General features: G+C 32.2%; 3 protein-coding genes and 1 long non-coding RNA gene across 8 annotated transcripts; 2 read left to right on the top strand and 2 right to left on the bottom strand.

Moving 5' to 3' along the window:
• Positions 1-98,159: 98,159 nt before the first annotated feature.
• LOC139905541 (uncharacterized) lies at positions 98,160-99,039 on the top strand. Its single transcript, XR_011780406.1, has 3 exons — positions 98,160-98,607; positions 98,660-98,799; positions 98,861-99,039. It is a non-coding gene; the product is annotated as an uncharacterized lncRNA (long non-coding RNA).
• Positions 99,040-131,571: 32,532 nt separating this feature from the next.
• On the top strand, positions 131,572-206,752 carry trio (trio Rho guanine nucleotide exchange factor). Of its 5 annotated transcripts, none has more exons than XM_040711494.2 (34): positions 131,572-132,565; positions 160,411-160,601; positions 171,167-171,362; positions 171,424-171,737; positions 171,792-172,023; positions 172,122-172,244; positions 172,320-172,511; positions 173,198-173,416; positions 175,670-175,981; positions 176,038-176,229; positions 176,287-176,456; positions 176,639-176,846; positions 176,906-177,370; positions 177,442-177,633; positions 177,694-177,964; positions 178,032-178,587; positions 184,035-184,281; positions 184,581-185,069; positions 185,135-185,239; positions 185,298-185,588; positions 187,421-187,706; positions 193,883-193,943; positions 194,033-194,204; positions 198,574-198,801; positions 198,871-199,238; positions 199,305-199,464; positions 199,526-199,753; positions 199,821-200,036; positions 200,310-200,539; positions 203,533-203,914; positions 203,982-204,588; positions 204,656-205,310; positions 205,372-205,513; positions 205,581-206,752. In XM_040711494.2, the coding sequence occupies exons 1-34, from the start codon at positions 132,461-132,463 to the stop codon at positions 206,223-206,225; spliced, it is 9,450 nt and encodes a 3,149-aa protein (XP_040567428.1). In that variant the 5' UTR covers positions 131,572-132,460; the 3' UTR covers positions 206,226-206,752. The 5 variants fall into 5 exon arrangements, 4 of the variants coding, with proteins under 4 accessions (XP_040567428.1, XP_040567427.1, XP_040567429.1 ...); XM_040711493.2 differs by lacking the exon at positions 131,572-132,565 and adding an exon at positions 146,305-147,230; XR_011779952.1 differs by lacking the exons at positions 131,572-132,565; positions 205,581-206,752 and adding an exon at positions 146,305-147,230 and having other exon boundaries at positions 203,982-204,592; positions 205,372-205,441.
• A 3,903-nt stretch (positions 206,753-210,655) lies between these two features.
• Positions 210,656-219,919, bottom strand: LOC121119108 (uncharacterized). The gene is made up of 7 exons (XM_040713732.2): positions 219,649-219,919; positions 219,228-219,600; positions 218,805-219,094; positions 218,444-218,732; positions 211,504-211,770; positions 211,218-211,441; positions 210,656-211,161 (listed from the first exon to the last, which is right to left on the bottom strand). Exons 1-7 carry the CDS (start codon positions 219,909-219,911, stop codon positions 210,777-210,779), a joined length of 2,091 nt encoding a protein of 696 aa, XP_040569666.1. The 5' UTR covers positions 219,912-219,919; the 3' UTR covers positions 210,656-210,776.
• A 6,589-nt stretch (positions 219,920-226,508) lies between these two features.
• Positions 226,509-249,184, bottom strand: LOC121117313 (BMP-binding endothelial regulator protein). Its single transcript, XM_040711703.2, has 2 exons — positions 247,585-249,184; positions 226,509-228,464 (listed from the first exon to the last, which is right to left on the bottom strand). Exons 1-2 carry the CDS (start codon positions 249,020-249,022, stop codon positions 227,431-227,433), a joined length of 2,472 nt encoding a protein of 823 aa, XP_040567637.1. The 5' UTR covers positions 249,023-249,184; the 3' UTR covers positions 226,509-227,430.
• Positions 249,185-249,662: the final 478 nt, after the last annotated feature.

Genomic DNA, 249,662 nt, shown 5'->3' with positions numbered 1-249,662 from the left:
TTTAAAATTTATACTCACAGTAAGCTATAATTATAGATTTTGACCGTCCTAAATCTCAACCAGTAGGTGACGAAATTTACTTGGGCCTAGTACATATAATTAGAATAAAGAAGAACTACAGGGAATAACATTTACATCGCTTGAGGCCCCTTGGCCCTTAATGCCTAGAGTAGTCATGGTACTGTTCTCATAGCTTGGAAAAATGGGCTTGCTACGATTTTTTTGTGGCTTTTATTTCTCTTTTTATATCCGGAAAGGTTGCAAGATACAGCAAAGATCACGTCGTGTAAATCATTCAATGTTTTGCATGGTAATTAAGAAATGTTTTTATTAAGAATTGTAGCAAATTATTCTCTTACATTTATTTGTCCCGGCAGGTATTCAACAACGAAGAAGATCAATTATGTAAGTTTTACTCAACGAAACTGACAGTCTGTGACGTGATGTTGAATAGTTTTTTAGTTTTTTTTAATGGGACATCGTGAGAAAAAATTTCACAGCGACCTTTATGTAAGTAGCATACACCTATATTATTGAGGAAAAAATATTATCATTCTTAGAGTTGATTTATTTTGCCGCAAGAACGTGACACTCTCTGTCACTTGGTTTACAAACTAATATTCGTAAACAGCACTCATATCTCATTGGTAAACTGATGTACTTTACAATAACATTCATACAAAATAAAATACATGAAAATTTTATTACCAACCCGTAAGTTAAAAAAAAGAAACCGAATGTATTATTGTGGTCACTCTGACAATTAGAAGAATCTTGTGTAGGAGAGCAGCTTGGCTACCATGATGCTTCATTAAATTAGCTGCCAGCAGAATAATAGTCAGGAGTTACTCCGTAGCCGATCCTCATTTCTACGCCGAGTTCAACAAGGACTTAGACTTAAAACTGCGCAACAAATCCTTTGTATTAAGTTTCGTCCTTCACGCACTTGTTTACTGATATAATAATTAATCATTTGTTATCTCTTCTATAATATAAGAACAATGACAACAGCTTCGAAAAATAAACATATATTCAGGTTGAAACTACAAAAAGCCAATAACAGATAGTTGTAATATTTTTTTCATCAGGGAAAATGATGATATGTAGAGGGCTCTTTATAATTTTCTATATAGTTCAATGATGAATTTATATTCATATTGTATGGACAAGTGACAACCCTTGATACTAGAATAAGCTAACTCACTTGAACAATGATTTAGCCACACCTAAACCAAACGCATATTAGAAAAATTGTCCTAGGTTGAAAATTGCGAGAGGCGGAATATTGTAACCAATAAGGCTTATTTTTATTCGGCATTGATCATACGAAGATACTAAACCTATGAAACTCTTGAAATTCCCTGTAATCAACAAAGCTTTGTCTTAAAAACCATTTATTTCCTTGAAAAGGTATTTGTTTCATTTACAGTATTATTATTATTTATTTTTTTTGCTCTTTTGAATAGCGTTTAATTGAAAATAAATGAAGATAATTGAGTTTATTTTTTATTTTTAACCTCTGACAAAAACAATTTGATCTTTATTTTCATTTACAAATTCATAAAGGATACAAGTTACACCATACTATTTTGGAGTCTTAAAAAAATGCGTGGAATAAAAAATACTTAAAGCTGAATATACTTGTGTCTCAATTGTTATTATTTTCCAACGCCTACTTAGTTTAAATTTTCTGCGTTGAAAGAAATTTAGCTCAAAGTATTTATATTCATTTTTTTCCCAAAACATATAGATTGTAACAAACGAATATGGGATTTTATTGTTATACCTCGGGCAATTTTTCTAGTACCTTAAATGAACTCCTCTACGTTAGAATCAAAAATCTGAGATGTTGAATTTAATATCTATTGTTTTCCTACCTTAGTATGTATTGTGTGCCAGAAAGTGCAAAGAAATTCATGGTTAGTTTTCAGCAATTTGCATTTTATTCTAAACTTACTTATAGTAACAATTTGCTCAAAAATGAGGTCAATATTCATTTGTTGTAGTGATGAGCTATATGATATTTTGCACTCATATATATATATATATATATACTATGGGAGAAATATATCTTCTCACATATAATTTAAGGTTTAAAATGAGTCTCCCTCCATTTGAATTCATTTGTAATGCATTTTTCCATTCATTCTCTCCAATATATATTTGTAGCCAGTGGAGAGAACTAATTACTAGTCGACAGTGGGTAATTTGATTTGGATCGTATATTAATATTTAAAGGAGAAATCGGGATTCTCGACATCGTTAATTACAAACTCTAAGCTTGCGGTGAAATTTTCAAATACTGCTAAAGCATAAATAATCAGCTATCTTCAATAAGGGACGTTCTAGGACAAACATGTATGAGGGGTACTTTTCAAATTACTTCCATTTAAATGGTGGGAGAGACACCTACGCCTTTTCATTGCGTTGAAGGGACCAAATGATTGATTTTAATAAGGTCGGTTGAATTCATTCGGTAAAGTTGTTCATTTAAAAAAATGAATTACAAAGAACTGCAAGTGACGGAAGAGCAATTTTAAGCCCGAAAAATAAGTCCAAAGATACATTTATGTTATAAAATGTATATGAGGAAGAAGGTTGTCTGGGCAAAAATTCATGGAGGAATCTTCTATTCATCGTAGTGATGATGTCAGCATACTGAGTTAGAATTATTTCTTTGTTCAAGAGATTATTTCAGCTCTCTACCTCAATTTGTTCAAAAATGATGGTCATTATTTTGTTTTTGACTTTTTATGTGACTTTGACCTTTTATCTTGACTTTGAATATTTTGCTCTATGAAGCGTTTTTATTAAATCTACATAACGGCACCAATTTGAGATCTCACCCTCAATATGTTTCAAATTATTGTCGATTATGTATTTTGAATGTTTTGTGCTACCTTTACCACTCAAAATTTAATTGCCTCTTACTCTTTGGATAAAATTTTATGTGTTCCGCCTTGAGCAATTTTTCTAGTACCCCCAAAAGATATCATTTCGACTCTAAGACTTGAGGCAATCTTTTTAGTTTTTATCTCGATATTGACTTGTGATATTTTGTAAGATAATAATAAATTAACGATTATTAGTACAGGTAACAAGATAAAAAAAAGGATATCGAAAAGCATGTAACCTTTCTTTAATGAATGAATAAATCATCATAGGGAAATCAATGATTTTGTATATTTGTTGGTATATCTATTATTAATTCAGAGGAGGAGAAAGCGGGAGATAAACATATGGTACTACAGAATTAAGACCCTGTTTAATATCAGGTGTTTGTGATATAATTTTGTGGGAGATACTGAATTACTTCTCTACAGAGAAGAACATTTTCCATTAAAAATAGCATTATTGCAAGGAAAATATTGTAATTATATTTAAATTCATATATATTTATCATATTATTCATTTTTTAATAAATTTACACCCAAGCTATTGGAGAATTCTTCTTTTAGAGAGCGAATTTAAGACACGCACGACTGATTAAATAATGAATGAAAAACAACTAAAGAACACACGCTCAATAGTTTTTCCTTCTCTAATTGCTATACTTAGTTTCGTCTTTTCACACATCCCGTTTTTATTTATATCTGAACAAAGTTCCCAACAAAAAGTTCCTTATTGAATTTTTTATCATCCCTATTGTGAGCCAAAAATGGAAAAAATCGAAGGATAAGTTTTAATAAACCCATAGGGTACTTCATACAAATAATTATATGAAAAAATAAATATTGAATTTAAATCATTTGTATACAGTATTTATTATTGATTAAACTTTGAACATTTCATTAGCATAAATTCAAGGTGAATGAAGATTTACCTTTATTTAATATTATGTGTTCTCAAATTTTAAATGAATAGGATGTATCTACAATCTATAGAAAAAGTTAAAAAGAAGCAGCAGATATCTTTCTTTCAATAATTAGTTTTGCAGGTGGGATCTTCGGTGCTCGGCTTCATTACTGAGTATAGAATATACAAATTTATTTGTACAGGGTGGGGACCCAAAACTTGCTATAGCATTTTATTCCAGTTATTTTTTTCTTTTGATTGGTTTCATTATGCCCTCAAACGACAGCTAAAACAAAAATAAACAAGTTTTGTTTCTACCCCAACTTTTTAAGTATGGAAATGTCAGAGCAGCAACAAAAAAGACAATAAGTGGCCGATATCCTCTACGCTTGTGCCAGTGCCAAAAAGATTAAGGAGACCGTCAGTATCTCTGTCAGGACTGATTACAACATCAAGAAGTCAATTATAGCCCATAAACCCAACAAGAACCAAAACTCCTGCAGCAACAATATGACTGACTTCATGCCTGCCTTCATATGGCCTTCTTTTGTCCAGGCCTAAGCTCTTCCCCTGAATTTTGCAGTTTGGAGCTATTTAGAGAAGTATGTCTTCCGCACCTATAGTTCAAATTTGTATTCGCTCCTAGCTGCCATCATAACAGCATAGAACACCAAGGGCACGGTTGGCAAAGCTTATAATCCATTTGCCCGCTTTGCAAGGCTGTTATAGCTATTAAAGGAGGACTTATGAATGAAAAAGTAACGCAAACAATTTATTTAAACAAATCAAAAATTGGTTCCATAGAAATCACGTTTGATTAATTTTGTCATTCTTATAATGTTTAGGTCCCCACTCTGTGCAACCTCAAGAATTCGTTGAAAGGGAAACAGAAATATCTTTCCATTATAAGTTTTGCAGGTGTTAGGTACTCTATTCATTACTGAATGTACAATGTACTTATATCTGTAGGTATAGAAGAGAACTTCCATAAATCAAGTTAAAATAATATTCTTCAGGTGGCTTTAAAATAAGTTTGCCTATAAAAGACGCATAATGATTTTGAAATTATGATGGGGAGGCTACTTTATTCAATGTTGCAATTATTTATGTATTTTTTAAATATATATTATTATGACAAAGAATAACTAGGTTACACTAGTTCTTTCTTCAGTTTCATTGAATCTAGTCAGAGATAATGCTCACTAGATAGAAGCTGAATTTTATTATTTTTCTACTATTGTTTACTATATTATCCATTGCAACATCATCTTTCAAAGACCTGGAATCCAATACCTACTTTTGTAGTATTATTTGACGTTATTTTTTGAATATTTTTATAGATTTTCACAACACTTTTAAGAAATAGGTAAGTTATGGAATAGGATATTATTATTTATTTATGATGTGTACAAGTTGCAACTAAAAAATAAGAGTAATAATTTTAAATGAAGGCTTTACTGTACTTGAGATGAGTCTGTAACTAATAATTTAAAGGGAGTTTCACTAATGGGTATTTATAAAAACATCAACTCTTGATTTTTTCAATGTAAAAGGTTGTTCCATTATGCAACTATGCTATCCAATTGGAGTATTCAGTGAGTTGATACAATATGACTGAATTGAGTTATACATTTGTTCTAATGCAAAAAAAATCTTACTAACTGTCGTGAAAAAGTCTTTAAAAAGTAGCATTGACTCAATTTAAGAGCCATCCAGTGAGTAAATAATAATGGATGTATATTTGAAAAACAGCTATTGGGTGTTATGATGAATATGATATACCAATTTAGTATTTTTTTAAAAAAGGAAGTAAATCTACAGGGAGCATTGTAAAAATTGATTAAATCTTGAAGGAGTTTAGTTCAACTCATATTTAAAAAGAAATTTAAGGAAATTTTTTAAAATTTAAAATAAAAATGAATTTGACTTTAGATGAGGTTTGTCAACGACCTAAAGTACTCCCTCCGATCAAATCGGTTTTTTTTCCTTCAAGCTGATATTATTATTGTGTTATTCTTAAGGAGAGAAAGTCTAAGTATTGAGGGAGTAACTACGTGTAATTGTCCTTATGAAAAACGGAGGGTAAACCCAAAGATTTATTGTGGAATCATATTCTTTGATGAAGCAAAATTTGTATCTTCGTTAACCCCTAATAACTCTGGGCAATGCCTTGTACTACCGCTAGTTACTAATGAATTCATAATTAATTAATAGTTAGTTCTTAAAATGGCCAACGCTATAATTATCCAATTTGAATTGACAGCTACGAAACCTTCATATTAATTTAAAGCAGTACTTAACTTGAAAATTCGGGCGCTGTTAGTGTTTACTGGCGTGGATGTGTGTTACATATATATTTTTTTATTATTATTTTGTAAGAGCGTGAAGAAAAGGCGGGAGCAAGACAAATGGTACCACTGAATTGAAACCCTTATTAATATCTGGTGCTTGCTATATGAAAATGAATTATTTCTATGAAGCGAAGAAGGGTCAATATTAAAATAAGTGTAATTATATTTAAATTCATATATACTTACTATGCATTTTTTAAATAATTTACACCAATGATTGGCGAGTATTCTCCTTTTAGAGGGAGGAGATGGTACATCCCCTCGACCTTTTAAATAATGAACAAATAAGCAGAAAGAACAAAAACCTCAACTGTTTTTCCTTTTCTAATTGGTAAAATTAGTTTTTTCGTTACAGAGACCTGATCTTTAGACTAATATATGAAACCTGCAAGTAAACTAAGAGATGATATCTCGAATCGCCTCATGTATCCGGCGAGGCGACGTTGAGTAGGGTAAATGAAACAGAGACTAATAGAATATGTATATCTACTCTATATTTTATGTGATCTCTCGAGATAATCAAATATACAAAACAATGATTCGGTAAAAGTATAATATGTACAAAAAATAATAAGAAGCTTTAAAGGTGAGATATGGATCCAAAACAGCTATACTGATTACAAATAAAGTACATCACATAAAGTGAGGTCAAAAAATATCGTATTCTCGTTTGTGGTGCATCAATATGGCACTAGATACTTTTGCTTTACACTATTTTGCCACAAGACATTTTGCCTTAAACCAATTCGCCTTAGGACATTTTCCCTTAAAGCCATCTTGCATCAAGGATATTTCGCTTGAAAATGTAAATAAATAATTATAAATATTATGTTCCAAAATTTGAGTACATACATATTATTGAAATTTCACCATGTAATGAGTTTGAACTGAAGACAAAATAGTTGATAAAATTAGTAAAATAAAGTTGAGTGATGTCATTGAGTACCCAACTTTATAATTGAATTTCCAAATAATAGTTTATTTGAGATATCAAATTATATTCAAATTGGATAAAATACTCAAAAGAAGTACAAATTTATTTACATACAGCTCAATATTTCATTGATCTAGCCGAGTCAGTTATAGGCCTTGTATTCAAAATTGTGGGATGAGTTAATATACATTAGAATTTTAACTACATTCACAGTCTTCATTCGACTAAGAGACTTATATGACACCCACTATTACCTTTCAAATAAAATCCATCAAATTTTCAATCTATAATCGTGACACTTAATTTTGGCCTCTTTAAGTGCCATTTGGGACACATTCAATGAGTTAAGAAGAAGAATTTTGGGATAGAAATTAAAAATAATATGCCATTTGCACCTAATTTTGAGAAAAATCATTCTATCTTACTTTTTTGTTGAGAGGCAACATAGATTTTTTGGGTTTCCCTCTTTTGTGTATCGCCATTAATTTTTAGGGAACTAGTATAACTACAACACTTAACCCAGAGTTATATTTTCTTCCAAAATATTGCAATCCCATCAATATTTCTGCTGAACTAACATAGTTCCTTTAAAACCGTGTATATTTAAAAAAAAAACAGATAAAAATGCTACAATGATGTCATTATTGCTCTTGAATCAATGAAACCCTGAGGCTTTATTCATCCCCAACAATTTTTGATTACGTTAATATATATTTGGATGAAAGATGATTGAAAGATACAATTCAATTCCCTGAGTTTTATTTTTAGGGATAAAAAGGACATATGATAAATATAACTTCGAACAAAAGTAACCTCTTTTGGAGACTCATCCGATTGTAAAAAGTTTTATAGCTATGAACATCGTACGTTAAAAAAAACGAAAATCAACATGGTTACATTTTGGAAAAATGTTTTGGGTGATTGCAGCTGGGTTTTAATAACGTTTCGTTGGATTAGCTTTGACGAAGGAGGAGGGAGAGAAGGAAATAAACAAGAAAATTGGCAAGAGTTACTCATATGTCGATCCTTAATTCTACTCAGAGTCCAGACTTATAATTATAACTCTGAAACAAATCCTCATTTCGTTAATCAGGTTATGAATATAATTAAATGAAGGATAAAAACACGTTTACTACTCAGAGGTTAAATAATAATGACAACTGCTTAGGAAAAAAGATTATTTCTTCAGACTACCAATTCCAAAAACAGAACAACTAGAAAATACACACGATTTACATCACTAGCTATATATCTACGCAGAGGGTATCACTCAGAGTCCTTAAGTTATTTTGTTGATACTTGTAAAAAATATATAGAAGGGCTATTATTACTTATAAAGTTCAAATTTAAAATTATTGTCAGCCAGATTTGATAGGATAAAGTTAAGGATCATGGCCTCAAGTACAATGATGAAAGAATATGGAGTATAAACGACTATTGAACAAGTAAAGTTTTTTTGACTTGTGTAATCAAAGATTTGATAATTTAAGATCCTAATCAAATATTAATACGTCAAAATGGTAATCACCACTCAAAATATCCATAAAATAATGTACTTTTGTATTTATGTAATACATAGATAAATTGGATATCAAATATTTATCGAAATGTTTGTAAATCGTACATGTAAAAAAATTATATAACTAAACACTTTTGACATTTACTCCTTTTGAACTCTTTGAATAAAAAAAATCAAAGAATTCATGTTCAAATATATTGTTATACAAAACATAGAGCAAAAGGTTAATATTGTCATATAACCTTTAAAAATTTATTTTAATGAGAAAACTCTCAAACCCTTAGACAGGGATGGACAAAATACGGCCCTCAGGCCGCATAAGGCTATGCATTTTTTTTTTTTGTGTCAAAAAGCTTCTTAAATATGAGTTAGATCAAAAAAGAGATCGAAATGAGATCCAAAACAAACTGGTAGTTAACCAATATCATATATTCAACTGTTGGTCTATTGGTTATAGAATGGAAAAAAATAGTTCACCCTTCAACAAATTTAATTGAAAGTCAAATTTTCAACATTTAGAACACTAATAAGTAATCATTGCAGCAGCTCTTAATCTTTCATCCAAAAGGATAAATTTATAATGTGTGACATTAGTTGTACATTTAATGGGGCGGCGCCGACGTTGGACTATCCAACATTTGTTATTGAGGATACATTTACCGTTGAACAAGAATTCATTGGAGTTCCAGGAATCAATGTCTAATAAAAGAGTCGACAAAAAATACACCTTGGATTTTCATGCTAGTGGGATAATTTTCTGGTCCATTTTATAATTTAAATACTTTGTGTTAACGATCAATCAAGAAATACTATTCATATAAGATGTATTTGGGGAATTTACAGTAAAACTATATTTATCAATTAATAGACGTAATTAAAAATATATACAAGCAAAATTACAGATGGATGAAAAAACGTTTTTAACTACCGACATGGTATTGAAATATGAATGTCTCATATTCTTTCATTATATCTATTTTTAAGCACATATTGGATGGTAATTAGAAATATTGATGTTTAATAGTCAGTTAGCTATTACAAAACACGGAAACCGTTTTTTGGAGATCAGGGATAATTATTAATCCAAAAGTGATTGGCGTCTTAAAAAACAACTATCCGTTTTTTAAATTTATTCAAAATGAACTTCCAATGAAATATTGGTTCGTATAAAAAGTAAAGTTTGTATAAATTTGACTAGAGATTCATTTGCACATAAATCTGACAAATAAAAATTGATGTTTGAATGAAACATCTGTGATTATGTTAGTGATGAAACATTTTGATTACTTTACTTAACCAGATTCATATAGTGTAATTATTATGTATATTATAAAGTATAGTTAATTTACCGTTCCATCGTTTTCGCAGTAAGAAAATTAGAATTATTAGGATCTTAATCGACAATAACGAAACTTTTATATTATAATTGTTAGAATATGTAGTATATATAAGTATTTTCTGAATAGTTTTTCCATATTTTGACCCTTGTCAATATGATTTCCTGCTACCTCCTTGGCACGAGCAACGCCAGGTAACCTTTTGCTGCTACCTTATAATATCAACAACTATTTCTCAAAATGTTTGTTTATTTTCTGCAGCTATCATGGCCTACAGTCGAGGGCCTGAAGACTTTGTACACATTAATGATGTTTTCATTGGACACATCAGCTCACTCCTTCTCAACGGAGGCCTTCAGGGAATTAACATTGTGGTGGGGGACTTCGCAGGTATTTTCTCTACGAACCCCCATATGCCATAGTCCAGTGGTGAGCAGTACGGTGATGAGGGGTGCCACAAGTTTAGAAGTCAGAAATTGGTGAAGCTTCCCTTGCACCAAGCTTGACTTGCTATGGACTTTTGGGCAGGTGCTGAATCTTGTTGGGTAATTGTCATCCAATTAGGGCTTCGCAACCTTTTTCATCACTTTCCTAGTACTCCTTGACAAGTTTTCTGTGAGAATCTTGTGTTCCCCACTTCCATTTCTTCTGGGAGGGGATATCGCCACTGTTAATGAGCCTCCTGTCCTTACGGAGAGGCTTAACTGAGAAATTTATAATGTCCGCAATCTGTTGCCTTTTTGCCTCCATTGTCGTTGTTAGTTGACTTATTGCAAACAATAATACACCGTATCAAAACTGATCAATTTTGAAACATTTTTTTTATAAACCAACATCGATTGCAAGAAATAGTAGCCTTATAGAGCTCCAATTGGGACGGTACTTACGTATACTGTATTGAACTTAAGTAAGGTCTTAATTGTAAGGAACCCGTTACAAAAATTACGAACTTACAAGAAACTCAAAAGTAATCTATACTTAAGGATCAAAACTTGACTTGGACTTGCATAATAAGATATATTTGTTAAGTTATTTTTATTTAAAAGGGTAGGAATGTTAATCCACAGTCTTTCGGATTAATTATAGTTGAAAGAGTAAAATACCATGTATTTAGAATTCTAAACGATAAGAAACTTAGTTATTGATTATTCTTATTAGAGCAATAAAAAATATTAATAATAAGAAAAGAAGTTCATATTCCCCCCCCTTCCCCCACCAAAAAGGACTATTTCTCCCCAATTCTATTCACATCTTCATACTCAAGAAAGAAGAAAAAAAACCATAACGTCTTTTTCTTCTACTTATTATTATAAAACTTTCATCATAAAAGTTTTTTTTTTTTTAAAAAATGATTTTTAGTATTTATATACACAAACCTTTGTAATGCAAAAACATGCCTAATAATATTTATGTATAAATTCTCAATTTTTTTTATAGCGTGCGGTCTGAAAAGTTTCCGACCTCAACATGAAGATGGCAGAACTCGTAAATAAAAGCTCGTTACTCACTAAGGTCCAGCTATTTTGGACGCACAGTTATACTGCAACAGTTGCTTGACTGAGAAGATGCGAGTATTTATGTGAAAATGGACAAAATCGAGGTTCGAGCTGTCATTAATTATTTGTTTTTGAAAGGCAATATACCTACAAAAATCAAAGATGTGTTAGATTCTGTTGATGGGGACTTTACTACATCATATACCAGAGTGAAATTTTGGGAAGCTGAATTTAAATATAGTTGTATGAGACATCGCCAACGGACACCAAATGATGCTAGACGACTGCCGAATCAGAGTGAGAGTAATAATAAAGATCATGAACATGTCAAAAAAAAAAGTACCTTTCACATATTAAGTCAACGTTGAAGTTTGAGATGTCATTAAATATTTGTTTTTGAAAGTGTAACCTCCTTTAAATAGATTCAAACAATTGAAGCCTTGTTGTGTTTTAATTTTTTTGCCTTTAAGTCAATCCAACTCGGAGATATTGAGCCAAAAAAAAAAATTGTTTCGGGAACGATTATATTGTAGAGAAAAGCGCCGAGTACTATTTGAAAGGGTTACAGGTATGGGAGCATCGCTGAGAGAAGTGTGGGGAGTTATACGGAGACTATATTGCAAAATAAAAATTCAGAAAAAATGTCTTGTATCTTTGTTAGGTCGGAAACTTTTTAGATCACCCTCGTACTCATAAGAATAGAGGAATCTTTAAAAAAATATTATTTACATAATAGAGATTATTATCGTAGCCAAAGGGTGTTGAATTTTTTTTATATTTTTAAATTCCGACTGGTATCCCTTTTTCCCTGATTCTAATACAGGTTGTGTCAACATAACTTGCAGTATAACAAATGTTATAAGTCAGAAAAGTTTTATTTTGATACAAAAAGATGCAAAGTTGAATTAGTAGCATATATTATTTCATAATTATGGCTGATTAGTTAACCATCACCTATACCCAAGGGTAGTTTTAGGGGGAGCATGGAAATCATTTGCACCGATCTACCATTTGTTATAAAAAACAGGGGAGAGCAAAGCGTTGATTTTTCATAAATTAATCAATATTTATTAAAGAGGGTTATTTGAAAAATAATTAACAAAAAAAGGATTCAAATTTTATGTTGCTAAAAAGCGTGGATTCGAAATTATTATCTTTATAACAAACAAGATTCGAATTAAAGATAATGACACGCACATTTATATTTGCTTTAGTCCCACTCAGAGTAAAACTGGTCCTACTCCAGACATACTATCTGTTTTATATATTATGTGGGAGAAAAAGTAATTTCGCATTTTTTGCTTTATTAGTAGTGTGACAATCCTCCCATTTAAGCCAAGTATACCCCGTTGTATATGATAACTTGTTGCCAATAAGAATTCCACTTCGCAATGCCCTTCTCGTAGATACCCTTGTCCCTATTGGCAAAAACCGTGGACAACTAAATTTCACAGTCTTCTATTTAGAACATATTTGTACCCACAAACATGTTGGCCAAAGAATGGATCAGGTGGTGTTCACTTGGTGCCATATCTGCACTGTAGAGTGGATGATTAAAAACTTTCCAAAACATTCTCGATATTATTCATGATTTTATGGACATTTCGACGACAGGCCTACCAGTGTATTACGCATAATTAACCTCCACTACACCACAACCAAACAGCTTGAACCACTGGTTTGCCACACAAAACGAAAGAGTATTGGCCCCCTTATACATTGTAAATTTTATTGGTCACTTCCAATGATGCATTTTTCCCTTTCAGGCAGAAAAAAGGAAAGATATGGGTAATTTCTTCATTTGATATCTCCATACTCGATGTCTGATCATTCACGTCTGAACTGGAAAAGCGCTATATTGTGTTAAAAACGTTTGTGGATACACTCACACCTTTACAAGGCTTTTTCGTATGACCCGATGTGATAATCAATCAACAAAATTTTTTAAAAAAAGCGGGAAGTACGAAATGACTTTTTCCCCCACCTATTTGTTATTTGTGAAAATACCATATGTATTTATATGACTATATTATAATACTTCATTTACAAACAGAGATTTATAAGTACCAATATCGGTATTTATTTATGTCTACAACTGAAAGGAGCATGTGGTTACAATTAATCTGCCTCTAACATATACATATATGGTACCTCTATAGCTCCACCTGTATTGTCTTTTCTTTCTATGGTGAAGTCCTATATATATGCTTATATCATTAAGGGTATAACCTTGTTTGTATACAAACCTATTGATACTTAAAATGGGTACAACTCCAGTTACTCAGCGTAATATTTTTACAACTAACACTATTGTTAAAATATGCCCAAAAACTGTGGAACTCCTTTTAATTTTATATTTATAACGTATTTCATATATTTTATTCTCTTACTTCGCATAGCGAACTTAATTACATCTCTACCCTTTCCTCTAAAAACATAAAGAAAATTAGTTGTTAGTCAGTAAATTATGGCATTCTTTCAAACCAGAAATTACTTTACATTTAATAGTTGAGATGTTGAAAGCAATGTCATTATAACAAAGTTTGTCAATAACGATTCTCAGTTCCCACTGAAAATTTACAATCATGAAAAATAATTGAAAAATATAGAGAGAGAGTCAATAATTAGGGAATCAATGGAAAGAAAATAAATTACAATGTGTTTCTTGCTTTCTAACTTTGTTCTAATAACATTGGTTCACAGCTCAACGATAAATGATTTAATTTCCATAAATCAATAGTCCAAACCAAGCTTCTCAGAGTGATAAATAACCAAATACAACAAAATGTGTGAATATGCTGTGAAATTAAATATAATTAACCATTATTTGACTAACTGAAAGAAGTAATGAATATTTTACAAGAAGGAAAAGTTTATAAATTAAATATAAATTTGTCGATTAGATTACTTACATCTAATGAATAAATACATTGGATATGAAACATATTCAAATTGGAGTTACTCACTTGTTACGTATTACAATTAGTCAAATAATCAATTTAATAATATTTAACCCTTTACCGCCTGCATGTACATCAAAGTTTCTGTTTAAATAAACAGGTGTAGCATTAATTTCTTAGTCGATATCTTCTACTTAAATGTAAAAAAACTTAGTTTATGATCAATATAAGAAATATGTTTATATGTTCAAATAAGGAATATGTTTTTGAAGGAAATTATACACATCTTTCTATGTTAAGAATATTTTTATTATTTTTTATGAATTTGTAGTGTTATTATGTATAGGCATTCACCCCAATGTAATTTCAAAGCCTTGGTACATAGATATAAATATTTACTTTTTTAGATAATAATTGACTAAGTGGATCTCAAAGTATTGTTAAGATATTTTTGTTAGATAAATATGAAAGGAAAAACCTAGTTCAATTGAAAATTTTAAAGATCAATTTCTTGTTTTATGGCTTCAATAACAATTATGAATGTGAATGTGTTCGGGCGCAAAATGCGGTTGCATAGTGTAATGAGTATATATATAAATCTACAAGTAAAAAAGTACAGAGGAATCGACGTTCTTTTGGAGAACCATTCGGATTGGTTTTTGTAAGACTATGAGTAGGTATATTTATTATGAAATCAAAAGTAATTCAACAATTAGAGTCAATTTTGTGCCTTATTTTTAAAGAAAAAGTTTGAGAAACGCTGTTAGGAGAGTCATAGAATATGTATTGAATCCAAAGTTAATGTAACTTACAATTTCTTGAGCGGACTACTTCTCTGGATTTAACCATGGTGAAAGTTGCGTCTTGACTATGGAAAGATCAATATATTTTTGTGGGATATATATATATATATATCTTAATCTGTCTAATTGTGCATTTGGACCTGGATCCGTAGGGTGGAGTAACCAAATTTACTCCAATATTTACAAATTGATATTTACGTCTAAAGATCCGTAACGACCCATATTCGATATAATGTAGATGAATTCTTTATAATTTTTCACTGCCTATATAAAAAAATTTTGTACATGCAATGTAAATATTTAGAAGGAAAATCCTGGATAAATATTGACCTTTCAATGAAATTCTCCAAACATATTCATGTGGCCATTCAACAAGTAAATAAGTGTATATTATAAAATTCATAAAGCAAAAAGTAAGTATTGTGTTGGATTGATTATGAACATTGTACATAATATATATAAATGTATAACATATATTGATAATCAATAATATATATGTAAGTATGAATGTATGTACAAGTAATATTCGCAGATTGATTTTAATGTTTAAACTTTGAGAAATCAAAGTAAGAAGAGGAGAGAGAAAAGATGGATAATGGCCTCCATCCTCACTAGGCTTTACTATGGGATCTGGGATGCCATCGAGAGAAAGGTATGTGTCACTTCCCATTTGGATCCTCTAAAGGCTGCTGTGGAGAAGGAGTGGGCTGACATGCCAGAGGAATTCCATGAAGAAGACCATGGTGGAGGCCAAGGGTGAACGCTTTCAGATTTAATTATTTATATAAAGTAAAATAAATATAAAAGACTCGTTAGTATGATTTTTGGTGGAGCAACGGGGAAAATAAAAGTATGCCATATTGACCAATGGACCTATTGATTTTTGATTTTTTTCCCCTTCCCTTTTGTCTGTATCGTTTTTCGTGGATTTTGTACACTATGATTTCATAGTTCTACTTTTCCTCTTTGCCAGAAACTCCACCAAAAAATGAACCAACGATTCAATGACAAACTAAATTGGATCAATTAGGAAAGATCCATTAGACAATGAGTTATAGTTCCATTTTCCCCTAATACTCTACCGAAAATCGACCTATGGTCTTATTAGTTGTACTTTTTGAGATTTTTGATGCACAGTTGAGCTTAGGCAAAAATGTTCAATAGTAGAAAATATAAACTATTACAATGGAAATAATATTACCTTTTTTTTTTATAATTATCCTCGTAATCGATCCAAAAAAACTAATAATAATAATAACTGGACAAATTTAGCCATTTTTAGGGATTATTTAATGCAAATTAATTTGATCTAATTCAAATTAGTGTTTATCATCGGCATCAAGTAGTAATATTACATGCAGTTATTCAGCCTTTTTTATTCTTAATGCCATTAGTGTTAATGTTGTGTTTAAACACACCAATATTCAAAGCAGTTTAAACATTAAACTTTTGGATATATAAATATACTTTTTTTAATTATTCTTTTTACTAAGAACGCTCATTATGATGGAGATAATGTGCTTCTATATTATTCTTTTGATATGAAATACTTTAAAAATTGATATTTGAAGCTTTATTAATGAGATATAATTAAAAAATATAGTACGCCTCAACATGTAAGGATACTTTTTTACCTTATTGCATTTTATAATAGATTAGCCATAGGATATGTGTACAAAGTTTGAGTCTTATCATTAGTGCTGTCCAATCATACATAAGATATTTAAAAAACACGGCATTAAAGTTAAGTGCTTTCCAGTGGATTTATATATAAGTAATGAAATGAAAAATGAATGCACTTAATATTTATAGAGGAAAAATGGAATGAAAAACTTCAAAAGCTTTTGTGAAAAAAGGGATAGGATTAACAGGGTTAGGGAACCTAAGAAACAGAGCTCTCTTGTTTTGGAAGGGGAAATTTAGAAAGTGTGGAATGAGGGCTCTTACTATGGAGCAATAGCACAATTACAAATTTTCTACCTAAAAATGCAAATAAAACTTAATTACAAAATTTGTCGAACAGAAACTTTCCTTTAAAAAAAGCCAAAAAAGTTCCAAATCATTTGATAGTTTGGGAAATAAGTCCATCACACCAACGACTATTTAGTTCTTAAGAAATCCCAGACTATTATAGTCTTAATATTTATCCACAATTTTTAAAATGAATTACATATATATATTTCATAATATTGAAATCCTGCTTTGTATTTTATTAGATGCTATATTATAATATTTTATTAAAAGCGCCGCTTAAAATTTGTATTTCTATATTGAAGCCAAAATTTCTTCATAGAAATAATTAGATAACTAATTTTTAATGATATTAGTCCGGTATATTTTTTAGCTGACCCGTTAATTTGTAATTGGTAATATACCTAAAGAAGAAATGTTATTTTCCTAATCAGTTGTCATTATTAAGTTGTTATTATTTAATTCCTGAGTAGTGAACATAATTTCCTAAGTAGGCTCAATTATATTCAAAAAATGAGTATTACATTATTCGTGTGTGCTCATAAAAGACAGCACGTAATCCTGTGATTTTTTTGCTCAGTTATAATTGTAACTCCATGTTACAATTATAATTGCTAGTGTTCTGATCGCTGATCTAAGGAAATCAAATCATTTTTCCGGTTTTTGAATATTATATGTATAATAAAGTTTGTAAGTGGGTGTCTATTGTGGGTATCTACACCGTTGGGCCTATGAGGCTGAAACTTGCATGGGTTTCTCTTTTGAGCTTGGTCTGGCTAAGACGTGTGCCGATTTTCGGGAGCCCATATAATATATATTATTCTATATCCAAAACTCAAAAATGGTTTTTTGGAGCAGAAGGAGACTAGATAGGGGGTTGAATATTAAATCAATTAGTGTCTGGTATCTCAAAAAAACGACTATCCTAATAAAAACTTTTTCTAAATTTATTCAAAAAACTTATATAGGCAAAAAAAAATCTGTCAAAATTTGCACTTTTTTTTTTTCAGGTGCAAAAAAAATGGATTTTCAATGAAATATTGGATTCGTAGATAAAATATAATTAGTAGACATTTGTCTGGATATTCGTTTATATATACATTTAACATATAAAATTTGATATTTAACAGAAATATTGTCATATTCTGAATAATTTTTCAATTTTTTCTTCAAACGGCAATTTTCAATTTTTTTAAAGAAATACCACAAAAGGATGCCTTTTCGACATAAAATTATATAAATTAACATTACATCAAAAATGCATTTCTAATTTCTGAAACATTTTATTAGATATTTTTTGCAATTTTTGCAAAAATGAACCAGTTGTTGAGTATTATTTTTTCGACGAGATTACTCTCCATTACTTTTTTATTTTTGCAAATACGAAAAAATCTTAGTAGTTCTGTGTTTCTCTTTACAATGATAATAAATGCTATTATTGACTTGTTTTGTATACTTAGTATAAAACAGTTTTCTGCTTCTTTCTTCAATATACTTATCATCTAAACAATTTTTTTCCCCAACATATATATAGTATGTTATTTGAAGTTTACAACATATTTTTTTTAAATCATGATAGTACATTTCATGTACAATTACAAAATTATATTGCAATTTAATTTATCCTAACGCTCTCCCGCGCCGAAGGAGTCTAAACACTAAAAAGAAATAGCATGGCCAAAGTTGAATGTGGTTTTCCGCTCCCTCATTGTCTTGAAGAGTTCTGGGTAGCTCTTTGCTCTTTTATTGAATAAAATAATGAGAGCTGAATCTACGTCATACAATCATCATCCCTCCCTATTCAAACTGATTAAATTAGTTATCAACAAATATTATAAACATTGGTGGAATAATAATGCTTAAGGGTCTTTCCTTTTGTGATTTGTTTTCATTATAACCATTAAAATATTCCACTATTATTTGAACATCATTTATTATTCTGTTTGAGCTGTTTATAGTCATGGGAACAAAACTCTTTTTGTGGCAATGAATAAAAAATATGACTTTGGATCTCATTTTAGGTATCAAATAAAGTTGGATTTAAAACAATTTTTCCTTCAACCAAATAAATCCTACTATATAGGGTGCGACAAAATAACATCTTTTTTCGTAAATGCAATAAAGCAAGTTTAGTAAATTAGATAAGCTATATATATTTTTTTTTTTCATATTGACATAACAGTTTTTGAAAGTCATATCAGATAGGTGACGTCCCCACTCTCCATATAATTAACCAAATTTAATTTTCAAAGTATGAATCTTCGCTAGCTACACTTTTTACCATCTTTCAGGGAATTTATGGATACCTTTCCAAATAAAAATTGTTCGTCATTGGCTGCAAACTAGCCATCAATTCATTTTTTGTCTTCAGCGTGAGAATCGAAGCACAAATCATTGAGTGGGTGGCCCATCGAGGCAAACAAGCGATAATCGGAAGGCGCCAAGTCTGGTGAGTAAGCCGAATGAGCCAGAGGTTCCCAGTTGGACGATTTAACAAGCTGTCGGTTGGCTACAGAGCGATGCGTTGGTGCGTTGTCATCAAGGAAAACTACTTTGTCTTGCCTGGCTTCATATTTTGGGTGTTTTTGGCGTATAGCAGGGTTTAAATGGGTCAATTGTTGTTGGTAGTGAGCTGTTCTTGCTGGCAAGTCGGTGTCTTCAATTTTTTTCGGTGGCCGGCCGCACTATTCATTTCTCACGTTAAAATCACCACTTTGGAATTTTTCAAACCACCTGAAGCACTGTGCTCTGCTTAGAGCATGTCCACTGTAATCTTCCACAAGGGTTTGATGGGATTGAGAAGCGTTTTTCTTCTCAATTGGTAAAAGAAAATCAATGATTGTTTTTTTTTAGTAGCGAAAAAAGTGCGTTGTTGAATGCGACTATACAAACAATGAATTAAATATTGTTGATACATGTCGAAATATGCATTTAGATTTGGCAACACCAGGGGACCAATAGCCGAAACTCTCATTTCATAGGCGCATACCTAGTAGGTACTCAGTGATTTATTCATTTTTTCCTTTCTTTAAATACCCTCTCATGAAAAGATTTTAGAGATCTTTAGTTATTTTTTTAGTCATTTTATACAAGAATATATAAAATTTTATTGGCAACATAACATATTTACAATTGTGAATAATTTGTTTATATAAGTAATTAGTTATTGGCTTTTTTTTAAAAGTCTTAAAAATGTTATTTTTTCCGGAATTAATCCGGTATTAATTAGCCGATTTAACCAAACAGCACTAATATATAATTCTGTTAGAATACATAATCTGATGTTATAAATTTTAGCTTATTATTCATGGAGTCATTTGCCTTCAAAGAATTTTGGAAATTTCAAATTATGAACATGAATTTTAAATAATTATTTTTTTGTATACATGAAATTGAAACAATTAACTGATTCATATTAATCCCACATATAAAAACTGAGGAGATAAAATGCCATCAGTTTACTTTTATAGAGTATCCTGTCGACCCTATAATGAAACCACGACCTTTTCGATACTATTTCTACAGCCTGATTGTCACACATTATAAGAAAAGAACCGTACATATATTTTTTTGGAGAAATTCAACAACTCCTCGGATGATTGAGTCTGTCAACCCAGTACTTTTGAACATTTGATTTACTTATTGATTAAACAACAACTCTTCGTTATTTGCATGATTTTAAATAAATACATAAATTCGAAGAATCAAAAGTATATAGGGTTGGCTACGTACCTACTGACACTCTGAGGAATGTTACCCCTTTGATTAATATTCCTACTATTATAAAGTCATTTTTCAAAATTATTTTTGTAAACATTCGACTCAACACATAATATGTAGGGATCGGTATACTCTACCGGGTGGTCCATTGAAATCTGAACAACACTTACTAATTCAATAATTATTGAAGGTTGAGTGATTGAAATTAATTCATGTTTGATATATTAAAGGATACAACATTAGTTATGAAAAAAACCTTTCCTCCCTAGCTTACGTGAAAGCCAAGAAAATGACACTTGAACATAATCGACAAATTTCCATTCCTGAAGTCAATGCACTAGGACGTCTTCAGAAACGTTGGAGAGGAAGACGGGCTCTGTCAAAAGGTCAAACTATACCTGTAGAATTTAAATAAAACAACCCAGGATAATTCCCTCAAGTCTATGTGGACCCATACAAGAGAATGGTATTTCTCACCAGACTGTTTAGAGAGCTATCAAAAATGTGGGTGGAAGGATTTTTGTGGGAGTGGAGAGGCCATTTTTAACAGCACCAACAACAGAAACCCATCACCTCTGTTCTAATAATCTTTTGAACTCTTTTTTGACACTTTGGCACCCCTACAACCCTGATGCCAACCCCGTCGACTACAACTTCTGGGTGCATGTTGAGGTTCAAGACTCAAGTGACCGTCTTCCATATATCGAGGACCTCAAAGCTACTGTCAGCCAGCACTAGGCTGCCATGACATAGGACTACATCCATAGTGGGTTGCCAGAGCTTCCGCACCACCTGTAAGCCACTATTGCCGCTACATTAATGATTAAGGGAGCTCGGACACACATATATTTTTTTTTATAAATTTTGTAGAAATTATATTGTTAATTAATAAATCATATCTTGTTGAAGTTTCAAATTCAAAGCTTTCAGATTTTAATGGACAACCTGGTAGAGTTATAAAATAGGTACAAGACAAATTAATGCTATTGGATTAAATATTTATTTATACAAACTTAGCTATGCCCGACGTGTAGGTAGGTAGGTACTTGATTTATGAAGAGTCTATAACTGTCTTGATTTGCAAAACCGTGACTTTTTATTTGACCTCAAACAAGGAATCTAAATAGGTACATATTACAAGGATTATAATTCCTGAGCATTTTATCGTGTGTGGACACTTTGCCGAAAGCCTCTTTTTAGAATTTCGTTTTCAGAACGGACATATTGCCAAATTACCCCTTTCTTCAATGACCACTTTGCTAAAAAAAAAAAAGATATATATATTTAACGATGATTCATGCTGCAATACTATAAAAGTTATGATTCTAATTTAAGTTTCAAAAATTTAAAAAGATGTTTAATTATATACCACGAACTGTAATGATTAAGTATTAATTAAATAATAATTGATTTATTTCAATATAAAGATGCTTCAACAGTTGGTTTAAACCGCTATTAAAACCGTTGAACCAAAAATAATGACAACCGTCCAATAAATATATTAAATGTTTAAGGAATAGAAGGAGTCAATCAATCCATGATTGGCGCTGAATGGATAACTCGAATGAACCTTTCGTTTGGCTCAAATCTGTTTCTTCTCCTATATACCTGGGCAAGTCCTGATGGACAGTCATATATATCTTGAAGTCTTCTCTAACTAATGAATTATCAAAATATGTTTGTTATTAGAGTAGTCTAGTAGAATATTAGATAGTTTTGCGCCCTGAATCATTATCAAATATATTTATTATTATTAGAACGGACAGTTTTAAGGACCGGTCCTAAGCTAAGACTTGCCGGAATAAATTTGAACTGACACGAAACTAGGTAAATCTAAGTCTTAACTTTGTCTACTTATTACATGACGGAGAGTAACAATAATACTATGTATGCCTCGGGGTGTTATAAGAAAGGGTTAAAAAATATGGAATTTTAAGACTGTGCATGTAATTCCTACCTGAAAATGTTTTTTTTTATTTACCAAAGCTTCCATCATTGTTCTTTTATTTTTAAAGAGAGAAGATATAACCATAAATTAATCACCATTGCAGCATAGAGTAACTCTGAGAATCTGTAGAGTTTTATTAAATAGTATGCCCTTGGTGGACTCGGAGTATAATTTATGATCTGTAGCTCCTGACTATATTATTCGTAAATACGTTGTGGGGTTTGTACTTATTTGCTTCATATCATAACTGCTCGCAGCTAATATAATTACACATTATGACAGCTAGGCTTCTCTCCAACGAAAAATTCTTTGAACTATTATGATGACAACGTTCATTTTATGTTTCTTTATGTTTGACATACCGGTATTTCATATTATTTGAATATCTGTTTACAAGTTTAAGCCCTTGTTAGACTTGTTTTTTTAAAAACTCTATATATTTCCATTTTTTCTTGAAAAATTAACTGAAAATATCTACAAGGTATTATCACTACAAAAACAGAGAATTTTAAGCAGCTCCTTTTAAAAAAAAGAAAAACATCAGAATTTATAATGTCTTTTAGGACAACTTTTACTTTGCATCACTTTACTCTTTTTTCTCAACATTTTTTCATAAGAAAAGTACTTTTTTGTATAATGTGAATATATTTATTTATTTTCTTAAAATGCTACTTAAGATGCTCATAAAAAACATCTCGAAACAATAGAATTTCTTACGTAGGAAATTAAAACGAAAATGGCTTAAAATACACAACAGTGTATTGTGTACCAGTCAAGCAGCTTCCTAAAGAAATACCATATACATATGGATATATAAAAGATAATATGAGTCCTCATCTCATGGCTTGAGGAAATATAAGTTCGTTCAAGTAAATCCGGACCACTTTCAGCAGTATCCTGATAAATAAGGGAAGCAAATAGAGGTTTGAAATTTTATCTACAAGTATTAGAAAAAAAATTATTTAATGTGTCCCCCATCTTTGCCAATCATTTGGTCGATACGACACCTACAGGATTTGAAGGACCTGATAACGTCTGTGGGAGAGACTTTGTCCTAGTACTTGATGATGGAGGCCTTCAAGGAGTCGATGATATTGTGTGAATTGATAAAGACCTTCCTCTCAAATTCTGCGTAATAGAAGTAATCATTGGGATTCATATCGGGGGAGTTAGAAGGCAGGCCTGGAGGGTCCTAAAATGGTACCTTCTCTTATTTCAACAGTTTTGGATCTAGGGCCCTTGTGACAAGAGGCCGAGTCTTGTTCAAACAGAAAGCTCAAAACCATTGGTCTCAGCTTTCATCCAAGTCATCACTTGGTCAGTCAGGAGTTTATAGTACCTGTCGGCAGCCACCCTCTCTTTTGGCTCAAAGAAGATGGGATGAATGACACTGTTGTTCCTCCCAATAATCCCAAGGGGTATGTGCTGTTTGAAACTTGGTTTAAAAGACGTGAAGGGCATTAGCTCTCTCTGTGGCCAACAATAGTGCTTCTGAATGCTATGAATTCTGTCGAAAGTCCATTGTTTCTCATCCAAATAAAAAATGAATTGGTAACCATGGGACTTCAAATTGTTCTGTAATTTTCTTCAAAAGGTAGGCCGAATGGTCTTCATTTTGTATGTAACTATGTATATATTTTTTGTAGATGTAGATTCATCCTCAGGTGAGTGTTTATTATTTTTACTTTCAGTTTTTTGAAAATCAAAAATCGGTAGTGTTTTTTTTTCACGTAGATTTCAAAAATGTAATTGTCAAAAGGATAAAATCACCCTAAGCTACAACAATTTCAATTTGAAAATTAGAGAAATTGCAGTTTTTTCCCATATTTGCCAGTGCTGGTTTTCTTTTTATAATTTATAGATTTTCAAATTAAAGGAATGTATATGTATTGTCCTTGATGTAAAGAGTTCAAATTTGAAGGAATTGTAATCATTAAATCATTCTAACCCAATTATTTGTGCACTTTGAAATATATAAATAAGAAGTAATTCCAATACTGTTTTGTTTGGAGAATACTTAGAAACATATACTTTTATTTATTAACCTTAACATGCATATTTGTTGATGCTATATTTGATTAAATTGTTTATTTTGATTCCAAATATATAATAAGAGAAAATAAATATCAGAATTCAGAATAATTTATTGACAAAAATTTGGTTTCATTAAATGATGAAAATATTTAAATTACAATTTCGTCAATTAAAGAGTTTCAACTTTTTCCTTCAGTATATCCTTCTTATAATTTATTTAATTTTAGAAGGGTATAGAGATCTTCCTCGGAGTCATTCTTTGACATCTCTCTCCTCCTTGCCTCCTGTTTCCTAATTACTCTATCTTTTTTTTCTTGTGAGAAATACTGGGAAGAAGATGGTGTGACCATTTTCTTTCATCAACTTTTCTAATCTTATTTTTTTGTCAATGATTTACATTATAGTGTAATTTCATTAATTCATGACTGTTATTATGTGTGATAACTAATATAAAGTCGATGTATATTATGTGGAAATAAATTTCGGCGATGGAATAATAAAATATTTAAAAGTTAACTTAAATTACCCATTGGGCACAATTAAGACTCTGATATCTACAATAAATATAGCATCATCAAATCGTAAATTTACTTAACTTAATATTAAGTTATGATTAAAACTTTTCATATTTGAACTCTTCCCATCAAGGGCAATACATATACGTTCCCTTAATATAAATATCTATAAAGTACATAAAGAAAACCGGCACTAAAAACATAGAAACAACTGCATTTTCTCTAATTTATAAGTAAAATTGATGTAGCTTAGGGGCATTCTATCTTTTTGGAAATTACATTTTTGAAATCTATGTGAAAAAAACACAGCAAACACACTACCGGTTTTTAATTGGAAAAATGGAAAGTACGACCCTGTGTTAGTGTTTATAGTCCTGAAGACTGTTGCAAGGCTTACTTGGTACTTTTTGGCAAGAAAGTTCATCAAAATCCCAGGAGATGCTTTCACGGAACGTTTCAAGTCTAGGTGGAATCTGGGAGTGTGTTTTTTATCCTTTCAGGACTTGCAGGCTTATATTCCTCCTCCTCCTTACAGGGATTGTAGACGTCGTAGACTGTGCTCTTTGGATACCAGAGCTCTTCTCATGTACGCTGGGTTGTTTGTTGAGCAAGCTAATTCGATGATGGTGTTCCTCTGCGTCTCCTCCATTGTAAATCGCGCAGATAACTTAGAGCTTACGCTCAAACTCTCCCTTTAAAATTGAAATAACTTAGTTAAATCTTTCTTGCGGGCGCTCTTTCTTCTTTTTTATTCATTATTTAATGGGTCGTCGTGGTGTTAGCTGAAGTAAGCATTCTCTCCTATCTTTGGTGTAATTTTTTTTCAAGCTTGCGCATCGAGGTTTCAGGATTTACCTCAATACTGTCTTAGGCACTCATGAACTCCTCTGATCGCTTTAAGTTGTGGCCCTCACTCCCAGACTTTTTTTTCTTAGCTGTCATCAACCTCAAAGGCCTTTTTGATCCTCAAAACGGCGGACCTCTTTGATTCCACAATCTTGACCATCCCACAAACAGAAACTCCCGCGTGGAGTTTCTTCGACGACATCCTTAAAGTGATTCTGTTCATAAACATTGTATGACGTTACAAGAAAGGTCTAAAGATTTTTCTTTCAAACATTGTATGTTATATGCCCTACTTTAATTATTTTGGAATTTATTAAAGTTTTAATTTATGATGCACTTTTGCTTACGCACACTCTAAATGAGGCGAAAACAAGTTCTAAGTTATCATTAATTGTGATGTACTGCAAGTAGATAGGAATGTTTTGGATGGAATTGCTATCTAAATGTAGTTCACATATGGACAAAATCACAACAAGACGGGTACTCCTTTTTAGTATAATTATTTTTCTTTTCTGAGAGGGAATTATCATCTTCCCTCTCGCCTTATCAATAAAGATTTTGAATCTATATAAAAGTTTGAAGGGGATTTCAAACTTTACTTTTGTTCATTTATGGCTTATTACACATACGTATTAACTGAGAAGGAAATGTAAACTTGGAAAAAAAGACGTTTGGTTCCTTGTTGTCCAGAGGAGGAAGGAGGTCTTTTTCCTATTTATTATATGTTCATCTGTAATTGCACACTTGAGAATAGATTTATAGTTAAAGTTCATCGGTGGAGAAGTTAATGGTATGGAATATACAGATGATTCTAAATTCTCCATTTTGGAGAAGATTATTAAAAGAAAGGGTATCATTACATAATATCAACAACTTCTATATAATTTTTTTCGTCAACTGTTGATTTTTCTGCTCTATTTACCTATTATTTATTTTTTCCACTTGAATTAGAGCTTTTCAAGCAGATAACATATCCTTATCATAAGATTAATGTTAAGAAAGTTGGATAGAACCAAGTAATCGGCAAACAACCAATTAATTCCAGAGCTTGTTCGCTCTTTTTTTGGAAGTGAGGTCCAATTATAGTTTTACATGAGGAATATGGGTCCTTTGTCATTCTTATAAATGGCAAATAATTATCTTTAGAGGAGACGAAGAATGTCTTTAAAAAAATAAACTGATTTTTCTTCTCCCGAAAATTATTGCATTTAATTATTTTTTTTAGACAAAATGATTTTTTTTAATATTGATAATTATAAAAATTCTGCAAAAGTGGAAGAAGCAATGGCCCCTATGGTTTTAACTCGTTGTTACCTCTTTTCTTTTCTTTTTTAAAGATCAAATTTGGCGTGAAGCCGGTACGGAGGTAGACAATAATGGCCATGGAGCATTTGTATTCGGAGGGCATCTCAAGGATTTTGTAATTTTTCGTATACAGTTTTTTTTTCAGATGAGTACACTTTCATAAATTTAGATCTAAGTGTTGCCAAGATATTGATTTTTAGGCTTGTTCCAGATTTTAAATGTCCACCCTATATATACATTTTCTCCCTGCTAAGGACATCATACTCTCCTTTTGGTTTTCGGAGAATATGAGACTTTGTATCTTTTATTCAGCTCAATCAATCCAAGTCAATGATCCATCTTAACCTTTTGATATGTGTCTGTATGTGTGTAACTTTTGAATAGATTTGGTCAAAACATTAAGGGTTTTTTTATAGCAGACTTAAGCGTTCAGGTTTATTGATAATGGTTTTTATATTTCTTATCATTTATTGAACCTATTAGATCCAATGTATTTCTAAATAAAAATCTATGTAGATAAATAAATATAGCTTCGGATATTTATTTAGATGTATTATTATGTATATAATAAAACTAATGATTTAAAAATCAAAATAGATTCATCTCTGTCATCATTAAGCTTTTTGATACAAAATCGTACTATTGGACCATGTATGTATGTAGATTATAGAATATAGGGATATCTTGAACTTTATATTAGTGGTAAGTCGGCATAATTTGACTCAAGTCAATAAATTAGAAAAATAAAAAATAACTACTAATGTTTTTCTCTTTGGGATCCCGGGATTTCTTGGGCTATTGCACCTACGAGAAATTCCCAAGCCATACCGCATTTCGTAATATAAGTTTCATTTGATTATCTACGAGGTCTCCAAAAGTTTTTAAAACTTAATAACTCAGTGTATACCACAACAATTTGATTTTTTCCCCCTTCTACAGAGAGACTCCTATTTTTGTTCATTTTAGAGTTTATTATCATGTCACAAGAACATCTAGAGCGAAAGATTGGCACCTTCCTTTCTGCCGGAATATTATCAGAAGCAGATATTTAGGGCAAATGTGGCTCAAAGACAACCGTAACCCCAGTCAATGAGCACATGGATAAGGGTGAGGCTCTTGGAGAAACCACCAGGATTGATCTTCCAAGAGAACTGACTATTGAAGCTGTAGTTTAAGCCTTTAATGTGCAGCTGGATCTCTCCATGACAGAAATGGTCATGGACATGACCATTAAATTATGGGCTAGTTAGATTCCTTTCCTACAATATTCGATTATATTCAAACCCTGAATGAACTTCGTGTGATCTAATAAAATACGGAGAGTACCCTTGAGGATTTGTTGTGGATTTAAAAGTGTAGGTCCTTGTTAGACTCGGAGTAGAATTGAGGATCAATATCAGAGTAATTCTTGTAAATGTCCTTGTTTATTTCTATTTCCTTCTCCCCCCCCCGTAACAGCTTTTTTTTGCTGATCTGATGAAATTTCATGATAGCTAAGATGTTTTTCCTCAAAACATTCTTCAAATTGTCAGGGTTACCATGTTGATTTTCAGTTACTTTTTTTTTAACATGCCCAAATACAGTCTGAGGATTTAAATGTATAAGTCCTTGTTGGACTCAGAATAGATTATCGACACCGGAGTATTCTGCCTATAATATTTCTAGTTACGGGGTGGGGCTTTTATTTCTTTCTTTCATATCATAGCTGCTCGGAGCTAATTTAATTATACATCATGGCATCATAACTCACCTCCCAAACATGCTTTAAATTGTCACCGTCACCACTTTCATTTTTGATTTCTGATTTTAACATACTGGGTGATGCTATTATTTTCACATATGTGCATGATAAATGTGGTAATCCAACGCCAAGAAGAACAGTTCCACAAAAACTTATAATATTATATTAGGGTTTTGTGATACAAATCAATTAGACGACCCAGTAAAAATATGATGTCGACTCGGAGGTTTTTGAAATTTAAAAATTTACACATAATTTTAGTCCACACGAAAAAAAAACATGGACTCAAATACAGTCAAATGCTAAGTGTAATACCGAGCCGTGCAGAATTATTTACCGATTTTTGTTCAGAACATATCGCGGACAATAATGACATTTGAATGACTTGAGAAAAATTTATTCATACATTTTTAGAATAATAAAATAGTTTGTGATCAAATTTAATCAATGTAGCCACCATTTGACTCAATGACACTGGTCAGGCGGCGTCTGAAGCTGCCACAGACTTGCTGGATGTAATCGGCGTCCATGGAGGCCCTGGCCTTGTTGACAGCAGCCTTTAAGGCATTTATGTTCTTGTGTTGTTTTTTGCAGGCCTTGGTCTCCACGTGCGCCTAGATAGGGAAGTCTAGTGGGTTCAGATCTGGGCTCTGAGGGGCCAGTAGTCCTTGTCCAAAAGTTCATGTTGTCCTTGAGCCACTCCTGAGCTTTCTTGGAAGTGTGGGCGGTTTCTCCATCTTGTTGAAAACCCCAAGGAGAGTTGCCGACTATGGATTTGATCCACGGAAGGACCTTGGACGCCAGAATCTTCACATAATCCTCCACTGTTAATCTGAGCCAGTGGGGAACCATACCGGCTTCATGGCCTTCCCGTTGGACCTCCAAACATCTCCAAAGCTCACAACATGGTCATTTTGCCTGTTGAAAACAGGATCGACCGTAAAAGTTTTCTCATCAGAAAATATGATGATGCGTCCAGATGAGCTCTTGATATCATTCAAGATTTTCTTGGCACGCTCAAGTCTGACTTCTCGCTGACGTTCAGTTAGCAAAGGGCGTTCAGTACGCCTCAGGGACTTTCCTCCAGCCCTTTTCAAAGCCCTTGAAACAGTTGATCCGACGTTCCCATCTTTCTGGCCATGTCGGCAATGGACCTGTTGGGAGTCCTCTTGAACACTGCCTTTACTTGCCTTGTTGAGACAGTGGGCTTCCTGCCAGCCCCAGGGGAATGCTTGAGATCACCCCCAGCCTCCAAGGGCTTGGAAACGTTGTAAATTGTCTTGAACGAGGTCCCTACCTGTTCCTTAATGTTGTTATGAGGCACTCCCGCTCGGAGGAATTTCGATCTTCTTTGTTTCCTGATTGGACATGGTTTCACGTGTGGAAGTTGTTACGCTCTCACAGGAAGGATTTTTGTTTATTTTAACAGTAAAAATACGAAACTATCAGATTGTTTGCCACAAAATCTCTTAAAAAGTATATTTACATCATCGGTAAATAATTTTGCACGGCCCGGTAGTTCAAGTCTATAAAACACTATTTTATATTTGTACCTTATAAACTAAGGTATATATTAATGCATTTGCTATAAAAGATCAAAGTTATAGTACAGCAACTACATGCTTTCATACATACATTGAAAAATAAAATGGAGTATCGTTTTATTTTCTTTTAAGTCAATTGTGCCTGTGTTTTATGTCTGTTCACTTTCTCTATAGCATTTTCCCCGATATTTCTACAACATAGTCCTTGTGCATTTCAATCATAATTTAATGTAAAAATATGGTATGGCATGTGACCAAATTTGCATATATGATCAATCAAGCATAACATATGCCTTGTAAGTGTTCATAAAAAAATGAACACATACGAGTACATAAATGTAGCCATTTAGGTATATACTCGTATAGGTACAAGATCAACCACCGTGGTATAAAAACTTTATTTATCGACATATTTTTAAGATATAATATTTCAAAAATCCTTTTTTATAATCAACTTTTAGATTTCAAATCTTAAAAGGATTTTTAACTTGCCCCTTTTACATTAACAGTGTTTATACAAAGTTAACAGAATGTACCGATTAACTCAGTTTGTTCGCTTTTTCGGGTGTGAAAATTGGTATATTGATACTATACATTCAATAAAGTTATACATAGGAGCATTTAATGACGTTTCAAAATCATTGTTTTATAAGTTGTTGGATATTTTCTCTTAACTTTTTATCTTCCAAACAATAAAAGTCATCTCAATTAATAAATATTCCAAATTAAGCTCTCAATCTAAATAATTTATCAAACATTTTCTATCTAAATTTTTAAACTATTATATGATTTATACTATATACTTGTTATTTAAATAATAAAAAGTTGTTTTTTTTAAAAATTAATTTGGCTTAAATAATTATATATCTAAAAGTTTTAAAATAAACAAATCTATTCATATTGCTATAAGCACAATTCATATTATGTATACTTATAAAAGGCGTACGACCGTTTAGCCAATATATAAAAGAAGTGATGGATTCATATTAATTACATCTTGAAGGCATTTTGCATGCAGCATCGAGCGGGGGCACAGTCAGATAGAATTAGAGACTACAGTACTCCCTCCCTCATCCCCGATGAGTCATAACTAAGGAGGGGATGTGTGTAAAGAAAAAGTGAGCATAGCGATTCGAAAAGGAAAAACAGTTAATGCGAGAGCTCTTTCTTCTTTTTTATTCATTGATTAATATTCGTGTGAATGTATAAAAATCTCCCTCTAACAGAAGAATTCTCCCCTATCTTTGGTGTAAATTTTTTTAATAGTGCATAATAAAATAAATTTATTAATTGAAATATGATTATAATATTCCCTGCACCAATGCTATTTTAAATGTAGAAATAGCAGTAATATAATTTCTCCCCAAAGTCATATAATAGGCATCTGATATTAATGAGATTTTTAATTAAATAATACTTCATGTCTCGCTCCTGCCTTCTCCGCGCGCTCTTACACAAATTCCATCTCTAGTTATAACTGGAATTGAGTAGTTTGTACCTTCCTTTAAAAATTAGAAAAGGAAAAACGCTTGTTACTTGTGCTCTTTCTCCTTTTTTTTTCATTATTTAATGGGTTAACTTCTCCCTCTGAAGTATGCATTATTGCTTATCTTTGGTATAAATTATAATAAAAATACATAATAAAACAAATATATGAATTTAAATATAGTTACAGTATTTTCCCTGCACTAATGTTATTTTACATGTAAAAGGTTCTCATTTTTAGAGCAGTAATTCCTTTTCTCTCTCCCCCCCCCTACTAAAATCATATGGCAGGCAGCTGATATTAAAAAGTGTCTTAATTCATGTGTATCACATGTCTCCCTCTTCTCCTTGTGCTCTTCTTTTCATTCCAAGCTACTCAACTCTTGACATAACGTCACATTAATTTTTTCTCCAGATGATATAATTAGTATTTAATTATTGAGTAGAGAACAACTAAGCATTCAGTAACTACATGTGAGTGTATGAAAAACATAGAGTAACACGCAGGATTTGTGAGAAAATTATCTTCTATACCATTAAATCAAACTTTACCTGTTCGACAACACCTAATATCTATGTCCAATGGCGGGTACTACCACAAGATATAAAAGATATATCAGTGACAATAGGGAAGTTATATTAAATTTAGAGTATCAATAAACATTATAGCTTAAAATTAGTCTCTCAAGGCCCCATAGGATTTGCGTAATTGAAAACTACAAAAGTTGCAAAAAAATCAATACAATAAATTAATGTAGAAAAATTATTACATTAATTGGCGTGCGCGTTGTTTACTTATATTAGTTAGTAAACCAAGCGACAGAGAGTGGCGTCGTCTTGTGGCAAAATAATGCAACTCCCTGAAGGATAACTTGTTTGATACAAAATAACATATATGAATGTGTCTCACATAGAGGGCACTGTGAAAATTCTTCTGAGCATTCACCATTTTTAAACATCAAGTTAGAGACTGGCATTCCACCTTGCAGGTAATATATATTATTGTAGTTTGCTTAGGCCGTATTAAAAATACATCACAGTTCTATAAATTTATTTGTCTATAAAATTAATTGTTAGCGGACTTTTGCGCCAAAAAAAATAGTAATAATAATAATTGCCTAAGGACATTTACGCGAAGGACATTTTCCCGAAAAATAATATTTAATTTATAATATTTTAATTTATATCTTGCCTGATATTATGAAAGTTCGTTAATCCATGAGTATTTTACAGTATGAATGATCCTTTCCATTTGAGTTGCTTTCGTATTTGTTTATTATTTTAAGCACTACAATGTTAAAGACTCGAACTACATTCGAACCACATACTACTGTGTTGTGTTTCTATAATGGTCATTAATGAATATAATTAATGAAATAAATATTTTTCTGCAAAAGAACACTAATTAATTTACCTATATGACATATATTTGTAGTAAATGAACAATACATGTTTGTCATCTTAGTCCTACCTTTAAATTGAATTAAATATGCAATCGTATATATGTAATAATAACAACGTAGGATAATGCAAAAGAAATAGAATGAACGGACAAAAGTTGATTTTAATTTTCTAGCTATTTTTGTTTCATAAGAAAGAAAAGGACATTCTTATAACCATAAAATTTACCAATTTTTCTCGAAAATTATTAATAAAAAAAACAAAGGAAATGTTATTATTGCATAGAATCTGTAGTTTAATTTAAATGGATATTTAATAAAGATGAACACATCGGTGTAGCCGATATAGCCTCTCAAAGATGACAAAGGATGAAATTGTATTATAGGAAAGAATACATACTGATGTTGATATGATTAGGTTCTTAACCGGCTTATCTGAAAGGAAGTTCTTACTTTATTATATTATTGTTCAATTATTTGACACCATCATACTGTTGATTCATTAAATATTAATATTATCATGAGTTCCCCGATTTGTTCTTCATCTCTTAACGATATATCTGAGATCCGACATTCAGAACATAGAAATGTAACATTTTGCAATGGGGATGTGGAAGAAGGGCAATGAATTGAAAGGTTCTCTGAAAATGGTTGTTCTTGTTTAGTGGGACCTTTGGATACATTGGGAAATAAAACTCTTTTTTTTTTGGCAACGAAGACGTTTCTTATCGGCAAGACCAATGCATGGAAATGTCTTTTATTTCTCAATTGAAGCATAAACATCATAAATTGACTGAAAATCCATTGAATGAAAGATTGAGAGAAGGTATCAATTATGATCTCAAAGCCATACGTTTCCGAATCATTGGAATAGGGAAGTTGTAAATGATAAATATAAGCAATCATGTTTGGATACAGTATACAATAGATATTACAGTAGGCAAACTTTAATTCGTTATTGGAAATCTGTGTGTACCAAAATGGGTATAATGGGAAAATGTTTGTCATTTATGTTATGATTTTTTTCAAGCATTGGCCTAGCTTTTTCGAAGAATCTCTACATACTAACCTTTTGGTTCATTGGACATTGAATATCAATAACAATATTAAGGAACACTTGCACCATGTCCAAATTTAACGTTGAGATTACAATTCGAGGGATGAATACCCCAAAAATCATCAAGAATCTGTTACATTATTAACTATGGACTTTTCTAAAGCTAAATCAATTCCTTACACGTCAATACAACTGGTAAAAACTCATTTTATTTATCTTTAAAAAGTTAATCGTTTTGCTATTGAGAATAAAGGAATAGGAACGTTCAACATATTTATGTTTGATGAGGCTGAACAGGTGCATTTTGATTTTTAACGTTCTCCGTCTTCATAATCTTATTCTAAAATATTTATGAAAAACATGTAAGAAATGGTCAAATTTTGGAGTATATCTCTTATATCATGTACAAAAGAGTGTATGTCCAATTGTTTGTCTTGAAATTCAATTTCATAATTATGGGTAAGAAAATTTTAATAGATTTTTAAGTTTTTCCACTTTCCACATTTGATTTTCCTTTGCAGAGGCCAGAATAAAAATTTCATTATAATGGTGTTTGTTGCATACATGGTTATTTGTCGTGTATTTGATGAAATTTCTATTCAATTTGTTGCTGAAAATCATTTAAAGTTTTCGCCAGACCACGGCTTCGGTACCATTCCGAAATCTTATTATAATCAACAAAAAATTGAATGAGTGGAAGATTTTGAGGAAATAAACAAAATTACATCTAGTAGTATTTTTTTGCAAAATTAGTGTACAAAGGTTTTTTGGCAATTTTTTCGAATTTTTTTTAAATAAATAAAAAATGGACTTCTCATTTAGACAAGTTTTTAGATGCATATATGTTGGTATGTTGTTTAAAGTTTATAAAATATTTTTTTATATTCATAACAATACTACTAAGATAAGATATAAGTGGATTTTTTTTTTGGGGGGGGGAAGTTGCGATAATGAGACTTTGTAAATTACCTTACTTAACCGAATTGAAATAGTGTGAAGAATCTAAGAGAATTAGAATTATCAGGATCCTTTTCGACAACAACGAAACATTCATATTTTCTGTATAATTTTTTAATTTTCTCAATGTGATTTCGCTCTCCCTCCTTGGCCCAAGCAACGCCGGGTAATCTTTTTCTCATATACATATATCTATACTGAAATGTTAATAAATAATTTTATTGTAGATCAATATAGTTATATAAATTAAATAGTCGGGAAAATTTGAACTAACATATACCAAACGTGACCATTATTTACTGTAAAAATAGAACCGAAGTAATTTATTAACTAATAAAATAATTATCTTTTTCAAGCAAACAGCTAAATCAATTTACTTAGGAATATAATAGTGTTTAATAATAAATATTGTATTATCTAAACTAAAAGTACATCTTCATGTATAAGATTGATCACTTTTTCATTTCAAATTATGAGACGATCTACTTCTAATATTTCCAACCCTTCAGCAATGGCATCCTCCCTTTCAACTAATATATACTGCAATTACCTGATATAAGTTTCATTAGCAGGCTGGATATGGTAAATCGATAATTTAGTATATCAAAAAGGTAAGTATTAAACCCAGATTAAATATTAGGGCGTGCCGAAAACCAAAAAATTTTAAATGGAATATGGCTGGTTATATTTCAAAGTTATCTATAAAAATTAGCATACATCCCAAATTTCAGATTGGCGGGAAAACGTTTAGATGCCGAAGCGGGATTGAAATATCTATGTCTCATATGATTTTATAACATCTCATTTTTTAGCAAACATTGGATGGGAATTCAAAAAATTCAAGTCTAATATTAAATAAATCATTATATCAATTATTGGTATCTTACTGAAAAGAATTTCAAAAGTATAAAATAAGGATTCCCAAACTTTTCAATTGACTCACCGCCCTTGAAAATACATTTTCAGCCACATATTCCCTACCCTACCTTGGAGATTCTCCACGTACCTCTATTTGAGAATCATTGGTCTATAGATAAATAATATTGGTTTTACATATTTGTATAAGCCCAACAGTATATTAAAAAAATTAGAATAGTAGAAATGTGACAATTCTGACTTTAATTTTTCATTCTTGGTTATGTTGTTTAAAAAAAAAAAATATCAAACTCTTGTCTAGTAATATACCTCTCCAAGTATACATAAGTTAAGGCATATTACATATGTGAAGATATATTTAAAGTGTTAGAAGAAATTACCAACAAATATATAAAAAATAACCTAGAAATATTATATTATTTTAATTCCATCGCATATTCAACAAATCCTAATAATGAACTATTAAAACCAAATTTTATCCTTTGTTAAGAAGAGATTATGATTTGAACATTGAACAATAAAAAAAGTATTAATGAGGAAGATGATTCATTCATTATATCTTCTGAATAAATGGTGCAACAATATAATTAGGTATTTTAAAAATAAGTTACTTATAAAAAACTGACTATCAGGATAATTTATCTCAAGATTTGTATTAGTATAGAATGTTTTTAACAACTCGTTCAAAGTACAATTTTCTTCTTTTTGAAAGTGTTTGCGACTGTAGCAAAACTCAAATGCCAAGATATGATCAAGTACGTTTTATGGTATAAAGTAGAATCTGAGTTTTTAACAAAAGAAAGCTTACTGTGAAAGAAATAAGTCAAATTTTGGCTATCAAAGTCATAAATATCTACAAAACACCTTCACTACTGTAGGTGCAAAAAATGTGGCAAATTAAATTGTATTATATCATGTAAATACATAAATTTGATGAAATCTTTTACCAAGAGGTTACCAGATTACCAAGAAAGTATTGATTAATTTGATATCTCATAATTGTTGAAATTTTCATCATTTAAATGTCCATTCACTTAGAACATTCCTGTTATGCAACAAAACTAACTGTTTGATCAAAGAAATCAAAGAAAAATATTTATTGATGTCCTAGACAAGAAAGCAACAGTTACCCTATAAGAAAAAGAAATTTGGAAAGAAAGAGTAGAACAATTAATTTCCCAAGCATTCCAAAAAATACAAAGAATTTATAAACCAAATCCAAGTTATACATTTCGGTAAGTAATAGCAGTGACGAAGACTTTTTACAATCAAAAAGACTTAGTAGATTTTTATTATAATAATTCAATTCTAACTCTAATAATCTATTATTATTCTTTATAATGGCAAAAAGGTACGAATAATAAGGTAACTTTGATTGATTTTCATGAAAATGCCTGTCTTCAGGGCTGGTTTTGCATTGAGTGGAACCTTAAATAAAGATGAAATACTAAGCTCCTATATTTTACGTAAAAGCGCAAAGCCTTGGCCAAGTACCCCTTAAAACCAGCACTGGCTGTAGTAATTGTTGTTAAAAAAATGTCAAGACAAATATACGGGTATTACTATATATATAGTGTTACTCAAATAAATGATATTTAGTAATAATCTATACATATATGAATATGAATTAGCAATAAAATATAAAAATAATATTTGTCACTTTGTACTACATATTTTTTGAAATAATAAAGGTCAGCATTTGAGTAAAATTAATTCATTTGAAAGATCTGACAGGGGAAAAAAATCATTTTCTGATCCTCCAAATTTGAAATTAGGCGAAATTCATACCTGATTATGATCCCGTTATTTAATTTAAGAAGCAATTCAGCAAACATTACAAAATTTTATTTTCAACTATCAATCTACAAATTTATAAATAACCAATGGAAGACTCGGAAAGTTCGATTATATTTTAAGGGTAGATAGTGACTATACATAAATACATTAGCATGTATTGAAAAACTACACATTTTACATTATAATTTTTGTAAATTCAATTGGAATAGTTTCAAATCTTGGGCTAAAACCCTTCAATTTATAGGAATTATTTATTATTACAATATTTATGAGAGATAAGGTAAGAATATTGGTATCTCATAAGTCTGGAAGAGAGGATAAATGCAGAATACATTAGATATTTTCTTATTGTATTACAAGATCTTAAGTCCAAATCATAAGATCCTGAAAGTTACGGTAGTAATCAAATACTATGAGTCTAAATGATTTAGACGACTTGAAGAATAAAGTTACTCTAATAGACAATCCTTGAGTCCTTGTCGAAAGCTGAATAGTATTCAACAGAAATGGGAAAAGTCCTTATAATGTTAGACCAACTCCTTGAACATCCAGATAAGAACAATTAAAGTCTATAATTATAATATAGCGTTTATAGAGTTTAGGCTTTTCGTGAGTTCAGTATAAACCAGCTTTCAGGTAGCTAGTCTTAGCTATGGATTCCAAGTCATGTCTCGAGTCTTTGTTTGTAATCTTTAAGTCGTGTCACAAGTCTTCAAAATATGGACGCGAGTCCCGGGGGTCCCTCTGGTATTCAATGAAGAAAATTGAACAATGGATTTGAGTTTCGGTGGAGATTGAGTTTTTTCTCTTTTTATTATTTCGAAAGCTTTTTTATTCCTCACACTTAAAGAAGCCTATCCTATTAAATGTGGGAGCACCAATTACATTAACTTAACTTTTATTCAATGGGATATTTTCATAATAACTAACCTCAAATATTGTGCACTCGAATAATCGAAATATTTCTCTAATAGAAATTGTAGAACAATAAACAATGAATATAAAACTGTCATTGGTTTCTTTTCAGGGAAAACAATCGTTTTATCTTTTCTTGTATTCATCACAAAATAAATTCAGCAATAATGTTTTCGGCTAGTTTTTATTAACCAAAATTAATATGTATTGCCTAAAAAAATTAAGAAGTCGGACATCTACAAGAGAGCACCTTGGATAATTATTTTTTTTATAATAAAGATTAATCTAAGTGAATTTTGTATTCTCCAAGAGGGAAAGTGCACCAATTTATTTGAAGAAATGGTTTTTTTTATATTAGTGTATTGATAATATTTATATTTATATTATATAATATGGAAGTTACGATAATGATACGATATTGAAAAAAAAAAAAGATATTATTGAAAAATCTTTTTTATAGAGTTATACGTACAATGTCTCTACCTTATTTATTTTTTTATCACTTGAAAAATATCGACAACCATTATAGTCAAAATTTAGTAGTACAAAACAAACTTTATAACTCCCCTTGTTTTGTTGGAATAATTCATTAATTATTCAATTCTTCTGAAATTTTTTAACAAGGGCTTGTATGTTGTAAAAGAAGGAAAATGAGAAGAAAACATCAAATGTAAATTTAAACTCAAATACCTTGCCAGTCCTTATTTATTCAGTTTAGTTCAGTCTTAAGACTGGTCGTATCGGCCCTTAAAACCGTTGATCATTATGTCTGCCAATCTTTGGGGGGCGGTACTTAACTGTCGGTTCTTGGAATTTTGCCTAAATGTATATGAATTATAATTTTTTATATTTAATAAATCACCTCCAGTCTCTATACGAGGCCGAAAGTGCTTCGCCGCTTGACCCCTTAGAAAATCCTGTAATTACTGCTTCATCCACACAAAAAAAATAATCCTTCAGATTCAGATCCAACGAGTTAGGAAGACAAAAATCCGGCAAGATGAAGTTGTCAAAATTGTCTTGGAGCCATTTGAGACTTTTATGAAGTTTTGACAGAGAGCCGAGTATGCAAATCATCTTTAGAGGCCTCAAAGTCCCTCTAAACCTTGCACTCAAACGTCACTGAGTCTCTGAGTTTGAGCATTTGTTATGTTGTCTCTCCTGGCAAGGTTTCCAAGTAGGGCTATGTGCCTTTTCCAAATTCCTTTTGGACAATAAATTCGTTAAATGATTCAATTTTCTCCAACTGGTGCAGGTTTCTAAACAAAAAAAAAATCTGCCTAATGTATGTTCAAGCATGCGACAGTGTAGGTGTGTCAAATAGAGGGCCTACATTGCTATCTACATCTCTATTGGATAATATTGGACTTATCAATGAATCTAACGATAAAAATATAGTTAAGAGAATGATAATTAAAAGAAGAGAAGAATGTTCTGCAAATTATTATTTGATATTTCTTTTTGTAAATATAGAAATTTTTCATCAAGTAAATATCCATTAACTAAGAACATTCCTGTTATGGAACAAAACTTTTAATCATTTTTTAACTTCTATTAGTAAAAGGCATATATTTTGTTTTATAACGAAATTATTCATTTAATAGCTACTGTAAAATTAATTGATAAGTTTTACAAAAAAAAGAAAAACAAAGAATAAGTAATTAGGACATTTTACCCCAAAATAATGGACACGGCTCATCGTTTATGTGATGGAATTATTAGTTTTTTTTAAGCTAATAATCCTAACTTTAATAAACCATTGTTATACATAATATTGGCAAAAAGGTACAAATAATCAGATTACTTTGATTGATTCTCATGAAAATAGCCATAGTCATGTGTTAGTTTTACATTGAGTTGCACATTAAATAAAGATAAATGCTAGGTGTTGATAATTTTTGGGTCTAAGCCCCCAAATGATGAAATCTAGCAATGCTTCTGGTGATATACATATAAGTATTATTATTTTATTTTATTTAAAGAAGAAGAAAAAATTAGGCTAGTCTTCGTACCAATATATGATCAAAAATTAATTAATGTATTTACCTTAGAAAATGAAGTTATGAATTAATAGGCATTTATTGGTTTGCTATAGGTGCTTCTTGCATGGAGCTCATTTTTGTGGATGCAAATAGAACGTCATTTTCAATATAACATACGTAGCATGTGCTTATAGAGCATTTATTCGACTTTATATTGAATTCATTACATAAAGAAAGCTTATATAATGAAATAATTGAATGCAAAATTTCCCGGGAATAGTTTTTGATCATAAAATTTATCTTTGATGGAAAACCTGGGTAAATCTTAGGAAATAAATGTTAGTATTGAATTACTTAGACAAACAGTCATATCCAGGTTCAGGAACACATGGCAAAGAAAAAAAAGGAAAATTGACAATGTTGAAAAAATTATTTTAAGACGATATGCACGTATTGCATCGTTATTTTTATTGAATATCACAACCTTCTCTATGAACAGAAATTTTAAAATAAACAAACCCCAAAATAATCAATATTCCATAGTAAAAAAAATCTTGCAAAATAGGGGATTATTATTTAATTATGTTAGTGAGGTGACGCATTGATATATACAGGGTGCATCAGAATAATTTCATTTTTCTAAATGTTGATAAAACCAGTTTCATAAATTATTAAAGTTTTATTTTTGTTTCATAATGATATATCACATTTAAAGTTTTGTTTTACACTGTTTTGAAAATGATATCAGAAAGGTGACGTCCCCATTGTCCATATACTGAATAAAATTAACTTTGGTTTTTTAATACCGCTATATTTGTTCATGTTTTTTTTTTTTTTTTGTATAAATTTTCATTGAGAGGTTTTTTTACAAAAAAAAAATGCCAAAATTAATTAAAAACATATCATACTTGATAGTTGAGGATAATTAATTGATTAAATAATTAGTTTTTGATGTAAAACCAACTATTCGAACCAATGATGTATTTCCAAGAAAACTTTCAAATATTGTTTTCTATAATGAAATCACACCCATATCACTACTACTTTTACGACTTGATTGCTACGCATTACAAAAAAGGAAGTTAGTTTGTTGCACCCTGTACATTGAACGATTATAAAGTGATATACAAAATTTGCTCTTTTCACAATCGACGATCTTTCTGAAGAGAAAAGTTACTTATTATTAAACCATTCATACATTAATTACTCTTGCTTCTTTAATTTTCTATCACTAGTTACTAATTAAGTTTTATATTTGTTAAAAGTAATGGAAAAGATTAAAGGTTTTTACAACTGATATCAATATTTAAGTTTAGCAAATATAACTGTTATTTCTTATATTTTTACAAATATAAGTAAACATGTTTTTATAAGATTTCAAGTCGGTTATACATACTTTTTTGCTTGAAATTGCATTTCCAGCTTTGATATATCTTTTCTAATGAAAAATAAATTAAAAAAAGAGAATTTTTCCAAATTTCTCCCTTTTTTATTTGTTTGATTAGACAAATAAATTTTTTTAAAAGAAACTTCGAAAATTATAATCTATTTAATTAATTCAAGGCTTCTCAAATTGTAGGACACACTCAGTAAGAGTATCGGAGAGCAACTTAAGGAGGATACATAAATATTTTCAACAAGTATTTTAATTGAAAAAAGTTGCAAATTTGTTTTGTTAGAATACTGCAATATTATATGAAGGGTGTTAAAAGTCAAAGGACAGACTAATCTTTTAATCAATTCAACAATGACCAATAACATAATTAAAATTTTGGATCGTATTTAGGGATTAAGTGAGAAAATATGTAGTCATTATTATAAACTTAACAAACTATTTGGCATCCTACCTAAAAATGGAAAACCTAAGGCTAAACATATGTAAGCTCGCACAAATGTGTCTTCTTCTTCAAAAATATAAAGAAACCCCTTAAAAAAAAGACATTTGAGTTCCTAATTCCTACAGTCCTTGATAATATTTCGACATCATAATAAATTCGATGGAACAATGTAGCTCAATGGACAAAGTGCGCGGAAGAAATTGTTCTCCTAAATCAATGTGTGTTGGTGTGATTCACTGTCGCTCTTACAGAAGGAAATATATTTAATGTAAATGGGCATCAAAGACAACTTCTAGGTCCGATGGAGTAATGTAATACTATAATGATTGCTTATACTTAATCAGTGCAACTCTATCTGAAAAATTAAAGGAAGATTTAAAAATAAAAACAACAACACTAAATCTATTATTTAAAAACATGCCCACTAATCAATACCTAATACCTAGGAACTACGGCTATTCTTGCCCGTAGTAAAAATATAATATGTCTGTATTATAATGAACCCCAAAAAAGTTTTAATAAGATACGGATTGCAGCTGTTGTTTAACAATGAACTTTGAGAGGATGTGGTGGCAGGACGTTGTTTGTTGTTTAGGTGTCAGTTAGATAAAAATGGCATCCATCAATAAAATTTTTATTGCAAAATCGTGGAAAAGGTAGGGTACTAGGAAAATTGCCATACGGAAAATTGTAAGTGGATAATTGACTGTATTTTGATCAAACTTCATGATGCATAATAACACATTATAAATTCGCTTAATATTATTTATGAGAAATATCTAAACATATTTGTTTGTTCCATCCCCCGAGGGAGTACATTCATGTGTGAGTAATATTATTGCAAACAATTTCATTGCATTTTTTGAAATTCAATCTAATCTTCTAATAAATGGATCGAGAGGATTGGTAACGGGGGTGTGGGGGGATAAATAGCTTAAAATATGGTTGAATACTCTCTTCCTTCGGATTGATAATATATCGGGGGTAGAGTGGGATTGTTAAAAACCAACGTCAAAGCATCATATATATCAAAGGAACCCCTGTAATAAAAAAAAAGATAGTTCCAAGTCTTTAGGTTGCGCAAAGGTACTTGAGGGTACCCCTGAATCCTTAAAAACCACTGCCAATTCATCACATACATCCACAGAATACCCTTCTAACATCCTTCTAATACCAAAAAATAGTTTAATTGAGTACACTCAATTTTAAATTACTTTTTGTTTTTCTTTTTGGAAAGGTTAGAATACCTAACTGATTTCTGTTGGAAATAATTTATCTAATTCTGGTAGTAAATGGTAAATGAAATAAAACTTTAAAATTATAATTTTGTTTAAACAAATATTTATATTTTTTAAATTCCTACAAAAAAAATTGTACAATAATTTTTAAAGATCTAAAATAAATGTAAATTATATGATAAATCTTTTAAGTATAAAATTTTATCATCATATTTGTCATATTTCCTAACAATATTGAGAATACGCTTATTAATTTGTCTATAATTTTATTTTGTTGAAAAATATTACGTCTATCGTGTTGAATAAGCTTCGATCTGGACATAAATTCTTCTTTTTTAAATGCTTCAATTAGATGCCAAAGATTAGGATGCAAAGATGTAATTGCAGACTTATTAATTGCATTATGGAATCCCTCTTCCCCATTGTTTGTCCTAGGCTCACCATTCTTTGTTTGATCAAACACATTCCACGGGGTATCTTGGTGCATCTCTTCGCATGTTGTTTCTGCTTCCTCTTAATTTTCCAATGTACGTCAATTCGAAATATGCAATAAGTTCAATGGGGACTGTTTCATCTTTAGTTAGTTCTTCAAATATACCGATCACCTTATCTGGTGGTAGAAATGCGAGTGAAACAAATTGTCTCAATTTTAAACTGAAGTCCTCTGTGATAACACTGTTTATAGCCAAGATTGACAATTTTTTTGAATAAATTTTGAGAGAAATGAAAGAAACAACCATTCAATTTGCAATTAGGGAAAATGATCTGAAGTGCAGTGATAGGGGCCATTTCAAAATCAGCTAAAACAGAGTCATGAGATTCTGAAATCATTTCCTTTAATTTCTGATCAAAGTATATTTTTTGTATTTATTTTACTTGGTAGGAGTGCAAATATTCTTGGGATAGAAGTGTTTTAAACGATTGCATGAATTGTAACGACTTGATAGTATATGTCTGGTGCAATTTTAAAAGCCCCATCTATTCTCCATTTTTTATGCCTGGCAAGGTCTTCCAATCTTGAATTTGTAAGAATCCGATTTTTGTCATTTTCCACAGAATCGTATGGTAGAATTTTTTTTCCACTCTCTTGCAATGCTGCAAACTGGGGTGGAATGGAATATCCTGTCCGATAGAAGAGCAGATAGGAAATTGTGAGTGTCTTGTTTCCTCCTTCTAACACATCTGGATATATTTTTTAATACAGGTAGCTCTGCATTGGTTCCCAGAGTAAGATTTGACATGCTATTGGAGATACTGGATAGCGTGTTGATTGATGAGGATTTGTTTTAGAATTTTCTTCCAGATCCCTTTTGAATTCAATAGTCTTCAATTCATCATTTGTCGCCTCATAACAGTGTTCATCAATAAATTTATGAATTGTGACATTTTCTAAGTCTGAATTAGTATGAACTCTTGCCTTGCAATGCTTTTTCTTTGAGAGCATTCCCAATAAATTTTTCCTCCATTCGAATTTTCCCCATTCTTGTGATAAATGTCTTGAAATCTATCCACAAGCAACAAACTGTTTCTTTCACTTTTGATTAACTTTGCCATTTTGTAGAAATAAGTAATATGATAGTAGAGCAACCAAAAGAAAACTGAATATTAATTTTTATGATGCATGGCAAATATAAAGAATATTAATAAAAGAGTACCCAATAAATTAATGCATCATCCGGAAGACAAAGAAAAAAATCCAGTGTTCAGATTTCACTCAAAAGTACTTTTATATATTTACTTTGATAGTACATAGATAAATGTGCAGATCGTAAAACAAGGGGAAAAAATCAGAACTCAGGTCGCACTGAAAAGTACGTTGAAGATATTATTTATGTGTATGTTACAAACAATCATGTTTATAAATTTATTATCAGACAAGTTATCGGATTTTGTGAGGGTACCATGAGAGTGAAAGAACAGGTACTGAGTGCCAGAACCATCTTATGGATTGTACAAAATATAGAATACCGTCCTCACTCCACGAAAGGGCCTCACGCTTTTAATCTTTAAAAAAATTGAATAATGATTATATTGCATAATCCATGAAGGAGGGTTAAATAAAATGTCAACAATATGTACGTGCTGAAGCAATATTAAAGAAGTATTGAACTAACATAGCCTATAAGATTTTTTTTTAAATTAGAGAATGTGAGACATGCATTGTTCATTCGGCCCGTGACACTTGGCTTATACTAGAATAACAAGACTTCCACGCCAGTCCAAGGTCTTGAAACATTTTTTTGGTCTTGAAGATGTTCTGTGGATGTTTGTGATGCATTGGCAGTGGACTTGAAGGATCCAGGGGTACCCTCAAGTACCCCACGTAACCTGAGGGGTTGTAACTATTATATATATACATATATTAGAGGGGTTCCTTGGATGTATATGATGCTTTGGTGGTGGTTTTTAACTATCCCACTCTACCCCAGGACTCTGGCCAACCCGAAGGAATTAGTTTATGGTGTTAGAGTGGTTCCTTGGATGTATTGGATGAATTGACAGTGGTTTTTAACAATCCCACTCTACCCCCGATACATTATCAATCCGAAGGCAGAGAGTATTCAACCATATTTTAAGCTATTTATCCCCCTCCCCCCCGTAACCAATCCTCTCGATCCATTTATTAGAAGATTGGATTGCATTTCAAAAAATACAATGAAATTGTATTGCAATAATATTACTCACACTTGAATCTACTCCCTCGGGGGATGGAACAAACAAATATGTTTGAATATTTGTCATAAATAGTATTAAGCGAATTTATAATGTGTTATTATTCATCATGAAGTTTGATCAAAATACGGGAAATTTTCCTACATGGCAATCTTCTACTAGCAATTTTCCCCAAGTAGTTTTCTGCGCACGATACCATTAGTTTGGCGAGTCAGATCACTGCTTTCACTCAGCCATAGGTCAACTTTATAACAAGCAATTTATCACCATCCGATATAGGTCTGACTTGAGGGCTTACATTTATCCCATGAGTGTGATATAACCACGGAGTAGCATCTTTTAAAGATGTTTAGAAATATATATGCCGTAAAAGGCCCGAAGTGGAGGGCATACAGAGAACACCGGTTCATCAAAAGAAATGTGTTTTCTGTCAACAATCTTTATCCGGAGAACGAAAATTGTTCAATCTGTGGCCTTAAATGCTACGCTTTAGAACCTTCCAGTATTGCCATGTGGAAAAATGAAGATGATTGGACGGCGTCTTGGCTGTTGTGAACCATGTAGCAAAGAACATATATTATAGATTTGGGATAAAAAATGATGTCTTAAAACAGCTCAATGTAAGAAAGCAGTTTGAGCCTAGCAAGGAGTCATTCCTCAGTACAGATTCCGAAAGAGAAGGAAGTTACATTGCGACTAACTGCATCAATTTTGTCGGATGGAAATGAACAAGGCTTTAACTAGTTTAATTGAACAGACTCAAATAAGTTCATCTGCAAAAAAAGGGAAACCTTTGTAAAAGCAAATGTCACAACATGGTGCAAAAGTAGTTTATTTGAGAAATATGTTTATGTTTACGATATTTTTAGTAAAAATATATAGGTAATATTAGGTATGATATGTATGTTCAAAAGATGATTTTTGAAATTATTACATTTCATGTTGAAAGGTATATTTAAATGAGTTTTTTGTTTATGTCTATTTTGAAGAAACTAATCAAATTTACATGAAATATACAACCGTGTAGTTCGAATATTATTCAATAGGGGCAACAATTCTAATGTCAATTTTTGTAAGATGGGGACTTATTGTTGTAGTCATCCTGATAGACCAACATTTTATCACGTCCATTTAAATTGCTCATTTATTTGGCTTATATTTTATGCCAAATAACACCTGAATCCTCGAGTTGAAGAGGAGCCACATGACGGTCATAAACCGCCACCAAAGTTACATGTTCCTTGACAGAGCCCACAAAGTATATCACCAAATGTCCCACCTTTCCGACCACTGGTTTGCTTGTACAACCCATGGGCTGGGATGTATTATAGGATATTGAAAGGGGGCATCGATGCTCAAGAAAGTGATGCCAGTGGAGCATGGTGTACCTCTTGAACCAGCGGGTCTTGAGAACAACCTGTGAGTGGGTGTATTATAGGATAGTAAATAGTAAGATACCGTCAAATATGTTTCAATGTTTGTACGCATTATCAGCGTACTACGCATTTTGATGTTGTTCCGAAAATGTTCCTAAAAAAATCTACTTTAAGTGAGAATGAGTAATATTCCACAGCTAAACATTCGGCTCACTGCAATGTTGCCATGTAATCCACAGGTTGGACATCCTTGGATTAGATTATCAAATTGTTTACAATGAAATTGTATCTTAATCAAATCCTTAATGATCAAACTGCTTGCTAATAATCAAATTACCCACAGTCATTTCACCTGACAATTTAAAAGAAGATAAAATGGCAATTGACCACTCTATTAGAATTTTTATAGATTGTGTGGGTATTTTGCAAAATGCCCGATTTTCCACATTGCTCGTAACATTTAGATTGCCTTGCAGGGCTGAATAGAGGAGAGTAGAAACACAGAATGAATGTAGAAGAAAAGAGACAGAAAGAGGGATGTAGAAATATCCTTTGAACATACTAAGTTATTTTTTACGTATACTTGCTAAATTTCAGAATGATCTGTTTGATCATTTTCGATTCCATATGTGATAATACAAAAACAGACTTATAAATATATATAAGATATGATGAAATGTTTGGGGGGGTATGGGGTCGAGGTCTTCAGAAACTTTTGGTGGTAAGTGACGCTAATATATCTTACATTATTTATTATTTAAAAATATTAGTATAAATTAATGAATAATCTTGCTCAAGGACTAATTTACGGGCAAATGAGATTCCCTATTTAATACTCCTTAAGTAACATTAATATCTATTAACTGCTAAATCTTTTTTATTACATATTTTATGCTAAATTCTCCAGAAACGATTCTACAGACTTTTTAGTAAATAGTTACACTTTTAAATTACCAATAGTTTATTTTATTATTTTAATTTTCTAAAGATTTATTTTTCCAATAGGTAATAACATTTGAAAAATAAGAGTTGATACAATTCATGCGATAAGTTTAAGAGCACTTGAGAAGAAAACATGACAAAAAAATAAATATATATTAAAATAGAAGCTAAGTTTGCGTATTATCATTATTATTTCTCTTCTTCTATTTGAATATAAAGGGAGCGGGGATCAAATTGGCGGCAAAATATTTTTCTACAAAAAACAACACAAAATATACATTTTTTAACTTTTTTATTGAAAATCAAAACTAACTATGACGAGCATATAGGTATAGAGTAGCCATTCGATAAAATCACTGTTGGCATCAATAACGGCCTCTGAACCAGCTGCAGGCTCTTCTGACCATCTCATTGTTCATGTTGCCGAATACCTCCTTGATGGAGTCCATCAGGCTGGCCTTGGTGCTATGGGGATGTCTGTTGGCATGTCTCTCGACATAGCCCCAGGCAAAATAGTCCAAAGGATTAAGGTTGGGAGAGTTAGGAGGCCACAAATCTTTGGTTACTACGTCATAACAGTTCTCGGTTAACCACTGCATGGAGATTTTGGACACATGGCAGGGTGATGTGTCCTGCTGCCACACCCAGGGCCTGTCTCCGGCCTTCATGGGCCTCGTAGGGTCATCCTCAACCATCTTATTCACCTTGTCGACAAAGTCGGTATCCCTGACCTTCTTGCCGGCGCCCTCCTCTTTGGGTGCCCTCTTTATGGTGGCATCAACATCCCAGGTGTCCTTTAGCTTCTTACGGATACGCTGAACAGTCCGTGAATTTACTCCTAAGGTTTTAGTAATCGTTGAATTGGAGATTTTACCTCCATTATTAACCAATGCCATGACTACGGCGGACCTCGAAAGCTCCTCGTTCCACTTATAGCTCTTTATCTCCTCATATGATAACGGCATGATGCTAACTGAACTACTAGCTTTCCTATTTGGTAACCGGTTTTTTATTTGATAATGTCGTCTTCAAGTTATCAAGCTTTAAAGTAGGCGACAATTTGATCCCCGCTCCCTGTACATAATATATATCAATTAATGAAGAAATTATCTTACATTTTATTCAAATAATAACAAATTCGAGAACAATAACAAATTATCCACGTCCACAAAAATAGAATAAAAACAATACCACCAAAAACTTAAAAAAAGTAATTAAGAGACTGGCGGTATTCGAGTTGGTTTAAGCTCATTAAAAGCTACTTCAGTACTCTTGATGAAGGATAAACATTAAAAAGCGTACAAGAGAGTCAAGTGTTTGGAGTTTACATATTACCTTGGATACCAAACTGATTTTTAGGATAGTTCCTTCGAAGCTGTATAAAAGCTCTTGTGGATCAAGTTTTCTTCCAATCTTCTCTCAGAAAGGCCCTCAGATATTCGACAATACATGAAAGTATTTGTAGGACTAGTTTAAAAGTGGATGAAATATTAAGAATCAACAACTGTACTGTAAGTTAATTATCATCACTCTGAAGGGACTACATATTATGTCATATCATATTCAACACATTAATGAACCGACGACGTAAAATTGAAGAAGATATATTCTTATCAATATAAGAGGTCTTAATAAATTACGTGTAATTCCAGATCCAATCGAATTCATATTTAAAAAGGGATCCCTAACCAACTTAAAAAAGAAATTATGGAAAACTGAACTTTCGTCAGCTGAACTCTAGTTTTTTTATTTGAAATATTATCAAAAAGTAGGCCAGTGCTCCCTGTATGTCATATCATTGCAAAATGAACCGACTAAAATTGAAAGATATATTCTTATCAATATAAGAGGTCTTACTGTAATTCAATCATTCATATTTAAAAAGGGATCCCTAACAAACTTAAAAGAAATTATGGAAAAATTTGGAACTCTAGTTGGAAATATTGAACCAGTGCCAGTGCCACATTGCAAAGAATTACGTATCTTCAGCTGACCACATATAAGATTGTACCAGTAGGAGGGGGGAGGGGGGAGGAAGAGTTGCTAACCAAATTCCAACAAATACAGTGTTACAAATTCTAAAGTATTGCCACATAACAAGATTGAGATGAATTTTCAATGTAAAAATGGTAATATGATGAATAGGTATTGTTCATATGCTCTATATGTCATATAAGGTGGTGAATTAATTAGTGTTCTTTTGCAGAAAAATATTTATTATATTCATTAATGATCATTATATAAACACAACACAGTAGTATGTGGTTCGAATGTAGTTCGAATCTTTACTATTGTAGTGTTTTAAATAAATAAAAATACGAAAGTATCTCGAATGGAAGAATTGCTAATCACTTTTCTATTATCAATGAATTATCATGTGACATGATTGATGGATTATTCATATTGGAAAATACTCATCGATGGACGAAGAAGCATAATATTAGCCACATAATTTACCTTCCTCGACTAACAACTCTATAGATTCGAGTCCCTTAAGTGACTACGTAATGCAAACTATTTCATACTTTCTGTACAAAAATAAAGTTCATGAAGAGACGAAGACATTTGTTCTCGTCTTTCTTTTCCTAGTTTTCTATTTTGACAAATTACGGACCATAACGAAGTGAAATTCAATTCTTTCGCCTGATATTATGCTCGTGAATGATTATTAATTGATAACAGAGAAGTGATTATCATTTTTTCCATTTGAATCACTGTTGTATTTATTTATCTTTGAATCTCTCTCCATGGTGAATATTTGATTTCATCTTGCCCTAATTTACCATTATTTTTACTCCAAGATATTTTATAATCTGACTCCAGTATTTATTTGAATATAAAAAAAGCTAGTTCTAGAAGCGAGGGATCCTTTATCTATACGGGACAATGGAGTTACCTACGTTGACCGTAATTTATTACTTATATTATTTAATTTAAGAAATTGCTTAGTCTTTGATACTTATTTAAAATTTGAATTGAGTATCTTGATAATATTGAAATAGTGAGTTTGTACTACTGTTGTTAATTAATCATTGAAAAATTGTGATTCAATTCCGTAATAGTTGGATAGTCTTCATTTATTTCAACCAGCGGCGATAGTCCACACCTATAATGGTCAACTTATGAAAATCACTTGGAAGTTTTAAAAAATCCAAAATGTAAATAAAGTATATATATATATAAAACATTAGCTGAAAAGTACCGGGCTTCAAACATGAATGACACATTTTTTTTAATCCACCTCATTTTCAGTTAATAACCCCAGGAAATCAATTCCGATATTATTTTCAGACTTGGTATGTAAAAGGGAGTAATGACGTTCTAAACTATAATTTGACCTTGTATAGAACCTTGAGTGGCATCAGATATTGGAAGCAATGAAAAGTAATATTTTAGACACAGTGAGAAAATTTAGAACTCCAACTATTCAATTTCATGCAGAAATTTATTATGAACAGATAGAATGGAAAAAAAAAGTGTTATGGAATTGCCTATGACAATGCACTTGACAAACAAATATATACAAGAAATAGTTATATCAAAAGAAAAATTTGAAAACTTTTTGTATATACCATGCCACACCCAGTCGGCTGAGCGTATGATAAAATCAATTACAAAATCATCAGAGAGCGTATATGGAGAAATGAATAGAAATTGATTTCTAAAAGGAACTTTAGCATCAAGAAAAAAGAATACCTATTTTTGAAACTCAGGCTCAATATAATTTTTGAAAATTATGTAATACTAATTTTATAATTATGTGTTTTTATTGTTTTTGTTTAAAATTTTATAAGAAAATAATTGGAAATAATAAATAAATCATTTGTCATCCGTGACTGTAAATGATTCAATCTTATTGATTATTGAAGATATGATGATAAAAACTCATATATATGAAATGTATTACATATTAGGTGCAAGTCATTAAATAGATATTTACCAAAATTATATATTTACTATCTTTCTATTCAAGTTTCTCGAGTGGAATGTAAGGAAATTAACTTTTAAAGAATTACTATTTAAATTATTCATTGAAATGCATTAAAACAGGTTTGCGTTATACGAGAGCCATCAAAAAATTATTATGAATTTTCCTTTTTGCAGAATAAACCATCATTTTAGGAAAAAGTTTACTAAATACTATATGTAGACTGTACTAACATCTAACAATTGTATATTTAAAAAAATTTGATGTATGCATTATCCATTTTTTCAAAAAACTTCGAACAAAATGTGCCAACTGAAGATGAAATCGTAGAGCGATGAAATTTTGTACACTTTGATTTCTAGTCCCAAAGCAACTTTTCCGCCTTATCCATAATCGAAATTCGATAAAAGTTGAAAATCAAACCAGTCTAATATATATACTAGCAAAGGGTTACTCGGCGTTGCTCAGCCTAGAAGGGAGCGAGAAATACCATTGAAAATGGTCAATTTCATTTTTTCTTAATGTTTAGACCCCCTTCGATGTGGGGCAAGGATTATAATATAGCGCCTGTATGTTATATGAAATTATTATGAATTAAAAAAAAACGCGTTATAAATTTCAAATAACATACCAATAATAGATAAAAAAAAATTTCAAAATGTTAAGTGCATCGTTTGTTTCTATCAAAAAATTACCAAATCGATAATATGTTCATTTTTGCAAATATTGCAAAAATTATCAAATAAAATGTTCTAGAAATTAAAAATTCAATCTTGTTAAATTGACATTGTATAATTCAATGTCCTAAATGCTTTATTTGTGGTATCTACGAATGCAATATTTCCCTGGAAAGCCGATTTTTGCGGCTGAAAAAAAGGAAACTGTAAATTTCACAGATATTTTTTTTTTTTTACCTATTACTTTTTTCATTTTGAATAAATTTAGAAAACGTCCTTATTCCTACAGCTATGTTTATGGACACCAATCTTTTTTGAAAAAAAACAACTACAACTTAACATCCTATCTAGTTTCCCAGGGCTTCAAAAACACACCCCAGTCTAACCCTCACTATCCTCAATAGAAAACGGGGCATAAGTATTCATAACTTTATTTATCAAAAGAATAAACTTATAGCGTGTAAAGCAGTTCTAAAGTGTCTGAGATATATAGTTACCACAAATAGTAGCCATGTGGAATGAATTGACACTCATTTTGAAGAAAATTTCCCGCTGATAGCTATGGTTTAAAAGTTTCACGAAAAATAAGTGTTTGTATACTTTCTTGGCTGTTGAAGTTGTTCTAAGACTTATGGATCACCCTGGGACATAACAAAGTTAGAGCCGATTTGACTTGTCCTTCAAATACCAAGAAACCGCTAATGCTGAATTCCTTAAAATATGTAATATACTATACCATCAAAAATGTTATATACAGTTTTTATTTTATTTGTAAAAACATGGAAAAACTTTGATCAACTCATCAAAGAAACATATCCAAAATTGAATGGTACATTATATATATTTTTTATTATATTATTGATATATTTAATAAATAGTTTATATTAATGTTGTTTTTTCAGTCTTTTGTATTTGTTTACTTGTTTCAAATCCTCATCGATTTATTTTTGATCCAATTTTCAAAAGATCCAAAATTTTGAAAACATATATATAATATAATTTAGTACCCGTATTTGTTTATTCTTTCTATTCTATCTATTGTTAGTTTAGTGTATCCAAGTGTATTACACGCATGGAGATATAAAAAAGAGTGAGGATCTGAAGAAGAAGTCGACGGCGTCGTAGTTGACCAGAATATTCAAATAGCAGTAGTAATAAATTGGTATGTTATCAACAAAGAGGAAGCTTCAAATATTGTTATATTCCTCACTTTATTTTCGATTATAGTTTTCTTTATGGAATTCTTCCGTTTTTATTTCATACTAGAGGTAGTACCCGACATTCCCTGGAGTAATTAGACGTAGGCTAAAAGACAAAAAAATTTGCTCCAATAATATAGAAGATAACTCCCCAAGAAATTTTGAGTCTTACTCTCCGTTTTTCATGAACACACTCATACGTAACTACTCAATACAATTCATATGAAGTGTTCTCTCCTCAAGAATGAAAGAAATATTATAATATAAGATGGAAAAAAATATATTAAACATATACTGATGAGTATTTTAATCATTAGAGTGCTTACTATCAAAAAGAAAGGAAACTCATTTCAGTTTACCAGCCTTTATATTTTATTCAAATCTTAACACATACTGTAAATGCACATAAATTACGATATATATAAGAGACTAATAATAAAATCAAAGAGGTACAGTGCTCTTGTTATAAATACACATTGCATACGCCTGCAATAATACAACTACATAATTATTTCTTCTGTCAAAAAAATTATATGATTTACATCTGGGAGCACTGCATACACGTTCAATGCTATATTTACACACCTGTTATTATTATTATTAGTTTTGATACAACTACATTATTATTTCTTATATCGAAATATGTTTATTATATACATCATGGATAGTGCACTCGATAACTCGTGTACATAAATTCCGACCTGTAGACAGAAAAACTTTTCTTTAGTAATATAGATTATAATTGCAAAAAATGAATATTTTTTGCAAGATGTGTGCAATGTTCATAACATATATATCTCTTATATTTTATTTTGATTAATAAATCATTATTATTTTCATGAAAAATTCCGAATAAATAAGGACTTACACATTAATAGCGACTTTCATTGTATCTCTCAACCTTTCCTACGAAATAAACTGAAACAACAGTTCAAAATTAGTAGCCTGTTAGCCAATTCTTTCAAACTAGTTTTGTAAATCTATTCAATTATTGTTGGAATTTAATTACATCTTAAGAAGAGTTCATTCCAATTTAACCAATCGACCTTAAAAACATTGATTAGTTGAAAATAAACAAAAACATCGAAAGGTGACAACTACATACAATGTAAATTTTTGTGATAGTGAAATAACATTGTGATTAGTTCTATGTTCTTAAATTGATCAATTTCAAGGTACTACTAAACAAAACAAGTGGCTTTATTTTTACAAATAAAATATGATCACTATAGTTTTAATTAATGAATACTTAAAAAAGTGTTTCCTAGGTATAAAAACATGCTCTTCCGTGTTCGAAAAGTAATTGTAATTATGAACTTACACATTGATAGTCCCCTTCCAGGGGCGTCCGCAGGAGGTGGGCTGGAAGGATTGTAGCCCTAACCAAATTAAGGCATTTTTGTTTTTTACAGGAAAATTTAATTTTTGGATTTTGTTCAAAAAATATATATATATATGTATATAATCCTGCAGACGTTTTTGCTTTCTAAATATCATTTTTAAGGGTCAGAATTCAAATACAAGTAAATAAAACAAGAGTCATTTAACATTGTTTTTTGTTTTTTTCAAATTATATGAAATACACGTTTTGAATACCCAGTTCAAATGCCATTCCATGTCAAATCAACCAAAAAAAAGTAATCTGATTCCCTCAGATTTGGTTGATTTTTGGCACACAATTCTAAATTGATGAGTCGAGTAAGTTTGGTAAGTTTCAGCATATAATTCTTAGTCTTTCATACGCGTACCCGTACCTTTTTGTAACAAAATTTTCAGCGTCAATTTTACGTCTTATCATATTTTTTTATCCAAAAGAGATTACCTTTTAAAAGTTGGTACTTAAATATTTTGAAATGTGATCATTCCAAAATTCAAGTCAAAAGTAAAATATTTAAATGTCTTATGATCTCAATTTTGATTTTTTTTTAAATCGGAAATACATACATTATCAAGTACTTGTTCTAGAATTTTAAAAAAATCCCAAACTCATATGAATATGAAACTTTCCTAACATATTTTACAATTACTTTTGCCGAAAAAAAAAAAAATATCATAGCTCCGAGGGTTGGATCTCAAAGTTAGGTTACTTTTCTCTGGAAATTTGGTCAATTTTATATACGTATTTTATGATTTAAATAGACTGACAAAAGAAAACTGAACTACAGTCCTTCATAATATTGATTAAAAGTTGACCATTTTACAAATAGCATATCGCTTGTTTATAAAGCTGGACATAATTTTAAAATATATTGTTCAAATATATTAGACTTGGAACGGTCGTCCTTGTCTCTATTGTTGGTGCTGTTATCACAAATATAATATGGGTTTTGGCAACCCAACAAACATAACCTCTAGGACGGCCATTATGAGAGGTAGAATGAAAATATGGATAAAAAACTTGATATATACGCCTTTTTTTTCGTCATCTTCATCGATAACCACAAAACCCCTACCCTATTACCATAAATGCAAGCAGCAACACTTGATCTACTTATGAATTTGAGTTTTAGTGCCAAAAACCATCGATTTGCCATGGAATGATCCGTCTATTAAGCAGAAACATATGAGGTTCTGAAAAGTGGAACCTCTCAAAATAATGTATGTAATAACTATCAAACATGGTTCAAGTAATTTGTTAATGTAGATCCTTAAAATTAAAATGTATAATTATTATTTTGATACAAATGACAATCTAAAGTCAAAATTAATATTTTTTTGAGAATGATTTTCTTTTTCAATGTGGAAATATTCCAAAACCATTTTCAAATGTCTTTATTGTGTTTAGAATTAGAATTACCCTTACTGAAACTTCAAAATGGATGCCCTCAAAGCCCCTCAGCTGGATCCCTACTAACTTAATTCAATATATTTATATAACCTGTACTAATGTCATATGTTAAAATGTGATTAAAGAAGCAAATTTATTTCATAATCATTTGAATATATTTTGAAGGAGTAGAAACGATATATTCAATAATCAATTTTATGAAAGGATAATTCTTTTGAGTCCAAAGTATTCTACGAATCTTTATTTTTATTCCCTCATCAGGATAAATAAATCTTTGAGAGTAAGCTCATATTATTTCTAGTTACATGACACTTATTTTTCAATCCAAATACATTCAGTAAGAATGAATTCCTATGGTTCCCAACTATCACATTTTATAGAGGTACGAAGATATTCCTGAATCACATTCACAGAGAATCCCAGGAGCGGATCTCCCACCTCTCTAATACAATCCAAGTAGACATAGGCAGTTGAGAGGGGGATTCAATCCCTCAAAGTATATGAGTAGTTTAATTTTTATACGCAGACTCCTCCATTGATGAACACCTACCCCGAATTTGGGATTTTACTCTCAAGAGGGATTTACTTCCACACTTTTTGAGCTGTTCTACTCCCTATTTAAAGGGTATTCAATGTAGTTTTTCTTCATTTCATTTATATTAACAGGGACCTAAGTAGTTGGGGCCCTTTAGCGCTAGTTTTTTATTAGTTTAGAATAGTAGGCCTTTACTTGACTCAAATAGATCAATGAAATATTGGCCGTGTGTATATCAATATATGATGTAACAAAATAAATTGGAATTTTCACTATCTATTGATTTTTGTTCAAGATTGTTTTTATGTTGATGCACCACATAGTTCCTTCCTTCTCAAGAAACATGGGGAATTTTGATTTCTTATAAAAATATCTACATAATTCTACATATTGACCATCTATCCACTCAATTAAAATTATTATTCTTTGATAACTTTTACAATTTTTGTCCATAATTTACTTATTGTCTATTGCTTATTTGAATGGTGGTATGGAGACTTATTGTTCCCTCCAGGTATGTAGAATATAATATAATATATATATATATATATGTAAATAGTTTTATGTATGTGATTCTAATTGAGACTCAACATCAATCTACACACAAAGGTTAGCTACAAGGGAAAAACAACCTGTCAAGTTCCTTTGATAACATCGTGTAGTTTTGCGCAGTTTATATTATCCAAAAAGGTATGTGGTGATGTATATATATATTGGGATGAAAGATTAAAATCCCTAATTAAGAATCTGTATTATTTTTTTTTTTTCTTCAATAACATAGGAAAATACTTATCGTCTTATCATTCAAATAATAGAGCACAATATAGATACGTATGTATCCATACATATTAGTACATCTAACTAAGTAAAAGTATTTGATAGAACATGAAGGACCGAAAACTCTGTGATTAAAAAAATAATTACATTTGAAAAAAATTCAAGATTAATACCAACTGTATATATGTGGTTCATCAACACAAAACCAATCTACCACATACGCTTTTATTTAAGTTAGAATTTGTAACAAAAGTTCTAATAAATATTTTCAATCGTGTTTATTTACAAATAGTAGCTGTATCTTCAAAGACCACGAAATGGAATCCAAAATCCTTCTTGTGTGGTAATGTTCGCAATCCAGACTAACCAATTGAGATTTCCAATGAGCTCATGATCATGCAGACGGCCCTTTATACCATTAAAAAGCTATTTGAAATAGAATAAACATTGCCAGAATGTCTAGGGAAGGTATGAAACAAACAGTAAGACTAAAGGCCATGATAATGTGTGTCAAAAACTGCCTTGATAGAAATCAAGTGAGGAGCATTCGTTGTATTACCTATAAGGTCAATCTGAGCAATGTTACACTTCGAAGGATAATTAAAGATGATTTGGGATCAAAATCGAGAGCAAGGAGGAAGAAATATTTCGTTACGACGGTCACAAGGGTTGTCTAGAGAAAAACTTTTTTTTTTTACATGTGCAAGAACATGTGGCCTTCTGGCTCCCCCGATCTAAATTCTTTGGATGATTCAATATAAGCAAAGATCGAGGGATTTGCCTGCAACAATCTTCAAAGGTTCAAATATCTTTGGAGTCCACCAGTGGCTAAATTGTCATAATACTACAACTTTATAGTCAAAATTCACTTGGACATCCCTTAATTTTGTTCTCACTGCCTTCACGAACTATTTTTTAATAAATTATAAAAATAATCTTCGTTGTAAACTTAAATATAACCATAGGGTAGATTTTTTTTTGGATTACATTTGTCAATTTTTATCAACCAATTATTCTATCTTGAAATCAAACTTAAAGTAGCCCAAATAGATTGTCAACATAAAAGAATGAGAAATTGATTGATTTTATTTGAAAGGCAATATGGGGAGCAATATAAGTCTTTTAAATCAATTAAAGGTTTTAAACTATATCAGAAATTATTCAGTATCATAACCAATTCAACAAATTTGAGTACAAACCCCTCAATTGAGTCAAATATATCTATTAAATATACGGCTTTATGTACAGAGTGGGAACCCAAAGCATACAATAGCATTTAACTACGATTTTATCGCTGTTATTTGTATTTATAAGTTTTTATTAGGGCAGAAAACAAGAGATAAAACAAACAACAACAAGTTTTGTTTTTATGCCATGTCTCTAAGTCTAGAAATGTCGGAACAACAACAAGAAATATAAGGTTAATGTGATCTCCTCCACGCTGGTTTCAGTGCCGAGTAGGTTGTAGAGACTGTTCGTATCTCTATTCCTACTTTTTACATCATCAAAAAGTCCATTACAGCTCCATACAGCTAAGAAAAGCCAAAACTAACTATGGCTGACTCTGCCCTGATCCATGTAGCCATCCTCCAGCTCTAACATCAACCCCTTGGACTTAGCATCTAGAAGCTGCCATCATGACAGCGTGGTACTCCATAGACACGGCTTTCATCGTCATAAGCTGCCAATTTGTTCGCCGGCATGTCGAAGCTGTTATTACTTATGAAGGAAGACATATTGAATAAAAAATATGGCTTAATATATTACTTAAAAATATCACCAATTGGTTTTTGAGTTGACTTTTCTTCATTCCATAAAAATCTCGACATGTCTCAATATCATGGGAACACATTTATCTATATTTATGAAAGTGTGCTCATCAGATTCAACTGACAAACCCGTATAAGTAAACACAAATCCTCGAAATATCCTCCAAATATGAACGCTTGGTGGTCATTATTACATGTCTCCGTTCCAGATGTACGCCCAAAGACGCCAATAACTCAATAGATAATTAAGATGGAGAGCTTGAACTTATGTCAACAGATCCGGTGACATACTAAAATTATAAATTAGTGCACTTTGTCCAAATCGAGTAATTTGAACCAAATTTATTCTGGAAAACTCATAATTTTTAATACCTTCATGTTTTGGGAAAATAAATGCAGCCTGCTAGGTACACGGATCTGAACCCTAGGACTACTGCAATGGTGTCCAGATAAATTAGAAGAATCTTTTAAAGGCTTATAACGAACAAACTAGATGAGTTTGAACCATAACTTATACATTATTGTAAAGTCTTTCAGTTATTCTTAATGAGATCTGTCTATCTTGATCATCTCGGCCACACGGCGCCGGAAGCTTTGGCAGGCCAAGCCATTTTGCACTTTTTTGACCTTGCTGGGAGGTGAACTGTTTAGTTGGATTGTGTAATTTCTTCCATGGGCTACTCCATGTCTAAATTAAAAGTGCAAAACCAGAACCCGTACAGTGGTAAAGATGCATCCGCACTAAATCGCCCAGCCTTTCCAAAGTATCCAACACCCTCTGGCTGAGTCCTTTGCGAGCGAGATGAATTTCATTATTGATAATTGAATTTCATTAAATGTAGCTTTGCAAAGTATGTTAGTTTCTTCGTTATAAGTCCTTAAAGATTTAAAGAACGTATTGCAGAGAGAGTTCAATAAACGTGAACATAACACTGTTGACTCTTTGTGAGCTTCCATTCCTATGGCAGTTGCCAATATAAAGAAAGAGTTCCTCATCAAGGCTTGTGTTAGGTTCAGGGCCAATTTGGAGGCTGAGATCGAAGGTGAAGGTGGTTGGTCTGAGTGATTGACTTTATGATAGACACCTACATATAAGAATAAAAGATTTGTAAATTAATGAATTAATTTTTAGGAATAAAATGTTTTAAACTTTATTATTAAACTTCCTGGATTTAAAATCCCCACCCTGTAGATATTAAACATATGTATTATGTTATGTAAAACCACCGCAGGTGTGAAGGAAAGAAAGAAAGAAAAATAGATGTTTTTACCATTTTTGGGATTCAACTGAGTGTTGTGTCTTCTATGAAAATCCATGCATATAATAATCTCCTTGTATTCCGTATATGGGGTCCATATATGTACAGAGTAAAATGGAATAATATACTTCCATATATTTTCCTATTAGCTTTCGATTGGTCTAAAATTACTTCCCCCCCCCTTCCTTTATTATTATTCTTAATACTGATTCGTGAATTTATATGAAGTATATGAAAATTTTAAACTATTTTTGTTCAATTTGAAACAATAAAATCTTAAGTAAATATGGGACATAATTTGTAAATTTATGATGTTTAAGTAGAAAATACTTCATTGAAAAAAAAATATTGAATATAATTTTAGGACAGGAAAAAGAGAATTTATTAAAATGAAAATATTCATTATTTGGTTGTAATTTCATCATACCTCCGATGTACTTTTTTTCCTTTTTTTTTTTTGCATTTTGTATCTACCATGAAATTCTTTTGTTTCGAAATATCTTCGTAAAAATTGTCCACTTGACTTCTTGAACGTTATACGTTTTGTCCTTTGTAGGTTTTGTACGTTCTACATTTTGTCTTCTCTATAATGTTTCCATTCTACAGGGTACGCAAGCTATTTATGTATGCTGCCACTTTGGCACACTCTCTTGGGCAAATGCAGAATACTTAAAAAGTTGATTTTTTTTCTTAGATAGCTTGTTGAAACCTGCACCGATTGTAAGAAAATGGAATCAATTGACAAAGCCTGGAAAATGGCACGGAGGCCTTATTAGAATCTGCAACGGTAACAACAACATAACAATTTAGGATATACACTGTAATTCATCATTCTCCCAAAAATTAATATCTTGAGTTTCATTAATGTTAAGCGTGTATAGAATAGATGAATAAATGAACGGAAAAGGGCTAAGTATAAGAGTCCAAACCTGCTTACTAATAACTGATTTGGGGCCATTTTTTTAATGTTCCTTCAATTGGTCAAATAGATTTACGCTGATGAAGTATGTGTATGTAAGTAAACATCATACATCTGATCTAAGAATTGTCCTTGAAGTCCATATACATAATATACGAGGGTGGTCTAACAAGTTTCCGATCTAACAAAGATACAATAACTTTTTTTATGCCTCAATTACTCCGAGTTGGATTGGCTTAGACGCCTCAAATTTTAACACAGAAAGCCTTTATACTAGTATTTCTCCTATTTTTGAATCTAATTAAAGGTTACACGTTCAAAAGCAAATGTAGATACTCGATTCTATTTTACATCAACTCACTCAAACGACTGTTACATACAGTTAAAGAGAATAATTTTCCTCAAGTGCCTTCTCCAGTGAGCTACGTCGTTCGATGGCATTTTTTATATTTTGTTTGGTAGAAGTTTGTTACCACATAAATGAGGTAACGACGTGTCAAATATTTAACAAATTGAACCCCCAACCCCCCTCTCAAAAAGAAAGAAAATCATAGAAAACAAAAGACACTTGAAAAGCTTTGTCTACCCTTTCAAATACATACATTTCTTTTGAGCATGCCTAGATGGATACAAAGTATTCACAGTCAATCTACATGTCTACAACGGTAGTTACATTTCTTTTCGTAAATTGTAAAACGTATTAATGTATTTGACCATAGATTTTGAAATATATATGCTTCAGATACATATTTATTTTTTTGACAGAGGCAATTTATTGTTTGACAAATAAAATATTTCATTTATTTAATTCAACAAACTTTATTCTTCTTCAGGGATATGTGGCAGTCCGACTAATACATATTTTTGTTATGTGGTTATTGTTCTATGTAAGTATATACTATGGATATTAAGCAAAGCATAAAAGAATGCTGAGGATTAGTTTAGAGATATGCTTTATCCTATATATTTATACAAAGGTAGGTCATATGTTAAACGTATGTGCATTAAGGTGGATCAATTTTCTTAAACTCTCGAAATGTTCGACCTTTAGCGTCTCAAAATGTTTATTTGGTCTAAAGGTAGCATTTATAAATTTGGTGCCGTTTCAAAAAAGTGCAGAGGTAATGCACATAAATTTGGAAACTTAATTATTTTTTGTGAAAAACTTGTATTCTTTGCCACGCCTAATTGCTCCCGTCAATGCTGGGTACTACCATTAGTATTTTATAAAAAAGAAGATTTTTTTATTATTACCTGTTCAAAACCACGATAATTAATTGCAGTAATGATATTAATACGTATATTCCACCTACATATATACTTTTATCGTTAGCGTATCACATTCATATGACTGATATATACCAAAATTTGCAGATACGTATATTTTTTACATAGATCAACTAAAAAATGCAAATTTACATGATCATACTGACCTTTTTGTGAACTCGAATTTGAGGAGAAATGTCTATATAATAACTAGTACCGGGCCGTGTAAAATTATTTACCGATGATGTAAATATACTTTTTAAGAGGTTTTGTGGCAACCAATCTGATTATTTCGTATTTTTACTGCTAAAATAAACAAAAATCCTTCCTGTGAGAGCGTAACAACTTCCACACGTGAGACCATGTCCAATCAGGAAACAAAGAGGATCGAAATTGCAGCCCTCCTCCGAGCGGGAGTGCCTCATAACAACATTAAGGAACAGGTTGGGGCCTCGTTGAAGACAATTTACAACGTTTCCAAGCGCTTGGAGGCTGGGGGTCATCTCAAGCATTCCCCTGGGGCTGGCAGGAAGCCCACTGTCTCAACAAGGCAAGTAAAGGCAGTGTTCAAGAGGACTCCCAACAGGTCCATCGCCGACATGGCCAGAAAGATGGGAACGTCGGGATCAACTGTTTCGAGGGCATTGAAAAGGACTGGAGGAAAGTCCCTGAGGCGTCCTGAACGCCCTCTGCTAACTGAACGTCAGCGGGAAGTCAGACTTGAGGATTATGTGAAGATTCTGGCGTCCAAGGTCCTTCCGTGGATCAAATCCATAGTCGGCAACTCTCCTTGGGTTTTTCAAGAAGATGGAGCACCCACCCACGCTTCTAAGAAAGCTCAGGAGTGGTTCAAGGACAACATGAACTTTTGGCCCAAGGACTACTGGCCCCTCAGAGCCCAGATCTGAACCCACTAGACTTCTCTATCTAGGCGCACGTGGAGACCAAGGCCTGCAAAAAACGACACAAGAACATAAATGCCTTAAAGGCTGCTGTCAACAAGGCCTGGGCCTCCATGGACGCCGATTACATCCAGCAAGTCTGTGGCAGCTTCAGACGTCGCCTGACCAGTGTCATTGAGTCAAATGGTGGCTACATTGATTAAATTTGATCACAAACTATTTTATTATTCTAAAAATGTATGAATAAATTGTTTCTCAAGTCATTCGAAAAGTCATTATTGTCCGCGATATGTTCTGAACAAAAATCGGTAAATAATTCTGCACGGCCCGGTATATACAGTGGAGAAAATAAGTATTCCATCCATTACCGAACTTTGTAAGTTTGCCTACAGACAAAGAAAAGATTGCTAAATAACTTTAATGGTAAGTTTGTTTAACGATGATAAGATATTACTAATTCAATAATTAATGTAGGTTGACTGATTTAAATTAATTCCTGTTTCGATATACTAAAGCATAAACTATTAATTACAAAACAAACATGAGATCCCTAACTTACGTACAAGTCGAGAAAATGACACTTAAACGTGATCAACGAATTTCCATTCACGCACTCCAGAACCACCATCTATGTCATCAGCAAGACCAAAACCTGGGAGAGGAAGAAGGGATCTGTCAAAAAGATAAAACCGGACCCGAAGGAGTTTAAGAAAACAGTCCAGGTCAATCCTCTCAAGTCTATGCAAGAGATCTAGGGGGTTTCACACCAGACTATCAAGAGAGCTATCAAAAAAGTAAAAGTGGGTGGAAAGAGCGTGTGAGACCCCTACAGCCCTGATGGTAACTCATTTGACTAAACTTTTTGGATACATGTCGAGAAGAAGGCCTGCAGTGTCCGTCATCCAAGCACTAAGAACCTCGAAGCCACTGTCAATCAGAACTGGGACGCCATTACAGATGACTACATTCGCAGCGTTTGCCATCCGTTCTGCCGTCGCCTGGAAGCCATTATTGACACTAAGGATGGCTACATAAATTATTAATAGAGCTCAGACACACATCTATTTACAGTATTAATTTCCTTGAAATTCTATTGTTAATAAATTATATCTTGTTGAATTTGAAAATTAAAAGTGTTCAGATTTTAATGGACAACTCAGTATATGAGCATTAAACAAATTGTATAGGGAAGACAAATACAAAGTATAATCCTAAGATCACCATCCCCAAAGTCAAGCATGTATTTTGCTAAGGGGTAATAAGGACTTGACTGCATCTAAGAAAGGATTGAGGTAATCTATTTTCCATATCCGTCAAAGAGGAATATATTACATCTCAATTTTTTTTTTAAATGTTTCATTAAATTAGATATTCAAAATATAATAAGAATTGGAGATATTTTTATGTATTTGTCTGTTCAAAACAAAGATAATTGAAGTAGTTCTCTAAAGGCAGGTCACTTAAAATGTGTCGTGAATAGATCTTACAGCAAGACAATGACCCGACATATGACCATGGCAACAAAAGAATGTATCGGAAGAAACCCATGAAGAGAGTGGCCTAGCCAGTCTTCGGACCTCAATCACATATAAAATCTCAATCACTGGGTAAACTTACAAAATTGCAAGGAATCAAATATATATTTTTTCGCTTTAGATGATATTTAAACAAAAAGATAATTTTTATGAAAAATTCACACATTTGGGCCATTGAACTACCAATAAATAGGGAAATGGGGGCTTTAACGTCAAATTCTATTTGAGCCCTACATTTCAGATGCAAGTGTATATTTTAAGAACTCTAAAAACAATATTTTTTATTTTCCGGCCCCCTTTCCCCAAAAATTACTTCTCACCCATGAATGCAGATTTTTTTAAATCTTTTTTCAAATTAATAATAGAAAATTTGCGTATCCGTGATTATTAATACCTTTTTCTGATTAAACCAATATTTATAAAACCTTTGCAATTAATAAAATAAAGTTTTAATTTAAATTTAATTTAAAAAGTCAAAGGTCAACTTCTTCTAAATTTTTATTTAGTATGTGTACTAGTATGTCTATTATTTAAAATGACCTTCTAATTATGTTTGTAAAGTTTTAGGTTTGAAAAGGGCGTTTTTAGACCTCTATAGCTATTTGAAAATGACTTTTTTAACGACATTCTCTACTTGTAAAGGGATTCAGAAGTTTCAATTTTAAAGTAATGTTGCTGAATTTCAGAAGTTTACATTTTAAAGATATATTATTCAATTTCAAAAGTTTCATTAAAGTTCCTTTTCTTAATTGATACATAAAACATAATCCTTATTTTCATTTTGAAGAAAAACAATTTGTGCTTAAAATATGCTGTTGCGTCTATTATGTTTCTTGTATGTCGTAAAACACGAAAATGACCTACAAGAGATCCATAGATGGACTTTATAGTGTTTTTAAAAAATCATTTTTAAAGTTATTTTTATTCAACCCCTTTAATAACAATTGATCATATTTGAAAATTTTGCGCTTATTAATTCATAAAAAGAATTGGAAGATATATTCAGAAATTTCCATTACCTACGCACACATTTGTTATCTGTATTATTTAAGTGGAATCGAATGCATCTCTAAAAACTTATTGTATAAGTTTATGATATATTACAAATTAACATATGAAAATTTCAGTGAACTTAAAAATGGAAATATTTCATTTTTTTAGGTAAAAATATTGACCTTGTGAACTGATGTATAAAACTCATTTTGTTGGTGGCTTTTAGTCCAAAACTTTAAAAGCCTCTAAATCCTGAACCGGGGACAAAAAAGGCGTTATATAAGGGAGGCTTATGCTATACCCAAAAACCGTTTTTTGTAGCTCTAGGAGACTAGATAAGGAGTTGAGTTATTTATCAATAAGTGACTGGCGTTTCCAAACAACTATACAAATTACTACGTTCTCTAAATTTATTCAAAATCAAAAAAGTTATGGGCTTAAAAAACAAATCGGTGAAAATTGCAATTTCGTTTATTTCATGTGCAAAAAAATGAACTTCCAATAGAATACGGGATATGTAAATATAAAACAGTTTGTAGAAATTTGTCTGGAGATTCGTTTACATATAAATTTGCCAAATAAAAATGGATTTTTAACTGAAATATCTATCATTTACTGAATAATTTTTCATTTTTTTAAATTTTTTCTCTTTTTTTTCCATTTTTTCGTCAAACGGGAATTTTCAGTTTTTTTTCAAATAAATGTTACAAGACGATGCTTTTTGCATTACAAAATCTTCAATTTCAGTATTTTCAATTTCCAGAACATTTTATTACATAATTTTTGCAATATTTGCAAACATGAACCAGTTATTTTTTTCGACAACATTATTCTTCTTAACTTTTTTATTTTTACAAGTACAAAAAAAAATATTGGTAGGTTTTGTGTTTTTTTTTTTTACAATATCAATTAATACTTTTAACTATTTTTTTTCAAAATTAGTACAAAAAATGTTTGTTTTTAAAAAAAAATTGCGAATTTTTCTCATCTAGACAATTTTTTAGATGCATATATGTTGCTATGTTATATGAAGTTTATAACACATTATTTTTTTTTTATATTCATAATAATGATACTAAGATTACAAGAGGCAATACTTAGAGTTGGTGTTTGCTTTTTTGGGTGGGGGAGGGGCGGGAGGGACGGTAGCTACGATGATGTAACTTTGTTAACCGGATTGATATAGTCTGAAGAATCCAAGAGAATTAGAATTAGAATTATCAGGATCTTTTTCGACAACAACGAAACATACATATTATAATTATTAGTATATAGAAGTATTATTTCAATATTTTTTTAATTTTCTCAATTAATTTGACCATTTTCAATTTGATTTCCCTCTCCCTCCTTTACCCGAGCAACGCCGGGTAATTCTTTTTATATGATTTATTATTAGTATTATGATATATGCCAAATTTGAAAAAAAAAATCGAATATGGTGATCTGAAAAAGGTCTTATTTTTGATTACTTTCACTTGGAATGACACTAACGGCATCGGCTGAAATTTTAGTATCTGTTCATCTGTAGCAAATATTTTTGAAAATATTTGCAAAATTTGCAAACGCTATCTTTGGAGCAAAAGAAACATTTTGAGAGTGTACAAACCCAACATTTTGAAAATTTTAAAAATAAGCTCCACCCTAACTGTACAATTGTGTTTAGGTAATCTTTTTTGATATCAAAGAAGAATCTAATAATAAAAAAGTTTTGATTAAATTAGATATTCAAAATTATATAATTAGAATTTGAGATCTTTTGGTTTTGTTTATGTATATGTAGATCAAGTCAATGATATATCATTCTGACGAGGTTGTATGTATGTGTGTGGGCTACACTAACATACCCAGGGGGACCATAAAGATGATGATAAAAATACACAAACATATGTACATATATATGTACAAACTCCCAAAAATATCTTTTTTATTTCCTTATTTAAAAAAGGCGTTTTTTGAATTTCATTTATAAATAACGACATATTCGTGGATAGTCTAGTCTTGTGAGTTATTTTTATCTATTTTAGTAGTAGTAGTTAATTGATGAAGAATATCATACACAGACCTCTTTACTTTTTTATTTCTTTAGAGCGTTTTCACTCACGTAATACCTAAAGGAGCCCTCAAAGTTAATAATTTTCTGCGTAAAAGGGACAAATTTCCAATAATTCTTAATTAAACTAAATCAAATGACTTTAAGAATAAAAAGAATTCATTCTTGCATTGATTACTACTTGATCCCAATGATAAACAGGGATATTTGAATTATATCAAAGTAATATGTACTAAAAATTGGCTACATTTGTGGGGGAAAAATTATATTTTGATTGATTAGGAATGGGAAAAGTAGGATAATTACATAAAAATATCTCATTCCATATTATTATAGCATCTCAGTCTCTTTCATATTCTTAACAACTCCATGCGGCATATTTAAGTGTACACTGAATATATTTTTTTAAACTACATTTAAAACTAGTTTGTAAAGACGGCGATAACAAAATTAAATTTATTTGCTGTAAATTATAGCTGAAAAAGACATTTTTTATTAAATATAGCCTCCCTCAGCCTCAATGACGGTTTCATATTCTTTCTTAAGGCTGCTCTTCTGACAAGTCAACCCATGTGCCCTAGATGTAGGACTTCAAAGATCTTCACACATCTGTTAGGTTTGTTGCAATCAGCTCCTATGACCTTTGTCCAGATAGAAAAATCCAAAGGGATAAGGAAGCCCCTGCTCTTGAACACTGTCAAAAGAAGATTTGCTCTAAACAACCTCTTCTCCTTTATGACTGTCGTAGTTTTTCTCTCCGAGTTCTTGATTTTTCTCCTAAGTCATCTTTAATGATCCTAACCTCGCTCACATTCATCTTCTTGGTCATACCGTGAATCCTCCTGACTGGATTTCTTGCAAGACTAATAATCATTTTCAATTGTTTTGATGCACATAATCTTGGCTTTTTTTCTTACTGTTCGTTTTTGACCTTTCAAACTTTTACCTATCAAATGAAATATTTTGATTCTTCTTGAAACTATGAAACTTTGAAGAAAACCCCCTATTATTAGCTTTAAACAAAGATGAGCTCTAACATAACAAAAACATTTTAAAAATGGAATATCTTAAAATTAGGCGAATACATATATTCAAAGCATTTATTCTTTCCTTCAACAATAAGCGTTTACAAAAGCTTGGAACCTTAAACATACCAAAAACTATATGACCTTTTTGTGAAAGCCATGAGGCTAATACTGAGTTCCGTAAATTTTGTTCTTGCGACATTTTTACTTTTGAACAATGTGATTTGAAAAGAAAAAACTTGATTATCTATTAAAATATCAATCGGTTACTTTCTACAAATTAACACTTGAACTTATCACAATACAAAAACAAATTGAGTTGTTTTTTTTTTGGCTCCCGTATTTTAATTGTTATTCCATAATTGCTATTAGGTATGTTGAATAACAAGTAAATAAAAATTAAAACTCTTACTTGTTAATTTTTATGTTATTCTAAAAGAAAGCAGATATAAAATAACCATTCAACCCCGGAACAAAACCCTGTATTTATTAATTTCTTAATTAAACAAAATGTATCTTTTAACAAAGGTTTTTTTCTGTGTAGCAAAATGATATCGCAAGACTCATCTCGTCTTTAGCAGAGAGAGGCACATAAAATATACTTAAGTTAATCCTTTTTTTTTATTTGTCTGTGAGGAACTCATTTTTAACTACGAGTGTTATACAGGGTTGGACAGAAAAATGTGGACTCTTAAATAATGTTTGTTTCAATATTAATATAAGAAGGCTTAGTGATTATATTTGACATTCGGGTTGTTCAGGCATCTTTCGTACAAAATCAAACTACAATAATCCTTTCGCATTTCAGATATCTTGGATACTGAAATAGAGGTGGCAAGGATTATGGAGATTGTGGAGTACACTAGGAGCCTAGTTTAAAAGGTGTCCTAGATGTAGAATGATAGAGAGGACCTCCCAAGGAAAATAGGAAGTGAAGGGTACAATGTAAAGAGGGGCCCGGTGTTCGTGTACAGGTGGAGAAAAAGATCAAGGTGGATCCTACCAAATCGATGATTCGCCTACCCAACGACATCTCTGTGGATGCTAGGACAATCAGTAACTGTAAAGAGCAGGTTGGGATTGTCCTCATACATGCAAATCCCACGTCACTTTTTAACAGAGTTCATGGAGGCCAGGAGGCTCGAGAGTCCACGTTTTGCTGCCCAATCATGTAGCTCAGCGCTTTATATTAAAAACGAAAATAAGAGGGGAGTACATATATAAAATTAAAAAAATGATATATGTGATTTTAGATTAGGTTTAGTAACAACGAGTATATGTAGCTAAAACACAGTACGACACATTAAAAAACCTAAGGAATTCATACAAATACTATATGAATAAAATTTAAATGATATTAAATAATGCCAGGTACTCCTCCTATTTTCCTAATAATTTTTAAAAAAAATTCTTCATATTATAGCTGTTTTCTTGAACAGGATTTCGTCAAGTTTAAAGAAATATTATAATTAAGACAAGAGGAAATTAACATTGCACAAATCCAAAAATGGTTCCTCCGATCGATAATGATTTTCATCATCCACACAGTCAAAAAAAATTTAGATATCTTAATATATTTCTCCTGATATTTTTTACACTGTGAATTTATAGTTATTTAGAGCAGAAAGAGGATTTATTTTATTAATAACTGGCGTGGCCATATAAATAAATTTATAGAGTTTGTTTATTTTTTGACAAAAAGTTGAAAAATAATTATCCAACAATCATGAAAATTATAAATTTATAAAGTGAAGCCACAATTTACACAGATTGATTTTCCAGATATAAATGACTAATTAAAGGTGAAAAAAAAATGAAAATTGAATTCTGGCCACGATTATGCTTTTAAGTGAAATCTTAATTGAATAATTTGATCGCGTTTTTCAAACTATAAATTTTGTTTTTTTGGGGGATATAAATATTCATGATAATTAGTAAGCTTTGTCAAATTATCAATTAGTCCGTCTATAATCTGCCGATTTAATTGCCTTTCCAATAATTAGTTCCAAAGCCGGCAAATGGACACTATACCTTTCCTATCCCAAAAAAAGTCATTATAAAGAATAAAATAATATATTCTTAATATTTTAACTTCTTAAAAAAGGTCATTTATTTGCTATAAAAAAATAAAAAATAATTTTTTTATTCCAATTTATAATTATACAGTTCGGATTGATCCAGATTGAAATGTATGCCTTGCACAATTTGTTTTGCATAGGATCATGCAATAGCTAAGGCAAACACTAATTAGTTATTTCGTACCCTTTAGTTCACTTTATATTCAACGGAGCATCCGAACTACTGATGGGATGATAAATTACAATTTTTGAATGGGAAAATTGGTTTCTTTTTCTGGTATCTGGTTTCTGGTATCCGCTTCGGGAAAATAAGATGTCATTTCCGATTTTCCTACTCCGATCCATATGTATTACTAGCAAAGGGTTACTCAGTGTTGCTCAAGCCAAGGAGGGAGTGAGAAATCATATTGACAATGATCAATGCGATTTCTTCTCAATGTTTAGACCCCATCCGTGTGGGCGAGAGTTATAATAATTTATCCGCTGGATTAATATATATATTATTACTAATTAAATTTAAAGAAATTGTTTTATTAACTTTAAATAATATAAGAAGATATATTCATTAAAAAATTTGTCAAGATGAGATACCCTTCTTTTATTTTTGTCAAAAAATTGCAAAATCGAAATTTACGAAAAAAATTGCAAAAAACTGTTTTGGACTAATTTTGCAAAAAAAATTAGTTAACAACATTTATTACCATTGTAAAGAGGTTCACAAACCTACCAAGATTTTTTTGTACTTGCAAGACCAAAAAGTTATTGAAAATAATGTCGACGAAAAAACGATAACTGGTTCATTTTTTCAAATATTAGAAAAATTATTTGTAATTTTATAAAATCCTACATAGAATTAAAATAACTTATGTGAGTGTTTTTTTACGTCAACCCTTTCAAAAAGGAAAGCAGATACAGATTTTAAACATAAAATAAAATTGTTCAGAATTTTGAGATACGTACGTATGGTTATAGTTAATTCTGATCAGACCAGATTCCTGGGCTCAGGGGGGGCAAGTTTGATTTTTTTGTTAATAAGTTTTTTTCTTGTTTTTATAAAACAAGATCTATCTCAAAGTTATTATGGGTTGTTGATTCAAAAATGCACCAAAAAGTTAAAATTCAAAAAAATATATATATACATATTGTTCAAACAGAAAAAGAGAGAACGTGTATTAGATATGAATTAAAAAAGGGAATTAGCAAGCGTATGAGCGAATTAATCTTAGTATGTATCTTCAAGAAGGAGCAAGGCAAGTTAGCTATTAAATAAGCTAAATACTAATATAAAAAATTAAGATAGCGTGTTCTTGCTAATATCGTAATAAAATAATTAAAGTCTAAGAAAATAATACAAAAGGGGAAATATGCTATTGGCAAAATGGCTTTAAGGCAAAATGTCGTAAGGCGAAATAGTTTATGGAAAGATCTCCTGAAGTAAAATAGTTTAAAGTTAAATTAATTATCACCAAAAATGTGAATGCCAAATAGTTTAATGACCGTTAGTAGTGCTATAAACTATGTCGGAATGACGATTTTTTTTAATCGTCCCATCTCTAATCCTGTCATTCTGAGACTTTGGAATTACATATGTACATACAATAGATAGGGAAGAAATGAGGGTCAGTAAGTGTGTGTGACTCATAAATATGAGGAACGCATTGATGATAATCAAATTGACTCCTTCGATCCCTAATCACTAGGGAATAGAAGGGTTTATAGATGGTACATAAGGAAATAAGTTTTTCCATATTGTAGAATATAGATCATCATAAATGTCACAATTCAATTCTCTTACATATTACATTGTATGTGAGTACAATACATATGTAAAGGGGTGGTCCCTTATTCAATACACAAAATAATTTATGAATTTTTCATTAATCTACTTTCCCTATTTGCGGAAAATTATGTTATTTTATGTTCTATTGTAATATATCAAAGAGCAAATGCATAATTGAGATCATTTGAGCGTTTTTATTCACTATTTTGAAGGGATCTACATATATTGTACACATTATATAATTTTGTGGTAGTAGCCATATAATGCAATGCACACACAAACCTGCTTTATCCTTGCAAATTAAAAAGGCTCTATCAAACTTCTGCTCCATCAGTTTGAATTAATATGACTGATACTGCATTTTATACTCATTGCTGTTTGTTTTTTGTTATTCAACTAATTTTATTAAAGCACGTTATTCAATTAATATTATTCCAGCACGTTATTCAAATCATTAAGCTTCGAAGAAAGCTTTATATTGTAGAAGGTTGACCCTAAATACTGTAAAAAAATGTAAACTCAAATTAAAGGTACATAACTAAAAGAGATCTAGAGATATCATTGTAAATCATTTAAGTACAAATTATTATTGTTATGTACAAATATATTCCGACTTAATATTGTATTTTGAATCACAAACAAGGGGATCCCAGACATATGCTATATACTCATATTTAAATAAATAATTCTCAGCTGTTTCTCTTGATCCCTTAGAAAAGAAGCAAATTCGTAAATCATTAGTTTTCCCCAGCACAATACTCAGATACAAATGTGAGTCAACGGATGCAATTAATCCCTCAATTTGTTGAATTCTAGCTCCCTAATATTCTGCTAAATGCAAAATGATCAGGTTATGATCAAAAAAAAAGGTCAGACTTTCCTTACAGGATCTATTGAAAGCAAAAATCAGAGTCAGTCATGGTATAGGGTACCATTAGCGGCCCCAATAAAACACGCATTATCTTTGTGCCAGCAAGGATCACAAATTACAGCATTAAGTACGTGAGAACTATCCTAGAAAAAAGTCTCTTGTCATAAGTCAATTCCAAATTGAGAGAAGATACTTGGACCTTCAATAAGATGGTTCTGAGATTAATAAGTCCAATTTGATGGAAAAGTGGTGTGAAACTAACATATGTAGCTTTAAGAAGAATAACTTGTAGCTTCCATCCAGTCCAGAATTGAATCTGATGGATTTTGAAATATGGTACAATTTAGAGTCAGGCTCTACAAAAAGCCCCATTCCAATTATGATGTACTGAAAGCCTTCATTGTTAGCAACTGCTGCGGCAATCCGACAAGTGGTATGTGCCTACGTGAATGCCTTACCTAATAGACTAATGGCTGTAATTCCTGCAATATAGGGAGTTCCATTGAAACCAAAACACTTACTAGTTGAATAATTAATGAAGTTTGAGTGGTTTAAATTAATTTATATTTCGATTTATTAAAGCATAAACAATTAGCTATAAAAAATTATTCCTGAACTCTCTAGCTTACGAACAAGTAGAGACTTCAACGTAATTGACAAAAAGTAGTTGGGTGTCTCTAGGACAACCATTTACGCCTTCCACCATTCAACCACTCCAAGCAGTTGGGTGTCTCTAGGACCACCATTTACGCCTTCAACAAGTCCAAAACGTTGTAGAGGAAGAAGGACTCCATTATAAAAGCAAAACTAACGGACATAGTACTTCTTCACAATTTGCAAAAATGGATTACATATATATATTTCGTAATATTAAAATCCTAGATATTCGATACTGTACCAAAATATTGTTAATAATATTTTATTAAAAGTGTAGCTATACTTTAGTATTTGTGTATGATAGCCAAAATTTCTTCATTGATTTAATAAAATGGTTAATATACCAATATATTATATATAGGACGAGGGATTAACAAGAAAGTGTATGCCTGTCCATTTGGAAGCAAAGTCATATGTATAGAATAACTTATTACTTTGTTTATTTATCAAAAAATAATACATTATTAAATAACCATGACGTATCAAGCAAAACGAAGGAATAGATAGCTGATAAAAAAATGCATTGACTATTTTTGTGCTAGTGATGTATCGCCGTGAAATTGGTCCAAAGCAAAAAGTCGATTTAGATCGGTCCAACAAAGGAACAATTCTATCTAGTTCGGTCTCCAAAAATTAATATCTTTAAAATTTGGGTTCGACGGTCTCCAAAAATTAATATCTTTAAAATTCGGGTTCGACCGATTTTACAAATAAATTGTTTATTACGTTATATGTGTTTCAAATTGTGAACACGGTGTCATGCAAAGTTTAAACATAGATAGCTCGGAGGAATTTGCCTCCTGTTGTTCTTCCGGGAATACGGAACTCCAAATTGAAGCATCTCTTAACTAAGTCCGGTCTTAATGAATTAAGAATGATGATAGACCTAAGCAATTGTCGAATTAAAAGCATATCTTTTTTTTTTTTTTTTTTCACATAAAAACTTTATTCGTTTGAAGAAGTTACATATATAAATAAAAATTTTAGTTTATATAATTAAATCCCTATAAAAAAGTCAATACAACAATTAATTATCAGGGTGAATCAAATGATAATAAAAATACTATGTAGTAGTTTATCACATTTCATAAAAATCTTAAATAAAATCAATAAAATGATCTGCTAGAAAAAGCATATCTTTTTTTTTTTTTTTTTTTTTCACATAAAAAAATGAATAAACATTAATTATCAGGGTGAATCAAATGATAATATCAAAATAAACATTATACGACGAAAAAAAGTGTGATCTCCCAGCTGTCGAAATAAGAATAGCTCTCAATTCTTCATTTTGGATAGGGTTGCCTTCTGTCAACTTCTTTGCTGTCCTACTTCTACAGCTCAAGAGAATTAAATCTATACCTTATCTAATCTTATACCTGATATGTTAAGCAATATAATTTTTTGTGAGTATAAGTAGTGAAGGGCAGTCTGCAAAAGCATGAATAACTATGTTAAACAATTTTCCACAGGCTTTGCATGAACCATTGAAAATATATATCCTGAAGATATTTGAAGTTGCGAAATAAAACACTTTCCATCTTATACTTTAGAAATTGAATTCTCTTCTTCCACGATATGGGCAGGTCCAATATTTTTAAGAACTCGTGGCAGTAGAGTTTAAACTGTATTTTGGCCCAATATTTCGCCTTTACAGACTAAGATCTGGGGGTGTTTTTAGGTATAAGGAAAATTTCTGGATGCTTGGGGAAGTAGCAGTAAAGGAATTTAACTTGACTCAGGTCCAGCAGTTTGTCTGCATAGCCCGTTGCCACGTGTATATTCTAGCATATTAGAAGGGGTTATTTGTACTTAGAACTGGGGAAGCAGTGTGGTTTAAACTGCCTTGAGGCACGGTACTTCACCTTGGATATTAAGAAGTTTTCTAGATGTTCAGGGAAGCGGCTGTTGAGAAATTTAATTTTACTCGGGCACATCAGTTCACCTGCACAATCAGTGGGATGGGGTGTATTATAGCATGCCTAGAAACCAGGCAATGGAAGAGTTTAAACAGTATTTTGTTCCAGTACTTCACCATTACAACCTGAGAGCTGGAGTGCATTTTGGATATTAGGAGGTTTCCTTGATGCTCATCGAAGGGGCTGAGAGACTGCAAGTTTGGGTTCTGACCCAGAAAGATCAACTACTGCCTCATCGCAAGAAAGAAGATGCTTTATATACTTGTATAAAAATACCTATATGAGAATAATTATTACAATTATTTATATATATATTTAAGTATAGAGTTCTTAATTTATTTTAATTTCTAAATGTCCTGGGCAATGCCGGGGAAATCTACTCTAGTATCATATAAAATACGAGTTTAAATATAAAACATAAATACTAATATACTATAAAGGTGGCTCTACATACTCTAACTAATACTCTGGTTATTGGTTGAATTAAAATTAGATTATTTTAAGCTGTCTACCAATTATTCCCAACTACAGAATAATAATTCCATAGTTGGAAATGAACTTCTAACTACCAACGGATTTTTGGCCTTTTTTCTATTCTTACTGCAAAAAAGTTTTAGTTACTCAATAAATTTAACAGTTTGTGCAATGCAACTGTTAATGTAAATGTCACTCCAATACCTAATCAAGATAAATAGAGATACTATTTTCAATATTGATAATTTTTTTTAACTCCAATAGTGCAATACTACAAGCTTTTTAAGATCCGAAAAATCCTTTGAATATTTCTTGAGCTCCCTAAAAAGTTTGAGTACCCAAAGCCGGTTCGGGTATAGGATCTTTTCGGGTAATGCAATTTTACTTATACTGAACCAGGATACTTCAGATCCGGGTCAACGACCCGTCTATTTCTACTTGTAGCTGCTCACAGCTAACTGCCATAACAGCTAAGCTGCTTTTTTCCCAAATGTTATTCAAATTGTCAGGGTTAACAGACATTTTTCATTTATTTTTACATACCTACAGGTCATATTTTATCCAACTGATACAATAAACCTAATATCTAATATAGAAAATCTTTTTTTTCTTTCCTTGTTTTTTGTTCAAGATTTTTTTGTCTTTAACTTGAAGCACATTCGTTTGCTCCTTAAGGATGACTCAACGCTTGCTAGTATAAAAACCTCTGTGCTCCAAGCGTTATATTTCTTACATCAAAAGCTGATGGATTGAAATATCCCAATGAATCATAATCAATTACAGACCAACCCTTCGGATAAATTTTTGTACAATGCTCATACTTGTAAATAAAAGACTATTACAGCATTGTTCCTGTCTATGCCCAACATGCATGGGATTACAACTTTGGACTCCTCGATGGAGGCCTGTGAAAATTGATTGTCTTAGTTTTTTGTCTATAGGGACAAAGCCTTCTACAAGAAGTTGGATTCTCGTTGGCAACAAGTTATCGAACAGACAAGGCATACTTGCTTTGAATTAGACGATAGTAACACTTCTTATAAAGTATTGAAATAAAGAGAAAAAAAAAGAAATTACTTTTCCACCAACTTATTATTAATGTTCTTTTCTGTAGACGCAGATTCTAAATGAGATTATGTAAAACCTTACTTATATATATTGAGTCGACGAATGCACAAGTTCATCCAGCTTATAAAAGGAATGACTTTAATTTTAATATATAATAAATGAACATGCATTCAAGTTGATACTTTATTCCAAACGAATAATAAAATTTACATAATAACTCCATCCATTAAAGTTGAACGTTTCTTAACAACTTTCTTATCAAATATTCAATAATAAGGAAATATTTTCAATATATGAATCAAGATATTAACTTGATAAGGTAATTTTTCCTCAATATCATTTAAGTAATAGATGATATACATAAACCATTTTAGTCAAAGTTAGGGTTGTATCATTCCAAATAATGTTATCGGTCCTCGAAATAGTAACAAATTATAGCCTTTTTATGCATTGAAGTAACTATCGTATACAACTATTTGAAAGTGTTTTGCAATATTAAACGATGCTACATTTTATCGACTCATTATGTAAGGCATTGCATTATATTCATTACAAAAAATCCTATTTTTTACTGAATTTTAAAAGAAAAAGTATTCCTTGATATCTTATATATTAAATGTGGATGTGGGTGTAAGTTTGAGTTTTGAACTAAAAAGTTTTTTTTTTTTGTTGATTTGTTTATAAAATGTATCATTATATAACAAAATAATGAAAAACAGTAGAATCCTTCAAAGACGTAACGTCAATTTTACGTTCATTAAGGGCCAACAAGTGGAATTGGACTGAACCGCAGTCGTAAAAAAGGATCGACACAACAGTAGATATTTCACGAAGACATAGAATCTAATCAAGGTATGGGGCGCGTTTCGCCATTTAGTTTATGGCCATGACTAAGGTAATCAATGGCAAGTACAATTTTGAATATTAAGTGCGAATGTCGGTGTGTATGTGGGTTTGTCTCTCGGGAATCAGGCCCAAACTAGTAAATGGATTTGCATGAAATTTGTATGTAGGGTTTTAAAGCTCAAGAAATGGTTCTGGTAACGGGGTTTTTCCCCTTGAAGGGCATGGCTGTCTTTATATAGTATTTTTCTCAAAACGAATTTTTTGACTAACAAACGACTATTTAACATAAAAAAAATAAAGACTGTAAAATACGAAGAACGTTGGTCTGTATCTTTGCACATTTTTTTTTTTTTTTCAAAGAAGGCTTTGAGAAGAATAGAAAGTTGAGAGAGTAAGAAAAATGATTTTTAACAAAAATATTAAAGTTGAGGAAAAGACAGTTCAACTTTACTCTAGTCATAATGGATTATAAAATAAAAGTAAAATTGGACTCTAAGCCTATGTTGTCCTCTACCTTTCATAATAAAGTAACAATTTATGTAGAAAAAATATAATCAAATATTATATTGACTATCATGGAAATGATTTTTCAAGATTTGATTTTAAACTGAAAAATGTCTTAAGTCAAATATCCTAAATCAAGAATGTACTGGTAATCGGAAAAGATTTTGTGTTTTGATGTAATAGCCAATACAATGGCATTAAACAAATTTGAATTTTTTTGGACATGCATGTACTTTACAGATAATTGCTTCATAGACCTCAAAAATATCCCAATCTTTCAAAATCAAATCATTCCTGTACATAATCAAAGATAATTTAAGGCCTGCAGTGGGTACAGAAGAATTTCTGTCTGCAAATGAAATTATTAATCCTTTCAAAAAAACAGCCCTAGGTAAATAAATGCATAAAGTACACGTCAGTGGACTGGTTAATATTTCTTAGTGATTTTTATAACATTCTTTTTAATGCTAAGTACCCGGGTATGGTATAACTAAACTTGTACTGTGTGTTTCTCAGATTGAATAGCATCATCTCCTTCTTCTACCTCAATTACTTCTTCACTTTGACTGTTACAAGCCGATTGACTCTACTTCTTGATTTGCACCGATTTGTCATTTTCATCGCTACTACCTAAATCGTCCTCACTGGACTTTGGAAACTCTTCTTCTACATGAAAATTTTAGAACCTTAACATCCCTAATTAGAGTTCAAGAAGTCTCGTAATTTCAGTTGTTCGAGAAATCTCCCTTCAGATTTGTAAAGTCTCTGGAGTAGAGATAGAACGGGCTTTCGACTCAGATCTGAATTACTCGGGTGCAGTATGAGTAAATTTGTATTATCCAGAAAGAATCAAGATCTGAGACCTAAACCGGTTTCACGTACTTGAACTTTTACATATCTTCAAAAAGTTCCAAGAGAGTTTTCGGTTTGTAAAAAGGTTATATGTAGTATAGCTTAATATTTAATCCAAACATATAAAAAATGTATTATCTATATGGAATCTATATTTATGTTGATTTGTGCTTGGAGCCCCATTTACATAGACGGTTATATCCTGTTGTTTTTCCAATGTTATTGTAACAATATTCAACTAGAATGGTCACTCGTTAGAGCACGAAACCTCCACCTAAAGCCAAATTGAGAGATATATCTCAATTTGTTCCAATGTTTGATTATGTATTTTTTACGTTTTGTGTTACAATGACCTCTCAAAATTTAATGGCCTCTGACTATGAATATATATAATTTTGTACCAAGTTTGATCAGAACTGATTTTTCCTTTTGCTCTCATCCTGGTGAACAACAAAAAACAAAAAGGGCAAAAACATCACCTCCGTTCAACTTCGTTTGTTGGCAACTGTAAAAATGTAACCTTAATCCGGATTTCTGTTTGATTTACGTCAGAACTTCTGGTAAAATGCTCATAAAATTCGAATAGAACAATGTAGCTCAATAGACAACGTGCTCGAGATTAGTTACTCTCTGGAACTCAGTGTGTGTAGGTTCGTGTCACGGTTGTTCCTTGAAAAGGAAATATACATAATGTATATGGACTTCCAAGAAGATTCCTAGTTCATATGGAGTGAATGTAATACTTTAATGCTTACTTATACGAGCTTAGTGTCATTCCATCTGAACAATTCAAGGAACATTAGAAAAAATTACTTGAATATTCATGTTTAAAGATCTGAACCAATCCGGATCTGTCCTATCTTTACTCTAGAGTAGAAAAAAACGTGTCAAATACATAGGTACATATAATGAGATAGTTATACAATGTACATAATATATAATTATCCACTCTGTAATAGATCCACAAGTGTTGTAGTAAATGAACCTACAATATACATACATTCATTTGTACATTGTTGAATCCTATTTATTTTTAATTAAATATCAAAAACTGACGTTTGACAAGAGTTCTTTAGAAATGTATTGTATATACAACTACATAAAAAGGAAGTTATATATATTATACCTGTAAGGCTTTGACTTCCTCCACGAGATTCAAATTAAACATCCATACAACGACAAATCTTTCAATTGAATCCTCTTTGTCCAATTACACATTGTCTTACTCATAAAATTTAGGACAGTATGCATTATCAAAATTTCGATCCTCTAAACCTATATTGCATAGTGTAATCCTTCCTAAAAAGAGACACAGAAAAAAGGCTCAAAATCCGTTTTAGTGATAGCCTATTCTTCTCAATTAGTATTTTTTTAGCTGGCCATTTTATTAGGTATTGCTAATCTGAAAAATGAATTTACTTTTCCTTAATAGTTGGTATATTTAGATCATTCCTGATGTGTGAGCTTCCTTTCCTTCTACATTCAGTTATTAAAAAAAATTACTTGGTGTTACTTTATAATATTTAAATCTACGGTTATGACTAGTGATTCTGATCAGTTGCATTTTTTAGTTTCCACTTTTTTTTAAGCTTTTTACTTCTTTTTTTTCATGAAGTACTATCATTATTATTCCATTCCTGAGTAGTGAACTTCCTTTTCTACAACATCCAAGTATATTCAAAACCTGATTGAACATTTGTGTTTTGATGGAAAGTAACCTTGAGGATTTGTTGCAGAGTTATAATTATAAGTACCTGTGTGACTCAGAATAGAATTAAGGATTAACATCAGAGTAATTCTTGTCAATGTTCTTGTTTATTTCCTTCTCATCCTCTTCCCATGTCCCAGCTGATCTAATAAAACGTCATGATAGCATAGCTGCTCTCTTCTGAAACATTTTTCAAAATGTGAAGGTTTATTTTGTTAAGATTTATTAAATCTCAATTTAATTTCAAAGATAAAAGATTTTTTTTTAAATATATGAAAAAACTTCCACCTTTCTTATGATTTTAAAATTTATTTTTCATGGTAACATATGACCATGACAGGATTTCCGTGAACTAAAGTACATTACTTAGATGTTTAATCTAGACTAAATAAACAGTGTTACTCTTAAATGGAAGTAATTTGTAGCATTTTAATAAGTTAGTGAAGCATGTATTTGAAAAAAAATAAAAAATTGTGCAAATGATAAAAAATGTCTAAAGATTACAATGTGCAATTTCTTCATTTCCGAAAAAAATCTTCCTTTTTTTAAGCGACAAAGAGGCCCTAATATTCCAATGGTTGACTGACTTCTAAATCTTTGTCGGGCTAACGCAACTCGTCAAATTATTGAAGACTATATTTTTCTATTCAGTAGTGAAAGGTGACGACAAATGGGATAAAAATTATGATTACAAATACATAATTGCTTTGGAATTAAATTCTTGATTTCTCTCTCTCTAGAGCTCTTATTTGGACAAAAACTCAATTTCCTTATTAATCTGAGCAATTCTTCACTATTCCATGTCACTATCCTAAATGGATAATCGAAATGCTCAGAAGACTAGGAATTCAACTACAGGTAAAATCAGAGTTGAGTCAAGTTTGATTATTCTACATTCAAAGAAGCATCTGTAAAATCTATGCACCCAAGAAAGCACCCCAGAACAACAGTCCCATCTCAGTCTTCACAACTAACTAATTATGAGTCTGATGGTGATTCTTTCCGTAAGTCTGGATCAATTTATTCATTATTGTCTTCATACAATACTTCATACTTCTCTACAATACAAGTAAAATAAAAGAGGATCAGATACGTCAACAGCAAGTTTACTGACGTGCAGAAACAATATTTCCATCCATAAGACACTTGATGCTTTTGCAACTATATTTGAACAGGTATGTAACAGCTCCAAGTCAGTCAGGTATCTGGAAACGAGTGATAAGAGAATACCCATTTAATGAAAGTCAGGATTCTACAAAAATTAAAGAGTGGAGATTCTTATGGTTTTCATTTTGATGCTAAAAGACTAAGAATATCATGTATGTATGCCAAAAAATGTCACATGGAAATCAAACTTGGGATATGAAAATTTGAAAATAGTTCTTCCAATGTAATATACAATGAACAAAAAAAAATGATTGATGATTACAATCCCTTGAAAAATAATTGCATGATAATCTGCGAGAAGACATCAGTAAATAATGGGCATACATATAACTGTGAGTGTAAAGTGTAACCAAGACAATGTTATATGCAAAGGATTTCATAGGGCACAATATATTGCCTTTCAACACCACATTCCTGATAACCTTTTGAAACATACCATGTATTTTCTTATTCACAAGCCATTCAGCATACCTGAATTGATTTACTCATATTTATTGAAAACTAATTATAGATAAGCTACTATGGATGATGTTAACAGAAGCAAAACCCCTGGATGGGGATATGATTTTAAGTACTTATATGAATTATGTTAGACCTACTGTCCTTATGAAAGAACTTCTCATTGGCCTAAAATAAAATCGAATGCACTTCCAAACTTCAGACACCATGGAGTTCACGTGGAATATATGTACTTTTTGTTTTGTTTTGTTTTTTCCTTTTGCCAGGTAGTCATACTATCTTAGTTATACATTCATCCCTAATTTTTGAGCAGATAATTATTTTTCGAGTCGAAATTACAATAAATTAACTTTTATGGAATTATTGACCTCACTTTGCAAGATTCTATGTGATATAGAAATAAAAGCATGAAACCCCATTTGAAATGTAATAAATTGATGCATGGCATTCCCAGATCGAACCAAAATGCCAAAAAGGCTGTGAAACTTATGAAGGAGATACATCAAAATTCATAAATAGCCTAATGTTCAATTCTGAAGTTCATGAGGAAAAATATACTTGAATAATATAAAATTTTTGTTAGTAAAAGTCATTTATTCGATAACGTATTTAAAAAATCTTTAGATTAGAAAATAAAGCTATATTTAAGTATATATTTCAAAATTATATAGGGGAAAGTATGTTTGTGTTTTTTTTTAATTTAAAGAATACTACCAATTTTTTTGAACTACACATTAAAGTGGTTTAACATATATGAAAAAAATTTATTAACCTAGTTTGCAGGTTGATTTTTGGTTACTTTTTTTTATAACATACTCAAAATACACACTATTTTCAACAATAACTTTGTAAATAAAGCGCTATACATATACTAAGTCTCATACACGCCTCTCTCTCGGTATGGTTTTTTCCCCTTATAATATGTAGTTGTTCAATACATCACAACAACCATCATGGAATTATTTATATTATTCAACAATTGTTGAAAGATGTACACAGCTTAACAAGAGAACATTCCAATGCAACCAAGTAACGTTCAAAATACCATGGAATTCCATAGATCTAGAATAATTATGCAGAATTTTTATTCCTACATGAGGGGAATATAACAGAAGGGGAAAAAAAGATTCTACCTCGTTTTAACTCCATTCCTTCAAAATACATCGAGTTGAATAGTTTGTAATGAAAATAAAGCAAGAGTATAAGGTAGGAGCGAGACATTTCATACTCCTAAATTATTAGCATTGTTAATATCAGCTCCCTGTTATATGATTTGGGAGAGAGAAAATGAATTATTGCTATAAAGAGAAGAACCTTCAGCATTTAAAATAGTATTAGTGCAGCGAAAATATTATAAATAGTTCTAATTGAATATATATTTATCAAATTTTGCACTTTTAAAACAATTTATATGAAATTCTTCTTTTAGAGGAAGATGTTAACGCACACACAAATGATTAAATAGTGAACCAAAAAGAAAAAAGAGCACACGCAACAAGGTTTTTCCTTTTCCAATTTTTAATGGTAGCTTTTTTCATTACAAACTATTCAACTCTAGAAATACAGAAAAAAAACAAGTTAAGCTTTATGCATTATTAATCCAGGCTTATAGAATTCCATGAGAACACTGATAAGGAGAAGAGTACAAAAAAAAACTAAGACATCTAAAAATAAAATGCAATTTTTATATTAGTTAGATAATGATATCCTTAGTTTCTTTAAGCCAGAAGAATAGAGTAGCCCCCCCCCCTTCCGAACATCTAGTCCTTTAAACTACAATTCCCTTTATCCATCTTATTCATCTGCAAATTTAAATTAATAAACAATAGAGATCTTTTTAAGAAGGAGTTAATTCTTAACTTCTTTTGAGAAGAATTTTCTTACAGCTCTCTGATCCATGTTTTTTCGTATAACTCCAACCAAGAAAGTATAATTGACCATATAGGATTCTCTCGATATTATTTAATTATTAAATCATACCTAACAACCCTAGGTCCATTTATAATTTCACAACTAAGTATACTCTGATATCTGTCTCTATTCTTTTCTAAATCAAAGTTATTATCATGTTAACATACGAGTATATTTGGACCTCAGTCCCACTGCACATGTGCTTCTCTTATTCCATTCTTCATCTCATCTGCATCCACGATGTACGTATATCTTCTAGGCAGGTGTATATATCGTGGCATGGATAAGAGGCTCAAGTCACAATCCTGAGGCTGTTTGTATTTGGAAAGTCTTCTTCAACTCCTTATAGAGCAAGGACATGTACCGGGTGGTCCATTAAAATCTAAAGACTTACTAATTGAATAATTAAAGAAAGTTGAGTGATTGAAATTAACTCATATTTTGAGATATTAAAGCATAAACAATTAGTTATTATTAAAAAAAAAGAGCTTTCTAGCTTACGTACAAATCCAGAAAATAACACTTAAACGTGATCACCGAATTTCCATTCGCGCACTCCAAGCAGTTGCGTGTATCCAGAACCACCGTTTATGCTATTCAAAGTACGTGTTATGTATTGTCTTTTATTTACTTTTAAATCATGACGTAGGGGTTTGTTTTAAATAGATAGGTAGGTACCTTGTGTTTATACGAGTTTGTATATTTTAATAGTCATAGTATGTACATCCTTTTAAATGTAATCCCTTACAGAATATATGTTTTAGTGTATGATTGTACCCCCAATCCAAAGGTGTTCTTATTGACTTTACTCCGGTCCGTTGCTTCCGTCTGTGTGGTGGTGTTCGTAGAAAATTATATTATTGTTCTAGCAAAAAGGCCAAACTGGACCCAGAGGAGTTAAAGAAAACAGACCAGGACAATCCCCTCAAGTACATGAGGGTCCATGATAGAAATCTTGAGGTTTTACACGAGACTGTGGAGAGTGCTATAAAAAAGAGCCTAGTCAGGATGGAGAGGCCACTTTTGGCAACAGCAACGAAAGAAACCAATCTCCTCCTTTCCAAGACTCGTTTGAATCAGTATTTTGAGTTCTTTTGAAGTCTTTTTTGACACTTTTGCCCCCTTCCACCCCTGATGCTAACCCCCTCAACTACACTTTTAGGATGCATATCATTCAAATGCCGAGTCCCTCAAAACCTCTGTCAGCTTGCACTGAGATCCCATGCCAGAGGACTACATTTGAAGCGGGTGCCAGGCCTTCCCCGGCTAAGTACGGTTACATTAATGATTAAGATAGTTCAGACACACATCTATTTATAGTAGTAATTTTGATGAAATTGTATTATTAACTAATTAAATATATCTTGTTGAAGTTTAAAATTCAAAGTGTTCAGATTTTAATGGACCAATGGGTATCAACCCAAAATTTTAAAAAATAAAACAATTTAAGATCCAATTTAATGAGAGAAAAAAACACATTGATGATCCTTAAAACTTTTATTTAAATAACTATCCATATTAATGGTAATTATAATATCTTGGCTTCAATTTTCCTCAGATGCACACACCTACTATAAGAGAAGAAAAAGAAAAACATTAATATTATGGTTGACAACCATGAAACCATAAAAAATATGATGATAGATTGTTTTATTGATCATAATTATTCCTATATCCTCAAATAATTTTAAATAAAATATTACCTTGTATAAATATGTTTATTTAATAGTATGAGCCTACCCGTTCCACGGACGCATGGGGTAGGGGATACACATTTGGACACAAGATGCAGGTGGTGTATAGTCTTGAGTGACGGATGTATTCATTTTTGAGACAGGTTAGAAGTCACTATCACAATCCTTGATATTAATTTGTTTACCCACTTGTTTACCATAATGAATGAATTATTTTATTATTACGAGATTAATATCTCTTAAATAAATATAATATCCTTTGAATGGAACTAATACTACATAATCTTATACAAACACGAACTGAAGTTGATATTTTATTTTTGAGGGGCAAATTTATCCGTTTAAATAATTAGTTAAACATTTTTTGACGATTTACTTTAGAAAACCTTTTAAGAAATATCTACTTTGATACTGAGCAGTAAACGTGAAATGAATCCATCATTTTCTCCTCAAAAATAATTTTTGTGGATTTAAAATGCTAACCCAAAATGGAAAGAGTTAATAAAACTACAACAAAAAACTATTACTCTTTTATAATTGGACAAAGATCATTTGAGTTTACCAATAGGAATTTGTCATAAAAATTGATGTTTATCACCACAAAGATTGCGTGATTGGAGCTTGTGCTCCTCCAGATAGTATAAGAATGCATTGGTTTAACCTATGATGTTCTGTGGAGACTCACATTTGTAGTTACCAAAGAAAAAGTAAAGATAAAATATCCCTACGTAGGGATATGTGTAGGGAATTATTTCCCTACAATAATATAACTTATCCCTAGGATAGATTAAATAATCTACGAGTGGCATTACTGCCAACAATACCTATTAGATATTTGCAAATTAGTATATATAGGTACTTGTAGCAACTCACTTTCCTATAGAAATCCCGGGAAAAGTGCACATTCTAGATGGATTACTACTGCCAATAACATTTTAAGGCTTTATGTTTCTACAAAAAATCCATCTAAAAACCAGAAAGAAATGGTTATTTTTGTAATGAATATATATGGTTCAATGTGGTTCAAAATAAAAAGTAAACAATCTGTTATAAACAGATCCAAACACCTATCAATAAAACGACTAAGAAATTTGTCAAGCAATGAAAATGAAATGAAATGGCTACTTTTGTCATCCTAAATTCATTTTGATGTCTTATAACCTGTGACAGAAGCCAAATCTGTGAAGTTGGGTAGCATCAGATATTTAAAGGAAGGAAAAGTAATATTTCAGACACGGTTAGAAAATTTAGAATTCCAACTATTAAATAAAAAAAATGAAAACTTTTTGAATATACCATGCCACACCCAGTCGGTAGAGCGTATGGTAAAATCAATTACAAAATCATCAGAGAGCGTATATGGAGAAATTAATAGAAAATTGATTCCTAAAAGGAACTTTAGCATCAAGAAAAAAAATGCCTCTGTTTGAAACTAAGGATCAATATAATTTTTGAAAATTATGTAATACTAATTTTATAATTATGCGTTTTTATTGTTTTTGTTTAAAATTTTATAAGAAAATAATTGGAAATAATAAATAAATCATTTGTCATCCGTGACTGTAAATGATTCAATCTTTTTGTTTATTAATATATGATGATAAAAACTCATATATATGAAATGTATCACATATTAGGTGCAAGTCATTAAATAGATATTTACCAAAATTATATATTTGCTATCTTTCTATTCGAGTTTCTCGAGTGGAATGTAAGGAAATTAACTTTTAAAGAATTACTATTTAAATTATTCATTGAAATGCATTAAAACAGGTTTGTGTTATACGAGAGCTATCAAAAAATTATTATGAATTTCCTTTTTGCAGAATCAACCATCATTTTAGGAAAAATTTTACTAAATACTATATGTAGACTGTACTAACATTTAACAATTGTATATTTAAAAAAAATCTGATATATGCGTTATCAAAAATATAGCTAAAAATAAGTGAAAATTTTCATTTTTTTCAAAAACTTTGAACAAAATGTGCCAACTGAAGATGAAATCGTAGAGCCATGAAATTTTGTACTCGTTATTTTCATACCCCAAGGCAACTTGTACGCCCTATCTGTAATCGAAGTTCGAAAAATGATAATCAAACCGGTCTACTATATATCTATAACACATGGGTTGAAAAGTACCGTGCTTCACATATACAGGGTTCGGAATCAAAACGTGGAGTGTTAATAAATGCTAGTTATGTAAGTTAAATAGAGAAGTTTTATGATTTTTTTCCTGTATATTCCGAATCTTCTGTCCTTTTTGCATAAGTAACCAATAATAAGCATTTCTCAAATCTTTCATCGTGAGTGAGTAAGAAGCAAAAAGGAAGAGGATCTCAGACCTTCTGAATACCAAAATTGAGGTGGCTAGATTATGGACATTGTGAAGTGCTCCAGGAGCCTCCTTTTCAATGTGGCCAAGATCAAAAAGGATGGAAAAGATCTTCAAGGAAAGAAAGAAGTAGGGTACACAACTTGAAATGGGATTATGAGTTTCTTGGGGACCTGAAGAAGAAAATCAAGGAGGACCCCACAAAATCCATGGATCAGGAAAGTTGTGAAGGAGGACTTGGGGTTGTCCTCTTACACAATGATCCCACGCCATCTGTTGATGGACACTCTGAAGCAAAGGAGACAGGAGAGGTGCAAGAAAGTTCGTGCATGGATCAAGGCAAATGGATCCACAGTAAAAAAATTCTCTGACAAGAAGATTTTCCCCATGGACCAGGTCTACAACCATCGGAACGACCGTTGGTTTGGGAGATCACCAGAGGATGTCAAGGTGTATTCCGTACAAAACATCTGTCCAAGCAATGGTCCTTGGGGTTGTGGGGTCTGACGGCAAGAAGATACCTCCCTTCTTTTTTAAGGCTGCGGAGAAAATGAGCTAGGAGGCCTACTACAAGGTGCTAAGGTTTACCATACTGCCATCACTCAAGACCACCTACTCAGAGGACAACTATATGTGACCCAAGAGGGTGCACCCTCACACACATCGGCAAAATGCCAGAAGTTCTGCACCGACAACATGGCTGATTTTTGGGCCAAGGACATGTGGCCATCACCTTTTCCGGATTTGAACCTGTTGGACATTGCTGTGTGGGGCACTTTGGAGAGGGAGACTAACCGGACATCTCACCCGAACATAGACTCCCTGTAGGCCGTCATTGTGAAGGAGGCTGTGATTGCTGCTGAGGGCAGCCATATTGAGTGAACATGTTCACAAAGATCGTGTCTCAAAGTTTTCTTTAAAAAACTTCAAATTAATATATCTTTAAATAAAATTATTGACATTTTTCTAAATCAGTCATTTAGTCCACGTTTTGCTTCCAACCCCTGTAGATGGCGCTATTTTTTAAAAATAAAACCATCATTTGAGTTAGTACCAACCTTAAAAAAACAACTTTAACAAAAATGCACGACAATTTGTGCCTTAGTTTGTGAGTTATTTTGCTAAATGTAACGCTATTTTTGTAATTTCCAAGACAATGGATCAAAAACAATTTAGTTTTTTTATTTTACACTACTTCTTGATGGGAAAAATTATGTTCAAGCTGAGTAAGCTGTTCTTCTCCCATAAATTTTACAAACTGGCATAGTGAACACGTTCATTTTCTGTTTTTTCTATTTATATGTACCGGTGGCACATAGTGATGTAAATCTTGTGTATTTATGTGATGGCCCACTTTTTTTTTGTTTTTTTGGACTTAGTTTCCTGAAGAATGAATTATCTTTTCCACAGCTGTCAAATATTAAGACAACTAAGCTGTTCTCCTCCAAAACATGTTTCAAATTGTCATGGTTACCATGTTTATTTTGCTACCTTTTATTTATCATGTCCAAAATAAACACAATTTGCATCACTATATATTATACATCACTAACGTCGTAGAGTCATCCACCCATTTGATATTTTCAAAAATTTCAATGGTAGACAAGGGAAAAACTATAAATTATTGTAATCTGTATTATTGTAACCACCACATGTCATAAATATAATTGTAATTTGTGAAAAAATGTAATACCTTGCATATTATTATCATTTAATATCCCTAACTGCAAGAATTGTAATGCACCATCTTGGTATATACTCATTTCTATCTATGTATGAAGAATACATAACACGCACGGTTACAAACATAGATGTATGGATATATTGTAGTATTATATTCATGGCTACTAGGATAAATAATAATTATAATTCATATTTATACATACTTATTCATGAGCATATACAATACAATACTTGCGTATTATTTGCAAGTAAAAATAATGTATAATGAAGACACATTGGTTATATTGATATAGGTATTCTTCTCAATATGTGTATACAAGATGGGGATTATAAATCCGGTTTAGACCTCAATACCCTGAGATCTTTGTTTATGAAAGTGTGATTATTCGATTTAGTTGACAAAACTGTATAAATTTAAAATCCTAAATCCCAGAGATGTCCTCCAAATATTATTGTGTGCCTCCGTACCGGGCGCACGTCCAAAGATTTAATTGAGCTTACGAAGATGCCCAAATCAATTGTGTACGATGTTTCCAAGTCTTTCAAAGAGTTTGATAGGTTGGAAACACGTGTAAGGAGGACTAATGATCGTTCTGAGAGCAAAAAAACGCACTTTAGACTTCCTGAATGTTTTGGGCAAAGGAAATGTGGCCTCTTAGCTCGCAGTATCTGAGCCCTTGGACCATGAAGTGTGGGTAGTCTTGGAGAGAGAGTCCAATAAACGTCCACACAACACTGTTTACTTCTTGTGAGCTTCCATTCTCGAGTTAGTGGCTGTTATATATATTCATAGCTATAGGTTTGGTGACCTATGTATAAATGTTACGTGTGTATTTTGTGTATAATAATATATTAAACTGAGAGTCATTCTATACTCTCCGTGTGTAGAATAAAGTATATATATAAACTCCATATCCTCATATATCTCATATCCACGTATATGATATGGCGCAGTCGGTAAACCAGAACCAATCTTAATAAACATAATGGAAGAACTTAAAAGTAAGAAGTTTGACTTTATAAAATCAAAAGTTAAGGCATACAAAGGTCATGTCACAAGGAGCATTAATGAACTGAAGCGTTCAAACAGAATGGAATTAGTAGAAATTTCTAATCAAAGGGCCCGTGGAAGATTACACATCTTAGAGGATATTTTAAAATTAATGAAGTTGAAGTCTGAAACAAAGGAGCAAGAAGAGGATATCTTGATGTTCATGGAAGAAAGAGATCGCATGGATGAAGAAATTATGAACATTATATAACATCATTCTTGATAAGGTTAAATTCCATTCCTTATATCAAAAAGAAGGTCAATCATTCGAGGATTTCTATGTAGAAGTAACTCGAACTGCAAATCGTGCCGAAATAAATGAAAGATGCGAAAATAAAGACTGTTTCGAAGAAAATATCAAAGTTAAATTAATTGTGGGACTTCGGGATGAAGAAACGAGGAAAAAACTTATGGCCATAGAAGAAAAAGAATGTACACTTCAAAAAGTTATTGATAGATGTAGAGCTGAGGAAATGTCGAAGAGGGATGACGAAAAGTTAAATTCTGCAAAAGTCAACAAGATAACAAGAGGAAAATTCAGAGATCAAAGCCTTAGTCGAAACAAAAATAGTTTTAGGAAAAATCCTCCTGAAAGAAAAATAATGGATTGTATATTCTGTTCAAGAGACCATATTATAAATAAATGTCCTGCTTGGAAACAGGAATGTAGGAATTGTAAAAGAATTGGTCATTTTAAAGATTCAAAGGCCAGTAAAAATGGAATTGCAAGAAACAGGAGAGCCACGGTAAGAAACGTGACCACATATAGTCCCTCACCAGCAATACAAGTTCGATTAAAATCTCTGGATGGAACATACTTATGCAATTATAGTTATGTAATTCCGGATTCTGGTAGTGAGGTATCTATTGCAGATGAAATTTTTTTACAAGAAATTGGAATACCACTTAGACATTTAAATAGACCTTCAGATTCTCGTTTAAATGGAGCTACTGGAGTTACTTTTAATCAACTAGGATCCATAATTTTAAATGTAGGTTTTGGAAATGAGGAAATTAAAGAAGAGATTATAATAGTAAAGGAAAATGTTAAATTTCTAATGTCGTGGGTATTGTGTAAAAAATTAAGGATTTTACCGGAAGATTATCCAAGTCAAATTGAGCGAGGTAAATGGAAAAGAGCCAAAGAACCTAGTGCTCGTGGAATCAAGGAAATGAAATATATTTCCGATGAAGAAATTAAAACCATGAGAGACAAGCATGTGAAGGAGTATCCTGATGTATTAATTGATGGAAATCAACCATTAAGAAAGATGAAATGCGCACCGATAAAAATATCTTTAATGGAAGGAGCAGAAACTTGGAAAATGTACACAGCAAGGGCGATTCCCTTTGCTTATAGAGAAGCTACGAAGAAGGAATTGGAAGAATTGTTGAAAAAAAGGAATAATTGAGCCGCTAGGAAATAAACCTACGGAATGGTGTCACCCTATGGTTGTGGTGGGAAAGAAAAATGGTAAGGTTAGACTAACAGTGGATCTAACAAAATTAAATAAGTTTGTGAAAAGACCTATATACATCCTATGACTAATCCTAAGGAGATAATTTCAAACATTAAACCTGGATATAAGTACTTTTCCACGTTTGATGCAATTAAAGAATATTGGCGGATCCCTTTACACCATGAGAGCCAAGACTTAACAACGTTCATAACTCCGTGGGGAAGATTCAAGTTTAAAAGATGGCCAATGGGATTGAATGTAACAAGTTACGTATTCAATCTTATGATGGACCAAGCTTATGGGGAATTGCCAAATACAAAGAAGTTGGTTGATGATATTTTAAAATATGATGAGACATTTGAGCATCATGTTAAAAGTGTCAAGGAATTTCTTGATCGAAGTAGGAAGTTTGGAATATCACTCAATAAAGAAAAATTTCAATTTGCTAAGCCAAAGGTTGAGTATATTGGTTATATTGTCGGAAACATGGAATTAATATCGATCCTAGAAAAACAGAAGCTCTTTCAAAAATACCAGCTCCTCAAAACAGAACTGAGTTGAGATCGTTCATGGGAATGGTCAATCAAATGAGCGGATTTTCAAAGGAAATAGCCAACTTATCTGTCACATTGAGACCTTTATTATCCAACAAGAATGAGTACATATGGACTAACGAACAAGATGACATATTTGAAGATGTCAAGAAGTATTTGGTTAAATTACCTCAAAAGAGTCACTTCATGCAGAATAAAAAACTGTTTTAGAGACTGATGCTTCTAAGAAAAAAGGTCTTGGGTATATCTTAAGACAAGAAGAAAATGAAGGAAAAGGGAATCTTATTGAAGCAAATTCTAGATGGTTGAGTACAGCAGAACAGAATTATGGAATGCCATATATTGGGTAACCAAAAAAATTAAATGTTTATCTTCAAGGATTACCTCATTTTCATATTGAAACAGATCATCAAGCAATTGTAAATATCCTCAACAAGAAAACTTTGGACGAAATTGAGAATCCAAGACAAAAAGAAATCAAAGAAAGGACGCAAATGCGTTATAACTTCACTGTTGCTTGGAAACCAGGAAGAAAAATGTTAGCAGCTGATAATTTGTCAAGAAATCCATACTGGAATCCGAGGAAGGACGACATATTGGAGGATGTGCATACGAATGAGGTTGCAAGAAGAATATTAATAAGAGCTGTATGTGGTAAAAAAATTCAAACGGATCAGATCAAGGATCAAAGATTAAGAAAATTGAGAGACCAAGCACAGGAAGATGTTAATTATTTAAAATTGATAAATTTTATTAAAGACGGTTTTGGAAATAATATCAAAAATCTCCCTGAAGAATTAAAACTCTACTGGAATTTGAGAGATAGTCTATCGATTTATGAAGGTTTGATTATCGTCAATAATAAAAAAGTTGTTATACCAAGAGTAGCTCGGAAAGAAATATTGGAAAACCTGCATGTATCTCATCAAGGCATAGTGAAGACTAAGCAGCGTGCCAAAGAGATAATTTATTGGCCGGGAGTAGATATGGACATCGAAGATATGGTGAGAAAGTGTGAGGAATGCCAGAAGTTATTATCTAGTTTATTAATGAATACTCAAATTAAAGGACCTAAAATGACGAGACCATTTCAAGCAGTAGCTGTGGATATATTTTCTGTAACAGGAAAGAATTTCTTGGTTTATGTAGATAGACTTTCTGGATATCCTGCTTTACATTATTTTGAGGATAGTGGATGCACATCAAGAGTGATTAAGAAAGTAATGGAGAGATTCTTCATTGATTATGGTATACCTAAAGTTTTAGAATCAGATGGGGGAACAAACTTCTCGTCCAGGGAATTTCAAGAATTTTTATCCTTTGGGGAGTTGAATGGCGATGTTCTTCTCCACATAACCCACAATCCAATGGATTGGCTGAAGCTTGTGTGAAGAAGTTAAAATATTTAGTAAAGAAAACTATGAATGGAAATAAGATAGATCAGTCAAAAATCAATCTTGGAATTTTAGAAATGAGAAATACTCCGAGAATAGAAGATGGATTGAGTCCAACTAAAATCGTCTTCGGTCGTAGTACTAGATCTATTATACCTATGCTACCTGAATTCCATCAAAAGAGAAGCCAAGAACTTTGTAAGGTTCCAAACCCAATTTTAAAAAAAGGAGATGGGAAGAAGTTATCCGTATTGAAGATCGGAGAATCGGTTCGGCTACAAGATCATATAACCAAAAGATGGACCGATCTAGGTACAATTGAAACACAGGAATATCAAAGGCGATATCTCATACGTATGAAAAATGGTCGTCTTTGGCATCGTAATAGGAGATTCATCCGTTTGGATTCAACAGAAGGGAACAAGCGGATTTCATTTCATATAACTTAGATTTATATTTTGTAATCATTCTCCTGGGGGGAAAAGGGGATGTTATATATATGCATATAGGTTTGGTGACCTATGTATAAATGTTCCGTATGTATTTTGTGTATAATAATTAAGGGTGATAATTTTGGTAAGAATAGAAAAGCGTGCGAGCAGAAGAGAAGAAATACTTATGGCATCATTGATTAAATAATATCCATCTTCTTCTATCAATCATGAACGTTATCATTCCCGCCTTTATTATTCAATATTAATAGGGGATAGTCGATAGAATAAATAAAATGCAAAAAATAACGTCGCCTTCTGTCTGGATTTCTGAAAATGGGGGCCTAGGAATTTGGAAAATACTTACCGGATGAGAAACAGATGGTTTGTCGGATTTGTCGATATAAATGTGCCTTTAGTCCACTGTCTAGAATTACACGCCACTCATTATCCTCATCTCATAACAAGAGTATGGATATTCATCTATAAAATCAATTTAACGATGAATACATCAAGTCAGACTTTAACTTGATCTCACAACGATGCTTATTGCATGTAATATAACCTTATCCATTGCTAATCATCTATGTTCAAAAAATTTATGGAGAAATACAAGGGTAAACATATCCCTTCCCGAGGAACCATCATTAAATTAATGGAGGATGTTGTTACTGATGTCATTTATAGAAATACATATAAAAATGTTTTGAGTCATCCACACCAAATGACGATCAAGTTATCAGTAAAAAGTATTTACGAATATCGAAATGGAACTCTGAATTTTGTACTATCTCACAGTAAGTATTCAATTTTTTTTAAATCTAACCATAAAATATGATTCTATTTTAGCTAAACATATCAAGAATTATGATACACAACTCAGTAAAGGGCAAAAACAACTGCTTAAATGGTCACAACAACGGGGGTAGTAGCTTTGGATGGTTTGCAACTAGTTTGTCTGAGACTACTTACTTCGCTTTAAGACTTGGGTATGATAATTAGGTTTTCCAATATTACATAGTCAATAAATATTACTTTTTATCACTAAAGGCTTAGCTATGGTTGATGGGCTCCAAGAAATGGTGTTCAGAAAACTCATAAAAGGCAAAAACAACTGTTTAAATGGTCACAACAACGAGGGTAGTTACATTGGGTGTTGCATTATAATTAACAATTGTGTATATCCTTCATGATAATAGTATGTTGTTATATAAGCATACCTAAATAACGGGGAAAATCTTTTTTGTGCTCTTAATAGGGAGTAATATCGCCGGACATTACTACATATTAGCTTTTGCTCTAAATCTTTACGATTAATTTATTTCTAACATTTTTTTATTAATATATTTATTGTCTAATTTTATGATTTTGACATTTACTTTATTATTAATAATTAGTTAGATCTCATCGGTAGAGATATATCTATCCTGTGCACAATTGTATATAGCAACTTCCACATGAAGAAGAGGGGTGATTATCTTTTGATTAAACTCCACGTCTCGCTTGTGTATTGCAACCTAAAGTTATGACATATTTAACTGAATTCCGATGTTAGAACAAGAAAAATTATCTGGATCAATCTATTATTTCAATATTCTGTATTTATAATTTATTATTATTAATAGTTATATGATTTTAATTGTTTAATTTTGTATATTTAACTTAAATGTTTAATGGTTTATTTTTTTAGTATGTAGATTATATTTAATTAAAGCCTTCTTTTTTAAACTTTGAGCTTCAAATATATTTCAAATACTCTACTTTGTCGTTTCATTAGCTATTATTCTGAGAATAAGGTTCATAATGAATTACAATTTCATGGAGTGTGACGTTTTCAAATCTACTGTAACGGATAAAAAACGTCGAAGTCAATTATACGTAGTATATCTTCATTAAACATTTTGCTAATAAATACATTCGTTATACCCTCAAAAATCATAATAAAGCAGGCAGATGATAATCACATCAGTATTTTAAACAATGATACCATATGTCTTTTTCCCCCTCCTCCTTGCACGCGTTTTCTCTACAATATTGGGACATAAATTGTAACATACATTATAATTATGTTTTCCGGATTTAAAATCCCGCCCGGTACATACCTTGATAGCAATGCCGTAGATTAATGTCCATAGATCGTTTTTTTATTTTAGGACCATGATAGATGAAGGAAGATATGGTACTTGCACTTGAGACTTACTACTTGACTTTATCCCTCAATCAAATACTCTTGACTTGATTTGGACTCCAACTTTATTTATACTAAAATTTTAAAAAAAACCTTATTACATTGGACCCTATTTGACTTGAAATGAACTCAAAATAAATCTGAGGACTCGAATTGGACTTGATAATAATGTTCAAGGAGTTGGACTTTTGAGTAAAGATTAGAAAATCGAATTGGTCTTGTAGTATAATCACTTTTTCCCAACTCTGAGTAAAAGTCTGATTAAATGATCTAAGGTAATATGTTGTCAACTCTTTTATAGAAACAAGAAATGACCTCTAAAAATTATAAAAGCTCTTCATCAAAGAGAATGTCAAATCTTTCTTTATTAGGATCATGAGTAAGGTCAAAAGGGATTCGAATATTATTTAGAAACATGGTACCAGACAGCGTGGATTCATTAAAACGATTTTACTTTTAACAAGTGTCATCATAGTAACATTCATTCAAGCATAGTATTCCTTAATACTTAATCTTAGTTTTTCTTGTTTTGTTTTTTTTAAATATTATATATACGAATATAGCATCTCTATTTATCTTGATTTAGTGAAGGAGCCACATTTACATAAACAATTACATCGCCTAGTTTTTTCACATGGCATTACCTCACAAGCACAAAAATGTACACTTTATTTAATTGTCACTTGTGGATGTGTTTTCTTCTGATCATCATTGTTCTTAACATTGATTGGTTGCATACGAATTAGTTCTTATTAAGCTTATAAATAATTATCAAATATTATATAGTGATATTTTATAGTGGGAAGAATTGGCAAAGTACTAACTGGTTTTGCACCTTTTTCCATTTCTTTTAGGATTATAGGTTGCTAGATACAATAAAGGCTTCGACGTGTTCAATGTTATTATAAAAATAATAACTAATAATTATGTTCTAATTGTAATAACATTGGACAGTTCATTGTTTTATCAGATTCTATTTTGGTAAGGTCTGAGCTTTGGTTGAAATTTGCCTAAAATTTGAGACAAGTATCATTCTAACTTTGGTTTCGTTTCTGGATCCAAAAGTTCGGAACCCTAATTTACTAAAATATTTATTACTAAAGATCCGAACTGGCCAGAATATGTAGGTCCGAGAAAGTGGGTGTCCGTCCCATATTTAGGGATGAATTTACAAAACTTATTGAGTGGGATAGTATTAAAACATTTCGATGAGAGGGGCCGGTAGAGGAGGATATTTTAAAAAAAGCTATGCATTCGTCAATCATTTTCCGTGTCCAATTTATGACTGTAAAACTTTGATTTTTGACTTATTTCAAAACTATATGTATTTTTTTCTTTTTAGTAAAAGGCTTCAAGGGAGCTAGGATGGATCTTTTTGTGTGGTTCATTATAACTCTGTTTTAGTTTAAAATTACATCTCCCTATAGGCACTTTATCTCACTCAACCATTTCCATTAAATTTGACTTATCCAATTCACAAAATAAATTATTAACAATAATCCAATTAAATAAAGTTTTAAAACGAATAAACAAACCCCAACAAAAATAGATTAAATGAAAAATACATAGATAAAGATATGAAAAAAATAATAGATCTAATGTGATAAAATCAATCTTCCTCTCGTTTCTTCTGACTATCATAGAAAGAAACGATATGCTATAATCAATTTTGCTAAAAAACCCGTGTGTAATTATAGACAATTCAACATAATTTTGTACCATGTACTGAGTTTCAAATCTAATTAAAATGTTCCTTCAAATATGTGAGTAGTATTTATGTACATGCTTATGATATCATTATTCATAAAATTGTAAATAAATTATTGAAAATCTATATTCATAATTGAGACACAATCTTCTTCCTCAACTTTTTTATAAATATTTCTCAATAATAGTAAATTTGTAATCAATTATTTTATGTTATTATCACGGAATAAATAACTCAAATTTATTTTATGCTCCCTTACTCTAACTTGAGGATATAATATTGGGATCGTAATGCTATGAAAGTAATTTGAGCTTCTTTTTTCTTTAAAAAAAACAATACAAACTTCAAAAAGACCACGAAATTAATAAAATAATGTGTCAAATATAATGTTTATTCAACTAAAAAAAATAACAGCAAATTTATCTAAAAAAGTAGATTCAATAAATGTGTTTCACATTTTTTTAAATTGTTTCAACCTATGTACACTCTGTAGTGTACAATTCCTGGAGTCGTAGATAACGTGTGTCACGGCGAATCGTAAGTTTTATCAAGATACGACAAAGAGTAAATGTATTAAGAAAATGAGACTTTATATAAACAAATCAATATAAAAGTGGGCATCCTTGGCCTTCACCATGATCTCAACTCTTGACTTAAAGGCCTATCAAGTCTTCTTTACGAATTCCTCCGAAATGGCAGCCACCTCCTCCTCCTTCTGTCTGCCTTCTTCTCGATGACATCCCACATCCCATAGTCAAAAGTGTTGTAGTCTGGTGAGGGTGTTCAAGGGCCAGAAATTTTCCAAGTTGGGTTCATGCCACTTTGAATTGTTTGTGCCTTTTTTGGCTCTTACTGTCGTCCTTCAACTATTTATTCTTGGTAATGAGATCCTTGGAGCAAGCACCAATGTAGAAGATTGCGCCATAACTCATTTTCGCGTCAAGAATCCCTGATTCGCAGTTTCTTTTGGCCTCCATCTTAGTTCTCCTTGTTCTGATGAAGAAATTTATTTCACAATAATTGTTTGTTTTTATTGTTTCACTAGTTGATATTACGGGAAAAATCAGTCAATTGTTTAGTAATTTATGAAAACATTCAAAGTTCAATTCACAATTCGCTGGGACACGGTGTAAATTTGAAACTTGGAAAGGTTGTCTCTGGAAAATTTGCTAAATGTTACTTAGAAAATAATAATCACCTTGCTTTATCCGAGGTCAGTTGTAATACTTCTCTTGTCAATGTAATGTAATTTACCAAAAAAAAATATTCAGGGGCTTCTTTTTCTATCAGTTATTGACTTTTTAAGTCATAAATTCCAAATACCTAATTTGGATCAAATTTAATTTATATAAAGGGAGCGGGGATCAAATTGTCGCCAAAATATTTTTCTACAAAAAACAACACAAAATATACATTTTTTAACTTTTTTATTGAAAATCAAAACTATCACGAGCATATAGGTATAGAGTAGCCATTCATTTGATATAATCACCATTGGCATCAATAACGGCCTTAATACCACTGAACCGGGCAGGCTTTCTGACCATCTCATTGTCCATGTTGCCGAATACCTCCTTGATGGAGTCCATCAGGCTGGCCTTGTGCTATGGGGATGTCTGTTATGTCCTTCATAGCCCCAGACAAAATAGTCCAAAGGATTAAGGTCGGAGAGTCTGGAGGCACAAATCTGTAGCGTCATAACAGTTCTCATAACAGTTAAACTGCATGGAGATTTTGGACATTGTCTGGATTGTTTGGACTTATTGTTTTCTCATGGTAGCCCAGATCCCTTGCCATGGCCTTCATGGACCTGGTAGGGTCATCCTCAACCATCTTCTTCACCTTGTCGACAAAGTCGGTGTCCCTGACCTTCCTGTCGGCGCCCTCCTCCTTGGGTGCCCTCTTTATGGTGGCATCAACATCCCAGGTGTCCTCTAGCTTCTTACAGATACGCTGAACAGTCCGTAAATTCACTCCTAAGGTTGAAGCAATCGTTGAATTGGAGATTTCACCTCCATTATGAACCAATGCTATGACTACGGCGGACCTCGAAAGCTCCTCGTTCCACTTATAGCTCTTTATCTCCTCATATGATGACGGCATGATGCTAACTGAACTACGTATCGTCAGCTGACAAGAATAGCTTTCCTATTTGGTAACCGGTTTTTTATTTGATAATGTCGTTTTCAAGTTATCAAGGTTTAAAGTAGGCGACAATTTGATCCCCGCTCCCTGTATGGCTTCAATTAAATTTACTAACAGAATATTTATAGTAACAGATTACTATATCATGTGACTCTACAATCCAATATTTACAAAAAGTGTTTAAGGTTCACATCTGCATTATTTATGTAGATTATTTTAAAACATTATTGGGATTTGTGGGAATTATTTTATAAAAGTATGGTAGGCATAATATTAAAATAAGCTCTCAGTAATGTATGTAGATATATATATATATACTTAAATCAAATAGATACCACTTATAGAATAACTTATGGATGTATGCGAGAGCCTTTCAATAAACCGAATTTTGTTTGTGACATTGACAAGAGGAGTATTCGAAATTCAGAAATAAACCCATCTTGGATGTAGCAGTATGATTATTGTTGTATATTATTAATATATAACTTCCATATAAATGACTATATATAAAAGTTTATTAAATTCTGTAAAATTATGAAAGATAAAATATAATGATAGTTATTTAGGGAACGTTAAACCTATCCCTACATGGAGCAGTCGGAAGTGCTGAAAAGCATATCTAAGTATTGGGAAACTGAGACAGAAGAATAATTCCTATTTTAAAGAGCATTAACGAATGACGTCTAATAAGGAGACCAAATTAACCGAAGTCCGGAGGTTTAGGGAAACACAATTAAAATTGTTTGATATATAATTAATTTTCGGTGACTTTTTCTATGTAGCATTAAGTATGTGTGGCTAAGGCTCAGCCAGGTAGCACTTTTGAAACTAAAGTGAGACCTTGGTCATGAGTCATAACTAGAGTTGACACTTTTGTAAAGAAAAAACTATGAAAAACTAGAAAAGGAAAAACGGTGCTTGCGTATCATATTTCTTACTTTCTATGAATTTAAATTTAATTAGAATATTTTCCCTGCATTTTTTAAATGCAAAAGTTTCTCTTCTTTATAGCAGTAATAACAAAAATAAGGGGCAGCTTATATTAACAAAGGTCTTAATGCAAGTTTACTATATGTCTCGCTCCGGCCTTCTCCTCACGCACTTTTTTTCATTATTAACATGTCATATTTTTTATTCTCAAGCTGTTACTATTATTCTTCCCTGCTTGAGGAGAGAGCATATATGCATTGAGTATGTACGTAATTAGATACCTCATGAAGAATGAGGAGTAATACTGATAACTATTTGTAGTTATCTTCTATATTTTTAAGGAAAGTTTTCATGTACGACGACTCTTAATATCTCCAGGAAATATTGGATTCTACAGCTAGTATTAAATAAAAGAATACAAGTTTTTCCCAAGGTAAGCTTTCTTTCCACACGGCAAACTTTCCGACGCTAAACTATCCTGAAACTTTATATACTATAAACTGAGTGGTCTATTAAAATCTGAACCCTTTGAATTTTAAACAACAACAAGATATAATTTATTAATTTACAAAAGAATTTCAACAAAATAAAAATTATAAATAAATATGTGTATGAGGTTTCTTAATCATTCATGTAGCCGCCCTTAGCGGCAATGCTGGCTTTCAGCCGGTGGGAGAAGTCCTGGGACCCTCTATAGATATAGTCCTATGTCATAGTGTCCCTGTTCTGATTAACAAGGGCTTTTAGGAACTCAGTGTTTGGATGCCGGGCACTGCAGGCCTTCTCTTAGATATGCACCCAAAAGGAGTAGTCGAAGAAGTTGACATCGAGGCTGTAGGGGTCAAAAGTGTCAAAAAAGAGCTCAAACAATTATCATTCAATAGAGTCTTGCAACGGAGAAGATGGGTTTTTTCATTGATGGTGTCAAGAGTGGCTCTCCACCCTCACAATGCTCTTTCCGTCAACTTTTTTATGGCTCTCTGGACAGTCTGTTGTGAAACCCTGATATCTCTTGCATGGACCCTAATGGACTTAGGGGATTGACCTTTAACTTTTAACTTTATCTTTTCCGGGTCCAGTTACTTTCACAATGTTTTGGACTTGCTGACGTTTATGCTTTAATATATCGAGATATTAATTAATTTCAATCACTCAACCTTCATTAATTATTGAATTGGTAAATGTTCAGATTTCAATGGACCACCCGGTATAGACATTTACCTCTCGAAAAGATTAGCACATCTATGACCCAACAATGTTGAAAGAAAACTTTCTTTTATTAAATATTTTTATGTGTACATCCAACTATCTTGACTTTTTTGAGATTTACTTTTCAACAAAAAGTAAAAGAAAGACAAGCCTTATCTTGCTTTATATATAGAATTCACATAAATAATAATTTGGAATGTATTTTGATCAGGAATGAGGGAATTCAAAGTTGGGAAGAATAAAGTATTTTTTTATTAAAAGAATTAAAATTTTAGGGATCTAACAGGAGAAAAAAGCTCTTAAGGAATAGGAAGAACTTATGAAGTTTTTTAAAGCTTCAACCAAATTGGAACTGAGTCACAGCAAGACATGGCAAAATAATGGGGGAAAGGATGTATGAGCTTAAAATCATATGATCATCTTTTGAATTTGATTTAGTGATAAATTGAGGAAGAAGTAAGAAAGACTATGGGCCTGTTGAGAATATTGAAAAAATCGGAAACTACTAACAGTAAAAGGTTATTTATTCACATTTATGATCACTAACGCAAATATTTACAATATTTCTTGTTGTCAGCCATCGATGAATCTGTTTCTTTTCTCTTAATTAGTGTTCCGAACGTTGACTGGTTGAATTCAAATTAGCTCTTCTTAGGCAATGAACCATTCTCAATAATTGCTGAATAATTATTCCATACTTATGAAGAATTGCCAACTACGAGGGGATAATCTACAGAGATGCGAATAAACATTCAGAAGCATAAATACTGACGTAATAAAAACTTTAATACACATTATTTCTTAGCATAACCTCCATTTATCTGGATAACCTTCTCCCAGCGCTCCACCCACTTGTTAAAAGGTGCAATAATGTTCTTGTTGGCTATCCCATCAAACCAATTAATTTTGGGGGTTTTTTCTGTTTCTTTTCGAAGGAAAAGTTGCAATATAAAATAAAGAAAACGTCGTGTTTAGGTCCAAAAATCGAACATCCAAAGCTACATAAATAATGTAGGTAGATACATAATTGTGTACCTTTTTAAAAATGTAATGATCTAGATAAAGTTAATCAGGCAACAACGAATATATCACATATGACATGTTTTCTATTTCTATTCTGTCAAGACTCGGGTAAATTAATATTAATAAACTCTTAATAGAAATATTTAGAACAACACTATCTACATACATAATTACAAACTATGTACGTAAACACAGACATCTCCTATATATTATGTATATATATATATGTGTGTATACTGTGCAATATATGTATGTACTGGGTGTAAAAGGATAACATTTCAGTCGCAAAAATTATTTATCCTAGTAAAACTTCCTTAAAATCAATAGGGCATGAGTAAACTAAAAAAATATATATTATCTTTATGATGATGGGACAGTCTGTAGCTTGTTGTTTAAACTAGTTGTATAAAATGGAGTATGCTGATAAAAGTTTTATAGGGCCCTCTATGTGAGTAACACAAAAGTACATATAATATAAATTGGTACATTGTTAAAGTTTGCTTGCTTGTCTTACTGTCTCTGTCAAACTCCAAATTGGAGACTGTGATAGCGGATAATTGAAATTAAAACATCCAAACCTTTCAATATAAGGAAATAACTTTGTATACGAAGAATATATTATTAGAGTAAGAGGAAAGGGATCTCGACTCAATCGATCAAAATTGCTCGAATAAGGTTCCTTATAGGATTAGACAATCATTGGAGTTTGTACAGTATATTTCTATTAATGTATCTTTATAGTACTTTTCTGTTTCAGGAGTTAATGGATTTGATGACGTAGAAGTTCCTCTCCATGATACTTATGTTCATCCTATAATTATTCATTGTAGATACAAGAAAACGACGAAAAAAATTACTTAGTGAGATGTAATTTCCTCCAACCTCATCCCTCAGTCCACGGCTCTACTACAAATCCCTCTCCCCCCCAGAATACATCATATCATAATAGACCAATTTGAAACTTCCTCGATATAATGAGACATTGCATCTACTGTTATGATCCTACAAAGTGCTAATTGTCTCGAAAAAGTCAAGATCCCTCTTCTCCTACTTCAATAATATATTCTTCGCTTCACTTAGCTGATTTAATGATACGTCATGATTGCTAAGCTGCTCTCCTCCGAAACATTTTACAAATTTTCTGAGTAATCTTGTTGATTTTTGGTTTCTATTTTTTAACATACACAAAATACACACGATTTTCATCAATATTTATAGGAGTACCGATGTACTGAAACGTTTAAAACGATACTATAATACATTGTTATTGGAATAGGTACTTCGAGTGTCATAACCAGTAGAGTGACAATAAAATATTTTTTTTTTGTACGATCATAACAGTAGATGCATTACATGGAGGAAGTTTCAAGTTGGTCTATTATGATATATTCTGGGAGGGGGACTTGTAGTAGAGCTGTGGACTGTGGGATGAGGCCGGAGGACATGAATAGAATATTATTTTCAACGAGAATCATTTTGACTCATAACTGGTAAGAAAAACTTCATTCTGAACATTCTATGGTTGAATATTATAGGTCGTATTCACTATGACCTTTAAATGTTAATATAAATCTAGAGTGTAGAAAAATAAGTATTTGATCTCTTGTCGATTTTGTAAGTTTGCCCACTTGTAAAGGTTTACAATGAGATTGAGATCCGGAGACTGGCAGGCCACTCCATGACCTTAATGCGCTTCTTCTTTTTTTAGTCACTCCTTTGTTGCAATGGTCGTAAGTTTGGGGTTATTGCCGTGCTCGAAGATCCATTTTCAGTTCCCTGCCCTGAGGTAAGGAGGTTGTTACCCAAGATTTCCCCAAGGATAGCCCATCCTTCCTTCGGGTTGACATCTCCCCTTCGCAGAGAAACATTCCCAAAACATAATGTTTCCTCCCACATGCTTGACGATGGGAATTTTTCTTCCTCCAAACACTTTTGTTTTGTTCATATAATCAAATGTCCCTCACTTTTAAAATAAACCTATCATTAAAATTATAAACCGTTATTTTATTTGTCAGTGGACAAACTTACAAAATTGGTGAGCCATCAAATACTTATTTTCTCCTCCGTAGGTCGTTTTTCAATTATGATCATAATTTAATATTGCATATTAAATACAATACTTAACAGAGACGGATTCACATCAATGCCAAAGTATTTAACTTTCAAAGGTCATTAGATCATATTTGAGCTGCGTCTAGATTATGATTATCTATCCATGATGTTGTCAATGAACGGGGTATTGTATTATTTTTAGTATTACACTATAGTATTATATACTAATCTTATTAAAACTTTTTCAACTCTAGAACCCAAGAGATTAATTAAATATGGGTGTGATTCAATCATCAACTTCTGAATATTTTTATAATCAACTATTCAGCTCCCCATTTCTTGGAATCAATCGGAGAACATAACTAATAATTTATATTATGTTCTGTTAGGTGAATATTTATAATAGTTACATGATTAATGAAATAATATGATTTATGAGAAATTCGTAAAAAAAAAATTAAATGAAAAAATTAGATTGTTTAATAATTTATTTGGGATATTTGCTTTATTTATAAATAGGAACTCAATCGAAATTTATGAATTTTAACGATCAAAGCTTATTAATTCATTGAGTAGACTTACTTTTATCCGATAAATTCTTTCTTTTTCTAGCAGAGTGATTTTGGCATTTTATAAGAAAAAAATAATTACAAACAAATTGTTCATATTCTACAAGATATTTTCACTAAAAAGTTATTAAATTTGTGATTATATTACATTTTGCTTTCATCATCCAAGACAAATGTTCTTTATTTTTTTAATTTAAGTATTTAAAGTTACAGCAAATACATGTCTTGGATTATAAAATGTACATTATGAGTTTCTTATTTAGTATTTACTTGAAAAAAATTCTGTAATATTTGATAAAGATCTTTTGAGCCCACTTCTATCCATGACATCCAAAAATGAATTTAAGAAATAATGTCGATATAAATAAGATAATTTTCTGATGAACAGACTAACATTTTAGTTGTAAACATTTCATTATGCTAAGGGCTATAAATCTGCTGACGTAATAAATTACATTTTGTATATTATTAATTTCATTTAAGTCTGTGATATCTATATGAGCAATCATTCACAAAAATGCTTTTGAATCATCTTCAACGTTTTCTAAAGAAGAGTTAAATGGGAATTTTTTTATTAATTAACTTAAAGACCTAATGTTCATTTTCAATCAGGACCTAATTCAATTTTTTTTTCACTCTCTAAAAAAACTGCAACTCAAAATGTAATTACCACCCCCAAGTTGACGATACCTTCCGAATGACATTTCAATGGGGTCATAATTCATTTTTCTGAGTAACATAAACTGAACGTGTTTGACATGTAATAGATAAGTCCAAGGCCGATCCTTTAACTGTGTGAATTGCAGCTTGAAATGTTTGATTGTATAAACTGTTGGGCTTACAAGATATTGCTTTCCATTTCAATAACTTTTCTTCGAATGAAATTAGATATTATATTTGTGTTCTCTGATTATTATAGATTGTTTTTCTACAGTCATCCCTTAAAGAAATATGAAAATGTTTCAATGTAACTTTACAATTCTCCGTTATTTTTACCATAATGGTTTAAAGGCTCTATTCTTGATTCATACAATTTTTAGGGATAAATTAACTTTTGTTTTTTTCTTAAGGATGTGGATGAATTACTTGTATTAGTATTTGATGCCATGCTTATTTCCTTTTAAAAGATTGGTTTAATGCCGTCTAATTTTGCATTAAAACGCCATAAAAAATAATTATATAATTTTTTGAAAATATGTACTCGGTCAAATATGGCTATTTTTTCCTCCATCATTTTATAAGGATTTTTAATATAAGGTGCCTTAATTGATCATTTATCGAAGTATAATTATATGAATATATATATAATATTATCTATTTTTATTCCATCCGATATAATTGAAATACAATGAATGAAGTGGAATAATATTTTTTGTATAACATCGTGTAAAGTATCAGAAAGAGTACATACTCCTTCTCTAGAGCACTGCTCCCTGGTTAAGCTGTGTATTAAGGGAAACGAGAATTTGGCTGAAAGAGAAGTATATGCACTATCCAGTGTGTACCTTCACACATATTTATGAATTTAATAATCCTATTCTCCTATTTATAGCAGTAATTCAGTTTCTTCTTCCAAAATCATAAGACAGGCAGCAATTTAATTGTACCATATGCCTCGTTCTCTTACAAAAAAAAAAAAAAAAAAACTCAGCTAAGTGTCAGTACTCTGTGCATTAAGCATTCCCTGGCTACAAAAATTGAGCTACATTTTTCATATTTTCTCCTTTTAATCTCATTGAATTATTATTACAGGTGATAATTTTGGTTAGAATAGAAAAGCGTGCGAGGAGAAGAGAAGAAATACTTATGGCATCATTGATTAAATAATATACATCTTCTTCTATCAATCAAGGACGTTATCATTCCCGCCTTTATTATTCAATATTAGATGGTGATAGTCGATAGAGAACTGAATATAATCCCTAAAATAACGTCGCCTTCTGTCTGGATTTCTGAAAATGGAGGCCCAGGAATTTGGAAAATACTTACCGGATGAGAAACAAATGGTTTGTAGGATTTGTCGATATAAATGTGCCTTTAGTCCCCTGTCTAGAATTACACGCCACTCATTATCCTCATATCATATCATATCTCAAGGGCTTGGATATTCATCTAAAAATCAAGTTAATGCTGAATACATCAAGTCAGACTTTAACTCTGATCTCACAAAGATGCTTATTGCATGTAATATAACCTTATCCATTGCTAATCATCTATGTTCAAAAAAATTTATGGAGAAATACACGGGTAAACCTATCCCTTCCCGAGGAACCACCATTAAATTAATGGAAGATGTTGGTACTGATGTCATTTATAGAAATACACATAAAAATGTTTTGAGTCATCCACTAAATGACGATCAAGCTATCAGTAAAAAGTATAAATATTTACTAATTTCGAAATGGAACTCTGAATTTTGTACTATCTAACAGTAAGTATTCAATTTTTTTTAAATCTAACCCTAAAATATGATTCTATTTTAGCCAAAATTATCAAGAGTTATCATACACAACTCATTCAATGACAAAAAAAGTGCTTAAATGGTCACAACAACGGGAGTAGTAGCATTGGATGGTTCGCAACTAGTTTTTCTGAGACTACTTTCTTCACTTGGGTAGGATAATTAGGTTTTCCAATATTACAATCAATAAATATTACTTTTTTATCACTTAAGGATTAGCAATGGTTGATAAGCTCCAAGAAATGGTGTTCAGAAAACTCATAAAAAGCAAAAACAACTGCTTAAATGGTCACAACAACGGGGGTAGTTACATTGGGTGTAGCATTATAATTAGCAATTGCGTATATCCTTCATGATAATAGTAAGTTGTTATATAAGCATAAATAACGGGGAAAATATCTTTTTTGATGCTCTTAATAAGGAGTCGCCGGACATTACTACATAATTAGCTTTTGCTCTAAATCTTTACGAGGGATTTAAATTCTAACATTTTGTTTATTAGTATATTTATTGTCTAATTTTATGATTTTGACATTTACTTTATTATTAATAATTAGTTAAATCTCATTGGTAGAGATATATCTATCCTGTGCACAATTGTATATAGCAACTTCCACATGAAGAAGAGGGGTGATTATTTTTTTACCACGTCTCGCTTGTGTTTTGCAACCTAAAGTTATGACATATTTAACTGGATTCCGATGTCAGAACAAGAAAATATTATTTGGATAAATCTATTATTTCAATATTCTGTATATATAATTTATTATTATTAATAGTTGTATGATTTTAATTGTTTAATTTTGTATATTTAACTTAAATGTTTAATGGTTTATTTTTAGTATGTAGATTATATTTAATTAAAGCCTTCTTTTTAAATCTGGAACTTCAAATATATTTCGAAATACTGTACTTTGTCGTTTCATTAGATATTATTCTGAGAATAAGGTTCATAATGAATTACAATTTCATGGAGTGTGACGTTTTCAAATCTACTGTAACGGATAAAAATGCCTAAGTCAATTATACGTAGTATATCTTCATTAAACATTTTGCTAATAAATACTTTCGTTATACCCTCAAAAATCATAATAAAGCAGGCAGATGATAATGACATCAGTATTTTAAACAATGACACCATATGTATTTTTCCCTCTTCTCCTTGCACGCGTTTTTCTCTACAATATTATCAACTTTAACTATTATATAAAATACTAGGTAAGGCTTACCCGGCGTTGCTCGGGTAAAGGAGGGAGAGGGAAATCAAATTGAAAATTGTCTAAAAAGATCCTGATAATTCTAATTGTAATTATCTTGGATTCTTTAGACTATATCAAACCGGTTAAGTAAGATAATCTACAAAGTCTCATCATAGCAATAATGTGTCATAATCTTCAAATAACATACCAACATATATGCATCTTAATGAAGAGAAGTGAATTTTCTATTTAATTCAAACAATTCCCAAATCGAAATTCGCGAAGTAAATTTGATAAAAAACTGTTTTTGCTCTTATTTTGCAAAAAAAAAATGTTAATAGCATTTATTGAAATTGTAAAAGGAACACAAAACTACCAATATTTTTGTCGTACTTGCAAAAAAAAAAGTTATGAAGAATAATGTTGTCGAAAACATAAACCTCGATAACTGTTTAATTTTTGGAAATATTACAAAAATTTTGTAACAAAATGTTCCAAAAATTGAAAATATTTCATTGAGCAGTTTGAGTCTCGAACATTATGTCCAAAATCTATTGTTTTATGGCATTTCTTTTAAAAATATTGAAAATTGATGTTTGATGGAAAAATGAAAAAAATTGAAAAATTATTCAGGAAATGACATATATTTCAGTTAAATATAAATTTTTATTTGGCAAATTTATATGCAAACCAATCTCCAGACAAATTTATACAAACGGTTTTCTCTGTTTGGCATTGCATAAGCCCACCTTATATGACCCCCCCCCAAAAAAAAAAAAAAAAATCGACACCCCTGTCTTAGCACGTTCGAGCTCAAAACAGGGACCCATGCAAAATTTTAGCCCCCTAGGTATAAAGGACATCTCCACACACACACAATCTCTCTTTTATATATATAGATAAGTGGAAATATCGACATTTCTAAGAAGTTTCTCTCTATTTTACCCAATATATATGTTTTCTGATTTCGATCCCATATATCAGCCCACGTTTAGAACGAGACGTTCAAATTTTGTAGCTTACTGATTAAAAAGATAAATGCATATTCCGGATCGCTTTTAACATAAGTAAAAGCGAAATTTTATCACAAATTAGTGATGTTCCTGCCTCCAAATGTGAAACCCCCTCGGTTTTTTCTCTCCGAATCATCTTTAAAATTGAATTAACTAATGGTTTTACTTTTGTATTGTAACATCTTTCATTTTACAAAAAAAAAAAAAATGTATATGAAGTGAAGAATTTATCCGACAGATTTTTAGATACCCTTGGGATTTAGGAGACTTGGCGTAGTCAAATTTCAAAATATCTTACTGGTATAGTAGATGGTAAGAAGTTCACGGCACAATTTCAAATATCCTCAGGATGTATTTATTTCAATTCTCCTTGTACAGACTATGGCAAAGTATCTAACACTATATTCTATGCTTTAAATAATTATCAGTGTCGACAAATTCTTGTAAAAAATTCTTCTGGTCAATTCGAAGGGAGCTACAGAAGAAGTGGTCTCTCAAATTCTACAGTTTGTAATATAGAGTAGAACAGTAATACTCTTATCGCAGAGAAACTGACACGGTTGAAACCTATAAAAGTGGGGGAATTAAGAGGGATAATTAATTATTGCTGCGGCTTCTCACTATATTACTTTTACGATTAAAATTCCAGATCATAACATCTCAACTTGGAAGTTTGCTGGAGATTTTATTAAATCTCATACTTTATTCTCAGCAAGATATTTTATGGTTTTGTATAAGATTATTTGGAATTCTAAAAAGTTAAAAATTTTATATCAAATTAGTCATTTGCTTGTTTTTACGTTATTCTAGTTATTTTTTCCTAATTTCCTGGTTTCTGTATCAATTTTTATAAGCTTCTTATTGGTTTATTTTTTAGGCATTTTTACGCGCATTTGAGTGCATTGATGTGTATTGTTCTTCTTTTATTTTCTAGGGAAGCGATTTTAAACTAAATTATTAATTTATATCTGTATGATGCATCTTTTCTGGATATATAAAAATAAATAAATTCAATGAGTCATTAAATAATTTACACCTTAACTGAATAATTTAACGAACAAAGGAAAATGAGAAGTAATGTTATACGAAATTCAAAAGAATTGAGTATTAAGAGTTTACAACAACATCTCTAGATTTATGATAAATAATACAGGAGGAAAATTTAGGTTGGGAAATTTTGAGCAAAGGAATTGAAGACAATAATCGAATTTATCTTTGAGCGCAGAATCCAAACTGATCTCATTTTTTCTCTCAGTCTTCAGAATTTTCAAATATCTGAAATGATAGTAATTGGGGACTATTATAGCTCAGAATCATTTTTACCATTAACACAATCACCAAATTAAAAGTAGAATTTATAAAACTTATATACAAATGTTTTATTGATTCTGTATCTTGTTCTGAACTCAATATATTTTCTTTTGTAGGCTGATGATTAAAAAAAACCGACACTCTTCTATAGACCCTTATAACTTATTCATAATACATGGTGATGAGAAGTGTCATGGCTTATATTACAGAAAAGTATTCAATATATAATTCAAAAAAAAATTTATTTAAAAAATATGCGTCTCCAAGGATTTTTGTTCCATTTATTATTTCTTAAGTGATCCAATTTTTATGGGGATGTACTAGCAAATAATCAACATTATCATTATATTTTTTCCGATTTCAATGTCAATTTAATGACTTCATGCCCCATAAAAAGAAGATCGAGGCAATCAAAGCAAAATACTTCTAACTTGATCATCCATCTCAAGAGATGTTCGAATTCGTATTCCGAATTCCACAAGGGACGATGGGAGGAGAATTCATATGAGGAAAACTACCTGACCCCATAAGGGAGTAGGGTGTATCATTCCTTGGGAATGATACACCAGGATCGAATCCATTCACGATGAGTAGACAATTTTAATATTTCAAAATGGGATTACTTAAAAAATACAAACTTTTGGATTCTGCACTCAAAGATAAATTCATTTTTTGGCTTGAATTCATTTGCCCTAAATGAGTGTTCCCCTGTGTAAGTCATGATTGTTTTTTTTGTTTTTTCCCCAAATAATCTATAATATATTTCTCAAAAAAATATATAATGTATATAGTTATATTTCATTATTTTTTTAATCAATTTTAGACATCAACTTTATTGTATGTATCTCGCAACCCTTCCATAAAGAAGAAACAAAAAAAATCCCGAAATCAGTTAGTAGGTAGCCAATTATTTCTAGCTTTACATCTATTATTCATTATCTGTTCGAAATTGTACAAAATTTTACGGAAACTAATTTAAATTTAACTAATCAACGATTAAAAGACTAAAACCAAGAAGGAAGCTAAAAGCTCAACCATTGACAACAAAAAACATTGTAATTTTTTGAGTTTTCTTATTTATTTACAAAATCTAATGATTGCTACCTTTTTATATACCTTAGGATGACTAAAAACTATAAAACAAAATGACCAAACGTAGATATTTTCTAAATAATTAAAGAATGGGTATTTATTAAAGTATGAGAAGAAAGTGGGAGCAATACTTATGGTGCTATTGAATTAACACTCTATATAAAATTGGCTACTTGTTACATGATTTTGTGTAAAGGACTCTAGAATCCCTAAAGTAATTTAGTTTTGGAAGTAGAACATTAATTACTGCTACGAGGATGGTGTGAAAAGTTTCCAATCCTAAACGTGAAGACTCGGAAATAAAAGCAAGTCACGTCTAATTAACATCTGTTGACAGTTACTCAGCAAAGTTGTTATACAACAGTCGTTTGAGTGAGTTGATGTGAGTGTTTTATAGAAAAAAATTCTGAATATTTTTTAAGATAGTCTCTTTGTAACTCTACATACTTCTCCCAGCGATGCTTCCATCTCTGTAATCCGACTCGTCTGTAACTTCGCTTACAATGTTAAATGATGTATATCTATTTATTTTAACCAGCGGCGATAAACAAGGCCTATAAAGGTCGACTAATTTGATAAAATATCAAAATTATCGTTTTTAATCAAAGTGATGCATTTATAATACAAATATTAAAATATAAAAGACAAAAACACAAATAAGTTAATAGTTTTAGTGGTGGAAATTAAGATTGGATAATGATCGGATAAATTATTATTATTCAACACTTTAGTGTTAACAGTAGAATTGGAGGAGGGGAGCACCAGATCCGGAATATGGCCCCGAGAGTGAGTAGTTTCACAGACTTTGTGTTCCAGGAAAAGATCTTGAAAGACTTCTATATACAGCCTACCAGTTGACGAGAAGGGGATCCAAGATGCCCAATCCATATTTGGAAGATTGAAGTCCCCACAGATGATATTGTCAGAACGAGTGGATCTTCGATAAGTAGAAATTAATTGGTATTCATTGTGCTTGGTAATAGGAGAGCGATACATAGAAAGGATCATATGATTATCACATTGGAATTCGCATATTTGGAAGTTTACTTCAGAGATCTCCCAAACTGAAGAACAGCTGAGATCTTCAGAGCAAAAGACCGCCACACCACCTCCTCTTTTCTTGGAACCCATTAAGCGATCTGCACGGAAGATAAGGTTGTAATTAGTCAAAACAATTTCACCATTGCTATGATCATCAAGTTTATCTTATACATACAATCACAGGCTTGAAGTCGTCAGTAATACATCTTAAAAGTTCTAATTTATTAAAAATACTTCGTATGTTTCTATAAAATATGGTTAATTTTTTTAGGGACAATTTAGAAAATTCCTGACCTTCTCATTAATTGAAAAAGGCCAGGAGACTCTTCGTTTTTTTAAGGAAGTCTTCTTTTATGCTGTTGTTCAATTCTCTTTGAGCTTTGGTGACCAGGGGAAAACACGTATCTCATCCGACTTATGCTTCAACAAAATATTTTTAATACTTTCGTCATAATAACCGGCAATGACTGGTGGATTAGTAACATTAGAGTTAATATTTTTGATTCTGAAAGCAAATTGAATATCATTTGTCTGAATTTGAAATTTGTCAAACATAAGTTTTTTAATCTCGGAATCCTTAGAAAGATGACTTTTCGTCTATTGTTCTCCCTCTCGTTCATTTCGTCCATAGACCAAATCTTTAGACCCTTGAGATCAGGAGAGTGTTTAATCATTTCATATATTATTCTGTCTCTCAGTTAAAGATAGTTAAAGATGAGATAGACGATTCTAACGCAGAAAATTTGTAAGTGAGTGTTTCAATTTTAGCTCGTAGTTGAGAAATATCCCTGATAACTAGAGAAGTGCACTCCATGATAGCATCCGATATTATATGTTTTATATAAGACATAAAGAAAGGAATCACGTTTATTAGTAGATAGAGAAGACAGATCATCATGAAGATTATTATCAGTGTTGTTATCAACACTACTTTTCCTCCCGCGCTAGCCAATGACGAACGAACGAGGATAAGATAAATAAAGAAAAAGACAATGAGCAGAGTATTGATTTCAGTGAAGAGGGATCAACAGGATTTACCTTCAAAGTCAGGGTAAAGGGAAGAGAGAGAGAGAAGCCCGACAATTATTAGAATCTGAGGAGGATTTCCACTCATTTCTCGTCAACGATGACACACTCCAGAATATTAAAATGCTTACGTAAAAAGAGTTAGTCTTACCAGTATATAAGATGAGAAGATCCAATCTGTATTGGAGTAATAAACACCAAATAAGAAATAAGTATATGGGCATATATTTATACATTCAGATAGACAAAAAGACAAAATTTGCTTTATTAATATAGATTACTTATTAGTGTCCAAATTTTCTTAAATTTATTTTTATAATTTTATAAGAAAATGAAATTTATGTATATTACTTTTATGAGTATAAATAGCTATTTAGTATTATAATATATACCGGATATAAAAATATTATCTGAGTGCTTATTGAATATACTAAATATATATTACAAAGAGGATCCTCATTAAAATTGCATACCTCTGCTATGCTATGTTGTAGAAAAAAAATAGTAATAGTTATTTTTAAATGACTTATTTAAAAAAAAAAAAAGTATATTGAAATAGCCTCGGTCTACCCTACATAGAAATAGCTATAGTTTTTAGTTCACTGGTTTTTCCATTCTTTACAAATATATTTATGTTACTCATTATATCAATGAAAACGTAATCGGATTATCAAATATAAATAATAATATAGATTTCTTAGAAAGTAACTATATTTTATAGGTATAGCATATTATTAAATGATGTAAAAAGAAGTATTTTTCCGTAAATTTAATCATTGAAATATTATAAGATTCACAACCAATCAACTTTCCTTATGTACAGTACACATACTCCATGAAAAAGAACATTACCTGAATCCCCCCAAATTCAAAGACATTGTCGGGTCCCAAAAAATATAGGTAGCATTTTAGCACCATTTTACTTCTGTTGTTTGTAGCTATAATGCTTGATTATAGAACCAAACGATAGCTAAAACAAAAATAAACACATTTTGCTTTTACTCCATGTTTCTACGTGCAAAAATGCCGGAGCAACACCGAGGCAAAATGGACGCCTGTGTCAACCTCGAAAACGCAGCAGACACCTTTGTCCGAACTGCCTACAACACCAATAAGTCCATTACAGCCCAAGAGAGCCCAGATATGGCTGCCCTCCTCCAGCACTGACCTTAATCCCATGGACTTCTTATTTTGGAGAATAAGGTACGCCGGACCTCTCCTCCAATTTTTTTCCTCACTCCGAGCTACCATTATGACAGCGTCGAACGCAATGGACACGGCCAACATCGCAAAGAGCTGCAAATCTATTTGCCAGCGTGTGTAGGCTGTTATTTCTTGTGCCGAAGGACATATTGAATAAAAAATATCTTGCTCAAGCACAATTTTCTGATAAATTACCGTATTTGGTCCGAAACATTTGCAAGTAATTCGGGGTTTATTTTTAAAAAATATAATTTTCATTGAATTTTGTATGTTTTTTTATTAAGGTTTTAAGTTTAATCTGCACAAATGACAAAAGAAATAAATGAAGGAAGAAAGCTCACGATAAAAAAAGTATCATAAATAAATATTTTAGTATATAATTATCCCTCTACTAAAAAAACATACCTAATTATTATACAGAACCCAAAAACAAAAACAACTAAATAAAAATACGTCAACATACAGAATTCGGAAGGCACATACAAGCACATAACAAACACCAAAAATAGAGCAAATAATAATAAAATATAAGAAACAATGCACAATTAAAAGTACCATCAGTCTCCCTAGTACGACTATTTCTTTTAAAAACCTTTGTACAACTCTTTAAAGATTTCAAATACTATAATTTTAATTCATTTACATTTCTTTTTAAAAAATATCACTTTTATGGAATTTTGTATATTCCTTTTTTTTTTTCAACATTCTTTATTTGGTTTATATATTATATAGAACATACATATATAAATAAACCGGAGCAATTGTGTAAAAAGTACGTAATTAAGCATTATAGTTCATACTGAATGCTCCGGGCTAGAATTTCAACTAATACTCTATAAATCAATCTTTAAAAACAACAACGGTAGACATGCAAATTAACAATTACGATGAATATTTGTTAAAATTTATTAACACCCTTTTTAAAATACTTGAATGATTCCCTGAGTTTGAATGAAGGTACTGGATTTCTTCCCCATGCAAAATTCCATGACTCACATCCTGATTTAGGAGTTTGAAAGATAAATAGCGGAATGAAGCTGCCAAGATGATACCTCTCAACTCATCCTCCCAAATAGGCTATAGTTAGATAGTCGGCTGGCGATGAGGGCTTTACAATTAAGAATTGCAAAGTCCAGAGTCCTTGTTACCTCAGAAGTTCCACCCTTCTCCCTTGAAATTCCAAAAAGAACAAGACAAGACCTTTAACATATTTTTCTTTCGCATCCGTCAGCCTTTTAGATTTTTGGATACAAAATATTTAAGGCTATAGATGGCAAGGCAGTCCACAAAAGCATGAAGTGTGTTATTATATAGTTTTCCACAGTCCTTCCAGGGCCTATTATATTTAATCAATCTGTGGATATTTGTAACTTCATGGTAAACTTTTGATCATCATTTATTCCTTTAAGAGAAGATACTATTTTTCTTTTCCAACACATAGGGAGGCCCAAACACTTACTATGCAACTCCCAGAGTACATTCACAGCTGCATCAAAGTTTAGGGGCCATCTTAACTTGCCACGGGCATGGTATTGAATGATATTTTGAAGAATTAACAAGCGGAAATCTTCTTGTACCATTGTTGAGCAATTCTTCAGAATTTAAATTATGAAATGTTAAAATATCTCGTGTTATTGCGTGTTCTTCTAAAATTGAGGGGTCCTTTCAATTTCTAAAAAATAACTTTTTATTTATATTTTCCCGAATTATATCAATGGTTGAGTAATTTATAAATGCAGGACTGGGCATCCAAATTATTTTCTGATCTGAGCCCCAAACTGGAAAGATCAAAGATGTAATTTTGTTGCCCAGATTATTCCCCATCATAAGCCAAATGTACAGTTCTTGGTTCGATATACTTCTTCTCCATTCTACTGCTGGATTTCTTGAAATATCCACAAAAATTTTGGACTAAATTTTCGGGACAATACGAGATAGTTAGGTTACTCCACCACCTAAATATAAAATTATATAAAATTAAAGTTCTCACCAAATTATTATACAAGTCAACTCATTTTTTAAGGTTGAATCTTTTCCAAAAAAAATATTCTTTTGTTCACGGAGTTTCGAATTTCATTCCAGTTATCTTCATGAATACCACTGCTATTCCATTTTATACCCAAAATTTCCACCATTCTTCTAACTTTACAACTTCTGACATTAAGATCCTCTTCAGGCTTCCAGGAGCCTAAAGGTAAAAATGAGGTCTTATTTTTATTCAAAGCCAATCCTGTTTTTCTTTAAACTTCCGAAAATAATTCAATAATACTTTTATTCTGGCAATTAGCTGAGACTCAGAATTCGTCTCTACGTTTAAAGTTACATCATCTGTATACAAATCAATAATATGCTGAGATCCTTCAAAGCTAATCTGTACCTCTTTGTAACACCTAAAACGAGTTCTTCGATTGCAGCTATGAAAAGAAATGGAGCCGAGGGGCATCCCTGACGACAGCTCTTTTCTAAGATGATTGGCTGGCTTTTTAGTCCATCCAATGAGATCGTTGAAGCGCCGAAATATAACTAGGCACGTACGGGGTTAAAAAAACGTTTCGGAAGAAACTTTTTTACAGATCTAAGAATTTTCCTATGTGAAATAGAGTCGAAAGCTTTGCATAAGTCTATTGCTATTATTGCTCCAAACTTCTTCCTACTTTCCACTGTGTCAAATGCAGCTCGAATATTGCGTGAAACATCGGAAAATTTTAGATTCTTTAAAAAATCATTTTTGTTCAAACCCAATTTTTTGGTTGAGGATTGGTTGCATCTGTTTAGCCAATACTCAAGAGAGAATCCTATATGATTATTGAGAACAATAATTCTTGGTCTCCAAAGGCTATAGTTTGTCTTTTCTCCTTTTTTCGGATCAATGCAATTCTTTCTTTTGTATGTGATTTAGGTAATCGTCCAAACTTTTCCATAGAACGTCCAATTTTTAAAAGATACGGAACGACTTCATCACTAAAACTGGAATAGACTTTACTTGAGACTCCATCTGGACCACAGGCTCTATAATCCTTATAATACTTTCCTATAAAGTTAGATATAATATCTTTCGAGAAAATATATTTCCCTTGAACTGTACAAATTACCTCTCTTTTCGGAAAGTGTCCTCTTTTTGTGCTAACAATGTTTTGGAAATGGGAATGAAAGTAGTCTAACACATTTAACGGTTTAGTTATAACTTTTCCTTCATGAATAATTTTTTTACACTGGGGCGGAAAATCTGTCTTTCTTAAATAATTTTTTAAGTCTTTGCACGCAGACCCTCCTAACTCAACTTTGTCTTCCATTTCGGCCTCAGCAATTTCTGCAGTTCTAAAAAAATTCAGAGAATCTACAAAATATATGCATGCTAAAATTGATCCATTATTGAGAACATTATCCACTTGACTGGCGTATGACATTGTTTCCTTCCTATTTTCCAAAAGAAACCGTAAATTCGTTGAATGAATTATTTTCATGAGCCTTTGAGTCGCTTGGTTGGATGAAAAAGACTCATTAAACCCTCTTAGCAATTTTTTTTTCCTATAATTTCGTTTTGTATTTATCGTCTTCCATCAACGATTTTGGTTTACTTAATTGAGAAGTTTTATAAGGTATGTGTAATTCCAAGCAAATCAATTTTTGATCAGAGGAAGGTTCAGGTTCATAAAATGTTTTTTTTTGCCATCAAAGACAAGTCAATTCTGGAAGACTGATTCCCTCTCCTCCAAGAAAAACTTTCTTCCGGACTGAATTTTTTGTCAATTCAACAAGATTGAACTTAATAATTATATTTTGTAGAGGAGTAAGGTTTGGATAGTGTGAATCTAATTTATGGAGATCAACCTTTAAATCCCCAATTAGCATGAACGGAGTTAAATCCTTTATTTGGTTATTCAAAAATGCTTGAAAAAAGGAAGTAGACCTCTCATTTGGCCCATAGGCATTTATTAGACCGAAACTCATCCCATTTATAGAAATTTGAATTTTATACCAATCGCTTTTGTAGGAGAACTCTTTAACACGGGAAACATTTGTGATTTTCTTTGAAATAATAGTCAAAACTCCTCTATTTGATCCATTTCTACTAAAGAAACAATGAAATCTTTTAGATAAGCAAATAGGACAGTTATTATAGAAAGAAGTGGTGATTTCTGATTTAATATCCTGAAGACAAACGAACGATGTGAGGATCCATTGACATCAAATTTTTTTGTTTTTTTTTAGTTTAATTATTTCTTAAACATACTTAATAATAACATCATTTATTCCCTCTAGATTTTGGAGCTTGGAGCGTCTTAGTGAAAAATGTCTGCTACATCTCTCTTCCAGATTTGGATACGGACTTAATCGTCAAGAACTTCCAATCTGTTCTCCGGCGTTATTGCTTGAAAAGGAGCACGTATTGAATAAAAAATATGGTATAATATAGAATTCAAACATATCACAAATTGGTATTAAGTTGTCTTGAAAAAGAATAATTATGTAACAAAACAGGCCTGAAGAGAGCTGGTCGAGTTTTTTACCTATAGGGAAGAAGACTTCTTCAATTGCAGAATCATGAAATTACTTTCAAAATGGAAAAAAGTTATCCAACAAAACGACATATATTTGATCTAAATCCTTACTATGTTAATTTTATTGCCAAAATAAAATGAAAAAACGCTCAAAACTTTTTACTTCACCTATTATATTTATGAACACTCGTGACTCATGAGGGTATAATAATCCATCTTAATACAATGAAATTTCAAAATATTGTGGGTCAATTGCCAATATACAAATTGTGACGGACAACGCAAACTTTTTTTGTACCTTTTGAACAGTGGACATTCATTTGAGTGAGGTTATTTTTAGCGAGTGTCATCTTAGCTACATTCATTCGAGCAAGGATTTCTTTGGGTAAGCTCCTTTTCAGCGAGGTTAATTTCAGAAACTTTTTCATATAATATACATTACAAGATGAATGACGTCATTGTTAGACGAAGAATAATAAAATGATCAAAAATTGACAACAAGAATAATCGGAGAAGGAGTATAGTTTTTCCAAGATCCTACTCCACGAAACCCCATCCATCGAATTGATTGTACACCATCATACTCAATGCAGTTTTTTAAATTCTTCTCTTCACAGAAATTAACAAAGTTGAGACGAAATATGACAAGAGCCTCGACAGACCTTGCTATACTTCTTCCATTTGATTTTAAATAACACTTTGGTGAATAATGACCTCATTCATTTTGTAATGAATATTTAGTAAAAATGGGATTCAAAAGAAGCATCCCCAAATAAACCATCGCTTAAATGAATGTCACTAAGATGACACTCGCTCAAAATAACCTCGCTCAAATGAGTGGACACACTTATGAACATATCTGTGTAATTTCATTGTTATTATTTTAATATTTACCTTGAGCACTAAGCCAATGCAATAAAATCAATCAAATTAACATTTTTTGCTCTTTGAATGTAGGTTAATAATCTTGTATGTTTTGCACCATATTAATTTTAGATTATAGAGTAAGGATTATAAAATATACGTACCATTTTTTCGAAAAATAACCCCAATATTCCGCAAAAAAATAATATTAATCACATTCAAAAACCCAAAAATGTTGTTTTTGGTTCAAAGTGGGACATTTATTCTCTCTCTACTTTCATTGCCACTTATCTTGAATATGACTACATCAAGTCTTTATCTTTATTGTATCGCACAACCTTTCCTCTGAAAAGAAACAGAAAAAGGCCAAAAATCCGTTGGTTGTATTTGCCGATTCTTCCCAACTATGGAATGATTATTACTCAGTAATTGTTGAGAATTGTTTACAGCTTAGAAGGGGATTATTCTAATTCAACCAATTAGCATTCAGAACACTGATTCGGATAAAAGAAGTAGAAGCATCGACAATTGACAACAAAATACACTGAATATTTTTGTGTGTTAGCGAGGTAACGCCGTGACATACTGTAACATGAAGTGACCAAATAATGACAACTTGATCCACTTATGTACACATTTTTATGGCTCCGACATTACTTTTTTGTCCACTAAGGGGTGCTAAGGGTGCCATGACTTACTCAATGACTATAAATATAAGTAACTAAGTATGCTACCAACATAAATCCGACGGTACCTAAACCTGTTTGATAAAAAAGATACGCCGACATTTTGCTATTATAGATATGAGGGTAGTCTGAAAAGTTTTCGACCTCAGCAAGAAGATGGCAGCACCCGTAAAAAAATCTAGTCACATCTATCCAGCTTTTGTTGACAGTTAAAGTTGGTGTTTTTGTGAAGGTGAAGGTTTGACGAAAATCTTTTCACAAAAACGCTCACATCAACTCACTCAAACGACTGTTATATAACAACTGCATTTCCAAAATGGCTGAAACTTTGGTGAGTAATTGTCAACCAGGCTTGTAACCCTTCACCTTTTTCCGTTCAATCGTTCATTTTGTAAAAACTCTCCTTTCCTTTTGGATTCATTCATTTAATATTTATCTAGTGTAAAAAGTCCAACCTTAAAAAATACTCAGTAATATATGATGTCCTTTTTGTTTCGTAATAATAAAAATTAGCCTTTAGGGCGTATCCTACTAAAGGCAAAACTGGCAATCCCAGGGGTCCTAAAATGATACATACCCTCAATTTATATAAAATGGTGTTCAATTTCTTCAAATTGTTTTTGTTTATTAATAGCCTCAAAAAAAGAGGCATTACTTTTAAATATTCAAAAAATAGCTGAAACAACATATTTTTTCTGAATTAGCTTATTTACTGAAAAGGTTTACTCGTGCCATAGACAATGTAGGCAAATGCGTAGTGTGCTGTTTATTCAGGGATACCATAATGGACGCGAATTAGAGAAAAGGTAACCCAAAACCTAACCCGACTTTTTGACCAGCCTCAATATTTCCACAAAACTAGGATCTAGTCGGTCGTTAATTCTCAGGTTGGGTTTCATTTTTTATTAAGGTTTTTAATTGCTTTGATGATTTTTTCACGAGGTTGTAAATTTCCACTGTGACTTAATCTCTGATATACACAAAGTGGGCTTAGTTTGTTTATAGTGTTAACCTCTCCAGACAGGTGGGTTCTTTTTTTATATCTATTATTTATTTTTAGACTTTGGGGTGATGGGGGGTGGGTGATCTTCCCGTGTGAGGGAATAAAATTAGTTCCGAATTACTTGTCCATATTTTTGGCTACAACCCAACCTGAATGCACTGCTCTGACCAGTTAATAACTGCATTTCATAGTATGAAAATAATAATTGCATATCAATGGTATACACTGTTCAAATATTAGCGTTTATCTTATATATGAATTTATAACAAACTATAATAACCAGTAAAATAAATGCTTGAAATAACAAATGGTAGTTTTTACATGTTCCCTCAAGTTGTAACATGGCTAATCCTACCCTGTACCATGTACATACTCCTGGTCTATCAGGTATCCTACTTTTGGTTAGTTTCGAAAACACCAATAAATGCTATTAATTATTGCATTACATCAAAAATACTTTTGACTTATTTTTCTTAGGTAACTAACTTTGTCATGTTGCCCGGGGTGAATTATCTTTTAAATTGTAAAACTTATGACAATTTAAAAAGAAAAAAAGATTTTTGGTATTCAGGAATTGTATTTTTGTCGTTTAGGAGCTAGGAGCCCTAGAACCATTAAATCTATATCCCTGCTGGTTGTATAAAAAAATAGGTTTTAAATTTCAATAACATTGAATTTTTAAAATTAGGAGTTTCTTATGATTTGAAATGTTTTATAATTAATATTGTATTTAAATTCAATTGTTTTCTACCTACTGGTATATTTTTTTGTTTTTGCAAAATTATAATACTATCAAAAATAGCTGACTGAGTCTGTTTTTACACCAATTTAGTATAAAGGTTGCCTATGTAGAAAGAAAGAAATATATTTATAAGAAAAAAGTCTTTCTTTTATTTAAAAAAATGTCAATTATATTATGAAAACAGATGAAATACTTTTTTTAAAAGTTCATCTTTTGGGTATTACTTAATTGAAGTTTTAAATTAGATAATTGTGGTTAAAAGATTAAGAACACTTTTTCTTACACAAAATTACACATATAAAAATAAATTTTTACAAACCGTTTTTTTACATTCTAATCATAAATTTGTAATTTTTTTGAACAAAAGTCAAATCCTTCATAGGACACATTGACTTGTTTCAAAAATTATGGGGAACAAATGAAATTCGTTCTAAACATACTTGTATGGGTGAAATGGTACTTAAACTATTATAATATTTTTTTGGAAAAGTCATCTTTTATTTTTAACCTCATTACGAATTTAAAAACAAAGGATTTCGATTAAGACTAACCAAAGCATATTGAATCGTTTCTTTTTTTTTTTTAGTTTTTCCTTTTATAAAGACATTTATAGTTAGTTTTGATTTCTTCAAATGATTTTATGATCCTATCATAATTTATTTGCAACTTGTGAACGTATTTGTTCTTTGAATTTTAACTTTAGATTGATTATGATTTTTTTCAAAAAGTATGACAATGTTTTATGTTGTGTTTGAATATAATTAGAAATAAACTATGGTTATTTTCGTTTTTAAGCATTCAATTATCTGTAAATTAGATTTCCATATTATGCAACACAAATGACAAGAGAATTCATACCTAATACAAAAATTGTAAAATTGTTATCATTGTAATATAATTACTTATATATTTTTTTATTATATATAATAAAAATACATATCTATATATGATTAAAAAAGTTTGGGAGGGGATTCATAAACTTTTAGCTTATTCCTCGCCCAAAAAGAGGGTCAGAGTGGCCTTTGATTTTTACAATCATAAAATTATAATAAAAGTATGTAGATATTAATGAAAATATTCATCTGATATTTTAAAAATGAGAAAACGGAAGTTTTAAAGAATTAAGTCACACAACCATGCAACTATCCAATAATAATGAAGTGTTGTAAACTGTTTATAAGATTGTATAAGTTGTAATGTGTAAGTTTCATTACATCATATTTAATTATAATTAGACCATTATTTATTAATGGATGTTATGCTTGCTTTTTTTCTATTAATTTTGGCTATATTTATTTTGTATTTGGGAATTATGGAACTGAGGGCATTCGGGCTTTATTATGTGCCACAGAATATATACTTTTTAATCAATCTTAATCGTTCATGAGTAAAATAAAAAAATATATATTATCCGCAAGGTGGAGTGACAGTAGGTAGCTCGACTAAAAAAAATGGGCGAACATTTTACTGAAAATCTTATTGCCGAATGACCACATTGCAGAATGCCCTTTTTCAAATTGCCACTTTGCGGAATGACCACATTGGTGAACGAACACAGTAAATATATTTGATGAGGATTCATGCTGCAATACTATGCCATTATGATCCCCATTCATATTACACTGCATTGCAATGATTAAGTGTTGATTAATTAAGTATTGATTCATTTCGTTATAAGGATACTTCAACAGTTGGGCTCAAACTGCTATTAGACCAAAAATCAGGACAACCGTCCAATAATAAATGAAATAAATTAGACAGAGAATAAGTGTTTGGATCGAACCTGTAGAAGCTCTTATGTATCTGGTCAAGTCCTGATCGACACTCCTTTATCCCGAGGTCATCCTTGCCTTCACCCAATTATTATAAAATATATTTATTATTTCTGTTCGGAAAAGTATACTAGAACAGAAAATAAAGGATTTGTGAACAAATGCTTTTTTTACAATACATACAAATACAAAAAGAAACATATTTTTGGAATATTTAGTCTGTCTAAAACAAATATTTTCCTTTCTTGGCGTAATTAAGAAGGGGTTAAATTCGACGAAGATGGGACGGAGTGTCATAAAACAAAAGTTGAATAAACAAGACGAAATTTACACTGTTATCAATGATACACCTTCAAGTCTAAAATTACACAATTTATCTATCATAAATTTGTACGTTTTGTTACCTAATATTTAATTATTACACCAGTCATTTTATTAATAACCAACTATTAATTAGTGCTATCACTGTTTAAAAATAAACAAATAAGTGATACAAGCAGATTGTATGAATTGCAATAATAATGTATATTAACTATTAATACATAGATATATTCAATTTTTTTAATTCCTCATCACAAATAGTGTTGTGAGAGTCCTTATTTAGGTCGGAAGACTGGAGTCCACTTGAGTATCGGCCCGGTCCAGTTAAGTCCTACAACTTATAAAGTTCGGACCTTGATGATTTCACTCAACTTTATTTCTATTTTTTTAATTAGTTCTAGTCGTGCTGACAGTCCGAAGGACCGACAGTCTTAAGGACTAAGGACTATTAGGACCGGCCCTACGACTAAACTGAATAAATAAGGAGTGACACAATGCTAATCATAGGTACTCTTAAACTGTTTGTTTAAAAAGATCCATCTTATTATTAATATTTTTTTCAACTTGTACACAACATAATATGTCAGAATTTGTACAATATTTATATTTATTCTTCTCATAACTTGATTATATTGTTTCATTACATATTATCAATAACAGTTATTCACTTTTTTTGAAAAATGTTTTGGTATTATTAACTGTGACGTCATTATTTTCATTCAGTGACATCACCTTTCTCAAAATATACTTATGCATATATGAAAAGTAACGGTAGATTTAAATCCTACGGTTGTTGGTCTTCATTGGTCCATTATTCCAATATAATAGTTGAATAGAAGATCATTCGATATCTTGAAAAGAGTGCCCCCCCCCTTCTTTTTAAATTTACATTATATTTTATCTTGGAATATAAGTTTATATTTGTTTAAGATTAGTGTAATATTAAAATAACTAGACAGTTGCTCCTGCGTATTGAGAAGAATTTTTTGTTTGGCTGTCTGAATTTTTCCTGGTCATGTAATAAATAAGAAGAAGAAAAGGAGTCGGATTAAACATAGAGGAGTAAAAGAGGAGAAAGATACAGAGAGAGAAAAGAAAAAAAAAGAAATTGAATAACTAAAGTCGAAGCTGTGGGGGGGGGAGGGGGAGGAAGGAACAAAAAAGAGAGAGAGAGAGGGAAGCTATCGAATAATGCACGGAACACTGAAATGAATATGGAGCGATATCTTTTTTTGGCGTGCGCTTATTTTGACTGAAGCGCAAAGTAGTTTTCTCAAATTAATAAAGTAAATGCTGTAAATTGACATTTTAAAACCTCATATCTTACCCATTTCAAAAAATAATTACACTTTAAAAAATAAAAAGTTCAGGCTAATAAACAATTATCTTTCAATGACAGAAAATATGTACCTATCATATATTTATAATCTTAATCCATTTTATAATTAAATAATAGTGTCTCAATATACACTAGTACAGGGGTTCTCATCAGTTTTTGTCTGTTCATTGGTTAAAATTTTAATTGGACAGTAAATAATTAAACATGATAAAAGTTATAACTCTAATGACTGCAATTTTCTCTTAAATTCCGAGCTATCCTCTTAAAGCTTGTATCCAGACTGGCTGTGACAATCCTTATTATCTAATCTAAGTACTCATGATGGTAATTATATAAGGATGACGTCATCAGAGATACCTGGAGGGGGGGGGATTTTTCTTTGGGGGAGTGAGGATCTTTATTACAATGTTGACATGGAAAATTATTTAGCTAAGGTGGATTATTTTAATTGATATAAATTAACCTCAAAAGTGGGAGACTGATAGCTCTTTGACCCCTATGGTTCCAACGCGACCGTGTAATTAATGTATGTGTTCCATTACAAAAAATGGCTTAATCTAATAATATGTAGTATATATTCTATGTCATTGTAATGATAATTGTTTATTAGTTAAACTTTTTTTTTTAAAAATGTAATTATTTTTAAAATGGGTAAGATATGAGGTGCTCAAGTCTCAATTGACGGCATTTACTTTATAAATATGAGACCATTCTGTTGCACTCTCGTCAATCACACAAAAGATTGTGTTCCCTGCGATGTTGGAATAAAGTAAAGGAAAGAAGAAAGTGAAGCTGCTGTCTGCTGCTGCGCTACAGCTATTTCTTGTATTGTATTCAAGAAGCTGAATGAAAAGAAGAAGAAGAAGAGGAAGAAGAAAGAGGAGGAGGAGTGTTGATCGCTGTAGCCTGTATCTGTATCATGTTCACGTATGTAGAGTAGTGGGAGTGCTAAGTGTTGTTGTTCTTGGATCATCTGCTGTTGTCTACTAATCCTGGGAGTATTCGTTGCTGTTGTTGTAGTAGTGCCAGTGGTCTGATACGGGAGCTGTGTTGTGGATCGTAAGTGTGTGTGTGTTGTGGAATCCTACCTTCAGCAGCAGCCCGGAATTCTCATATGATCTTTCTCTCACTATGAACTAAAAGCTGCATCCTTCATTCATTCGGAACGGAAGGCGATGAATCCCAATCAGCAGCCATCACATCATTCCCATTCTCACCACCACCATCACCATTCTCACTCTCACCATCATCATGGGCATCATCACCGATCTGGAGGAGGTGGAGGGACCGTTCCTTCCCACTCTGCCTCCATTGCTCGAAGAGGAGGAGATCCAGATGGAAAATCCATTCTATCCAGTAAGTCAGCCTTACTAATTGAATCCATATACTAGTACAATCCATCATTTTCTTTCTCTCTTTCCCGCCTTAGTCTTTATCCATTGAATTAAAAGCTTCCGTTCTCATTCCATGAACAACTTACTTAAGAATCTCTTATTTAAATTTATATTCATTCTTTTTTCTGTCTACAAAACATAGTATCACTAAATTTTTGTGTTATTTAGTCTTATGACTGAGCAAGGCCATTTACACAACCCTTTGATCTCATTACTCCCATTAGAATTTAATGTTCATACTAGATATAATATGTCCGAAGTTCATGTTTTGATATTGCAAACAAACGACTTGAAACATGTCTCAATAAGTTATATATATGTATATACATGATAAAATGATATGATACAGAATTAAATTATATATTCTGTTAAAGTAGAGTTACAGTTATACTATTTGCTTTTTGCAATCCTCTCTTACTTTTGTTTTTTGATAAATGGATTATTTACTCCAAAAAAAAAAAAAAAAATAGTAATAATCAAGCTCTTTGGTAATCGTTGTTTTGTAGTATCCGATAATATACATACAGTATTTGTGGATTTGATATATATTGAAGATATCGATATCCATTGAACTTTCACTAAGAGATTATTACAAAATGACCATACTATGAAATATGAGAAGGATGTAGGAATACTTATAGTATTGGAAATATTTTTTTTTTTCCTTCATGTGTCTCAAATTATTACATATCACGTTTATCCTATGAAAATGATTGCTATTATTAGCTCTGCCTATACCTCCATATACAATATTGTGTAACAACATTATGTGATGCTTCGATTACATCAAAGATAATTCTACATTGCAATGCTTGAATTATTTTATGAATTATAAAAGCTATCTTCAATTTTTTTTAGTGTTTACTTATATAATAATTCCAAACTATGTATGTATGTAGATGATTGTGTGTTTAGGTGTAGATATCATTTGATATGTTTGTGCTAAAATTCCAAATTTTATTATTATCTTAATAGAGTCATACACTTACATTAACATCACATTGCTATGTTTAAAGCCATTTTGCAAACACATATTTTCTAAAAGACCAGACTAAATCTGTACATAGTACATAGTCATACGTTCTACTTCCTTTGGAGTGAAAATCAAAATATTTACTATCCTAAATGGAATAATTATTAATAATAATCATTTGTGAAACATCGACATATTAGCTTCATTTTAAATTACTGCATACGTCTACATAACATAGGAAAAATGATGTTTAGTATCAAATTTCCTATAGGATCTTTCCTTCCAAATTATTACTTATTGAGGGGCATAGACGTTTGTGCGTAATTATTAATTTACTGTTATTTTAAATGTTTCAGTTTTGAAACTTTTGTTTGATTAGTTAAAGTTAAAGCTTTTGATTCCTACTGAATGTCTGCACCAAACATTGATATTCTCTTGTTTGGCTTTTTGATCTAAATAAAGGAATTTGTATTATAATTATTATTGATTAAATGGAAGTTGAAGAAGCCATAATATAGCTTTTTTAACTTTTTGTAATTGCATTGAATTTCTAAATTTTAAAAACGTAGTACCAATTTTATAAGGATGTATATCAATTTACCCTGAGCAGCATATTTTTATAGCTTTTTAAAGGAATGTACGAATTTTCCTTCTTTTATGAACCGAACAGTGGGACTTGGGTAGACTGCGCTGAACCACCGTCTTCGGTCCTATTTTAGGACCGTTATGTGTCGGTCCTTATTTATTCTTTCCAGTCCAGTCTTTGGACCGGCCCTTGGAATTTTTCATAAGAATATCGATGGTGTATTAAAATAAGATAAATTAAGATTATTGGATTTATGAACATGTTCTCACTTATTTAATTTATTCGATTATATAACAGAATAATAAAAAAAGGAAAAACTCCGTCAATGACGTCACAAGGGGCCGAATGTACCTATTTTAAGGGCCGACAAACGGGACTGGACAACGACGGTCCTCTGTCATAAATAAAGACTGACACAACACTTAGTTACCATATCTATAATGGTTTACACCCAATTTATTTTTAACACCTTACATATTATGATCTTCAAACCTCAACAACTCTCCTTTTCTAAATAAAAAGGTCTTGTGATTTAAAATGCCTTGTGTTTGATGGAGAAATAACGCCAAGTAAGTCATATTCGTGCTTCCGGACTTAAATTTACCATGACATTAGAAAATATCATAAAAAATATGGTAACTTTTGAGAGACGACATATTTGCTGAAAGAGATTAGCAGAGGTTAAAAAAATACGAAAATTTTACCCTCTTTTTGTAATTGTAACTTCCATATGATTTTTTATTTTCCAAAGCTGTCATTATTATTCTTAAAAATAGAAGGAGTTTTTTTAACTAACTCTGAGGATTTGAGGAAAAGTGGACGTTTGGGTTATTTCCTTCATCTCATAGCTGCTTACAGCTAATATAATTAGACTCGATGACAGCTTAAGCTGCTCTCCTCTAAAACATTATTCAAATTATCAGAGTGACCACCTTCATTTTCGATTTCTTTTTTCAACGTTCTGGTTTTTAACATTATTTGAGTCTTTAGTGCTCCTTGCTCGCGTATACGTGAGTATTTTAAAATTGGGAGAATTAATTATTTAGAGCGTTCATATCCTTGCTCTATGTTACCGTCATATACTTCTTTTCTTAACTTACGGTCTTCCGTATTTAAACAATAATCCCATCCCTAAATGATAAAGACGTTCGCAGAAATTTTGTTAAAGGTATGTAGGTACTAGTATCATTTATTGAAGCTATATGTACCGGTTCTAATATCAGTTTATTATTACACCGTTTTAAATGCTTTATTGCCTCTATCTCATTTGTATACCGAACATTATTAGACGATATATTCTGCTTTATCTCTCTGTCTGCATAATATTTGAATATTTAGACCTTATATATGTATATTCTTAGTCTTTTGATTATTTTGCCAACGATGTTTTTGATTTTATATTTCATTACCTTGTTCCACCTGTGACAAATATGTACATAATTTGTCAAACGGAATGATTGGTTATATACAAATATGAATAAGGTTTCTTATGATATGGTAATAAAGTAGATTTGATGTTTCTTTAGTCCTGATTTGATCATTCAAAATTGTATATAAAATAACATATATTTTTTAACTGGTTTTCTACTTTTTGTATTTCTTTAATCTTTTTTTCTTTTTGTGCTAAAAAAAAAGATTACTCAAATTTACTCTTTTATATACTTAAAAATATATTGTTTGATATTCTGTTAGATTGTATTTATTTGAAGCAAATCACAGTAATAACAAATTGTAATGAGAATGGCACTTGGTAGATTGCAAAACCTCCTTTTAAAATAAAGTTGAAATCTCAATTTTTCTAAAGTTATTGTCAATTATGCATTTAATGGTATTTTACTGTTATTACATATAATCTTTTTTACGAAGTTTGATCAAAATCGATCTGTAACTTTTGCCATAATCCTGGTGAACAACAGACAAACAAAAAAAAACAAAGTCTAAAACATAATCTCCTATAATTTGAATGAGTGCACGGTAGAGCGCAAACCTCCGCCTATGATCATTTTTCCTTAATTAGATTTTTTTGCTTTATGAAGTATCTTTATTAAACCTACCTAAGGATACTAATTTGAGCTCTGTACATTAATATATTCCAAAGTTATGGTCCATGATGTATTTTTAACGTTTTGTAACGCCTTGACTTTACAAAATTTAATGGCCTTAGACTATGACCCTATATAAAGATATGTTAACAAAAAAATTTAATTCAATATTTTCCTTTCTTAACCTGTTTTATCTGATATATAATGGTAAAGGAAACATCATGATACCAAAAACATGTCTTCAGCTTCGATATTAAAGAAGTTATGACCAATTCATCTTCGGAATACCATCGCTTTGTCTCCCAATGTTTTCATAAAAGCCTACATCAAAATCTGTGATCTAATACGGTCACTTTTATAATATTTCTATAAAATAGCACAACTTTCTTAAACATGAAGATAATTGAATGACATTTTCAGGAATTACAGAGCACAGTAATGTAAAAAAGAGGTTACTTTTAAATACCTGCGATTGAATTGTGTAATTAGTTACAGCTAATTAATGGCCATGGTCCATTGAAGCTATTTAAAGCGTCTCATTGGGGATCCTCCAAACACTCCTAGACCTCCGAGCACGTCTTCTGCGAGTTTTTTTTTGCGTCAGCATTTTGTAACATACCTACTATATAATCTTTGGTGCAAGTTAGATCAAAATCGATTTGTAACTTTTGCCGTAATCCAGTGAACAAAGAAAAAAACATAATCTTTGTTCAACTTTGTTGGCGGAGTTAATTGAGTATCACTCTCCTATTATAATCATTATTATGCTTTAATGAATAGTTAGTAATTTAAATGCCTTGTCTTTCATGATTTAGAAGCTCATAATTATCATTTAAAGAAACTTAACAAATTATGTAATTTTTAAACTTGTTTTTACATATACAATATGTATACTTGATTATGGGAAAAATATATTTGATTCCTCTGTCAATAAATTTCAAGTAATAAAAAATGAGTTTCTACAAATATTTGAAGGCTCTCATAGATTATTATTTTTATAATATCAGATTATTTTATAGATCCTTTTAAATATTATATGGGGTCATTCATCTTTTATTTCATTCTATTTAAAAAAATGTATCCATACCATTGAACCCTCAATCCATTTGTAAAAAAATGTATAAGTGAATCTTATTGGAGGCTATTTATTCTATGGAAGAGTTAAGATATAAAGGATATAATCTGAGTAAGATCCTAAAAGCCTCCAGTTTGTTTTCTATAAATTATTCTAACTGATGTGTGCATATTTGTAGCTACAGGTCTTGCAATTAATATTAATTACCTAACTTTTATTTTGTGGGTGTCTAGCAACATTTTAAGTAAAGGGTTTATGGGTGTTGAGAAGTGTTGACGACCTGTAAGGATTTATCTTACTTCGATCAAAATGTCCAAAAGCTTAATATATTATATTTTGATTGACCTTTTCATTGATGAATGCGTTTAGTATACATGATTTGTTACTTTATAAGAACTGTCTTACCAACTAAGTCATGTTACGGATCAAAAAATTTAAAGAAAAGAGGGATTGCTTATGAATAATTATCGCATAAAAATGGATCGATACCCTGAAAGTAATATATATGCTGATAAATTATCAATTCAAAATAAGTACTATATGTTTTCCTATCACCTAGACTAAATGTAATGTAAAGTATGTCTGCTTAATTGCCGAGGAGGACTCATTTCTAACAACGAGCGTGTGTAGCAACAGCTCAGTCTGTTATATCAACAAATAAAATAAAAATAATGATAATGATGAAAAATTTTGTATTTTGGGGATGATATTAAAAAAAAACAACGACGAAAATCAACATGGTAACCCTGACCATTTGGAGGAAAGCAACTTTGCTTTCATGACGTTTCATTAGATCAGCTACAGTCAGCTGTGACAAGGCAGGAAGGGGAGAAGGAAATCAACGAGGACATAGGCAAGAATTAATCCAATGTTGATCCTCAATTCTATCCGGAGACCAACCAGGACTTACAATTGCAACAAATCCTCAAGGTCACTCCTGTCTTTAATGAGCACACACGAATGTACGATCAGGTTTTGAATATATTTGAATGTAGCAGGAAATTCATTTGATTACTCTTGACGATAGGTAAGGAGAAGAAAATTCATTCTTCAGATTACTAATTCCATAAAAAGATAGGCCAGCTAAAAAGTACTCACGATTTACATCACTAAATGTGACTTAAGATAGGGTTTATCAAGGAGCGTGTTTTGCCAAAAATCCTTATGCGTTATGTTGAAAAAAGAAAAACAAATGTGGTTACAAATATCTGGGAAGTTAAAATCAGCTGCAGAGATTGTTGTCATCTTCATCTGGACTGTCTACAACAGTCAGAAGTCCAGTTAGAATGGGAATGGAGTTGGAAGCTTCCATACAGCAAAAGAAAAAAAGAAAAACATCTTAAGCAATAATATGGTTCACTTTCGGCCTGGTTCCATGTAGTGCTTCTCCAGCCTTGATCTTGACCCCCTTGACTTTTCAGATTTGGGTTGTCTTGGAGAAGAATGCTTTCTCCACCTCTCATCCAAATTTGGTTCGGTCTAAGCTAACATCACGACAGTATGGTACGCCATGGTCACTAGGGTGTCCTAGGACATATAACAGAATTTTTTTTACTCAAAAATTTGAAATACATACCCCCATTTTTTTCTATTTGATCTCAGCTACTCAAATATGGAAACAAAATTTTTCTAAAACAACGATAACAGGTACCCACGAGAGAGCTTAAAGTCAATTCGATGACTTGATCGTAGGATGGACTGGTAAAATTTCATTCAAATGAAGCTTAGACCAAAAGTACTTATCATAAATGTAACTAACTCCTTTGGCAATTTGCATATATATATGTATGTCTTTTGTGTAAAACTTTGGGTTGTCTAATTTCAAGTATCCCCAAGTAATTCAGTAAAACGTGTTTCAACTTTATCTGGTTCACCCTACTTTATATAAAGTGAGGATGTTGAGTCTATCTCTCAGAACAAAGTATCAGATGTTGTAGTTTTACTTTGGGATGGAAAATCACTCCCAAATTTGAATAACTGGAAGATGAAAGGAATACGTTTTCCAATTGTCTTTACATATTGAAAACAGTCCTAGACTGGGAATTCAAAGAAAATGTTCCAAGTTCTCTGCTGTGATACCACTGCTTCAAATACTGGTCGTATTAATGGTACCCTTCTGCTTTTGGAGGGAAAATTTTGAAAGAGAAACGCTTTTATTTGCTTGTCGTCATCATCTTTCTGAATTGATTTTAAAAAGTATTTTTGAACTAAAAATCAAAAATGTAACAACCAGTGTTGAGCAAGTTACTTTCAAAATTTCATATTACTAGTTACTTGCATTTGAAAGTTTCTTTACAATATTACCTTCTGTGTAGAGTAATAAGTTACTTATTACCAGGCAATGGATCGGAGTTTTTTTCTGATCGGCGATCAATTGCGATATTATATCGCTGATCGCAGTATTGCAATCGGTCTTGTTCTCTAAATCGCAACAGAAATAGCAAAAAAAAAAATGCGATCCGATCAATTTGTACAAAATTACATATCATGTAATATTGCTGTGGTTCTTGAGACCGGTCTTTGTCTTAAGACTGCTCTCGAGACTGTTTTTTCATGGTTTTGGTCTCGTCTCGGTCATCTGGTAGTTAGCCAAATAAGTCAATTTCTATATATCTCTTATCTACTCCCAGACTATCACCAACATATTATTTCCTTACCACTTTTAAAATGAATTATATATATATATTTCGTAATGTTAAAATATATATATAGTATAAAGCCTGCTCTCCTGCAGATAATTTTGAGAAAAAATATTCTAGCTTCGTTCTGGGGTGACGTGCTATTTTTTAAATATTTAAGAATTGGAATCGGCATTGGGATTTTTTTACTAGAATCCCATCGAGATTTTTTTTTTAATCGTCCCATAATTATTATATTAATATTAACATTCATGTGAATTAACTATTCTAAAAAGTACATAATTATTATTTATGTCCCTTTTACGAGTAATAATTTAATTTCTCTTGTACTCAATGAAACACATTTTCACGCTCTTAATGATTTCAAAAGTACATTTTCAGCCAAAAAATGAAAAACAAAGACGCAACATTTTTGTATGGATTTAATTACTTCACATTGAGTGGATATTTGAGTTAGATATTATGCTTAACGTTACTGGCTACAATCAAGGTTAATAGTATTTCTATTAATCTTGGCTGCAATGTATTTTTTCAATGTCTCCTTCATGTCAGGGTTTAGTTCAAAAGAACTATTTATTTTTATGAAAAATACACGAATCATAAATTCAAAGATTCCATCATTTATATTTTTTAAATGACAGGCAATATTGCAAAGAGATATTACGGTTAATTATGGGCTTTGAATTCAAATTTCTGGGATGAATTGAATATATATATATACATATATAGGTTTAAAAAAGTTGTATATTTGAATTTGAATTGCAATTAAATTAATCAGATCGCTTATCGCAAATGGCCTTGACTGTTATATTTTGCAGTGAATTTCGGATCGAAATTTTTGATCGGATTGAGAAAAAAAATCTATTACCTCGGTTTCCACAGACATGGGTGCATTTGAGTCATCTAGCTTTGTATCAAAAGAAAAAAAGTCATCTTCATTGGGGGGCAGCAGCCGCTGGATGAGGATCAGACATCTGTACTGAAGGTTCCTCTGACAAGGACCTGCACTCTTTAGTGAGCAGGAACTTGATGTAGTTTTTTCTTGGTTTCTCACTTACCCAGCGAAGCTTAAACTTAGGCAGTGAGACAGGAGCCAGCAATGCATCCTTGGAGTCAAGAGTTGCTGCAAACCGGATCTTGATTGCTTTCACAATGATGTCAGGTAGTTCACCAGTCATCTTCTTATTAATGGCGAGGGTTTTGGCTATCAGAATTTCCAAAGTTGGCAGAAGTGTACCGTAAAAACAAGTGTCATCACCCTGCAAGATACCAAGTGCTATGGTGAAGGGCTTCATGATTAAACAATACTCTTTTAGAAACTGGCATTTCATGTTAAGCGGTGTGCAAAGCTTATTGACATGGCATGGGGCATTTCTATGTCACGTGCATAGGCATCATAGAAGGAGTTCTAACGAGTTACTGTAGGAACGATTAGCTTTTTCCCCTGACCTCTTCCAGGTAATATGATGCAATAGTGGAGCGACTGGCCTTCGTCCACAGTGCTGTTCATTTTTCTGTAGCACTAAGATACACAGCCATGGAGTCTGGATTAGATGCCAGCCATTTGTCAACTTCATTGTTTGCAATTAGATTTAGTGTATTGGCTCCACATCTATGGTGGGGATGCTATGACCATCATCATAGCTGCTTTTTGTCTTTTTAAGGTACCTGCATCGATCCAGTGAATAGTCGCTCCCATGAAACTTTTGTTATTGGCACTCCAAATATCAGCTGTTACAGACACATACTCTGGGGTGTCAATATTTTTCTTGAGCTCCTTTTCCATTGCTTCATAGGCTTTTTCCAAATCTTTAGCTAATGTTTTTCTGTCTTGTAGTACACGCTGAAAAATAAAGAGGACAACTTGGTATTAATGATCCACGTTTTAATAATTGAATCACCTCTCACACTACCTGTAGTGTCTCATCTTAAATTAACCATCTGTGGAAATGTGTTTATATCTTAACAATAGGACTCTATCATTAAAGATTTGTTTTTACATTGTCACTAGGTCGAACAGGAATTTTGCTGACTAGTTTCATAACGTCGGCGATTCAACTGTAGCGAGAGGCAGCGCATCCTCCTCGACGTACTCAGCCACCAGCCTTCTCACTTTTCCTGTCTCAAGCATCTTCACCATTGGTCTGGAGAAATCCAACTTTTGTTGTTTTAATTCGCTCGCGCCGTATCTTCCACCGGCCCGCTGGCAAGAGGTTGTTTAGCCACTAGCTTAAGCTTACTCTCTCCAGGCGTTGACAGTTCCCTCGGCCTCCCACCAGCACATGAAGTGCACTTTACTGTGATGATCTTGTCTATTTCTTCGATAAATTGAAAATAGTGCGAGTATAACCACTTAGAAAATGTTGAATGATCCTTTGTTGTTGCCATCCTGAAATTTCTAAACCAAATCGTCTTCTACTTGTGTTGATTTAAACCCGTCTTCTTCTCCTCTTTATTTACGGCTCTTGCGCCTGTGTTGTTTTTTCGAAAACTTCGCGCCTGTGAGACAGGTCAGATTGTAACACGCGTTACCAGACTCAGTAACTGTAATAACATTACCATAGTATATTTAGTAGCGCGTTATATTACTCCGTTACTGCCTAATGTAATCTATTACAGTAACGCGTTGCTTTTGTAACTCGTTACGCCCAACACTGTTAACAACAAGTCCAAATATTCCTTTCTTTGAAAAGATTATTGGAAAGATATAGATTCCTTCAAAATAGACTGCTGACAGTCATTAGTACAAAGTAACCTATCAGTTTTGGAAATTGAAGATTTGTTAGAATATTATCGCATTGAGCTATAAAAAGAAATTATGAGAGATGATAACATGGAGTTCATGGAACTATGTATTATATTTTTAAGTGGAGACAATGATTAAAAACAAAAAGTACCTGATGGACGGACAGAGCTATATACTCTTTGAAAATATTCTTATTAAGTTCCCAGCTTAAAATAAATAAGACAATTAAATAGCGTATTTAGATATATGCTTATTTATTGTAACAATATGCGCTATGTACTTATGTGCTTCAATGTATTTAAACAGTCAAAGCTTGTTAAAATTATTAAAAGCTTACGAAAAAATATCATAAGCTGTCTAAAAGAAACTGATTCATAATTTACGGTATTTGACTAATCAAGGTGCTGCCCTTTCCTTTTTTCGATGATGATGTCGATCAAGAAGCCTATGAAGAAATTATCATAAATTTGGCTAAATTACTATTTCTTGGGAAATAGAAATCCTAGTAGGTACATTCTATAATTTAATATTAAGGGGTTTTTTGTTTGAACATTTGCAAGTCATTCATGGTCCTCTTTAATTTTGGTTCATTATTATTCCTTTAAAAAAAAATCCTTTTCATTGAATGTTTTTTTCTTCTTTTTATACCTAATAATAACATCCTTTATTCAGTTAGCTTGTCCTTACCATAATTATATATTTTCTCCTTCAAATTACATATTTGCAATATTATTACAAAGACAGAAATTCAATGAACATTGATAAATAATTAACCTTGCTTTTAAAATCGTTGTGTCTTAAACCTAAAAAAAAGTAATAATGAAGATATGTTTTATGTATGTAGAAGAATTCCTCTCTTTCATATTTTTGCTACACAAACAGTTTTTGTATTTGCAAGGTCTATAAAGTAATAAACTATTGTTTGACTTAGAACAAAACGAGGGAATGAATCCCTTCCCCCCTCCTCATTTAAAATATCTATCTAAATATTGTATATCATAGAGATCAAAATGTTAATTGCATTTGTAGGTAGGATGATCCGTGATTAGTGTTGTTTTGGTACTTATTTAGGACTAAGAGTCCCGTCCAGTTCGCTCCTAAAAAATTATAAAACTCGTCTTAGATGACGATTCTACTTTATTCCTTTTTTTTTTTTTTTTATCAGTTCTAGTCTTTAAGAACCGGGCGTTCGAAAAGACTTTGACTACCTAAAGGACGACGATTTAAGAGATTTTGTTAGGTTCCCATCACTTTTTACATTTATATCAGCTGGTGCTGGATTTCTTAGCTAACGAAAAGGTGTCGTAACATTCTTACATGTTAATTATTAATAAAAATGAAAGCAAAAAAGTTAGAGATTGCCATATTGGTCCACGCCAGCCATAGCTGACATTTTTAAGAGGCTGATAGCCTCAGAAATCGACTTAGAAATTGTACACTAATAAAATTGACCTCAGTGGCTACTAAACATGCCTTTGAGGGCAATTCTACCATGAGCATGTCCTTGTATACCAGGAAGATGTAGGTGAGCAAGTTTATAGTCTCTAAAGCTGTCCCAATGTGCTGGAGGGAGGTCTCTAACGATAAAAATCCTTTTTTCATCAAATGATACTGAATGGCAAAATGAGGCCAACAAATAGAACAACTTAAACCCCTCACTGTCTATAAATTTTTTAGGTCTTTATTGTCTAGTTTTATTATATATCTGACCCTAATATCCATTAAAAATATATTAACATTGTTATTTTCATATTGTAGACAAAAATTAACTATTTCAATGCAAAGAATAAAATATTTTTCTCCAACTAAATTACTTTTCTCGTCCATAATCCATATAAAAAAAATTACAAATCCAGGCATTTTTAAGGATTTTTAGTTTATATTACTTTGATTTACTTCAAATATCATTGTTAACCATTGGTATCAAGTAGTATTTAATGCAGATATTAATTCATTTCTTTAAATTTTAAAGCCATATGATTAAGCAGGATTTATTGGTAAATTCTTTATTTTATGTGGTAAAAATGTCAACTTTGAGCCCCCAAAATAGAGTTTCCTTCGATTATGGCATCAGAAAAAATGCTCTATTAATTGAATTCACAAGGTAAATTATTGGAAAGGAAGGAAAAATTTCATTCATCACGAGGGACTCAAAAGTTTTTTTTTTTTATAGCTAATTAAAATAAGGAATTAAAAGCACGTGGTTGTCGTTTCTTTAAAAAATGAATAAGTATCAAAACTGAATTTTTCTGGAATAAACGGGCCAAAGCTTGCTTCATATTTGAGTCGTAACTTCTCATTATTTATCAAATGTGAATTATACATTTTCATTAATCACATACATACGTATATCCTACAGGATAATAAGCTGTGATAATTCTTCTAAGCAGTGAAGAGTGTTTTATTGGAGGAAGAGCTTTCTTCCTTGATTGAATAATACTACATATTATTAATACATTAATATTTATGATGTATCAGTCTAACCTTTTCAAAAAGAGGTTACAGCTGTGTTTGTATGCGTATTTTTGTTTTTCGTTTCCTACATATATTATTTATTTATTTTTCAAAAAATAAATCTAAATCTAGCCGTAACAAAAAAAAAAAAAAAAAAACAGTCTGATGTATCTTTCGTCAGGTGTTTTTCTGACCGTTTTGGGAATTCATTATTTTGAAATTGAGAAAGAGGTGATTTAAAAAATAATTAAGCACTATCGATGTGTGAAGCCCGGAACTTTTCGGTCCATGTGCTAGATGGCTTTAGAAAGATTAGATTTCGTACTAAAAAACATTTAGACACTTTTGTGATTGTTTGACACAGGTTTTTGTGAGCGGTGGTTACAAAAAAAGATACTAGCAAAGATAAAATATAAAATATTTTAGAGTTTTTCTTCATACAAGGTGAAAATGCAAGACAGGTGGCAGAAAATGTGGATAGTTGTTTATGATACTGTATTAGCCAATTATGTGTCATTTTGGTTGTGTTGATTCCGTTCTGATAAAGATGTGCCACACATTGGAAGGTCAATTGTCGAAAATCTGCGTGAAATAAATGAAAGGACTGTTTTGATTACCAAAGAGATCAACATTAATGGGAGAAAAATAAAAAGACCATTAAAAATAATGGATTTCTTTTTAATACTCCTTAATAATTATAATAATTAAATTAAGGTCATAATCATCATTCGTTGCCTTACTCGAACTTTGTTGCTGCATTATTTTGCCTTGTTTTATGTTGTGCAATTTCTTTATAACATCATATTTTTCTATTAAGTACTATAGAGTTATTGATGACATAACACTCAATGTATGTCTGGATATAGAGCAGCTCTCGGATTCTTGGTGGATATCTTTGCTCGACCTGGTTATGAGGAGAGGAGGAGTGTTAATCATCATCATGTCATGATTGTCTCATCATCATAAACTTCATCCAAAGGAGGAGTATCGTAGAAAAAGATGTTTTGGCAATTTTGTGCCTACAGTCTCATACTATTTAACAATATCTATGTAATGTGCGGACTAGGCCCTATTTTCTCGTTTCCCCTCCCTTGTTTCGCCTGCCCGGCGTGCGTGCGTGCATGGCTGCGTGCCTTTTTCCATGTATCAAAATGTACTACATACATACATTTTTTTAAAGAATAATAATACGTCGTAATGCCTGAACAAATTTATTATTGTGTAAATATGTAGTAAAGAATAGTAGTACACATAGAATGTCGGTTTAGTTGTCAAGTATATTCGAAGTAGTGTTGTGCGGTGAGTGCTTCTGCACACTATAAGTAATATTCTTTCAATAATAGATGTATATATATTTATCTCCTATGTGACTCAATGTGACTTTTAAGTAATATTAGTGTGAGATTCTGATTGTTGGTAATTAAATTATGCTTGTCTTCTCTTCGAAATCATCTCCCAATGAAGAGCAGGAGAGGATGAAGTCTCGACGTCGAGAGGAGCTTACACAAGCCATTCTTCATCAGCAACTTAAGCATCAACAACAACATCTAAGCCTCACTCAATCCACTCGAGGTGCACTTCCTAGTCCTTCTCCTCGTCCTGAGAAACAATTAAGGATTGTTCTACCTGAGGATCATGAGCTGCGTTCTTCTTCTTCAAAGAGAAAGAACTCTGAACCCACTCCCCCTCGTCCTCATAGTTGGCACTCGCATCTACATAGAGGCTTATTCCAAAGATCCCGTTCGAAATCCCTTCACCGGAGTAAAAAGGAGGAAATCATTTCTTCCTTCTCCTCTTCTTCTACGAGCAGACAGTCTGGAAATGCCTCCAGCTTTCATTACAGTAACAGTAACAACGTGAATAACAATAATAATAATCTCCTTATCAATAGTGTTGCTCTAAATAACAAGAAGAACTTTATCAAGAATGGAGCGAGTAATAATAGTCACAATCAATATAATGTTCATGATAATAGTAATATTAATAGTAGTAGTAGTAGCAGCAGCCTTAGTGTCAAACAGAGCCGAGATCAACTACGCCGACGACATCATCTTCATCACCACCACCATCATTATCATCATTGCCTTCGTCTCTCGTCAGTCATTGTTGGGAGTAAGGACACTTTATCATTCATTAACCATTAACTTACCACTGCCTAAATTATAGTTATCATATTTGAGAAGTATTTAAGTGACCGCAATTAGTGTTGTGTTAGTCCTTATTTAGGACCCTGTACGGTCCAGCTCAGTCCCCAAACTTATTAAGTTTGGTCCTTTGTTATTTCTTCTTTTTTTAATCAGTGTAAGTACTAAAAGTCCTTAAAACTGATTAGACCGGTCCTAAGATTGGATTGGAGAGGACCAAATAAATAAAACTGACACTAAACGGTGTATATTTTTAATATGAGATAATTTTCCTTAAAAGAGCCTCTGGCTTAAAGAGGGTCATCCAGAAAGAAAAATTCTAAATACTCGCTAGCATTTATCTTAATCATAGACCAAAAATTACTCAATCTCGAAAATTAGTTATTTCAATTATTAAAATAAATGTCGTAAGGGCTGATAGGACGGATCCTAAGGCTGGAATTGACTGGATTGAATAAATAAGGAGTGGCACAACACTAGTTATCACAATAACTATCCTGCCGTTACTCCCCTTCAAGTCCTAACAGGAGTACTTCCCTGAGTGTTGAGCCTGTGCTACGTAAATACATTCATAGTCAATTCATTCCCTGTCTTTCTATTCCCATTTTGAAGAGGGATATTTAGTGACGTCAAACGGTGACATTTTTTAAAACTAGTTAGTAGCTTTTGTGTAACACTGTACAGGGAGGTGTGGGCAGTCGGCACTGAAGATGATGAGTGATTGATAGGAAACGGAGATGAATTCCTTCCGAAGGTATTTATCGGTAACGGTTAAGCCACGGCAACATTAAAACGGTTAATTTACCAATAAGGGCATTATTTACCCGCTGTAGTAACTACATATAATAATATTCTAAGTATGAACGAAGAAACGGAGTACTTTTTCACAATTTTCTTTGGTACCTGTGAATTCTTAATATAAAAAATATTAGACTGAAAAATGAATATCAAATTTTGTAAACTATAGATAGACAGGTATTCTCAACCTTTGTCAGTGATGTACCCACTTGTAAAATATTTTTTCAAAATCTCGAGTACCCCCCTTTTTGTAATCACTGCTGTAGAGGAAAGATTACTTCTAAATTAGTAAATTATTATGTTCTTAACAGAATAAGTCATCTTACCGGTGTGGCACAACTTTTACAGGAAATGCCATCTGTAAATTTGAGCACCTCTACGTTACAGATTAATAAATGGACATGGGAAGAAAAATCAGTTCTTTCAATTAGGCACCATATTAGAATATTTTGTAGCTTTGTTAGGCGACTGATTTAATTTGTTATTATATAAAAAAAATCGACTCTTGTTTTTTCAAAAATAAAAATATTTGACGCTACATAAAATATCCAATGCTAGGGGTTCATGGGCCCAGTAGCCACTTTGCTGCCACCCTTTCTACCATCTCCCTTTTCATATTCATCATCATTGGCGTAGAAAAATAATAAAAACACATAAATAAATAAAAGTTAAAGCCATAGACAATTCCAAAATCTAGTCATAACATTCAAAAGACAAGATTTTGTACAATACTAAAAAATCAAACAGTTGTTTGACTGTTTAACTTAGGCTTGTTTGAGTGGTCCTCAAACATGGACATCAGCAAAGAGGCAATGCGTCATATTTCACAGTTTTTCTTCGAACAAGGCGAACACGCAAGGCAAGTGGCTGAAAATGCGAATAGTGTTTATAGTCCTGATACTGTACGGTATTTGTGGTTTCATTGATTCTATTCCGGTAATTTTGAGTTGATTTTTTAGTACAAAATCTGATCTTTCCAATTCAATCTATTGTAAACCGATTGCACTTATACAACGAGAAACATAATGGACTTATTTTTACTACACCTATTAGGAAGGATTTGAAGTAGAAAAAGTTCTTTAAACGACTTAATGCTTATAGAGGTCCCTTAGATATAATATTTAATGCCTTAAATATATAATTGCTAATTAATATCATGGGAGAGAAATATTTATTATTTTCATACTTTAAATGAAGAGATTAGGCCTTGATCTTCGAGTAAATATTTTGTATGTGTTTAATCTTTTCATGCGAAAAGCACTTGAAGTAAGGAAGGGTAAGAATTAAGGGGACTTCAAAGGATTTTGGCCAAATAACATTATTATTATTGTTGGATTTTTTAAATCCCGGTCAAAAAAAAGTTTGGCATAAAGTCAACTTCATAGGAGTTCATGAGAATGAAGAAATCCCTATGAGGACTTCCTTTTTATAGGTACTAAATTTAAGCTGGGGCCAAAATTCTTCTTCTGTATGTTTATTTTTAAATTCAATACACAGTACTTTTCAATCAATACGTATACAATTCATGAAAAACACTTCTGCTAAAGGATAAGCTAAAAGTCCTCGGATGATCTGTCAAAAACAGGATCCAATCAAACACGGGTTGGCCTAGAAATAGGGAGTTTCAAAATTACTTATCTTCAAAAATCTTATTACTCTTAGAAGAGTTCTCACAACCATGTTATCCTATGTACATAAGTATTCAAAAGTGGTGGTATATAAGAAAAATTCGGATATAGTCGATTCTTCATCTGATTAATATCAGTTTCCTTAAACTGAATTTGACTGTAGAACACCATTTTCTAATAGAAAAGAAATCGCTTCACCCTTTACAATTTTCGTTCGCCGATTTTTGGTTCACAATATCAGACAATGGTCTGAAATATTGGTACATATCGCTCTATAAAAAAATCACAAGTTATAACCGAATCGAAGTCGGTTTCAGACCAAGCCTCATCACTAATTGTTATGTCAATGCCTGTAGCTGCATTATTTTCCTTGTGCATAGTTGAATTAATGAAAAATTTGATAATACCACTATACATATATATACTACGCAATGAGGACTTTGTTTATAAATTAATAGACATACATATTGCCGGAAATTAAGCTGTTAAAACCATTGCCGTGGCACCTTCTACCTACCACTACCACTAACAATGTCATACCAACACCACCATCCAAGGTTGAATCAATTTATATATAACTACTGTAGTGAGTTACAATCAAATATTTCTACAAATTACTCTTCGATTCTTAAAATAATGAAATACGTTGTTGTACTAATAAATGTATGTATTATTCCATTCTTTGTTCCTTCCTTTCTCTCAGGAAATCTATCTATGCCTCTGTTTCTGGCTTAATACTTAATCACAAGCACATGCATTCTACTCACACACCACCACAAACGTCAAACAAAGCAAGGAGTCTGATAAAAATGTTACATCAACCTATCAAACAAATCATTTTGAAGCAAACATGTATGTGGTAGATACGTAATTAGTGTTGACACTTGGTCCAAAACTGAACTTTTGATCGTGTTCGATCTCTTTTCTAGATGGATTTGAACTGATATTACGGTATAGAAATTCAATCCCTTTCAAATCATGGACCGTTTTTTTTTTTTTTTTGGGTTTCAATTTATAAACTCATTTTATCCCCATTCCTGGTTTATGAGTTATTCAAGATCCATTTTTCTTTCTGGTGCGGTCCTTTTCTAGACAAATTTGAACTGATATTTCGTCCCAGACTGTTATCTTAGACTGTAGACATGAATTGAATCGTTTTCCAATCAATTTTTTGTCTCAATTTCTAACAGCGTTTTTCTCTCCTATTCTGTTTTATGAGTTGTAGAAATAGGATCTATACAAGTCATTTATCTTTACCTTATTGTAGAAAAATGCTCACAATTTTGAATCAAAACTGACGTCATCAACAATTAATCTATAGCATTGCTCTAAACCAAATTTGAAATTAAACCGATCTAGACGGATTTTTTTTTCCTGTAAGATTGATCAAAACTGAAAGGATCAAATTAGTTCGTTAAACTAAAAACCATAACGGCCTCAGACCGGTCCATGATTTTCGGACCGAAACTCGAAAAGTATGTACTAGTTTTGATACTTAGTCTGAGACCGAATTTTTGTTCCTATTCAGTCTTAATGGATTTTTATCAACCAATTAGGACCAATACCCCGGTTTACACCAAAATTTAATCGTTTTCATCTCGTGGACCGTTTTTTTTCTTCTTTTTGGTGTCAATTTATAGAGCGAATTCTCCCAGTTATGATTTATGTGTTCTGCAAATATGATTAATGCAAGTCATTTAACTTTGTATGACGTAATTATAGGTCCATGTTCACAATTTTGAAACACAACTGACGTTATCAACAATTTATAAATTTAAATGAGCCCGATTCAGACCAAAATTTGCCCTTAAGCCATACTTTTTTAAAGATTCACTAAAAATCATAACGGTTCTAGACCGGTCTAGGATTTTCAGACCGACACCCATACCTAATACGCACAATGAAACAATTCCTTTAGTACTAATCATTGTTGTAGTCATATTTCATAGAAGTGAAGGATACATTAAATGAATTTTACACCCCTTATACCTACTTAAAGTTAGTTATTGGATTCCAATTTGTTATGGTTCTCCATATAACAGGGGGGTTATGATTTGTCAAACGATCAACATTGGAATAATTATTTTCATACATACATACTTGTGTTTAATCTCGTTCTTAAAATGAATCATAATTTGAACTAATTATGTCCAAACATAGAAAAGGGAGCAAAAATTTTGTTTATGGATATTTTGGGAAGAATTGGCCTACTATTTCCAACTGATTTTGGGCCTTCTTTCTGTTTTTTTTTTTTTTTTTTTAAAGAAAGGTTGCAAAATACAATAAATATTTCAAATTTTATTATAACAATAATTTTAATAACTAGAATGGGTACTCGGTAGAGCGCCGAAGTCCCACCTCAAATCAAAAGGAGTTATTGTCAATGACGTATTTTTTACATTTTTGTTACCTTGACTTCTCAAGTAAATGTAAGGGTCTTTTACTGTGACGATATATAATCTTCGTACCAAGTTTGATCAAAATCCATTTGTAACTTTTGCCGTAATCCTGACAAACTAAATAGAGGTAAAAACATAGCTTCTGTTCAGCTTTTGTTTTTATAGCAATAACAATGGGTTATCCTTTATTATCAGTATTCAATAAAGATGTAGCTGTAATCCGGATCTTAATTTTATTAAGCCCCAAGCATAGGGTAAAATGATTATAAAATTCGAAGCAAGTGTCCCTTTAATTTTGGTTTAAAGACCGAACTGAAAAACATTAATTATTTAGTCTTGCACCAAGTTTCTACATAACAAATATTGGTTAAACCCCTTTTCTAATTGAGTGTAGATATATTTTGAACAAACAAACAGAGTACATATGGACAAAAACAAAAGTATGTATTCGTATGTCTGTATAGAATATATATATTTTTTTCCATTAAAGCTTGACATTTTGTTAAACAATAAAAATGGTTGTTTTTGACCGACTACTTTTTATTTATTTTAAAAGATTTATATTCTGTACTATTTTTGGGGCTTAAAAAAGTATATATATATATATTTTGTACTCCTTTGTCTATGCAAACAGATTGTTGTAGGCTTTTTAAGTATATTTTAATATCTTTACCTAGATAAGTTTTTTATGATGTTCTTGTTTGTAGGGTTATTTTCTCTGAATTACACATTATGAGTGCTGGAGGATGATGATGATGATGTGAGTCCCCAAAAAACATTGTTAAAACTTGTCATCCAATGGAATGTACCTATTCAATACTCCTCTGCCTACCTTATTCATGACCACTTCCCGGGAATTTTATATTTCACAACTTTAATTACCTCTCTTTATCTTCGACTTGAGGGGATATTTTATTCCTTCGTGTTTTTTGTTTTCTTTTACAATTTAAGAAGCTAAGAAGTAAAGATCCTTGCTCAATAATAACGCTAACCTACCTATTTAATGATGAGTATTACTGTATGAGCTTATATATTTTAAATGGACGACACTTTCACATAGCATCCTTTTTTTCATCATGATGCAGCCCACTCATTCAACTCTTTATCTCTTGCTGCTATTATTATCCTCACTTAAAATTAATTAACAGGAATTGTTATGGATCTCATTTCATGCATTGAAATATGTTTGAGTGCTATAAATTATAATTATCTAATTAACATTCCCTACTGACGTCTTCTGCTCTCTCTCTCTCTCTAAAGTGCAATGTTAGTCGGAAGTGAGTAGTGAGAAAAAGGGTCTCCTCTCTGCTTCAAGTAAACATAAGACGGATCCGGATCGCTTCAGATCCTTAGACGTAAATATATGTGTAAATTACGGCCACCCAACTTTGGGATACAGATCTGGAACCAAAAATAGACAGTTATTGGTCTTACATTTTATGAGGATTCCAGATTAGGACTAAATTTTGACTGATTATTGATGCCGAAACAATAAATTACCCAATTTCATTACTTTTAGAACATAACTACTAGTTATTATTAGAATTATTGTTATTATAACATTGGAATAACCAAACGATGCAATTGTTGGTTTTAGGTAATTTACACGCATGACATATGCACCGGCTTTTTATGTTTTTATATTATCGGTTCGAACTTTACTTTTGTATCTCTTCGAGAGAAAAAAATATTCTACAAAGCTCATGAGTTTGTCAACAGGAATTTCTTATTAAAAATGATATTTTTTTTACTCAACAGGGTTGCATGATTAGAGCTTGTGCTCCTCCTCTAGATAGTATTAGAACCAAGGGCGCTCTTAATTCATATAGTAGAGACATCCTTGACTAGAACTCATCAACTATTCCTTCCTTATTATTATTGATTAATTATTGCATCACTTTTGTGCTTTTTCTTATTCTCCTAACTATATAATTAATCTGATTGAGATACAATGGTAAATTTCAACTCTATAATATTAAAAAATAAAAACTGCGGCTTAGCCTCCTAGAGATAAAAAATTTAGGTGGTCAAATTACTGAGCACGGCAATTGTTTATGTAGATGTCGCTCCAAGTACTAATCAAGATAAATAGAGATGCTATATTCGATATTTATAATATATTCTTCTTATTTAACTAGAATTAAGTATTAAGCCATTTTTTCAGTCATGTACCCTCTAATCAGTGCTAAGTATTTTTAGTTTCAGTGATATACCTCTTTGAGAATCACTGTATTAAGCAATACTATAAGCGCTTTTTTAGAGCCGAAAATCCCTTAGGTCTTTTTTTTAAGGATCCTTAAAATTTCGAGTACCCAAAGTCTGTTCAGATACCGGATAATACCATTTTTCTATATCGTACCCGAGTGCTCTAGATCCAAGATTTGTCCCACTTTATTTAGCAATACTATATCAGAAAAATCCCTGAGGTCTTTTTTAAGATCTGTAAAAGTTGTAATACCCAAAGCCTAAGATCCTTAAAAATTTTATCACTCGAAGCCGGTTGAGTCTATGATTTTTTTGGATAATAAAATTTTACTTATCCTGTATCCGGGTGTTTTGGATCAGTATCCAAGACCCCCTTCCTTCAAGTGAATTATGCTTAATGTATGTTATGAACAGGTGTGTGCACATGGACTTAGGGGCCTTTTTTTTTATTCTTCCTCCTCCTCAATTGGGGGCTATAAATTAATTGTACAAGTTTTTCAACTATAAATAATAAGATTATATTTATGATCACTACTCTTCTACTTTTCCTTCCAACCCGGAGAATTACTTACTATTTGTCTAGTTTCCAACTGAGCCAATTTCCAACTCACTTTTATTGTTATTGCTATTAATATTTTTGAAAGGAATGAATCCATCTTTAACATTTTGTAATGATGTTTGTACCTCTACCCGTCATTAAAGAAAATGCTTTTGTAGAAAGAGTTTGTAGTGGATTTCTTCCTCTGTTGACTTTTCTTACCTTAAGGAGAATCTCATTTAAATATATGAAGATTTCTCCCCGTATTTCAAGAGTTCTTCAAAGTGTGTAGTGTCTAACTTTTCTATATTCTTCGTAAAAATTTGCTTAAACAATATGTATATATGTTGAAGTCATCATCTTGTGTGGATGTTTACCACCGTGGCTATCATCTTTTAATGATCAAGCCTTTATTTAATATAAAAACAAAAGTTTCACCAGCAAATGAAGAAGATGTACATACTACTCTGATGTTAAAGAAACCATTATTTTCTAATTTTGATTATGTCGTTATTAACTTTGTTTTTGACAAATAAAAAAGTAGAGGATTTTTAGACTGATAACCAACGCTAGAAGGTACTAGGCTCGTTAAAATAATACTGAATCGAAAAGCATGTATATCAAATATGTTCACTCATTCACATAACCTCCGTTAAAAAATGACTAGAAATGGAACATATTTTGAAGAATGTGAGAGGAAAAAACTAATATTGATCTACAAAAATCCCATCCCTAACAATAACGCAAAATAAAACATGCTCATAGCGCAATTAATTCGGTCTGGATTGGTCTCAATTCTGTATATACCAATTATGTAGATGAAGTCAATTGTGCTTTAGAATTGTGAAAATCGACTTACGATCAAGTTATATGAAGTTAAACGTCTCGCATAAATCATATTTGTATAACTCATAAAGCAGAATAGGCGAGATAAGGGGTCCATAGATTGAGACCGAAAAAAGTATCTGTATACGATTCCAAAAAGATAAAATTTCCATCTATGGTCTGAGTTCACGGTCTGGATGAAAATATCGATCCAAATCCGTCTAGAAAAAATCCCTTAAGACTAGTATTGGATCGGTCCAAGGATCTATTTTCTAATCATTTTCTTCTATTTTATAAGTCTAGCTACACACATTTCTTTGAAAGAGGTTATGTTGAACAGCTGACATGACATAGTTATTAACTATGCCATTTGAGCTGTTGTAGTTACCATGTAAGACCGATTCTAGGATTATAATTTTATTAGTACTGAGTTTTTTAGATCGATCCAACACTGCTTAAGATCGAACCAAAAAAACTGCTCTTGGACCAAGTCCCAACACTAGTCCCCCTACCCACTTTTGATGCCTTGAGAGACAGGAAATAATTTGATTTTTTTATTAGCCACCATTTTGCCATTCGGCAATAATTCGACTGACAAGACAATAAAAGTAATTCTAAGAAACAAACTATATTTTTCTTATTATGGATGTAGGTTTAATTTCTCCTGATTAAGTTATTTTTATTAGATTTATTCATGTGTGTATTGGAGTTATTCTCATAGGATCCCGCTTTCCCGGAATTTCTTGGAATTTCACACCTAGGAGAAATTCCTCTGAGAAATCCACCATTTAATTGTTTCATCTTATAAGTTTTATTTAATTATATATGTTGTGTACAAGTTGCGATGTCTATACGAGTTGCAACTTGCATAAGCACATTGTACAAGTTGCAATTTCTTCATCTTAAAATAAGAGATGTAAAGATAACAACATTTAAGCCGACTCTTATTCCGATATCATCTTTATAAACGATTCCAATTCCTTATTAATGCTATGTATAAATGAATTACATATACATAATGCTTTACTTTCTTTAATGCTTAACTTTTTATTAATTAAGGCTTGACGAGAAAAGATGTAAAAAAATCAAACATAATGATGATGATAATTAGTCGTAAATAATTTGAAATTAAAATTATTTAAAAAGCTAATTCCTCTCCGTTCTCATGAATACATTTATTCATGGGTCATTTATATATATTGTATGTACAACTGAATAGGCTTTCATTTCCTATGGAGGGGCCTGAATTTTGTTAAGAAGGTCTTTTTTTTTAAAAACTTATTATTATAAATAAATAAAAAAACAACTTAAATATACGATTTATCTACACGTAAGAGCCCTAGTCTTAAACCTAGGTTAGTTTAAACTATGATCCTCACTTCCTTTGATTGGCTGGCCATTTGAAATAACTTTATTGGATTTTTTTTTAAAGTAAGAAAATAGGAATATGCATTATTGAGCCGATTCTTACCGATTCTGATGTATCAGTGCACTTCAACTTGAAATGCATTATTTAATGACAACATGGGTAATTACTTACTAAGTTAATTTCTTGAGACTAAACCGGTCATGTCCCGACTTTCAACACTAGTATTCGTTAAAGACAATTTCTTGGGAAATGGGAAACAGCAAAAGGATTTTGAATTATCTGCTTATATGCATAGGAATATAAAGAAAATTAAGTCTATATTGAACAATTCGTTCTTTTGATTACAATTCATTTGTATGTACGTACTACTTGGTACGTTATGTATTAATACTTTAGTATACATCATCATAAATCTGACTGGTTTTCTTAATTTTTTTAAACTGCATTTGCATGCACTTCTTTACACCCTTAGACGTCTATGAAAGAAAGAAAAAAAGGGAAGATGAGATAAGGTCTTAAAATATTACTAGCATGATTATTTTAATTCTTTCTTTCTTTTTATGAAAAGAGATTTTTTTCTCTTCTTCTTATTACGTCATCACTTATGTATTCATACTTCACCCTAAGCATTTTTTTGTCAGCTGTCGACTCTCTCGTCTCAGCCTTAATATATCATGGCTATTTCATAATATTTTATTCTTTTTCAAAAATTAAATGAAGTAATAAGTTATACTAAGAGATGGGATTTCTGTAAGAGCGCAAGGAAAAGGCGGAACCGCGTGACATGGTACGCCTGAATAAGGACCATTGTTAATATCAATTGCCTTATATATGATTTTGGCGGGGAATAATAAATTATGTCTATAAAGAGGAGAGAGAGCCTTCGACGTTTAAAATATTGTAATTATATTTAAATTCATATATATTTATTTTATTATGTATTTTTAAATCAATTTACAAAGAAGATAGTCGAGAATTCTTCTTTTAGAGGGAGATGTTAACACACACACGACTTATTAAATTATGTTTTTTTTTTTAAATTGCACACGGATCCACCACCGTTTTTTCTTTTCTAATCGCTATATAAATAGTTGTTGTTTTTTTACATACATCTCCTCTTTAAGTCAAACACATTACTTCGTTTATTTATGAAGAAGAAAAAGTTACGAAATAACCATGACGTATCAAGTGAGACGAGGGAATCGACAGCTGACAATAACATTCATTGAGTATTTTTATGTTAACAAGGTAACGCCGTGTGAGATAAGGGCTTAAATTTTTTGCTGTATGATGATTTTAATTCTTTTATTTTTATGAAAAGGGTTTTTTTTCCTTTTCTTTTTATTACGTCATTACTTATTTATTCATTTACTGTACTCCCTGGTCATCGCCCACACTCAAATGCCTAAATAGTAATAGAATTACTATTTATACTGCCTTGTATAAATAATACAAAAAATGATTCAGTGAAAATTCTCTAATACCCATTGTTAGTTTTCTACTACTTCCCCATACCTTTGTAAGATTGAAAGTGGTATTATGTTGGTAATGGTAGTTATAATATAATATAATCATGCGGGTGTGCCCTGTTGAAGTCATTTTTTGAAAAGCTTCGTTATATTAAATTTCAAATGAAATTCATTTCCTCCCACATTGTGACCCCGTCCCCATGGATTGAGAACTTTTCATGCTTAGAATATGCTTTGTCCAAGCAAATTTTGCAAGTTGGGGATAAAAAATGAGATGATGAATTGAGAGAAGACTTATAATTAGTGATGGAAATCGTGTGCATTTTGAGTTTGTTAATAAAAAAGAAACCAACAATGAACATAGACACTCTGATAATTTGAAGAATGTTTTAGAGGATAATATAATAAGACGCTTCATAATATAAGTTACAATCAGCTGTAACAAGGGAGGAGGGGTGAAGGAAATAAACAAAGATTTGGCGAGAATTAATCTGATGTCGACCCACAATTATTCTCTGAGTCCAACTAAGACTTACAATTATAACTACAACAAATTCTCCGGGTTACTGTCTGTCTTTTATGAGCACAAGCGAATTTTCAATTAGGTTTTGAATTTAATTGGATTCAGTAGGAAAAAAAGTTCATGTCTCAGGAGTTAAATAATAATGACAAATGCTATGGAAAAGAAAATTCGTTTTTCAGATTACCAATTATTAAAAAAACGGGGCTAGCTAAAAAATACACACGATTTACATAACTACTTATGATAATGTGAAAATTGAATATTTCATGGTTACTCGATGTACTAGTTCTGTTATTTTTGATTTCTTAAAAGAAAAGTGACTCATTTACGAGTATTATAAGTATTCTGTGGCACAATATACAGTTCCAATGCCCACGGTTATATGGAATATACATTAATTGTAATTATATATTAATAAAGGAAAGCAAGTTTCTCTGTATGTTAGAATGAAAAACAGTTATTTTTGATCTGAGTCATATTAAGGAAATTTCGCAGGTGTTTTGCACGTCGCATCGAGAAAGTATTCAGGGCCCACTGTGGATATTGATTCCTGATGTATACCATATACATATTTTTGATCTAACACGGTATTGCCTTGCTAACACAAAAATAAACTATCATATAATTTCTGGCCTTTTTCCGTTTCTTTTTGGAGGAAAGGTTTTGCTAACAAAGTGCTAAGAAATAACAATTTTTTTAATATTAATGAAATTTTGATGGGATTTTGCATGTAGCATCGAGCGTGTGTAGCTAAGGCTCAGCCAGTTAGCGCTCTAGAGACTAAATTACTCTCTGACTTATCAGGCATAAGGTCATTTGAAGTGTTTTTTTTATTATTGTACTTTAATTCTTAAGGAGAAAACATCTATGTTTTGAGTAACTGCTCATGAAAAACGGCAAATAACACTGAGGATTTTTGGGTAGTTATCTTCAATATTTTTTAGGCAACTTTGTTTGTTCAACGACCCCTAATAACCCAGACAATCGCGGTTACTACCGCTAGTACATGCTGTATGCGTAGTTTTAATAGATAAAAATGAAATGGTTACATCATTTAAGGGTAAGTAATTACAATGTGACGGATGTTGTAATTAAATAAAGCATATTAAAACGTAGAAATTGTAACTTGTACAGACATAGCAACTTGTACATAACATATACATACTATTACTGCTGCTACTCTTTGGAATAAAGGTGTCGTTCTCAGTGTAGAAGGGAATAGTTATTCATGTAATACATATAAACATACAAATAATAACATAATATGCTTGATACAGCAACTACAAAGCGTGTCAATCCGCTTTGTTTTCATGAGCAATTGAACTTTTTATTATTTATACATGATGTATCATTATATATTATATAAATAATTAATGGATCACCTTTATTTTCAGGTTCGAGACGATTGGACGGTCTACGAGCAATGGACGTCATGGGCATACTTCAAGAGCAACTTGCAATTCTTTCAGGAGGGAGGGACAGGAGAGGGGGGTGCAATTGTAACATTTCCTGCTACTCCAAAAAGAGAAAAAGCAAAACCAGAGGATTTGCGACTCCTCCTCCAATATCTCCTAGGAATTCCATGGTAGGAACACAGTTGATAAATATTCATCATTTACATACAAGAGCTTTTAAGACAGTGTGCAAGATAAAATCGTGGACTTGTTGATAAGGAACAAATAGGGTAAACTTTTGCAAGAACGAAAAGGAGATCAACATTGAGAATTTGTCACAGACTTCTTTATTGATTTATCTTTCCATTTTTCAAAATTGTTTCCTTTGGCTGATACCGTAGCATCCAAACTAGGCCTAAAGGCGCTACACTCCTTCTTGATGAAGGCCTTGGATATGACCGCCCACCTCTGCTCGCCAGAAGCCTTGAAATTATACAAATTTCTGAGAGAGGTAGCACAAGTCTCTCTTCTAAACTACGTCCTAAATTGCATATTCAATGGGGTACACTCTGGGGAAGAGGGTACCAAATTGACTCAATATACTTTAACCAAGTCAATAATGTCTGGCCTCTCTTGATCCTGTCGGCTTTAGTTGCTGTTGAAGGCAGTTATCGATGCCATTATACATAAAAGGCCTTTTCTAAATCCTTCACATACCTTCTCAGAGTCAAATCTCTGAGATTGAGAGCCTTGGCATGCTGCCTCATCGACTTGACCATATTTCTGGTTATCACAGATTTCTCCATGATCCCTATATGTATGGCGTCTACCGCTGCCAGGGGATCTCTCAAGGCTCTGACCTGAAACCATCTTGGTTTTAATGTTGTAAGCAAGACTTTGGGAGCATCCTACGACTTTCATAATCTTCTCGACACTCACTTGAGCAAGGAGGAATCAGACACCTGAAGGTTTTTCTCCTCCATGCTGTTTTTCTTGGAATAATCCCTACTTTTAATAACGCGCCCTAGTATTTTGAAATATTCACACTCAAGTAATTTAGATTTAAAGTCAAGTCCACGATTTTACCTCTCACACTGTGCATGGATACAACATAAATATATCCATGAAGTATTTACTTATGAATAGTTATACCGTTGTTAATATAATACGCTACGTTAGTTATAAAAGAAATCATTTTTCTCACAGTATCTTTTGTATATGCGTAATTGTAGAACACGACCGTATCCTAAAATAGTCTTTTTTTTTCTTCGTCTTCTTCATTTTACAACATGAAGCACTTTTTACACTTTATTTCTTTTCTTTTTGTCTTTTGTACCGTATAATATTGTTTAAAGATAACTTAACATTATTAACATTGATACGATGTATGTCCATAGAAGCCCTATTCTAAAAGGAATGTGTAGTAGTATACTGTATACTTACCTTTGTATATTACTTTTTTCTTCATATGCAATAGTTTTTTTACGACCAGTTTAATATACGAAGATATATATGTCAGAGATGCCAATCAAAATTGTATAATATCCCATAATTCAACACTTAAATCGCAAGAAAATAGTTTACAGCCCGGGGAGGCAACGTTAGCTCCTTTTTGGGGGTTTTAAAAAAAAACCAAAAAATAAATAAATCATATATCATATACATATATATAAAATAAGCCTATTTATACAAGTATTACGGTGTTGATAATTTTTGGGGCTCACGCCAATCATGAAAACTAGAAATACCTCTTGTTTTTAGAATTCCAATACAATTTTACACTCACCTAAAATCAGATATATTTTATAGTCTTATTCACCTTCAATAGCATCTGTTGATAATTAAATAAAACTATTTTCTTTATGCATTTTAAGTCTATCTTTGTATCGTTGATGGATATTCCCCTGTTCAAGTTTCGTTATTAAGAGGCTGCCAGTTCGAATGTGCTTCACCATTCTTTCGAATGTATCGTGTTGCCGCAGTTAAAATCAGACGAAAGGAGAACAAGTTAAAAACTAATCAATAAACTATAGATAAACAAAAGTTAAAGATATAATTAATATAATCAAATGAAAGTAATCAATTATTGTTGCATGTATAAAATCCCAAGGTTTCGACATTTTGATTCGAATCAAATAAACCCCAAGGAGTTGCATCTCTGATGTATGTAGATTAGATAGTCCTGTTTCAGGGATATTGTTTCCTCTTCTCTGCGTATAGTCCTTTTCTACTGGGGACAATCACAAAATCTGACTTGAGAGCCAAAGTTTGAGGCCTCATAAGCCATTTTATTATTTTTTTAAAATTCATTTTGGGTTCGAGATTCCCCAGGCACTCGTAGTTTTGGTATTTTTTCTTAAGACTCGGATTCCTCTAAATTTAGTACGACTCCTTCCATATGTTTTGTTTTATTCATAAAAGTTTATTAAAGCCAACATCCACCTGGTGCTGAATCTGCGTTTTAATTTGCGCAGATCTGTTTTTTGGAAACTAAAATGTAGTTGCATGTGTAGTGTTTACTGTGATCTTCTGAAATCAATTCTTTTTCTTATTAGCAAAATGGGATATGGGAATACTTTTTTGTTGTTTTTTCTTATATAGTATTGGTAGCTTGAAGCAAAAAGGTTTTTAAAAAAAAAATCAATTTTATCTTTTTTTTATTTTTTTTATAGTTAAATTAAATGTTTCAAAAGATTTCAATGAAATTCTACTTGTAGTTTTTGATTTAGAGCCAATTATTTATGGGGCAATCTTAAAAAGCAACATTACATATATCTATTCAAGTGTGTGACTTGCAAGATTCACGACTTGGACTTAGAATTAAGTTAGAATCTCACTTTGATCTTGAATTTCAAGCTTGATTCTAACTCGCACTCAAATTTCAGCGAGTTCATATTCTTTAATTAGGCCTCGTGTACTGTCTCAAATGAGTCCAAAATTATAGTTTTTACATTTTTTAGTATTCGGTTTAAAATGTTGTGCAACTTTTTCGTAATTATTAAGACCCCTAAGATGTGCTCAATGATTAGCAGATTCTCTGTTTTATTTTAAGATAACATAAAAAAAATGAATGCTATTTAAAATTATAGTTGTTGAAGAAAAAAAAGAGTAACATTATTCTTGATAAAACAGGGAAACCGGAAATCATTGACTATATCTTAAATCCCCCTAAGTTATTTGGTATATTTTGTCAAATTAAAATGGGTAGGCCTCAAACTACGTCAAAAAGTTATATATTTTTTTTAATTTTCCCAGTAGAAATGGTATATGTTCAGAGGGAAAAAAATAATTAACTCAAAAACTGCCTAATATACATAGTTTAAAAATATATTCTTCATTGGGTATTAAAAGTGATTAAATGTCAAATATTATTGTGCTCTCTGTCCTGCACACATATAGATATATGTATCCATTTGACAGAGTTTTTAAAAAAAAGGATGCACGTAAGAAACGCGGAATCTACAAATTTTCCAAACTTTTTCCCCATTTTTTGTAACATGTGACAATTTTAAGCTTTTTATGGGATAAAAAAATGTCTATCAAAACTATTTTTTGCAAAATAACTATAAAAGTCTTCCTAATATCTAAATTAACTAAGGATAAAATATATCTTTCTTTAATAATTGGATCGAGATGTGCTTCCTAATGATGACCTTGTAGGAAATTGTAATTTTGCCTTGGTAATTTTCAGTCCATTTAACAACTTTCCGGAATAAGCCGTAATTTAAATTAGAAAAAAGTTGAAAATTAACCCGCTCTAATGCCCTGTACTTGTGATAATAGGATAATGCACTAATTGAATGTTCCATGGATGATCCATTTATTATTAGTGTAATTTTTGACTATTTTACTACAAATTACTGACATATAACCAGGGCTCTTTAAAAAACAGCCGGGCTTGTGGGGGGTAGTCTATATCTTGCCCATTCCGCTAAGGTTATCGTAGCTCAAACATCACATATACACAGTCAATTTTGGGTTCAAATCATGAGTATTACATTGTGTCAACGTATCATAAGTCAAACAGACACTGAAAACAAATATTACAGGTGATGTGAAGGTAAAACATATTTGAAACAAATTTCATCTTATTTCACTTCCTGTGTAGTTAGAAAATGTTTTTTTATTAAAACGTACATTTCTAAGTGCGGAACACAATTTCAATTCTAGAACCAACCAAACCATTTAATATATTCTATAAAGCACTGTCTACTTCATTCTGATTGGACAAAACGGTATTGTATACTGGTTTCCCTTCGAATCTAGGTCAATCAAATATATCAGTATATATATGTAGTTTATATTTTGTAGTATTCTAGGCTAGTAAATTTTTCACAAGACTAGAAAGAAAAAAAAATTACTAGGCTTGTTGGCCTGAGACTAATTTTAATGACCGTCGAGTGGGTGTTTTGAAAAGTTTCTGACCTCAGCGTAAATATGGGAGCACTCGTAAATAAAAGTTAGTCACATCTATTTGACATCTGTTGAAAGATACTCACTAAAGTTTCAGCCATTTTGGACGTGTAATTACTTTGTAAAAATCGTTTGAATTAGTCGATGTGAGGGTTTTTGTGAATATTGATAAAATTGAGTATTCTTATTCTTCTTCTTTTTTGAAAGTGTAACCTTTAAATAGATTCAAACAATAGACAACAGACATATAAAGGCTGGTTGTGTTAAGATTTGACGTGTCTAAGTCAATCCAACTCGGAGTAATTAAGCCAAAAACAAAAAGTGTCTCGTGAACAATTATTTTGCAGAGTAAAACGCCAATTATTATTTGGATGGGTTATAGACAGAGGGAAGTGTGCTGAGTTACAAGGAGACTATGTTTTTGGGGTGGAAATAAAAATGCCTGGTATCTCTTTATTACTTGGGAAACTTTTCAGACAACCCTCGTAAATACATAATAAACATGTAATTTTAATTGATGTAAATAAAATGATGTCTTCAATATATAATTGTGTATGAGAATGATCAATGCTGTAATCAAATCATGCATCTAAAGGCGAAAAAATTGGCAATTGGACCATTTGCTTATACAAACTGCAGTTTGTAGTTTGTACGTAGCATACATTTAAATTCAAACCGTCTTTCTTCTTACACTTGGAAATGTGGTTAGAAAGTAAAATAATTGAAATATCTTGTTTTGAAAGGTTAATTGAATGGAATCTCTGTATGTTGTGTTAATGAAAAGAAATGATAATAAATATTTGTGGTTAAAAATTCATTTATATATTTGACGATTACTGTTCCTACACACATACTACAGCAGCAGCAGAGACTATTACACTTGAAAATACCATATAAATGGAATTATATTGACCATATGTACAGGGTGTTTGAAAATTTTGTGACCACCTATATGACTATGATTTAAGAGGGTTTTGTAAAGTTCCCATCATTTTGTTTCCATTTATATCGGCTGGTGCTGGATTTCTTAGCTAACGAAAAAGTGATGTAACATTCTTACATAATAAAAATGAATGCAAAAAAGTTAGAGATTGCCACATTGGTCCACGCCGGATATAGCAACTCATAATTAAGAGACTAAAGGTTAACCTCTATACTGTGTATAAAGTCAGAAAGTTTGTGCAGGATAGATAAAGCCTCAGGGATCGCCCTAGAAATTGTAGACCAATAAAACTGACCTAAATGGCTGCCAAACATGCATTTGTGGTCAATCTAACCATAAACTTGTAAGAGTCTACGAGGAAAATGAATGTGATCAAGTAGACAGTCTTTAAAGCTGTCAAATGTGATACAGGGAGATCTCTGAGGTATATCGAAAAGACTCTTAAGTAACTCAAAATTAAATGGATATCCGTATTGAACGCTTCAAGAGGATAATTAATGAGCTCAGACAGAATGGGGATCTTTGGGATTGTCTTTTTCAGTGATAAGAAGTCATTCAGTGTGGATCGTGTCATCAACAAACAAAAAAACAGGGTTCTTTGCTTTATAAATACCTCTAGAAGTCTTTGGTCAGTCTCCTTGACTTAACTTCTAGCCTCAGTTATGATAATTAGCATCATAGTCTCAACAGGTCACAAAATGTCACCAATTTGATTTCCAACAGTATACTGGCTAACAGCAGCTGACTGCTTGAAGAGCCAAGTCTTGCCATAGATCCACAAGACCTTTAAGAAGTCGTGAGTATTCCAACGAGATAAATATCCTTTTGGCCACCCCAGTCCCTTAGTTAGAATCCTTTGGACTTTTGAATGTGTTGGCATATTGATTCCGAAGTTTGTAGAGTCTGCCACAGGAACATTACCAACCTCAAAGTCTGTGTGGAGTCCCATTGGAGAAGGATGTCCACGACTTAATTTTCTGTATGTACTGCCTTCCGACCTTGTCTGAAGGCTGTAATTGAAGGTGGCGGGAATCAATTTCACAAATAGTAATCTTTATAATGTGTATTTTAAAAATTCTCCTGTAGAACCTCATTCTGATTTGTTGCGTATGGTGATTGGTAGCAGAATTAAAGTGGTCAAAGACTTTTCGAACACTCGGTATGTTATAAAACGACTTGAGGCATTGAATTACACCTCTTTGGAATAGTCAGGAAAATGCCTTTTAATAATAATCATCTCCGATTACCAGATTTGATACTATAGCTTTGAACATCCATATAACTTGTGGAAATTTATATTTCAATTTCATGAAGGAAGGCTTTTGACCTGTCATTATTCATGCATACTCTAATATATTGACCTTGATAAAATATTTATGCACGTAGATATTATCATCATCCTCCATTAAATACATACGTTCATATTTCATACAGAAGAACTGTATTAGCAGAAAACTTCCATGATCTTGTTAGTTTTCTCATTCATTTTTCCCTTTCTTCTTTGAGAGGGGAATTGATGAATGATGATTATGTTGTACTCCGCGACAAATTACTTACTCCTTCTAATTGACTACTTGTTTATTGTATATCATAGATACGAATGCTGCTCAGAATCCAATATTTCGTATTCGTAAGGATATATGGTTTTCTGTTAGCGGGACGTACGCCAAAGATGATAAGTTATCAATTTGAATTTAATAACGTATAAAAGAGGGATACCTTGAGCAATTAAAGTACGGGCCAAAGGTAAATACTCCTTCTAAAACCTTCACGAGTTGTTAACTCATTTTTGTACATAAAATTACATCTCTAGCATTAATAAAAGACTGATATCAAAATGTTATTAATAAACATTTTACTTGTTAAATGGAGTAATAATTTAAAAAGCTATCAATAGTGTTGTTTTGGTCCTTATTTAGGGATAAAGACTGCAGTCCCGTCCAGTTCAGTCCTAAAACTTTTAAAGCTCGGTCCTTGATAGCGTCCTAAACTTTCTTTTTTAAATGAGTTCTAGTACTGACAGTCCGAAGGACCGGTCCAAAGAAATGAAAGGACTATTCCTAAGACTGAGCCTGACCGAATAAATAAGCGCTGTTACAATATTAGCTATTAACATCTTTGTTTTTATCAGTAGTTGCCTGCAAGAGGTTTTCATCTGGCCCTTCAAACTTAATCTTTAACCGTACAAAGTTCGAACAGAAATAAACAAGTGTTAATTTACTTTGAATTTGTTGAAAAGGCTCTAAAATGAAAAGATATAAATTCTCTATAAAATATTTTTTAATTGCTTGCTTTCTATATACCAACGACTTAATGATAAACTTAAAGAATTTTAATTTGTATTATATATAATAATGTGGCCCTCCAAGATGTTGCGTATTGACGAGGGTGCCGAGGTTCCAGTTATTTATAAGGAGGAGGGATCCAGGATGACCGAGAGAAATGAGGAGAAGGAAAGGCATGGAGAAATAAGACGAGGCTTATTTATAGGAACATCTATATTCTTATTAACACAAAAACCTACTCTGGTATATACATAGAGTATAAAACTATTTATACTAATAAAAAGTAAAAGCAGTACTTTACAAATGTAAATACATACAATAAAAGAGAATCAGAGGGAAGGATCCAAAAATACATCACACAAGGTATTCTATGTACATAGACAAATTTGGTTTTTAAATTCGAAAAGTTGCTTATATTTTCATATTCATATTAGAATATTTTACATTTTTTATTGTTTGTAACTTTTGAGAGATTTGTATGGAAGATTGGTGAAGGATACTTCTCCAAACGGCATTGTGACAATGGAGAGAGATAAATTAACTATAAATTAATGTATTATGTTAATAAAATACCTTACAATGAAGTTCTAGATCAAAGATACAAATACTTTCATAATCCTAAAAAAAAAAGTAGGCCCTTTGAATAGAAATTATATCTGATTCTGGCTAAAACCATACTCTTGACATTTGAAACCTTCACCAACGAAATTGGACGAAGGTTATGTTTTTGCTTCTCTCTGTTGGTCACCAGGATTACGGATCGATTTTGATCTAACTTGGTACGAAGATTATATATGGTCACAGAAAGAGGCCATTAAATTTTGAAATGTCAAGGTAGAACTAAAGGTTAAAAATACATCATCGATTAAGAGTACCTAATGTTGGGATTATCATAACACATGGGCTCAAAAGCTCCGGCATGACAAAGAAAACACGTGGTGTTTTTATTTTTTTCGTTAAAAAAGGGGTTCATTAAATTATTATTATTTTCGGTTTATAGCGTGGAGTCCCCACGACACTTTTCAAGACACAACGTAGTTGAAAATATATTTTCCCCATCAAGCAGGAGTGTAAATTTAAAGTACAAAATTATTTTTTGATCCATTGTTTTGGAAATAACAAAAGTGTCGTCAGATTTATCACAATAACTCACAAACATATGGACATATTGTCATGAAATTTTGAGAGCTCTCTTTTGAAAGTGAGTACTAACTGAAAATAAGAGGAAGTCCGGGCCTTTTTAGCCCATGTGTTACATATATACATATTATATTGATTTTTTAGATTCATAAACTCAGTATATAGGTTTTTAGGTCGAGATTATGCATATATTTTCTGTTCTTAATGATCAAAGGAGCATATGATTACTCTTCCATAGGTACATTTAATTATTTCTTTAACTACATACAAAATATGGGTCCGTCTGTCAGGATAAATTAATGTCAATAATGTAATAGGAAAAAAATGTGTATAATGGTCATACATAACATATACCATTCTCAAGAAAGATTGGTCATTTAATAATGAATGTGGGTGTGTGAGGCAGATAGTATAAATAAAAATTGAAATAGCTCTATGTAAATTGTACTTATACATATACATGTATATATATATTTGAAGGAAAGAATGAGAAATCATCCCATATATTATGATTTCTTAGGATGTTGTATATAGTTAAAAAATATAACTTAGTAACTTGTATTATACAAGTTTTATTATTAGAATTGATGATTGACTCTATGTACATAGTGAATTGATAGGATTTACTGACTGATATTTTGATTTGAGTACATGTGGATGATGAATCTGAGCACACTTGTTCTCCTTTCATTGATGAACGAAAATTTAGCTAATGATTATTTAATTACCCATGTCACTCAAAATGATACATCCGTGGTTAAAAAAACATTAGTGTTGAGAGTCGGTTCGAGATTGAATTTTTTCGCATAGTTCCCGTGTGAAGGGATTTTTTTCTAAACCCACATTTCGGTCTAGAAAATAGTGACACATAATTTTTTCCTAGTTACATGTAAAGATGGGATTTGTGTAAGAGAGCGAGGAAAAGGTAGAAGTGAGACATATGGTATTTGTGAATTGAGATCCTTGTTAATATCAGCTCTCTGTTATTTGATTGAGATAAATTGAATTATTGCTATAAATATATACTATATTTAAATTCGTATATACATGTATTTTATTATAAATTTACACGAAAGATTTGGCAAGAATTCTCCTTTTAGAGGTATATATAAACATATCCTTTCATAGATCGCTTCTTTAACTAATATGAATATATTTTATTAGAGTAGGAAGAGAAAGATCTCGAATTTTCGAGATATTCGGAAAATTAGCATTTTGAGATCAAGAAAGTAAACTGAAGCTCTTACTATGTGGAATATACTGTGAGTTTGTCTCTTATGAAGTATTCTGGGAGGGGAGGGGGACTCGGAGTCGATCAGTGAAATGAGGGATGAGGCCGGAGGATATCACATCTCATTAAGTAAAGCACTCCGACTACAGGATGAACGTAATAGGTATTATACTTCTATGTTATCAAATCCATTAACTCCTGAAACAGAAAATTACTGTAAAAATACCGTACAAAATACAATGATTGAGTAATCCTACGTGGAAACTTATTCGAGCAATTGTTATGGATTGATTCAAAATTCATTTCCTCCTACTTCAAATATATATTCTTCACTTTGTCATTTCACTGCACTTAGCGAATTTACTTTTATTATTAAAAGGTTGCCATAATTGAATTTCAACTATCCATCGTCGATGTCTCCAATTTTGGGATAGAAAGATGAAATATGAGGTGCCGCAAACATATTGTACCCTTCTTTCCCTCAAATTTATTTTCTGAAAAGGGGGACCTGCCCAAATAAATTAAAGTTAAAACGGTTTCAAACCAGTCTAGGATTTCCAAATAGAAACCCCAGGCTTTCATATAATGTATTAAGAAATGAAATATCTTTGTATGTATGTAGGGCAATCATTCCTGTTCTTGCTTATACATAAATAGCTGTATTTTATAATGTTGGTTATATTTGTAAATAATGTATTGATGAAATGCTAAAATATTCCTATGAAATATTGTTTTCTTTTTTAGTGATGATGTTAGAGATTTGTGTTTTACTGTCTTAATCGACATGAGAGGATCATCTACATGGTCGACCGTGAAGCCCATCCTCAAAGTTCTTCAAGAACATTTCTCCACGCAAATTCAAATTGCACACATTATTAAACCAGATAACTTCTGGCAAAAGCAGAGAACAAGTCTTGGAAGCCAAAAATATAAATTTGAGGTTGGTCCTGGTCAAAAATAACATAATTAAGGATTTATCGATGTTTTTTTGTTTTTTTCAGACAAATCTGAGTAGTTTGGATTCCCTTTATAAATATGTGGATCCATGTCAACTCACTACCGACATGGATGGAACTCTTCACTATGATCATCAAATGTGGATTGAGCTTAGAGTTACACTTGAGGATTTTCTATGGCAAAGCTCGGATATGTTGGATCGGTTGGATGATATACGAGAGGATTTAAACCATAATGATTTTGCTGATGATGTGAATGGCGCCAAAAAGGGAATGGATCAGCATAATGAAATTAAAAAGAAAATAATTAAAATACCAGTGGATACATTGGACAATATTGGCCAGCGATTATTTCATAGGTAGGTCTCTTGTTTTTATTTTTTTTAAATATCAATCTCTCTTTCCCTCGACAGATTGTCAAGCTGTGAAGGTGGTAGCAGCTATGACTCTGGATACTCAGGACGAGACAGTAGTGCGAGTAATATGGCTTGTAATCCAGATATGCAGGCGTGCATTCCTCAGATAATGCAACTCTTGGACCAAGTTCATTCTGGTCAACAACAGCTGTTGCAACTTTGGCAAATTAAAAAAGTCAAATTAGACCAATGTGTTCAACTTAGGCTATTTGAACAAGACTGTGAAAAGGTACAATTCATTTAATAAATGTACTGAACCCCCTCAAATCATTTACTAATAAACATAGAAAAACCAAATTTAAATATATATTTACTTTTAAATTCTAGATGTTTGATTGGATTCATCACAATCGAGAAGCATTTTTATCCAATTACGTTGAAATCGGTCACTCATACTCACTAGCCAAAAAAATTCAAAATGATCATGATCAGTTTACTATTGCAGCTAATGTAAGAACCATTCACATTTTTAACTACCAAGATAAGGATATTTGTATTAACATTTTTTTGTTTTCCTTCTTAAAGAATGTTTTTGTGGATGTCAGTGGGATTTTAACTGAGGCCTCAAAACTAATAGAAAACAATCACTATGCTTCCCAACATGTTCGAAATGTAGCTACACGCTTAGATAAAACTTGGAAAGAATTTGCAGAAGGTTTGGATGAGCGAACAACAGTGCTGACTCTCTCTGTTCTATTCCACCAAAAAGCTGAGCAGGTATTTGATATAATGTTATTATTTATTCGGCAATTTTTGTTTTTAAACTCAATTTTAATAGAGCGTTTTCACGTAACATTCCAATTTTTATGTCGTTCATTTAGTAGGGGGCTAAAACAACCATGTTAGAAAAAAAGGAAATCCCTTTTTCATCAATGTTGAGGAAAATTGGATGTCAAAACGGGATCAACAAATAAAATGACTTAAACCTTAGAGTATATAAAATTTATGACCCCACCCCGTATTGCCTAGTTTTATTAGATATCTGACACTAAAGTGCATTAAAAATACGTTTTTTCATCGTTATACAATCTAATTTACATAGTACAGATAAAAGTTATCAATTACAATTGAAAAAATAATATATTTCTTCCTCGCCCCTAATTGATCAAAAAATTGTACAAATTTATACATTTCAAAGCGATTTTTATACATATTACTTGGATTTAATTCAAATATCACTGTTTATCATTGGCGTCAAGTTGTCTTCAGTGCAGGTGTTGCGTCGTTTTTATATTAATAAAGCTATTTGATGGAGTTTTATAAAGATTTATTGGGTGTATTTTATATAGTAAAAATATCAACATTGATTTGTTCTTCAGTTGGAATGAAATTTATGTCGTCAGTGAAAATGCTCTATATATGATATTCAATGGCTGTTAAATCATTTTATACTTTATTTGCAGTATGTTGAAAATGTGTCTAAATGGAGCAAAGCCTCTGAGTTAGGAGCCGTGTCAACGGATATTCCAGTTTTAGAGGCGTCAATTCATCACCATCAAACATTATATGAAAATATGTGCCAGGCATATACTGAAGTCCATAGTACGAGTAAAAAATTGCTTTACCAGCTTGATCATTTAGTTCAAATTTGTAATGTAAAGGAAGATGTCCAAAGAAAGCATGTGAGTACTTCGAATGCATAGTCTATTTTATTGATTGGTTTCACCTGTTGGGAAAAATAAGCGTTTGAGTGGTCAAAAAGAACAAGAGTATTTTCGAATTTAAAGGGTCCCAACGTTATTTCTAGATGTTTGAATTTTTTATATCTTAACCCATGACTTATCAAAACATGAAAACATATTTTTATTCTATATTATGTCGTAATAATATATGTACAAATAATCTACCGGGTACGACGTTAAAATCTGAACAATCAATACTTTTCACTTGAACGATATATATATCACTAGCCACTAGATATACTAGTTAATTAATAAATTTAGATTATATCAAAAAATAGGAAAATCGTAGTAAATTAAGCAATCTATTTTATTAATATTGTTTCTATAGCGACTTTTAAAAAATCTCAATCCACAAAGCATATATATACCAAACTTTTCTCTGTTTAATATTTATCGTCGTAAATATTTTAGGTTTAATTTATACCTTACCAAAACCAATATTTCAACTAAACCATTGCGTGATGAGTGGTTTACAAACTACATTTAAAAAGGAAAGGTTTTCAAGACGATTTTTGATCAAATCTTTGATTAGTTTTTCGTATTAAATCTTCCTGACGAAAAAACATCAAGAATTGTGATTTCGAAAGTAATAATTCCTCGGTTTTACATTTGTTTAAAAGCAACAATGATTTGTATTTCATTTGGAAAATAGTATTTGCGTTTAGCAGGTCCAGTTAATTTTTATTTTAGATGCAGAAATTGCTCAAAATTGTTGATAAACTATAAATTATAATTTACACCTCAAAATAACTATTTAACTTACAGACAAAGTAAAAACCGAGGAGTTATTCATTTCCAAAGAAAACTTATAATAAGGCGGTTATTGAATTTTAAATTGCGTTTTTGGGGATTAGATGATCCCACATGAAATATGAAACTATATTTTTAAATTAAAATACAATTCTGCAGTGAATGCGTTTAGTTGAAAATTCTCCAAAACGAGATTTAGTATTTAAAAAAACCAAACTAAATACAGATTCGTAATTAACGCGTAGATTACTACTAGAACGAAATAAGAAACTTATGGGACTTTTTTGTTGACTAGATATATATTTAGTGACTATTTTGGATATTCACAATTATGATTAATTTCCTTTATTGGATTCAATGCAGTATAGTTATTTGAAGATCTAAGGACTTTCTTAATCTTCTGTTTTAAGAGTGATACAGTTCTTCATTGGCTGTCATATATAATTTAAGTATCTTTGGTAACAACCACAAAGGTTTACTCATCAAAATCAATGTCATTTCGCACATTGTGTTTGCACTAGAATTAGAAAGAGACACAAGATCAAAATAAAAATTTCAGGCATATTTGAAAAGTGCCGCGCTAATGTGTTTGTTAAAAATAGTGAATTAGACTTGTCTTTAGTATTGTAGTTACCGGGTGATCCATTGAAATCTGACAACTTACTGATTCAATTATCAATTAAGGTTGAGTGATTGAAATTAATTCATGTATCGATTTATGAAGCATAATTAATTAGTTACAAAAAAAAAAAAAAAAAAAAAGATATCTCTAGCTAGCGTACAAGTCGAGAAAATGATACTTGAACTTCATCGGTGGTTTTTAATTCTTGCACTCCAAGCTGTTCGGCGTCTCCAGGACTTCCGCATACGATTTCACTAAATCCAAAACGTTAGATCTATCCATAGAGCTATCAAAAAAGTGGGTGGAGAGCCACCTTTGACACCAGTAATAAAATAAACCCATCTCCTCCTTTGCAAGACTCTTTTGAACTCTTTTTTGACACTTTTGGCCCCCCTACAGCCCTGATGACACCCCTCTACACTACACCTTTTGGATGCATGGTTTGTGAAAGGCCTGCAGTGTCCGTCATCCAAATACTGAGGGCATCAAAACCTCTTTCAGCCATCATTGGGACGCTCTGGCAGAGGACTAATTCTATAGGGTGTACCAGGTGTTCAGCCGCCGCCTGTATCCATCCTTGCCGCTAAGAGCGGTTACATTAATGTTTGAGAGAACTTAGACACATCTATTTATAGTATTAATTTTATTGAAATTCTATTCTTAATTAATAAATTTATATCTTGTTGAAGTTTAAAATTCCAATTGTTGAGATTTTAATATACCACCCGGTATTTCAAAAAACCAAATTTTTAATTGTTCTCATATATGTATATTGCAAGTTGCCCTCAAATGCAACTAATAAAATGTTCACTTATTTACAGAGTGCAATGAACAAAGGCCCCTCTAATGTTGATCCAACAGCAGATTACTCCGAAGGAGCTAGTCATGTCCTGTCTGTGATTCATGAAATTCTAGGACATCATCGTTCATTAGAAGTCAAATGGCATGCTAAGAAAATCAAACTGCATCAGCGTCTAGCTTTAAGACTCTTTCAGGAAGATGTAAAGCAAGTTTTAGATTGGCTTCAAAACCATGGGGAAGTATTCCTAAGAAAAAATGTTGGAATTGGTAGAAGTATAGCAAAAGCACGTGCTTATCAGAAATCACACGAGACATTTGAAGGGGTTGTTCAGGTATGTTTAATCAGTTCATCACTAGCTCTATTCAATCTATTTTATATAAAATCTAGAATACTTATACAAATGCTGAAAAATTGTTGGCTGCTGCTTCAGAATTAGCTCAGACTGGAGAGTGTAATGCAGATGATATTTACTCAGTTGCTCACGAATTAGAATCTCATATTTCTGGGTTTGCTCAACGAGTAGAAGTTCGAAGGAGGATTCTTGAGCTGGCTGCTATGTTTTACGCGCATGTTGAAGAGGTAATGATGTTGTTTAATGATTTCATGAAATTATTTTATGTAATTGATAAATTTCAGTTAAATGGTTGGCTGTCAGATTTACGTCAAGAGCTTATGAGTGAAGATGTATCAGATTCTTTAGAAGAATCCGAACGTTTGATAGAACAATTTAGCAATCAAAGGGATTCTACTTTAGATGCAATTGCTAATACTATAACGGAAGGGAAAACTCTCATTGAAGAAGTCAAGTAAGTTTCTAAATATCACTAATTTCCCATTTAGTTATGTACCCATCTAACCAATTTGTGATTACATATATTATTTTATATGTAAGTTTTCGTATCTGTGTACATTCAATGTTCATTAAAGCTAATAAATATAAATCTGGATAGTAATTAATGCATGTTTTTTTTCATTTAATGTCAAATAGAATAAATGCTATGAATCGTGGAGACAAAGTCAATTCGAGTGGTGGAAATATTGTATCCGAGGTCGAGTCATCTTCGGTTGTAGCTGTAAATGCAGCTCTTGACAAACTTAATGTTCAGAAGGAAGAGCTAAATAATTTGTGGTCAACTCGAAAAATGAGGTTAGATCTCTGTCTACAATTAAGATTGTTTGAGAGAGATGCTCTTGAGGTAATAATTTTGTTTGCGCCTTAGTTATCTGTAGATTAAAAATCCATATTTTTTTATAGCTTCTTTCTCAGTATGAATTATGGGCTGATCAATTGAATAATGGAGATATACCAAGGGAGCTTAAAGAAACAGAAATTAAATTGAGGAATCTTACTGATCATGTCAATCATATTCAAACTGCTACATTTGAGGTTGCTCAAAGAGGCCAGGACTTACTACAAAGATTTGAAAGTTCTGGTCTCACAATAATGGCCGATGTTCAATATGATGGCCAAACCAAAGTTCAAATTCTCTTAGAATATATCCAGGAAAGAGAGATGGATATTGAAGATTTTAGTTCGATTCGAAGAGTAAAATTAGAACAAAGGATACAGCTTTGTCAATTTGAATGTGACGCTAATCAAGTTATTCGTTGGATTCAAAGTGCAGAAGGAATGTTAACTGCAGGGTTTTCTGTACCTGGATCATTGATTGATGCTGAGCAACTTAAAAAGGAACACGAACAATTTCAAACTGCCATTGAGGTGCTTGTTTTTAGATAATTTTGATGTAGGGTTATAAATATCTTCTTCTTTTTTTTCATTAAATTTCACAGAAAACTCATGCGTCTGCCGTTCATGTCCGACAAAGAGCTGAAACTCTTCTCAACAACAATCATTATGATCCTCAATCCGTCAAAGATATAGCTGATAGAGTTACTTCTCGTTGGCAACAATTAGTGACTCAAGCCGAAGAAAGGCATAAGTTGGTCACAGCCAGTCTTAATTTTTATAAAACTGCGGAACAGGTAATTATCTGTGATTAAGAACTTTCAATCTTTATATCCTTTTTTTGTTGCTATTTTTAGGTATGCTCTGTTTTGGACAGTTTAGAAAGGGAATATAAACGTGATGATGATTGGCTTTCAAGACATTCTACACCATCTAGTGAAAAAGATCGTGTAACATTTATACTCCAAGGCATTAACAAGCATCAAGAACAAAAAGAGGCTTTTCTGAAGGCCTGTACTTTGGCTCGAAGAACAGCAGAAACATTTATTAAATACTCAAATCGTAGCTTACAGTATTTTAGCCATAATCCAGAAGCAACATTTGCTGGGCCCGAAAGTAAAGTCAAAGGTATAGAGTTAGACACTATGATTGTGAAGTTGTTCATTATATTGATATTATTTGTTCTATTGTATAGCCATATTAGAAAAATTGTTGAGCCAAGAGAACCGTGTATTGGAATATTGGACTACGAAGAAAAAAAGGTTGGATCAACATCAACAGTTTTGTTTATTTGAACGATCTGCTAGACAGAGCTTAGAATGGATCAAGGAAGAAGGAGATATTTATTTAAATACACACACGAATGTGGGTACTACGAAGGAGGAAACTCAGTCTCTTTTACAGGAGCATAATTCTTTCAAAGAAAAAGCGAAAGAAACTCGTGAAAAAGTAAAGTTACTACTTCAATTAGCAGATACTCTAGTTGAAAAGGGGCATGCTCATGCCCCCACGATTAAAAACTGGGTCACGGAAGTTGATGAGACCTACAAGGATTTCTCGCGTCGTATGGACGAATATAGAGTAAAATTAGAGAAATCCCTTGGTGAATCAACTCTCTCAAAAAAAGACGGAGGCGGCTTATCCATAGATAGAAACTCTGATCCAAGCTTAGAGACCAAGTTTTTGAAGGATGACTTGAAACAAATGAAGGAACTAAATGAAGAAAAGAGAAAATCTGCTCGTAGGAAAGAGTAAGTTATATATTCCTTTTCATTATTATTCTTCTTCTTGAGTTACCTAGATAATGTAACTTTGCATTTAACTGCCTTTTTTCTAAGTCTGTTAGATACATACATACTTATATTTTTTTCGGATCATTTGAGTCATTTAAAATGATTAAATTACTACTCCCTTTTAAAACTAAACTGTGTTTTAAAAAATAAAGATTGAAGGAAAAACACTTCCTCGTGATAATACTGTGTGTAAAAAAAAAAGTATTGAGACCCACCTCTAAGTACTCATTAAAATACTCATAATTGTTCAGGATGATGCTGTACATAGAAAATTTTATTTTATAATATTCTTTAATATAACAATGTACATAGATTATGAATCTGGCCACCATCAGCCTCAATGATCGCCTCCAACCGCCTTCGGATCCCCATACACACATTGGAAACGTAGACCTTTTTCATGATCTTTTACTGCTGATTAACGGAGGTCTTCAGGGCATCAATATTCTACTTAAGAAGCCACCAAACGGAATAATCCAGTGGATTCAGATCTGGGCTCTGAGGAGGCCAAAATTTTCAGAAGTTCATGTTGCTACCCATCCACTCATGTACACTATTAGCATTCCTGTCCTGCTGAAATACGTACATGGTCTTGTTGGACTTCTTCATGGTCTTGGTGATCTATGGGACCACATTTTCCTACAAACACCCTCAATTAGTCGTCTACGGGTGATCGGTATCCAACATGAAACCAAATTGGAGGTATTTTTTCTCTAGTTGATACCACAGTCCCCAACATCATCACAGAGGCTGGATGTTTGTTCTCGGTGACTACCGTTATGCTTTTGGCAGCCTTGCCAAAGCATACCATCCGATTGTTTTGTTTGTTGTAGATGGCGCCAAAGGTATTTTCATTAGAGAAAAAAATTACCTGTTTGCTGTTGTACTTCAGATCATTGAAGAGTTCTTGACATCGCTAAAGAAGGAGTTATTTTTGACTTTGGGAGAGGAGTAGCATCTCAATTCCTTTAAGTGACCTTACTCCAGACTTTCAGATTGCCTTGCCCACAGTAGACCTATGCACCTTCTTCTTCCTGGCGTACTCTTGACATCTTCGTGGTTGGGTTGACCTTAAAGACCTCCATGATATCTTCAGGCTTCACTTTGGTGGGTCTTCCACTCTTGGGGGTGTCCTTAATGTTGTCCCTATCAGCCAAACAATTTTTGACCCGACATACTGACGCTTTGCTGACGTTTAAGGCCTTCAAGATGTCCGAGGTAGTCCTCCTGGCGTTGATTAAATTGCCGACGATGGCTCTTCTTGCCTCCATCGCGACATATACATAATTTTTGTTTACAACATATACATCAATAAAAGGCTTAAAATCTAAGCTATTCAAAAATAATCGGAACTTTAAGATTTAATCAACAACACCTATTCAAAGCTGTATTTTTTAAGGTCTCATTACTTTTTCTACATCCAGTATGTTTACAATTTTTTAATTCAATTTGCTCTATTGGTAAACTCAAAAAAGGATAAAGTGTAACTCAACTCAAATTTACAAAATCAAATACGATTTCATTACATTAAAATGTATAACAGAGGTGGTCAAATTATAGGGGCGTTCGCAGGATTATATCTTGGGGGGGGTTGATTTTTATTTTTAATAGAAGAAATCAGATTTTTTTTTTTTCTTTTTTTAAATAAATCATTTAATTAATTTGGGCGGGGGGTTGCTCTAATTATATATTAATGATTAATGATATTTTCGATTTAGGGGGATACAGCCCCCTTGCAAACGCCCTGAACTATGACCACCTTTATGAATAGAGGGTAGTGGAACTGTTAAAATCAAATTCAATTTAGCCCAACTTTTTGGATGGAAAATGATCTTTTAGCACTCTGGAAGAAAAAAATAATACTTTCCGGCCAAACGACCCCAGCCCCAAACTACTTTTTCACCCATGAATGTGTATTTTTAATCAATTTTCAGAGTAATAAGAAGAAACTAGATAATGTTGTGATCATTAGAGCATTTCTATGCCTAAAACAATAGTTATATAGCATTTTAAGTTTATAAAGTACCGTTTTAAGGTCATATAAAAAGTCAAAATCTTGTTAATTTTTATTTAAGCGTGTGTAGTAGGGTGTCCAATTTTTAGGGTGACATGTTAATTCGATCTTCCGTTTTATTTTATGAAAAAGTAATGTTTGTATAGGGTCAGTCTTCAAAGGGCGTTTTCTTACCTCTATAGCCTTTTGAAAATGACATTTTTTAACGACATTATTTATTTGTAAAGGGAATCAGAAGTTTGAATTTGTAAGTTATGCTGTTGAATTTCAAAAGCTTCGTTGAAGTCCCTTTTTTCAAGTGATACATAAGAGTTTTTTCATTTTGAAGAAAAACAAATTGTAGCCCAAAGAAATACTTCGGATACACAAACGAAATTATTTATTTTTATTTTTGAGTGCTTAAAAGTTTATTTTGCATCCAAAGAGTAGGGACAAGTTGTTGTTTTTTTAATACAAAATGAGCGAATAAAGAGCGTTAAAAAAATTACTCCTAAATTCTCAAAATTAAGCAATTTGTATTAAAAGAGAAATACAGTTTTTTAAGGATAATTTAAAGTAATTAGTGTTGTTTTTATTTTTCATAACTTATTCATAAATTTTGCTATATTACAAATCAAGATTTTAAAAATATTTTCTTCCGTTAATTTTTGCCTTCGATCAGTATTGGTAGTTCTATGTTTATTACTTTAAAAAACATTGAATGGTTACTATGAGGAAAGCGCAGTAATTTTCACTTCTTTATGATCCAGAATGTGTCGAAAGAAGAGGCGTTTGGCTATTGTGAGGCAAACCACTGAGATTATTCGTTAAGGCACTCAAAGGTTGGGGCATAATTAACATACTGCTACCTCTTCTTTAGACACATCCTGGATCCTAACTAATTGTAAATCACTTCTTTTTCTTCATATTATGCTTGTTCGTAATTATAATCCATGTTAATTGATAGCGGAGACTGTTGAAGTGATTAGCACTTCTTCCATTCGAATCGCTGTCGTGTTTGTTTATTTTTCTTAATATATATATATATACACCTATTTTATCATTGGTTCAAACACTTTATATAGTAAGATTTTGATAGTAAAACCATCATTATTCCATCATAAAAAACCGTTTACCGTTTTTTATAGTAATGAACATTACATATTTTGATTTAAAAATTAAAACGGAACATCAATTTCAATCAAAAATGAACTATAAAGGCGTATAAATATCATTTATTTATATATATATATATATAATAAGGCCAAATATCCTGGTGGCAAAATGGTTGTAAGGCGAAATGACCTGAGGAAAAATAGTTTAAGGTGAAAGTACTGGACACCTTCTAATTGATATAAGTTCCAATAAAAAAATCCCCTTTAAAAATTACAATTTTCTTAGTGTGGCTATTTTATTGAAAAGTTTACCCACTCCTGATATATAGTGATGTGTCAGTACTTATTTATTCGGTCCAGTCTTAGGACTGGTCCTTGAGATTGTTGTTTCTTCTGACTGTCAGTACTAGAACTGATTAAACAAAGAAAAAATTAAAGTTGAGTGGCGTCATTAAAATTTAATAAGTTTTTACGACTGAATTGAACAGGGCCGAAACTGAACTGGATGGGACTGTAGTCTACAGTCCTAAATAAGGAGGTACACATCACTCCTGATGTATACATAATGTATTTGTTACTCAGGGTAACACGATTTTTATATCAAACACGGACTTTGATTATGGGATTGAATTAATCTTTGATCGAAAAATCCAACATTAATCTCAGTTTTTTCCCGTGCATCTGGTTTTTGCTAATTCTGGGAGTAAATGTTAATGAAGAGACGAAAACCATCGTTCTTATCTTTCCAGATTGTTCAAATTGTACATAGACTACTATATATATTTCTGGCCTAGGCTAGGCAACACCAGCCAGGTGCAATTTGACATTTCCTTTGGTAAGTTTGACATTTTTGTTGTATAATCGTACTCAGCATGTTTTGACGTACGACCATCATTTGTGTTGTTTACCGTGACATGAAAAAATTAATTTGGCAAAAAAAATGGAATTAAGTCGTGAATATTTTCGTGCGATCATTTTTGACAACTTTCGAAGTTGATTATCACGACAAGAGTGCATTGACGAACTTAAATCTTTGTATGGCGATGAAGCACATCCTGTAGCACTGACAAAAACTGTTTTAATGAATTTTATCAACAAAAAAACCCGTAAAGGTCGTCCAAAAACGGCCGTTGTACCAGATAACTTTGATGCCGTAGTTGAAGTTATTATGCAAAATTGTCATGTGACTTACCGTGAGATAGAAGTATCTTTTATATGTCTTCCACTATCATACATTCGATATTGCATGTACACCTGGGCGTAAAAAAATTTGTTCTCGTTGGATCCCGCACAATTTGACAATCGCTCAAAAGAAGACTCGTGTCGATTGGTGCAAATAAATGTTAAAGAAATACTCTGACGGACCTTTAAAAGACGTTTATAAGATTGTCGCAAGTAATGAATCATGGATATATGCGTATGAGCCCGAAACTAAACAACAATCGACCGTGTGGGTCTTCGAAGACGATCCAAATCCAACGAAAGTTGTTCGTGGAAGAAGCACTTCGAAGCAAATGGTCGCCTGTTTCTTCGGCAAAACTGGTCATGTGGCAACTGTTCCACATGAACATCGTAGGACGGTCAATTCTGAGTGGTACATCACAATTTGTTTGCCTGAATTTTCGGAGAAGACAAATCATTGTTCACCATGACAATAGGAGCCCTCACACATCGGCTCAAACCAGCGCCTTTTTGACAGGTCAAAACGTCGAATTGATGGGTCAGCCGCCGTACAGTCCTGACTTGGGACTCAATGACTTCTTTTTATTCCCGCACATCAAGAAAAAAATGCGGGGTCAACGATTTTTGTCCCCAGAATATGCTGTTGAAGCGTTTAAACCCCATGCTTTCATGCTGGAGAATACTTTGAAAAACAATAAAACCATTTTTGATGATAAATATTTGCATTTGCATAATTAGGTCAGATATATATATATAGCAGTCTACGTACTAAGGCGAAATTTCTTAAAGTCAAAATAGTTAAAGGTGGAAGTACTTAGTGCCATTCTATACCGTGATTGCTTTGTTCTTATAATTAGGAATAATTGAATATAGGCTCTTTGAGTAAATATAAATTAGGTTGATGCTGGTAAAGAAAAAAGATAAGACGTGAAAATGCAAATATAAAAAATAGTAATAATTATTTTATGAATGATTTATTGCCTAAGCAAGAGTGTTTACTGCTACCATTAGGATAGATTAGTATTGGATATTTGTTGATTATATAATATTATACTCAGATATTGATGTTCTTTATATATGTATCTCCCTACATGATATTTATTGTTTCATTATAGGTTTATAATGGCTGAACTTTTAGAAACAGAGAGATCCTATGTTAAGGATTTGGAAACAGCCATATCCTCATTCCTTGGTCCCATGAAAACATCACCAGACTCTGTACCAGGACCTCTCAAGGGTAAAGAGGATATTATATTTGGGAATGTTGAGGAAATCCTGGGTTTCCACAAGTCAATATTTCTCAAGGAACTAGAAAAATATGAGAGCATGCCAGAGGACGTCGGGCATTGTTTTGTAACATGGGTAAGTCTCTTTTTTTTTTTTTTTTTTTTTTTTTTTTTTTTCTTCATTCGTATGTTACTTGAAGGCCTACATACATTTCAGTATGTAAGACTTACTACTTGAGTCTGAAAATTCAATTAAGTATCCTTTTTTTTTACACACACATCTTGGGTTATGTTAACCCTATGGCATATATGTATTTCGGTGTCATAGTAGTACAGTGAATGGGATTGCATGTTAACAACTTTTAATGAAATAAGTTTTTATGGTATACATACTATTTTTAACTACATGTTTTTTTAACCATTTACGCAATCCAGGCACTCAAGTTTGATAGTTATGTGACCTATTGTACGAATAAGCCTCACTCCACTGCTCTCCTTGTTGCTACTTCTGGGACCAAATACTTTGAAAACTTACAAAGGCAAAAGAATCTTGAGCATCCTATAGCTGCCTACCTCATAAAGCCTGTACAAAGAATCACTAAATATCAGCTTCTCCTCAAGGACTTGCTCTCTTGTTGTGATGTTGATAATGAAATCAAAGATGGTCTCGAGGTGTGTTTAAATGTTCCTAAAAAAGCCAATGACGCCCTTCATCTCTCTATGCTCGAGGGCTGCGATCTTAGTCATGCAGCCCTTGGAGAAGTTGTTCTACAGGATGCTTTCCATATTTGGGACCCCAAGCAAATCATCAAAAAAGCAAAGGATAGACATATTTTCTTATTTGAACTATTCCTTGTAACAAGCAAACAAGTCAGGGATCCGAATGGAAAATCAAAATATATTTACAAGTCCCGCATGACAATGGTATGAAATCATTATTATTTGTACAAGTATATTTTGTATATACATTTATTATTTATTTGCAACAGAGTTCTGAAATGGGTGTTACAGAACATATTGAGGGAGACGAATGCAAGTTTGCTGTTTGGACCGGAAGATCAGGCTCTACTTCCGAGAATAAAATGATATTAAAGGTATATTGTTTTTTAATTATATTAGTGCATATTAAATAAGTGATTTTTCCCCCCATAGGCTTCCTCTATCGATGTGAAACATAATTGGGTCAAGAAACTTAGGGAACTTATTCAAGAAACATATTTCAATGCTTCTCTTCCAACTATTTCTGTCGTATCTACCTCAACTCCTTCTACTACCACAACTTCATCCAAGTCTCATGGATCTAAACACCATTTGAGATTTAGTAGAGAGTATGAGGATATGATGGAAGAAAATACCAGTAGTACCGGTGGAACGGGTATAGAAAACATGGAACGGGGGTCATTAGCTTCCTTCGGGTCAGGGAATACGACAGATTCGGACAAGGTTAGTTTGTTTTATTTATGTACATATTTAGTAATAATTATATTAATATTGATATTAGAAGAATATCATTTCTTTCTCGCGGCTTGGTCCGCACTTTTTTTTTTTGTTTCCTCTCCTCTTCTACATAGTATATACATACATTTTTCTTCTCTCCACCAGTAGATACAATTTTCTTTTTCTCCGGCCCTCCTCTCTTGTATTGCTTGCAAAATATATATAATTCATTTGCACAGGCATGCTTTCTTGAAAAACTAAGTTATGTCGTGCGCTCATAACTTGGTGAGTTTTTATATTTATTTATTTTTTATTTCTGCTCAAAAGAGGGGGGAAAAGCTGCTGTTTTTTTTATTTAGCTCTTGCTTTCGTTCAAGACGCATGTACATATATTAGTGTATGTCTTTGGAGACAGAGTTTTATGGTGTCTTTGATTCATTAGATACATAGATATTCATATATGTTGTTAAAGAAGTGGTATTCTGTCATTTTCTAAATTAAACATCATCACACCCTCCATGTACTTATGTATAATGGTCCTTGTTCTTGCTCTCTGAGAAAGAGAGAGATTCTGATTTCGTCTTTATTTCGACTTGGCACTACAACCCACCTATAGAGTACCGTGTTGGACGCGGCGTCCCCTCAGAAAACCGGTAGTGATGTGATGTGAACTATTTACGATGGTATTACATTGAACCTGATCAAATCCATTCCATGTCTTCTAAAAACCAAGTCCAAGAGGGGTGTTCGACAGGAGAGTCATTGGAGGGGGTATGTAGCGATCAAAAGTCGTCCTCCTCCGCTCAATCTAAAAGAGGTCGACGAAGAAAAATCTCTTTGCCCTGGTTTCGTCAATCCTCTTTTGGAGTTCGCAAATTTAGACTTCCTCGACAACACACCGTCTCTGGAGGAACAGTGACTACTACTACTACCTCATCTCCCTCCTTTCACCAGATCGAGCCCCTCATTCTAGATTCAAAAAATGTAATCAAGGAAGGGAGTCATTCCTGTCCATTATTTGTTCATATCATTCATAAAATGTAAAACTATCTAGACAATCCATGTGCATTGTTTATACAATACCCATGGATTGATGAAAAAGAAAAGAGTTTAGTTTCTTTTACATACATATTACAATACGAAATGCATAGCTCAATGATTTCCCTCCATCATTCTTTCTTTGTTTGTTCCTTTGTATATTTTTATTCCTTGACATCCTTAGTGTCATCATTATCTACTCATTTGTCTGCCACGCCCCCTTATTCGTGATAGATATCAGTGACAAATTACTGATTTCATTCTTTGCTCTTCTAATTAATAAAAGGGAATTTTAATTGAGCAATAATAGTTGGTTGTTGATAATGAGTGAGTGAGTTATTTGATTTCCTCCCTCTTCTTCTCCTCTCTAGTAAATACATATATATTGGTATTAATTACTTAAAAAGGAAGAGGATATAATGTATATAAAAGTTCTATATGAACTATAGAGATGTGTTTTCCCTTCTTCCTTCTCTGATAAGAGAGTATGTTTGTGGAGGAGAGAAAGTCAAGAATTTGATTTTCAATTTATTTATTCGTACACTTTTTAAATTGCGATCATAATGACGAATATCTATGGAATGGGAGTAGAGTCCCTTTGTGTCATCCCTGCTCAACGGAAGAACAGCCGTTGATGTTGATCATCTGGGAAAACATGCTTTGATAGGGAAGAGATGAATATATGTACATATTTATTATTGCTATAACAATTATTATTATTATTATTATGTACATATTTTATGTATATGAATTCCTTTTTGAACATGTGTCTCCATTTGCTTTTGTTTATTTATTTACAGGGCTGTGAAACAACATGGGTGATAACAGATTTTTCTTCATCTTCAATTGGAGAGCTTTCAGTGACTCGTGGACAACAAGTAGAAATCCTCGAAATCTCTTCATCCAGCACATCCGTCTTAGTTCGGCTCGTTACTTCTGCTATACCAGAGTCTTCCGCCACGTCTGGACCTCCAGCAGAGGGTTTAGTTCCTATATCCGTTCTTAAACAGCCTCCGGGAGGTTTTAGGGCTCTTGCGCGTCACGAATTGGATCATCATCACCATCATCATTTGCATCATCTTCATGGTAAGAAGCTATTCATAAGTCAATTACATTATTTTCATTCTATAATATGCTATGTACAGGGAATCCCGGTGGAAAAAAAATAGCCAAGTAAAATATCTTGTGTCCTATAAAAAAAAATCTTAGTAATATAATCAATTATTTAAAGCTTGTGTTGAGGGTCCAGCAGTGCAGATCCTCACAACATAGTCTTCCGGTATGCTGGCCCCTTTCTCCTCAACAGCAGCTTTAAGGGCGTTGATAGACAAGTGGGGTGTTGCCACCTGCTCCACTTATTACGTACCCTCAAATTCCATAATCTAAGGGAACACAGTCAGGGAATGATGGGGGCCAAAAGTTGGATGGCCACAATTAATACCTCTTGTATCTTATCCAGTCTCTTGATTTTGGACGATTCAGTAAGTAACTGACGTTTCTTTCTTACATATAAGGTCATATAGAGGTTTCCCACAGCTATGCATACTGTGGCCTCCAAGGCACTCAACCTCCCTGAAAGTTTTTTGCATTGCCCTTGTTGGAGTGTTCTCGATGGTGTCCCCCAATTGCTCCAAAAACGCATTCTTCCTTTCTGCAAGTGACAATCTCACAAATGGAGGGCACTGGTATTTATTACGGCGTGGAGCAAGTCAGCAACTACTTGTCTTTTTGCTTCTATTTCAAGCCCTTGTTGTTGTTGTTGTCTGATTTAATTAAAATAAATATAGAATTTGAAAGCTGAAATTCAGAACTTGGAAATTGGATTTAAAGAAAATTCTGCGATTTGCGGACACACGGTGTACATCAATGATATGATACATATCGATGTAGTTCACCAACAATAGAGGTCAGGTTTTTTTTTTTAAATTTGTGTAATATTATTATTATTATTTTGGTTTGAATCAATACATATATAATAGGGGTTGTTGCTCTTATTTATTCCTGATGAATAGTTATGTAGTAGGATTAATGGAGTAGAGAACGTAGTGTATCTACTACTAAGGTCTCTTGTCGGACCATTCAATTAGTTTGTTTTATATTTTTATTATGAATATGTATGTCTAAAGGCCCTCAAATTATATAATTAAATCAAGGCCCACCAACATTCATTTTGGCTTACTCGTCGTCTTACTATGATGATGTTGATGTCGTGCTAGATAGAAGAGAAGAAGCTTTCTAAATCCCATTTTTCTTTTTCTACCCCCTCCTCCTCTTTCTCCTCAAAAAAGAAGATAAGTGTTTTTTACACGCAGTCTACAAATACATCATCTGTAAGACATTTTCTGTCATTTCGTTGACTGAGATAGGATTTGCGGGTATTTCTCGAATGTTTCTTTCTTTCCGAGATTAGAGAAGTAATAATGATGTGTACTCATCATTCAAAAACAAAGATGGGTACATATTATTGTAAATAGTAAAAGTGGGTACATACATATCTTATTCTTCGTCTATTCGTTTCTAAATACATAATATTTTCTGTTCATTTTCCTTCTCTTCCACATCCATGCTCACTTGGCAGGGCAGCGGCCTTCATTTCTTTCTCGTCGCATTACTATTCGTATTGCTGTTGTTATTATTCAGGCCCATTTCTTTATATTTATTTTACATACATTCTTCGTAGGGGAAAAAAAACACTGATGCCTTGCTTAGTTCCTGAGTTTCTCCTCTTTTTCTCTCTTCTTTGTGGCCTTTTTTATTTTCTTTCCTTCATCTAAAAGAAGTAATAATAAAAACGGTTTCCAAATAAATATCAAAGAATCTTCGATGTGAAAACAAGTATCCTATCCTGTCGTCCATCCTTTGATTCTTAAAATCTACATCATCATCACCACCATCTGGAGGGATATGTAATCCTTCTTTTATCTCACTTATTAACTCTTCTTTTTATTACAACACTTTATTCTGTCATCTCAATCAGTTTTGGTATTTTTTGGACATTAGTGGTGGGATCCCATTGAAGCATCCTCATCTACTACCTACTCTGATATTCATCGGTGAGTCACGGGAAGGGATTGAATAAATCGCACACATTTTTTGACAGAACATCTTTGATGTATGTGTGTGTGTGTTATTTGTATATTATGTAGCTACTACGATCGTCTATCTGCATATATATTGAGGCAGGCCTGCTTTTTGCCGTTTGTCATGAACATATATAATACATATCCATAATTGTCACTAGTGGTGTGTCGGTCCTTATTTATTCAGTGGGTCCAGTATTAGGACCAGTCCTTCGGACGAGTCCTAATACTGGAACTGATAAAAAAAGTAAAGAAATGTACTTGAGTAACGTCATTAAGGACCGAGCTGTATAAGTTTTAGGGCTGAATTGGACGGGACTTCAGTCCTAAATAATGATCGACACAACACTAATAATTGTACCTAATACCTATGGTTAATATACTTGCTATGCTTCCCTCCTCTCCCTTCTTCCACGAACACTGACTCTCCTCATCTTTTCTCACCACTATATATAATATCTATGCTATGGGCCTGACTATGTGTAATATATAATACCTATAAGATAGCCAATTGTTCTCCCTTTTCGGCCCCAAAAACATGCGTGCACGTTATATGAGTCTCTTGTTAAAGAGACGAAGGTCGACGTTCTCTTATTCTACATACTGACATGATGTAGGACCTAGTTGAGTCAGGTATTTTATGATGATGATGATGATATAATATTATGTACAACTATTGGGTATTCCTATTATATGTATGTAGAGTCCTGGTGGTTGCATTGATGCTGCTGCTGCTGTTGAATGTGATCACCGTCACATGTATGTAGATATATAAATCCTTACGCACATTGATGTGTGCCGCGGAGTGTGAGTTTTGTCTCGTGTGTGTGTATAAATAAATGAGTAATAATATATAATTCTTTCCTCCCTCCCTCCTCCCTCCTGAATAAGCAAGTGCCTACTAACTAGTGCTTGACTACACTACTATTAGGTTTACATACTGTACTTCTATGTATGTAGTTGTCAGTGATTCTTCGGTTTAGTCTCTATTATTCCCTCTCTCTTTAGAAAGAAGAATAATTTCTGTATTATTTTTCATATACATACGTACATACCTATAAGACTATAGTTGTTAAGTGTCCCTCAAGAGGAAGGAAGGAAGGAAGAAGTCTTGGGAAATAGAAAAGTCAAAGTTGTCATTGTGGCTATTGTGATGGTTGACTAACTCGTCGTTGTTTTGATCTCTCTCGATTAACTTAGAAATACATATACCCACATTTGGCCACCTTCTTTCTTCTTCTAATATTATCTTCCTTTCTCTCTTATATCCCTGTGTGTTTATATCTACCTATGTATCTATCAGACTGTCATGTCTACTGGAGAACGAAGGACATTGACGAATAAAGTCAATATGTAACAAACAAAAAAAACCAAAAAAAAGGAGAGAGAAATGAAACAAGTGTGATTGGTTTGATAAAATAATGGAGAATCTAGAATAGGGAGTGATATGTATGTACTATACATGCTTTGTGACTCTTGAGAGAGGGATGAGGATGTGTAGTGGAGTCGCATCGTCACCTAGTCCATCCAAGGCACTACTACTTCATTATTGTTTTTAATCATCCATGTTCAACTGACATCACAATCACATCAGATTCAATTACTACGTACATAATACATAATAATTCCAGATTATTTGTCTTTAAAAAGAATTGACAGTCAGCCAAACAAAACGACTTTTCTTTTTCCCTCTCATAAGAAAAGAAGGAAAATATTGTTATTAAAATTATTATATCAATGCTGCAAGCATCACCTCAAGTGTTGTTGAAGTGAGTGAGTGTCCAGAGATTTCTCAAATATCGTTCGTGGATCATTAAGTGATTCAATTAGTGGTGGTGAACTAGGTGATACAGAGTGTATAACTACAACACACATATATGTTAAGTATACAATTACTTCAGTATGTCACGAATGGAACGAAGTTCCACTTTTAGTATCTTTGATCGAAGAGCATCGTCCTTTAGAAGATCTTCTGTGAGTCTAGCGAGTAACTTACTTCGTCGAAGTTCCTCTTCCGTGACTGCTGAGCAAAAACCATCCAAAAAATATGGCAAGAGCCATTCGTCTCACGAATCCGGAGGTACTTCTGGAACAACGAGTCGTGGTGCTGGCGCCTCTAGTTTTGAAAACACGCTCTTCCTCAAAACGGAGAAGTGGAGAGTGTTGGCCAAGAAGGTTCTTGGAAATGTGAATGAAGAGGATCAGGGAAAAAGACCACCTCTTCCACCTTCAGCAGCGTTTACTAATAAGAACAACCATGAAGGTGCTGTTACTACTAACTACTAATATCACTAGGGTGGTGCATTCTTAGTTTAATATTGCAAGTGTTCGAATTATTTTTGATGCATTAATGCATAAAATAGGTAGTGAGTCTCCTATGAGGTGTGCTGTGTTATGGAATTCTAAATAAGGATCCACACAACGCAAACAATTAGTCTCATTATGAGGTATTCCCATAATATGTATGCGTTGTAAATTGTAATACAAGAAGAAAGGGGATTTATTTTGTTTTATTATTGTTTCTATTCGAATAACTATAAGTTATTCGTATAAGAAGGAAGTGCTACTGCTTTTGTGGATTTCTCTCCTTTTTCCTTCGATGTGTCACTCATAACTGACTGTCCATTTCACTTTTCTTTATTAATATTATTCTTTACATGATAAGGATTTTAAAAAAAACAAAAAAAGGCCTAAACCCCCTTGGTAGTATTTAGTCAATTCTACCCAACTATAGAATGATTATTATTCAATAGTTATTGAGATAAAGCCATGAACAAAACTAGAAATTTATATATCATCTGCAAAGTGGTTTGACTTTCTGTAGTTGTAGATCATATAAGTATAGATTGTTTGTCTCCTTTATATGATAATGTAATTATCATTCAGGGAGTTGTATTATTTTCTCGTAATACGATACCGCCCTCTGTCGCCTTATTTACAAAATAATATAGGTAAAAAAACGCTCATGCCCTTTTCTTCACAGCTTAAAAGTAGCTCATTCGAATTCAAGGCATCAACGTTCAGAACATAGATTAAAAGAAACAAAAAATTCAACAGCTCACAACAAAATACACTGTATATTTTTATATGGAACGACGTATTTCCATGGACAACGCGCTCGGAAGAAATTATTCTCTTGAACTCAATATGCGTAGGTTCGATTCAGAGTCTCTCCTAGGGAAGTCCATATACTTATGGACTTTGAAGACAATTCCTTTGTCAGATTGAGTAAGGACAATACTATAATGTTGACTTATACTTAATCAGTGTAATTCCATCTAACCAATTAAAAGCAGAAAAATCGACAACTACCAACAAAATACATGGTAATTGTTCTGTTAGTGAGCTAAGGTTGCGTGATAAGAAGGAGGTTGTAATTAGTATTGTGTCAGTCCTTATTTATTCGGTCTAGTTCAGTTCAAGTCCCTTAGGACCGGTTTTGAAGACTTTCAGTACTAGAAGAAATTAAGCTGTGTGACGTCATCTAGGACCGTGCTTTATATGTTTAATGACTGATCTACAGAACTGAAGTCTTCGGTACAAAATAAGTTCATTGTACAACATTATTTATAAGCTGTATACTTAATTTATGGAATGTAACGCTGCTCAAGAGTTAAATGGGTACCTTAGCCTACCCAACTCTACTCTTCTGTTGTAGTTAAAATAAAAAGACGTGATATGATAGTGGTAGCAGTGGTCGTGGTTGTGACGATGATCATCGTCATTATTATTAGAGTTGTCATACTCACTTAATCTATTATGATAATTAAAAATACAGACACACATATGCTGTAGTTCCAATCCTAACGACAACGGCTCCTCACTCCTCACAGTGTATGATATTATGAAAAAATAAATGATGTAATTGATGTGCTTTGCCAGGTTTTTTTTTTTTTTCATATTTCTGTTTTGTTTTCTACTTTTGTGTATAGACATATTTGTGTTTATGCATACTTACATACTTATATGAGTATCTCTCTCTCTATTTATCCGACTCATGTTTGTATGAATAGATGATAGTTTTATATATATGTATGAGATAGAATGAATATTATTATCATTATTGCTCTGAAAATCATAGTCTAGTATGAAAGCAGATCATCTCTTTGAATGTCTTTTCAAAGATAACATTATATCCATCTCTACTTTACTTAAAACTATTTTTCCTTTTCGTTCTTGTAGATTCCAATGAAGCATCGAATTCCAGTTCGTCTCCTGTCGGAAAGAAGCGAGGATTTGGGGGGTGACTATATTTTATTATTATTTTATTCAAAAGTTAATGATAAACACTGAGAATTTCTACTACAATGATATTATTTTATCTTATTTCAGTCGATGGTTACCTAACATTCGAAAGCTATCTCAGGGCAAACTGGATAAAGGAGGAGGAGCTCCCTCGCCCCTAAGTGGACCTGAAGGAGGAGGAACTCGTCATTTGCCTCTCATTAAACAGACCTCCAAAAGCAAAATAGTTGGAACGTCATCAGGAGGACTTATCACAAAGGTGAGAAGGCGGTAGCAATGCATATCCATTCATTATTCCCTTTCAGGTCATTATTATTATTACTCAAGCAATTGTTGCTGGTCCAATACCATGATTTAAACAAAACATTCGTTCATCCATGTCTTTTTTTTTTTTTTTTTTTTTTCCTATGATTGAGTGAATACAAAGTACAAGTAGTTTAGTGGCTTGACTTTGTAGAAAGGGAACTACTTTTGTAACAATTCAAATATGGATGTAGTGCGAATGAAAATATTGTGCATGATCACCCGCTAATTTTCCGTTAGTCTACTAATTTTCTTGGTCGTTCTGCTAATTTTGTGGGTTCATGGGTCTGCTAACGTTAATTCCTGTAAGGTCAGGGGAAATGACGCGTGGATCACTAAGGAATCCGTTTAGGTCAGAGGTTCCTAACAATGGAAGAATCACGAATATTCCGGAGGGGTAACAAGTATTTCTAATTATTGACCTAAAACTTGATAGCTAACATCTTCCACCCCTTCCTGCTGTGAAAAAAAGTTAAATCATATTCGAAAATGAAGCCTGTTAATGGCCAGCAAGACTCCCACATTGGATTTTTTTAAAGTATTCAATGTCATTTGTATGCTTAGTCCTTGAGACTTCTTCCTCACTTGACCTCGCGAACAGATTGACATGAACGAGGCAAGAGGTTTTTAAGTCTATCCATTTGAAAGTTGGATTTTGGTGAGCCCATTAAGAACAAACTCAAAACGTTACTGAAACTATAGGCTCATACGTTGAGTCTTTTTTTTCTTTTTTCAACCTATATATATAATTCCTGCGGAATCTATGGTCTGAGTATACATAGAACACTCCATAGCTGTAAAACAAGGAGGTTTTTAGTTCACTTGTTTTTTCACGTGTAGTCTTAGAATTAGTTTAACTTCCTTTGGGCGCTATTTGCAAATTTTAGGGTTCCTTTTTTAATTCAGGTGATAGAAAACGTAAATTTACTGCTTTATGCCAAGTTCCCCTTATATGAAAAAAAAAATGAATTTTTAATCCGGATAAGTGTAACATAATGGTTCAACGAAAATGATGTTCTTGTCCAAAATTAATCTAAATTCTATTATTTTAATAAAAATATGTCTTTCATCATTCCTTTTATATTCCCCTCAAGTGGGAATACAAATTCTGCGTGTGTATTCAAGATCTCTAGAATACGATGGAATAATGATAGGATTATCGTTCTTTCAATTTTAGTATTTCGCTGATATATTTTTTTGTCCACTAATTAGCGGATTAGGAATTAGCAGATCTGGTGATCACTCATCCTCCACTTTCTTAATTTTTGTGTGCCTCTTACTCTGTAGGATATGAGTATGACGATTAACCCCGTTTCATTTGGGATCCAATTAAATGAAAGGGCAAGAATGGGAAAAGAAAGTGGATGGATCCACTCACTCAAACATGCATCAGCATATATATGAAATATGTTGTATCTGCGTTTACGCTTAATATGTACATTCACATATTATTATTATTAAAATTTGAATATAACTTCTTCTTCTTCTTTTTCTTGCTCATTCGTGAATCATATGGGAGTGGAAGAAGCCGCTGCGGCTTCTGTGTTATTGCTCTTTTATTTGTTGTGCATGCCTTTTTTAGTTTTTAGTTTGTTTTGGAGTGTGTTGTATGGATCTTGAAAGTAGGAGAAGAAGAAAAAGAAGAATAGGTGAAATACAATTCCCCCTCCTTCTTGACCTCTTCAATCACCATGATCGAATGTAAGAAGACGATTATCCACTCTCTCATATGAGACAACGAGTTGTTTAACAAAACCCCTTGGATAAAAACTACACAACTTCACACTTTGATATTTTCTCACTCTTTTGATTTGAGCATATAATGACTTAATCATTTTTAAGCTTTTGAGCTCTCTACACAACGGGTTTGCTGAATAAGAAAAAAATATTCAAAGCAATTGCAATCTCTGACTCGACGCTTTAAAGTGTACAATTGTATGTAAAGAATTGGTCAATTATGAACCAAGGCCTTGAGCAAATAAAATATTCAAATCATCTTTGTTAAACTTTAAAGCTTGGAAGGATGATTATTTTATTGCCTATATATTAAAATCCCCTCTGATATTTACACACCACCTGTCGGCCCAGTGAAAAGTTTCCAATGGTAAAAAATATTACTCAAAAATGTATGTATTGGGTGAGGACTCTCAAATTTTAAAAGCTGTTTTCACTTCTACATACTTTTATTTTGTGCCATTTTTATGGCAAACTTTTGAAGCAAAAGTTGGTAATGCAACAATTTTCCACACATTTTATTCAATATTTCTCCCTCCATTCGGAATGATGGCTTCAATACTGGGACGACCAGAAGTACAGCTGGTCTTGATGAAGTACGAGGAATAGTTGTTCCACTCCTCCATGATCACGGCCTTCAGGGCATCGATCACGGAGGTATGAATAAGTCTTGTACGTCTTGCCCTCCAAGATGCACCAAACAGCAAAGTCTAGGGTCTTTGGCCTTGAAGAAGTAGGGAGGATTTTTGCTGCATGGAGGTTCCCTCGACCTAAGCTCTTGATTCAGCCAAGAAGCTTATTTCTCCTGTTCAGAATAGAGTCCTTTTCGGAGATCGCACAAAAACAAAGCAAACATTAAATTGTAGCTTTTTGTCAGCTCAAAATTGTCAGACTTATAGAACTGAAGCTAGACGGTCTCGAAGAGGATTCTAATTTTTAAGTCCTCGCCCGATATATATTTTAATACTCACCATTAATAATTATGTAGTACATATCGAGTGTTGAGGGCCAAATTGTTCTAACTCAAAAGTTAAAAATTTTAGTCTTATTACCTATATGTCGTCCAAAAAGTCTTACATCCGATACTATTACTTAAAAAGAGCGAAATTCAGACTCTCGAAATATACTTCTCGGATCCATTTTATTTTAACAATCGGAAAACACAATTTTTCATCATGAAAGAATGGAGTTTCCAAGCTTTAGTCTATGAAATAAATATTTGAATTATGGAAATTTGAAATCATGTGGTACTAAACACGGAATTATTATTAGTCATAAACTATCATATAAAAAACACTCAAAAACTCTCAGGAGTTGATAGGAAAATGGAACAAAAGGCTAAGGAGTTTGATCTGATTTCTGAGACTTTATTGAAGAATTCGGACGTAGCAACTAAAGTAAGGCTGCACAGTTGGCGGCTCGAGGTCTTTGAAGTGTTGTGGTTGGAGCCCAGGCCCCACGACGAGAAATCTGATATATGGTGTAATAACATAAAGGTCCTAGTGACAGATTTCAGGACCTTTACTTCATTATAACTTGTCTTGGTTGACATTTGCTCACAAGAGTTTAATAGTATTGAGTAAGAGACTTACATCTTGGCTATATTTTGTCCATCCCCATTTTTTTTTTTTTTTTTATAAATCTCAGGAGGACTTTGTCCTTATACCATTTGAGACATATTCTACCTATCACTATCGCGCCTTCTCACACACATGTATGAGCTATGACGATAATCATTTATTGGTAAAGCTATAAAACCAGCAACCCAAACCATCATCCTTATTTTTCTCATCATTATCCCTGTCCTCTTTCATGATATAATTTGGTAAAGCCTAAAGGCCGTAAAACCTCGTTTTCTTGCTCACGTCTGTTGGAGAGAGAAAAGAAAAGTAGGAATGAGGACTTGGAGAAAGGGAATCGAGAGAGAAAAGAGGAGAGGGAAAGAAAGAAGAGGGGGTTAGGGTAAATAAGACCTTTACGCAGTTCCTTCGGCGATCACGTGATAGCTTACTATTTGTGGCAAAAAATATGTTTTTCAAGCTTTCAGAATTTATTTTTGTTATTCTGTGTGAGTTGTGGAAGAAGAAGTAAAATGCTGCAGGAACAGCAAAAACAACGACGGAAAGAGGAGGAGGAGTGATATAAGCATAAATACTTATATACTTATTTTTTCATACCCCATTCATTTACCAACAAACAATATGGATAAAAAAAATCACTCAAAAAAAACAAGTAGAATCCAAACAGCTAACTTTTCTTCTTCAAAAATATCATGCGAACATCAGAGCAGTAATAACAGTTCGAGTCATGGTTTTGTTCATGTTAGCCCCAACAGTCCTCAGACTAAAGTGTCCATATCCGATGGACTAGCTGATTTAAATCAACAGTTGTTTTCATCCATGTTTGGTCTTGTTCTTAGAAATAGTCATAGTTGTGAATCTGAAAATACGTTAAAGGTCAGATGTGCTTTGTAAATGTACCTACATTGTCTTCACAAATAATCAACAAATAACCCATTCATTAGTATATTATATTAATAAATCAATTATCTTTTAGCTTTATCATATTAATATTTGTATTTTTTTTTATAGGCGCCATCCTTCACCACCGTAGAGGGCATGGGAAATAAGTCCAGCCATCCCTCGGAATGCGAGGATGATATGAAATCCTCTTCTGCGTCTGCAAGTACAACTGCTGCCATTGTCGCCTCAACATCAACTTCTCATGAGGAAACAGAAGACGTTGATGTTGCCGAGGTTCCACCGCCTATGCAACCCATCTCATCTATACCTCCAACAACATCAACCTCATCTCCTCCAGTAAGTGATTGACTGTGTGTGTTCGTTCAAATTATAAGCTTATCAATCATTGTAATTTTATTTTATAAGGAGGGTCTTGATATGTCAGAGTGTTCCATTACTGATAAGGGAACAGAAAATGACTCAACTTTAGTCTGTGATTCTTCTTCTAATAACGACAAAACTCTCAAAGGCGAAAGATCAGATACTCTGGAGTCAAATGATGAAACCAGTAATTCATCAGCTTTAATTCAGAGACAGTATAGGTTAAATGAACTCCTTGATTCTGAGAAAATGTACGTGAAAGATCTTGAACAATGTTGCCAATACATCAACTACATGAAGGATTTTAAAGAAGGAGGTAAAGATGAATCCATTCATATGCCGGATGACTTGAAAGAAGGCAAGGATCGAATGATCTTTGGTAATATCGAGGCCATCTACGAATGGCATAGGGAGTAAGTTGACTTATTCGCAATCTCCTTTTTGTATGTAACATTAAAAAAATGATCCTTCTATTGCAGTTTCTTTTCCAAAAATTTGGAGAAATGCATTCAGAACCCTATTGAATTGGGTAATCTCTTTAAAAAATATGATCGCAAATTTCAAATGTATGTCGTATATTGTCAGAATAAACCAAAATCCGAATATATTGTTTCCGAGTATATAGATACTTATTTTGAGGTAATTATCATATTGCTGTCGGATGATTGATCATGATCAATTCTATTTTTATCTTTATTAGGAAATAAGAATGAAATTAGGGTTTAAACTACGACTCACGGATCTCCTAATTAAGCCTGTTCAAAGACTTACAAAATATCATATGTTATTAGAAGCTATCTTAAAATATTCCCAAAGAGCAGGGATGTTAGAAGAGGCAGAAGCCATATCTAGAGCCTTTCATGTTATGACCATTGTACCTAATCAAGCCAATGACATGATGGATATTGGACGGCTACAGGGATTCGAGGTAAGGAGTCATGTAATGCAATGATAATACTGATCATAATGATTGATTTCTTTAATTATATCATTAGGGTAAAATTACGGCTCAAGGAAAACTTTTGTATCGAGGGCCCTTGTCGTGCCTGGACAACTTTAGTGGGGGTCCAATTCCAAATGGTGGTGGGAGCACTGCTAAAATGAAGCCTTTTACTGTGTTTTTATTTGAACAGATCATGATTTTCAGTGAAACTGTTGGAAAAAAGACTCAATTTACTAGCCCTGTTTATGTTTACGTGGCTCATTTCTTAGTAAGTTATTGACTTTTCTGTTGATTGTTTAGCCTACTGCCTATTAGGTGTGTCAAAAAAAACAAAAAAAAAAGTAAAAAATGTTGGGATGTTACACTTTTTATTATATTCAGAAGTTATTTAATTGATATAATTTGAGGGTTGAGGATAATGACATAACCATAGTTATATAATTAATACTTTTATTTGCGTGAAATGCCTTGATGTATAAATGTATCCGTGTGTACATAGGTTTACAATGTGTATTTTATTTTTCTATTACTTTTTTTTAAGGTTAATAAAATGTCTTTAGAAGAGAATGTGGATGATGGACATCCATGTAAGTTCATGATTCGATCTACAGACCCAGCTAGAGACGCTTTAAATATAATGTGCCAAACAGATGAACCCGAGTCAAGAGATAAGTGGATTTCTATAATAAAGAAACAACTTCAGACCCAAATGGACTTTCTTAGAGCCTTGCAAGCTCCAATTGCTTATCATAACAAATTAGCAAAAGATTAGTAAGTCCTTCTTCATTCTCATTCATTCAACTCTGTCCCTCTTTAATCCTCAATATATTTATTTATTAAAATGGGAATGGTGGTGAAAACAATAATCTTAACCTCTACGACTTCTACTACTACTACTTGTGTATATATATATATGTACTCTATACATATATATCCATATAACTACATATTTTTATCATTAATAATATAGTTCATCAACGACATTGAGTATTTTTTCGGTGTAGAATTTGTAAAAAAAAAATATTTTTAATGTATTTATTTGAATTTATGCAAATTTGCCTTTCATAACTCACAAACAAAAAAATCCTTACATTTTTTTAATTTTTTTTATCACATACATTTATCCTCATTATTGATTTATTTTATTTAGATCTTTCATTTTGGAAATGTAGAGTATATTTGTAGATGATGATACTCTGCATATACACAAAAAGAAATTTTTGTGCACATGGGCTATACATATAATTAATTATTATGTGTTTTGAGCTTTGCCTTTACATACAAACAAAAATGACACACATAAAAAAAAATCTTTAGAAAAAAGAAAAGAATAGAAGAGACAAAGTATGTTAATGTAGTTTGCTTAGTAAAATGCTTTTCCCCCTGCGCAGTCTTGCATCTAATGAGAGAGAGAGAGAGAATAAGAGAGAAATGATGATTGCGAAAGGATTATATTATTTTTATATGAGTTTTATTTTGGGTATCCATAGCTTTTTGACAAATTAAAATAGGAAATAAGCATAAATATATATATAGATATTATTGCTTCATCATCTAAACTACTACGCAAGTATTTTGTCATAGGTCCTTCAGTTATCATTATTTGATCATTATTCTCGTACTTCTTATTAAAAGGCCCCCTTGTTTTATACAACAACAAATTCTTTCAGGTATATAAAAATGTATGAAAATCGTGTACAAGTTGAAAACAAAGAGATTTAGATATATATGTATGTAATTTTAAACAAAGTTGACTTGGCATAAGAATAGAGCCATGTTCGATGGGCTCTAAACACCCCTACTATTAACATAATCATAGTAAATCGATAAATTTCCAACATCTTTTAATACTAGGAGTCACGTGGTGGAACATCCAGCCTGACATACCTTTTTGATGAGTTCCCTATACTACATTAACCGACCTTTGTGAGATTAAATTTTTTTGAAATTAGTTCGTTCTAAACGAGTGAGTGTAGCTAATTTATTTCATTCCATAAAATATACCTATATTTCTTCACGGAGTTAAGATTGAGATGAAATTATTATGATTAATTCCCTGTAATTTAGAATCAATATCTTCTCATTCCCCATAATTATTAAAATATTGAGACTTGTAAAGTACTCCCAAACATCTCAAATAAAGTGATGAATACTCATTTACGTCTGTGAGAATATATCCATCGAGATAAATCATTTCAAAAATAGTAATAATATACAATAGGATTTAATTATTTTTTATTATAAATAAGCGATGAACGATTTATAATTGTATTTTATGTTTCAATTTTTTTAAATTCGTTTATCGTTCATGAATAATTTTTTGAACACTTTATCAACAAGACTGATAATAATTTATAGTCATTGATCGCAATTGTAACTTGACGGAGGGGGCGGCGTCTACAAGATTATATATATATATTATGTTTTAATTTTGTAGAAAATATTTAAAATTTTTATCCTGGCCTTAGTTTGATCAAAATCACTTATTATTCTTTACAAGAATGATTCCCCTATTTTCCAAAAGAAAAACATCAAAACAAAAACTTATATAATAATTATAATCTATTTGACCAAAATCCCAACTTGTACACAGTTCATATATAATGTACTTCAATTAGGAGTTGAGGTATTATATTTTTTTTTAGTTTCGTCAAAGATAAATGTCAACTACGATTATATCAAATTAAAAGTAAGGTGCTTTTCTAATTTAAAGCCCAAGGAAACGAAACTTTTCATTTCCTTTCTAGTCTTGTACACACATTTTATTTTATTATAACTTATTTATTATTTTGGGAGAGGATCACAACTCACTCTTACGTATACATATATTTATATTATTACTATATTGTTCATTCAGAGATAGATTATTACTATTAATACTACATATAGTTATAAATAACATTATTATTATACAACTATTCACAAAAGTGTATACATATTTGATGATTGCATAAATTTATTTATTTTTTTGTGAGGCATTTTTTTTATAATACTACAACTACTATTATTCATGACACACAAATGACTATTTTTCCTTCTATTTTTTTTTTTAAAGACAATACACATATATAAGTCAATTTATATATATTGTAGATATTATATGTATTTGTATTTTGACTGTAAAACAAACAAAAAAAAAAACACGAACAAAAAAAAAGAAAATTAATTATATATACACACATAAAAACAACCAACATCTCAAAGTATATATTTTATAATTATTTATTACGAAATGATCATTATGATCATCTTCCTTTTCTGATTCATTTATCTCTTTCCTAGTTTTCTCTAAAACTTAATGTGTAAAGGAAGGGGAATCAGGGTTTGGAGGAAGAAAAAGGGCTCTTCGCGATTAATACTGGGATTTATTCAAATATCTATCATTTAAATACTTGTACATACCAACGTTGCATTCTCTTATCTGTACCGTATATAACATCTCTATCACTCTCTATATACAGATATATATTTATATATCGGTATCCTTACCTAACAAATGTAAACGGTTAGTCGTATTTTCATCTTCTTCTTCTGTGTTTTGGTGGCATGAATTTATTTTTTGACTTTGATGATCATGGGTGGTGATGGTGATGGTTGATCTGTTGTTCCTCTGAGCTTTTTTTCACCTTATTTTAATTATTTTTAACCTTATATTTGACTAAGTATTACTTTTTGGTTGGACTAACACTTAACACGCATGTTTTATTATTTTAAACTTTTTTTTTTTTTTTTGCTTTCACCTTACAATTTTTTTGTTTTATCAGTTCTTCATATGATATGAATCATTTATGGGAAGTGGTGGGTGCTGCTCGAGAAAAGTTAAGTTCCTCTGGGACGGTAGGAGGAGACGAGCAGCAGTACTCTGTGTCACCTCCCCCATTGCAGCAAGCTCTGAAACAACAGCCGGAGCAACATCAAAGGCAATCACCACCACCGGCGGCGTCTTCTTCTATGACGCTTGATAGAAAATTGTCAGGCTCTTCATTTTTAGATAAACAGGCTAGGGCTAGGAGAAATTTCTTGGAGGGGTTTAGACATACGCTTGGGCGCCCTCGGACGCGTAGTGATGACTTTACTGATGATAAAGGAAAATTTAACTCCAAGGGGATTATGTCTTCTTACAATAATAATCAGGAATCGGATCAAGTAATGATTCAATGATATAAGAGTTTCCTATATTAATTAAAACTTTTATCCAATTATTTCTCATTAGGAGAGCAGTCATAGTAGTAATAATAAACTAGTCAAGGTATTGATTGATCATGAGGCTTCTGGAGAAGGGGAAATCTCTGTTCTTGCTGGTGATATGATTCATATCCTCTCCATTGATCTTCAAAGAACGCCTCACTCATACTATATATCTAAGACTTCAGATCATGGAGAGGAGCTCAAGGGATGGGTCCCTACAAGTATCATTAATGAGAGAAAAGTCCTTCAATCCCCACAAACTTGGTCATATAGAAAATTTCAAAGTCGCTCTGCTTCCTCTCCTATACCTAGACCAAGAATGGATCACAATCTTCCTAGTACAGAAATACTCCGTGTTTCGAGTGGAGAAACTGCGACTCTCACACTTCCAAATTCTGTTTTTGCAGCTAAAACTATCATCACCACTTGGAAGGGACCCTCTGGAAAGGATATGTCAATTTTCCAATCCAAGAAATTTAACTTTGTATCTGGTATTCACTCCCCCAATGCTAAGAAAACCCTTATTATCTCAAATGTTCAACCAGCGGATGCAGGAGAGTATCAATGCTTGGTCAAGTATCCCTCAGACGAAGACAAAATTAAAATAGTCACTTTTGATCTTCAAGTTGTTCGTAAGTACGATAAATATAAAATGAAAAACAACCATATTCCTTTCATTTGTACATTATCATAAATTAGGTAGCTGTGTTCCGTCCCGCCCTGGTCAACCCAGGATTCAAGATCTGAAAGGATCTTCTGTTGTACTCATTTGGGACTATAGCGATGTTATGACAAAGCTCTCTTTCACTGTTGAATATTGTCGTCTTAGATCTGGACATTGGACTCCAGTTAAAACAAACATAAATGGAGGGCTTTGTATTATTGATAATCTATGTCCTGGAGAAACATATAGCTTCCGAATACTCGCAGTTGATGATGAAAGCGTTGTTTCGAGTCAACCTTCTTTGCCTTCTCAACCTTTAGCTATTCCTCTGGGAGGAGATTTTCATGCTGTTGGTGGTGGTGGGAATTTTCAGTGCTCTTCTAGAAAAATCCCTCATAGGACTTTACCTACAAATACTCCTTTAGAATCAACGTTGTGGAAAAGAGATTTTGAAAGAAAATTCATTGAGTTGGAAGAATTAGGGAGAGGGCGATATTCTGTAGTTAGGAGATGCCAAGAAATCCTTACTGGAACAGAGTCCGCTGTTAAGTTTATTAATCGACGCAAGCAAGATCGGGAAATTACTAAGTGTGAATATGAAATTCTTAATTCCTTAAAGGGCCATCCACACATTGTGGAAGGATTTGAACTCTTTTTGACATCTTCTAGTGATGCCATCGTCATGGAAATGTAAGTCTTTATAAAATAATTAGTCAGTAATGCTCATTTACTTATGATATTTACTTTTTAGGATCCATTATTCCTTGCCATTGTTTGAGGTTCTGTGTCAAAAAACGCACTATACTGAAGGGAACATTCAATTCTACATGACTCAGTTACTCAAAGCGCTGGAACATATTCACTCTAAAGGAATAGCTCATTTAGATCTAAAGGTTAGTTTTTTACTTCTCTATTCATAAATGAAACTGCATTTCTTTAAAAAAAAAATATTTTTTATAGCCTGAAAATCTTTTACTCCAAACTTCAACAAAAACCTTGAAACTCATTGACTTTGGTTCTGCTCAAAGGCTTAATGATGATGATGAAGTTAGATCTCAAAATCAACTCTCAACAAAAGGTCCCGAGTTCCTTGCTCCTGAAATACTTTCTGAGAATAAACCCCTAGGTGCATTTACGGATATGTGGGGTTTTGGAGTATTGATATACGTCTCCCTAAGTGGACTATCTCCTTTTCTTGACGACTCAGAGGAAGAAACGACCTCTAATATCCTTCGATGCGACTTTAGTTTTCCCAAAGAATATTTTTCAACTGTTTCAGAGTCAGCAAAGGAAGTCATTTCACAATTCTTGTGCTTGGATGGTGATGTTCGAAAATCTTCCAAAGAGTGCTTGCAGAGTACGGAATGGTTTCGAAATGCAGGAGCATCATCCAACTCCAAGAATGAATCTTCCCTACTAAATAATAATAATAATATTCCTTCTCATCATTTGTCAACTCTGGTTCGGAGAAGGATGAAAAAACTCAACAGTGTTGCACTTTTAACAATGTCAAAAAATAATAATCTGCATACTAGCAGCGGTAGCAGAACTGTTAGTCCCCTTAATGTTCAGAATAGGCCTGATAGTCTATATAGTAAAAAATGACTCATACTTTTCATCTATTCTTCTTATCCCTCCTTTCGGGAGAAAGGCCTCTCTCTCCCTTCTCATTACTTTACAATTATTGTATATAAATTTATATTTATATATGTCGTTCTTGTGATAATTGCATGATCAAATTGTTAAAAAACGCTAGCAAAAATCTAATTTATTATTATTAGTATATATATACTGATATATATATACATATACATTTATAATTTGACTTTTTCAATCACATTCATTTGTCAACACACCTCCTTCCCTCCCTCCATCCATCCATCTCCTCATTTTCTAAAGATAATTATAGATGTAAAAGATAATTTATTCTAGTCATAAAAAAATAATAAATAATAATAATAACTTAAGACATGATTTAATATAAATACAAATCACTCATTATTCATTAATTCTTATTTTTTTATAGATCCATAATATACTTCTACTATTACTTATTATACCACTTCTACGTATCTCTTTTTTTATATAAGAAAAATCAAATATTTATACCTAAATAAAGTATTCAACTCAAATGAGTCAGTTTCTTTACTAATTCCTTAATCTTTTGTATAATAATAGTTTGAGGAAAAAGTAATTTAGTATTTTTCGCTTTATTGTAAGAAGTGTTACAGTCATGTGACTTAAGCCAAGGTTCTCTTCGATAACTGGTTGCCAAAGAGAATCTAACTTCATAATGCCCTTTTCGTAAAAACCTTTGGCCCTATTGGCAAAAACTCGGACAACCAATTTTATGCCCTCAAGCACGTTGACCATAGACAGAAACAAGCGGAAGTCACTTGGTGGCAGGTCCAGACTGTTGGGCGGATGCAAGAGAACTTCCCATCCAAGCTCCCGGAGCTTCTGGTGTGTCATGAAATATGTGTGCGGCCTGGCGTTGTCTTGATGAAACACGATCTCCTATTTGGGTTTTTTTTCTTTCTATTCAGCCTTCTGCAAATTTTGAGACCTCCATACTATAATTCATGACTGAACCGGCCAACTGTAATATTGTTCAAAATCGTTTCTAGTATACACTCACACCTATACAACGCCTTATCTTATTATCCAATATGACCAATAATAAACAAGATATACTTAGTCAAGAAAAGGGGCGGGAAATACGAAATTACTTTTTCCTGGAACCTATTTTATGAGCATTCCATGAAAATATCAACGACCATCTTTTTTTAGAAAGTCATATATTAATATCTAATTTATTTAAATGAATTATTGTCTTTAACCTCCTCTACTACTTCAGAAATGGACCATTTTAGCATCAATTAGGACAAATGTATAATTAAATTACTTCATTCCTCCTTAAAATTACCTAGTACAGACGAACTAAGAAAGACAATCTTGAATTTCATCAGACTTGGTGACTTACTATATTTTACAAATAAAGTTTAATAAATAAAAGAGTTGTAAGAAAAGTATTTTTAGTGCATCCAAAGATATTTTATCATAGGTACGAGACAGACTTGGAGATTGAACTGAAAAATGAACGGCTTTCAGTTCATTTTTGAACAAAGGAAAGTGAAAAAAATAAACTATGAATGGGGAAGAAATGAACGGCGTTCATTTTTATTGTATCTAATTACTATTTCTCCAAAGATAACAATTTTTTTCCCCTTAATTATGGGTATAATTATTATTATATTTAAGGGTACCTAAAATAAAATAATTTTGTATTGAAAGATTATGGATCTAATTTTGTGCGTACAATTATCAATAACTATGTAAATTGATTACTTTTTATAACATGTCTCACAACACAGCGTTTGCAAATCACTGGACTATGAAATTGTTGTGTATGAAATAGGAATTCTAGGTAGATTATAGTTCAATGTTCTACATACCCATTCACTTCTTACTTTTTTTAGTAAATACTTTAATAATATTTAATAATAATTGATGGATTATATCTTCCAATTCATAGGAATGCTTATAAATATAGGATATCAATTTTTTGGTGTCCCTAAATGATTGTTCTTTGATTATGTAACACCAGGGCAGTGATGTTAGACCAAGTAGGGTGTTATAAATAAAGTCTCAGCATTTTTGAATAATGTCATAGATTATTTTTGGTTAATTTACTTTCGATCTTATTTAGGTGGCTGATTTTTTTTTTAAAACAAGTTAAAAGTAGAGGTTACATCAAAGTTTCCTCTTTATTAATAATAATCAATGGTATTTGCAGAAGTACCATATTATCAGGGGATTCACACTATTTCAGTAAGTATATTATATAAATTTAAACCATCAAATCTTACTGAGTATGAATAGGACCCTCACCTTCAAAGGTCCCAGAACGCAAGTATATATATTTTTAGGAAAACCTTTGACAAGGGGTCTATCTTTAATTTTAATACTATTTATATTAAAATCAAGCATCGCTAGTGCGTCTTTCTGACTGTGGAGGACACATTTTGATGAGGGTTTGTTGCTAAAACACACAGCCATAGACAAATACGAGTCAATTGTAGTCATTGTATTCAAATTGTGTTAAAATACTCCAGAATTTTAACTATAGTTTAGAACCTTTATTTAATTTGAAAATCTTATATTGGGCCCGAAATTGTCTTTCAAATAAGATCTATCAATTCTGATTCTTTTATTATAACAATCAATTTAGGTTACTTTAAGTACAATTTGCGGCATACACAAAGAGTTAATACGAATAATTTGTTGATATAGATGCACAAATATTCGTCGAAAAATACTAATGTAGTCCCCACTCAATTTTGTGAAAATTCATTTTAGCTTGCTTTTATGTTGAAAGACCACATATATCAAATTAAAAATAAAATAATGAATGACTTTATATTAGGTTTGGTAACGAGCGTGTGTAGCTGAAGCCCAGCACATTATATTACAAAAAAACAACTCTACATTTTTAAAACAAAGTTTATCGATACTTAATAACTGCGACAATGCAATTGACAAGATCTGACTTTACTGGATTTGTTTCTATCATGGGAACATTAGCTTTTATGGTTCCCAAAAAAAAAAAATCTTCCATGCTTTTTTTTTTTTTTTTTTTCACACTTCAAAAAGTTACGGTAAACGGAAAAAAGTGAACGAATAATTTTGTCAGAAAATGAGCGAAAAAACGGGAGAGGGGAAACGGGTCCAAGCCTGAGTCCAGATGAAAATGATATGATAGGTATATTATGTTGTGGAATATTTACTTATTGACACATTTAATCTTCTAATAGATTCAAAGTTCAGTTCTCAAATAATCTATTAGGGCATTAAACATATTTTAAGAAAAAATATGATTGAATTTGGATATGATATAGTATTTCCTCTAATATCAAATAGGACATAAACATTTTCTGACATAGTAACCCTGTAGAAAGTTTTTTTAAACTTTCAAAGTGTATTTGATTAGGTTTAATCGAATTACATTTTTTAGATTGTCGTAGGTATATCTTACTTTTGTAGATAAATTTACTGTAATAGCTACCTTTCAAAGTCTGATATTGAGTAAGTAATTTGGTAGCTTGACTGGATTAAATATCTCATAATACTTTCAATCATAAAAAATAGCATAGTATTTATCTAGATCCTGGGGATATTAAATGAGTAATGGAACTTTTTGTTTTAAAAACTTGACATAATTGGACGAAATTTCAAACAAAACTCGAAACTTGGAAGATTATACCATATAACAGATTTGGAAACTCGTTGACCCAGATCAAAAATATACACACAAATATTGAAAATTAAATAACTCAATTCAAACTTTTGTATAGATAGCATGTTTTCGCGCTGGGTCAACGTTCTGACTCAGCGAGTTGAGTGTGAAAGCAAGACTAAATACAATTTTTTGTGGCGATTTTATATAGCTTTAGAACTAAACTACCTGAATTCTCGTTGTTTAAAGATATGAATGGAATTTATATAATCCAAAGATACAAAAATGAATAATTAAAGAACAACTATTCTTTGATTTTTATCCTTTAACATATTTTAATTCAATATTATGTTGTAATAATATATGTAAATTGTACGTTTTCATTTTATTAAACTACTTTAAAAAGTAGTTTACCATCTAATATACTAATTAACCTAGTTGTTGGTTTAAATGTGAAAATGCATAATCTCTAAGGAATGCCCCCCCCCCAAATTCAAATGGGGTATATGAATTTTTATAGCCCTGATTTTAGTGGAAAAGGGATCTAACTAGAAACCATTCCGTTAACTCATTTAACCTAGTAACATAATCAGTTTTACTGATAAACATATTAATACACCATAGAGTAACACTGAAGATTTGTTGGAGAGTCATTTTCCAAATTTTTCAATAAAAAAATCACAGGTAGTTACTCAATACATTGTTTTTCTCTCCTCAAGAATGAAAGAATAATGATGACAGCTTGAGAAGAAAATATAAACATTGTTCAGGTTGCCAAGAGGAACAAAAATTTTATGAATTTCTATTAAACGAATAATTAATTTATTGTGAAATTAAAAATTATATGATAATATGACATTAACATAATTACTGAAATTATACACGTCTGGAAGAAATCTAAGGGAGCAAAATTCCAGAACTCAATCCTGTGCAATAAGAAACTCCAAAAACAAGGAAAATATCCAATAAATAACTTCAAATCCACTGATGAGCGAAAACCCCGTAAAGAGTCCTAATTGACCTCCAATTGCAGAGATTTGATCAAAAATACTCACTTTTAACTCCAAAAAAACATATGTAATTATGGGTGTGACATAATAAAAATTCATAATTGCAATATCGTTTTTAAATCGAAATTGAGCCAATTCACGATTTGAAGAGAGGTTGTGTTTTAAACTCGAGAGACTCATTGTCAAAGAACTATTGAATATTCCTTTCGGATCCATGAGATAGTCTGAAAGAAATCCTTGACCATTTTCTTCATTATACCAAAACCGAGGCTCTCTCAATTTTCGATCAACATATCTATAAATTAAAAGAAAATTAGGAGTGCAATAGTTGATTTTATTCCTCTTCCTTACTTGTGAGTACTCATTGAGAATATAGAATGTACCATTTCGCAATCATTCTTACAGTCGCAAAGGCTTCGGTCGGGAATGTCATCCTTATATCCACTCACTCCATCCTCAAAACAGCGCATTCCTCTTGAATCACAAAGGGGAAGAGTTGAGTTTGAGTAGAACCAAGGGGAACAGTCACACTCCATCACCACTCTTCGAATTTTACATTCAATCAAACAATTTTCCTATCAAATAAGTAATACCCGCCTTAGTTTTTGACACATATTTGAATAAAAGTGTTCTAAACCTGGGCGTAAACTCGAAAATGGGAAAGTTTCTTTCCATCAGGGAAGTAACAAAATTCATTTTTTGCATTCCAACTTCTAAAGCCTGGAGTTGTTTGTACAAAGTGTATCCCGCTCAAAAAGAAGTTGGTCTCTCCATAGAAATCTGGTTTAACAATATATTGAACCTTCCCTCCGGCATCGCCTCTCTTTGCAACAATAACTTTGTACCCATTACTTTGAGTACGACCATGATGTGTATTGTGGCTATCGATGACCAATGTAAGACCCTAAAAAGCAACCGTCATAATTTTAAAAACTATTATACGTTAAAATAAATAAACACTGCTGCTCAATCAACTAGGAAATTAAGATTCCTGTTATGTGTATTTGCAATTTTCAAACTATATTTTTTCTATTTAACACAAACTAAAGTCTTGCATTCTATAAATAGGTGGTAAATTTCAAATGTTGAGATATGCAATGCGGATAATCCTTTGGTTAATATTCTTCACATAGCTAATTAATCTATATACAGGGTACGACAACACGACTTCATTTTATATAATCTGGCTGTAGAAGTAGCAGCGGGCTAGGCGTTGATTCATTCTAGAAGCAAGATTCTAAAGTTTTTAAGAAAATACAGTAAGGGGTTATCATGTGTGGGAGTAGTGGGGAGCTTGTGTTTGCCGTCGAAAATAAATATTGCCAAAAAATGGTTTAATATTTCATATTTATGAAAATAATTGACATCCCGAAAGTCTTGACCGGTACCTTCGATGGCTTTTTTCGAGGTTTCAGAGACTTTTTACGTAAATGTTGCGTGAATAAAAGTTAAAGACCGTTTTCAGATTAACAAGTTTTGTTTCAATAACATTTCGAAATTCATAATTGTTTTTGACATGGAGGCTAAAAGACATGAAGTAGCTGCTCTGCTTCGTGCAGGAATCAGTCACAAGGAGATCTCTGAGGCCACCAGCATGTCCGCCAGCACCATTGGCAGGATCAAGACGAGGTTGGACAAGGGGGAAGGCCTTGAAGACAAGCCTCGAAGTAGGAGACCTGTCTTAAAGGCCACCAAGGCCACTAAGAAGAAGATCAGGGCCCAGATCAAGATAAACCCTCTTCTGAGCATCAGAACAATTGCCAAGAAGAACAACATGGGTAAGACTACTGCTGCCAACATTGTCAAGGACATTGGGGGCAAGTCCTTGGTCTGCACCACCCGTCCCATGTTGTCCATGGCCAATATGGAGGCCAGATACATCCGATGCAAGAAGATTTTGAACAACATGAAAAGCAATGGGGACAGAACTCTCATTTTTTCCGATGAGAAAACTTTTACAGTGGATCCAGTCTTCAACTGCAAAAATGATCGCTACATTAGCCTGAATGGTTATGTGGGATCTGAGAAATATGTGTTCATAACCAAGCATCTAGCCAGCATCATGATGCTTGGAGTTGTTGGCTCAGATGGTAAAGCCATGCCTCCAGTCTTCTTCCGTGAGGGCTATAGGCTCACCTCGGAGGACTACATCAAGGTGCTCAAGACAAAGGTGGTCCCATGGATCAGGAAGGAGTATCCTGGCAAGAGGGTGTGTTTCCAGCAGGATGGGGCACCCGCACACACAGCCAAGAACACCCAGAAGTGGTTGAAGGAGAATGTGGAATTCTGGCCTAAGGACTTCTGGCCCCCCTCCTCCCCCGACCTGAACCCCTTGGATTTCAGCATCTGGGCGCACATTGAGAGGCAGGCTTGCAAAGAACACCACAGCAGTACCAAAGCTCTCAAGGCCAGTATCACCAAGGCCTGGGCCAAGATGGACCCAACCTACATCAAGAACACCTGCTCCTCCTTCCGTCCCCGTGTTGTGGCTGTTATGGAAGGTAAAGACCAAATTGTTAAAAACATATTATAGATTATAACCAAGCGAAGTTTTTTTATAAAAACATTTCTCTGTATCTCTACTTTTAGTCCTTGTAGATCTTAATGAAGTTGGAAGTTAGAAATCAGTCAGGACTTTCCGGACACCCGGTAATTTATCCGTTGCTACAGGGCAAATAAACGAAAATATGAATTTAATTTATTCATCAAATTCATATCTTTTACTTTATCAATATAAATATTGATAAATATAAATTCAGAATACAGCCTAATTGGAAATGAGATTACTCAATGACTTGTTTTTCATGCATAAAGACGTTATTGATAGAGGGAGGCGTAATGTATATATAAATATTGGTTGACTGACTAGAAGAGGGGAACATCTTCATTATAGAGGGTATTGTCCCAAAATGAAAATGGAGATAAGAAAGATTTAACTATGACGAAAGTTGTGTCAAGTTGCGTCTTGGCAATAGAAATGAACATGGATACATATATTTTTGGGGTATCTACTTTTTATATCAACAGTGCGCGCGCAAGCCATTATTGCTTCTTCAACCCTTGGAAAATCCCTTGGTAATATTTTTTAATCGCATAAGATATTCATTATATAATAATAGACATATTTTTTATAAATATAATTTTTTTAAATGACGTATAACAATTTTTTTTCCTTCTTTTCTTACTTTGTTTACCCAAAAATATACTGATCTACGTTCATTTTTATTTCAAGACGTGAATTTCGTCACAGTTATATCCTTGCTATCTCAATTTTTGTTTTGGATGGTACCTTCTTGATTGTTCATTCTTGCATTACAATCCTTATTTTGGAAAAGTTTTCTCATACATATAATATACTCGCGAATTAAGTTATAAAAAAACAATATTACTGTTCATTAAACAGATTTTTAATGCCTGAATAACAAAATAAAGACACATTTTTATTAGATGTATACAAAAAAAAACAAAAAAAAAACACTTCAATAATATTAATATTTAGGAGTTGTGGCCGTTTTTATGTAAAATAAAGCACTGTGGCACGTCTTAAAAAACAACTATACAAATAAAGACTATTCTAAATTCATTCAAAATCAAAAAAAAGTTATGGGTAAAAAAAAAAATTGGTGAAAATTGCACTTTCGTTTTTTCAGTTGTAAAAAAAAAAAGGATAACCAATGGAATATTGGATTCGTAGATAAAATAAAGTTTGTAGAAATTAGTCCGGAAATTCGTTTATTTATAAATCACGCACAAAAAAAAATTGATGTTTAACTGAAATTAAAGTCATTTTCTGAATAATTTTTCAATTTTTTTCTCTTTTTTTTATCAAACATCAATTTTTAGGAAGAACTGCACAAAACGATGCATTTTCAAGAAAAAAAATTGAGCTCTACACATTACAAGAGTATCTTCAATTTTTCGGACCAATTAAATTTGGCATCTTTTTATGTACAAATAAAAACCTCTGAATAAAAAGTTGTTTAAAGACAAACTAAAAATGAAAAATCTCCAGAAATTAAAATACTGAAAAGTTTGGTTAATTCAATGTATGGACAATGGGAGACGTCAGATATCTGATATGATTTTCTAAACTCTCTCATTATGAAACAAAAATAAAACTTTTCTGATTTATAAAAAAATTGTTTCATTGCCTTTTAGAAAGAGAAAGTGTTTGTTGTTAAACAAACTTTCTTCTAAAATATGTTCTGGAGCCTCTAAAAAGCACATCATGAACCTGATTTCCCATCATTAGGAAGGAAAGATCTGTATGGGCAATACCAAGGCCCTGCAAGATCTCCAAGTCTCCAAATCATCGGTCTACTACACGATCAAGCTGTACAAAGAGACCAGGAGTTGTCGCCTGATGTCCCTGAGGACACCCAGTTTGATCGAGGCAACGAGGTCGAAGATCAACCGTAAAAAAAACGCTCTATGAGAAAGATGGTACACGAGGCTGATATGTCTCGAAAAACCATACGTAGGGTGGTCAGAGAGAACCTGAGGATGAAACCGTATCTACAACAGCTGCTGCTTCTCAATGAGGCAACAATGACCAAGAGGCTGACCCGGACGAAGGTGCCTCTGAAATTCCTCACTTGTGCACGTTTCAATCATTTGGACTGACGAGAAGATATTCACCATGGAGTTAACTTACAACAGCCATAACTACCAAATGCTAGGTCGGAGTATTGATGACATTCCCCTGATTGAGAGAAGCTTGTTCAGGGGCTAAAAAACGGCATCAGTAGAAAGCCGTAGTTGCCACAACTAGTAGCCACACTGGGACTCATTTTCAAGGAAATTTCACTGCAATTACAACGTTGTAAAAAGATATTTCGAGAAATAAATATTATTGTACTTTCTTGACTGTTGAAGTTGTCCTAAGACTTATAGGTCACCCTGTATATAATATTTCTATTAACATCAGTGAAAAAGTTGAATACTTTTTTAACATTATAGTGATGCATGTGAATTCAGCTTCTAATATACATACATAGTAGCTGGAGAAAGGACATTTTTTACACTCTAGAGTTAGAGTTAGAGAACTCTATAACTTTTTCCAATGCAATCATTTGTCTGAGGTCACATTTGTTGAACTTTTAAAAAAAGATCACTTCTGTTAAAAGTTTTGTTTCATCAAGAAAAAACCTCCCGAGCCTAGCACCTCATTTTTTTCTTGATCTTGTGTTGTAGTAAAAATATACCGGATTCGTTATAATTGTTAAGGGGTTCTGCATTTACGACGTCCCGAAAAAAGTACATGTAGCATCGAGTGTGTGTAGCTAAGGTTCAGCCAGATAGCTCATTAGATACTTATACGGCATACTTTCTTTCTTTCTCAAGTTGTTGTTATTAATCTTTCATTCTTGAGGAGAGAAAATCTACTTATTGAGTAGCTATGTACATGTGAGTGGGAATATGACAGACGGCTAGTAACTCTGATTTCTTGGGTAGTTATTGTCTATAATTTTTAGACAAAGTTTGTCTGTTCGACGACGTCTAATAACTTGGAGCAATACCTCGTACTACCACTCATACCAAAAGGGAAACAAGGAACGGATTTACTATAACTGATAATGTGTATTAATATCATTATTATACAAGGCAAAAATGTCGAAGGCAAATTACCCTGACACAATGATAAGTACATTCTATTTAATCAATAAATAGTAAGGAATTAAAATAATTATTATGTGACGTACTAATTGCAACTTTATAGAAAACATAGCCCTGAGCCCTTGTTGAATGTTTTTCATCAATCCTTCAACTTTTTCTTGTTGCTAACAACAAGAGTGAGACATATAAATAAAAGAAAGCTCAATTTTCTTAAAAACGGAGAAAAAAAAGTTATTGGGATTCTGTTTTTACTCAAGATCATAATTATGGTCACTCATTAATAGTGTTGTGCCGGTCCTTATTTATTCTGTCCAGCCCAGACTATTCTGAAGACCGGGCCTATCTATCCTTAGGATTGTCGGTGTTCGGAACTGGTCCTTAAGAACTTTGCTCCTTACTTTCGGCCAGTACTAAGAACATATCGGTCCTTGGAATTTTTCTTAAAAATGTCGATGGTTTATTAAACCAAATAAGAAATATGAGATATGTATTAAGAAATTTGCTCATATCTTACAAAAAATATTCATGTTGTAATATATAATAAAAATATATTATTTTTACTCAGTTATATTATTCATTCTACATATTATACAATGGAATAATTAAAAAAAGGAAAAACACGTGAAAACCCCCTCAGAGACGTAGCAATTTTATCTTCTTTAAAGACCTAAAAGTCGGACTGGACTGGATAAAAAACGGACTGAACTAGTCCAGGCCTAATAAAATAAGGACCTTCACAACATATTTTTTCTATTGTAAAGGACAGATTAAAAAGTGCAATGAAGAATATTTTTAATATTGAAGGATTCCTTCAAAAGTGAGAACATCTCAAGGTCCTATAAGGACTTACATTCTACATATTATAATTGAAATATTTGAGTTTACGACGATGAGTCATATTTCGAAGAAAAATAGCTCTGTTAATGAAAATTAAAGGTAATAACAGTGTTTTTCTCAACCTTTCTAACTGAGATCCAATTTTTTCTATTCAATTATGAAGGTTTTAATTGAATAAAGTAAAATAAAAAAAAAATAAAAATATTAATAATATATATATTTTGAAGCAGCCTATCTTAATGAAATTTTAGTAATATCTATCGAATGACGTTTTTAGTGAGAAAAAAATTATGTTCATTCATTGAATTTGATTTTTGTAGAATTAAACACATTTTGTACAAATTATACTCAAGATAACTTAAAAAATAGTTTATTTTTCGGATGATGAAATGTTTTTTATCAATTGTGTCATTTTCATCTACATATATAGTTATTTTACTTCCAAATATGTTTCTGAATCGGATTTATACTCTAAAAACGGGATTTTTTAGAAAAAAGGCTTTATGGTAAATGCACTGTTGATTTTCAGACTTCTGTAGACCAAAATATTCTAGATATTTACTTCATGTATGGAAAATAGTATAATTAGTGACGTAAGGGAACACCAGTAAGGGGAGTAATGCTGTTTAAGACAAAGGACCTCAAATTATTTTAAAGGCAAGTCATGAGACTTTATTTCTTGTGGTGGGTACCTGGTTGATTTGGCATATAAGTTACACATTATCAATTATAATATGATAGCTATACCTATAAGATGGATAAACACTTATAACAAATTAGCTAAAAAGTCCAATGCTTTACACATAGATGGCGCTATTTTCAGTTAGTACTCAGCATCAAAAGATAGCTCTCAAAAGTTGATGTCAATGAGTTCTTTAGTTTGTGAGTTATTGTTCAAAGTGATACGGCCCTACTTTTATTATTTCCAAAACAATGGATCAAACACATAATTTGCTTTATGCTAAGCAATGACTTGAAATAGTTATGGAGACTCGGCTCCATGAAGTAAATAAAAAAAGTAGTAAATATTTACAAATTGATTTTTTTAAAAAAACAATTTTGAACGAAAAAAACACACACTTTCAGCTCCCGCGTTACATTCAAAAATAAAACTACTGGAATACCTTTTTGATTCCAGGTCCTTTGACATTCCTGTTTCCAGACGTGGATTCATAACCAGATATGAAATCAAAGTACTCATTATTAAAGGAATAACAGAGGCCCTCATCATTTATGATGGGTTGCATGGATTGGCAAAACTTTGTTTCATAGCCCAAATCTACTCCTTCCTCGTCGCTTCTCGAATATAGACAATATGGAATCCCTGGATGAGGATTCATCCCATTATTATTCTCATTTACTATAACATTTGCAGGTGAAAGGGATTGTTTCATGAGTAAAAGGAGTTCCTTGCTGTTATTAGAATTTTTATCCGTAAAAGGTTATCATTTGACTTCAAACATTAAATTTATCTTTCTTACTTACCCATAGGTGATCCCTGATACTGAACTTTGACCCTCTCCTTTCCCCCACAACTCTACCACCATGTCAGGAATGAACAATTTAGAAGAACTTCCAAAACGTCCAGCATATAAATCCGGATACGCATTGGGATTAACAATTGACATTATCAGCTCGAGGATTTCGTCTTTATGGAATAAATTCTCTGAGTGGTACATGATCCATGAAATAAAAGTCCCTAATTTGAAGTTGGACCTCGTTTGATGAAGATTACCAAAAATCCTTGGTATGGCATCATATATGAAATCAGAGGCCTTCAAAAATACAAGAACCGTCACAAAAAATATAAATATATTTTGACCTTTGACTTGTAAAGACAAATCTCTGATTCCTTTCGCCTTGATAGTAAAGTTGATTTGTCTCGAGATAAATAATAAAATATTCTACCTTAAATGCATCCAGGCATTCTTCCAAACTGGATGGAGGTTGTGGTAAAACAAAGAGATTTGATCTCTTTGTCATATCATCAATTGGCATTTGACTCACAATACGACTGGAAATATTTCTAATCCTCCCCTCGATGAAGCTTTTTGAATCCCCATTCGCTGACCATATCAAATCAAAGAAATTATCCATTTTGGTTGTACAATTAGAGCTGAGAGATTCTACTTTACATTGAGAGTACGCACAGGACATGGACTCATTACTCATTGGATGAACTTTCAACAGACTCTTAAAAACCAGTTGAGTGAGGTTTAGCAAATCAGATTCGACAGCCTTCAGATTAGCATTATTTAATGCCAGCTCAATAGACGCATATCTAATGAATGAATGTGGTAAGTTAATAAATATGTCGTAAGCTGCTTACCTAGTATCATCTAATGGGCAAATCGTGATCCCTGGAAATGGAGACTCCTCAATTGGCACTTGCCATACAGAAACAATGATGGGATTGCTTTCCCAAGAAATAAAATTATTTCGTATCATATAAGCAGCAGAGGATATCCCGAGTAATGTTACAAAGGTCCAGAGTACACGAACCCAAATAGGTTCTTTTGTATGCCAATATGCAATGCCATGAATGGATGAGGCCTCACAAAAGTTATTAAATATGTCTTTGAGTTGTACCATGCTGAAAATGTAATGATTCCTTTTCCAATCTTAGATTTAGTAATAACAAATGTTAGGAGCTCCACCTCCCTCATCCCATCCCTGTCAATTCTGTACGCCCACTTTCTCACACTAAAGGGTACTTCGAATGATATGTACCTATCCATGAATTTTCCCATCATCAATATAAATGTGACATTTCAAGCTCTAAGATACTTTTGTTCATCATTTGATCCGGAGAGTTTATTCAAGATGACGCTCTTGACTAAGAAAGAAACTTTCCTTATTCGCGAGTCATGGAAACTCGTCACCCCAGAGATGACGAAGCATGCTGTTGGCTATTACATAGGGTATGCAAAATCAACTATTCCTCGAAACTTTTATATCTATTCCCCATTTGTGTAGAATGTTTGTTAGTTATCCAAAATGGCAGGACCGTTTCTTTCGCAGAATCAAAGGGATTCCCTTACGGGATTTAAGGAACAATCCAATTCTAGCTGCACATTCGTCACAAGTTTTCAGTGCTGTTTCGAATTTATTAAATAATTTGGAAAATACTGAGGTAATTGTGGAAGGAGTGAAAAAAATTGCAAGGACACATTGGCCACTGAATATACGAGGAAAAGAGTTGGAGGCCGGGCTGGTCCTTTTGTTGGATTACTTAGAGGTCAGGATAAGGAATGATGATTAGTTATATTTTTCTAAATATGTACGTATTTTAGGCCTCTTTTCCGGGTCAAATATCGAAGGAATGTGGGGATGCATGGAATAAAATGTTTAATGCCATGAGTGGTGTTATAGTGGATGAGCAAAAGGTGCTTGATGAGGAGGGAATGGATTTAGGTGGAGTGAGATATAAGGGAAATGGGGAAGAGATACAAAATATGGTTGACGACAAAACCTTTGTTGACATTAGTAATAAAAATCCTTGTGAATGTATCATTTTATAATTTGTGTGCGTTTAATAAAGTCAGGGCCGGTTTCAGTGTGAGCAGGACCTGGAGCTGGAGATAAATATGTGGGGTCCTTTTCTTTATTTACTTCAATACAATTGGATTTTTTCGAATAACATAATTTTTATAAAAGAATATTATTATTTTTTTTAAATGACCTTTTCAAACTTTTTTTTTTCGAAAGGTCGGTCCTTTTTTATTTTTATTACTTTTTTTTTTGTAAATTTCTATATATATATATTCATTTGTTTTAATTTTGGCTTGTCAACACAAAAACAGGGTAGAATTATTTTTCTTAAAATTGAATGTAGATTACATTTCTATCCTTTGAAAAAATATGGTCAATTTTAATAAACAAATTATAATTATCAATCTTTTAAAGGTGCCGAAAATTGTACTCAAAGTAGTCATCAAGGATTGTCACAATAAAAGTATGAGAAATTCATATACTTTATATACAAGGGGTCATATCAGGGTTTAGATAAATCTCTTAAATAAAATAAAGGTTCATTGAATAATAAGACTATAATTAAATCAAATATGTCTATGAAATATTGGAATATATATATCGGTTCAAAACTTGAAACCTACTCACATGGAAAGAAAATAGCCCGCCATTATTTAATTATACATTGTAGCAAAAATCTTATTTGTCTTCTTCTGATAACATTGATTTATTGTATTCGGTCGTCATTGGCCCCAGAGATGGTTAAAGGCTATTACAAAAAGAGTTTCAAGTATTGCAAATGAAGTTTGGGTCCATGGCAGCCCACTCCTTATTGACAGAAGCCTTCATGGCTTTGACGTTCGGGTGACGGATCCTCTCTATGTACGGTCAGAAAGAAAAGACAAGAGGATTGACATCAGGACTGTATGGTGCCCACATTATATTGTCTCGAAAGTGATGTTGTTAGCTAAAAAACTGAGAAGCTGAAAAACGACAATGTCGTAGGGGAAATTTCCCTGGACCCACGGTAGCAGGTTGGCCTTGAAAACGTCTATGCACATGTGTCTGTGAGCCTGAAACCCTCCGAAACCCATATCAGAGGCCCCACAATGCCTAGCGCTATGGTGATAGGCTTACTTTCTATGGTGTCGTTGTGGTCTAGCTCTTCTTAACATTACTGGTGTTCTTACGAGTCATTCCTGTCAACCTGGTCACCTCTGTTGGAGTGTGATCCACACGAACAAGAGTGGATGCTCAAAGCCTTGTATCTCGCTGCGATGACATTTCTCGTTCGATTTAAAAAAATCAAAAGTAACAGGTGCTTGAGATACCTATATAATTACAGATAGTTCTAGTATCCTAACACGAAACCTCTCAAATCAATATAATACAAGTGTGTAGGTTACAAGTTTCCACCCGGTATATACAATGGAGAAAATATGTATTTGATCCTTTACTGATTTTGTAAGATTGTTCATCGACAAAGAAAAGAATGGTTATAAATTTAATGGTAGGTTTATTTTAACGGTGTTAAGACACTATATAAACATAGAAAAGGGCTTAGAAGAAGAAAAATTCTGGGTATAACTACAAGAACACCATTCCAACATCAAGCATGAGGACGGAAACATTATATTTTTAGGTGTTTCTCTGCTAAGGGGAAAGAACGACTGCATTGAAAGGCAATGAATATGCTCATCTACCCTGGAAATCTTGGACGAAAACTCCATTTATCAGAAGACCGCACTGAAAATGGATCTTCCAGCACGATAATTACCCGAAACATACGGCCATGTAAACAAAGAAGTGGCGCAAGAAGAAGTACATTAAGGTGATGTACCTCAATCCCATAGAAAATATTTATCAGTGGGTAAAACTACAAAATCGGCAAGGGATTAATACTTATTTCTTCAACAGTATGAAGTGAAAAAATAAATGGGATATTTTCATTTTTTCAGTATCGTTCAAAATTGTTTTTATGTTGAGGCACAACAATTTGTTTGAGTACGAGACCTGGAACAACTCTTAGTAAAATATGCACAACTATAGTAATAAAGCAAAGGTTAGTAGGTGTATTCAAAAAGTAAGGTGATTTTGTATTTTTAGAAAAAAAAATATTCATCAATATTTAATTTTTCTCCTTTCAAAGTAATCCCTCTCATATACAATACACTTGTGCCAATCCTTTTTCCAATCCTCGAAGTACTTTTGGGTATTACATTGAGCTCTTTCAGTGATGCAGTCCTTATCTCCTCAATCGTTGCAAATCTCAATCCTTTCATATGTATATTTAGTTTTGTGAACAAGAAAAATTATCACTATCATGAGGCAAAAGGTATGTATTTTTTCCAAAATTCTGGATATTTTCTTCATATTGCTTCTCACAAGCGGCGCATAACTTCAAGATGATACTTTTTATAGACCGTACGACCATATATTAAGAACTCCTGATGCACTATGCCATGGTAGTCGAAAAAAATAGTGATCAAAACACTGACAAATGATCGAATTTGGCGTGTCATCTTGGAAGAGTTTGTACAACTTATAAACATTTTTTTTTTAAAATCAAAACAGCTTCACCGTATGCATGTCAACATTTCATGTATTTAAGTACACTTCATTAAATTTTTTACATACAATTTGATACAAATTCTTTGATCCATATTTTTTCAATTACAAAAAATCGCCGAACACACAAAATACATCTTATCTTATGCCTTTCACAAACATATTGTATAGCTGAAACAGTAAATATATGTTCTTGGCGAGTTTAATAGCATTAAAAAAATCAAGCATACCAAATGTACGTTGCCCGCAAAATTTGAAAAGTCAATAACAAACAATAACAATGTATTGACAATTCATATTAATGAAATTTCGCTGCGTTTTGCATATAGCAACGAGCGTGTGTATCCAAGACTCATCCAGGTAGCGTTATAGAGACTAATGACGTCATATCAAGCTGTTATTGTTCTTCTTTTATTCTCGAGGAAAAAACATTAATCTAATGAGTGACTACATATGAGCGTGCGCATGAAAAACGGTAAATGCCACTGAACATTCTTTGGGTAGTTATCTTCTATATATTATTAGGCAAAATATATCTGTTCGACCCATATACTTGGAAACAAGGTACCATTTTTTTAACCGCACCTGGTAGATATTGCCGTCAAGGTAGTAAATAAAAGCGCTCCCTGCATAAAATATAATATAGTAAGCTGTGGTTTTTTTTACAACTTCATTATTATCATAACATAATTATGTGCAATAATTCGCTAAATTGTGATATTTACCCGTAGTTGAGTACCTAAAGAGTGTTCCTAAAAAAAACAGAAAGCTTCTTTTAGACCATTCTTTCTTTTCTCAATAAATTTAAGGGATAGACGTAGACTTAAAGTCGTAATTTGAGGGAGGGATAAAGATCACAAATGTTACTCATTGTTCTTAACTCATGTTGGAGATAGATCATTGGGGGGGGGGGGCGTTTGTTTATTTTATTAATGGGCTTGTTTTCTTTGTAATTATGCTACCTTTTTAATATTTTTATTTCTCTTTTTATTAGTGTTGTTAATAAAAACACTTTATCTTGAATAAACATGTGTTTGAACTGTGAAAAGAGGTTAGTCCAGCCACCAATTAGGAAGAAAACATTGGTTTCTTACAACTCATGATAACTACTACTCCATATATGTATACTTACTTTATGAATGAACAAGAAATGGTTCTTTCGGATTTGAGGGTGTTTATAACTCTAATGGACTGGACTCCAATGGAAATTTGTTATGAAATCCGGAAGCATATTAACTTGGAATATTTGTACGTAGACTCGTAAGATTTGAATATAGCTTTGGTTCATCTCACGTTCACTATGAACAGCCTTAAGGCAATAACAATATTCTATTATCCTCTATGAATATCACTAGAAGGAGGTGGACTTCTCTGCTTATTAATATATCACATATCAAATGATTAGGTCTACCAATGAATCGAAATACCTCCATAGTCATTTCTTTATCGCTAGTCCATCCTTCCTAAAATCTACTTTAGTATTTAGCCTTAACAAATAACAATTGTACTAGATTCAACAACTATCTTAATAAAATGCAGGGATAATAATACATTTACTTTTTTCAATATATATTTACAATGAGGAAACATATAATAATCAATTATATTATTAGATGAGAATAACAATATTTTATACAATTATTGATATTTTTTTAAATATTTTTAAGAGTTTCATGAGCTAGATTTGGATATATTCTTCTCTCAATTTTTCAACAACTACTGGAATCATCATCATCACTTTCCTTGACGCACTTTATTTTCCTAATTTATAAAATTCTTGGCACCGTGTATAAATAAAAAGTAACGACTAAATCATTCTCACTAATCTTTTAAAAAAATGTAATATTCAAACAAGTGATCGAATAAACTTAAACAAACTAATTTGAAATTAATCACAATCCATGCATTTTAAAATACATAATTTCAATTTTAACATAATAGAAAAAAAATTATAGCCTATATAAATAAACTAAAATGAATTTCAATATACAAAATAAATGAGCATCTGGATAAGAAATAAAAGTCAAGAATATTTAATTCCAAAAATGCGTAGAAACTTAGAACAAATTGTAAAAACATCGTTATTTCCTTCCACTTCACAAAAGATCCGAGGGCTCCGATAAACATAGTGTTGAGATTCCTATGAATTGTATGAAGGCTGTATATAATTTTTCTTTTTTATTTAGTAGCTAGAAAGTATGCATTCCCCCATAAAAAAATTTATGAATAAATGTTGGTCATTTTCCTCAAAATGAATTGTCATGCAAAGACCGAAGAAACAGAGACAAGGAAACGTAAATGTGGGTTCATCTTAGGAAACAATCGTTTTTCATGAACACATGAGATTAGTCCCAAATCATAGTCATATGGTTGAATAATTAATTGAATCACTAACTATAGCAGGGGCTTTCACAGGATTATATTTTGGGGAGGGTTTAATTTATGAAATTTTTTGAAAAAAAAAATTCAAAAAAAAAAAAAAAAATAGAAAAATTACATATTTTGAAAAAAAAAAATCAATAATCCATAGATATTCACAAACAATTAATTTTTTTGGGAAAAAAATTCTAAAATTAAATTTCAAATATAAAAATTTCAAAAATCTACGGTTATTCTCATAAGATGAAATTTTTTTCAAAAATCTAGAAAAGTTTAACAAAAAATGAAACTTTTGAAACAAAGTTTCTAAGTTTATATTTACAGTTAAGTTTTATAAATTTTTTTCCAAAAAAATTATATTTTAAATTTAATTTTTGGAGAAAAATTATTCGAAAAAAAATTTCAAATATAAAATTTTTCTCCGAAAAATTCAAAGAATTTGATTTTTTTGAGAAAAAAAAATCAAATTTTAAATTTTTATAGATAGAATCAAAAATTCCTTAATTTGCATGAGGGGCCCCAGCCCCATTCCCCTGCGGACGGCCCTGCATAGCCATAATCTCATTAAATTGAATAGGCAATAGCGATATTTTCCACGTAGAAATACAAAAGAGGATTGCATATGCTTATAAGATTTAGATATATTACATCACAGAATGAGACGTATTCCTGAATGAAATTTGCATGAAAAAAGCGTCTCTAATATACCTTGTGATCGACGACATTCAAAATTCCGGCTACTAGGGCTATTCATGAATAATACAAGTGATGCAAGGAGCAGTAAAGCTTTATTTATTGCAATGCACAAAAATAAATGTTCAAACTCGTAATTAAGATTATGATTATTTAAAATCTTACTGACAACAATTATGGTTTATGTATGTATAATAAAAGGTCGAAGAGACAACTGAAAAAGCTGATAAAAATAAATAAATGAAAGAAAGAAAGTATACGTCTTACTAATTAGAGTATGCAATAATATGTAGAATAGAGAATAACACCTAAAACATGGAAGGGTAATCATTTCTTAAACCAAAAAGGATTTTATAATTCATAATTTTTGTTTTTATATATGGGCAATATGAGTTGTCAGAGAAAAAAAAAATGCAATGGGACTCTGTAAATCATTTATTTATATGTAAATATAATATGTTTGTAAAAGGAATCGTCATTTTAGTAGTAGTAAGAGGGGGCTTGAAATATAATTTATTTATATGTCTGTAAAGAGGGGTAATTATAATTAATTATTCTAGTATTATTACTTTTGTGGGTGTGTGTGTGAAATTCAAATGCAGTTTATTATTTTTACAGATAAATAAGTAAATCTACTTTGTAATACAATTATAAAAATCCTTACAAAAAATATCCATTCGTATTAAATGACTAATGATGATATGATTTGATCTGATTTTTTTTTTTACAATTCTTTTAAAAAAACGGATGTATATATAAATATGATTAATAACTAAGCATTTATATGAGTACATATATACTGTAATAATAAATGACTTTAATGTAAATTGCGAGAGATTTCGCAGTGTCTATGCTTAGTTTGTGTAGTACTTGCGTAACGGCGTTCTAAGTCTTGGAAGATGTTGTTGAGATGAAGAAATGTGAGGCTCTTTCTGTCTTCCTATGTAACTAAGTACTAAAAATAAGTTAATAAACAATGAGCGAACAAACTATGTGAGGACTATAATAAGGCAGGAGGAATATTCTTTGTATCTATGAGTTTACTATTAATCCCTTCATCTTCCATGAGAAGGGATTCGAAAGGAGGAGGTCGACGAAGATTCTTTTTCCTATTTTTCCTCCACCTTCGTTTTTCGGTGTCCTTTTGACTTTTCCAGAGCATCCTTTGACTCTTTTCTAAGGATCCCTCCAAGGACTTTCTACTACCTTTCCGTTTTTTCTTCTGCTTCTTTTTCTTCTTCCTTCGTCTTTTTCTCTTTCTCTTTTTGGACTTTTTCAGACTTGATTTCTTCCTTCCTTTACGATGATGCTTTCGAAGAAGACGTTGCTGTTTCGCCCTTTCAAGCCTTTTAAAGTCTTTTTTAGTGAGTGCCTTCTTAATGACATCTAAAAAAGCACCTCCTACCTTTGTAAGTCTATGGATCTTAATATCACTTTTATTAGAGGAGGATGATACCCTTTGGCATTTAGAACCAGTGCATGGCATGTCATCCATGAGGGATGAAGAAGGGATAAGATTTGCGCTTGCTGTTGAGTTATGCTTATAACTAAAAGAAGATAGGTTCTTACATCCAGTGACCTCTCTCCATTTAGATATGAGTATTCCTGCTCGTTCACATTCGCGGACATAGGCTGTAAGTACTTCACAATGACACTGATTCCCTGGGCACTCACACATGTCCAATTTACAGGCGTTAAAATAATAGTCATAGGGAATATGAGAACGACAAGTCTGAAAAAGAGGGGATCGAAATGCATTACAATTACGATCCGATTTGATTTTGGAGCCCCAATTTTGAGAGCAGGAAGGGGCAGTTGTAGACTTGGAGGGCCCTCGGGAGCAGGATTTGAGGCCTCCTACTCTCCAAGACTCTCCAAATTCCTGTTTGTTATGGATTTGTTTCCCTGATGGGCCGTAAAAGTCGTCCACTTTGTCACCATTAAAATTACCACAGAGACCACAGACACGGTTTCGAAACTTCGGAGGTAATGCAACTTCTAGAAAACTAATACCGTCCCAAAGGAGTCGAACACCTACAAGATGGAAAATAAATAAAAATTAGATCAATACTAAAATAATACCAAAATTGAGTAAAAAAAAAGAAAGTAAATATATATCATTCATAATGACAAAACACAATGAACCACCCAACAGCCCCTTATCACTAATACAATTCGGACTATATTTGTCGACATACAACATATTTGTTTCTATACCCATTCAATTGTTCATTTATTGGGTTATTTTTGTTTTATCCCTGCACACATATCTTTTCCACTGGGTACAATAAAGAAACTGACTTGGGCAAAGTTTGAGGATTCTTAGGTCATTTTTGGCGTTTGAAGGGACCTTGATTATTGAGTTAAAATTCAAATTTTTTAAAAGAACATAAATGTATATTTAAAAAGAAAGTGTTTTCCATTTTTGTCAAACAAATATCTCTTCAACTAGGGTTAAATTTTGATCGATTACTTTTCTTTGCATCAAAAGATAAAACAAAGACACTACAAATGGATGAAGCACATCCTAGACTCTTAAAAAAATTAAAAACAAGGTGGACAATATTTTTACCGGATAAACAGATACTAAACTGGAATGGCCAAAACCTTTGCCTAAAATCAAATAGAGTTGTGTATCTCAATTTGTTCTAAAGCTATGGTAGATTATGCAATTTTACCTCCACAAATGAATTTGAACGTGCCATTAAATTTTGAGAAATTAAGGTCGAGGGTCAAGGTAGCACCAAACGTAAAATATGCATAATAGAACATAATTTTTGAACAAATTGAGATACATAACTCAATTTGATTTTTGGCAGAGTTTTTGCGCTCTACCGTGAGCCCATGCTAGTATACTTTTTGTGTTATCTTGACCTCTAACTGTGACTTTATGTAATCTTCGTACCAAGTTTGATCAAAAGCAATCCATAATTTTTTCTATAATACTGGCGACTAACAAACAAACAAAACAGAGGCAAAAACATAATCTCTATTCAACTTTGTTGGCGAAGGGTTAGAGTCAAAAAGTACAACCTTTGACTCATAGCTTCTATTTGAGACAGTGCAAGGTCAATTGGAACATATTTTGACATCATCCAGATCCTGAAAAAATGCATTATGCCGATTTTTTTTGCTTTATTTAATAGCATATTAATTTTCAGCATGACTTCCATGGGCCTCAATTATCTCACAAAGAAAGCATTCCAGAGTTGTTAATATTGATTTTACAGTCAAATTATGGTTTTTGCATTAGTAGATCTTTTGAATACACCTTTTTTATTAAAAGAAGGTTTAGATTAAATGAACCATCTTTGCACTTTTTCCATGAATAGACGCTTAATGAAACGCTACCATTTGAAACCGTTGGTATTACTGACATTTTATCCTATTTCAACTCTTATATGTCAATATTTGCATTTCTATTAATTTATGAAGTAAAAACGATCGTAAACATTTTACTTTATAAATAACAATTATAATCTTCCATAAACGGTTTCAGAGCTGGTTTAGCTATCCAATCTGAACTAATCTCGCTAATTTATAATTTTTAATATGAGGGACATCAAATCAAGTTGGGGCACCAACTATAGCACTCTAACATATTTAATTATAGAGTAATTTGAGTTCTAATAATTTTTGAAAATTTCAAATTAGTAAACCACTACTTGATGAGTGATCGTGATTCTCCATCTCGATAACTGACTAAAAATTGTACAAATAGGAAAAAGTAGGCCGTGATACACTCATAAAAGATCTGGAATTCAAAGTTTGTTCCACGGGTAGTGCATGACCCTGTATAAGAAGCTTAATAATGGCCAATTCTTAGCCAAAAAATATCTTTAAAAAAATGAATAATGACCATAGAGGCTAAAGTTAGTTTTCTTGATTGTTTCAAGCAGAAAAGGTCTTTGTGCAGATGGGGGGGAGATATTAACCAGAAACAGGAAGGAAGGTCCAATATATATAATTATTATAACTCAACTCAGTTTCCAAGGCCTGAGAAAAAGTAAAATACACTTCATTCATAGATAAAAAGAATGTAGGATAATATTTCATTAATCATTCCACATTTAGAAAGAGGATCTTATGTGCCAGTACTTCCTTCTTCTTCACATTTTTTTTAAATAAACAAAGGTCAATCATTCAAACGGTCATAGGTAGAACTGCAGACTAGTATTAGTTATTAATTATTACTCTCTGTTTTTCTCTATTTTTTTTAAATGTAACGTTGTACATCTATCGATGATATATTTTTTTTCTATTGAACGAACAAGCTTTATTTATTTATTTTTACCTATTAGTTACCTCAAATATTTGATCAATTAATCTACGAAATAAGCTTTAATCTTGGGTGACATGTGGCCCCCGATGCGTGAGAGTTTTAGTTGGTTGGGAGGTTAGTATTAATTTAAGAATATCTAAAATATTAATCTATATTTATTCTTGTTTATTTTTGGATCTTTTTTCAAATAAAAACCTTATTTTTCACTTACGGCAGTACACAACATTCCCCCGAATAATAAGGCATCGGCTATAATACAAATTTTCCATTAATAATATAGAAGATACCTCCCCAAGAAAATTCCTTACTGTTACTCTCCGTTTTCCATGAGTACGTTCACACATAACCACTCAATACTTATATCAATTTATATATGTTCTCTCCTCAAGAATGAAATAATGAAACAGGGAGTACTTTAATCTCTAGAGCACTCACTCGCTGAGCTGGCTGGCTCGTTGCAAAACCTAATAAAATTTCACATTATATATGAAGTTATTTCATTATTATTAAAAAGGTTGCAATCATTGAATTTCAACTCTACGCTATCGCGGTCTACAATTTCAATATATCTGGAAAGATATGACGTGGGGACAAACTTATTCAACTTTACCCCCAACAAATACAATACACAAGCTGGATGATATATGCAAAATAACTGTGCTATTTCATGAATACGACTAAATATTCATTTCTTAGATCAAAAATATGTATATCATATTTATGAGGGAGCAATATTTGCAGTTCACCCTGTATACGCGCTCTATACTACACGCAAAGCCCATACATTATTTAATGAATACAACTGCATTGTTATTTCTTAGGTAAAAAATATTTATATAATATACTTCAGGGAACACTACATCAAGTTCATCCTGTATACAGGATGAAATTATACGTTTTATGCTACATACAAAACACCCGCGATATTTCATGAATACAACTAGTGAAGTGTCGATCCTTATATAGGACCACAGTCCAGTTCTGTCTGGTCCATTCAGTATAGTCCTACTTGTAGGCCCTTAAAGAAAATAAATCGATCCTCTGTGACCTCATTGAGGGGTATTTTTATTTTTTTCATTATTCCGTTACATAATACATATACCATAGATATATAACAAAGTAAAAAAGTTAATATGTTCGTATTTTATTGCATAATTGCATTGTTGGACCGAATAAATAAGGATCGACACAACGAAAATACGACAGTATTCTTATTTAAACCAGGTGAACCTCAACTTCACTCCCGAAAAACTGGAAATATCATGTATTTATAATAAAAAGTAATGTCCGTGGAAAATAGAACAGTAAGTTAACTCTATTCTACAATTCTTATCAGGAGTGTCCGCAGGGGGAGCTGTAGGGGATGCAGCCCCCTCCCAAATATACCATAAAATTTATTCTTCAAAGTTATTTTCCAAAAATTCTAAAATTTCTGGGAATTAAAAAAAAAATCTAATTAATAGCTTTTGATTTTTTTCCCCAAAATTAAATTTTCTTGTAAACAGCCCCAACCCCATAAACATAATTCTGTTGATGCCTTTGCTTAGGAACTTAATTCATATTTTCAGCGGAGCAATACTCATAGGAAAAGGTATCCATATATATATATATATATATATACAAGTATAAAAATGTTATACCCACAAACTTCTTTTCAAAATGAGAATAAAAATAAGTATTGGGAGGTAATAAAGTAAAATATGTATATACCAAATATATATTCCATTCATAAAAAACAGGTTGAAAAATCGTATTCACCTAGTACACACATACATTATAATTTATATGTACGTATGTATTTGAAGACTGGGTTCTGCTTAGACGAGGGTCTCTCCTCAGTGGCCTATGTACAAAAAATACTTAAAATATTTCCATGTGTGAGATTGTGTGGTTTGATGAGAGGGCCGTTAATCAGGCATACTTATTATTCACATATTAGGTGGGGAAAAAGAGGAGAAGTTCACACAACCATTGCAAAAAACCGCAAGATAAAATGATACGTCAGAATGGATCAATGGACAATTTATTTATTTCCGAGAACTCTACCTATCTTCTCATCAGGGCCGTCTTAATATTTTTCTTTGGAGGAGTTGAGGGCAATGTTAAAACTTTTATTATTGAGTTGCAATTTTTTTTTATGCGGGTGACCTTATTTAAAAAAATATAATGTACGTTTCTTTGAAGAACCTTCTGTAGAAAGGAAAGAATAACCTATTTTAATGTAGAAAAAACATACTTTGGATAATCAAAATATCCAATTTTCTGAAATATTATCGATTGGCAACGACCCTGCTTCTCATGATCTCCATTCATCTTCTCAATGTCAAAATGAAGAGGTACTTCTTGTGTTGGATTTATTTTCTAAAACACCTCCCCTTTCAGTATTTTTTTATCGGTCTGATCTTTTTTACCATTCAACAGTCGGACGGATCGATTAGTCTGACTTTCAGGCCTAGGGATCTCTTTATTTCCTTCATTCCTAAATAGAACTGAAGAATATAATGAAAGATAGCGAGAACGTACAATACTTGAGTATTAGGGAGTGTTGCTACAACTTCAAGTGCGCACGCAAAGGGGGGAGGGGGGCACACACCCAATTATAGTAAAGAAACTCACAAAAAATCTCTAACTACGTCATTTAAGCTCTTATTCATACTAAAAAAGAGCAGTCCTGCGACTGAACTGACGGGATTGCAGTCTTTTTAGACCAACCCAACACTAATTGCTTATATTAATTTGAAAAATTTAATTGTTTGCTGGATTGTAAATTCCACGAAATTTTTTTAATCCCCATTGTACAAAAAACAAACTATGGGAAAACGTAGCTATTTTTCGTTACATGTTTGCCACATAACCAAATAAACAACCTTTTAAAAAGTCAACGAACTTTTTCATTTTGAAGATGAGGAGAAGAATATTTGAAATCTGATTAATTATTATAATTATATGCAAAGTTCTTTGAAATTTTAACTCAATTTATTTGACGTGTGACGGCAGTGTGATGTGATTTGAGAAATATATAATCCCCTTCTTCAAGACACGCACAATACAGGGTACGGCAACATAACTTCATTTTTTTAAATAATGGGTGGCAATCATACTGTAAAAGTTTGACAGAATACTTTATACACTTAAACTAATTCTAATTTAGTTATTGTGTTTTTGTGAGTGTAATTTATGAAAATCAGTTAATTGCTTTCATTTCGGATATATAAAAACAAATTTTTCAATTCATTTACATAATTTTAAATTTGCAAAAGAGTTTCAAAGCGAATACATCCACGGCTAACTATACTAGGAAGGTAAAATTAATACCATCATATTCAAAAATTTTAAATTGGTGCGGTTCGTTCAAATCGAGTAATTGGAAGCGGGCTTATTTAGGAAAATCCAACCTTTTTTTAGAGTTTCGCAAAATCCCCAAAAATGACCTAATCAACTAAATGAAAAGTAATTTAAAGACCAAACAAAAAAAATACACGGGTATTAGAATACCAAATTTGGGTTATCCAGTAAATGGACAACGGGAAAAGTCACTTATCTGATATTATTTTCCAAAACTACGTAAAACAAAACTTGAAATGTTTAATATTAATATGAAATAAAAATAGATTTATTATTATGTATAAAACTTGTTTGATTGTCTATTGGAAAAAAGAAGTTATGTTCCTGCACCCTGTACATAAATTGGTAATGTTGCAAATATGTTATCATCTATCTCATAACAAAGAAATTATAATTTCGTTTTTACATACGTTGCAATTAAGAGGAGAGTAAAAATTCGTCGAGGGGATAGCTGCTGGTACTGATGACTATGTATGATGGATGACCCTAAAGGAATGTGTAATGCGTAAATACATAGGTTGGAGGATAAGGCACACGATAGTTGTGCTCCTAAATTGATGGATCATCCAATCATTATGTGAATACCTCCCCAGAGGCATTAATATAAATACATAGATGATAAATACAATATTGACTTATACAGAGCGGGGAACCAAAACTTGCTGTAGCACTTAAATAAAATAAACAAGCTTTGTTTGTATCCCATGTATAGAGTTGACATTTTTGTAAGGAAAAAAAGAACACTAAAAGAATGTAGGAGGGAGACATATGTATTAAGTACCTAGTTAATATCTATTGACTATTATATGTTTTTTGGGGGAGAAAATTAATTACTACTATAAATAGAACCTATTATATTTAAAGTAGCATTCGTGCAGGGAAAATATTATAATTTTCCTTAAATTAAAATATATTAGTAATATTATGCATTTTTAAAACAATTTATACAAAAGATAGCAATGATGCTTACTTCAGATGGAGATGTTAACACCATTACAACCTATTAAATAATGAACAAAACAGTAAAAAGCACACAGCGTTTTTCATTTTTATTCCTTCTCAAAAATAAATTAATAATGACCTTTTTGGATTATTTTTCTCAGAATATTTAGTTGAATGACTATTTTTAGAAAATAATATTTTTCAAAAGTTCTAATAAAAATGAGAAAAATCCCAGGTCAATGAAAAGTTTATACCACAAGATAATGATGCCACAGAGTAAGTTAAATTTTTTAACAGAGATTTTACCTCATTTTAGTGTTTAAAATTTGAGTTCTTGTAAGGTTTGAATTCAATAGAGGGCGCCCAATTATGACTATTCTTGTACATCAAACAGCCCGTATATGTAATGCTATAGGTATTTACATAATGTAGTTAATAGTTTTAATACTCGGTTCGAGACGTGTTTTTTTCCTCAATTCGGTTTTAAGAGATTTTTTCTAGACCGAATTTTTAATTAGACATATCCATACCAAATATGTGATTGAGACCGGTTGTAAACAAATTTCCTTAAAGAACAGAATGAGTTCGTTCCACTTAAAATCATAATGGTCTCAGACCGAAACCTAACACTAATAACACTGTCCAACAGCAAAAATGGTACAAAAAGTATATGCTCTATTTAATAGAGCTTGAGCCCTTAATTCTAAATATGGCCTTATTTTTTCTCTCATAGCCTCGTGGCACTCGGTAAAAGCCCATACAATTTTTTTATTTTTGGATATTTTTAAGGCTCAAAGCTGTTTTAAGCCCTAGGTGTTGAATATAGGGATAAACAATGTAAATATATTTTAAAGCCGAATGTTAAAAAATTCTAAAATCACTTTTAAAATGTATCCATCATACTTTTAACTCAAGCCATCCTTGTTTAAAGTGGAAAATAGGTGCTTTTAATTCAGAGGCTCATAGCTTCAAGACGAATAGATTCAATAAGTAAGTTGGATAACTGAAAGTATGAATATTAGTTTAAATAAAGGAGCCTCTCTAAAAACGCTCTATATCTTTGTCAATTTAAGATAAGGCTACGACAATATTTCAAGGAAAAGCTCATTTTTGAATTGATCTCATAATAAAAGTCCATAAGTATTCGTATGCCCCAGATAGAAGAGATAGAAGAAAAAAGATAAAAAAACAAATAGAGAAAAACTATAACTATAGTTAGTAGAATTTTTATACAGAAATAATTATTAATATTTGCTTTGAGAATAGAAACAGGTTTTCTATTTACCCATCACTAATATATATAAATTTAGAAAAAAATAACATAAATGACAAAATAATACACATTCGAATTTCAAACTTTTTTTTTATGTGAAGAACATAAAAGAGACATTGAAAAGCAAAAAAATATACATATAATTTAGAGAAGACGAAGTTTAGGAGGGTTTATAAGAAACAAGAGAAAACTTCCAGTAGTAGTCGTCATATTTCAAAAAATATATAAATAAATAAAATACCGTCATTAATCAAAATGACACAATCTGTCCTTTGCTTCTTCTCCCTCCTATATATAAATATATTTGTGAGGAAAAACGTGTTAAAATACTCCACAATAAATAAACATTCCGTCAATCTTTAATATTAACTGTGATTTCTAAGAAAATACGACGAATACACAACAACTCCTAGCCCAAGTGTGTATCTTTATTGTTTGTTTGTTTTTAATGAAGAAATTATTGGATTCAAAAGTTGGTCTGATAACACCTAATATAATAAAGCAAAGTTTGTCTGTCTGCAGGGGCGTTGCTAGGTATCATTATTTGGGTAGCTTAGCACAAAACATTATCATCATCGTTACATAATTACTTATATAAATAGGTTTATTTGTTATAAACAATGCCCGCATTGCAGAGCTGAATAGAGGGGAATAGAAACAAAGAATGAATGTAGAACAAAATAGATGGAGAAAGGGCGTGCAAAGAAGGTAGCAGTTGCATTCCATGATTCCTTCCCAATGCTTTGAAACCTGCGTATTATTTATGTATAGTTAATTAAGGTCTCAAGAATTGCTATTGTCACCCTTGTTTACATTTTTGTTTCTCATTTTCTAAAAGCTGGAATACAACGGTAAAAGTTCAAAACAAATATATAACTGAGAAGAACTATTATTCCCTCTATTATTATCCAAGACAATTGTCTCAGGCGAAAAAGTCAAAAGACAAAACAGTACAAGGTGATAACGTCTCAAGGCTATAGTGTAACAAGGCGAATACGTACAAGGCAAAAACGAAAAAAGCAAAAATATTCAAGGCGACTCCTCCAAGAACCGAGAAAGGGATGTAGAAAGAAAAGGAAAAAACAGGCTCTGAATGACCTCAGAGACCTAAAAAAATATTATAGAAACATGCTTGGTAATTTTATATGTGTACTTGCTATATTTCAGGCTGATCTATTCCACCATTTTGGATTCCATGAGTGATAACACCAGAAACATACTCAAATAAATATAAGATCTGCCAAACTATTTTTAGGGCTTCAAAAAGCTAAGGACGCCACTATCTGTGTGTATGATAAACAGTCACCGAGTGCACTGTAAATAGTGCCCCCTGATTTATATCGTAAACATATTTTAATCTAATAAATAACAATACCATCTCACTAAAGAAATTTTGCAGGCGTTTGCATATAGCATCCAACGTGTCTAAGGGACCCAGTGTTGTATATAATGATTCCACATGTAAATCATTCAACTATTTTTGATATAAGAAAATAATAATGTAGTCATATGAATGAAATATTGCTGGCGTATGTTGGTATAACAAGAGCACTGTTTATGTTATTGGTGTACTATGTATCTCATAGTTCATATGTATTAACAGTATATGCTAAGATTTGAATTAAACATAAACGCTGGTATGTGAAAATGGATTTTCTTTGTTTTTGTTAGTGAGCACTCTTAAGACTAAACTGCTCATCAATCATCCAACATATTTTTTTTCTCAAACGATTATTATTATTCCTTCATTCATGAGGAGAGAACAATGAATTGATATAAGTATTGAGTAGTTACGTGTGAATGTGTTAATAAAAATGGAGAGTAACTCTGAGGATTTCATGGGGAGTTATGTTCTATATTATTAAAGCAAAATGTGTCTCTTAGCCGACCCCTAATTACTCCGGACAATGCCGGGCGTTACTGCTAGTACCTAATATGAATGAAATGAAGTGTTCATCTATATCTTATTCTGATATTATATTTTTTTTAAATACGATCCTATATATTATGTATTCTTCTCATTTGAGTTTTGGATTTCCTGTTTTGCAAGAATATAATGTATATACGTATATATTGTGTCTATTATTATTTCATTAAGATTACCAAAATTTATGTCGTTTTTTTTTGTTGTACTTTTTGTCTGGAGCTATGTGCTGAATATTTATAAAATCATACATGAAATAATATATTTATCAGAGAATATTTTACTCAAACAAAACTGTACACACTATTTTGTTATTAGGTGTCGATTATTTTACTTCCAAAATCCTTTGGTAGTTAGGCAAATAAATCAATCATACCAACTGCTATTTTTCTCTAAATTACTCCCAGAATATGATTGACATATTATTTATCCACCATTTTTCAAAGATATTACTTATGGGGTGTACGAGATAAAATCATGGAGGAGACTTTCAATTATTATACATTACTTTAAGGTGAATATTTTAAAATACTAGGCTGTTTTATTAAAAGTAAGGACTAAAGGGAGAAACTTTTATAAATCAACAGTTGTCAGGATGGGGATGAACAGGCAAAAGGTGTTTGATTTTCTCCGCGCCCAAATGATAAAGATATCAAAAGTATATCAAAGATAATCTCCCATTTCTAATACATTCTTCTTTTTAGAGGAAAATATTAAGAAACTCAAGACTTATTAAATAATGAACAAAACAGAAAAAAAGCTCAGCATCAACCGTTTGTCCTTGTTTAATCAGTTAACTTATTCTTTTCGAAGGTTAATAGAAATACAAGGTTAGACCATCATAAAATCGGGCTAGCTAACATTTTCAATGTTATGTACCGTACCGACTGCTTAACAAAACAGACAGATTTTCACGTCATAGAGTATAACAGCGGTACTTATTCAGTAAAAGTGAAGAAAGGCAATATATAGCTACAAGTGGTTACAGTTATACTCTATGGCGTCACCATTAAAAAGCATGGTGGAAGTCAAACATCAGTCAGAAAAGCGTTATGGGATCAACTTGTAATTCATTTAATCTTACTCTTTTCTTTACAGGCATCCTTTTTTTAGTTGTAGCATATTTGTAATTTTATGGTAGGGGATAGAAAATAGATTTCTGATAGACAGTGAGGGTTGTGTCCTTTTATTTGTTGGTCCCATTTCGACATCCAGGAGTATTCTTATAAAACTTGGTTGGCCCAGATCCACAATGATGACGTCACGTCAAAATGCTCTATACATAACGAAAATGCTTTCGGTCTACAAACCTATCCACCTCTATGGAACGGCTGCTGTGTCTGATGTAGATGCGTACTTAAGATTTAGGTTAATAACAGACGAACTATCAAAATTTTGGAGTCGATATATCCTAAATATTTCATTTATTTGAGCGTCTACCTCAAAAACCAAAACAAACAATCCTCACACAAAATATCTCTGTCTCTGCTTTTCAAATAATGAGACATAACTGAACCTACTTACTTGATAGAATATATTAAGAATAATAATGTATCTAATAATAAGAGGGTCTGTTTTTCCACCTTTTTCGAATTTCGACTACGGCTAGTGCGAAAAAGTTGTGATATGGTATGGACATCACCTATGCATAATTGCATTGTCCTTCCAGATCATCCTTAGGTCGCACATCTTGATCAAATTATGAAAAAGGACAAAAACTCTTTACTTAGTGAATATATATATTTATGGGCCTTTTTCTAACCTATAAAAATTACTAAATAAATTTTTTTTCTTTAAAATTGTTCTATGGAACAAAAAACCAGAAAAAAGTTAGGAAAATTTGATGCTACGCGTATAGCACGCATAACTTTTTTACCTTATCGGGAAATGAAGATCAATTTTTTTTTATGCAATTCTCTCTAGTTGCTTAATAGGGTAGTTTTAGAAAAAAAAAACAACTTTATTTATACTTTTTAAAGGTTAGAATAATGTCTATCATAATTAATTAATGTAAAATAAGGATTAATGCTCTATTTTAATCTTTATTGACGAAATAAATAACTTTTGTCTTCTTTCAAACTTCTTTGAAATTTGGTATAGGTTATTTTCTCGCCATATCAGAACTTTTCAGAATAAGCCGTAATCGAAATTCGAAAAAAAATGAAAAGACAATTACCCATAATGAATGGTATTATATAGTGTTCTTGGTAAATATAGGACGGACCCATTTTTTCTCGGATATTTAAACCTAAATATTCGAGTACATTTCGGGAACCTGAACCTTCAGATCCAGATCCGATAGTTATTAGTTATTATTGCAACTATTTTAATAATAAAATTGGACACGTATGAAATACCTTTATTGCATCTTTTAACCTCTCCTCCGAAAAGAAACCGAAAAAAGCCCAAAATTAGTTGGTAATAGGCAAATTCTTCAAACTATGGAATTATGTATTGAATTATAATTAATATCTGTTCACAGCTTAATAAAAAATAATTCGTATTCAAACAATCTATGTTAAACAACAACTGATTTTTAACTCATTTTCCAGTTGTTGTTTTTTTCGGGAAAAGTTATGGAATAACTAGGCGATGCAAGTGTTTATGTAGATGTCACTTGTATCACTAAGTAAGATATATAGAGTGTGTATGTTCGATATGGCTAAAACATTTTTACTAGAATTAAGTATGAAGCAATATTTGTAAAAGCTTTTTAAGATCCAAAAAATTCCGTAGATCTTCTTTATTACACGTACAGGGAGCGGGGATCAAATTTTCGCCTACTTTAAACCTTGATAACTTGAAGACGACATTATCAAATAAAAAACCGGTTACCAAATAGGAAAGCTATTCTTGTCAGCTGACGATACGTAGTTCAGTTAGCATCATGCCGTCATCATATGAGGAGATAAAGAGCTATAAGTGGAACAAGGAGCTTTTGAGGTCCGCCGTAATAATAGCATTGGTTAATAATGGAGGTGAAATCTCCAATTCAACGATTGTTTCAACCTTAGGAGTGAATTTACGGACTGTTTAGCGTATCCGTAAGAAGCTAGAGGACACCTGGGATGTTGATGCCACCATAAAGAGGGCACCCAAGGAGGAGGGCACCGACAGGAAGGTCAGGGACACCGACTTTGTCGACAAGGTGAAGAAGATGGTTGACCCTACCAGGTCCATGAAGGTCGGAGACAGGCCCTGGGTGTGGCAACAGGACTCAGCACCCTGCCATGTGTCCAAAATCTCCATGCAGTGGTTAACCGAGAACTGTTATGACGTCGTAACCAAGGATTTGTGGCCTCCTAACTCTCCCGACCTTAATCCTTTGGACTATTTTGTCTGGGGCTATGTCGAGAGACATACCAACAGACATCCCCATAGCACCAAGGCCAGCCTGATGGACTCCATCAAGGAGGTATTCGGCAACATGGACAATGAGATGGTCAGAAGAGCCTGCGGCCGATTCAAAGGCCGTATTGAGGCAGTTATTGATGCCAACGGTGATAATATCAAATGAATGGTTACTCTATACCTATATGCTCGTCATAGTTTTGATTTTCAATAAAAATGTTAAAAAATGTATATTTTGTGTTGTTTTTTGTAGAAAAATATTTTGGCGACAATTTGATCCCCGCTCCCTTTACATGTTCGGTTACATGAATCCGGTTGGCTTATTTTTCGATAATATAACTTTAGTTATACCGAACCCAGATACTTCTGATCCGGGTCTAAGACCTGCCCTATCTCTAGTTGTAGGTACGTTGAATTAGAGAGAGGTAGAAAGAGAAAAAAAAAGACAACTTTTTCCTAATTACATTGATACGTACATACTACAACATCTATTATATTATATATTTTTTTCTTGGACAGGTAATTGTACTACTAACTACAATATAGAGGTTGATAATAAAAATACACATCACATCAGTCTAGTCAATGGGCAAAAAAAAAGAAGAAAAAGATGTACGTTTCACACTTGCTTTTGGCCCAGTTTTATCATAGTTTACACCCCTTTAGACTTTAATCTCTTGATTGATTGATATATATCACATACTTTGTCACAAAAGCAAAATGCATTGTCACAATGTGTATGTGCAAATTTTAATACTGTGGCCTTTACTACAACATACGACTCATATATGAACATTAGACTGAGCCGTTTTTGGGGTTCATATTTTTAACCTTCTGCAAAAGGATCTTTTCTGCTAAGGGCAATCAAATAACTAACTTTGACATAGTTTAAGGCATTTCGAGCCATTTTGTGGTTTGTGGCCATGTGGTTCAGGCATTTTAATTTGCCAAAAATGATATATTTTTGGGTAGAAATTTTTCTACCCTACCCAAGGACCTTTTCTGCTTGGGATGATCAAAAAATTGATTGTAGCAAAGTTATAAGACTTTCAAGCCATTTTTGATGTAGTGAAGGCCATTTTTTTTTTTTTTTTTTTACAGTTGAGTCCTCTGAAGTAATTATAATTTGAAAAAAAAACAAGAAAATAATATTTTTGAGTCCAAATGGGCTATTTTTAGGCCTCTTGTACAGTCTCGAATATGATATTATGAGTGAAAAATTGTACTTTATATATTTATTAGCCTTTGGCTTATAATTAAAACATATTTTGCACCTTGTTTTAAATTATAATTTGATGGTTTTAAATGTGCTCAACATTTGCAGTTTCTCTTTTTTCTCATAAAGAGAAGTAAATTGGCGAAATATAACTTGAGTTAAAGTGACAGTTGTTGATCAATAAAGAGGAAGCACACTTTTTGACCCATAAATAGTGTTGTGCGAGTCTTTCCCCACTTGGCAGTCCTTACAAAAGGTAAAATATATCCTTCATGAGGTCATTGCTTGTTTTTTTCTTTTTTGAAAGTTTACTAAGTAAAAATAATATATGTTTATATGAAATAGCATTTTAATAAAAAAACGGATATTTTTTTGCAAGATATATTTCTAAATATATATTTCATATACCTAATTTGGAATAAAAATATTTTTAGGAACAATTATAAGGACAAACACTCATAAGGCTGAACTGGACCGAATAAATATGGACCTACACAATACTACTCATAACTAGAGTTGAGTAGTTTGAAATTTAAAAACGAGCTCGGGGAGTGAATTAAGACCCTCATTAATATCAGCTGCCAGTTATTTTATTTTGGGGGAGATAATGAATTACTGCTATAAAGAAACATTTAAAATAGAATTCGTTTCAGGGAAAATATTGTAAGTATATATAAATTCATATATAGTATAAACATTTGATTTTACAACAGTTTACAAAAAGGTAGGGCTTATTTCAGAGGAAGAAGTGATCTCCACGACGATACACAAAGTTTGAATCTTCACAAGCCATTTTAGTTTTGAAAAAAAAAAAGAAAAGAAGATTTTTGAGTCGAAATGGGTCTTTTTTAAGTATCTTGTAACATGTTATGAGTTAAATTGACATGTATGTAATGAAAAAAACTACTTTTAAAAATTAGAAGAGGAAAAACAGTTGTTGCGTGTGCTCTTTTTTGTGTGTGTGTGTGTTTTTGTGACAGTTTTTTTACTGTCCCCAGCATAATAGGAGAAAAAAATTAGCCCGAAAACGGGACAGGCTAATGCACATATAAGTGAGCATTCATGCAAAATGATAACAAAGTTTCATGAAAAGAAACGGAACACACACACCAATGAATATGAATGTGTTTATAATAAATAAATAAATAATATTTTAAAGCCATTAAAATTAGTAGTAATACTACATTCCCTTGCTCTTTTACAAAAAAAAAAAAATGAACAAGGCTGGATGGAGAGTGCCATAAAGTATTATTTTGCATTGACTAGAGTTGAGACACGGCCCGAGACCGAACTTATTTTTCAGTTTGATCTTGATAAATTATTTTCTTTTAGAATACTCGGCGTGACTGTATGCTATAACGCAACTTTTCCGACGAAAAAGGGCCAAAATCAGTTGGTAGTTTCAAGCTAGCCAATTCTTCCATAGAGTTATTAGTCAATAATTTTTGTAAATTGGTGAGGATTGAACAAAGGTTTAATTGAATTAAAAAATATCAACGCTCACTAATATGGGAAAAGAAGAAGAAAAATAGATAGCTAACAAAATGCAGTGTAAACTTTTGTGTATGTAAAGTACTGATATGCACCGAAATTTAAACCGTGTACCGAAATTTCTTTATGTAAAAAAAGGTTTAACATATTCTTTTTCTCTTTCCTTCACCCCCATTTTTTCCCTCCATTTATTTTCTTCAAATCGAAATGAGTTCAAGGCAAAAAATTTAAGTTCGAACTTTTGTACGAGATCGGTCCGGACCGAAGTTAGTCCGGATGAGCAGGGCGTCTGCAGGTTTATATATGTGTATTATTATTATTTCTTGGGGGGGGTCCTCATATAGAGGGACTCTCAAAATTCTTCTAAGTGTGCGCCATTTTTTAAAAGAACAAGCTACAACGGTCACACTACCATTATTAGTTACTAAAATTGACATTCAGTACAGAAACTATATACATTAATTATAACTCCATACATTTAAATATATACATAGATGAAAAAAACAAACAAAAAACACTCTCAAAGATAATACATAATTATGGGTAGAGTTGTATAAAATATGAATTGCCGGTATGCTAAAAAAATAGAAACCAAAAAAGAAGATGGTAAGTCTTACAATTTGGAAATTTTTTTGAAAGAGAGCAGCTTAGCTGTCATGCCTTTTCTTTAAATTAGTGGCGAGTAGTGTTGTGTCAGTCCTTATTTAGGACTGAAGACAACTGTCCCTCCAGTTTAGTCTTAAAACTCCTAAAAAGTTTTGTCCTTAATGACGTCTCTCAACTTTGTTTCTTCTGTTTTATTAATTTTAGTACTAACAATCCAAAGGACCGACAGCCTGAAGGATAGGTCCTAAGACTAGACTGGGCTGAAGAAATAAGGACTGGCACAATACTAGGTTCGAATACCTATAAGAGAGAGGAGGAATATCTGCATCTAGCAAGAAAATAGGCAGGAAGTACTCCGATGTCGACCCTCAATTCTACTAAAATGATTAACTCTCCTCAAATCCTCGGGAGCGTATCCCTCCATCATTCATGAATACTTGCACAAGTGATTACTTTATACTTAAGATGCTCTCTCATCAATAGTAAAAAAAATAATTATAATAGCTTACGAAAAAAATAAAATACTATTTAAGTCGCAATGACAAAAGTCTTTCGCTTGTCTAAGATTATATTTTCTGCAAATCTAATTATGGGATTAAAAAACCACCATTACCCATGGAAACTAACGTTATTTCAGGGGTAAACATAGAGATATTTGACTGAATACACTCACAAAAATCATCTAATGATTTGGGAGATTGCCAAAACTCTTGTTTGTATGTATGTATGTATGTTGTAGAGATCGTTGACTAACATTTCGCATCAAAAACAATTCATTTTGCATTTAACAAATTACGGAGCAAAACTCATAAAAATACTAATCTGCATATATATAATATACTACCCGTACAAACATACGTAAATTCATTCAACAGCTATGGAGAACAGGGCCATTATCATCACTAAATACGTCAAGCTATTTGGCAAGTCTTGATGAGGAGTTGTAGTTGCATTTATATGTATGTATTATAAGCATTAGGCATATTATTATGTACAGTAATTGATAATGTAACTTACTTATGTTAGTAAACAACACAAGTAAAAAAAAATTGTGACGAACAATCTACATAGAAAGAAATTGTCTCGAAATTTATCAGCTTTCCTACGTTGTATTTATTATTGGTTGCGAATATTCAACAAACAACGAGAATGGAGGCAAAGGGTTAGGGTTTTTTTTTCTTCACGTTTATCACTCTGTAAAGGGCGTCGTGGACATTGTGAATTGCTCTGTTGAGTTTGTATGTAAGTTCAGGGCCAGGAGAATTAACAGTGACAAAAGCCTCTACAGGAAGTCGAGGACACAACAAGATTGCCATTGAAGACTTCTTGACCGGTGTGACCCTTGAAGGAGTAACAAGAGATAATAAAAGAGGCTGTGAAGCACTCGTAGAATGGCAACTACCACGAAGGGGATTACTATTGACAACAAGACTCAACACCTGGCCATAATACAAGCCTGGTACAAAGAAAACCTCGCCGGTTCTTGGCCTCTAAACTCGTGCTCCCTCATCAACGGGCTGCTCCTCCTGTACTATGGAATATAGGGCTTCTTGGAGATCAAGGCCCGCAAAGTCCCCAGCCACAATATTGATTCCCTTAACTCCCCTGTTGAGAAGGAGTGTATCAAAGTGTAAAAGGCCTTCAGGCCAAGACTATAGGCTAAGGTAGCCGTAGAAGGAGGTCATTTTTCGCAAACCTTATCGGTATTATAAGGTATTGTTTTAATAAAAAAAATACACCTGATCATCGAGGGCATTCCTAACCTTACTCATTTAGTGGGGGGGGGGAGGGGGCATTGCACAAAAGTAATGGAAGAAAAAAACTGAAATGTAGTTTTATTTTTATGTCCAGGACACTATCTATCATTTCTAGATAAATAAAGGTCTTTTAAATGTACATTGTAGATTCTATAGGTCTACAACATAGTCACGCACAAAAACAGTCATTTTTGTGCAAAACTTGTCACAAATTCAAATTTCTTGGCTAAACGACACAAAATACAGGATTGAAGCTTTAAAAAATCATCATTTACAGACATTTATACCCTAGAAAATACTTATTAAACAATTATCAATGCTTATTTTCTACTCAAAATATTTTTTGACACTTTTGGCAGTGAAACCGGGTCACATCACCAACCATGTGATATGAAAAAAGGTGGGGGGGACTTCAGAAACTTTTAGGGAGAGCTTGAGAACCCCTAAAAAGAGGGTAGAGACGCCACGGTTTCTGATACTATGTACATGTTGTTCTTGATTTAAATCTTAGTATCAAAACAGTACGATTTGCTCAGACACATCGTATTTAATGAAGATACACTTCATTAGGCATTTTTGTTTTAATGATCATTACATATATGCTATATTATATATTTATGTAAATGTGTTTTATGTTATTTAAATATAAGGGGTGCAGTGGAAGAAGGCAAACCTACTAACTACTCCTTAGAACCATTGTTATAAAAAAAGTAGCCATATTGACAACTTCATAACACGTGTATATACTTTGATAGGACTTTGCTCATATAATGACAGTGTATTAACACAATAACAACCATCCTCGTTTAGGATATATAGTACCGTATTATACCAAGATTTGTTGCATTTAAAGGTATGGACTCCATAAACATAATATGGTTTGACATAATTATATCTTATTAATATAGAAAGGCCATTAGTAAATGGGATTTGAAACAAACACGTACGTATTAATGAAATCCCTTACCCTCGTGTGTTCTTAGAACGATCCTTTCTTCATCTTGCATGACGGATAGAGTACCCAATTTGATGTAGGGCAAAGATACTTTTTTCCCGTTTATTTTAACTTTCATTCTTTGAAGAAGGGACACTTTGACGCCGGGGATACGCACAGTAACAGTTCTGGTCCATGAAAATGCATGCGTATCTCTTGCATCGTTTGTAACACGTATGGAAAAACTTGCATTTTTCTGTGGTGTACCCGTAAATGGATCACACTCTTGTGTCAAAAGATATTTGCAACTCCCCTGATAGGTGTAGAGTCGATCATCGAATGTTCTAAAATGGGGATCACCAAATACTGTACAAATCCCATTCATGGGTTTACATTCCCATTCACAGCACTCACTCTCACTTCGTTCCTTTCGGACACGTTCATGTCCAGGAGGACAGACTGCATCGCAGGTCTCCGTCTCACATTTAACCTCTCCCTTAGAGCAAGAACAACTTACGCACTCCGTCCTTTTCCAAGTTTGTCCATCTGCATAAGTCTTTTGGTTTGAAAGACAGGTTTCTGAGGATTTATAGCCTTTGAGTATGCGCCCAAGAGAATGTATCACACTCTGACACTCTGGACAACACTTTCCAGGCATGCGTTTTGTTCCAGGAGGACATTTAGTCAGAGTTTGACAAGAATTCCGCTCACATATTGGAAGTCCTTTTTGACAGGAACAATTTGTTGAGTTTGGACAGGAAATATCCACAAGAGGCGATCCGAGGGGATAGGCTTTTCCTTGAAAAAGGCATGTGGTGTTAGGTATTGATAGGTTGTCTCGATGTCGATTGCATTCTGGACAACAGCGAGAGGGCTTACGGACTATGAGTCGTAGTGGGCAGTCAAGTACAGGACATACTCGAGTAAAACAGTGTAATAGTCCGGATGGAAGGCAAATACAAGTGGAACAAGGATCTCTTGGATCTGGAAGTGTCTGATAGGAAAAAAGGATTTGGTTCTGGTCTGTTTTGCATTGTTTCCGTGAGTACTCTGAAGGAATGCTACTGTTTGGATGAGATAAGGAAGAGAGGTGAGATTTAGTGACGATCCCTGCGTAGCATTGGTGCACCATAGTTCCTTCAACCCAGAGTGAGCCGTGAGATTTCCGAATGACATTGCAATCTTTACATTTGAAAGGACAACATTTATCCCTCGTAGGAACAATGTTATAACACCCACGAATAGAGGGGCAAGTTTTGGATCGATCCAAGCATTTGACAACACCTCCAGAGCATTTACATTGAATACAGGGTGTGATGTCCGTGATCCCATTCACCTGAACGATACGCCCTTCAGAGTCCGCATGACAAGTTACATCTCCCCCCTGTAAATAACTCTCACACGCACTCACCAATAACATAACAAGCAAGACCGAAGTCCTCATCCTGGAGGAACAAACTTTTAAACACATCACATTCTCATATTATTTACGTATTGAGTGGGCGCCCAAGTTACATTAGAATATATATTAAATAAAAAATTGGAAAAAAAAAAATCAAGTCGCTGGCCTGCGATTTCTGCGTGCAAAGACGCACTCGTCCAACTACACAGTACACACGTCACACTCCCTCTCTCTCTCTTTTTAAATATTTCTTCAATCTTCTCCCTTCCATCCATCCCTCCCTCCCTCAGCTCGATCTGTCAAGCTGCTGTACGTTTCTCTCTCTCAAACTGTTTCTCTCTCTCCCTCTTTATTTTTTAAGTGCTTCTCCGCATCTTGTCATTATTGAGTAAACTCATTCGCTGATCCATTCTTTCTCTTCCTTTCTTTCCTATCGCATAGTAGTGAAATACCACCTAATGGGTGTCTCAAATTATTATATATATGCAAGCAAAACCCCGTATGGCTCGCCCTCCGACTCATTTTCCCACGGATTCCATTTTCAAATATATGAAACTCACGCACCAATCTCCGTCCCTCCCTTTTTCGGGTGAATCGAGTGATGAATTAATAGGTTTAAAAAGTAAAGATAAAGAAGACAATCTTGGTTGTGTTGCTGGTGATAGATTGGCGCCAGAGGAGGATTAGAATATTAATATTTTGTCCAAGA

Source organism: Lepeophtheirus salmonis, chromosome 5 (assembly GCF_016086655.4).
Source record: "Lepeophtheirus salmonis chromosome 5, UVic_Lsal_1.4, whole genome shotgun sequence".
NCBI lineage: Eukaryota > Metazoa > Arthropoda > Copepoda > Siphonostomatoida > Caligidae > Lepeophtheirus > Lepeophtheirus salmonis.
Note: the sequence above shows the minus strand (reverse complement) of the source record. Positions and strands in the feature narration are given on the sequence as shown.

Bases quoted from the DNA above. Each gene is read 5' to 3' on its own strand.
- trio (XM_040711493.2), top strand. From the start codon at position 147,045: ATGGAGCGAGTAATAATAGTCACAATCAATATAATGTTCATGATAATA. The intron at 160,602-171,166 runs GTAGGAACACAG...TTTCTTTTTTAG, and splicing joins TATCTCCTAGGAATTCCATG to TGATGATGTTAGAGATTTGT. The intron at 199,239-199,304 runs GTAAGTTGACTT...CTTCTATTGCAG, and splicing joins ATCTACGAATGGCATAGGGA to TTTCTTTTCCAAAAATTTGG.
- LOC121119108 (XM_040713732.2), bottom strand. From the start codon at position 219,911: ATGGTACAACTCAAAGACATATTTAATAACTTTTGTGAGGCCTCATCC. The intron at 219,095-219,227 runs GTAGAATATTTT...GTATTTTTGAAG, and splicing joins AATGCCTGGATGCATTTAAG to GCCTCTGATTTCATATATGA. The intron at 211,771-218,443 runs GTATTCCAGTAG...GTTGCTTTTTAG, and splicing joins AAGGACCTGGAATCAAAAAG to GGTCTTACATTGGTCATCGA.
- LOC121117313 (XM_040711703.2), bottom strand. From the start codon at position 249,022: ATGTGTTTAAAAGTTTGTTCCTCCAGGATGAGGACTTCGGTCTTGCTT. The intron at 228,465-247,584 runs GTAAGGGATTTC...TCCATCTTGTAG, and splicing joins CGTTCTAAGAACACACGAGG to GTGTTCGACTCCTTTGGGAC.